This window comes from Panthera leo, chromosome B2, assembly GCF_018350215.1.
Source record: "Panthera leo isolate Ple1 chromosome B2, P.leo_Ple1_pat1.1, whole genome shotgun sequence".
Taxonomy (NCBI): Eukaryota; Metazoa; Chordata; class Mammalia; order Carnivora; family Felidae; genus Panthera; species Panthera leo.
The window spans coordinates 72,504,992-72,793,349 of NC_056683.1; the positions used below are offsets into that span (position 1 = coordinate 72,504,992).

Consider the following 288,358-nt stretch of genomic DNA (forward strand, 5'->3'; position numbering starts at 1 on the left):
TATAGCTTAGCTAACAGTACACTTCGATTTACAGAAGGGTTTGGTTGAGACCTAGGTTCTACCATGCTGATATTTTTCTAGCTCACATCCCTTACTTGAACAGAACACTTAAAAGTAAATGCACAAATGTTAATGGTATAGAGAGAGTATGAACACTTTATAAAAGGACTTTATTGTACATGCATATTTTAAAAGCACTGTCCTCACCTTTATGTAGTTTCTACTGTTGTGAACCTCAAACTTCCATCATGCTATCAATCAGTTTATTAAAATTTGTTGGCTATTTTCTTTAGTTCATCCTCCTTGTTTAAATTGTTACATTTGTAGTTATTATAGCTTTTCCTGCGATCTTCTCTTTACTATTTAAGATGCAAAATTTATACTAAGTCAGGAGTCATTGGGTTAATAGGTCCTTGAGGGCAGCAATTCTGTCTTCTTTGATCATTGTTCTCTCCAGTGCCAAGAAAAATAAAAGGGATTATCATGTATAAATATTCAATAAAGATTTTTGAATGTATGGATGAATGCATCAAAAATCTCTGAAAAAGTATAATACAACCTCTATAAACTTGGAGACTCTCACATTTTGCAGTAGAAACTTAAAAAAAAAGTCATTCAAGTCAAATTGTTTGCTGCTTTTATTAATAACACGAATTGCTTATTAGGCATTTATCTTGCCCAGCATTGGGCTAATTACTTTAATTGTATTATTTAACATACTATCCTACTGATTTTATTTCCATTTTATAACCAAAAAATATCTCTTACAGAGGACAATTAGTATGCCAAATATTTCATTTCTTCTTTTTTGTATAGCTTGGTGAACAAAACTAGTAGAGATTTAGATTCTGCCCCTTCCTGAATAGTGGAACAAAAATAACAGTAAAATTGGAGCATTTCTTGTAATCCCAGGTTTTAGTTGAGTCTGGGGAATAACTAGAACATACCAGCTGACCCAGAGTCTAAGTCCTGGTCAAAATTGACTTGATGAAGTAATGAATTTTCATCCACAGTCCTTCCCTGTATGATTCAGTTCTATATATTATTTCATTCACGTGTTATTAACACATATTTATTAGGTGACTGTTCCATGCCGGATACCATGGTAATCAATGGTGACCAGTTGTGATCCCTCTCTGCGGGACCTTCAGCCTAGTGGAGAGGAGGGGAGAAACAGACAAGAATCAGGTTAAAAAGAGTAAATATCTTATTCTAAATGAAAGTTTATATTATATGAACAAAAAGTTATTTTACAAAAAAAAAAAAAAAAAAACCCACACATACACAATAAGTTGTCATAAAGAGTGGATGTATTATATGCTACCTGATAAGAAAACTTGATCAGAGACTAAACTCTTTCCCAGAACATCCTGCCTCAGAGGATTATACTCAGCTGAGATTCTTCAAAGGGAAGCTATGTTATGAAGAACAGTGATACTTTCAAACCCCCACCCTAAGGTGGTCACAGGAGCATCCATGCACCATGCACCTGAAAGTACAGCTCAGCTCAGTTGAATGCTAGTTGTGGTATTCAATGTCCCATATCCCAAGAACTCCTTTAGTTCCAGGCAAAACCCTGGTTGGATCATTTTAGTTGGATTATTAGTGTCTTTCATTGTTAGTAAGTTTACTAAATTGCAGATACAAGTAGTGCTCTCTTTTATCTTTAATGAAGCTAATATAATGGCTCCTCATCTGTTTGCTTGTTTGTGTTAGCCTTCAGTTGGCTTTGAAGTCAGGAAGAGAAGGGTGATATTTATTGGGTTCCCCTAGATTTCCAATTATCACATTTACCATCAAAGTTTTGAACCCAGCTGTCTGCTTTTTATCCCAAGCATTCCTTTTTTTTTTTTTATTCTCCCTCTCATTCTTTTAAACCTGTGCTTGTTTTTCTTTCATAACATGTAACCCATAGACAAAAGAATCTTTCAATGATCTAGAGATTTTGGGTCCTACAATCTGAGACAAATTATGGCAGGGAACCTAGCTATTTTATTTACTATTGTATTCCTAGGAATTAGAACTTTACATAGATATCACTAAACAATAAAAATATTTCTTGAATGTTAAATTCTCTTCTCTTGAGCTAATACTCTTTTAAGATGCTTCATAGTTATCTTCTTTCAAATTATTTTTATAATTATGTGTATGATTTCTTAGATTTGTACACGAACTGGATTATATCACAGGCAGGTGTGACTTCAACTCAAATCCTAGGAGCTGAGATGACAGAGGTCTGCTTGTACACATTCCTGTTTACTTTCTGCTCAAATTGTTCCCATCATAAGGATGTTCATGTATTTTTCTTCATGATATTTATTTATTTTTTTAATTTTAGAGAGATAGAGCATAAGCAGTGGAGAGTGGCAGAGGGAGAGAGAAAATCTTAACACTAGGTGCGGAGCCCGACGTGGGGCTCAATATATGGTTATGGGATCTCATAACCCTGAGATCATCACTTGATCTGAAATCAAGAATCAGACACTCAACCAACTGAGTCACCCAGGAATCCCTTCGTTGTATTTTAAAATCTATATAAACAATATATATGTAACTGAGAATTATTTATTTGTCTAAATATGTGAATCATTCTTACTCTCACAGTGATATCTTCTTACTTGGGCCAGTTGCAAGGCACAGAGATGTCTAAAATAATGCTGCTTATGCTATTGTCATTTGCCTTTTTATATGTATATCATTGAGTAAGATTAACAGTATAAAAACTACTAGGAGATCCAAAAGGTTGTTATCTTTATGTGCCCACCACTGAAAACACCCCTCTTGAACAAATTCTTAGAAATACCATGAAAAAAAAATATAGAGTTCAACTATAGTTTTATATTAACTAACTTAAAAAAAAAGATTTAATTTCATAAAATTGGCATATATGCAGTTGAATAGGTATTTTGCTTTACTACTTTTAACAAATGTGAAATATGACTCTTTTGTATTGTCTTTCGTGAAATTTTACATATTGCCTTTTGTGAAATTTTAACTTCTGTGCTATATGAATCACTAACTTAACAAACTAGTATTTATTAAGTTCTTCTTATGTGCCAGAAATTACACAGTCTCTTCAGATGTTTATACAATGCAACACTTCTGATCTCCAGGCACGCGTGTTGTCTAGCAGAGAAGACCAACATATAAACAAGTATTGATACAATGGAGGTATGCGGAGAGGGAAGAGAAATATCTGGTATTTCTTAGCTATTGTAGGACATTTTATTAAATATCAGTTCATTAAATCAGAGCCATTTTCTCTTTTAACAGATAAGAAGCCTAAGTATCAAAGAAGTCATTCCACTTGACCAAGGTCAAAGTCATTCAAGAACACATACTCACATTGGTTCAGCTCTTGCCAGTGTATTTTCATTTTTATTCAGTTTCTTAAGAGGGAGTATCTATAAGAAAAATAAGCCAACAATTGATTCTTTTCCTCTTATTTTTTATACTTATAAGTGATTTTTTGGTAATTTAACTTTATTTTTTATTTTTTAAAATTTACATCCAAATTAGTTACTATATAGTGAAGCAGTGATTTCAGGAGTAGATTCCTTAAATGCCCCTTACCCATTTAGCCCTTCCCCCCTCCCACAACCCCTCCACCAACCTTCAGTTTGTTCTCCATATTTATGAGTCTCTTTTGTTTTGTCCTCCTCCCTGTTTTTATATTATTTTTGTTTCCCTTCCCTTATGTTCATCTGTTTTGTCTCTAAAGTCTTCATATGAGTGAAGTCATATGATTTTTGTTTTTCTCTGACTGACTAATTTCACTTAGCATAATACCCTCCAGTTCCATCCACGTAGTTGCAAATGGCAAGATTTCATTCTTTTTGATTGCCGAGTAATACTCCATTGTGTGTGTGTGTATATATATATATATATATATATATATATATATATATACCACATCTTCTTTATCCATTCATCCATCGATGGACATTTGGGCTCTTTGCATACTTTGGCTATCGTTGATAGTGCTGCTATAAACATGGGGTTGCATGTGTCCCTTTGAAACAGCACACCTGTATCCCTTGGATAAATGCCTAGTAGTGCAATTGCTGGGTCATAGGGTAGTTCTATTTTTAGTTTTTTAAGGAACTTCCATACTGTTTTCCAGAGTGGCTGCACCAGCTTGCATTCCTACCAACAATGCAAAAGAGATCCTCTTTCTCCACATCCTCACCAACATCTGTTGCTGCCTGAGTTGTTAATGTTACCCATTCTGACAGGTGTCAGGTGGTATCTCATTGTGGTTTTGATTTGTATTTCCCTGATGATGACTAATGTGGAGCATTTTTTCATGTGTCAGTTGGCCATCTGGATGTCTTCTTTGAAGAAGTGTCTATTCATGTCTTTTGCCCATTTCTTCACTGGATTATTTGTTTTTTGGGTGTTGAGTTTGATAAGTTCTTTGTAGATTTTGGATACTAATCCTTTATCTGATATGTCATTTGCCAATCTCTTCTTCCATTCTGTAGGCTGCCTTTTAGATTTGCTCATTATTTCCTTTGCTGTGCAGAAGCTTTTTATTTTGATGAGGTCCCAGTAGCTCAATTTTGCTTTTGTTTCCCTTGCCTCGGGAGACATGTTGAGTAAGAAATTGCTGCGGGCAAGATCAAAGAGGTTTTTGCCTGCTTTCTTCTAGAGAATTTTGATGGCTTCCTGTCTTACATTGAGGTCTTTCATCCATTTTGAGTTTATTTTTGTGTATGGTGTAAGAAAGTGGTCGAGAAACCAGAAGCTGGTTCTTTGAAAGAATTAACAAAATTGATAAACCACTAGCCAGTTTGATCAAGAAGAAAAAGGAAAGGACCCAAATAAGTAAAATCAAGAATGAAAGAGGAGAAATCACAACCAACACAACAGATATAAAGACAATAATAAGAGAATATTATGAGCAATTATATGCCAATTAAATGGGAAATCTGGAAGAAATGAACAAATCCTAGAAACATATATACTACCAAAACTGAAACAGGAAGAAATAGAAAATTTGAACAGACCCATAACCAGTGAGGAAATCGAATTAGTTATAAAAAATCTGCAAAAAACAAGAGTCCAGGGCCAGATGGCTTTCCAGGGAAAATCTACCAAACATTCAAGGAAGAGTTAACACCTATTCTCTTGAAGCTGTTCCAAAAAATAGAAATGGAAGGAAAACTTCCAAACTCTTTCTATGAAGCCAGCATTACCTTGATTCCAAAACCAGACAGAGACCCCACTAAAAAGGAGAACTATAGACCAATTTCCCTGATGAACATGGATGTAAAGATCCTCAACAAGATATTAGCCAACCGGATCCAACAATACATTAAAAAAATTATTCACCACGACAAGTGGGATTTATACCTGGGATGCAGGGCTGGTTCAATATCCGCAAAACAATTAACGTGATTCACCACATCAGTAAAAGAAAGGACAAGAACGATATGATCCTCTCAATAGATGCAGAGAAAGCATTTGACAAAATACAGCATCCTTTCTTGATAAAAACCGTCAAGAAAGTAGGGATAGAAGGAGCATACCTCGAGATCATAAAAGTCATATATGAATGACCCAATGCTAATATCATCCTCAATGGGAAAAAACTGACATCTTTCCCCCTAAGGTCAGGAGCAAGACAGGGATGTCCACTCTCACCACTGTTATTCAACATAGTATTGGAAGTCTTAGCTTCTGCAATCAGACCACACAAAGAAATAAAAGGTATCCAAATTGGCCAGGAGGAGGTCAAACTTTCACTCTTCGCAGATGACATGATACTCTATATGGAAAACCCAAAAGATTCCACCAAAAACTGCTATAACTGATTCATGAATTCAGCAAAGTTGCAGGATATAAAATCAACACACAGAAATTGGTTGCATTACTATACCCCAACAATGAAGTGACAGAAAGAGAAATCAAGGAATCGATCCCATTTACAGTTGCACCAAAAACCATAAAATACCTAGGAATAAATCTAACCAAACAGGTGAAAAATCTATACACTGAAAACTATAGAAAGCTGATGCAAGAAATTTAAGAAGACACGAAGAAATGGATAAAGATTCCATGTTCCTGGATAGGAAGAAGAAATATTGTTAAAATGTCGATACTACCCAAAGCAATCTACATATTCAATTCAATCCCTATCAAAGTAACACCAGCATTCTTCACAGAGCTAGAACAAATAATCCAAAAATTGGATGGAACCAGAAAAGACCCTGAAGAGACAAAGCAATCTTGAAAAAGAAAACCAAAGCAGGAGGCATCACAATCCCAGACTTCAAGCTATACTAACTACAAAGCTGTAATCATCAAGACAGTATGGTACTGGCACAAGAACAGACACTCAGATCAATGGAACAGAATAGAGAACCCAGAAATGGACCCACAAACGTATGGGCAACTCATCTTTGACAAAGCAGGAAAGAACATCCAATGGAATAAAGAGAGTCTCTTTAGCAAGTGGTGCTGGGAAAACTGGACAGAGACATGCAGAAGAATGAACCTGGACCACTTTCTTACATAAGTGATTTTTTTTAACTTATGTCTTTCTTTGGAGATGGAGTCACTTTGCAAGTGAAAATATATGTCTTTCAAACTAAATCCAAAGCCCTAACTGTGGGCTTGCAATACCAGAGAATCTCCCATTATAACTTAGCTCAAAGTTGTTGCAGCATTTGGTTAAGTTACTTACTTGTAAAAGTGACTAGTTACCCTGTTTCTTGATTTTATATACACCATTCCACTTCCCTCACTTGAGAGTAACCTACTTTAGAACAGTGATTGGATATTTCTTTGGTGTAGTCTGTCCATTTGGGATATGAGTCAAATGTTAATATGTTAATATATTATGTACATTAGAAAGAAAATGTTATTTCAATTATATATATTTACCAAAAATTCTATCATACTCCCAACCTTTGGGAAGAGAGTAGTAGCTAGTTTATCCTTTCTTTCCACACCCATGCCTACCATGACTCTTTCTAGTGTTTGTATAAAGAAAACTAAATTGGAAAATTAGCAATATTTCTCCTATTTAAGAATGCTAAACTTACCATCAAGATAACATTATAAGTTTTGGGGCATCTGGGTGGCTCAGTCGGTTAAGCGGCTGACTTTGGCTCAGGCATGATCTTGTGGTTTGTGAGTTCAAGCCCTGTGTGGGGTTCTGTGCTGACAGCTCAGAACCTGGAGCCTGCTTCAGATGCTGTGTCTCCCTTTCTCTCTGCCCCTCCCCTACTCACGCTCTTCCTCTCTTTCTCTCTCTCAAAAATAAATAAACATTAAAAAAATTTTTTTAAAGAATGACATTATAAGTTTCATAAAAGGATAACTCTAATGTTTAATATTTTAATATTTTTATAATTTATATATAATTTGATATACATATAATTTTAATATTTTAATAATTTAACATTTTTTAAGTACAAATTTGTCAGCTTGTCATGTGTTAAGGCAGGCTGTTATGACTATCATTTAGGGCTGATGCACTAATGCATAATTATCCCTTATTATAGCATAACAAACTATCCAAAGAATTATTTATCTATAATTATGGCAAGTTAATTTGTTTCCCCTTGAATTTATAGGACATGAAATATTTCCAAATGTTTGTGTGTGTTTTCAACACAGTGCCAGAAACATCAACATGTGTCTCTTGATAAAATTTGCATTAGAAAACAATATACAAATATGTATATTGAACCCCAATAATGAGTATCCTCAAGTAAATCCTAAGCAGTCATTTTCCAACAGGTTAAAGTATGGGAGGGTAGGAGGTGGAGGTAGGATTAATTTGCCCTGGCCAGGGCACTGTCAAATGGTTAATATCCTTGTTTAAGTTTCCTGTGATCAGAAGTACAATGAAAGTTCCTATTTGAAACATCATGGGGCAGCAAAGGGCATGGCATGAGGCAATTCAAATCAGGGTCTTTGGGAAAATCCAGAAGTTCAATAGTTTGATGTTATGGCTGAGAACTGGGGATGAGAACAGAACTGATCAGGAACAAACATGAAAGATTTTGAGCAACCCTTCTTAATAACAACTTTGCAATTTCGGTTGGTGGCTGCAAGGCTGTTTATTGGTTTGGAATGGCTTGAAGTGTAAATACATACAAGTTGTACTATAATAGTGTAGCTTTGGGATAGGGCTACTGAAATCCAGATGTGTCTCTGCTACAAAGGGCATTTGGGCCCTTTTTATGTTGCCAAGAGACCACCTGAGTGTCCCCTTCCCCTCCCATCACTTATCTATTGAAATGCAAGGCTCCAAAGACTAAGACAGCATCTTGTGAATGGTGTTCTACTATTGCTAAACCTTAGGATGACACACACTGCTTTCATCCTTTAAGTATGTATAATATCTAATCTATTCATAATGTCTGTATTATTTGATTACTGACCTATTTTCTTTCACATAACTCTCATTACAGAATTCATATACAAAGCTGACAATAGTAGGAAATGCTGTTCATATGGCCGAATTTCGTCCCTTCTTGTGCATTTCAGTATTTAAATCCATTTCTGTTTTTTGTTTTCTCTTTCTTGCTAGACACCTCACATTCACCTCCAGAATATTCTAAAAATTTAGTGACATCAGCTTCACATTTAAATCATAATATGGTTATGAAATTGGTCCATAATACTTCAGTGTAGAAATGGACTAAGATTAGAAAAATTTGTTTTGTTTAAATTTGCATAAGTTATCTAATAAACACAACACATAAAATTTTAAGTAGTTTTTCTTAATCAAGTAAAATAAAATGAGAATAGTTGAATATATTCTTATTAAAATCTGTCAAAGTCAAATTTTCGTGATTGAAAAATGACTAACTACTTCTGATGTTTTTGTTACTCTGAAGTTTTTCCTAAGATACATGAAATGTTATTACTAAATAATTTATAGCAGTTTATATAGAAGAAAAAACATAAATCGTATGACGCAAATATAAAGTTGGAGAAACTACCTTTGGGTATCATAGAAGTCCTGAAAATATGGAAGGACTAGTCTGGATATATTTGTTATAAAATGCCAGAGCCCTTATATGGCAGGCCTGATGGGAACTTCAGAATGCTACTCAGAAGAAATCCAGGAAACAGACCAAACAGTGCCTCCCATAATGATATCTCTACCTAGATCACATTTCTTCACAAACTTCTGGGATGTTTCATCACTAAGTTCCTAAAATATGATGAGAACAGCAAAACCAGTCTTGGTACATTTATTAAGCAAGAAAAAGTTGCTTGTATTCTCCCACTTGATCTTGGAAATCCAAGTGAAATTTCATGATCTCAGTTTCTCACTACATGGAGTTTGAAGGCCATTCTGTAGATCATTCTGTTAATGTTATTTCTCAGTGACAGTCATCTGATATCAGAAACATTGTGGAAAGTGGTCTAAATCTGACATCAAAAGGTCTTGATTTTGGTCCTATTTTTCTTAGAATATTCAGAGACTATCTACATAACCTCAGGGTATAAGCTGAGACCCTGGAGATGAGAACAACAGGCAACAGGTATCCAAACCTGAACAGAGGTGATTGATTACTCATGCATCACTTGCTAAGAGAAAAGAACACCAGTTCTGCTACCCTTAGTCTCCTACCCAGCTTCTGACCAAATAAGCCTAGAAATTGATGAATTTCTAGAAATTGATGAAGATGAAAGTGTGAGCTTTCTTTGTTGGGTATTCAGTCAAAAAAAGAGTGCTATATATAACTAGTTGCTTCCTCATCAGAGAGGAAATAGCAGGAGTCTCCCCACTCCTTCAAGCCATCATATGGGCATCCATGGGTTCATCATGGACCTGCAGACAGTGTCTCCTGGAATTTGAGCCTCACAAAGATTGATGCTTGACTCTACTGGAAGATTCTATGAGGTAGAATGAATGTAACTGTGACTGATAAAAAGTGTTGGGAGTGTTTTTGTTTTCTTTATATGGAAGTTTCTATTTTTTTTCTCTTTATTAAATCCTTTTTAAATTTTATTTAAATCCAAGTTAGTTAACATATAGTGTAATAATGGTTTCAGGAGTAGAATTTAGTAATTCATCACTTACATATAATACCCAGTTCTCATCCCAACAAATGCCCTCCTTAATGCCCATCCCCCATTTAGCCCATTTCCCCACCCAAAACCCCACCAGCAACCCTCAGATTGTTCTCTGTATTTAAGAATCTCTTATGGTTTGTCTCCCTCTCTGGTTTTATTTTTTTCTTTCCTTCTCCCTATGCCCATCTGTTTTGTTTCTTAAATTCCACATGTGAGTGAAATCATATAGTATTTATCGTTCTCTGACTATTTCACTTAGCATAATACATTCTAGTATCATCCACATCATTGCAAATGGTAAGATTTCATTACTTTTTATTGCTGAATAATAGTCCATTGTGTATATATATATATATATATATATATATATATATATATACCACATCTTCTTTATCCATTTATCAATTGATGGACATTTGGGCTCTTTCCATAATTTGGGTATTATTGATAGTACTGTTATTAACATTGGGGCGCATGTATCCCTTCAAGTCAGCATTTTTGTGTCTCTTGGATAATTACCTAGTAGTGTAATTGCTGGATTATAGACTGTTCTATTTTTAATTTTTTGAGGAAAATCCATCCTGTTTTCTAGAGTGGCTGTGCCAGTTTGCATTCCCACCAGCAGTGCAAAAGTGTTCTACTTTCTCCATATCCTTGCCAACATCTACTATTTCCTGTGTTGTTAATTTTACCATCAAACAGGTCTGAGGTGATATGTCATTATGGTTTTGATTTTTATTTACCTGATGATGGGTGATGTTGAGAATTTTTTCATGTGTCTGTTAACCATCTGGATGTCTTCTCTGGAAAAGTGTCTATTCATGTCTTCTGCCCATTTTTTCATTGGATTATTTGTTTTATTGGGTGTTGAGTTTGATGAGTTCCTTACAGATTTTGTATACTAACCATTTATCTGATATGTCATTTGCAAATATCTTCTCCCCTCCCATCAGTTGCCTTTTAGTTTCGCTGATTGTTTCCTTTACTGTGCAGAAGGTTTTGATCTTGATGAGGTCCCAATAGTTCATTTTGGCTTTTGTTTCCCTTGCCTCCAGAGACATGTCAAGTAAGAAGTTGTTGCGGCCAAGATCAAAGAGGTTGTTGCCTGTTTTCTCCTCTAGGATTTTTATGGTTTCCTGTCTTACATGTAGGTCTTTCAACCATTTTGAGTTTGTGGTGTAAGAAAGTGTTTATTTTTCTGCATGTGGCTGTCAAGTTTTCCCAATACCATTTACTGAAGAGGCTATCTTTTTCCCATTGGATATTCTTTCTTGCTGTTGAAGATTAATTGGCCATACATTTGTGGGTCCATTTCTGCATTCTATGTTTCATTGGAAGAGCCTGAATTTTAGAATTGACAAGATAATGGTGTCAAGTTTGCCTTGGAATTAAATGGGTACCACAGAAGGCAGAGAACTCTACAAATAGAACTTCCTGCTAGAGTATCTCTTAAGGTTAATGTCACCTTTGACTAAGAGAAAACTCAAGATAACAGTAGCTTAAACAATGTAGCCTGACTGTATTTATTTGGCAAATAAGTTGCCCAGGGCAGAAATAGCACTCTATAGTGTCAACAAGCCAGGCTCCATCTTTTTGTTCCACTAGGCATGGTCTCAAGGCAACTTGTCCAAGACAGCTGCTTTTAATCCTTATAGGTCTATGTAGAGATAGTAGGGGTCATACAGCAGAAGAAAAACAGAAAAAAGATTTTTTAAGGATACTTATTAGAAATTAAATATACCAAATATGTACACCATTAGCCAGAGTCAAATCATAGTCACACAAAATTACAAGGTAGCTAGATGATCATTTGGAATATTTCAATTATAAATGAAGGAATCAGCCTGAATCTGATATCTCATACATGAAACCTCAGCTTAATTATTAGATGACTAAAACTATATTATGCCTCATATACAAGTTAGATTTAATTTCACATAGTTTCAACCGAGTATTTGCTACTGTCTTGTTATTTGACCATGGCCTGTCCTCCCTCTGTAGGTCACCACACCTAGTTTCCATGCTCCTGTATTCTGAACAATTGGATGCAGAACAGCTTTTATTCTGTCTTAGGGGAGAAAAAAACCATATTGTGGGGTAAATACTGTAGTCAGGAACAGACTATTTAACTTACTAGACCACATGCTCCTTCTACAGAGTTGAACCTCAGATTAAGGCGTCTGGCCTTGTTTTTGTTTTTGTTTTCTCTAAGAATGTAAGATTCTGCCCTAAATTAAAGTTTTCAGGTTGCCAAACACAAAGCCTTTGGAAACTGATCTCAAAGGAACTGTTTTGTTCTAAGATAAAACCCAGCTGTGTTGTTGTGTGATAAATGGATTCTATCCACTCCACAGTTAGACTCTGGCTGAAGTGCCTATCCCCTCCCCACTTAAGGTTTATTAACAAAAGTTCCAACCTGGACCTGGTTGATATAGGATCTGGATCTGATAACATAATGCATCTTAATTTCTTTTTGAGACAGACCTTTTTCTAAAACTAGGGAATGAAAATAAGAGCAATGAAATTACAAGCTATCCACTATTTGGTCAATTAATTTATTTATAGGGTTCATACTCAGACTACTTCCAAAAGATTTTGAGCAAGCTCAGTATTCAGAGCTCTATTCTTCCTCTGCTGAGGGTGGTTTCTGGGTTTTGTCTGTGATCTTCTCATCCTCAATAACTTTCATTCCCGTGCCATCTTAGCCACCCACTCCTGATGGTCCCGAAATGCTCCATCTATTATATTATTAATTCCGAAACACCATTGAAATAACTCCAATCTTTATTAACTAATTATTTCCACTCTATATTTTGAGTAGACTTCCAGGACATGTATGGTAACCTCTCCATTATCACCTGACTGCATTCCTCTTTTAATTCCTTTTCACTCAGCTTATATTTCCCATCTAGCATCTCACTGATTCTCATTCTGCAATTCTGGGTCATGCTTTAATCCTTATTTTTTGTCACCTTCCGTATCCATACACACAGCAGGTCTGCTGGCTCAACAACAAACTATATCTTGAATCTATGTAGCACTCTTCATTTCTTCTGTTATGACCCATAGTCATGTTGCCATCATCTCCTTCCTGAATTACTATACTTACCTTCTGATAGAACTGCCTTCTTGTTGTCTCCCCCTCCCATCCTGCAGTCATTTCTCCATGCAGCAGTCTGAATTCTTTTTAAATTAATTTTTAAATTAAATCTTTTATCTTGAGATAATTGTATATTCACATACAGTTGTAAGAAGTACTACAGAAAAATTCTGGGTATCTTTACGCAGTTTTCTCCACTGATCACATTTCAAAAATCTATAGCACAATATCACAATCAGGATATTGACATTGATATGGGGAAGATACATAACATTTCAATAACCACTAGGATTCCTCTTGTTCTCCTTTATAATCACACATACCTTCCCCTGGTGACCACAGACCTGGTATCCATTTCTATAATTTTGTCACTGAAAAAATGATTTGTAAATGGAAAAGTACCTTTGGGTTTGGCTTTTTCACTCTGCATAATTATCTAGAGATTAATCCAGGTTGTACATATGTCAATAATTCATTCTTTTTTTTTATTGCTGATTAGTACTCAATGGTATGTATGAACTACATTTTGTGTAATCATTCACTATTTGAAAACATGTGTTTACAGGTTTGGGCTATTACAAATGTTAATAAAGCTGCTATAAACATTTGTGTACAGGTTTTTATGTGAACATAACTCAGCAATGTAATTTATGGGTTTAAGGTCATGCATGTTTAGTTTTCTGAGTAACTGTGAAGTGGTTTTCCAGAGTGTCTGTACCATTTTACCTTCCCATTAGCAGTATATGAATGATCCAATTTTTCTGCATCCTTGCCAGCATTTGGTGTTGTCTTTATTTTTATTTTAGATATTCTGATAGACATCTAGTGATATATCATTGTGGTTTACCTTACATTTTCCCAAAGACTAATGATATTAAACATATTTTAATGTGTTCATTTTCCATCTGTATATCTTCTTTGGTGAAGTCTGGTCATGTATTTTCCCATTTTCTATTTGGAATGTTTGTTTGTTTTACTTACTATTGAGTCTTGAAAGTTCTTTTGCTTTTGTTCTAGATAGTTCTCTTGACATTTTTTACTATAGTGAGTCTTCTAATTCATGTACATGGTAGATCTCTCCATTAATTTAAATCTTTGATTTTTTTTCATCAGTATTGTATTGTTGTCAGCATACAAGTCTTGTATATGGTTTACTACATTCACAGTCGGGTGTTTTTATTTTTGAGCAATTGTAAATGGTATTGCACATTTGATTTTAGTATCTGTGTGCTCTATTGTTAGTCTATTGAAATACAACTCTTTTTTAAAAATGTTTATTTATTTTTGAGAGAGAGAGAGAACAGAGCAAATGGAGGAGGGGCAGAGAGAGAGGAAGACATAGAATCTGTAGCAGGATTGAGGCTCTGAGCTGTTAGCACAGATCCCCATGTGAGGCTCAAACTCGTGAACTGAGAGATCATGACCTGAACCAAAATTGGACACTTAACTGACTGAACCACCCAGGTACTCCATAGAAATACAACTTTTTTATGTCTGTCATGTATCCTGTGGCTTTGATGTACTCATTTATTAGTTTTAAGAATTTTTCTTAATAGATTCTTTGGGTTTATCTACGTAGACAATCGTGAAATCTGCATATAGGGACAGTTTTATTTCTTCCCTTCAGATATGTATGCTTTCAATTTTCTTTTATTATGTTATTACACTGACTGTTGCTTCTATAATTATGTTGTATAAGGGTGGTGAGGGAAGATATTTCTTATTGTATTTCTATCTCAGGTAATACGCAGTCTTTCACTATTAAGTGTAATGTAAATTGTAGATTTTTTTGTAGTGCTGATTATCAAATTAAGGAAATCGTTCTGTCTTTATTTTTCCAAAAGTTTTGTCATAAATAAGTTTTGAGGATTCCTAGTTTCAGTTCTGGCATGTAGAGAGCTTGGAAGTCATTACTTCCATGTTACAACAAGAAAAAACGCTGAACAAACTGAAAGTCAATTCCTTTTTTTGGACCCATTAGAAGATTGACGTTCTTAGATCAAACTACCACTCCAAATCTGAAGATGAATATAGAAAATCATAGTCGAGATCAGTCTATCAGAAACAGAAGCCGCTGGAACCATTGCTGTTAGATAAACTTAAGTGATTATTTTGTCAAATTGCTAGAAGCAGAATGTACACTAGTATAAGAGTGGGAAACTCTTGGGGCTTCAGTCTTAAAGGGTCCTAAGACTTTCATGAGTTGTGCCTGTGGAAACCTCACCCACTTTTCATAGTGAAGAAATAAGAAAAAAATTCCTTGTGTTTCTGTCAGAGGGAGGAGAAAACTAACCTTTCTGAGATATTCCCAAAGAATTCACCATAAGGAAAACCAATATTCTAAGAGAAGTAGCTTTACAATAGCCTTATTTATTATGGGGGAAAGGAAGTTACCCATCTCTAACTCCCTCCAGACTTCTTGTCTCACCTGGGGGCAGGCAAGGATAACAGAAGCTAAGAAACAATTCTGATGATTGCAGCCCAGGGACATAGGTCCACTAAAGACTGAGACTTAATCACAGAAATACAGAATACTTCCCACTCACTCACACAGCTTCCCCCCACATGAACAGGGCTTAATGTGATAACAGTGGATTATAGCTGAAAGAATTGCAAGGATCAATGTTTACTTAAGGAGGGATTAATAGGAAAACCCAAAGGCAACAAATGAGACAAAATCAAGAACACTAGCATTTGAGCCTCTGGCAACTATAGCCACAACAAACATTAAACACAGCTGGACTCCTAGTCAGAATCACATAAAACCTTACACTAAAAGCCTATTTAACTCTAGACCTATTTTTCAATATATTGTGTATGGCTTTCAATATAAGCCATAATAAAAGACAAGAAAAACACAGGCTGAAAAGACAAAACAAATATTATAATCAGATTCAAATATGACAGAGATGTTGCAATTATCAAACTAGGAATTTAAAATAGCTGCGATTAATATGTTAAGGGCTCCAATGGAAAAATATAGAAAACTAAGAAAGAATCAAAGGAAATGCTAGTAATCAAAAAGACTGTAACATAAATTAAAACATGCCTTTGATGGATTCATCAATAGACTGGACACTGGTGAAGAAAGAATCAATGAGCTTGAAGATACGTCAGTATAAACTTCCAAAACTGAAATGCAAAGAGAAAAAAAAGAATGAAAACACACAAAAAAACTGCATGGACAATTTCAAAACATGTAACATATGCTTTATTAGAATAACAGGGAAAATGCAGATATAAGGCAGCAAAAGTAATATTTTGCTTAAGACCATTAATTGTTAGGAAAATGCAAATCAAATGCCACAGTGAGGTATCACTCCATACCTCCTATTACGGGTATAATAATAAGAAAATAACTGTTGGAGAGAAATTGAACCCATGTATATTGCTGGTGGGAATATAACATGGTTCAGACACTGTGGAAAATAATTTTTCAGTTCCTCAAAAAAGTTAAACACAGAGTTACCATATGGCCTAAAATTCCACTTCTAGATGTATATCCCCAAAATTAAACCAGATACTCAACAAATACATGCACAAGTATGTTCATAGCAGCACTATTCACAGTAGCCAAATGTGGAAACAGTTTAAATGTCCATCATTAGATGAACGGATACATAAACTGGTATATACAGCTATAAAGAGGAATGAAGAGCTGATACTTGCTACAATATACATGCACATTTTGCTAAGTGAAAGATGCTAGGTCACTTAAGGTATAATTTCATTTACATGAAATGTCCAACATAGGTAAATCCATAGAGATAAAATGCAGATTGGTGATTGGTAGGCACTGAGGGAGGGAGGAAAGGGAGAATAACTGTTTAATTGGTATGGAGTTTCCTTCTGGGGTGATGACAGTTTTAGAACTAGATGAAGGTGATGGGTGCACAGACTGTACTAAATGCCACTGAACTGTTCACTTCAAAATGTCTAATTTTTTATTATGAGAATTTTACCTGAAGAAAAGAAAAAGTATTATAAAAGTCAGTGGCTAAAAACCAAACATAAAAACAAAGTTTAAAAAGCAGCTAGGGATAGGGGCGCCTGGGTGGCACAGTCAGCTAAGCGACTCTTGATCTCAGGTCACAATCGCAGGGTTCGTGAGTTCAAGCACCGCATTAGGCCCTGCACTGATGGCGCTGAGTCTGCTTGGTATTCTGTCTCTCCTTCTTCTCTGCCCTTCCCCCAGTTGTGTTCTCTCTCTCTCTCTCGCTCTCTCAAGGTAAATAAAAAAAACTTAATTTAAAAAATTAAAAAGCAGCTAAGGATACAAAGCTATGTAGGGAACAAAAACACTAATTATGGTAAATTTTTCAATAAAAATAGTGGAGTCCAAATGAAAATAGAAACATATTTTTAAGTGCCAAACACAAATAAATAACCAAACTAACCTGTCAACTAGAATTCTATATCCAGCAAACAAGATCTTCCAAAACTAAGAGTGAAATAAAGGTATATTTAGAAAAATAAAAGATGAGAGAATGACACCAGCACACAACTTCACAATAAGTAATGCTAAAGGAATTCTTTGGGCTGAAGGGAATGGTCAGTAGATGACAATTGAAATCAATGGAAAGACATAAATAGCCCAGCAAGTGGCAAATATATTAATAAATATAAAAGGTTATAACTTTTCTTATATTAATTTTTATTAAATAAGTAGAATTGTCTCTTTAAGCAAAAAAATTAAAAACAAAATTGTATTATCGAGATCATAATATATGTTCATATATAATATATGCAAATATAACCCAACTGATGGGGACAGGACAATTGAATTATATGGTTATAGGTTTATTTATATTACCCGAAGTAATATAATAATAAACATAGGCAGGCATATCAAAGGAATCAATAGAGAAATTAAAATGGAAAACTAAGAAGTAGTCCATTAAATAATTAAAAATATGAAAGGAAAAATAACAACAAACATTTTAACTATCAAGATCGAGCAAGCGCTGATCCGCTGGGGAAGGGGCAGAGAAAAAGGGAGACAGAAGATTTGAAGAGGGCTCTGGCCTGACAGCAGAGAGCCCCCCATACAGGGCTGGAACTCATGAACCATGAGATCACAATCTAGGCCAAAGTCAGATGCTTAACCGACTGTGCCACCCAGGTGCTCCAAGAATGGAAAAATTTTAAGATATGCTTAGAGAATAGTGAATAAAATAGACTCAATGAATCTCCCCAAGATAAGCCGTTATATCTAAACATGAAAATGATTACAATTTCTTTTTCCTCCATATCCATAGACATCACTTTCTAGTTCGCTGCCTCAGAGGAGCATAAAACTTAAAATTAAAACTGAAGTTTTAAAGAAATGACACCTAGTGTTGACATTCTAAATTTTTAGTTAATCTTGGAAGAAGAGAAACAGCAGTTAATTTGTGAAAAAAGTACTTTTTCTTTAAATGGTTTTCTTTAAATGAATTATAAGGTGGTGAGGAGAAATCTTGCATAAATGAGTGATGGTGAATGAATGAAAGGTGGATAAACATTGTCACTTGACAGATTCAAAGAAATATATGACATTACCTATCATGGAGAATTAAAGCATGAAAGCAGGAATTGGAAAAAGATGAATAAGAAGTTACAGTAATGCAGAAAAATATGATGTTATCAAAGGATGGATGAGAGAGTTGGCAATAGAGCAAACAACATGGATTCAGAGGATGTAAATTGACTTACAAATGTGATCTCAACAAGCCATTTCCTTCATTCTTCTCTGCTGTCTTCATCTCTTAGACCTCCATAGCTTTTTCACAGTCTGTATGGTGAACTAACTTAGTAATGAAAGCAAAATTCCATAACAGTTTTTTGTTGGATTTAGGTAGGACTCAGATCACAGAGATTGAGATTAAATAATTCATGAATGGTATAAAGATGATTGTGGAATTTTGCTGAAGAATTTAAATTTGGAAGGAAAGCAAAGCACAGGATTTGGTTAAGAAAATAGGATCAAGTGAAGTATTTTAGGGTTTGTTTATCTGGGGTTGGTTTTTAAAATTTGTCTCCTATAAACTGGAGTGCAATAGCACATCTGAAGATTTGTGACTGATAGTTTTGTGAGAGAAAAAAAGGCTTAGAGAGTGATTTGGGGATAACATTTCCTGAACTGATGATCATAATCATTGCCAATTAGCAGTAAAGTTCATTTCATTGTGGATTTTAAAAGTATGTAAGTATAAATAATGCACAGTTTTGTGTGTATGTGTGTGTTAGACTGTTTTGAGAATTGGATAAAAATATCAGAGGTCTTTACTAGATATTATATACATATAACACATATGTACACACACATATATGAAATTACACAAATTTAGTTGTTGACAAACCCCTCAAAGTGCATTTAATGAGGAGTACAGTTACCCCTGGTTAAGAGTCCCTGCTCTATAGTTACTGGTGACTGTGTATCTTTCTATGAACACAAAAGTAATTGTAACATTATTTAGTGCAACAAAAATATTAAAAATTTACATCAGTATTTTTGAAGTGAAGATGTATCATACCATATTTCTCTACAATACAATGAAAAAAAGTTATGTCAAATATGCTTAAAAAGCTGTTCTATTTTAGCCTTCAGTGGATTAGAAAGGCAGTTCAGTAGTTTTGAAAGTGAATAATTACAGAGTAGAGCATGACAGACCTAGAGAGCTCAACTTAGAACTTGAGAACAATGATGTATGTGGTTTACAGAAGTAGGCACATGTGAAGAATGAGGGAATGCATGAGTGAATGAATGAGTGAATTAATGAAATGAAAAGGCTTTCAGAGCCAGGTAAGAAAAATGGCAACGCCACACTGATACTGAGGTGCCAAGGGGGTTACTGAGTTTTTTATGTCCAGGCAGCTTTAAGTCCAAAGACCAGCTGTGACTACAGAGTAATCCATCTTTTTAGCCTCTGATATAAACTCAAAATATCTGTGCCTTTATGCCTTTCTGCAGCTGAAGAATTTCTTCTTTTTTTTTTTAATAAAGCATACCTTCTCCTCAACAAATGAACTCCCACACCCCATTCCACCTTCCCCCATGTTACCTTCCTAATCAGACTCAACCACTGAAGGATTTAAAACTTGGCCAGTTGTAAGCGGAAAAAGTCTCTCTTCTATGAAACTGTGTCTGCAAAGACTGGCTTTTGCCCAAGCCACAGGAACTTTAAACAGTCTGCTAGCTCAGTCAGCATAGACAGGTTCAAGCAGAGTGGGATAAAAAGCTGCTGCTACCAGGCTTTTAATCTTGCAGGTTGCAGGAGCCCTTGATGTTTTAGGTCTTATTCTCTTGAAGATGGTTTACAAATGTACAACAGCAGAGTCAAAAACTGCTAAAATCTATTGGTATGTATATCAAATAGGGGAAAGTGGAAAGAAAACCAGATAATGAAGATGAGTGTTTATTCAGATCCAGATGACTATTCAGATGACCAGACTGCTTAATAGTTAAAATTCTGACTTGGCATTTAATTCAACTCCAAAATTTTTCAAAAACCACTCTAATTTTCACTTCATGAAATAGAAGAATGAGACTAGCTCTGACCCTGTCTTTGACAGTCAGTGCCTATGTGACTTCTGATATCTTAGCATCTCTGAGCATCCATATCTTTATCTGTAAAACAGGATAACTGTTCTATCTGTTGAATGTGTGAATGAAGCATCAGAGACACACAGAGAAGCTGTTCCGTAATCAATCCTCTTTCTTACTGTTAAAGTTATGTCACTTAGTTGGCTTTTTACACATGCTGACATTTGGGACACCTTACCTTTTAAAATATTTAATTGGATATGTAAAATATAATATGACTTCCATTAGAACTCATACTTGACACACAATTTTAGGAAGCATTGATCTACATTTGTCATGCTGGTGAGATTTGTAGCTTAAACATTAAAGTCACTAACTACATCTAAAATATTCTGATCATTTCTAAGGTTAGTCTTTATAGTACGGGTGTTGAGTGTGTAAGTGTTGCATTTTAAGAGGGAGTAAAGATTTTCCTTTCTCTAGAAGCTAAAAATAAGATGCAGAAAAGAAACACAATGTGGCGTTTGGGAACCTGATTCATTCTGATCAACAAAGTATATCCTCCATCAAGAAGCCCTTCTTCATACATTGTTTCAAAACACTTCTTTTTCACGATTAGATTATTTCATTTCTTTTAGACATATACTGTCTACAAACCATTTTTCTCTCATCCCATTATTGACACAAAGAATAGGAAACAAACCACTTCTAAAATGTAATGATGTACATTGTACTCTTGTTATTCATTTAGCCCCAGCAGGTTGACCAATCAGGTATTGTGAAGGACTCACCCCACATTATCCATCATGTATCATCTATTGATCATCTGTCTATCATCTATTTAGTAGGCTTCATGCCCAGCACAGAGCCCAATGCAGGACTTGAATGCACGATCCTGATATCAAGACCTGAGTTGAGATCAAGAGTCACATGCTTCATCTATTGAACCACCCAGGTGCCCCCCCACCCCACTTAATTTTTCGAGTCTAAAAAATGAAACAAATCTCAGAAGTTATATTTGAGTATAGGTGAAACTTTATAGAAGTAAAGTCTTTTTTTGGAATGATATAATAAATCATCTAGAGTTTTTTTAAAAATGAGGTTACCTTATCTAGATGTAATATTCGAACATAAATAGACCAAGTTGCTTCAAATATATGTCTGGGAAAAACTTATCAGGAGAAGTATACAAAAATAGAAGTAGGTAAGAAAATTTAGAAGGTGATTTGTGAATTGTCCTCTGAGAAGATGAAGATCTTTACAATAATCTGGAGAGAGTTATAACAATATAATTACTTTATAGTCTATGCATCTATTCTTTATTGTGCTCAGTTTCTGCCCTTTCCACTTTCAGATCCCTTTCTAGCTCAATATCTTTATTTTTTAAAATATTTTATTTAGGGTGCTTGAGTGGCTGTCAGTCAGTTAAGCGTCCAACATCAGCTCAGGTCATGATCTCATGGTTCATGAGTTTGAGCTCCGTGTCAGGCTCTCTGGCCTCAACACAGAGCCTTCTTCAAATCCTCTGTCTCCCACTCTCTGGCCTTCACCCACTCATGCTCTCTCTCTCTCTCTAAAAAATAAGTAAACAGTAAAAAAATATTTTATTCATTTAAGTAATATCCACACCCAACATAGGACTTGAGCTTACAACCCTGAAATCAAGTGCTCTTCTGACTGAGCCAGCCTGACTCCCCTCTAGCTAACTATCTTTAAAGACTGTATTCACATTTCTTTTTTGTGTAGTAACTCTGAATATACTGATCACAAAGTAAAATGACATTTATTGCCTTAGGTTGCTCCAGCTATGGTGGGTGTAGTTAAAAATGTACTGAAATATTGTTTCAGCAGGGTCTGTGAATATTGTACGCAAATATTCTTTGCAGATACAGAGATCTGAGAATTTTTATTATCCACTTAGAGTACCTCAAATTGAATCACACTAAGTTCATGTGTCAGAAGTTGGAAAAGATGATCTGTTTAAAACAATTATGCAACCAGCAGGTGTCTACATTAATGGCAAAGAGCTTTGCCGTTTTCTCATTGAGTTACATTTAATTCAGCTGGCTCATGGGACAGCTGACAGGATGTGATGGGAACTAGCCATAGTCTGTCCCTAAAAAAGCCCAACTGTGTTTCATTTTATAATGGTTTGTCTCATTTTTCCCTACAACATCCTAGTAATAGTAACGAATCATATGAACTTCTTTGAAACAAGCATCATCTTATCACCTTCTCACATATGTCATTGTCACACAGTTGTCCTTTTTCTTCTTTGCAGGCTGCCCTTTTTCTGATTGTGTTTTTGCCCTGGCAGGCTGCAGCAGTTTGTAGCAAGAGTGACTAAAACCTTTAGAAGTGAAGATGAAGACTTGGGAACCACAGTGTTTACCAAAAGAAAAAGAAAGAGAAAGTTGGCCACTGCACACACTTATCCAATTGTTTTTATGATTTCTTTAGAACAAGGAAAATGATGCTCACAGCTGCATTCCAGCGTGTGTGTGTGTGGTGGGTGGGAAAGCTGTGGAGAGGAAAGAAGGCAGGCAGGGTGCTCCAGTGACCTGGATAAAGTTACTCGATTACAACAATTCATTTTTCTCTAAATCACTCTCAAGCGAAAAAATAATCCAAAATCAGGACAAGGGAATGGAAAAGCTTCATAGTTTGGGACTCTATGACATAGTGTGAAACACATTCATAATGAATCAGAGGCATCATTAGTTCTAAAAGGATCCTTAACATCATTATTTATTTTATTTTGTTTGAAATGTTGAGAGGAAAGTGTAAGTGGGATTTGAAACACGTCTTATTTGACTACTCTTTGAGAGAGGGAGAGGGGCAGAGGGAGAGAGAGAATCTTAAACAGGCTCTATGCCCAGCACAGAGCCTGATGTGGGGTTCAGTCTCATGACCATGAGATCATGACCTGAGCCGAAATCAACAGTCAGTCACTCAACCTACTGAGCCACCCAGGCGCCCCTTATTTGAATATTGTTTAACAATTCTTATGGCACAGACCCTATTGAGCTGTGCAAAATGACTGTGATGAAATTTGAAGCTATGTAGAGATTGAGATGATTCACTTTCTGCACACAGAGCAAACACCAACATTCAGCACAAAGGTAGTAAGTCACAGTAATAATCCAAGATTACCCAGAGGGGAGAAAAAAACTAAAATAATATTTTTGTTTTTCAAAATGTGGATTTTCTTTCCTTCTCTGAGTCTGCCCTCTCATCACTGAACAGGGTGGAGGGGGGGAACATCAGCGTCTACAAGAACACCACAAGAGTAATTAATGAATTTTATAAAGGGTTTGTATAAACACTTGCAGGTTTTTATAAGGGAAATAATATTGACTTGTGTTGTATCCTATGCCCAATAATGTGGAATGACTTCTCCTGGGTTACAGTGTTAAAGGAATTGGAAAACCCAAAACCTTTCATTGAAAATAAGGCTGCTTTCTGAAGCAAAGGTTGGCTTTGTCTTAAAACATGTTTCCTTTAAATGGACTTTGGTGGATGAGCTAATGCAATGATAATAAGGCAAAGAAGTTTTAAAAAGTAGGAACGGGTTTGAATTTAGAAACTGTGACACAGGCTTTAGGTATTCATCAATTTGCAGTATGCTTGCTAGCCTGTCTTTTTGTAGGCAGAAGTAGTTACATACATCATAAAACCTGGATTAGAGGTTGGATGTCAATGTATTTAATTAGCTGAATAACAATTCCTATAAATTACTCAATATTTCAAATGTGTCCATAACGATTTAACAAAAATTACCTTAGCTCCTTGTCTCTTAAGATCTCAAAGTTTTGATATTAGCTTGACTTTTAAAAGCTAAAGGATCACAAATTAATGCAAAATTTCCCTGAAATCAAAGCAGGTATTTGAAAGAAGTTAACTGGGTATGATCTTCCTCTGGGGTTGAGGCGCACAAACAAGAGAGTCTACTTTTTTTTTTTCCCCAAAATGAACTTTTTCCTAATTTATCTTTTGCCTTCCTTTCTAATTCTTTGTCTCATATCTGTGGGTTAGAGTTAAAAGAACAGTAATTAATTTGTCCCTCTCACTTACTAGTGTAATAAAATAACCTAAAAAGTATTCTGTGCTCATACTGCTGTTTGACTCAGTTAAAATAGCACCAGTTCTTAGATGTTTTTATAGCCAGTCCCTAAGACCTTCCAAACCAAGTGAATAAATCCTCAATAAATTGTCTGACATTTTCAAGTGCTAAAATTGTTCAAATAGTTTCCTATATCCTGTGCCCCTCCTCATTTTATTTCACATCTGTGTTTGCCACTAATTAATACCATCTCGTTTTTTATTATTCTTTAAATAGAGAGGCTTTAGAAAATATTTCCCTCTAAGAAATATCTGTTATACATTTTTTTTTATTGCTATGCAGGTTAATTTGACAGCCTTGGTTCTGCCCCCACCCCTTGAGCAAGAAAATTTTGAGTTCCTCCCTTCAGAAACTAGTGTGGAGTAAAGTTGTGTTTATATTTAGAGCAAAGTAACAGATATTTGTCTAATTTACTTATATATAAATATGATTTTTAAATAAAGTTTGATTATGCTTCCTTTTGAATTTTGTGTACATTGGACCCAAAATGCTAAATGAAAAATCAAGCAATAAAGTTTAATTTAAAAATTGTCTTTTATTTTTGACTTTTTATGAGTCTTATAATACTACACCAAGCCTTTCACCCCCCCTTTTTTTTTCCAGTAAAGTCCTTCAGTAGGTACTGCAAAGAAACAGTTACTCAGGTTACTGACCTCTTTTTTATTGGGACGTGTGTGTGTGTTGAAGGATTTCACACTTATTTTCAGTAATGTCAAAAAAGAATTATATTGTGAATATGTATGATGCCATTTATTCTGTTTTTCCTCATATTCAACTTATTTTCATATGCATAATAAAGCTTGCTTATAACAGGAGCTCCTATAAAGATTTCCTCATCACTCTTCTGTAATCTATTCCACATATATATCACACACACAGGCAGTCTACATCTTAAAAATTAAAACCAGATTCACTAATAACTGTACAATCCTAAACTGTAAATCCTGTGGATGCCTTACACAAAGGTATTGAGGATAGAGACACATCCTAAAAGATTCAAGATTACGAATCAAGACACCAGAACTATACAAGATGAAGACAAAAAAAATGTAAGAACGAGAAAATATGAATATTTTTCTTTTATTTTTACATGGTGTCTGCTTTTCAAATGGGTATGGGACAGAACAGGGAGCAAACGCAATAACTCTTCCTTTTGTTTTCTTTCTACTCTCAAACATTTTGCAAGTCCTAGTGAGCCAACAATTGGACATAAAAGTCATACAAGAATTGTAATAGTAATAGGAAAAAGAGTATGTATTTTTGCAAAACATCACTTTTCATTCCAGCAGGAGAAAGTATGTGCGGCTGTTTATCTTGGTTTTGCTGCTGCTTTGCACTGTCCAATATGGGCTGGCTGTCTGGAGAGCTTTCCACAGTCGCTTACAAGAGCTTCACTATTCGTCAGGGCAATAAGGAGATGCTTTTGAGTGTGTTGAGTTAAAAGCTCCATTTAGTCTTTCTTTCACTCAATCTGCTTATGTAACTTAAATATTTTTAGTGCCCAGGAGTTCAAAGCAACTAATGTGTTGTGTTTCAGGATGACAAATAGAACACACTAAAAACAGCATTAGAATGTTTTCCTAAGCAAGTTTCAGGGAAATGTGCGGTGCTCTGAATGGGACTCCACATAGCATTTTGGCCCTAGAGCGTTTCCTTCCTTGTGCTCAGGCCTGAATGACTCATTGTGCCTGGCCTTCCCTGCTCTCCAATAGGCCTGAGCCTGACCACGAACAAGCAAGAAGCATAAGCTGAATTCATATGTGGCTCCCAAGTGACAGAAAGGAAATATTCCTTCTGGTAATTTATTGATGAGCTAAGTCCAGATGTAGATGCTTGTTTCACTGAACAGGGCGTCTTCGCAGCTTGGCTCTCCTTTTGAATGGCAGCCAAGGAATTCCTACCAGGAGTTACCAAGAAAACACACTCTTTCTTACTGAGGTTTGAGATATGAATAGCCCTGGAGAATTAATCCAATCTAGGGAACATAGTAAGAGGCTTTTCTGCTGTAGACTGACTGTTAGCAGAAAGCTATTTGAGATATTGTAATAACTCTAGCATTGTAGCCTTATTTCATCTCCAGAGGCATTTGATTTACGAAAATCTTATTAGTGGAAATATCACAGTCTTCACTCACTGGCTGATGTGATCAGTTGTGACACAAGAGGTCCTCTTTGGAGAAATAGAGAAATTTTTGTTAGTTCACTGCATTCAGTAGATGCTGCCTTAAAAGTAAGGATTTTTTCATGTTTATTTATTTGTTTTTAGAGAAAGAGAGAGAGAGAGAGAGAGAGAACAAGTGGGGGAGGGACAGAGAGAGAGGGAAAGAGAGAATCCCAAGCAGATAGTGCTCTGTACTATCAGCTCATCAGCTATCAGCACATTGACATGGGGCTCAATCTCACGAACCTCAAGATCATGACCTGAGTTGAAATCAAGAGTCAGATGCTTAACCAACAGAGCCACCCAGGTGCCCCAGTAGGGAATTAAAGAAAAAAAATATTGAATTTCATTCAGAATATTTTAATGTCTTCATGAGAACAAAAGAATTGCAAAATGCAATTGCAAAGGTGTTTTTATCACTGGAAATGCAAATGCCTGTCATTCAGTAGATCTTCACATCATTCGGACCACGTGGAAGGTCCACTGAATAAGGCTGTCAGTGAAAGAGTACTGAAAGACCTCGGTGGTCATGCTTGATGCTATTTTTCTTACAATAGTACCCTAAAATATAGTTGTATGTAAAGATCCTTTTCCAATACTTGAATAATTCTCCATGGATTTTAATTATAAAGTCCCAGACTGTAACCGTGAGTTTAGTTTGATTTAGTAAAATGATACATATTGAGAAAATGTCAATTTATCCCACAAGAACATATGTAACTGTAAAAAATACAGCTAACCAATTTTTTAGGACCTGTTTTGAAAACATATTCTCCTTCTCAAGAAATATGCGTCCTCTGCGTTTTAATTATTCAATACATCCACCTTTATTTTTTTTACTCCACTTTTCATTGTCTTCCTCCATCTGTGGCTCCTATGACTTCCTGCATCAGACCTCTCTGCACTCCAACACAAGGGTGTGACTCATGTTTACAATTCATTTTTCTCTTTCTGTATTTTCCTCCACATTCGGATACAAATTAGCAAAGATAGGGGAGATTTGATTACTAATTACACAATGAGATTGTTTAATATACTTTTCATCATCTACTTTTCTTCATTTTATCTTCTCCTAGTAATGCATTGTGAAAATACTTTTGAGTTAGCTTGTACAGCACTGATTTACTTTTTTTTTTTAATAAATGCAAAATGTTCCATGGAATAGCTGTGCCTTAATTTACTATTCCTTTCTATACTGAATTGCATTCACTTTTTCCTAACATATCTTCACCCATTACAAGGTAAGTATGTTTGTACAAAGGTTTGTTGTTGTTGTTGTTTACTAACTGATGTTTTTGCTTCCATGTGACTGAATTCCTAGGAATGGATGCTGTGTTTCAAGACCTTATTTTTAATATTAAGAGATATTGTCACATTGCTTTCCAAAAAGACCATAACACTTTATATTTCCATCAGCCATATGTGAAACTTCCCTTTCCCCCAAACTTCTCACCCCCAATTATGACATAGATATTATAATTCTTCCTAAAGGCTACTAATTTGATGACTATGAAATAATAGAGTTTCATAATTTTATTATCAATTGGCAAAATGCAAATTAAAAATATCATGGTTTTTTTCATGCTTGCATCAACTTTTTTAACTTTCTTTTCTTTAGTTTTTGAGCTTACTCTTCCATAAATTATAATTATATAATTGCTGCCAGTTTTATCTGGGTTGATTTTGTTTTTCAATTCCTAAGAACTTTTTGCATATTCTAGATATAAAATCTTTCTTTCATTTGGGTTTACAAGTGTTTTTTCAAACCTATTTTATTATGTTGAAATTATTTATAATATTTTACCATACAAAGCTTTAATTTATAATAAATAATTAAATTCTAGTTGCTGTTCTTTAAGTTTATTTATTTTGAGAGAGAGAGAGAGACAGAGAGAGAGAGAGAAAGAGAGCACTAGTTGGGGAGTGGCAGAGAGAGGGGAGAGAGAGAATCCCAAGTAGGCTGCACACCTTCATGGCAGAGCCCGATGCGGGGCTCCAACCCATGAACCGTGAGATCATGACCTGAACCAAAACCGAGTCCAGTGCTCAACTGTCTGAGCCACCCACGTGCCCCTCTGGTTGTTTTTGTTTTTTTTTAAGCTTTTAGATTTCCAGTCTTGTTTAAGAATTCTTCTGCATCCTCAAATTTTACACATGATCTCCTTGATTTACTTGTAGAACTTTCCTGTTTAATGTTTACCGGTAAATTCTTTATCCATTTGAAATAGATTTTCGAAATAGGTGTTAATGTGGTAGGCTCACTTCATAAGATTTCACAGGGTTTGTATTGTACAACACTAGGGGGTACTATTCACAAAATAGATATATGAATTTTATATATTTAGCTTGACAATTTGCAGTAGCTGGTAACAAGGTTGTGAGAGGCAATTAGTAGCTAATAATAGTTTACTGTTGTAATAAATTACTTTAAACATTTTGATTCAATGATCATAAATGAAATTTCTCCATAATTTTCTTTATTTATATTACTTTAATTGGGTTTTAGTATGAAAGTTATTGTGACATTATACACTAAACTGGAGACTTTTTCATTATTTCCCATGGCATGAAATTCTTCAAATAGTATTGAATTTTTTATAATGTTAAAGTTTAGCTGTGACCTTCATCTAATCTGTGCCCTTCTAGATTACAGAATTTTAATCAGTTTTCTAATGTCTTCTATAATTATTAAACTGTTCAAATTTAAATTTAATTGGAAATACTTAGTAATTATATTTCCTAGAACAATCTTATGTTTCTCAAAGGTTTTATAATGTGTTCCTATGGACTAGTATCTAATAATCATCTCAAAAATCCTATGAGGTTTCTTATGGCTATAGCTGTATATCCCTCCTTAATACTAATTTTATATAGTTTACTTAGTTTTGTATTATCCATTTTCTATCATCAGGCTTATAGGGTGTTAATTTTATTGGTCTTCTCAAAGAACTAGCTTTTGGACTTACTCAACTTGGTAAGTGTGTGTGTGTGTGTGTGTGTGTGTGTGTGTGTAGTTACCAGTTCATTAATTTTGGATTATAACACTAATTAATCTTCTGGTATATATTTTTTTTATTTTAAATATTTTAGTTACTACTTTGTGCCTTTACAATTGTTTCCTTCTATAATAATTAAGGATTTTAAGCTATACATTTTTTTCCTCCTGAATATAGAGTTGTCTAGTCCCTTAGGTTTTAATGTAAATTGTTCCTATGTTGTGCACGATTTTCTCTCTTGATTTCCTAATTGATTTAAGGTTTGTTTAGTGGTGTGTTTCTTAATTTCTACACGTGATATATTTTGGTCAACACTATTTATTTCCAATTGTATTAGATCATAACCAGAAAATGCTGGCTGTAAGACTATATTGTTAATGTTTTCTTTGTGGCCATGCAGCTAATTAAATTTGCGCAAATGTTCCAGAGTCTGAGAAGACTGTATATACTTTCTTTTTGAAAGAGGCAATGTTTTACACACCTATATGTGTTTGTTGAATGAGTATTCACTTTCTTATATCCTCACTTGTATCTTGGCTGCTAGATGTATCTAATTGGAACAATTGAAGTCCTTCTATATATCTATATATATTGCTTGTTCTCTATGCATTTGTAACAGTTTCTCCTTTATATATTTAGCTGTAATTTCTATGTTACAGATTTTTACCGTGATGCCTTTCACATAGAATCATATCATTACATAATGATATGCTGTTTCAATTCTACCTTGTTTGGTATTAATCAGACTGCTGCCACTTCCACTTTATAAGCACTTCCTCATTTCTCTTTGTTCATTCTTTTATTTTCATCCATTTAATTACATTATCCCTAGTGTTTCTGTAAATAGCACAAATAAGTGTTTTTTCAATCCAATTTTGCATACTATCTTCTAATGATAAAATCTATTTACTTTCAGTATGAGGAATATTTACTTGATTTTAGTTTTTTTTTTTTTTCCTTTATCATATTTATATGTCTTTACATTATTACTTATTTGATCATTCTACTTTTGCAATTGTGAATTTAGGAGTTTGTTTCCCCTTCCTCAGAATTTATAACAAAACATATCTTACTCGATTTTATTTTATTTATTCTATTTTTTCTAATGTTTTTTATGTTTATATTTGAGAGAGAGAGATAGAGAACAGAGGAAGGGCAGAGAGACAGAGGCAGAATCTGAAGCAGGCTCCAGGCTCCAAGCTGTCAGCACGGAGCCCCATGCAGGGCTTGAACTCATAGAGCTTGAACTCATGAGCCATGAGATCATGACCTGAGCCAAAGTAAGAGGCTTAACTGACTGAGCCACCCGGGCACCCCTATTTTACTCTATTTTATATCAAAGCAAGATACCACCTTTTGTTTTCACCTGATACTAAGCCTTCTTACTGCTTTCCCTTACATCTCAATAAGAAGAAACTTTTTGAATAATCTTCATTTCACACCTTCTTCCCTCTTTTCACGTTAGAATGTTTTCAAGTTTATTTTTATTTCATTTTGAGAGAGAGATAGAGAGCGAGTGGGGGAAGGACAGACAGAGAGGCAAAGAGGGACAGAATCCTAAACAGCCTGATGTGGGGCTGAAACTCAGGAACCATGATATCATGACCTGAGCCAAAATCAAGAGTCGAATGCTTAACCAACTGAGCCATCCAGCTCCCACCCCCCCCCCCCTTTAGCTAGAATTTAAGAATACATTTATTACTACTTTATCCAACTCTAAGGCATAAGGTTTTCTTATATTTTGTCTGTTCTATAGTAGTGATTTTTCACATTACACATCACATTAGCAGAAAATCTAGCATTCTCCATTTATATTCAATTAAATGTTACATAGACTAAATGACATACCCCATACATAATTAGGTATCTATTTATCTATCAAATAATTATGGAATGCTCATTGTAAATGACTGTTCTAGGTGCTGGACTGCAGCCATGAACACAACAAATATGTGTGTCCTCATGGAGTCTGCATTCTAATGAGCTTTCTCTCATTTCTTTCTACACCTTGCCTTTCCCCATATTGAATTCTCTGTTTTGGCTGATTACTATTACACTATAAAATTTTCTCAAATATTTTTTTCAATGGGATAAATGAAAAATAATTTTCTTGAATTCCTTTAATCAGTTTGTTAAATGATATCTCAGGGAACAGGTTTTTTGTCAGAATTCTATTGATGTTATTTGACTATATTCAAATAAATACTTGAAGAAACTCAAGTCAATATGGGAGTATAGCAAATGGAAAACTTCTATTCAAGACATAGAGATACTTGAACAAGATAGACAGTAATTTAAAATAAGTATGACTATTTGTAGAGAGATAAAACACTTTTTCAATTGATCAAGAATATTTGGTTACAGAAAATATCATTACTGAAAATACAGAATATTATTGAAACAAATATTATTATGGAAACCTTAATATATAAGATAGTGTCAAAATGGCACACTACCAATGAAAATATTATTAAGCTGATCATTTAAGCCAAGTGTTCTATTTCCCTCAGATTGCTGACCGAAAGGATAAGGAGATGATGAATGTAAAAGAAACGTGAAGAGATGTGGAGAATAGAACTAGAAATTCCTAAACTCATCAATAGTAGTGGCAAGAAGTAAGAAATGGATAACCTGGAAAAAAGGAACTATATACACATAATCATCTAAAATATTTCAGGTCTGAGGAAAGACATGATTCTTCAGATTGAAATGATGCACAAATATTTCTGAATTAAAGAAAGCCCAAACTTGACTACCTTGTTAAAAATTTTCAACACAGAGATATAGAAATCTGAAAGCTACCAGAGAGATTATACACAAAGGAATGACCTTCAGATTGCTGGTATAGTTTTATTAAGAATTTTGAACATAAGAAAGCAATCGAACAATGTATTTGAAATACTGAGAAAAAAATTAACACAATGATTCTGACTCATTCCGATTATCACTTCAAGATCAAGAGTAAAGATATTTTCAACCTATAAGTATTTAAAAAGTTTACCTCATGCAGTATTTGTTCAAAATATCACTAGAAAATACACTGTAGCAGGAAGAAAAAATAAAGCTAAGATAAAAAATAAACAAAGAATAAAATAATTAAAAATAAAATAATTAAAAAATAAAAATAATAAAAGAGTTCAGAAGGATTATATGACATGTGTTATCATTTTTAACTGAAATGTAGGTTTTCATACAGTATCATTCATATAGATATAGACAGAGATACAACCTAAGAGTGAAAGTTCACTCTTAAAATGTCAAAACACATCTTTAATTTTATCAAGAAAATGGAATGTTTGCAGTGGAGAAAACTCTTAATGGCCATTGTCAATTAATATTCATTGTTAATGAAACACATATCCAGTTGATAGAATAAAGAATTCTATGTCTTAATTGAGGTATCCTATGAAAATTCATGTTAAGACAAATGCAAACTTTTTCACATATGTGAAAGTAAATCAAGTATTAAATGTCCAGTGTTATGGGAGTCATACAGAATTCCTTTAAAGTTAGTATATTATCGTAGAGACACTAAATAAATGAAATAAAAAATCAAGTTGAATAAAAAATAACAATGCCAATGATGTCTCAAAGCAATATCAAGGTTAAACGCCAAACACATGAGAGCTAGGACTACTTGTCTCTTTGAAAGATAACTATATGTAAAATTTTGGTACACCTCTTATGCAATAAAAAATAATAAACTATTTACAATGTACTATTAAACATAACATCTAAAAGGAAAGTAAATATTGTCTGGGCAGAGCCACAAACTAGTCATTTGTTGTTAAATTTCCATGTTATGCATAGCTATCCCATTAGTTTCCTTGGTGGGTAGATGAAATTTCTTTTTTTTTTTTTAAGTTTATTTATTTATTTTGAGAGAGAGAGAGAGAGTGCGCACATGCACCTTGGCAGGGGAGGGGCAGAGAGAGAGGGGGAGAGAATCCTCAAGCAGGCTCTGCATTACTAATGCAGGGCCAACGCGAGGCTGAAACTCAGGATCTGTGAGATCATGACCTGAGCTAAAATCAAGAGTGAGATGCTTAAGCTACTGAACCACCCAGTTGCCCCAGTATGTGAGATTTCTGATGTTTCCTCACTGTATATCTAGCAGCCACCGCTTCTCCATTTCCACCAAAGCTTTCCAAATCCATCCTTCTCAGTTACTTTAAATACACCCTAAATACACTATTGTTGGATTTTTCTTCATGAATCACACCACTGAGCATCCTATACAAAACCCCTCAAAAGCTATTTGTTCTTTATAACTTTAGGTCTAAATTCCTTAGTGAGGATTTCAATACCCTAAACACTGCCCTCTAATTATTGTCTCTACTGCTAATTATGTTCTTTACAAATTGAAATGTAGGTGTACTCCTTATATACCTTTTACTTCCAAGACATTAACTCCCTTTGTTCATGGCACTTCCTTTTCTGGGAGCTTCATTCCCTACCTATTCACAAGTCCAACTTGTACTTAATGCTCCAAGCTTCAGAGCAAGTGACACCTTCTCCATCAACCATGCATTGATTCCTGAGATGGAAGTTCTTTCTGTCTTCTCTGGAATACCATTTTTTTTCATGGAGAGCAAAAAAAAAAGTCTTTCATATTTGTTCAGTCCCTAATATGTGTTATAACTATATTAGGGACTTCACCCATAGTGTCTCATTAACAAAAAAAAATACATATTTTATAGCTGAAGAAAATGAGTCTGATATAGGTTAAGTACCCCATCCAAATCTATCTATCTCATAAATTGAGGAAGTGACCAAAGTTGTCAAAGGGAGGGATCTTACATTCTTGTATATTAAGCTCCAGAGACGTGTATCTGTGCATGATTTGTTAAGCCTAGATGAAGTTTAGGAATGAAGGTGGTAGGTGTAGAGAAAACATTAATGTAGTTAAATTCATAAAAAGAATTGTATACAAGATCAAGAGAAATTCTGTGCTGAGTAATAAGGAGGATCAACAAAAAGTGATTACAGGAAGAGGATGGGCAGACCTATTCCATTCTTGTCTCTAGAAGAGTGAGTTTCCCCCCAAGTACTGATGATTTTAACAATCAAACTTCAGGCTTGGTTGATTTGCATTCCACTGAAATCCTGAATCTGGCATTCAAGCTAATGTTTGCCCAAATGATTTTCATTATATTACTTCTAACTTTCTGAAAATGTGCAACTACCTATCTATAAGGTACCTTTAAAGCGGTATCCTTACCTGACATTAATCCTTCATCTTCTAGTAGGAGCTTCAAAAATGTTTGAGTACCTTAAACATTTTTGGATCTTTATCTAGGCTTGGAAACAGTGATAATAACCTCCAAGTGACTGTGACCCAAACCTGATGGTAACATAATGTTCTGGAGAACAGGCAGATGCTGACCATTTTATCATTCCATCAACGTTAGTCAAGAAGGAAGAAAGGCAGAAAGCCAATTTTTCATTTGTGCTCAGAATAACACTTAGCTTAGTGGTGGACAATCTAACTAAATCCCTTAAAACAATTTTGAATGGATTTCAGATAAAGTCTTCAAAAGCCACATTATCTTACTTCCCTATAATACCTTTCTAGTTACAAAAGTAAAAAGGTGTTCTTTCATTTAATATACCTAGTTATCTTAGAGTATTTAAGTATTTTATATATTAAAATATTTTGCAGTTAATTTATAATCAGCAGATAAAAACATATTACACAGATATTTCTATAAAACAAGTCAGCGATATATGGAATTATGGTGGATCACACTGTGTTTTCAACTTTATCCTGCGAAATTATAGTCATGAACCAAAATCAGAGCTCTCTGCATTTGATTTGCATGGCCCTAAGCCTAGCAAGGTTAGCAGGATATAGAAAGGGAGAAATGATTGCCTCATTTTCAGGTTAGGCTTCATGACAACAGATACCACAAGTGAAAGGCCATCATGCAAGACTTAGAAAAAGAGATGGAGGACAGCTAGTTATGTGACATTTTGCTGGCCACTCCCAGCCTATACAATAGGATTGAAGAAAATAAGGACAGAATTGGAGGTTAGGAGAAGGTTCTGGAGAGAGTTGGTGGGTTTTTAAGTCCCACCACTCACCACCTTCACTCTAAGAGGTAATATAGGAAATGGTTTCCTCTCATCAGCCTGTGAAAAGGGTTTCAGTGGGGCTTAGTGCAACCAATTGGAGAGCTTAATATATGGCCTCACAATTTTACAGACACAGTGAACAGTCTGACTCACCTGGCAAGTTGAAATGGCCAAAGACTGACTGGATCTTTTGATGATGAACACAGAAGAGATGCTACATTGGAGACTTCTGGAATTTGTTGGAGCAAATTTGAGTATTTCCCAATGTCTATACATGGGCTACATACAACAGCGTACTGGTATGTTGTTCTTAGAAACTATAGGGAAATACACTAATGTCGAGGGAAAAGCTCTGGATTATCAGAACCTAAGAACCAAGCTATAAATACCCAGCTAAAGAAGATCCACTTGTCTACATCAAAAGAAGGATCTACAGGTAAAAGATGCTGAGTTAAGAGAAAATTTTTTCAAGAGACCTTGAAGATACTCGTGAAAAGAAGTAGTTTAAACAGCTCCAAGTGCTAGGTGAGTAAGCCAGTGCCACCTTGGATGTTGCTGGTCAAACAAGAACTTTCCTGATATCATTCCTTCCCCTGCAGTTGATAAGATGAAGAACAAAGAGAAACCTATGCAAGGAAAATGAGAAGATGCCAAATACGCCCTTTTGCCATTTCAGTTATCTATAAAATTGAGAGGAAAAAGAGTATTTTTAAGTGAATTTTCAAGAGTTGATTATTAATAAAACTGATATCTGAATTTTTTGAACCAATACTATCTTTTACTTAAGGGACAGCAAAGACTTTATGGACTTTGCCTGGATTTTCATTCAGAGTATAAACTAGTGCCTTGGATTAAATTAAATTTAAATTTAAATTAGAGCTGATTTCTATTATACCATTGGATACCTCTGGTACATTATTAGTTTCAAAGGCACATTAGAAGAAAATAATTTTTAAATGCTTTCCATAAACAGTTTGTCTGTACTTAACAATGGATTCTCAACCAATATGTGAGGACTCTTTTACAATGGCGATGCCCCTTTTCCATTGTAATTATTGGGAGACTCATTACTTGCATTCATTTTGGAAAATTTCTAGAAATATAATAACATGCTTTCTGAAGTCCATTGTTATTTTCAGAGTTGATATAAACTTCCTTTCTAATGAACACTGACAAGGTAAACCCTAATATGCCAGAAACAATAGAGCATATCTTCAATGCTGAAACTCATCTGAAATTCTTTTTGCTCCAAATTAACACTAAATGTCACTTTGGTCATATTGAAGTGATACTATCTAATAAATAGGACTATTTTTAGTTAATTTTAAAGTAGTCATCATTGTCCCAGTATAAATGAACTTAAAAAAAGTGAGCTTAATTTCTATTGTTATTTCCTTTTGTTAATAAAATCCAACCTCTGTCAAGAGTTTTCCTTATTGTTTTTGCAGTGTAGCAAAGTGCACATTGCATATCTCTGCAGTATTTAACATGCTTTGGTAATACCCTGGAACCTTATTGTAGCACACTGAACAATGGATCAGGATTTGGCATAAGGAGGCTATTTCCTTGGTATCACCTAAGGAAATCTATTTACTGGAGGACCAAAGGATCCTGTTAATAAGACCTATAAGGCAGACAACCTGGCCTCAAAGGATAGAGGTATTGGAAGTCTTTACTATAAGTATACGATGGTTTCTCAGTTTCTCCTTTACTTCTAAATTATTTGCCTTCAGCAACCCTGTTTAAATTTTTTTATAAGGTGCACCTGGGAGGTTCAATTGGTTAAATGTCCTACTTCAGCTCAGGTCATGATATCATGGTTCATGAGTCTGAGCCCTGTATTGGGGCTCTGTGCTGACACCTCAGAGCCTGGAGCCTGCTTCAGGTTCTATGTCTCCCTCTCTCTCTGCCCCTCCTCCACTTACACTCTCTCTCTCTCTCAAAAATAAATAAACCCTAAGAAATATAAAAATAAAAATAAATAAAATTTTTTATAAGTTTATTTATTTTTTTTGAGAGAGAGGGAAAGAACGTGAGTGGGGGAAGGGCAGAGAGAGGGGGAGAGAGAGAATCCCAAGCAGACTCTGTGCTGTCAAAGCAGAGCCCAGTGCTGGGCTTGATCTCATGAACCATGAAATCATGGCCTGAGCTGAAATCAAGAGTAGGATGCTTAAGACTGAGCCACCCAGGCACCCCCAGGGACCCAATTTAAAGTTAACAATTGACATTCCTCTACTCAGTTTATCTTTTTTCCAAAATACATGTTCTTAAATTATTTTTTTCTACTGAATTTGGAAAATTCTATTGAAGATAGTAATATTCTATATTTACTCACTTGAAAATAGCACATAGTTGAATGTAAAATAGCAAAAATAAGACTAGAGGAGAGAGACAATTTTTCTGTTAACTTTGGTTTATCTGTTATGTAAGTATATCACTGCCATTACACTGAATCAACAATATGACACAGATTCATCATTAAGCCTCATTAAGAGGTTAGAACTAGTGGGATTTTTTTCAAATGAATGACATGTTTTACAAGAAAGGAGAGATAATTTTGAGAAGGTTGTACCCTTGATATGCTTTAATAAGGGTATCTAAAATAGAATTTAGTGGGGAAAAAAGGGAGCTGGAACAGATAAGAGGACAAAACAGCAAGGTTTACTTGCTTGATGACTTTAGCAGATAAAAAAAGAATTTTGAGGAGTCAAAAATTCTGAAGTTCAGAGGCAAGGATAATTTTATGTACTGCTAAGAATAATCAACTTGGGAGTAATATATACATGGAAGGTGTGATGAGACATTCATATATAGAGTTCGCAAAAGAAGTAGGGATTATTCTAAAGAAGAGAGCATGATAGTCTAAGGTCATCTAAGATTATGTATGAGAAGATACTAACTAGAACCTGGAGTTGTAATCACGGTCCATGGAAAGTGATGAAAGTACTCATGCTTTATGGAGAATGATTAACTTCCTCATGTTCATTTTATTCTCACTAGAAACGGAAGGTGGGCATTCTGCACTCTTACCAGAGTCCATGCACTGGTAGCCAGTTAAATAATCTTTGTCACTTCAGGAAAAAACATGTTCCATTCCTCTACTTCCCCTTCCATGGCCCTGACATTTAAGTGACTAGAACAGGAAAAAGGTTGTTTATATCCAATTTCTCTCATTCTTCACTTTCTATCACTGCAAATTATTTTTTGAAAAATTTTGACCTCTTTTTGCCAGTATGATCGGTTGTGATACAATAGTTTTCACAGCATTTTATATTTTAAGGTGATTTAATTTTGAATAGCAATATGAGACCATAGTTAACAACCCCAAAATATAGGTGAAAATCTCTCTTCCATCCCAGTTCCCCATCAACCAGCCCTGTTCTTCAATACTGCCAATGGTAAACATTGTTACTAGTTCCTACCCTCCCTTTTATTTACTTCCAGAGTGTCTTTATGAATATACATACAAATATAAATACAGATTATGTCCCACCATTTTACCAAAAACTCATGTCTATTATACACATCATTTTGTATCTTGCTTTTTATTACTTAACAATATTCCTATATGTAGAAAATGTCATACTCCTTTTGTATATCTTTCCTTTTGGTGTAATTTGTTTAACTAATCCTCAAATGACAGACATTCAGTTTATTTCCCAGTGTTGCCACTACAAATAATGATACAATGAATAAACTTATACATTACCATTTCCTATTTCTGCAAATAAATATGTAGATTAAACTCCAAAAATAGAGATGGTTTTTCTTGTTTTTCATTTCTACATACCAAAAACAGAGTCAATCTAAAATGTTTTATGTTTATATATGCCCTTATATGAATTATATTAATATACCACTCCAATAATATAAGTTTTAAAAATATCCCAGACTGCGTCCAACAAATAATAACTGTGACCTTGGGAAATTTTTAAAAAAATCTTTGTAATTCAGTTTCATCACATTTTAAAATTCTCATATAACTAAGTTCTAGTTTTTTTGTTAGATTCCTCACAACTAAATCATATAATGTTATTTGACACAGAAAGTCATGATAGCTTGAACTTTCAAAGATACGTTCTTCTATTGTAAAATTCTATTGAAATATTCAACAAATAAAGGATATGATTGTTTCTATTATGTTTCTATGTAATGCCTCAACAAATATGCTATAAAAGTAAAAAATTCAATTAACAAATTATTTGGCCTTCAAAATGTGATATAATTATTCTGATTAAGTTTCTTCAAAAAATTAAATACATTGAATATTTTTGTGTTGATATCCGTAGAAAACTACGTATAAATGTTGGACATGTTTACTTTCAGAGAAAGAGTAATAATTTCATACCATTCATTTTGTAAAAGTGAGACTCGTGTTCCCTCAAAAGTTAAATGGTAAACATAGATTGTTATGATTCATAGCAATAAAGAAAGGTTTACATCAACATCATTGTATGTTCCTGGAGACTAATTTGGACACCCATACTCAGGAAAGATGGGATGGAAGGAGTAAAATAGAGAATCTTTACATTTCTTATAAAAAATAAAAACAAAATCTATGTGTCAGACAAAAGAACAAGAGCAGAATCTTACTAAAATTACTAAATAGTTTTCTTCTCAGAGGTACAAGATAAACTTCTTGAATTGGTGGCTAACCACAGAATCCCTCAATGTTATTCAAAAAACAAAGTGACAGCTTTCAGAAGATGTGATTTTTTAAGCCAGATATAATTATAACAAACATTTATTGCTGTATTATTCACAAAGTGTGTGTACAAATCAGATTTTTATATGCATAATTTTTTTTTAAGTTAATTTATTTTGACAGAGAGAGAGAGAGGGTGCAAGTGGGTGAGGGGCAGAGAGAGAGAGAGACAGAGAGACAGAGACAGAGAGAGAATCGAAAGCAGGCTCCTCACTGTAAGCACAGAGCCAAATGTGGGGCTCGAACTGTGAGATTAGGACCTGAGCTGAAGCCAGATACTCAACTGACTGAGCCACCCAGGCGTTCCAAATTATGTATAATTCTTAAATGACAAATCGTGATTAATATAAGTGGCATTAATTAAAAATTTGCTTTTAGGGGCACCTGGGTGGCTCAGTTAAGCATTGTACTCTTGATTTTGGCTTAAGTTATTATCACACATTCATGGGTTTGAGCTCTGCTTAGGGCTCTGCACTGGCAGTGCGGAGCCTGCTTGAGATTCTCTCTCTCTCTGCCCCTCCCCTGCTCATGCTCACTCTCTCTCTCTCTCTCTCTCAAGAAAGAGAAATTTTTTAAAAAATGAAAAAAAATAAAATTTTGCATTTAGTTATGGAGATAAATATTAATGCCATTATACTTACATGCATTATGCACTTACTTGTGAAATATACAGTATTATTCATTGTATGGCCACCTTTTTTCTAAAATCATCATGACAATCCCGTGAAGAAAGTGCTATTAAAATTATGCTAAGTGAAATGAATCAAACAGCGAAAGACAAACACAATATGATTTCACATATATGATACATAATCTAAAAAATGAAACAAATGAAGAACCAAAAGTAGGAACAGACCCATAAATATAGATGATAACTGATAGTTACCAGAGGGGATGGAGGCAAGTGGGAGCGGCAAAATAGATGTAGAGGAGTGGGAGGTACAGGACTCCAGTTATGGAATAAGTCTTGAGATGAAAGGCACAGCATAGGAAATACAGCCAATGATACTGTGATAGCCTTGTATGCTGATGGATGGTGGCTACACTTGTGGTGAACATAGTATGTTGTACAGAAACTAATGCAACTAACCAGTATGTTGTACAGAAACGAATGCAACGTTCTGTGTCAAACATACTTTAAAAAAAATCTTCTCAAAAAAATAAAATAAAAATAATCATTTCACATCGAAGGAAACAGGCTTTGAAAAGTTAAATAACTTGCCAAAATGTACAGCTAGCCAGTAGCAGAACCAAAATGCAAATCTGAATCTGTATGTATGCAAACCACCTATCACCATCCTCTTTCCTTGGATTAATCACGTTTTATACTAATTAGAGACTCTAATTTATCACTTTCTACTTTGAAACAGAGAATGAAGAAATAATACTATTAAGGCGTTGACTATAACTGTTTTGCTTATCACCAGCAACTACTTAGATTCTTGGTACAAAACTTTAGTATAGTAACAGCTAATGGTTATGGAGATGTTTTCACATGTGAGGGAAGGTGCCATACCGTACGTGATTTGATCTTAATCAAACCCTGCATGGAAGAAATTATTATTATCTTTGTTTTAAAAATGAGGAAACCAATGTTTACAATGTTTAAATGTTTTTCCCTAGCCAGTATAAGTGCAGCCAAGATAGGAGTACAACTCAATCTGTGCTTTTGGCTAAATTTTGTAGTGAGTACTAAGTAAACTACTTAACTAATTTTAAGTGTTTTATTTGATCACTAAGAGAAATACTGCTTATAATACTTAAATAAGGAAATATGATAAATACATTTTATTTAATAAACGCAATATAATAATTCAGTGATGATATGTTGACAACTACAATATCCAGACAAGAAACAGAGATGAAGGTAAATCCTACCGATAAGTAACCCAAACTCATCTAAGGAACTCAGAAGAAATAAGCAACAAAAATCTCTGAGGAAAACAACTGTTATATAGCCTACTGTTTTATTTAACTACATTAGAGACACGAGCCCTTAGTGCCAGAGAAACAAACTTCAACTGTTAGTAAAATAAATGTCTTGACTACACATTTGTTATTTGATTTTTTTAGCTGATAAACTCTGGTAGACAGAAGGTATTTAAAAAGGAGCAAAATGGGTGAAAATAAGAGTTATAGCTATAACAGTAGACAGCAAGGTAAGAGAAAAAATATCAACGTAATGGTGATCTGTGAGTATATTCATAACAAACTTCACTACATATCTCAACTGCACCTGAAATGTTACTCTTCCTATTGATTAAATCAACTAGTTTTCATTAAATAAAGATTAGCAACAATAGCCAAAAGAATATTTAGTATACAGAGTCTGTTTAAGATAGAAAGCAAATGAGCACTGCATTTAGGAAGATTTCTACCAAAAATTAATGAAGCAATTTTTGATAATTTGAAAAGTAACTTTGGTTTTCTAAAATTGTTAATTTTTCAAAATAGCTTATTGCTTGGTCTTACCAGATTAATGATTGCTGTCACACATGTTAATAAGCATACTGTTTATATTTCAAAGGCTCAAGTTTGGAGCTAATTTATTGCTTAAAATAAAGATAATAGGAGGGGCACCTGGGTGGCTCAGTTGGTTGAGCATCCGTCTCTTGATGTTGGCTCAGGTCAGGATCCCAGCGGCATAGAATCAAGCCCCACATTGGGCTCCATGCTGAATGTGGAGCCTGCTTAAGATCCTTTTTCTCTCCCTCTTCCCCTCTCCTCTGATTTCTCTCTCTCTCTATTCCTCTAAAATAAAATTTAAAAAAATAAAGGTAGAGGGGAAAGCAGAAAAATAACTACCAAATTAACAGGAGATATAAAAATAATGACATAACTGAATATCCTATAATAGTTGTGTTAATGAAGTAAATTTAAAAATAGTTGAATAAACTTGCAATTAAATGTGGCAGGTTAAAGGCATACATGTATGTCTTCTCCCTTATTAAGATTGTTTAGATGAGAAAAGTTATAATTATACAAGGACAAAGAGAAAAAGGGGACAAATAAAGGAAAAGATACATCATTAATATGGAGGCAATAAGAAGCTGGTGAGGTTTTTAACCCAACTGAGCAAACAGAATTCCAAATGACCATGGAAAGGGATATTAACAAGCAGCAAAGCCTATTTATGCTGTAGAACCAAATAGATTTAAAAATTGGAGATGCTTATTTCTTCAGAAAAGGGTGATGTATGAGATGAAAAGATGAAAAGATGACATTCGATAGGAGAGAGAATTAGCAAATCACGCCATACAAAATATCCAAAGAGTCAGAAAAATGGGTGAACAAAACAAATCCTATACAGGAGATCAGACACCAAAATGGTATTACCCATTACAATTGAAGATGCCCTCAGAATTTAGAGTAAACTTAGTCTCTAACCTAGATTCTATTACCAGCCAAACAATCAAGAATAAAAAGACTATTTCACATGTGCACAGTGTACAAAATTTTTCCTCTTATGCACCTTTTCCTGATAGCATGTTCCACCAAAGTAATGGAACAAACTGAGGAAAAGGAAAATACATAACTCAACATACAGGCACTGGAAACAAAAAAGATGAGTACTTTTTAGGGTAATAGTGAAAATCCCATGATCTCATAGCTATGAAGCGAATCAAATCTGAGCAAGAGGATAGAAAACTATCTGAAATGAAACTGATTACCTGAGAAATTCCACTATTGAGCAATTATATGGGAAGTCATCAAAGTAAATAGTATGGTTCTAATTAAAAATATATCCAAGCAAATTAAAATAAGTAGGTATCAAACCCTCGAAGAACACACAAAATGAAAAATAATGAAAACGTCCATAAGACAGTAGATGTTCAACACAGGACACAATATTTACATAATACAAAATCAATAATGTTTAAATTAATGGACCAAAAATACTATTATATACATTTTATGGATAGAAATTCTAGAATGAGCAGCTAGAATATTTGAAACTGTTTACTTCTAAGGAACTGGTCTTTAGGAATAAAGAAAGTGACACTGAACAGCTGTTTTTCATTATGAATCTGAAGTAAACTTTCACTTTTAAATTACTTACATGTGCTACTTTGATAATCTCTCAAGCATTTGAAAAGATAATTAAATCAGAGAAAAACTTTTATAGATATGAAGAGTTGAATTTTTAACTTATATAAACTTGATTTTTAGGGCACCTGGGTGGCTTAGTCAGTTGAGTGTCTGACTTCGGTTCCGGTCATGATCTCACAGTTCATGAGTTCGAGACCCACATCAGGCTCACTGCCATCAGCACAGAGCCTGCTTCTGATCCTCTGCCCCTCTCTCTCTGCCCCCGCCTCACAATTCTCTCTCTCTCAAAAATAAACATTGAAAAAAAAAAAAAACACTTGATTTTCATATATTGCAGCTTACAATTTTTCACTACTTGATCAAGTCCACACTTAAGTGCAGGTAAGAAAGTGTACATAAATTGTACCAATTTTCTAAAAGTGGTAGAATATTATATGACTGAAGTAACTATCATTTATTAAATCACTATTATCTTTTTGCACATAATTTAAATCCAAGAACAAGTAACTTAACTATTGTTTTTTTTTCTTAACTGAAAATATGAGTATATGCAAAGTATCTGAATTGTCTTTGTAATTTATAGCTAAGATATATAATGTGTAAAATTAAAATATTGTGAAATTTAGTTCTGATATTTCTCATTAAATGTTCTTAATAAATGTTTCACAATCAAATCAATACTTTTAAGTAAAGGAAACTGTGATTAGTTTAAAATACAATCAACATTAATTTTAGGGCTTTTTTTTTACTATCTTGACAATTTTGAGAAGTGATCATTATAAATTCTTTAGAATTTCCCTCAGTAGTCTCATCATTATATTGAAGTTATAGGATTTTAGGAGGAAGACCACAGAGTTAAAGTTCCTCTCTTACCACATTACCTCAAGAACACACACTATTGAGTGACTTATCACTGTTGATATTGACCTTGCTCACCTGGCTGAGGTAGTTACTGTTTGTTAGGTTTCCTTATGATACAGTTACTCTTTACTCCCCTTTCCATATTGTACTTTTTGAAAATGAGTCACTATGTCTAGGCACTTTTCAGGTGTGTGGTTGCTTGGATTTCCTTGCTGCTACTGAGGTATCATTTCTTCTAGGCCCTCTTCAGCTAACAGAACAAGGAAGTATATGCATTTATACTGACCTCTCTATATACATATATGTATAAACATTTCTCTATGTTACCATCCATATCCGTTTTAAGCCAAAACATGATTTTATACTGATGTGTCCAACTTTACTCCATTACCAAATGGATCATTCTAGCCTTCTCTCTTTGCTTGTCTAAAATCTCCCAATGTCAGTGGGAAAACCTAGCTCCCATCATCCCTTATTCATTTACTTAAAAATTTAATTCATATATATATATATATGTTTAAATATATATATATGTTTAAATATATATATATATATATATATATATGTTTAAATAAATATTCACAGTGATTTCAGAAATTGCAAACATGTTCCTCCAAGGGGAGAAACTTTATCAACTAGAGTAAAATGTTTATATAGAGATATTTCATCTTTAGTCTCCATTCATTGTCATAGTTTTTTAGGTCAATGCTTTTTTCCCCCACATCCACTTCAATAGGTTATTTCATTCATCAACCTAGTTGCCTTTTTTTTTTAATTTTGCATATGTTCGGGTCCACTTCATGCTGTAAAGTTCTATGGGTTTTGACAAATGCCTAATGTTATGAAGTACTACAGTACCATGCAGAATAATCTCATAGTTTTTTTTTTTTTAAAGAGCCCTTCTGATTTACTTATTCAACACTACTCCTTCCACAGAACCCCTTAGCAACCACTGATTTATTTACCGTCTATAGTTTTACCTTTCCCAAAATGTCATGTAAAGTGATTCATATTAGTACCTAGCCTTTTGTGACTGGCTTTTTTCATTTGGCAATATGCATAAGATTTATCCACATTGTTGCTTGGTTTGATAAGCTCACTCTTTTTATCACTGAATAGTATTTTATCATATGACTGTATCACAGGTTATCTATATATTCACCAAATGAAGGGCAACTTCATTGTTTCCAGTTTTGGGCAATTCTGAATAAAGCTGCTATAAACTTTTATGTGCAAATTTTGTGTGGAGATAAATTTTTCTATCAGTCGAGTAAATACTTAGAGGCATGAATGCTGGATCATAACATAAGATTACGCTGAGCTTTGTACGGAACTTCCAACTGTCTTCCAAAGTGGCTATATCATTTTGCATTCTCACTAGCATTAAATGAGAGGTGTTGCTCCTCAACATTATCAGCAATCAGTACTATCAGGTTTTGGATTTGAGACATTCTAATAGGTGGTAGTCATATCTTGTTTTAACTTCCATTCTCTACTGGTAAATTATGATGAAAATTGTGCTATATGATTATTTGTCATGTGTATATTTTTCTAGATGAAGTGTCTGTCCAGATCCCTTGCCTATGGTCTGATTTGTTCACTTTGTTTTCTTATTGTTTTAAGAAATTTTTTTGTATATTTTGAGTGCCAAGTCCTTTCAGATATGTATTTTGAAAATATTTTTCCCTGTCTGTGGCTTGACTATTCATTCTCTAATAGTATCTTTCACAGAGCAGAAGTTTTGAATTTAAGTCTAACATCACCAAAAACTAGGCAATACAGAGTTTTGTCCATGTTTTCTTCTAAAGGTCTTATAGTATTGCATTTTAGATCTACAATCAATTTCAGTTAATTTTGTGTAAGGTGGATGACCTATGTTTAGATTAAATGTTCACATATGAATTTTCAACATTCTAGCACCATTTGTTGAAAAGATGATCCTCTCTCCATTGAATTGTGTCTGTGCTTTTGTTAAAAACAAACAAAAACCCAACAGTTGACTACATCTGTGTGGGTCTATTACTGGGCTCCCAATTCTGCCCATAGATCTGTGCATCTATGTTTTATCAATACCACACCATCTCGCTTACTGTAGATATTCCAGTTGTCTATTTATCCTTGTGAGGGCTTTAATAGTTTATGTCTTTCAAAGAATTGGTTCATTTTCATGTCATTTATCAAATTTGTAGGCATAAAGTTGTTGATAGTATCCTTTATTATTATTTTAATGTTCATGCACTCAGCAGTAATGACCCCGCTATCATTTCTGATATGGGTAATTTGTGTCCTTTCTCTTTTTTTCTGACTTAGCTTGGTTAGGGATTTATCAATGTTACTGATGTTTTCAAGAACTAACTTTTAGTTTTGTTTATTTTTATCCTTTGAATTGTGTTTTTGGTTTATTGGTTTTTGGCTCTAATTTTTATCATTTCTTTCTCTCTTGGTTTAGTCTTAATTTTCTTTTCATCCTCTGTCTTCCTAAGATGGAAATTTCAGTTATTGATTTTAGAACTTCCTTATTTTCTATATATATGCACTCAATACTATAAATTTCCTTCTAAGAACTGATGTCACGCATTCCAACATTTCATTTTCATTTAATTGAAAATATTTGTCAAATTTGTCTTATAATTTCTTCTTTGACCTCTGCATTATTCGGTAATATATTTTTTAATGTCCAAATATTTGGAGATTTTCCAGTTATCTTCCCATTATAGATTTCTAATTCAATTCTCTTGAGTACTGACAAGATATTTTGATTTCTATTTTAAAAGCTTAAGGTTTATTTTAAGTCCATGAATGTGGTCTTTCTTAGTGACTATTCCATGACAACCTGATAAGGATGTGTATTCTACTGTTGTTGGACAGAGCATTATAGGAATGTCAACTAGATCAGGTTGATTGATGGTTCAGGTCACTGGTTTTCACTGTACTGTAGCTACCCATTACTAATGGACATGTTTTGGAGGCTTCAACTATAATAATGGATTTGTCTATTTCTCCTTGCAATTCTATCAGATTTTGCCTCTCATGGGTTAATTATGTAAAATACTTAAAAATCATCAAAATATTAAAACATAGCAAAATATTTTTAAAAACACCTTAATCTATGAGCACCTCATAAACAGTGTATAAGTGCTCTGCTACTATGGCTGGAAATAGCATATTTAATTCATATTTTTGTTACTTTAAAAACCGTAATAGGAGGATATAATTTCTTGAAGTTACCTTGTAGATAAAAATATCTGAAATGTAGTTTATATATTTTCTCTATTATAAAATCTTTGCATCCTTAAATATATTCGAAATTCAGAATTTTCTGTTAGAAATGGTGTATTCCAAATCAAAAGGAAACATGATAATAGGTCTTTCAAGCAAGAGTTCTGAGATGCCACACAGCTATTTACAAATGAATTGCTTTCAGAAGGAAAATGAACCCATACAGATATCGTGGAGAACAGATTCATATCTTTTGTGTTGAGGTTAATGATGGGAAATGTAAAATGACATGCTGGAGAGAAGTAAAGGATAATTAAAGTATTCAAAATTAAGATGTAAATGCCAATCTGACATTTTCTTTTCCATTCCTTTATCTTTCTTAGGTTTGTGAAGATGTTTTTATCAAGCTTCTGTCTTTTTATCATCTGCATAGGCAATAGTTCACCAGTCCAAATGCAAATTTATCCCATGATCTGCTCCGTGGCCTGAAAAGGTGACCTTCAAATATCACTAATCTTCTAAAGAATGAGATAATAGAAAAATAGAATATCACCAGAAAGGATATTTTGAGAAAAATATCATTTGCAAGTTAGTATTTTAAAATGAAATGTCATCAGTAGTAAAATGAGCCCCAACTTTCAAGGATGACTGATTTATAGTTGAAAAAAGAACAAACCTTTAATAAAACTCCTAGTAAATTGGTTGCTTGCACATTTGCAAAATAAAATATAAGTCTGAGCTATCTGATAAAATTATCAAAAATATGCTTTTTCTCTCCTAATTGAACTGAATAGATCTGCAACTAGAATGCAATTCTTTATATTAGACTTTCTCCAATGTTGGTCCTGTTTTGCATCTTAATTCCTTACACCTAAGGAAGTAGGATTGGATTTTTTATGAGACAGAATTAGTAACAAAAAAGCTTTAAAGATATCTCACATTGAAAATTATTTTAATAATATTCACATTATAGATATATAGTTATAATAATATTAAATCAACTGTACCCTGAGAGTTACAACTCTTCTGAAAAGCTCTCATTGAACAAAAGCATAATCACTTAAGAGTATTTTCCTAAACTAAAATAAGAGTTGATTCTAAATTGGTTTTTTTCCCTTATAGTTTAAAGCTTTTATTTACATTTCAGTTAGTTAACATAAGTGTTATATTAGTTTTAGGAGTAAAATTTAGTGATTCATCACTTACTTATAACACCCAGTGCTCCTTACAAGTGCCCTCCATAATATACATCACCCATTTATCCCATTTCCCTGCCCACCTCCCCTCAGCAACCCTCAGTTTGTTCTCTATAGCATAGTTTTGCAAGTTTTAGTTAGTTTGTTTTGATGGTCTAAATGTCCTATAGTACATTTGTTTGCCTGTGAAATAAGCCAGACAAATATTGTAGGATCTCACTTATATTTAGAATCTAAAAGGAAGCCAAAGTCAGAAACAGTAGGATGGCAGTTGCTAAGGCCCGTGGTGATGGAGGAAAGAGGAAATGGGGAGATTCTGTTCAAAGGTTATAAACTTTCAGTTATAAGATGATATCTTCAAGGTATCTAATATTCAACATGATGACTATAGTTAACAATACTGTATTATATACCTGAAAGTTGCTAAGGCAGTATATCTTAAATGTTCTTACCATTCACACACAAAAAGGTATTTGTGTGGAGTGATGGATGTGTTAACTAACTTTATTGTGGTGGTCATTATACTGTGTGTGTGTGTGTGTGTGTGTGTGTGAGTGTGTGTGCGTGAGTGTGTGTGCATGTGTGTTTTGAATCCTTACATTGTATTCCTTAAACTTTTACAATATTATATGTCAGTAATATCTCAATAAAGCAAGAAAAAAATCTATTTTACTTTGAGGTACAAAGTTGGAACTGTTTTATATTTAACTGCTTGTCCCTGGACTTGCTTATGCTGATGAATATAAGGCTGGCAACTTCTAAGAATAACTCTCTAGGTCATTACACTCTCTTCTAACATTTGCTGCATTTTATTTCAATTAGTTTAGTAAATTCTACAGGAAACTGTTTTTTCATTTCTTCTCTGTAGTTTGTTGGTAGCTAAGTAAAAATATCTGCTCAAAACCAAAAAATTCATTAAAACGCCAAATGATTGTTGCTCATAATATCATCTCTCTTTGAAAACTGTAGCAACCATGAATGAGACTCATGATTTTTCAACATTCACAGGTGGAAACTTGTACAGTCTGTCTAGGAGAAATCAAAGCAAAACTCCAGGTAGTCTGCAGCCCCTTTGCGACACAGAAGTAAAACCCTGACTTGCAAGACATCATGGCAAATTCCTTCAGTATTCCACCTAAAGCTCAGATTGCACCTGCTAACCAAAGCACCTCCCCAGAGGAACAGGTCAAAGGTGGAGAACACATATGTTAAAATTTGTGTAGGGTTGTGTTAGTGCCCAATGGCCTGCCATCTTTTGTAGTTTTTATTTTTTAATAAGCATATTTAGATATAAAATATCCATTAGTGTTTATGAGTTTTCAAGGTTTGAAAAAGGCATAAAAATGTATTATTAGTCCCCCAAAATCTCCCACTTCTCATAGTAATCAAACCCTCCCCTAACCCCCAGCCAAGAACAAACACTAATATGTTTTCTGTACCTACACAATTTGCTTTTCTAGAATGTCATATAAAAAGAATCAAATAGTATATAGGATACAAAAATGTACCCGATATGTAGTTTGAAGACATTTCTCCCACTTTATAGCATGTCTTTTCATCCTCTTAACAATATCCTTTGAAGAGAAAAATTCTTCATTTTGATGAGCTCTGTTGGATCAATTTTTCTTTATGAATCATTCTTTGATGTTGTATCTAAGAAATACTTGTTTAACCCGTGATCATAATATTTTCCTCTTGAAGTTTTATAGTTTGAGATTTTATATTAGCTCCATGATCAATTTTGAGTTTTTATACATGATACAAATTATAGTCAAGGTTTTTTTTTTTTTGCAAATGGATGACCAGTTGTTCCAACACCATTTGTTGAAAAGACTATCCTTTCTCCATTGACTTGCCTTTAGAAACTTTGTCAAAAATCAAAGGACCATACATATGTGGGTCTATTACTGGATTCTTAATTCTGTTTCTTTGATTTTTGTGTTTCTTCTTTCACCAATACTGTACAATCTTGATTACTGTAGATTTATAGTAAGTCTTAAAATCAGGGAGTGTGAGGCCTCCAAATTTGTTCTATTTTTCCAAAATGTATTAGTAATTCATGTTCCTTTGTTTTCGCATATAAATATCAGAGTAATTTTTTCAATTTACATTAAAATTTTTTTCAGATTATGGTTGAGATTACACTGTATCAATAGTTCAGTTTGGGGATAATTGGCATCCTAACAATATTGAGTCTTTCAATCCTTGAACATGATATATCTAATTCTGATTAGCTCCTTTCATCTTTTATCAGTGTTTTGCAATTTTCAGCATATAGATCTCACACATATTTTGTTACATTTGTATCTAAGTATTTTATGTTCATTGCTGATTTATAAATTGTACTGTTTTTATTTTAATGTCCAATTATTTATTATTATATGAAAAAATACAGCTGATATTTGCATATTAGTCTTATGTCCTGTGACCCTAACAAAAAAGTGGAATTCTTAGACCTGAGAAAAAAATGCTTCATTAGAGAATCCTGAGAATGTTCCACCCACAGGATTCCCTTAACCAAGAAAGGCAGCTCTGACTCCTTTCTAGAGAAGTTCTGGCTTGCCTGAACACCCTGCAAAGAACTTACCTAAGGAATAATGCTTTCTCTCCTCTACATCAGGTCAGGTCATATCTCAGCCCAGCCCAAGTACTAGAAATACAGTTCTGTTTCCATGAAGAAATAGATTACATAATTAAAGGTTTTCATAACTAATATGTCCAATCTCATAGTGAGTTCAGTGATTCAGCAGATCTACTCTATATTCATTTTCATCATCCCAAGTGCATATATTTTGTAACTAAGAGAAAACTCATGTTTGTTCTTTTACCTGTATTCAAATCCAGCCTTCAGTTAAAATAAAATAAAATTGCAAGAGGAATCATTAAAATCTTAAAGAATGCACAGGGTTCCTGCGTGGCTCAGTCAGTTAAGCATCTGACTTCAGCTCAGGCCATGATCTCATGGTTTAGTGAGCTGGACCCCTGCATTGGGCTTTGTGCTGGCAGCTCAGAGCCTGGAGCCTGCTTTAGATTCTGTGTCTCCCTCCCTCTCTCCCTGTCCATTTCCTGCTTCTTCCTTATCTCTCTCAAAAATAAATGAACTTTAAAAAATATTTTTAAAAATCTTAAAGAATTCAGAGAGGATGATCCCTACCATTTCTCAGTTAAATTCACCAACATGTCTTCTGCAAAAACCACACTGATCAAAGTGAATGATGCTAGACTATCATGAACCTATAATGTTAGCCCTAATTTCAGTTGCCATACTAGATAAGGTGTCTTTACTGGGATGACCCATACAGTTTGTGATACTTTGCAGTTTTTAATCTGGGAAATGAGGTCCCAGAATACATCAATAAAAAAAATCAAAAACAATTCACTTTTACATGGGAATGACAGAAACATACATTTATCACTTTAACACAGGACCATATAAAATCTTTTTGTCAAAATATAGCGTACAGAAATTTTAAAAGATTTTGACATTCTTCAGAATGTTGTAATGGTTTACTGTATGGATGGGACTGTGCGTGATGAAGGTATAGTGAATAAACAGAGAAATAGATACACTATTAAGTATAATATCTTTCTCCCATGACAACACATTTCAGAATAAATTCAGATATTTAAATGCAAAGTAAGAATGATACAAGTTCAGCTTAGTTGGAATCTAGACATTTTTTAAATCTTTAGAAATTCTTTATTTTACCTTAAGGTAGAAATCAAATACATTAGAAGTTTCAAAAAGAAATCATTAATATGTAATGTCTTCACGAGTAAAGAGTACATTTGACTTTTACACATACAAACCAAATTTCCTTTTTTTTTCTTTTTTACTGGAAAGTAAAAATACACTAACAAATAATATAAAATATTTGTTTTTGCCAAAAGCGCAAGGATTTGCATTTTAAAGTCCAGTATACTTAAAAATTTGAAAAAGAATGAGAAAGACTACTTCACATATTAATCTATACTTTTGCATGGATAAATATTTATCATTGATTACAATGACCCTTCCATTTACAAACTTTGAATTTCATATAATTGTAAGGTTTATGTCCCAAATATGACCTTTCTGTCATCTGGCAGAAGAAACCAGATTATTTTTAGCAGTTTCAAATATCAAGAGCTTCATGGTTTTCTTTTCAAATCCAAATAATAACATACCTTTAAAAGGAAAAAAAAAAAAACCTAACTCATGTATACGTTTGACCAATGGCAAAAAGAGATGCCCCACTGTATCTTTCAGTGTGTTAAAGCTTTTTAAAAAGTCTATCTTAAACAAAGGCAAACAGGTTATTGGAACATGTATTTGACACTCTGCCAGGCAGAACAAGTGGTCTGTTTTAAGTTCCCTCCTTTCAATTTCATGCCATCTCAGTGAAAATTCTTTGTCTTACATCATTGAAAGATCTGAAAGCAAAGGACTTTTAAGCACAAACTTAAAGTAATGAGCTTTATTGGTGGCTCCTTGTCCTTTGTCTACTTTCTCCAGTAGAGTACTCATAATTGGGACATGTCCTAAGGTGCACGCATGTCTTCTTCATTGATTACAGGTTTGTTTCCAGTAAGTTCTCCTTCAGATAGATTTCTTCACGTAGTAAACCCATCGTGTCAGTTGGATCTGGCCTTAATCACATTTTTAGTTATGTTTATTTTTTAAATCAAAAAGGATTATTGATTGAATAACTTGTGTTAAAAATGTCCTCATAGAAAAAATAGTCTAATAGTTCATTATTTTCTATTGGTTCTATTATTTTATTGCTTGTGCTTCTTTGTTTTCTCCTGTATGTGTTTTGGGGGAAGTTCACAGTGTTGAGGGGCAGAGCCTGGTTTAAAATCCTGTTCCACCCACTATTTACTCTGGGACTTTAGAAAAACTGTGCTTAAACAATTTATACCTTAATCCACTCATTTATAAAGTAGAGACTTCAATAATACTTCTTTTATGCAGTTATTGTGCAATATAAAACAAAAAATCTCAGTGGTTGTGCCATGATAATGACCAGTATACTAGATCCTCAAAGAGTACTAATTTCTATGGTAATAGTAATTATAATTATTGTAAATATTAGCAACATCTTTTCAGTTATGAAGGTTCTCAGACCTCATTTGGTGGAACATTAAGCATTCTGAGAAGGACCTAGTGATCCAAGGTGAATCATGGAGGCACCGGTCCCTTTCTGGAGTCACTGTAAATCACTGGGATCACTGACATTTGCCATTGTATGGTAATAGGGGTGGCGGCGGGGGGGTGGAGCATAAGATCAAGATTTTACAGATTGGAACCTACCAGCCAGATTTCTCAGAATTAATATCTGAATGAGAATATACCATGTATTATATAGATTGTTTTTAATTTAAAAAAATGAATTCCAAAGAAGATGCATATGCTGTACTTCATCTACTTTAATTAAAATGCATCATTATTTTATGTAACACCAGGAAGGAAAGAAGAAATATCACCAAATAAATTATGACACAATATTAAGGCACCATGTATTGTTTGGCTCGTTTTGACTTCAAAGATCTTAAAATGAGTAAAACAATGTACCTCTCAAATGACGATTTGTCATTGCCTATAAAAATGAGAAAGATCAGGCAATATATGTATTGAAGAATAATTGTATTAAAATGTTTCTCTTTAGATTTTTGAGATATTTGAGTATATGAATTAAGCCTTGTGTTAAAAACCTCTAAAAACAAGAAGTACCTGTAATTTGTGGACTTAATTAATTAACTGATAAACAGCAAATAATAAAGAGTATATTGGACCAACACCAGCTTGAAACCATTAATCTCTGAACCAGTCATCTTTCTTAGACAACTTTATACTATTGCTGTTTTAAGAGTCAAGCCAGTTCACATCAGAAGCCTACTTTTCTAAAATAAATTGTCAATAACTTTTCATCACATCCATGAGGGGTCTTTTTACTCTTTCACCCAGTTGAGTGAAGCGTTAGTTGACCTTTTGATCACTCCTCTCTTTGTTTCACCTTTGACTCAAAGGCTGTCAATACTCAAAACCTAAGGTGAAGAAAGTTCCTGGGACAATTTATTTTTGCCTAAACTTTTCTTCTCTTTTTTCATATACAATTTTTAAAATTAATTTATTTAAATTCAAGTTAGTTAACACAGAGTGTAGTATTTGTTTCAGGAGTAGAACCCAGTGATTCATCATGTACATATAACACCCAGTGCCCATCCCAACAAATGCCCTCCTTAATGCCCATGACTCATTTAGCTCATCCTCCTACCCATCTCCCCTCCAGAAAGCCTCAGTTTGTCCTCTGTATTTAAGAGTCACTTATGATTTGCCTCCCTCTCTGTTTTTATCTTATTTTTAATTCCCTTCCCCTATGTTCATCTGTTTTCTTTCTTTAAAATCTACATATGAGTGAAATCATGATATTTGTCTTTCTCTGACTGACTTATTTTGCTTAGCATAATGCACTCTAGTTCCGTCCACATTGTTTCAAATGACAAGATCTCATTATTTTTGATCACCAAGTAATTAATATTCCACTGTTGATAGTGCTGCTATAAACATTGGGGTGCATGTGCCCCTTCGAATCAGCATGTCTGTATCCTTTGGATAAATACCTAATAGTGCAATTGTTGGGTTGTAGGGTAGTTCTATTTTTAATTTTTTGAGGAACCTCCATTCTGTTTTCTGGAGTGGCTGAATCAGTTTGCATTCCCCCCAACAGTGCAAGAGGGTTCCCGTGTCTCCACATCCCTGCCAACATCTGTTGTTTCCTGCGTTGCTAAATTTTAGCCATGGGCTGGTATCTCATTGTGGTTTTGATTTATATTTCCCCAATGATGAGTGCTGTTGAGCATCTTTTCATGCGTCTGTTAGCCATCTGGATGTCTTCTTTGGAAAAGTTTTTATTCATGTCTTCCCATTTCTTCACTGGATTATATGATTCTTGGGTGTTGAGTTTGATAAGTTCACTATAGATTCTGTATACTAACCCTTTATCCAATATGTCATTTGCAATATCTTCTCCCATTCCATCAGTTATCTTTTAGTTTTTCTGATTGTTTTCTTTGCTGTGCAGAAGCTTTTTATCTCGATGAGGTGCCAATAGTTCATTTTTACTTTTGTTTCTCTTGCCCCCAGAGACATGGTTAGTAAGAAGTTGCTGCTGAGGTCAAAGAGGCTGCTGCTTGTATGCCTAATCTCTTCTGTTTCTTGCACTTATAAAATTATAGAGCTAAGTAGGTTTTAGTTGTCTTGTATTCTAATTTCTTCCTCTTACTAAAACAAAACATAACAAAAAAAGCTCAAATCCTGAGGTCCCTGGGTGGCTCAGTAGGTTAAGCATCCAACTTTGGCTCAAGTCACAATCTTGTGGTTTGTGAGTTCGAGCCCTGCGTTGGGCTCTGTGCTGACACCTCAAAGACTAGAGCCTGCTTCAGATTCTGTGTCTTCCTCTCTCTCTGCCCCTCCCCTGTTCACACTCTGTCTCTCTCTCTCTGTCTCAAATATTAATTAAAAGCTCAGATTTAATCAAAAAAGCTCAAATCCTGAAAGATGTTAAAATTTGCCATGTGAATAATTTACCAGTTAATAACAGAACTAGAAATGGAACACAAATCCCCCCAGATCTGACCATAATAATCATTCTTCTGGGCTATACATATTTTCAGTGAGAGTTCAGTTCTCTATCTTCTCATAAGATATTGATCTTGTGTCTATAGATTATGATCTTCTTATCAACATTGATAGCATCAAAAGAGCACTTACACATGGTTTAGCCACCACCTTCGTCTTCATCCATCTGTTTATATGAACAGCTGAAGTTTCATCAATCTTATGTAAACTATGACAAATGCTATCTTTAGATAATGGCTACTTTGTATTTACCAACTCTACCTCACACTTGGACCTCTGCACTCATGCATGAATATCCATTGTGGCATATCTTAGGGACCCTTCTTTCTGGTGATTTAGAGCTCTGACAACAGTTGCCAATCCCCTCATAAAGAGAAAATTAAATTGCAGGGCTAAGGTTCCAGACAGAATATGAAAGTCTCACAACAAATTTTTCACCTGGGAGTTAATCTCACTTCAACAGATGATAAAATAGGAGTCTTCTTTGAGTGCAATGGTGAAGATTCTTATTTAGATATTTGCTTTTGACTGCAAGAAGCATGATAACTAATTAGTGAAGGAACTCCTTACATTTCCTATCAATTATTTATGGTCTTACCCCTAAACTCATGTTTATATGCATTATGTGATTCTTAATGGAGACAGATCTTACATGGAAACTTGCCTATAGAACTTTGTGAACATTGAAAAATTATGCTTCTTGAAAAACATTTTTATTGGCAACAGGCTTGCCAAAATATGAGTCAAATATGAGAGAAACATTTTATTTGTGAAGGGTGAGAAAATCCCTAATGTGACAATAAACCAAAACAACTACTTAGAGTCAGCGTTTCAGTAAATTAATCCAAACCAATTGATATCACTAGCCTGTTAGCCAACAACTTCATGTGTGTTAACCCTTTTCATTCCTTCTTACATTTGGAAAACTGGCCTATTTGCTGATTGGAAACTCTTTCAGTACTCTATTTTCAATTAGATGGGTCTGTTATTGTCACTGATGTAAGTTTATTTAAAAAAAAATAATATAGATAGTAGCTCTAGTAAAGGCAAGGTATCTAGTTTCAGATGATACTAATAACAGTTGTAAAAATGAAAAATATATATAATCATCAATGGCTTACATCTAGTTATCACTAAAAATAGAATCTATGGATAAGGCAAACACGGTGAGTGAAGTCCACATGAAAACTGCTTTGACCTGAAGAAAGTTATTTTGTTTACTCCATAGAGAATAAAGCTCTAGCAGATATCAGAAGACTTGTTTGGTTGAGGAGTTAGAAGTCAAATTTCCAGGCTGCCACCAAAGTAGCTGGAGATTAGGCAGGAAATGCAGGGAAAGTAGAGAGCTAAGAGAGAGAGCCCCAAATTTTGCATACAAACATCCTATCAAATCCTATACTGATTCCTGAATTCATATGGATGTAGCAAGTCTCCAAGGCACCCAACCAAAAGTAACAGCTAGATGCTAAAATAACTAATCAGGTATTATGACAACTGACTAGTGCTGAGGAGAGAGTTTGGAATTCACTTCCAAATTATAGGGTCTTGGTAAATACCTGAAGCTTTCTATTGAAACGCAAGGACCATATTTGGACCCTCGCAGGAAATGAAAGAATGTGGCAGATACAACATCTGAAGAAATATTGGATAATAAATTTTTGAACATTCTTATATTAACACTATACTGTCTCCATTACTGTAATTTTATTTTTTAATTTTTTTTAATGTTTATTTATTTTTGAGACAGAGACAGAGCATGAGCAGGGGAAGGTCAGAGAGAGAGGGAGGGTCAGAGAGAGAGGGAGACACAGAATCTGAAACAGGCTCCAGGCTCTGAGCTGTCAGCACAGAGCCCGACGTGGGTCTCAAACTCATGGACGGCGAGATCATGCCCTGAGCTGAAGTCGGACACTTAACCGACTGAGCCACCCAGGCACCCCTCCATTACTGTAATTTTAAAATAAATGTTAAAATAAGGAGTATAAATTACTGCAACATTGTTCTTTCTTCAGGTTTTAATTTTTTTGGTTATTTAGGTTCTTTATGTTTCTGTATAAATTTTAGAATCAGTTTGTCAGTTTCTACAAAAAAAGAGCCTACCAGTTTTTAAAAATTTTTATTAAATTCCAGTTAGTTAAAACATACAATGCAATATTATTTTCAGGTGTACGACATAGTGATTCAACACTTCCATACAAACACCTGGTGCTCATTACAACAAGAGTACTCTCCTTAGTCTCTATCACCTATTTCACCCATCCCCTACCCACCTCCTTTCTAGTAACCATCTGTTTGTACTCTATACTTAAGTCTCTTTCTTGGTTTGCCCCTCTCTGTTTTTTTCCCTTTGCTCTTTTTTTTTTTTTCCTTACATTCCACATATGAGTGAAATCCTATGGTATTTGTCTTCATCTGATTAAGTTATTTCACTTGTTATACTCTCTAGCCCCATCCATGTCATTGTAAATGACAAACTTTTGTTCTTTTTTATGGTTAATATTCCAGTGTGTGTGTGTGTGTGTGTGTGTGTGTGTGTGTACCACATCTTCTTTCCCCATTCATCAGTTGATGGACGTTTGGGCTCTTTCCATACTTTGGCTATTGTAGATAATGCTGCTTTAAACATCGAGGTGCATATAAACCACAATTTCTTTATCCATTCATCAGTTGATGGATGTTTAGGCTCTTTCCATAATTTGGCTATTGTTGAGAGTGCTGCTATAAACATTGGGGTACAAGTGCTCCTATGCATCAGTACTCCTGTATCCCTTGGGTAAATTCCTAGCAGTGCTACTGCTGGGTCATAGGATAGGTCTATTTTTAATTTTTTGAGGAACCTCCACACTGTTTTCCAGAGTGGCTGCGTGAAATAAGCCATACAGAGAAAGACAGATACCATGTTTTCACTCTTATGTGGATCCTGAGAAACTTAACAGGAACCCATGGGGGAGGGGAAGGAAAAAAAAAAAGAGAGAGGTTAGAGTGGGAGAGAGCCACAGCATAAGAGACTCTTAAAAAATGAGAACAAACTGAGGGCTGATGGGGGTTGGGAGGGAGGGGAGGGTGGGTGATGGGTATTGAAGAGCGCATCTTTTGGGATGAGCACTGGGTGTTGTATGGAAACCAATTTGACAATAAATTTCATATATTAAAAAAAAACCTCGAGGTGCATGTACTTCTTTGAATTAGTATTTTTTGTATTCTTTGGGTAAATACCTAGTAGTGCTATGCTGGATTGTAGGGTAGTTTTATTTGTTTATTTTTAATTTATTTTTAATGTTTTTAATTTTACTTTTGAGAGAGAGAGAGAGAACAAGCGGGAGAAAGCAGAGAGAGAGGGAGACACAGGATCTGAAGCAGGCTCCGGCACAGAGCCTGATGTGGGACTCAAGCTCACAGACCAAGAGATCATGACCTGAGCCGAAGTTGGACACTTAACCAACTGAGTCACCCAGGTGCCTCTGTTTTTAACTTTTTCAGGAACCTCTATACCATTTTCCAGAGTGGCTGCACCAGTTTGCGTTCTCACCATCAGTGCAAAAGGGTTCCCCTTTCTTCACATTCTCACCAACATCTATTGTTTCTTGTGTTGTTGATTTTAGCCATTCTGACAGGTATGAGGTGATTATCTCATTGTAGTTTTGATTTTATGTCCCTGATGCTCAGTGATACTGAGCATCTTTTCATGTATCTGGTGGCCATCTGTATGTCTTCTTTGGACAAATGTCTGTTCATGCCTTCTGCCCATTTTAATTGGATTATTTGGGTTTTAGGATTCAGTTTCATTAGTTCTTTATAAATTTTGGATACTAACCATGTATTAGATACATCATTTGCAAATATCTTCTCCCATTCCATAGACTGCCTTTTAGTTTTCTTGATTGTTTCCTTCACTCTGCAGAAGTTTTTTATCTTGATGAAGTCTCAATAATTTATTTTTCTTTTTATTTACCTTCCCTCAGGAGATATATCTAGAAAGAAGTTGCTATGACCTATGTCGAAGAGGTTACTGTCTGTGCTCTCCTCTAGGATTCTTATAGTTTTACTTAAAAGTTTTTATTTCCAAATGCTTGTTTTTAACATAAAGACTATGATTAATTTTTGTATATTGACTCCATACTTTGTAACTTTGCTAAATTAATTGCTGCCAGTGATTTTTTGAAAATACCTTAAAATTTTCTATATACCTGATTATATAGTCTGTGAATACATACATACTGTTGAACAACATATTGTTGAAGAGAAGTGGTTGAAGGTTAAGATATCCTTGCCTTGTTCCCAATGTTAGAGGGAAAGCAGTTTGTCTTTCATTATTACTTATGATGTTAGCTGTAGGTTTTTCATAGATATTGCTTAATAGTTTGAGAAAATAAATTTGTCTTTCTAGCTTGCTGAGAGTTTTTTTTTTTCTTGCATTGCTCTGATAATTCCCACTTGGTCAGTTATGATGTGAGATACATACTTGTGTGTGTGTGTGTGTGTGTGTGTGTGTATCCTATCAAGATTTTTTTTCATGATGTAGTTTTATTTTCTTATAACATCTTTTTTGGTTTTGGTAAAAGGGTAACCCTATTCTTATATATATTTATAGAAATAATTTATTCCAAGAATGTTTCTGTATTTTTTGTCCTTGTAATCAAACATTTAATGTATTAGTTCTAAACTGTTTTGATAATAACTAAAGCTTTATGCTATATTTTCACATATTGTGAAACAAGTTAAGTATGCATACAATGCAGATCTAAGAGCTGGAAATTATTTTCTCTGGCTATATATTCTATACCTTACAATTATTAAATGCTATTTCATCTCCAGTATAGACAATTCACTTTTGTAAAATATGTGAAGGTCTCTTAATGTTTCAGTCTTAAAGTGCAGCTTGTCTAAATTCTACAAAATGCACATAGAATTTGATGCACTTTGGTGATTGACATAGCTTCTCTTTGTAAATGTCATTGTTATAATCAGTTTGCAAAAGGAAAATGGACAATAATGAGTTGCCATCAGTCAATTGAACTGCTGAATAGGTATCACCAAGAGTAAATGCTATAAATGCCAAGATCTTCTTCCCCATAATTTTGGGGAAAATAAAGATAGATAAGATATCTGGCACTACTAAAATATGATCAGATTGAAAACATTCTACATACTTCCTTTTCCATTGATGGTAATAACAAGATCCTAAAAAGCAATAATATGCCTACAGAGCTTCTCTGAGAATGACATTTTAAAAATCAAGTGTTTTCACTTTCAGAGGAAATTCCATTATGAAAATCTATGGCAACAGTCAAGTACTAAAGTCAAGTGAATGAAGTTTTAGGCAAATTCAAATATTCTATATCAAGCAACTACTTCCAAGAATTTGTTCCTGATTTCTCTACATTTTAGCAATGGAAAAGCTGGATTAAAAAGTAAATGAAGTCATGGTGATTTAAACATGTAATAAATACATCCCTTTACATTGTCAGCAAATATCCCAAATCTAGCTCTATCCTTTTTGCTTTTTTAAGGTTATTTATTTATTTAGAGAGAGAGAGTGAGAGAGAAAGCAGGGGAGGGACAGAGAGAGAAGGAACAGAAAATCCCAAGCAGGCTCTGTGTTGTCAGTACAGAGTGTGACACGGGGATCAAACTCACAAACCCCAAGATCATGACCTGAGCCAAAACCTAGAGTCAGATGCTTAACCGGCTGTGCCACCAAGAGGCCCCTCTATCCTTTTTAGAGACAACTTTGCATTTTTTCCTGTAAAAACAAGAAAATAAGGCAAGATTTGGGCCAACCTTGCGCTGAGTGACAAAAGCATGAACAGTATGAGGCAGCAAATCTTAAAAATGTGGTCTGGAGACCCCTGGGGGTGCACAAAATCCCCTCAGGGTTCAAGAGTTCTTCATTATAATAATGACATGGTGTTTATCATTTTCACTTTCATTCCTTTCACACAAGGATAGAGTTTTTCAAGACTTCATGGTAAGCAATATCTCAGTGAATTGAATGCTGAAACAGGTTTGAGAATCTAGCTTTCTTCAATTAAATCAGACATTACATAGATATGCAAAAATGTAAAGCAAGGAGGCCAGAATGATGCATGTAATAGTGGATTAGTTGGAGACATCAATACGAAGAAATTTTGAGGTTAGTATATCAATGTGGATGGTTACATATAGAAACATTTATGGATATGTGTATATACATGGATTAGTATACACACATATAATTCTTTGCTATGATAACAGATAAGGCCTAGAAGCAATGAAGGCAACAAGTTCTGTTAACACCCAGATCTTAATTTCTAATACCAACTCTTGGTTTTCATTAGGAATGAAAGAGCCTTCAATAGTCAAAGTTGAAACATTTGTGCAATATCAAAAAATTAAGTAGTATTGGATTATAATCAATGCATAAATATCTATGAATCCATATTGATATAAATAAATTATGAAATAATCAATCAATAGAAGACACAAATCTCCAATGTAAAAAATTCAAATAATATATATAATATATATACTATATATACTATAATATACTATAATATATATACACTATATACTATATGTATATATAATGTATATATATATATAGTATATAGGGTATATATATATATATATACATATAGTATATATAGTATATAGTGTATATATATACACTGTATATAAATATATAAATATATAGTGTATATATATAGTGTATACTATATATAGTATATAGTGTGTGTGTATATATATATATATATATATATACTATATATATATATATACACTATATATATACTATATATAGTATATAGTGTGTATATATATATATATAAAACAACCCACTCCTGTAGACTGTTTGTGTCCACTTCAAATCAATGTATTTGGAGGGATGATTATCTTTGGGATGTGATTATGAAGGTGGAGCCCTCATTAATGGGATTAGAGTCCTTATAAAAGAGACTCCAGAGATAGATCCACTCAACCTTCTGCCATGTGAAGTTACAATGAGAAGACAGCCATCTATGAATCAGGAAACAGGTCTTCATTAGATACTGGATCTGCCAGTGTCTTGATTTTGTACTTCCTAACCTCTGGAACTGTGAGAAATAAACATTTGTTGTTTGAGCCACACAGACTATGGTATTTTTTTTTTAATTATTATTTATTTATTTTAGGAGAGATACAGAGAGAGAGCATGAGTGAGCTGTGAAGGGTCAGAGAGGGGAGGGGAGATAGAATCCCATGCAGACTCTGCATTGTCAACACAGAGTGCAACATGGGGCTCAACCTCATGACCATGAGATCATGACCTGAATGAAAACCAAGAGTTAGGTGCTTAACCGACTGGCCACCCAGGCTCTGCCATGAGATAGATAGATAGATAGATAGATATATATATATATATATATATAGCTGTCAGAATGAACTGAGATGAAAATCAGTACTGACAAGAGGTATTTGTCACTGAGAAGTGACACTGAGTATTAGTACTGAGAAGTATTTGTCACTGCTGTAACAAATATTTAAAAATGTGGAAGCAGCTATGGAATTGGGTAATGGAACTGGGAGCTGGAAGAGCTTTGAGGTGCATGTTGGAAAAGCTTAGATTGCCAAGAACAGAATCTTAAAAGTGATTCTGGTTAGGGCTCAGATTAAAAAAGAACTGTAGAGATGAACAAGAAGAGGAGAGAGCCTCAGACTCCTTAGAGAATACCTAATGGTCATTAACAGAATGTCAGAAATATGGACAGTAAATGCCATAGTGATGAGGTCTCAGACTGAAATGAGGGACATGCTATTGGAAACTGGAAGAAATTAGCAAAGAGCTTGGTTGATTTGTGTTCATGTTCCAGTGTTTTATAGAAGGTAGAACTTACAAGTGATGAAATGGAATCTTTAGATAGAGTTACTTCTAAGCAAAATATTGAAGATATGGAGTGGCTTCTCCTGATTGCTTATAATAAAATGCAAGAAAAGGAAAATGATTTAGAGATAGAGTTGTTAAGCAAAAGGGAATTGGAACTTAAAGATTTAGAAAATCCTCAGTCTATCCATATTACTAAAAATGAGAATACTAACAATGTAGCCAAGTGACTATTTGATAAGGAGATTAGTATGGCAAAGCCACCTAAACAGAAGCTGGGAGATATTCTCTGTGCAGGGCCATCTCCGCAGGTGTACAGAGTACAAGGACCCAGGGCACAGAACAATCTCAAAGGGTGGTGTTACCTCTCCAGTTAAGGTGGGACCCATGCCTCCTCGTAGTTCCTCAGGGATGAGGCTGTCTCAAAGAACTTCAGTGTGGGCTGTGACCAATAAAGCCACCTTTGGGACAGGACCCAGGCCAAGAGCCAATACAAGGAAGCCCCCTGAACCTTTGAGGTGATGTTGCTACCCCAGTGGCCTGGACGACAGAGCACGGAGCCAAAGAGGATTATTTTCAAGCTTTAAGTTTTAAAGGAATTTTCCCTGTTAAGTTTTAGACTTAGCTGGGACCTGTGACTCTTTTCTTCTTTTCTATTTTTAGAATGGAGATGTCTATGCCGGCTTTGTCCTATCACTGTATTTTGGAAGCATGTAACTTGTTTGGTTTTATAGGCTCACAGCAGATGAAGAATTTGCCTCATGATGAATCATCCCGCAAGCCTCACCTGTATCTAATTTAGATGAAAGATGAGATTTTGGACTTAGACTTTCAAATTGATGCTGGAATAAGTTAAGACTTTGGAGGCAGCTGGGATGGAATGAATGCCTTTGCACACGAGAAGTACATGAATTTGGGGGCCAGGACCATAATTCTATAGAATAACTTTTTGTGTCTCCCCCAAAATTCATATGCTGAAACCAAATCCCCGGTGTGATAGTATTAGGAGGTGGGCCTTTGGGAGGTAATTAGGTCATGAGGACACAGCCCTCATAAATGGAATTAGAACCCTTATAAAAGAGACCCCAGAGAGCTTTCTTCCTTTCACATCATGTGTGGGCACAGTAAGAAGATTACATTCTATGAACTAGGAAAAAGATCCCTATCAGACACCAAATCTGCCAGCACCTTGACCTTGGACTTCCATCATCCAGAACTTTGAGAAATAAAATTTTGTTGTTCATAAGATACCCAATCTATGGTATTCTGTTATATTTTTTTTGTTTGGCAAAACAGTTATTTTTCATAAACTACATTACTTATATTAACATGTAATGAGCTTTTATTGAATTTATAAATAAATTTTAATAAAAATTTTTAAAAGTATAATGTATGCTTTCCCTTCCTACGTCAGCAGATTATGATTCATACCTAATACACTTTGTTTTATTTGCCTATTTATCTCTAGGACTTAAAACAAAATGCTTAACATATAGTAAAACCTCAAGATACATTTTCTGATAGAGTTATTGAAAGCACAGTAACCCTGATAAGACCAACCTAGTTTTGTGTTATACAGAAAAACTTACTTCTGAGAAGCAATAAAGTTTTAGGCAGTGATTATAAGGTAGAGGAAGAAATCAGTCCAATCTAAACCACAGGTGTTCAGCCAAGAGAGTTGATGCTTTGATCTAGAGAAGAATAGCCCAATTTGAAAATCTTGAACTTGAATATGATTTTAGTCTACATGAAGATTGATAAATCATGGAAATAGACCTGAAAAAAATAAAACAAATTTGAGTCACATAAAAGTGTCATGATAAAAAAGAAAAAAAGAAACCTTGTAGTGTTGGTTTTAAGATCAAGAGATTTGTGGAAGCTGGGAGGACTTTGAAGAGATGCTAAGAGAAGCCTACAAGTCTTTTAGGAGGGTGTCACTGGAGGCCTAAGAAGACTTGAGGAGGCTGGGGGTGAGCTAGGAAAGGAAAGCAAGGGAAATGTTATTAGTACCAGCAGGAAAGGGCACCTAACTCTATGTAGGTAGAAAGTTTGGCAACACCGTTTCTGCAGTAAAGTGGAAAGAAGAAAACTAACTCCATGATCTAGCTAGGAGAATTCCCAGCAGAAGATTGAAAATGACATGTGGCTTCATTTTGCTACCTACCATTACAGTACAAGAGAAATGAAATAAATAATAAGCTGTTAATATAAAGAGACTGTAGGGGTGACTGGGTGGCTCAGTTGGTTAAGCATTCAACTCTTGATTTCATCTCAGGCCATGATTTCACAGTTTCATGAGTTTGAGCCCCACATTGGACTCTGCACTGACCTGGCAGAGCCTGTTTGGGATTCTCTCTATCTCTCTCTCTCTGTCCTTCCCTTGCTCATGCTCTCTCTGTCTCCCTCAAAATACATAAATAAACTTAAAAAACAAAAGAGACTGGAAGCTTCTGAGTTCAAAAATGAAACTGTTTCTCGTTCGCAGCCACTCTATATGAGAATCATCCTCAAATTAAGAAGTATTTTCAGAGCACATATCAAATACAGGGGCTATAAAATTCTCTATTAGAATATCAGAAATTTCAAAGGAAATACCTCATAGAAACTTCCATACATTTAAAAGCCCCACTAAGAAGTCTCGGTGTCTTATAGATTCTATTTAATAATGAGATTTTTAAAGAATTCTAAGCATATTGTTATACAGCAATTTCCCAGGGAGACTAAGATATAGAAGAGATCTGTGGGTGTGACTTTCTTCTAGTGTAATGAATTATAAGTTGATACAAAAGAAACAGATTTTAAAATAAATATTCCAATTTGGACTGAATGGTACAGAGAGGATACAAAATTACACAAAGATTCTGAACCTCAAATTTCCATTGGAATGAAGCATTGTGAAAAACTTAGCTACAGAGAAGACCTACTTTGCATGGAGAAGGAAGGATTGCTCAGGATGGCAACAAGAACCAAGTGTAGAGCTGAAGACCATGGAGATCTCTCCTCAGGAAAGTAGGACTGAGCCATATTTAAGAAGATGGTGGGGCGCCTGGGTGGGTCAGTGGATGAAGGGTCTGACTTCAGCTCAGGTCATGAACCCACAGTAGTTCATGGGTTCAATCCCAGCATCAGGCTCTGCACTGACAGCTCAGAGCCTGGAGCCTGTTTTAGATTCTGTGTATCCCCTTGTCTCTCTGCCCCTCCCCCTGCCTATTCTTTCTCTGTCTCTCTCTCTTTCTCTCTCTTTCTCTCTCTGTCTCTCTCTGTCTCTCTCTCTCTCTCTCTCTCACACACACACACACAAATAAACATTAAAAAAAGGAAGGTGGCAACATGTTACCAGCTGGATTTCAGAATTGTTATGACCAATGTCTTCTGTTTGCATATCATTTTTTCTCTTTTTAGAATGGACTTGACTACAGCAATTATTCACTCCTTTTGCACCATTGTATAAAGGGTGTTTATGGGCAAATAACTTGTTTCATTGGATTGTAGATTTTAGATTACTATCCAAGGAGCTGTACCTGAGAATTATCATCTGTAACTAATCCTGATTCATATGATGAGATGTTGGACTTTTAGTTGATGCAATAATGGGATGAGACTTTGAGATTCTTGAGAGAGAGACATAACTGTATTTTGCATATGAGGGGATATAAAATGTGTGGACAACATTTTCCATCCCATATGTTCTTACAATTTAACGTTGACACTGCTTTCATCAAATGATGGGATCCATGCTACCACTTAGGTTGGACTAGCCAGGAGATACTTTTTTGTATGTTTGTGTATTTTAGGATATCTCTTTTAAAAATCTATAGCAATTATTGTGGCCAGAGAATTACCAAAATCTCCATTTTGTGGTGCTAATGAGTTCTTAAAAGGTGTAACTGAAGAAACAATTATCATTGACTTTACATTGATTTTACATTGTCCAAATTACAGTAGATTAGTTGATCTACATGACTTAAGGAGAAATGGAATTTATATGAACTTGGATCCTTGTAAGAAGGGCCAAGTCCATGAGGTCATACATAGAATGAGTATAAGTATAATGACAGAGCACCTGGGAAGGAGCAGCAGCTAGGGAACATGAATTTTGGAGTTGGAATTAGATAGAATCATTGGAATCAATTCTACTTGTCTTAATCATATAAATATTTAGCACTTCTGAATTATTTCCAGCTTCTGTTTAAAGATAAGTGACACATCTTTGAAAATAAATCATGCATAGTTTGTTTCTACAAGCAACAAGAAAAAATGGTATGATTATTTGAGTCTAGTCATTCATAAATTCTTATTTGGATTCATTCTAGCAAGTAGAAAATCATGTATTTTAAGTAACATACAACTTGTTGTAGTGGTTTGACATCTTATTAAATATTTTTCAAAGTAAATGAAAAGACACTGGAGAAAATAAAATATCTTCTTCACTAGAGAACCACAGTACTGAAAGGTTATCATTTTCCCATTTAATATAAATCTAGATCTCAATCATATGTATTCAGTATCACAATTTTTTAGAAAAGTTATAATTTTTTGCATTCTATATCATTACAATACAGGAAATGGCAAGGTGGAATAGAGCTTTAAAGAAAATGACATTTGTTTTCCTTTTACTTATTCTTTTTGTTTCAAATTTTTATTTGAATTCTAGAAGTTAACATATGGTGTAATATTGGTTTCAGGAGTAGAATTTAGTGATTCATCACTTACATACCCAGTGATCATCCCAACAGGTGCCTTCTTTAATACCATCACCCATTTAGCCCATCCCCTACCCACCTCCCTCCATCAACCCTCAGTTTGTTCTCTATAGTTAAGAGACTCTTATGATTTGCTTCCCTCTCTTTTTTTCCTTACCATATGTTTATCTGTTTTGTTTCTTAACTTCCACATATGAGTTAAATCATATGGTATTTGTCTCTGACTGACTTATTTCACTTAGTATAACATACTAGCTCCATCCACGTAATTGCAAATGGCAAGATTTCATTCCTTTTTCATCACTGAGTAATATTCCATTACACACACACACACACACACACACACACACGCACACACGCACGCACGCACTACATCTTCTTTATCAGTAGATGGACATTTGGGTTCTTACCAGAGTTTGACTATTATTGATAATGCTGATATAAACATTGGGGTGCATGTGCCCCTTCCAATCTATATTTTTGTATCCTTTTGGTAAATACCTAGTAGTGCAATTTCTGAGTCATAGGGTAGTTCTATTTTTAACTTTTTGAGGAACTTCCATACTGTTTTCCAGGGTGGATACACCAGTTTTCATTCCCACTAACATTGTAAGAGGGCTCCCCTCTCTCCACATCCTTGCCAACATTTGTTTTTTTAGCCATTCTTACAGGTGTGAGGTAATATTTCATTATAATTTTGATTTGTACTTCCCTGATGATAAGCGATGTTGAACATCTTTTCATGTCTGTTAGCCATCTGGATGTCTTCTTTGGAAAAATGACTACTCATGTTTTCTACCCATTTTTTAAATGTTTATTTTTTGAGAGAGAGAGAAAGAGAGAACACAAGTGGGGAAGGGGCAGAGAGAGAGGGGGAGAGAGAAAGAATCCCAAGCATGTTCCACGCTCAGTGCAGAGCCCACGCAGGGCTTAAAACCAAAAACCATGAGATCATGACCTAGCTGAAACCAAGAGTTGGACACTTAACTGAGTGAGTCACCCAGGTGCCCATCTTCTGCCCATTTCTTAATTGGATTATTTGTTTTGGGGTGTTGAGTTTGATATGTTCTTTATAGATTTTGGATACTAACCTTTTATCAGATATGACATTTGCAAATATCTTCTCCCATTCTGAATGTTGCCTTTTAGTTTTGTTGATTATTTCCTTCCCTGTGCAGAAGCTTTTTATCATGATGAAGTCCCAATAGTTCATTTTTGCTTTTGTTTCCCTTGCCTCTGGAGGTGTGTCTAGTATGAGGTTGCTATGGCCGATGTCAAAGAGGTTGTTGCCCGTGTTCTCCTTGAGGATTATGTTGGTTTCTTGTCTCGTGTTTAGGTCTTTCAACCATTTTGACTTTTTTTGTGTGTATGGTGTTAAAAAAGTGGTCCAGTTTCATTCTCTGCATGTTGCTGTCCAGTTTTCTCAACTTGTTTTTTTTCCATTGGATATTCTTTCCTGCTTTGTCGAATAATTCAACAAACAGTATAAGAAGCACTATGCTTGCTAAGTTAACAAGAAAAGTAGTCCCTATCTTTATTAGATCTTACATTCTAACAGTTAGATATTGATAAAATAATCACAAGAAACAAATTTAAATTATAATAAGAGCTTAGAAGAAAGGTACATAGCAACTCTTGGTGGGAAGTAGTCAAGGAAGACTTTCCTGAGGAAAAGAAATAACCTGAGATACACACATTCAAGCTAATGTGAAGACAGCAAGAGGAGAATGTTGTAAGCCGGAGGGGGTCAGGCGAAGGGAATTTTTAACTGTGATAAAGAATTTGGTCTCAATACAAAGGGCAAAGGGAAGTCGCAGAAGGGTGTAGGTATGATTTCAGCTTTTTAAGCTCATGTTGGTTGCCTAGTAAAGAAATGATGAAATATGGCTGGAAAGGATACAAGAACAGTAAGAAAGATATTGCGCTAGTCTTTATAACAGGTCATAAGAGAAGTTGATAAGAAAGGTTGCGAAAATGGAGAAAATGATACTTGGGGAAAATTTAGCAAGTATAAGGCCTTAGAGATACAAGAGGTATGTGCAGAGTAGGTGTTAAGAGTGAGCTCTGCTGTCTAGCTGGGACATTTGAGTGATTTCTGAGATAGAGAATCATGGAGGAAAGAACTAAGTTGCATCAGTTAAGCTTCAACAACAGGCAAGAGATACTGATGATGAGTTTAACTGGAAGGAATATTTTCTTGGGTACCAGTTTAATATTCATCTACTCGTAATCAAATATGTTTTTAAAATAATGAATTGTGTTTCACAGTCCTGTAATTGCATAATTGCATGCACTCAGCTAATTCATTTCCACATCCAAACCTGTGTATACTATTCTATAATTATTTATTGTGCATATGCCCTGTTTTTCCAATTAAATTGAAAACTTCTGGTTGCTAAAGTAAAGACCATGCTTTACTTTATTTTCATATATTTGTCTTGTTTACTAACATATTCTCAAATCCTCATTAAATATTTGTTGAATGAATAAATGAATGAATGAATATGGTACTTTCTCAATAACTACTTCACAAATGAATAATGCATATTTATATCCTTGTATGTGCTTGTGTGAATTGAACCTGAAAATGTGTTTTTAAATCAACCTAGTGAACATATTTCAAGTATGTCAAAAAAATATTTCCACCCTCCTCTCTCAATCACCAATGACAATTCTTCAAAAACAGAAGTTAGGGAAAGAGAAATATGAACAGCAGAAATGTCAAGGATGGATCCTTGCCAAGTCAAGGATGACTTGGGTGCACAGATTATACTCACATGTCTGCCCTCTATTTTGGAATCTGATAATTCCTTCATATTAGATATAAAAAGAAGACTTATGACAATAAAAATTACCATGGACAATATATTGTGATATTCTTCATTCATCAAAGTCTTCCTGAATCTTTCTAGCTGGAAGTATGTTTCATTCTCTTTTGAATTGCAATTGCCCATATTTCTCCAAATGCCCTCTTGGCAAAATTTCTACTTTTTAAAATTATGTCTCTTTATGATTATGCAACAAACACTCACTCAATTATAAATGAGTGGATGGTGAATTGGTTTTTCCCAGCAAATAAAGCGTTGACTTACTTATTTGTAAGACGTATTTTTTTAGAAAGGAATTTGGCAAAGAATGACTCATTACAGTGAGTTTTGTTTTAAAATAGGTCTTTTCTCCAATGATTTTATTCTTTCCTGTATATTTTCAAGTTCGTTTGCTTTCATAGATAATAACTACCAGAAGACTAAAAATGTGAAAACAATTTATGGTTTTCAAAAATTTCTTGGTGTTCACACTAACATGCACTATTATACTTTGCAGAGGAGTTAATATCCCTCAATAAATAGCAAATCAACAAATTTTGTCCTTAATGTTACAGCTGTCCTCAAGCAACTCTGTAACCTCACTGCTTTTTTTGTGTATGAAAATGAAAAAAGATAATCCTACAGAATTATTTTTACAGTTTGAACAAATATAATTGTAATGTGTAATAAGTCTCACTCCTACAGACTGTTGACAGTTTTGTCAGCTCAGTACTCTTGCTTCCCATGGCAACAGCATCTCCTTCTGTTTGGAAATGATTTCTCCCTGTCAGTTCCAGCCCTAGTTTTCTGACCCAATGTGTGGATAGTTATGAGCTAACTTCGGCTTATCAATGCCCTTCTTGGGATATTTCTAAATGAAACTAAGGGATAGTTTTTTTCCTACCCGTGGACCATATCCCAGTCACATGGAGGTGCCAGACTGAATGACAAAGCTGAAACTCAAAGGAAAATATAAATGAAAGACCCAGGAAGAGTCCTGATGGCATTCAAATTCCTGGTTTCTACTTCCCCAAGACCAGCTATTCTTTGTTCTTATAACGGTTTGGTGAATAAATTTCCTCATTATTTGTGTTACTTTGAATTGTATTTCTGTCATTACAATCAAAGTAGAGTTAAATAAAATGCTAGAGGATATTCATCTGGGTCATTTTGGCTCTAGCAATAGCAAATATAACCAAAGCTATGAATAGACCATTGGGTGAATATGCTTACTGAGAATGCGTTTCTCCAGCCAAGTATGAATAGCCACTATACATGACTGCAAAGTGAGAATTTGGGCATTTTCTCTTTTATGTCTACCTGTCATTAAAAAAAAAAAAAAACATAAAAACCAAAACGAGGTAAATTTTCATGGGACCAAAGTGGATTAAAGAACAAAAATTAGTACTTTTCTGGAAATATTAAATAGGCATATTTTAATCATAGTATCTAAAAAATAGTAATGCAAGTTAGGAGAAGTGTTAGCTTTTCCTCATAAATCATATACATGTATTTCTCACTTGGTTTAAATGTCAGAGTGTTTCAGATGATTTCCTCCTGTGGTATTTTGAGTGCGGAAGATAGCAAAGGTCATGACCATTTGTGGTCAATAAACAGTTTTGTTCTACCCTCTCCCAGAGCAAGAAGATTTAGGCTGGTTATTAATTCAGGTGGCCTGGCTAAAATCCATCTTCAATAATTACGTTTCTGTCTATGTAATTGATAATGTAGTTTCAGCGAGAGAACTTATTCATGGTTGTCATCAGTTTAAAAAAAAAAAAGAACAAAAACTCAATATCAACAAACACTCTATTATGCTCTAAAAAGAACAAAGGTTTCATTTTGCTTCAATGTGAATGCTCTTGAAGACTAAAATAACTAAGCAGATAACATTTACTATATGTCACCAGCTAGCGCACTTTAAGCAACAAGAAATCTCTCAGACTTGTAAACATTCTGTTAAGTAATTTATATGAAAGTATCTTAGAAAGTCTACTCTAATCTCTCTCTTTTATCCATTTACCTTTCTGCTCCCAATCCCTGCTCAACTTTCACTTGTTCTCTGAAGACTTTGGTGCCCCCACCTCTCATCTGCTAGGTTAAATTAAGCACCCTTTTCCACTGACCTGGAACACTTCGATTATAGCACATACTGTGCTATCCCTTCTCCTTCTTGGACTGCTAGGTCATTCTGTTCTATTCCATTCCATTCCATTCTATTCCATTCCACTTCACTCTACTCTATTCTATTCTTCTTTCTTTGCATCCCCCAACTTAGTATCATGCCTTATATATGCTATATTTAAGTATGCAATAAAGGTTTATTGAACACATGAATGTAAAATCAACATTTTTTGCACATTTAAATGGAAACTGAAATAATCCTCTTGAAGAACAAATCTAGTACTACTCAATATATGTAAAGGGATTAAGACTTTGCATCCAGAAAGAAAAAAAAAAAAAAGGAGTATTTGGAGATTAATGGTGCCCAGTGTCCTAAAAAGACACCATAGTCCTATTTGTCAAGTGATTAGCCTGGGGTGTGTTGCAGCTGGAAAACCATTTTGAGTTGGTGTGCATGCTTTTGTCACATCCATGGAGATGGCTTTACCTTAGGAGAGCATGTATCTTCTGAGGAAAAGAAATGGGCAGAATATCAAGGCCTGGTCAAGTGAACTAGAGTTACAGATGGGACTCTTAGCCCATGAGAGGCAGGAAATCAGGTGATTAATGAGGAGAAAACAGAATGAGGTCAAGTAAATACCCAGCCTTAGTGTCCCAAGCAACACCAGGAATAGGGATACTAACGGTTACAAAGTATTAGATATACCATCCCATTGTATGCCTTTAGAGCAATTTACCCAAACCAGTTCCACATTGATAGACATTTATGCTGTGCACAGTATTTTCTATTGCTGCAATGAGAAATGGAAGTACAAATATATATATGTTCACTATAAATTCCTAGAGGAGAATATCTGGGTCAAAGTGTTCATGAATTTGTAATTTTGATAGTTATTGCCAGATTATTTACCATATGGTTTTACCTATTCATATTCTTCCCAACAATATATGAATGCCTTTTTCATACACCTTTGTCAATCCACTTTATTATTCCTTTTTGATCTTTGCCAGTCTGTTAGGTGAGAAAAAATTTTTACATAGTTTTAATTTGCATTTCTTGTACTAAGAGTGATATTTGCATTATTTCATATATTTAAGAACTAATTGTGTTTCTTTTTTATGTGCTGTCCATTTATATCTATTCTTATTTTCCATTAGATGTGTGATATTTCTCTTATTGACTTACAAATATTCTATATATTATCAAAATAAACACGTCATTGTGAGCTGCAAATATTTGTTACAATATATTGGTTTTTTTTTAACTTTACTTTGTTTTTCATTATGCCAACTGTTTTTTAGTCTTAGGTGAACAAAGGTACAATCTTCTCTTTTCTAGCATTAAGTTTTTATGTACCACTTGGAAAAGTTTTCTCAATCATAAATTCTAAAAGCTTGCTTGTGTTCAAATCCTAGTTTTCCTCTAACTAGCTGTGTGACCTGGACAAATCATTTAATTGCTCTGGGCCTATCTTTTCTCTATGAAATGGAGTAACAATACCACATAATTCATAGAGTTGTTGTGAGGAATAAATAAGCTATAATGTAATTAACATAAAGTTTGTCTTATATTAACAAGATAATAACAAGAGTAATAATAATAAATAGTTGTTTTGTTGTTGAATGAAATGAGTGCTGGACCAATTACCTTTTTTTCCCCAAAGGATCCATTTCTCACCCCTCCTCCCCCATTTCTTAGATTGGTAAATGGAGACAATATTGAGCCAGCCAGTCCTTCTACTTGGAGATTAACTTCATCAGTCCTCTCTTTAAAATCCTTATTGAACATGAACAAAGTCAAATCTAAAATGATGCTTTAGGAGTTGACATAGGAAGTGAATGTTACTAAATAACTTACTCTCTTATTGTAAACAAGCCTGCCTAGAACCAAACTACTGATGTATTCTGAAACTCTCCAGATTTTGTTGAACATATGTGTTTGTATGGGCAGCTGCTCTGTTGATTTCAGAGTAGTTAGATTTATTTATGATTGCCATAGAAACGACATGAAGATGCATTTTCCACCAAATACACCTAGCAACTCTGTGGATGTCTGTATATTCAATTTATCCATGGTTACCCTGGGGATTGCTCAGAATATGAATGTCCCTACCATTTCTTCAAGCTCACAATTATAAACTAGCATCTTGGTGATTTTGTTGCCCTGCCAACAAGAGAAGGTGCTTCCCATGGTTACATAGCTCTACTACCAGCATAGACTAAAAAGCAAATGTCTATCTAAAATAAATGCAATAATTTAGACCCCCTTGTATTGTTACATTGTATGTGGAAAAATAGTGTGTTCCAAATTAAGTTCTAATATTTACTAAGGATTTTGGTATTTCACATACATTACATATAAAAACTTTAGTATTCAATTTTTTTGCTTCTAAATGTGTTAATTAAATTTTACTCCAAATACCACAAAATCACAAGCTCATTGCAATCAGTAAGCCAGTTCAAATCATCATCACCAGCATCATCTTCTAATATACTAACCCCATCCCACAAAGATTGAATTACAGTGGGAAAAGAGTTTGTGAAATTAATATCTGGTTAAATTATAATAGATTCATTTTACTCCAACATTTGTTTGATGAACAATTCCTTTTCCTCCATCAGAGCTCTACAAAGAGAAAATGTTAAATTGTAAAGCAGGGCAGGTCATATTGTAGAGAATTGAAATAATAGCATTTTAGACTTGGAACTTAGAAAGACTTTAAAATGAATTGATCTTCCTTTCATTTGAAATATAACTTGACGAGGGTCACCCAACAGAAACTAGTCTAAATTCAAGGACATTAAACCGATAGTCATTCAACAGACATTTGTTTAACAACTAATATAAGCTTGACAATCGTTGGGTCTTAAGAATATGAAATATATAAGACATAGCTTTTTCCTCAAGAAATTCACAATATTGTAAAGAAAACCTCAATTTTTAGATTTTCTGGTCCCTTTCCTCTTCTTTAGATTGATCCAGGTCCTTTATTTTCTAATCATCTAAATCAGGGGTATAACATGGATGTGGGTAAATTGGCAAGTACAACTTGGATGTAGGTAAAATTAACAAAAACATAAAATGTAACCGGAAGAAAGAGTCTGAATGAACAAATGAATATAGTTTAAAAAGGAAGATCCCAGAAAGGAGGAGAGTGGATATATTTGATTACGCAGATTTTGACATGACAAGGTATATATCTTTTCTTTTTAACATAAGGAAGGAAAAGCCTATGAGCCACGTGACAGAGTTTGAATTAGCTAAGGAAAAATATTATGTCTGTAACCTGAAATGAGATTATTTCAGTCACAGTTGGTCTAGAAAAAGAACTTTCAATAAGCACCCATTTAATAATCATTTATTTAATACCTAATATGTATATTTAAACTCAGAAATATGGTGTTATAGAAAGAACCAGGCAGGTTAGATTCCATTTTACAAGTGTAGGTTGAGTGGCCAGCTATATGACAGAGATTCTGGTAGGTGCTAGGGATATGGAGTTAAACAAGCTTTGCCTGGCTTTTGTCCCAGGACCTTTATCAGAAGGCACAGGCAAGAAAAGAGGTAATCCTACAATGCAATATGTGCTTTCAGAGGAGAAGGCTAGTTTTCTGTGGGTCACTGAGGAAAACTTATTCCACACTGAAGAATAGCTTATAAAGCTTCAGAGGTAAAGGGATACATTACACACCTTAGAAATGAAAAATTAAAAGTTTATTATAGACTATAAAGAGAAGGTAATGTGAGAGGAAGCTGCCTGAATCACATCATTCAGGACTTTGTAAACTCTGAAAATGAGTTAGGATTATATTAGAGGTCAGTGTGGAGACAGAGGTTTCAGATGGGGGAGTGATGGGAGTAGATGCACTCTTTGGAAGGATCACTCTGGCTTCAGTATGCATATCTGAAGAATGGCAATACTAGATGCATAAAAGCCAGTCAGGGGTTTTATCTATAATTCTGGAAGGAAATTACAATAACTTGTACTAGTGAATGGCTGTAGAGATGAAGAGCAATTTCTTGCCTGGATAATTGGTTAGAGGGTGATACCATTCTGTGAGGATAAAGAATGAAAACTCAGCTTTGCTTGTGCAGATATTAAATTAAGTTATGGACAGACTGAACTGAAGTGTTCTTGGTCTTCCAGATAGAGAAGATGTACAGATTTTATTTAGGTTGAGGATTTGGGCATAATCTCTACTTAAATGCTTGTTAAAGCCCTGAAAGAAGAGATCACATAAGCAAAGAGTATGGAGTGGAGAGAAAGAAAGGAACCAAAATAGCATTCCAAGAATGTGTATGGTTAGGATATGGAGAGAGGAAGAAAAGGATGAATAGAATACCAAAGAATGGTGATAAAGGTGAGAGCTGGGGAATCAAAGAATGTAGTAATATGACTCTCAGTGAACGACCAAGTTGGCATTAGCTGGAGGAGGAATGTGAGAATGAAAATTAAGAGCTACTTTTAAAAGATGATTATCCTTAAATATTCAGTCCAGAGTGCTCCCCATTACACAATGGAACCTATCCTTAAATATTCAAGAGAAGGATCCATTACAACAAAAAATCTGGATATACAAGAAGGAGGAGTGGCAGTCATAGAGTTGGTGATTGATTGGATTAACTTGCCCAAATAGATGAAGAAGCTGGGTGCCAGAGCACAGCGAAGTTCAATTTGTACAAGAGAAATCATGCTACTTTCCTTGCAAAATGCTCAAAGAGAAGTAAAGAAGGTAGATAGGTAGAGGTAATTTATAGCTTTAATGGCAAGAAGTTGAGAGACTTCTAATCTGATGCCTTCTACAGTCTCTGTCTATTAAGGGATGAGGTCATCTGCTCTGAGTGAAATGGACATGATGGGCTCAGAGGTGGGAGGAGAATGGGAGATCTGAAATTGTCACTGTGGAAAACTGAAAAAGACCTCACTAGGAAAATATAAATTATTACTGAGCAGCACTGAGGGCCCAGAGTTGGAGACCAGCTATTTTCAATGGTTCAAATGGTTTAACGAATTTCTCAGCAGAGTTCAGAATCACAGGAGAATCAGATGGATATAGATTTGTAATTTTGCCAGGCAAATATCATAGATATTCTATAGGGTAAGTTAATGAAGCAAATATCTTGACTTGAGTGTGTTTCATGTGATGGGCTATAAATTCTAAGTTCTTTACAGAAGGAAGTGAGCCCAAGAAGATATTGATAACTTTATGGTGAAAAGTAGGAGCTAGAAACCCTGTGAGGAGAAAGAACAGGTATAGAGAAAGATATGTAGTGAACAGGCAGGAAAACTATGGAGCCTGGTGATAAACACACACACACACACACACACACACATGCACATGCACACACACACACACAACACCCAGTCATATCTGTGTAAATGGTGGCATATTACACTGCTAAGAATACATGTGTTTATATCCTATGATGTTATAGAAATTGTCATTTATAGGAGAGATATGAATAGATCAGAAGTATAAATGTTGTTACATAGAAAAATTTACTTAATAATGGTTTTCTTTGTAATTTACTTTATGTTTGGGGTTTCCTGCTGAAAAATTGCATTAAAAACTGTCCATAATGCTTTAAAATTTTTTCCAAGTTTTTAAATTGTCTTTATTTTTTACTTAAAAGTCATCCTTACAAGGAGCTGTTATGGCAAGGGGTAGGAGGAGAATTGGTGATTGTGATGAGAAAGAAGATGTCATTGATTCTCATTTCTCAACATGTGAATCCCTTCATGAATGTGAAAAGAGAATCAGAACACTAACAAGCATTTTGGCACCTTATCAGCACTTGAAAAGTGCTAGGTGGTAACACCTAAACAATTGCTTGTACTTTTTAAATATATATTTCACAAAAACAATTTGTAATGATTTTCTGTATGGTGGAAGACTGCTATTGTTACTGACATCTATCAATCAATATCTGCTTATTTGACACTAATAAAAAAAAGGAGCAGCACATTAAATAGAGGACAATTTATTTACCCATTTTACCACTGGTGGATATTTGGTGTGTTTCAAGTGGGGGGCTGTTAAACTACAATGTGGCTATGGACATTATTTTATATGTCTCCATTATGCATATAAGTAAGATTTTCCTTGAGGTGAATATTTAAGAGGGATCATACTCCATTGTGGGATATAAACATGACCAGCTTTTTAGTTAATGTTAGTTTTCTTAAATGTATGCATGAATTTATACTCTTCTCAACCGGGCATAAAAGCTCCTATTGCTCCACACTTTTGGGAACCCTGGGTCTTAATTCAAGACATGAATCTGAACTTCCATCCTCCTAGAGCTTTGTATCCTGTCACTTCTTTGTAGTTGACAATTTACAACATAGATTCTAGCCTCTAGGGTTGGCTGGTGCCTCAAGCAATAGCAGATTATAACACTGGTTTACACCTAAGGGATCATGCTTTCTTATAATTTCTGGCCACCTTTGTTTCCATTACCTTACTGACAGCCAAGACAGGCTTTATATAAGTTTTTAGTGTTGCTTGTTTGTTTTTAATACAGAGTTTTAGGTGTTCTGGGTGAGAAAAATAAATGAATAACATCATGATCAACAGGCAAAGGATCATGAGATACTACTATGAACAACTCTATACCTATAGACTGGACAACCTAGAAGAAATGAAAATATTCCTAGAAAAATACAACTTCCCCAAACTGAATCATCAAGAAATAGAAAATTTAAACAGAACTGAGTAAGAAGATTGAATCAGTAATCAAAATTCTCCTAACAAAGAAAAGCCCAGGACCAGATGGTTTCACGGATGAATCTTATTAAGCATTTGCAGAAGAATTCATGCCAATCCTTCTCAGACTTTTCCAAAAAACTGGAGAGGAAGGAACACTCCCAAACTCATTTTATGAAGCCAATATTTTTCTGGTGCCAAAGCCAGATAAGGACACTACAAGAAAAGAAAAGAAAACTATAGGCCGATATCCATGATTAATATAGATGCAAAAATTCTCAACCAAATACTAGCAAGCCAAATTCAACAGCATATTAAAAGTATCATGGACCATGATCAAGTAGTATTCATAATGGAAATGCAAGGATGGTTCAACATATGGAAATCAATAAATGTGATTCATAATATTAATAGAATAAAAAATAAAAATTATATGATCATCTCAATAGATGCAGAAAAGGGATTTGACAAAATTCAACATTCATTCCTAATAAAACTTCTCAACAAATTAAGTATAGAAGGAACATACCTCAACATAATAAAGGCTATAAATGACAAGCCCACATGACTAATATCATACTCAATGGTGAAAGGCTGAAAACTTTGCCTCTAAGATCAAGAACAAAACAAGGGTGCCCACTCTCATGCTAAATGTGTCTAGATTACAATAAATGAACCAGGGAAATCTAATTTATTTAACACATCTTAAGAAAAAAAATACATTTAATAGAGAAGCTTTACATTATTATATAATATGATATTATTAGATGAACAACATCGATGATACTTTTCTAGGAGCTGTGTTGCTTCATTTCAGAGCAAATGTAGGACCTATAGAACCTTGGGTGATAGAGCCATGCGGTAATAGCAGCATGTGACTTGTAAAAACCTAATGACTGTGAGAAAATCACTCAATCTTAATCTATTCCAGTCTCCTGAGTAGTTTGTCTCATGGGATTTTTGAAGAATAACATAAATTAATGCATTTGTGATATGCTTGCAACTGCTAAAGTGCTGTGTTTAAAGTATTAATGAAACTAAAATAAAATAAAGATGTCTTTTATATCCTCAAATATATGTTGATGATTTTTTCTGATGGGGCCTTATTTCAAGAATATTTATAGTTTATTATAATGTTAATATATAAAATAAATTCATGCTATACATGGTACCAAACAAGAATCAGGTCATGTACAATTTTATTATTTCAATCCTGTGATACAGTTAATATTATAGTTATTATAATTATGGATCACGTTTTATAGAAGATGAAACTGAAGTTTAGAAAACTGTAATGGCTTAACTAAAGTCATTCTGTTGGGATTGGATTCTGGATCTTCCTAGTAAATCTGGAGTGGCACAGGCAAAACCCAAAGGAGGGCTTGCTTAGGAGTGAAATTTTAAAACAGAGCTCACTAGTGTTTGTTGGTTTCCATAAGAACATTTTCTTTTTTTTAATTTAATTTTTTTAATGTATGTTTATTTTTGAGAGAGAGAAAGAGCATGAGTGAGGAGGGGCAGAGAGAGAGGGAGACACAGCATCTGAAGCAGACTCCAGGCTCTGAGCTGTCAGCACAGAGCTTGATGCAGGGGCTCAAACCCACAACCTGTAAGATCATGATCTAAGCTGAAGTTGGATGCTCAATTGACTGAGCCACCCAGGTGCCCCAGAACACTTTCAATTAATATATGCTTTGCAAAAATACTTCAAGTAACAATAATAAACTAGAATTCATCATAAATATTGATATTATAAGTCTCTAAAAATACAGCTTAAATTCAGTAATCAAGAATAATTTGTTTATGCATTGTGAGTCATCGTAGGTATTCTATTCTATTAGATATATTTATACAAATTATGTTCTGTACTGTCCTGTACAGGATTATCATGGCAAAAACCAAACTCAGACAATTCTGATTCATTAAGGGTCCCCTGATTTGCTCTCACTCCTGTGTACAGGCTGTGCCCTTGAAGAGGGCCTAGTGAGTTTAGGAGTCTCCTTCTGGGGGCGTCTTCCAGACATGGTGACCTATGATGACGATTCCTTTATTTTATTTATTTATTTTTTTAAAGAATTTTTTTTAACGTTTATTTATTTTTGAGACAGAGAGAGACAGAGCATTAATGGGGGAGGGGCAGAGAGAGAGGGAGACACAGAATCGGAAGTAGGCTCCAGGCTCTGAGCCATCAGCCCAGAGCCCAACGCGGGCTCGAACTCACAGACCGTGAGATCGTGACCTGAGTTGAAGTCGGACGCCTAACCGACTGAGCCACCCAGGCTCCCCGATGACGATTCCTTTAAAAGCAGCTCGATTATTTATCCACTGAAGACTTTGTCAGGTCAAGTAATGTCTAATGCTACTTCACATTCATGTCTGTAGAAGTGGTCTTCATAAACCTCAGTATTCCATTTATTTGTTAATTACTTTTAATTTGGGTGAGTAACCACAAGGAAAATATTGATGGGTTAATTACAGCCTTGTGTTCCATAAAATCAGACAACATGGGGCATGTTTTCTATTTTATCATAATAAAATATTTTTCTATAATATTAAAATACTCAAATATTTCTATTTTTCTATAATAAAAATGTTCTCACTTAAGGAACCAATGTTATATGAAATAAACAAAAACTTAAAGCACAAATAAATTTATAATAATATTATAATACATGTAACCTAATCTTGGAAATACACTAGAGTTAGTGTTGAGTTAGTAGAGTGTAAATCTTTTGAGTGAGAAACCTCCCGTAAGCCACTGCTGTTCTAGGACCCCAATCAATTTTGTTATCTAGAAACTCAAGGACAGCTTTAATCTGTCCTTATTAGCCACATGGCTTTGCGTAAACTGGTATCAAATGATGAGAAATAACATATTCTCCATTCAGTACAAACATCACAGTGGTGTACCTAACATCTCTTCAATATGGACATCACCTTTCTTTCCTTTTCTAGTCCCATTAAGAGCTGCCAGTGACCATCTGGAGGTTATGTGGAGAGACCCTGTTTGAAAATGCAGCCCTTCAATGGAAAGCAGAATCCAAATATATAGAAGGAGATCAGATAAATTATTTTTTTTTTTAATTTTGCAAATGTGAACTCTGTTTCTACCACTGTTTAAGGGAAGAAGTCTAATAAGTACACATTCCTAACACTCTTCATCAACTCTAAATCTCTCTTTGGATCCTTTTAATAGCATTCTCTCTCTCTTAAGGCAAAACAGAAAGAGAAGCAACTGTAGAGTTGAATGATGGTGCTGCTGTGCAAGTAAGCCTCCTCTAGTCTGTTTTCTACTGCTAAAGTTTCCTGTTACCTAATCTGGTTTGTCAGAAAGGTAGATGTGTGTTATACAAAGGTGTGTTATAGATGGGCCGAGATATTGCTCCTTCCAGCCTGGGTGCAACTGGTTGGAGCCTGGATCTCCGGAGGTGCCCCAGCCCTTCTTCCAAATGTGCCGTATTAATATAACTTTCTGTGTGAGCTATGACGTGAAAAAAAGGTTATGCACATTGAGCTAGACCTTATGTCATCCCTAACTTACTTAGAAGGCTTAACAAATTTTACAAATTAAACACAGGTTCCTGGGGATATTGATTCAGTGGGTCTGAGGTTGGATAATATGTATTTTAAAAGAGTTCCCCAGATGATTCTGATTATCTCTCAGGTCTAAGAAGCATTAGACTAAATAACCCTTCCAAATTATGAAATTAAATTATTCTAAGACTGTTTCAATTCGTTTATGGGGTTACATCACACGGGAACATTATGTTTTAGAAATACTTTATTAGAAGCTGACAAGGTTGTTAAGAAGCTGTGGTTGTGGTGATTCTTCCTTAATTAACACCCACAGAAGAACATCCCTGGTAGCCATGCAGAAATGTGACTATTGGGGATGGCATTGTATTTGCCAATGATACATGTATGCATTACAAGAAGCATGAAACAGTGAGTGGGTTCCCCATATGGCCTTACTTAATGCCCTTCCTTCAATGAGGTATATTAGCAAATAGGATGATGGAAGAAAACAGTAATAATGATAATCATAATAACAATTACAATAAATAAAAATTACTGGCAACCTTTACTTAGAAACAACAGGCAAAAACACTTCCATTATGGTATTTTCATTTTTCTGGTCACAGTATAAAGACAGAATTTATCATATTTTACTAATAAATGAGTCCTTTTTAGAGTTCCAGACTTTACTGGACAAAGAGAAAAAAATTACTCTGAAAAAAGTATTAATTTCTTATCCTATTTGAAAATGTTGATCAATCTCTGAGATCAAGAAAAATGTGTCAGTTTTGAAGAGTGGATTCAATCTGACACATGAAATGTACAATGGCAAGCAGCCTGAATGAAAGATAGCCATCTTGGCAAAGGAATTAGTGTGATGCAAGATTAAACACCCAAGCTGTTAGGGATGCCTTTCTTTCTTTATTTTTTTGGAATAACTTCCTTTGGTCCAAATGGTGCCGGGTACTCCTAATGAAACACTGCCAAACAAGGTTATCTAAGGCAACATGGTATTGAAAGGAGATTGCAAGTAATCTTAAAGAGCTGTCTTTTATCAAAACTTCAAGTTATCAGATTCAAGTAAACATAATTCAGTTAGACTAAGTACAAGTCAAAATATAACACCAACAAGAGATAATTAATTCCCCATGGCAATACTTCAGAAGATGTCAAAGTGCTTGTATTTGTACTCTGAAAAGAAGGCAATACTTCTTGGTGTTTTCAATGCCTATGCTTATTGTTAATCAGAAACTTACACTTTAACATAATGTTATTAATGAATTTCTCAATGTTTAATGCAACATTAACAGAACACAACTTACTTCATTATGCATATTCTGCATATTATACTTATGAAAACATATTAGTGGGTTGAGAATCCTAATATGTCATGACTGCAACAATGGTCAAGATATTAGCCCTTTAGTGATACTTAATTTTATTGGGTTAGCAGAAATGGTAATGCAAAGAAATGATCTTGAAGGACATGCTTTCCACCATAATAGCAAGTGAAAGCATGTAAGAAATACTGAAAAATCTCTTGTTAGGAAGCGGAAGCATACAAATAATGAATTGCAAACTTCAGAATATATTAATCTGTGGTATGAAGGAAGTGAAGATTCAAAAAATTTAGTCTTGAGGATACAATATAAGATACTAAAAATGGGATATTTCACTATGTAACCAGTGTTTTAAATTTTTAATATATACAGAGTATAAAACTGAAACATGTAGACAATCTGATAGGTGCTGTACAACAACCTTAGAATCTAGATAATATTTAACTGCTTAACAGACTTTTGTCAATTACGCATCACCTTACCTAGGTGAACCAGTGATGAACTTCTTGAACTAATGCACTGAGAATGATGCAATACCATTTCGGTGATGTTCCTGCCAAAAAAGCTTTAACCTGATGCTAATCATGAGGAAAAAATCAGACAAATCCAAACAGCAAAACAAATGGCTTAGAGTCTTCAAAAATGTCAATGTCATGAAGGACTTTCAGAAAAAAAAAATGTAGAATTCTACTAGATGCAAGAGGACTAAAGAGAAATGATAACTAAAGCAATGTTGATCCTTGATTGGATACTGAATTGGAAGGAAAAAGAAATAGATATAAGATACATTACTAGAATAAAAACAATATTTGAATATAGATGGTAAATAATAATATTGTATCAGTTTATATTTTATAAGTGTAATAACTGTATTATTGTAAAGTAAGAGAATTTGGGAAGAGGGGGGAGGAGGAAAAACATAATAAAGTACCTAGAGGTGAATTTTCATGATGTCTGAAACATTTGTCAGTGTCAGAGAAAATATATTTATATAAACTTTTGAATATATATGTGCATATATACATGTGTATATGTATAAATATATGTATATGTCTCATATATGGGTATATATGTATGTAGAGATGGAGAGAGAAAGGGAGAAAGGGAGAGAAAAGAAAGAAAGAAAGAAAGAAAGAAAGAAAGAAAGAAAGAAAGAAAGAAATAGAAAGAAAGAAAGAGTAAATATTGAGAATTGATGACCCTAGGTAAAAGGTATGTGTATGTTTATTGTTACATTTTTACCAGAAGTTAAAATTTTTCAAAAAAATTTCTTGGGCAGAATGAGCTATTTTCTGGTTTACTTAATTCATACCTTCAACAACAATGCCTTTTTTTTTAAAGTGTCTTTATTTTTAGAAAGAGAGAGAGAGAGAAAGAAGGTGTGAGCAGGGAGGGGGCAAAGAGAGGGAGAGAGAGAATCCCAAGCAGGTTGTGCGCTGTCAGCAAAGAGCCAGACGCAGGGCTTGATCTTGCCAACCATAAGATCATGATCTGAGCCAAAATCAAGAGTTGGTCGCTTAGTCAAATGAGCCACCCAGGTGTCCCCAAACCTTTTTTAAATTTTAAAAGAATGTTTAATTAAAAAATAAGTGACATACAACAGTGTGTTGTTTCAGTGTCAGGTATACAACATAATGATTTGATATTTATATGCATTATGAAGTGGTCACCATAATAAGTCTAGTTGCCATCTGTCACCATACAAATTTGTTACAATATTATTGATTGTAGTCCCTATGTTGTATACATCCCTGTGTTTTATTTATTTTATAATTGGAAGACTGTACTTATTAATTCCTTTCACCTATTTTGTCCATCCTCCTCACCCCTTCCCCTCTGGCAACCATCAGTTCTCTGTTTCTATGAGTCTGTTTCTATTTGTTTGGTTTGTTTATTTTTTTTTAGATTCCACCTTATAAGTGAAGTCAGATGGTATTTGTCTTTCTCTGTCTGACTTATTTCACTTAGCATAATACCCTCTAGGTCCACCCATGTTGTCTCAAACAACTAGATTTCATTATTTTATATGGCTGGGTAATATTCATTGTGTATATATGTATATATGTATCTGTGTGTATATGTGGTGTGTGTGTGTGTGTGTGTGTGTACCACATACAATCCAGCACTTCTAGGTCTTTAACTGAAGGAAATGAAAACACTAACTTGAAAACACATATGCACTCCTATGTTCATTGTAGCATTTACACTAAAATATGGAAGCAACATCAAACCTTTATGGCCGGAGTGCCTCAGTGGCTCAGCTGGTTAAGTGTTAGACTTGATATCGGCTCAGGTCATGATCTCATGGTTCCTGAGATCCAGCCCTGTGTCAGGCTCTGCACTGACAGCGCAGAGCCTGCTTGGGATTATCTCACTCTCTCTCATTCTGCCCCTCCCCCCACTCTCTCTCAAAATAATAAACATTAAAAAAAAAAAGAGTACATCTCATTAAAAAAAAAAAAAAAAACTTTTATGGCATAAAAGATTTGATAGTGAGAACATGACCCAAACTGCAAGAAGAGCAGGTGGTTGGAAGAGAATTGTAACATAGTGTAACTTGAGAACCCAGGTTCAAGTTCCAGGTGAGCACTGACCAACTAGGAGGTTATGGTTATTTGTTTCATCTTTCTTACCATCAGACTGCTTATGTCTAACATGATGGAGTTGAACCAGGATGAGTTCAGAAGTCACATATAATTCAGATTTAATGATTCTAAGGCAGACTGACAGGAAAAAGACAATTCCATAAAGGACTTGAAAGCAATCAGCAAGCTATGTTAGATACCAGAAATGTGCAGGAGTGTTTGGCACTTAATCATCTGGAAAACTATGACATTTCTATTCTCCATTATTATTTTTTAAAGAAAAGCAAAAATGGAGTTGGAGCGTCACCAATCGCATTAAACTATTGCTACTAGCATGTGATAGAGTACCTGAGGCTGATGGGATTTCTACAGAAATCTGAAAACAGAAAAACTAAAAAGTTGTTCAACCATCCATATATGGCTTGGAAAAGCAAGCAATGTATCAGTTGTACATTTGCACAAATAAAAGATGAACTGTGCTACTGCGAAAGGCATTGAGGCAGATTTTTATTTCTTTAGTTCATTGTGAGAAAGATTTTTAACATAGAATGAACTATGTTCAACAGATCACATATATGAACCAATGGCTGAGGATTCTTAATTGAATAGTATGACAATTTCTTTGTCCATTTCTTTCTGTTTATCAAAGTGATTTTTGGAAAATTTGAAAAGACTAATTGTTTCAAGACATTCTGAAATGCTGTGATTACCATAAAGAAATGTGGATATGAGATCTAGAAAAGGGGAGATACTGACTTACTTAAAGTCCATCAAAAAGGTAATTCTAATACTGCTCTGTCCATATGAAAGGAGTCTCAATGTACCTAGTAAAGTCCAAGCTTCTTTCCTGGTACTTTAGGTTCTGCCAGTCTAGTCTTATTCTTTATTCTGTATGCAAAGCATGTATGTTATACTTGTTGCCCAAAGTCTTGCACATGACACTCTGAGCTTATTATACTGTTAGCATTTTCTGGACAAACACTGTTCTGTCTCATACTCTTGACTTTGGAGAACGCCCTTATCCTCATCTTTACCTCATGTGAGGTTATATTTACACTATCTCCATGAAACGTTCCCCTAGGAGGCAGTATAGTGCAGTGTTTAAGAGGACCTTCTAAAGTCAGAAAAATCTGAGTGTGTGAGAGTTCCAGTTGGAGAAGTGTTTTAAGAAGTTACTTAACCCCACTGAGCCTCATTTTAAAAGGTTTTTCATTAACAAAAAGACATAATAATGCTTATAGCATAAAATTATTAATAAGATTCAATGAAATAATGTGTATAAAATGTTTAGCACAGAACCTGACCCAAAGCAAAAGAATTCCTCTCTGCTCTCTTTCCACAATTCCTCTCCTACCACTACTTTTACTACTGTTTGTGATCCCGTAACATTTTATTTGCCCTCTTACGACACTTAATCACATTCTGCCTATCACTCAATAAAACGAGCATTCTGTCTTCATCATTAGATTGAGAAAACAAAGACTACACAAAGAGAATAAACACAAAGTTTCCCATCTTTGTTTATCTACAAAATAAAAAAAAAACCCAGTGGTTTATATAACATAGGTGTTTAATAAATATTAATTTGAATGGATTGAAGTGTTGAATTTTTAAACATGAACACTTTATCTTTTCTTTTGATGTTAATGTTGAATCTATTAAATCTATTATACTAACACTGACTATTCAAAAGAGAATATTCAAATTACAATAAATTGACATAAATGATAGCAAATCATTTTTTGAGATTATTTAAAAATATGTCCTCAATATTGTATGCCTATTTCAAGTAACAAAAATTTACAACTTTGTTAATTCTATGTCCCAATAACTGGAGCCATCTTATGTCTGTAGAGCTATCTTTAAAATTCCTTTGAGACCTCCATTCTTTCATCCATTTACCACACATTCTATCAAATGGTTGACAAAAAAAATTGCCTATTAGGAAAGCCCCACCTACTCATCATTTACTGATTTAATGGTTCATCCTAGAGATTCTGATGAGTTGGATTAATTTTGTAAAGCATCTGGTGTGATCACTGAAAATAAAATTCCAATGTTCCAGTACTGACCTAGCCCACACAGTCAGAGTTCAGCTTAGCTATCAAAAGTTGTTTGCTCAGAGAAGATACAATTTTAATTTATTTTCCAACAAGATCACTCCTAAATATTAGTTTTCATAAATAGAAACTTTTAAAATAGTAAGCATGATAAAGATATGAATTGCTTTTTTGTGCGTGAAAAAGTTTGTGAAATACACAATGCAGACCTTGTACATATTTTCAGTCATAGAATGTAGTATCTCTCTTTCTTTCCCTCGATGGGCCCTCTACAATTAGCCAAGATTACTCATTTTATTTTCCCCACATTCTTTTTCTCTCTCTCTACTTTTGCCCAAGCTAAACTCCCTCATCTAAAAATTATTTCCTTTATTCCGGGCTTCTCTTCCCACCAATATATGTCCGTTAAGACCTAGCTGAGGTCCAAGTGGTCTCTCAGTATTCTCAAGTTCTATTACACTTCTCTCTACATTTTACATATAAATATCATCAAAGTTATGACTTTGTAGCCTTATGTGGAGGGAAATAAAGAATACCTGCATTTACAAACCAAGGGAAATAAGTTTGAGACCAAAGGTAATGTTAGGTGGCAAACAAGTTCTGCATTTATTGGATGAAGATTCCTCAAGAGTTTGGATATTTTTTAGCAAAAATAATTTTTCACCATGGCTAAATATTTAACAATCAGACTAAACGGGAAACACATTCAAAGCTTATTTTGTACAACTGTTTGATTCTTCCTAATAATTTATATTACATCTTTTGAATTTGTTGGAATTCTGTTTTAGTTGCCAGAATTAATTTAATAATTTGCTTTCTACAAGAAAAAGTTATATTTTTAAAAATTTCCACTCCAAAATGCTCATTTTGCTAATGAATGGGGTAAATGGATATAATAATACAATGTATTTATTTTATTTGAATTTATTATATTTATATTATATTTATTTGAATACTTTACATTCGTGTCACAATAAAATACTTCCAGTAGTAGGCAGAAACTTAAGATGATTATACTTTTCAAAGAAGAGAACTGTCCTGGGTAAATTCCACATTTACAGAGCTTTTCTCCTGAGTACAGTCCACAGTCCATGTGCTACAGTTTGGCTAGAACTCAAAAAGAGAGCCATGGCTTTCTGGTTCAAGCTTTCAAGAATGGATTTTAGAGCTTCCAATAAAACCTGAAATAGAGGAGGAATAACCAGGAGAGAAGACAGCCATAGAGTGGAAGACCTCAACATTGCATGTTAACTCCCATGAAAGTCTTGACTGAAATGAAACGAGTTTGTGGGGATGGAAGGAACTCTGAGGAACCTATTAAAAAGCAAAATTAAAGGCTAACAAGGAAGAATAAAGACTAGAGTTTGGAGATTTAGTCCTACATTGTTAGCCTTGGTAAATAATTGTGAATTCGTATTAAAGTCCAGAATGACTACCTTGTAGGAAAAAAACATATTAGAACTAAAGGATTCATCCTAAGGAAAAAAAAAAACTGTCCTTCATAGTTTAAGGTAATCAGGCTGTAATTTCGCGGTTTGCTAGAACAAGAATCAATACTCTTCATAAGAAGAAAAGCTGGAGGCATCACAATTCCAGACTTCAGGCTATATTACAAAGCTGTAGTCATTAAGACAGTATGATACTGGCACAAAACAGACACACAGATCAATGGAACAGAATAAAAAACCCAGAAACGGACCATAAATATATAGTCAACTAATCTTAGGCAAAGCAGGAAAGAATATCCAATGGAGAAAAAATAGTCTCTTCAACAAATGGTATTGGGAAAACTGGACAGCAAAATGCAAAACAATGAAACTGGACCACTTTTTTACACCATACACAAAAATAAATTCAAAATGGATAAAAAACCTAAATGTGACATAGGGTACCATCAAAATCCTAAAGGAGAATACAGGCAGCAATCTCTTTGACATTTGCCATAGCAACTTCCTACTAGACACCTCCAGAGGCAAGGGAAACAAAAGCAAAAATGAACTACTGACACTTCATCAAGATAAAAAGCTTTTGCACAGGGAAGGAAACAATCAACAAAACTAAAAGGTACCATTCAGAATGGGAAAAGATATTTGCAAATGACATATCTGATAAAGGGTTAGTATCCAAAATCTATAAAGAACCTATCAAACTCAACACACACACACACACACACACACACACACACCAAAAACCAAAAACAAAACAAAACAAAAAAACAAATAATCCAGTTAAGAAATGGGCAGATTACACAAATAGCCATTTTTCTAAAGAAGACATATAGATGGTTAACAGACATATGAAAAGATGCTCAACATTACTCATCATCAGGGAAATACAAATCAAAATTACAATGAAATAACACCTCATACCTGTCAGAATGTCTAAAATTAACAACACAGGAAACAATAGATGTTGGCAAGGATATGGAGAAAGAACAACACTTGTGTACTGTTGGTGGGAATGCAAACTGGTGCAGCCACTCTGGAAAACAGTATGGAGGTTCCTCAAAAAGCATTATCAACAATATGGAAAATTATGGAAAGAGACCAAATGTCCATCGACTGATGAATGGATAAAGAAATTGTAGTATGTATATAAAATGGAATATTACTCGGCCATAAAAAAGAATGAAATCTTGCCATTTGCAATGTTGTGGATGGAGCTAGGTTATATGATGCTAAGAAAAATACTTCAGAATAGACAAATACCATATGATTTCACTCATATGTGGAATTTAAGAAACAGAACGGATGAACATAGGGGAAAGAACATAAAACATAAAGGGTGGCAAACAATAACTTAACAATAGAGAACCAACCTAGGGTACTAGAGGGGAGGTAGGTGGGGTATGGGCTAAATGGGTGGTGGGGATTAAGAAAAGCACTTGTGGTCAGCACTAGGTGTTGCACAGAAGTGACGAATCACTAAATTCTACACCTGATACTAATATTATACTATACGTTAACTAACGAGTGTAAATAAAAGCTGGAAACATTAAAAAAAGAAGATAACAAATTCTAACTACTCTAAAACATATTCAAAATATCAAGTATACAATAAAAAATAATTAAATGGTGAATATAAAGGGAGAGGCTTAAATTATTATATCAAAATCTCACTGCTGATATTAAAGATATTAAAAGTATAGTAAAAGAATATTATAAACAACTACATAAAAATAAATTTACCAACTTGGAAAAATAGATAAAATCCTTTAAAAAACAGAACCTTACTAAAATTAACACAAAAAGATATAGAAAATCTGTGCATAAACTCCTTAAAAATTTTTTACCAAAATGGATTCAAGAAGATACAGAAAATCTGAAGTGCCCAATATCTATCCAGTAAAGAAACTGAATTGATTTTCAAAACTGTGCCACAAGGGAAAAAAACATAAAGATTACTTCTACCAAGGACTTCTTTATTAGGAAATAAATAATAGTTACACAACCATTTCATAAAATGGAAGAAGAGAGAACATATCACAAATCCTTCATGAATACAGAATTACCCTAATACAAAATCTGACAAAGATATTATACGAAATGAAAAGTACCATCAAAAATCCCTCATGAACAGGGGCGCCTGGGTGGCTCAGTCAACTAAGCATCTTCCTTTGGCTCAGGTCACAATCTCACGGCTTGTGGGTGTGAGTACAGCATAGGGCCCTGTGCTGGCAACTCAGAGCCAGGAGCTGATTTGGATTCTGTGTCTCCTATCTCTCTGGCCCTACCCCCCTCATGCTCTTTCTCTCTCTCACTCTCTCAAAAATAAATGTGTTGAAAAATTTTTAAAAATCCCTCATGAACAAAAATTCTTATTAAAATATTAGCCAAATAAAGTCAGCAATGGATAAAAATTATAATGTATCATGATCTAGTGAGATTTATCTACTCCTCATTGGAAGGTTTTTAAAATATCAGTAATTTATAAAAGATAAAGGGGAAAACTATATGATCAAATAGATACATAAAAAGCATTCAATAAAATTAAACTTTCATTTACAATTAAAAATAAAGTTCTTTGCAAACTAGGGGTAGAAAGAAATTTTCTCAATATGAAATTACCCATGAAAAGCTGCAGCCAACATTTAATTTAAAAAAGAACTATAAGAAAAAACCAAAAATTTCTTTTCTGTCTACTTCCAGTCAACATTTACTACTAAATCAAATAAACTAAGAAAAAGAGAATGGCATAAATATTGGAAGGAAATAAATAAAATTGTATTTATTTATAGATGATGTAATTGTTCATTAAAAATCTGAATATATGAAAAATAACCTCTAGAATCAACCAATTTGGCAGTTACTAGATAAAGGTAAATGTAAAAAAATAATTATATTTGTAGGTGTTAGTAGCAAAGAGTTGGAAAATCAAAATTAAAATTCATTTAAAATTTTCATTCACAATAGCATCAGAAACCTAAAATATTTAAGAATAAATTTAACAAAGATGTGCAAATTCTCTATTCTACAAACTTAAGAAAAACAGAGAAAAATTAAGGAAGACTTAAATTGAGAAATATGTCATGTTAGTGATGCAGAAGAGGCCTTTTGATTATGGTATCAATTCTCTCCAAATTGATCTTAAGACCAATACAATCCAATCTAAATCCCAAACATTTTTTTTAAATAAATTGACAAGGTGATTTCAAAATGTATGTGGAAATACAAAAGATCTGTAATAGTTAAAGCAATATTGAAGAAGGAGTAGAGAGAACACACATTACCTCATTTAAAGATTTATTATGCTATAGTAATTATGGTATTTTTATAAATATAGACAAACATTCCTGTGACTGATTCATTCCATAAGTGGAAGTCTATTATCTCCCTACCCCTTCACCCACTTTGCCCAACCTCTTCCTCTGGCAACTATTAGTTTCTTCTTTGTGTTTATAGGTTTGATTCTGCTTTTGTTTGTTTATTCATTTGTCTTATTTTTTAGATTTCATGTATTAGTGAAATTATATGGTATTTATCTTTCTCAGTATGACTCATTTCACTTAGTTTCACACCCTCTAGGTCAATTCATGATGTTGCAAATGGTAAGATCTCAGCCTAGGAAATCTAGTCAGTGATATTGTAATAGTATTGAATGGTAACAGGTGGTAGGTACAATTGTTGTGAGCATAGCATAACATATAGAGAAGTTGAATCCCATGTTGTGCACCTGAAACTAAGGTAACATTGTGTGTCAACTATACTCAAAAATTTTAAAAAACACCTATAGACAGGGGCATCTGGGTGGCTCAGTGGGTTAAGTATTCTACTTCGGCTCAGGTCATGATCTCACAGTTTGTGAGTTTGAGTCCCACGTAGGGTTCTGTGCTATGTCAGCATGGAGCCTGCCTGGAATTCTCTCTCCCTCTCTTTCTGCCCCTACCCCACTCATGTTCTCCCTCTCTCTCAAAATAAATAAATGTTACAAATTTATTTTAAAAATCTTTAAAAAATATTTTTGATAAAAAAAGAAATATGTAGACAGATGAATAGAACCACTTAAACTGCTCAAATAATTCAAAACATATATGAACAGTTAATGTTTGACAGAGGCTCCAAGGCTATTCAATGAGGAAAAGAAGTTTTTTGAACAAATAGTGCTGAAACAACTGAAGGAACATGAAAAAATATGAACTTTTAACCCTACTTCTCTCTATAATCAAAAAACTAATTTGGGGTGGGTGATAGGCCTAAATGTAAAAGCCAGAAACAAAGTTTCTAGAATAAATGCAGGGTAGCATCTTCACAGCTTCAATGTAAACAAGGAATTCTTGAACAAGATACAACAGAATAAAACATAAAAGACAAAATGTTGATTAATAATCATAATAATTAAAAATTTTTGTTCACCATAGGACACTAATAAGAAAATAAAAATTAATCCATAGACTTAAAAATATATTCACCCTGTGGATAGCAAACAAGAAATTATATACAGAATAGATAATGAATGTCTACTAATAAAAAATATATTTAATTACTGATCAAAATAATTGATTTTTTGATCAATTTTTAAAAGTGTATCTCATCATTTTTACTTCTTATCTAAAATGTCCATCATTATTAATCATAGGAATATAAATATTAAAACTTCCCTTAACATTCCATTAAAATGACTAAAATTAAATTGCCTGAAAACATCAAACATTGGCAAGGATTTAGAGAATCCAAAATATTCATTCATCGCTGATATGAATGTAAGACAGTTACCAGACAGTTACTAGCACTTTAGAAAGCTGGGAATTTCTTATGAAATTAAATGTGCACCCATCACATGACTCAAGAATTCTGCTTCTAGTTTGTTCCCAAGAGAAATAAAAAGATGTGTCTGTGAATGCTATAGCAGCTTTTTTAATAATAGGTCAAAGACTAAAAACAGGTATGTAAGTGTTGAATCATAAATTGTATATCTGAAATGAATATTACATTGTATGCTAATTAACTGAAATTTAAATAAAAAATTTTTTAAAAAGCGTAAAGACAGTCTTATTTCACTCAAAAAATATAAATAAAATAAAAATAAGTCATATGTTTATTACTCAGGAAATGGCTAAACAAGTTGTGATATAATCATACAACAAAATTCTACTCAACAGTGAAAAAAAAATAAATTTTAATTGTAGGCAAATGTATGACAGAATATCAGAACTTTATGTTGAGCAGAGGAAGGCAGCCTCCAAGTATCCACTACATAATCCATTTAATGAGGTTCAAGAACAGGTGACACTAATGTATAGGGAATTTCATCTTAATCATGGTTGTCCATTGAGACAAAGTTGGTATTTACTGGAAAGGGTTATAAGAGAACTTTCTGAGGTGATGTAAATGTTCTGTGTTTTTACTGCACTAGTGCTTACACGGACATATTCACTTTTAAAAACTGACATACTCAAAACACTTATGATCTACATTATTTGAAAAGTTTATCAACCTCATAAAGTTGTTATCATAAAAGGACACGTGGTTGGTTAATATACTAATTCAACAAGTTTTTATGTGCTAGACATTTAAATTGGCTTTGGGGAAATACCTTCTTAAACTCCATCCCTCACATTTATAAGGTTTATGGTTTAATAAACACACAAAAAGTGTCAAATCTAGTAGAAGAAAAAATATGAAAATCATTTAAATTTACAACATACTTGCTATAATAGCCAAGTTTTGGCACAGAGGAAGGGATAATCAACTTTCATGGCTGCGTCAGTAAGGCTTTCCTAGAGAGAAGGATTCTCAAATTGGGGTCTGAAGTTTATGTAGTAAGATTTTGTTTGTTTTTTTGTTTTCATTTTTTTATGAGTAAAAAATAAAGTGGAATGTACGCACACATACATCTTTGCTTTGTCAGCTGAAAGAGCCTAGAAGCAAGGACATCCCAGTAGCAATAAGCACACTTAGTTTCAAGATCTTGGTTCCTAATACAATTCTCAAAAAAAAAGGAATCAGGCCTCCTTGGGAAATGTCTGATTCTAGGATTGGAGCAGGAAATAGACAAGATGAACCTGGAGTTTCCTGTGAGAAGTGCTAAAACAAACAAATAAACAGAACACCAACAATAACATAAAACACAATGATGGGGAAATGTCAAAAAGACAGAGGGACCAACTGAGAGCTCAGGTAATGAAAATGGCACTTTACTTCTCTGGACTTCTTCCCTAAACCATATAATACCAGCCTTATAAATTAAAAAAAAAAAAAAAATCAGAAAAATCCTAATGCAGGGACACTTTACAAAATACCTCACCAGTACTCCTCAAAACTATCAAGGCCATCAGAGACCAGGGAAGTCTGAGAAACTGTAACTATCAAAAAGACTGTAAGGGAACATGACAACTAAATGTAGTGTGGTATCTTGGATGAGGTCCTAGAGTAAAAAGAGAACACTAAGTAAAAAATAAGAAAATCTGAATGAAAGACGGATTTTAGTTAATAATGTATCTACAGCAGTTCATTAATTGTAACAAAGGTATCATACTTATGTTATTTATTAATAATAGGTGAAATCAGGCATGGAGTATATAGAAACTGTACTATTTACTCAATTTTTCTGTAAATCTAAATCTGTTCTAAAAATAAATTCTTAAAAAAATGAATGCATAAAGACATAGATACAGGAAATTTTAAGTAATTCCATATGTCTGGAAGGTGTAGTATGTCAGAGAGTGACAGGAAATGACATTAGAAGAATAACCACGGGGGCGCCTGGGTGGCTTGGTCGGTTAAGTCTCCGACTTCAGCTCAGGTCACGATCTCACGGTCCGTGAGTTCGAGCCCCGCGTCAGGCTCTGGGCTGATGGCTCGGAGCCTGGAGCCTGTTTCCGATTCTGTGTCTCCCTCTCTCTCTGTCCCTCCCCCGTTCATGCTCTGTCTCTCTCTGTCTCAAAAACAAATAAACGTTAAAAAATTAAAAAAAAAAAAAAAAAAAAAGAAGAGTAACCACGGTGTTTTTTCATCCCTTGTTGATTACCTATGCCATGCTAAGGAATCTGGATTTGATTCCCTATAAGAATTTAATTGGACAATCACATAACAGAAACAGAAGTAAGTTCGTTTGTAATATTTAACCTCAAGCTGACCTTCATAAGAAATTTGTGCCCTGGTGCTTCCTGTCTACTAAATGATAATTTTGTAAAATTAGTTAGCACAACTAGAAGCATATGAAAGCCAGTGAATTAGGTCCCAGCTGTAATGATAAAAGAATCAGGATCCATTCAGTACTCAATGCACAGTGATTATTATTGTTTTATTTTGTTTTGTTATGTTTTATATTTGTTGCTAACTACATTCCAGCAAACTGCTAAACTTTTAAGATATGGCAACAAACTTAGAGTTCCTGTTCTAGGTGTTACTTCTTTTCAGTAAAAGATAAAAGAGTTGGACTCATAACCCTTGTCTAATAATCATCATTAAATATTTGGCATTTAGTTAGATATCTGTTATGTGCTAGGCCTTCATACATATTTTTTCTACTTATTTTAACAATCTCTTGAAGATTATTTCTATTTTTTAGGCAGTGAGACTCAGGCTTGAAGAAGCTGACTTGTTCAAATTCAAAATGTTAGTCAGAAGGACTCTGAAAAGAGAATCAAGAAATCAGTAAAGAAAATTTCTCTGCAAACACACCCTCATGTGTTCCCAGCTTTAATTGGGTAGATAAAAGTGTCCTTGTACTTCAGCCAACTCTGTGTACATTCCGCATTAAGACTGAACCAAAGACTGGCTGTGAATTTTGTCTAGGCTTTAACACTATACAATAAAACTGTGAAGCAATTTTTAGTTTTGAAATTCTCACTTGGGAGAGCCCTTTAGTTTAATATCTTCTTTTAAAATAATGTCTCCTTGACCTTAGAATGAGAACCCAATCTGGCTTCTAGTGATCAAAATGATGTCTGGACCAACATTACAAGCAGGGTAGGTCATTTTAAATGGAAGACACTTGGTTGTGTTTATAATCATGCTGTTGGCCTTATCGATGCAGGTTTAGAAGCAGAGGCTCTGTATCATGCAACTGAGAAAAACCAGCCCCATAAGCTCAGTGTGGGAGAACTATTTATAGTTAAGGTAAAAAAAAAAAAAACAAAAAAACTTTCACTGACATTGGCCACACTACCAGGAGAGCATTTCCTAGAACTGACAGAACCTTGGGGTTGTTTACATACTTTGCTAAGGGATATACAGTATTAAGGTCATCCTTTGTCTCCTATGTGAAATCTTTAGTAAAGCATACAATGCGTGGAATTGATAGCATGTGACCAGATTCTTAGAGGAGTTTGACAGGTGCTGAGCTCTGATGCATTTACCCAGAAATTGCACAGTAGGGCAGCTGTAATTCCTGATGAAAATCTAAAGTAATTTTATGCTGAGATTTATCTTGGGCAGAAATAGAAATATCATGGACTAGTTCACAGAACTGGTACTTCTAATATAAAATATTCTGTAACACAAGTCAGTTGGCTTTCATGGTTTCCCAGAATAATATTTTCTCCATGCACACCGAAAAACAGACATTTACAGTAATATTTCCAGATTTCACATTTTATTTTCAAATATGGATCTTGTGGAGCACTCACATCTTAATTTCCTGTGATGTTTTTTTCTTGACACTTGAAAATGGAAGTAGTTTAGACTTATTTTATGTATTTTTTTCTGAATATGAAACCAACTTTGAGAATAAATTAAATATGCACATGATTTGGGCCACACTAAATTTTTATCATGCTTCAGTAGTTTTCTTCTACAGATGCTCTAGAATATTATAGTTCTAGGTGAATTTATTAAATGCCTTTATAGCATCTTTTGTTAGTATTTATGGAATTTTTTCTTTAGTTCTTTGATTTAATAAGTTATGCTCATTGATTTCTAATAATGAGTTATCCTTGAACTATTGAAATGAGCACTTTTTAAAACACTATTTTGCTACAATATGTAGTAATATTTTATTTGAAAAATTGCCTTTTTTTTTTACAATGGGGCTGATATGCAATTTTATTTTTTTACATTTGCTAGATATAACATTTTTATATTAAACTTTTTCTGACTTTATAAGGCAAATGGAGAGTCTATAAGTCAGTATAGATGAGTTTATTTTGCAAAAAAAACCACAAAATTTTGGTGGATCAAAGCAACAAATCTGTGAATCTAAAAACATTCGCCCCATATTTTACTATATTTTAGTATTATCTATGTTCTTGAGGTGTGTGTGTGTGTGTGTGTGTGTGCGCGTGTGACTCAAATTAAATTCTTAATTTGGTCTTTGGGCTTTCTGTTGCATGGCCTCTGGAATAGTTTGCCTCATTTTATAAAGGAATATTTGTTATTTTTCTAAAATACAACCAAGGTCTTCCATGCATAGGAAGCTTGGATTATCCATCTAAGCAAAAATTAGGTTACCACATGAAATTTTCTGTCAAAAATGTCATGTTTACTACTTATATACCTGATATCTTCAGCACATGGATCTCCTTTCAGTTGGCAAAGATAATGTGGCTACTTGATCTAGGAAGCTCTTGACAACATCTACCAGATAATTTCTGATGCGAGAGTAGCTGGGTGCAAGTCAGACATCACCTCTTTACTATATGTCTTTGAGCAAGTTTCAATGAGAGGGGACTTGATTAAATCAATAAATTAGGAGAATAGTAAAAATGTCCCACTTTATGCTTTAGGTCTCACAAGCCAGGAGCATATCTTTTTCATAAAATCTTTACGTCTATAACACATAGAAGATAATAAACATTGACCAAAAAATCATGCTTCTGTTTTTTAAGCTCTATCAGAGAAATATCTTCAATATATTAAAGAAATTACACTTTAGGTTTACATCAAAGATATCAAGGGAAAAAATCAATTTAGCTGTAGTCTGCTGATAAATTTACTGAATCAAAGAACCTATATTTGGAGCCTATATACTGGGTTTTAATCTAGTGCCCCTAAAGGTTTACAACATTAAAAACATTTAATTTAATATCCATTTCATAATGACCCATAAAATGCATCACTCCTTGAATTCAGTTGCAAGAAAAATAAATGTCTCTTCAGATAAAAAGCACAATATAATTAATTGAGTTCCATTTTTATTTTGCTTCTAGAAAATTTGAAACCAAATCGGCACTTACCAGAATTAATCTGTTCAGGTTACAAAGTGACCACCATAACTTTGTTTCTAATAATCAGCCTTATTTTAATTATATTTTTAATTTTCTTATCTTATATTGTCTTAAATTTTATATTCTAGCATAAAGGATGTTAGTAAAATAAGTCAATCACAGAATTCAGCTAAAAGGTGGAGTGGTATCAAAATGAATATACAAAAATAACATTATACAACTGATAAAATTGCTGATAAATATTCAATGCCTTCCCTTTTCCTTACTTATCTGTGTTTAGTGTTTTTTTTTTAATAAAGTTATTTTACAGTCTTATAAATAGTGGTGTGAGGGCAAATGCACAACAACCAGCTTTTGGGGGGCCAAAGAGCCCTGCTTTGTAGCATTTATTGGTTTCAAGCTAAAAACATGAAATCATTAAACACAGTCTTGGAAAGAAATGCTCAGTAGCTCACTAGTTTATAGTATCTCCACCATAACGAGGCAATAGATGTAAATAATCTCAAGAGCATTGATAACATTAAAATGTAGCAAAATAGGAGCATCTGGGTGGCTCAGTCGGTTGAGTGTCTGACTTCGGTTCAGGTCATGATCTCATAGTTCATGGGTTCAAGCCCTGCATCAGGCTCTGCACTGACAGCTCAGAGTCTGGAGCCTGCTTCAGAGTCTGGGTCTGCCCCTCCCCCACTCATGCTCTATCTCTCTCAAAAGTAAATAAACATTAAAAAAATAATATATCTTAAAAATGTAGCAAAATAATTAAGATATGATGAATTTTTAGAATATATTATCTTTGTTTCAATACAATTTGTTAGTTTATAGAATTTAATATTTAATCACTGGTATCTATAACTGGCTCACAAAATTTCTGACAATTTAACACTCTGCAGTGTAAGCCAGTCCTAGCACATAATAACCCATATATATCAAGATAAGTATTTTTAAAACCTTCCAAATAACCATTTACAGTTAGGCAAATGTTGACACAGATTTCCAAAATTGCCTTTTAGTTCACTTGCAGAGTGACTATCTCAGTTGTTAATTAGAATTAAATGTAATGACTTATCACTCTCTAGGTATGAACCCTAAAGTTTTTCTCTGCTCTCTCAAGTAGTTTAGAGAAGGTAAATCAGCTATGGATAATTATCAGCTTGTCATCTTCTATCCATTCTGAATGAAATGCAATAATGAGTCTCTGCTTTCCACACAGACCAGTGAAAACACATTGCTAACAATAAAAGAAAATCCACCTCGAAAGGATGATAAATATAATTTTAGAGTTTCCTAGCTTTCTTTCATGGAACACTACAGATGGAAAAAAAGGAAGAAGGCAAGGTAATTTTCAGTGCGAAGGCACACTTCATTTTTAGTGTCTAAACACGGAGAAGGAGTGGGAAGAAGGGGTTCATATTGGCAAAGTTCTGCCACTTTTCCACTTTTCCCTCAGATTGGCTTCCTACAATTCAAATACACAGAAAGGCGGGAGGTCTGCTGGAGATGGGTGCCAGGTAAGGAAGCTGGTGGAATCATGTTAAGAAAAGAAAGCTTCTAGTTCACCATTATTTGAGACCTCCTTTGAAGCTTGACTAGATTAATAGCTTTTTAAAGATGTGGTGAAAAGTGTTATCATGTGAAACTTTGCAAAACCAGACTTACAGTGTTAGGAAATATGCTGTAGGGAACTGTTCAAATTTAGCAAGGGAAATACTAGATGACCTAATAAGCCATTTCCTCCTTCAGATTCAATGGTGCTGTAATTTATGTATTTGGCTCAATTAGAGCAGAAGGTCACATAAGGTTTTTAAATCCTGTATTTTTTTTCTAGATTCACATCATGTCTGCTTCTAAACGCTAAATATTTTTAAGGCTAAAGCTTTCAGCACTACAAAATGTCTACTATTTACTATAGGGGTTGAAGCATTCTTATAGCTTACCATTAATTTCAAATGAAGAGTCCAGCTATAAGATTTACAGTTTCTAATGACAGTGCTTTAAAATTGTTGCTAAGAAATTATATAGGAAAGGTATCCAGTTTTTGTTTGTTTTATTTTTAAAGCAAGTTGCTTTTTATAAGAATGGTTACATATGAATGTCAAGTCCACAAAAGCAAAGTAAAACGTAAAAGTATGACAATAATAAGATCATTACAAAATGTAATAGTTACATGGTCTAAACATATGACTATATAAAACTTTGTGCTTTTATATTTCTACCTTAATTTATCTGGATAATAGCTGTAATCATACACTTTATTTAGAATGGATAGCATTAGAAGGAATTTTCAAATTTGAGAGGAGGGAAAGAAGGAAGAAAGGTAGGGAAGGAAGGAAGGAAGGAAGGAAGGAAGGAAGGAAGGAAGGAAAGAAGGAGGAAGTCCTAAGCAATCATTGTATTTTGTTTTTATTCTCTCAATATTGGACAGATGATGTCTACTGGTATAACCTTTAAAATGAATAACTAGAAAATCACAACTTTCAAGTCCTTAGTTTCTTCATCTATAAAATGTAAAAAGTAGATTAAAAAGTGGGTTGAGTGATCTCTGAGGTGTTTTTCATGTCTAAATTATCTTTTCTAATATGAATAAACCAAATAATGTATTTAAAAATGCAATCAATTTTAATTACAATTTCCCTTTGAAACAACAATATGACAATGATAACATCCAACCCATCTGGGCCCTAAAGCCCCTCTATCAGTGTTGTGTTTTCCTCCTTTCCTTTCTACTAGGAACATGGGAAAGTCACATACACTTCTTCATTTTTATAAACCTAAAACTAAATTATTTTTCAGTTTACTACAATATTTCCATCTCTGCCATTCACTAAAACTGCTCATGCTAAAATCACCCATCACTTTCTAATTCCCAAATCCAAAGAACACTATTAAGTTTGATTTTGATTTCTTTGTGGTCTTTAATAATGGTGGTCCCATCTCTCCTAATGGAAACCTGTTCTTCCCGACTTTCTTTTCATCTTTGTATTCCTGAAACATATCTTGTATTAGCAAAGAATAGGCTCTATGTGGATGTTCTTTGAGTAAGTGAACTGCTCAGAGTAACTTTCCTCCCTCCAACTTAGTTTCGGTCACATCATCAAAGATATGCTTTTCCTAAGCATTACTTTAATATTCCACAATTATATCCATAAGCGAAAGAGTAAAAGGTACCTAAGTGACCTTTCTGGTTTTGCTTTTTATAACTCGGGATTTGGATATTTTTTTCCTACCGGCTCGGGCTCCACCTCGGCTTCCTCTCTCTCCAGACTGTCCCAGACCTGGCATTGAGTGTGGCTGCTCAGCTTTCATCATCTGTCCTGGCCAGCGGAATGTTCCCTCTGATGCTCCTCCCTTGGCTGGCTGTAGCTCCCTACTTTCATTTTCACTAGGGGCACAGCCATTCACCAGCTTCCACTGGAAACACTTTTCCAGACATTCCTTCAGGGTAAGTGCCATTTCCATAACTGGCCACTGGATTCCGTCATTATTTTTTTTACACTTTACTATCCTCAAATTTGTCTTTTTCAACTTCACAATCACAGTAAAAGAGGTTTCATTTTCATTGCTTTGTTTTTCTCCTTATATGAAGCAACGATTTGTATTTTATTTACTTTATGAAAGAAACCATGCATATTTTTTCTCAATTACCTCCTCTTTCTCCTATCTTTATACTTCTTTTCCCTGTGATTCTTCATAGAGATGTGTCTTAATCTGACAAAGTCTTAATCTGGATTTTAAATTTAAAAAATAAATTTATTTAGTTCACAACCCCAATGATAGAATCTTCTCTTTTCCAGTTGAGGTATTTAATTTAAAAAAGTTTAGCTCTAAGATTGTTGTGAAATATCTTCAGGTATTAAAGCCTGATGATCTCCTTTGAGAGAAATCTGAGCTCAGCGTTTTCCCTTGATAAACTTTCTTACCTTTTACCACAATTTTATTACCATCCAGAATAAAATCATATGGAGTGTGAGGTTGGCGTCACCCATTGGCCCCATCTCATTTGAAGTATCTGTAACTCTATCTCTGATTTGGAAACAAATCCATATTTCTTCGAATAAATTGCCTACTGAAGAATCATTCAGCAAACCAAAAGAGTTAATCTGTATAAACCAAGGAGAATTATAGAAATGGTTAGAAGATACTTAAGATGTGCTTTTATCTGTGTGTCGAGTGTTCTTGATGCAATGAACTGTCTGGCTCCAGCTAACTTTTTCCCTCGCTCTTTCTCCTACAAGAAACAAGAAAGAGCTTGAGGCTCTCTCATAATGTATTCATAGGAACATAGAGTTTCTGTTAAATATTTAATTTCCCTGGTGATATTCTGAAAGAAGTTTTCAATAGCATGACATTTTAAAGTCAGCCATTTTAGATGTATAAAAACTCATGCTCAGTTGTGAAGATGTAACATATCTTAAACTTCAGAGAAAGTAATCACGTGCTCAAATCAAAGTGTTGTAGAATCACACTTTTGAACTTCACTGTCATCTATTCCTATGAAAAATACTGCTGCAGAAAGTCTGAATATTTTCTGAATGTAAAAATTCCTTCTTGTTCTGTTTCCATAATGTTGGTTGGAGTAGTGCTTTATTTATGGATATTGGATTATGTTCTGACTGAGATCTGTTCCTTTCATTTATTCTGCCCTTCAAAAGCGAATTTCAGCCTTAAAACTCAGTCCATTTCAATAATGCAGTTGTTTTGGTATGACTTTCTTCAAAATGGTTATGTCTCAAACAACTTCGATGAAGAATTTAAATAGTCCTGTGGAAATGAGGTCAGATCATTTGCTGAAAATTCCACTTTGCTGCTTTTTTTTTTTTTTTTTTTTCTAAAAAGGTGTTACTTTATGGAGTTCTTTCTTGGCATCAGTAGAAGACCGTGACTCATAATGAGTAGACGTCTGTGTGTCATAGGGATGTGAAGAGGTCACGCTCTGTCAAAGTATGTAGGCGGAAAGGAGAGCTGTCCTCTTGTGGAGAAAGTAAAATAAGGCTCATATATTTTTTTAAGAGCCACTCTCTCTATGTAAAACTTGGCTATACTTGTGGTCTTTCTGTGAGAAGAAACTTCTTTATACAGATCTTCCTTGACTTAGGGTGGGGTTGCCTCCTGATAAATCCATCGTAAGTTGAAAATATTATAAGTTGAAAATGCATTTAATATACCTATTCTACTAATCATAGCTCAGCCTACTCTTTAAATGTGCCCAGAGCACTCACATCTGTCTACAGTTGGGCAAAATCATCTAACACAAAACTTATTTTGTAATAAATAAATTAGTTGAATACTCCTATGACTGATAGGATACTGTACTGAAACTGAATGGCTGGAAGTATGTCAGTTGTTTACCCTCATGGTTGAGGGGCTGACCGGTATTGAGAAAAGATGAAAATTTAAAATTCAAAGTTCAGTTTACTGAATGTGAATCACTTTTGCATTATCATAAAGTTGAAAAATCATAAGTTGAACCATTGTAAGCTGGCGACCATCTGTATTCAAAATGTTTACATAGAAGTTTGGTTAACCCACCACATTTTTGTCTTTGTGCATGTGGGAATTGCTGCAGCCATAGCTAAATGGTAGATGGCGGTGGCAAAACTGGTAGTGAAAGCAAAACTGAAAATGAATAGTGAGCATCAGTCTCTGGAAGGTTTTCTGTCTCAGCGCTCAGGCAAATTGGGGTTCCCAGACACTGCAGTGAGTCCAGAACCTACATGTAGGCTGAAGTTTTTGCAAAAAACTACAACCAGAAGTAAAGGGTAAATGATGCATCAGAGATTGGCAGACCTAAACTTGAGGCAATGCTGCCCCACCTGTGGCAAATTTATGAGTAAGGTAGTTTAACTAATTTGAAATACGGGTAGATTCTGAAGATAAAGCTAACAGTTTTGTATAATTCATAGCATAAAACGCTGGGAACTTACCAGCACTTGGAAAATAATGGCTATGGGACCATACCAAAAACTGTGAAATTTTGTGGAGGTGAACAAGGAGACTGAAATTAGTATTGTATGTGTTCTTATGAAGTCAGCACAATCCTCGTGTTCATATGTGAGAACTTTACAAAATAACAACGAAGGTTGATATTCCCTTCGTAAAAATATCAGACTAATGTTTTACTACCACTTTCACAAGGCTATTATTATTTTCCACATTTACTAATGAGGAAAACAAGGCCATACACGGTAAAAGGATTTGTCCAAGATCTTATGGGCAAAAAGTGGCAAACATTTTTACTGAAATCAAGATATTTTGGTTCCAGGCTCCTGTTCTTTCCACCATGCACACTGCCTCCAGGCGAGGCACACTGGATGACTTTCAAAATGCTGAGGGTACCTGGAATATCTCTTCTTAATTTAATTAAAATAAAAGACACGCATAGTATATGTTTTCCTTACTTGGAAATAGCTGAAGTAATTTTGGTTTTCCTCCCTCACTTTCCCTGAAGACCGTTTACACTTGGTCAGACCACACAAGAAACATTTCAAGAAAAACAAGCATTTTTAAAGAAGTTGAAGTAACTGAAAGCAGGGATAAGAATGGAAACTCCTTTTAAATATAAGTATATCATTTACCCTTTGGTAAGCTAGATTATATATACCCATATCAATTGCATTTTACAGCTTTCAGTCTTAACAGAATTGTAAGCAATGCTGAGATTCAAAAGCAAGTTGGCACATACACGTATATGATAATGTGTAAGTCCTATTTTCATCTTTTCATTTTATTACTGCCCTGTAAAATGTTGGCCCTGGAATCCAACTTATAAAATAATGAAAAGTGCCATTCATTTTGTCTTGTGGTTTTCTTAGAGAACTGTGCAGCTCTTTACAAATCACTGTTGATTGAAAGCGCATGTTCTAAACAAGTATATACCACAGGCAGATATGGGCTAAAAAATGAAGGGAAATATAAAGCATATTACATAGAGAGTATATATTTTCAACCACGTTCACATCCTTTTTATCCCCTCTTGTTAAACGAGTAAAACTCTTTTGTTGAGTCATTTCTTGGTCATGGATATTTATTAAGAACTGATTATGTGCAAGCACTATTTATAGGCACCACGGGCCCATTTATGAATGATGTAGGTAAGATCTTTGCATTCTTAAGGTTCACATAGTAGATGAGAAAAAGGTCTTGTGAATCAAAGCTCACTATACATATATTAACCACAACTGAAGCTCTTTCAACTGACCCCTGAATTATGCACACTCTTGATCCTCTCTGTAAAAATATAATGGCGGCTGCCTCTGGTGCCCAGAACATGCTAGTAGCATATTCCTCAATGTACTCACTCCCTCTGTTTCTGAAAGCGGGGCTCCTTATTAATAATTAGTGTTAATAACTAACTTAAAAATAATTAGTTATGTTTTGGGGTACTAGGTGGCTCAGTCGGGTAAGCTTCTGACTCTTGATTTCAGCTCAGGTCATAATCTCACCGTGTGGGGAATTAAGCCTCCATGCCTGGTGCGGAGTTTGCTTCGGATTCTCTCTCTCTCTCTCTCTACCCCTCCTCCTCACATGCATGCTCTCTTTCTCTCTCTCTCAAAATAAATTAAAAAAAAAACTTAAAAAGAATTAGTTGTGTTTCTTCTCCAAGCTACTATTGGTCTCATCTCTATAAATAAGTGTGTTAACATATATATTAATATATAATTACATATTCTAATTAAATTCTATAAAAATTAATAAGATAAAAGTGCAAAAAGAGGATTTTGCTTGTATTAAAAACTAACTGCAATGGTTTTATATGCTTGCTCCAATTTTTGAGTCAAATTATGTGTGAACAAAGCAATTGTGAAAGATTGGTGGAAGGAAAATATTGAAAATGATTTACCAAATTGCCTCCCAAGTTTCTCTATTTTTTCCCATTGTTTTACAAAACACAAACTACCAGTTGATAGTGATACATCATGGTTTTTTTTTTCATGTCTCTTTATTTTGGTAGAATACACATCATATAAAATCTACCAATTTAACCATTCTAAAATATGCAACTCAGTGGCATTAAGTGTGTTCACAATGTTGTGCAATCTTTACTAGTTTTAGAATTTTTCATCACCCAACAATGGAAATTTTATACCCATTAAGTTGTCACTCCCCATTACCTTCTCTCAGACCCTAACAACCACTAATCTGTTTTTTGTCACTGTGCATTTGCCTATTCTAGATTTTTCATATATATAGAATCATACAATATGTGGTCTATTATATGTTGACTTCTTTCATTTAGCATAATGTTTTCAAGATTCTTCCACGTGTAACATGTATCAGTACTTCATTCTTTTTTTATAGCTGAATAATATTTTACAGTATGGATATATCACATTTGTTTATGCATTCATTTGCTGATGTACATTTGGATTATTTCCACCTTTTAACTATTGTGAATAATGCTACTATGAACACTTGTGTACAAATTCTTTGTTTTAGTACCTGTTTCCAATTCTTTTGAGTTTTTTTCTAGGACAGGAATTACTGGGTCATATAGTAATTCTATGTTTAACATGTTGAGAAACCATTGCTCATGTTTTGGTGTCATATTTAAGGAAAAATTTTCAATGCAAGGTCATGAACATTTGCTTCTTGGTATCATAATACTACTGGCCTCATGGAATATGTTCAATATTCCTTCTTTCTCTATTTTTTGGAAGAGCTTGAGAATGATTTGTGTTAATTCTTGTCTAAATGCTTGGTAGAATTCACCAGCAAAGCCCTCTTGTTCCGGACTTTTCTTTTTTGGGAGTTTTCTTTTTATTTAAATTATTATTATTATTATTACTATTATGGCTTCAATCTCTTCACTTGTTATAAGTATTTTCATGTTCTTTTAAAAGAAATATTCTTTTATTTCTTCTTGAGTCAGTTATGGTAGTTTATGTGTTTCTAGGAATTTGTCCATTTCATCTAAGTTACAAATTTTTGATGTACAATTGTTCATGGTATTTTTTATAATTCCTTTTATTTCTGTAAGGTTTGTAGTAATGTTCCAACCTTCATTTTTTATTAGTTAACAGTGCCTTCATTCTTTTTGTCTTAGTTGATCCAGCTAAAGATTTGTCAATTTTCTTGATCTTTCAGAGAACCAAATTTTGGTTTTTTTAATATTCTCTATAATTTTTCTACTCTCTATTATATATATCTCCTCACCAATCTTCCTTTTTTAAAAATTTCATTTTTTTAAAATTTACATCCAAATTAGTTAGCATATAGTGCAACAATGATTTCAGGAGCAGATTCCCTAATGCCCCCTACCCATTTAGCCCACCTCTACTCCCACAACCCCTCCAGTAACCCTCTGTTCATTCTCCATATTTAAGAGTCTCTTATGTTTTGTCCTTCTCCCTGTTTTTATATTATTTTTGCTTCCCTTCCCTTATGTTCATCTGTTCTGTGTCTTAAAGTCCTCATATGAGTGAAGTAATTTGATATTTGTCTTTCTCTGACTATTTTCGCTTAGCATAGTACCCTCTAGTTCCATCCATGTTGTTGCAAATGGCAAGATTTCATTTTGATTGCCGAGTAATACACCAATCTTTCTTATTTCCTTCCTGCTGCTAGTTTTAGGTATAATTTGCTCCTCTTTTTCTAGTTCCTAACAGTATAAAATTATTTTATTGATTTGAGATCTTTTATTCTTCTTTCTGCAGGCATTTACAGCTATAAATTTTACTCTGAGCAATGCTTTCCCTGCATTCCATTAAGTTTTGGTATGTTGTATTGTTTTTTTTTGTTCCTCTCAAGGTACCTTCCTTGTGATTTCCTCTTGACCCCAATGGTTTTGTTAGATTGTATTTTATTTCCACATATTTGTGAATTTTCCAGTTTTTCTTCTGTTATTGATTTAATTCTATGTAGTAGGAGAAGATGCTGTGTATAACAATCTTTTTAAAATTTATTGAATTTTGTTTGCTGGCTTAAGATATTGTCTATCCTTGAGAATGGTCCATGTACACATGAGGAGAATGTATATTCTACTGTTGTTGGGTGGAGGGTTCTGTATATGCATTGTTCAAATCCTCTTATTTTGTCATTCGTCTTCTGTCTAGTTGTTCTATCCATTATTTAGATTAGGGTTTTGAGGTATGCAACTGTTATTATAGAATTGCCTGTTTATCCTTCCAATTCTGTCAATTGTTGGTTCACATATTTTGGGTTTTTTTAATTGGATGCATATATATTTATAATTATTACATTTTCTTCATAAAGTTACTTTTTATCAATACATAATGTCCCTCTTAATCTCTTGCAACAATTTTCTCTTAAAGTCTATTTTGTCTGAAATTTATATAGATGGGTGGCTCTCTATTGGTTACTATTTGCATGGAATTTTGCAAATTTCTATTTGCATGGAATTTATTTTGTGATCCTTTTTACTTTCAGCCTTTTCTTGTCTTTGGATCTAAAGTGAGTCACATGTAGACAGCATAGAGATGGATCATGGTTTTTTTTTTTGGTTTGTTTTGTTAATTGGAGATTTTAATCCATACACAATTAAAGTAATTAATACCAGGGAAGAACTTGCCATTTTGTTATTTGTTTTCTGTATGCTGTATATTTTTTTATTGTTTCTTATTTCCCTCATACTTCCTTCTCTTGTGCTTAATTGTGACTTTTTTGTACTGTCTCATTCTGATTTCCTTATTTCTTTTTTTGTTTATTATTAATTTTCTTAGTGGTTACTTTGGGAATTACAATTAGCATCTTAAACTTGTTTTTTTTCTTTTATTTTTATTAAAAATTTTTTTTTTAACATTTATTCATTTTTGAGAGACAGAGAGAGACAGAGCATGAGCAGAGAAGGGGCAGAGAGAGAGAGACACAGAATCTGAAACAGGCTCCAGGCTCTGAGCTGTCAGCACAGAGCTTGACACGGGGCTTGAACTCACAAACTGCGAGATCCTGACCTGAGCTGAAATCGGATACTCAACCAACTGAGCCACCCAGGCACCCCAACATCTTAAATTTTTTAACAATCCAGTTTGAGATTAATTTGGCTTTAATGATATACAAAAACTCTGTTATGACACATACATTCACATCCTTCCCACTTATATTGTTATTGCCCCAGATTATATCTTTATACATTATGTATCCACTAATACAGATTTATAATTATTGTTTTATGCATAGACATTTTATAGAACACAGGAAAAGAAAGAGCTACAAATCAAAATACCATAATACTTAGTTTCATATTTACCTACATATTTAGCTTTAGCAGTGTTCTTGATTTCTTTGCATTGCTTTGAATTAATGCCTAGCATCCTTTTCACTTCAGCCTGAAGGACTCTCTTTTGCATTTCTATTAAGGTTTGCCTGATAGTAATTAACTCTTTCAGTTTTTGTTTATATGGGAATATTTTAATTTCTTCTTCATTCTTGAAGGATAGTTCTGCTGGGTATAGAATTCTTGGCTGACAGTTCCTCCCCCCCGTCAGTACTTTAAGTAGGTCATCCCATTATTTTCTGTTCTCTATGGGTTATTGAAAGAATTTATCTGTTGATCTTATTGAAGATACCTTGTACATTATAAGTTATTTCTCACTTGCTGCTTTGAAGATTCTCTTCCTCTCTGGCTTTCAACAGTTTGAGTATAATGTATCTCTATGCAGATAACTTTGAGCTTATCCTACTTGGTATCCATGGAGCTCCATAGATGCATTTTCCATCAAATGTGAGAAGTTTTTGACCATAATTTCTCTAAGTATTCTTTATGATCCTATATCTCTCATATCTCTTTGTGTATGTTCTAATGGTTGGTAGTGTCATACAAGCCTCTGAGACTCTATTTGCTTTTTATCCTATTTTCTTTCTGCTCCTCAAACTGAATAATTTCTTTTGACCTACCATAAACTTTTCCAATTCTTTCATTTGCCTGCTCAAATCTGCTGTTGAACCCCTTTAGTGATTTTTCATTTCAGCCATTGTAGTTTTCTTCTCCATAATCTATTACATTCCATTTCATAATTTCCCTTTGTTGATTATTCTTTGTTTACTGAGCCATTGTTTTCCCACCCCTTTAGTTATATGTGCATTTAGCATATTTAAGAGAGTTGATATAAACTCTTTGTCAACTACATCCAATATATGGGTTTACTTAAGACCATTTTTGTTCAATTATTTTTTCCTGTGTATGGCCCATATTTGCTTCTTTGCATGCTTCACAATCTTTTATTGAAAAGTGAACATTTATTATGTGCAAACAAAAAAGAAAAAAAAGAAATTTAAAAATCACACTCTAAGTCTTTTCATATTGACTCTGTGTTGTGGCATTCCCTAAATACTTCTCCAGGCCATTTACAACTTTGTCTTAGTCTACACTCCCAGCTTGCACTGATACTAAAGGTCAGATACAGTTGAAAGCTTTTGGGCTCCTCAGATCTTTTCTGAGTATGTGTCCTATGCTGAGCATGTATGTAGGACTGTAGGTTCCTTTGTATATGTGGCAATTTTTCAAACCTCCTATTCTCCCTCAAAACCTCACTACTCAGCTTTTCCTTCCAGGCTTTTGGCACATCTATTGTTTATTTCTACTATTATTTTTCACACTAGACAGCAGTGGCTTGTTCATTTGGCTTTTATTGTTTTTGAGCACTTTATTACTGTTCAGTGTTGTAGAGTTTTGAGTTAAGCAAAACAAAGGGAGACTCCTGGTTAGGCAAAACCAGATAAGCACAATTCCTTGGGAACAAAACTCACTCTGTTACCTCTGGAACCAAGTGCTTACAGTAGGGATAGGCTGTCATTTTCAAGATTGCTGGTGCACCAAGGTAAGGGGTAGATCTAGGTTAGTTAAAACATCTTATCTTGTTTCAGTGACCTTTCTCCTGGTGAAGTATCCTCTCAGTTGCTCCAAACTTTTGACTATCTTCCTGCATTCCAGTAAGGATAGTTTTACAGTTTTTGACAAGTGCTTAGGTGTTTCTGGGGAGGGATAGTCCCTAGATGTCCCTACTCCAACATTATCACTGACCTCACCCTATAGGTATTTTCTACACAACAAAGTCTGGATTCCAAAGTAGACCCTTAGACAAAGGAAAAGTCCTGACCTGAAATTAAACACTGAAAAATAAATAAAGATTTAAATTTACACTAAATAAAATATGCACAGTTGATATATAATTTTTAATTCCTCCCTGGATGTAGCTGTTTCTATATCCCAAATGTGAATCTTTATTGCATGAAGTAAGAGAATTGTTTTTTTTTTACTATATTATCAGTTAATATTCATATGAGTTATATGGAATTGGCAGAAGAGATAGAATTATGGCTTATTTAAAAAAAATAAAGAATTAAAGTCTCTAAATCTTTAAGTAATATGCCTAAGGATATATTTCAGGAAGCAAAAGAATGTAGAAGCAGTAAGAACAAAAAAATCTGAGACCATGTTATACTTCAGGCTTTTTGCGTACATTAACTCATTTAATTCTCACAAGAACTTGAAAGTTAAGTTGTATCAGGTACAGGGGAGATGATCAAGACTGGGGATGGAGGGTTGCAGAAAAGGGATTTGAATCCAGACTTGCCAGACTCGAAAGTTCAAATTCTATCTTTGTGTCATGCTTCAGCTCAAGGGGAGGAGTGTAGGAATGGTGGCTGGGGGAGAGGAGTGAACAAGAAGTGAGGGGCACCTGGATGGCTCCACCAGTTAAGTGTCTGACTCTTGATTTTGGCTCAGGTCATAGTCCCACCATTTGTGAGTCTGAGCCCCACATCAGCCTCTGCATTGATGTGTGGAGCTTGCTTAGGATTCTCTCTCTCCCCCTCTCCATCCACCCTCCCCCCACCTCCCATGCTCTCTCTCTCTCAAAATAAATAAATAAACTTAAAAAAAAAAACAAGACATGAAAGTATCAGATAAAGATATGGCATTTGTGAGCTACATGAATTTTAACATGTCACTTTTTCCCTGGGTCCTCTCCAATTAATTAATATAAGAGGTTCAATCTATATGAGTTCTTAAGAACATTTAAATGGGATAACACTGATTCACATGGTCTTTTTTCCTAATAAACATGCCGCATCCACTAAAACCACTGTTTGCCATTGTTTACTAAGACTACACACCCATGTCTACCTATGACGTAAGTGTATGTGTTCTACAAAAGACATGTCCAGGAATGTCTGCATCATTACATTTTTTTTTATTCCGTTTAAAAAATTTTTTATAATATCTCCACCCAAAAACGTGAATGAACCTCACAAACAGTATGACAAAGTGAGACACAAATCAAGTGTATATGGCATACTACATGATTTCATTTATATGAAGTTCAAGAAAAAGCAAAATTAATCCATGGTGAAAGAAATCAGAATAATGGTTATCTTTATCTTAGTGGTGCTGCAGATGGGTATCCACTAGGAATGGGCCCTAAGAAAGCTTGTAGGGTGCTGGAAATGTTCTATGTATTGATCTCATTGGTGGTTCTCAGGTGCATCCATATTTAAGAACTCACTAAGGTGTATTCTTAAGCTTTGTGTATGTTACATCTCAATTTAAAAATTTTTGCATCACCTGGGAGGCTCAGTTGACTGAGTGTCTGACTTCAGCTCAGGTTATAATCTTATGGTTCATGAGTTTGAGCCCTGCATTGGGCTTGCTGCTATCAGCACGGAGCCTGCTTGGGATCCTCTGTCCCCTCTCTCTCTGCCTCTCCCCAGCTCACACTCTCTCTCCATCTCTCAAAAATGAATAAACGTTAATTTTTTTTTTGAAAAAACAATAATTTCTTCCATAAGTTATGATAGGAAAAATCTAATATCTTTTACTATCTCTTCCTATAATCTGAACAGTTTATCTAAAATTTTTAATATTTTTAAATATTATTCTTGTTTGGATATTTACTACTAGACAAAATGGTGGAACTTCAAAGAGATAACATTTGTGATTTCTTGAACTGGCAATTGATTCATTTCTACCTCTTTTGCTACAGTAGAATAATTCAATTCACAATCACAGTAATTTATGTTAGTTTACATAAAATAATGCTGTTGTGGGGCACCTGGGTGGCTCAGTTGGTTAAGCATCCGACTTTGGCTCAGGTCATGATCTCATAGTCCATGAGTTCGAGCCCCGCGTCAGGCTCTGTGCTGACAGCTCGGAACCTGGAGCCTGCTTCAGATTCTGTGTCTCTCTCTCTCTGACCTTCACCTGTTCATGCTCTGACTCTGTCTGTCTCAAAAATAAATAAACATTAAAAAAAATTCTTTTAAATAATGCTGTTGCTCACTACAGATGCAAGAAAAATCTTGATTAAAATAACACACGATTAGACTAATAGCTAAATGCATTTAATATTTTTAAGTTCAGAAGACCAATCAGTAGTTTGTGAAACCACTAATTAGTGGAATTTTCTTATCTGAAGACTTTGATTTTTCTTTATTAAGGAACGCATATCATTCTTATGGCAACTAAGTATTTTTCCTGTCTGTAAATGGATTCCATTTCTATTATTAAAAAGACATGACATGAAAAGAAACTCACAATTATTTCTTCAATCTATAGTCCTGTATAGTGGATTCTGCATTAAGTCATCTTTAACCAATACTGGAAGCTTCTGTGTCAGTATGTCAGGCAGTATTTGGCATAGATGCTGTAGCAAGAACCCAAGACGTCTATGTCAGAAAATAAGTGAATGTAAAGCTCACTAATGTTCTGGATGATTTCACCAAGTATTGGCTACAGAGACAGTGGAAAATAAAGTATCTTCTTTCTGCCTCACTTCTATTTCCCTATGGCAGCATGTTTCCATAAATGAGTAACAGATACGCTAAAATGAAGTTCTGTCATCTAATAAGACCGGGGAACTCTGGGTTGAACAAAATATAAAAGACTTACCAGTGTCTTTAATCAGTTAATGTACACTGCAAATCTCAAGGAGATTTACAGCATTTTCTAAATTTATTTGATCATGAAAACATTTTATGGAATAAAATTCTTAGAAAAACTATATTTTAAAGGACTCATTCTTCATTTATATTGAAATGGTTTTTTACTGCCTGCCTTCACTTGTTCTACCTTCACAAAGTTTATGTCTATCACACATCAACACTGTATGCTAATTAATAAAGACAGATGTAAACTAAATTTAAAGTTTAAAGAGAATTGTGGTTTGTAAGCAGTTTTAATGGGGAATTTTTTTTTCCAAAAAAAAAATCATAACTGAAGTCCAAAAATAAAAAGATAAAGTGGAGCTACCTTTTTGACATGGGGATTGAATCCACTATTCAACCTGCCACTCCTCCCATACCCCACTATTCACCATTCTGGGACTCTTATGTGGAAACCTAAATTTCCAAATACTAACCCAAGAAAACAATGCCTTAATCCAACCTGTTCAGTTTCAGTGTAAGGAGCTGATGTGTTGAGAGTGACCTGCAACCTGAAGGATGTAGAGGAGAGTGATGGTAGCAAGGGGAGGAGAATCTAAGAGCCCTACTTTTAGCTTCATTGCTCATTTCATCATATCTTCCTAGTACATCACTTTATATAAAGCGCCATGGTGTGTTAAACAAAATACAAAGTATATTCTTCTTTGGAAAAGAGTGAATTATTTCAGTATGTGATTTCACATTCTTAAAGCAATTCCATAGAAGTCGTTTTCTTAAGATGACTTTGTGGTGAGCAATTCAGAACTGCTTCAGTCCTTGTGATTACTAGAAGTTATTTTCTATTTTTTTTTAATGTTTTATTTATTTTTGAGACAGAGAGAGAGAGACAGAGCATGAGCAGGGGAGGGGCAGAGAAAGAGGGAGACACAGAATCGGAAGCAGGCTCCAGGCTCCGAGCTGTCAGCACAGAGACCGACCCGGGGCCACAACTTGAGAATTGTGAGATCATGACCTGAGCCGAAGTCGGATGCTCAACCGTCTGAGCCACCCAGGCGCCCCAATTTTCTATTTCTTAACGTCTATGTATTTCAGGGAAAGGCTACATTTAAACACAAAGTGAAGATAACCTTCTAGTCAATTTGATGGTTTCAATATTACCAATTAGAATATTTTAAAGCCATATTAAAATATATAAAGTAATGGCTGTAAGTTCTCATAGCTATTTTTTCTCTACCCAAAAGGGACTGCAAATTATTTTTTGCGTAATCACTATGGCATTTAATAAGACATGTAGTTGAATACATTTTTCTTCTCATCCTGGTGTGGGGTCCTTTTCTATATCCCTTCTAAAGTCCCAACCTGTGCAATGCTAAAATAATAGAACTGAATCTGTTTACTACAATGGAGAAAAGCAAGGATGACTTAATTAGCATAATTATACATTGTAATTATGCCATGATAGCTAGTCAATATTAACAAGGAAGACATATGCTTGTTTTGTAAATATTTCACTCTCATGCAGAAGGATCTGAAATATTACTAGTTCCATCCAATCCCCATTCTCCTCATGGACCTCCAGTTCCAAATGGAAATTATTGACCCTGAGACTCAAGACCCCAGGGAGAGGAGAAGGGTTAAAACCCTGAAGGCTCTGGGGGACAAGGACAAGGGAAAAAGGCAAGAGAGAATATGTAGATAATGGGAAGCTATATGGCGAAAATAAATAATTGCTGTATACCATTACTCAGAACTGTCTTAATAGACTAGTAATAGACTAAACAATGGTTGATTACCTATTCTATACTTCATATTCAGTTATGCTTCTTTCTCTCAGCCTTCACAATAACCACATCCAAGTGAAAGTGGTGTTTCTACTTCTAAGTGTGTTAATGTTGAGTGAAATGTTAGAGAATATCTCTCAGTTGAAATGTTAGGCAGCTAATGCATCCAAAATAGTTTAAACCATCTATTCATAAAAATACTAAAATTCTAACAGTATCTTGCTGTATTTGGCTGAAAGTTTTCAGTTTGGTGGAAGTAGATATTGCTGCCTGTAAGAACTATCTCATTATTTTGATACTATATTTGCTCTTTCCCTCTGACAATTTGAGTTTTTATAACCTTGTTCTTTTGTGGTATTTTTCTCGTTAGTTGAATTGTGCACTTTATTCCTCACCAGAAACAAACTTTCTATCACTTTGGGTGTCATTTAGCTACCATCTCTCAGTATGTTAAATAACTAATGGTCTTGTGTTTTCCAAGCACTCAACTTCTATTGAAATAACTGCATAATACTTGTTTCTCAGCAATGGTATTATACAAGTTTATGGTGTCTAAGGCAAATTACCTTTAAAGGAATAAACACAATAACATGATTCATATACTCTTTGGAACAATGAAACACATTCCCACATAGTTAGTTAACAAAATCTCAATGCATATGGACTGGACTAAGAGGTAGCCTAGAAAGAATGAACATTTATACATTTATTTTTTAAGTAGTAGGGAATTATTAAAGGTTGGAGAAGAGGGGAGATGATCAGAGCTGTGCTTTAGGAAGATGACTCTGCCTGCTGATGTCATACATAAATAAAATCCTATCAACCTTCTGATTTGAACCCTCCAGTGGCCTCCCCTCTCCTACCACTCTCTTTCACATAAACTTCAGCCATACTGGAATCCATGCCAAACCATCAACACAGCTGTCACACTTCCAGCTTCACAGCTTTTGCTCTGGCCATTCCCTCAGCCTCCAATTCTCTTCCTTCATATAGCCACATGGCACACTCCATCTATTCATAACTTTTGGCCCCATCACTTCCTCAATGAGCTAATTTGACCACTTTATTAACACTATAACACTGTTCTCCACAGGATCCTCATCTTGGAATCACTACTGTAGAAAGCCCCACACATCACAAACACACAGAAAATAAATTTATTGAGATGCCCATGGGTTCTCTGTCACTCAGGACCCAGCACCGGTACTAATATACTATGACCCACAACCCTAAATATCTCGTCTTATGACTAGCACCATTCAGACAAGTACCTGTGTCTGAATGAGCTGGAAGTTTGTGGATTGAGTCACTGAAAACCTCAGATGCCGACGCTGCTTCAGGGCAGAAGATGAGCAGAGCGCACAAGTAAGAGAAAAGACAAATTCATTAACTGGTCAAATCCTTTCTTTTCAACTGCATGAATGTGGTTTCTTGCATGAAGAAGTGTATCTTTCTAGTAGTGGCAAACATCCATTTCTTGCTTTATTTTCTAATCTGTTGCTCCAGAGATACTCACAAATTGGCATAATTTTACAAATGGCAATTAAGAAAAATCTGTGATATCAAATAATTCATGTTACTCTAAAATTTTATGTATGCATTTGTACATGTATTTTTATATATTTATGTATACATTAAACCTTGAAAACATATGTGAAGTGTAATACTGATTATGTATGGATGGAGATAGTGCTTTAAGTACTTATGGAAGTCAAATATAGAAAGTTATGTGATGAAATCAAAATATCTCATAACACTTCTGCTTACCAACCATTTATCACATATGACCCTGATTATTGTGTTTTGAAGTGATATCTTAAAGTGATATCTAGAATTTTTTGTTCATTTCAAATTTGAGTACGGCTTTAAGTATGGCTTTTGACAAATCTAGTTGCTTCTGTCTCAACAAGGCAGATTCTCCAAACTAAAGCTCTTTAAACAAAATTATCTAAAATTTAGTAATGGATGCCTAATTAGGCATTACTATTAGTAGAACATAAATTATATAGAAATCTTGATTTTGACCAGCACAATTAGTGATTTTGCTAAAATGAAGGCAATAAAAATAACTGTTATAAACAAATGTATGATAAATTATGATTATGTTTGTCTTTTTGAAGTTACTCATTAGAATATTAGTATATCAACAAGACATTCAGACATGTGCAATAAAAATTAAATTCAGTAGTCTGAAGTATTTTGATTAGTTTTAATCAGGTAAAAATCATTGCTTAATGCATTTTGTTATTATGAGGATATTTTCTCAAGGGGAGAAAGTAGAATATAATTTATAAAATATTTTTTTGGCTGTTTATGAATTTAAGTGTTTAGGTATAAGATATACGAGCTTCCATTTGTCCCCTTGCACTGGTCTTGCAGAAGAGAGAGACTGGTACAGGTACTTCTTAAAGAATTTCATTTCTTTACTAAGAATCTTGAGGGATATGGCTGTATATGAGGTCTTGAGAAAGAGTCATATAAGAGCAAATCCACAGAGACAGTCCATCCAGTTACTGTGCTTCCTTTGAAAGAAAGACAAAGTCACAAGACTCCACTAGGACCTGAGCTTTAAAATAAGTAAATATCACCACAGATAAGCAAATAAAGAAATAAACACTTACTGTAGAGAAGGGGACTAATATTTGCTAACTGTACCAAACCCAATTCTGCTCTGAATTATTATGTGACAGGAAAAATTCTAGGTGCAACATATGTTATCCAATAAACATCAAGGAAACACTGTGACAGAGCAGTGACTATTCCCATTTTAAAAAAGGGAGAAGTGAGGCTTAAAGATGGCAAGTTATCCTCCAGGAGAAATGCCTGGTTGTCTCACATGAGCCTCGTTATTTCTTAGTTCCTTTTCTTTCTTTTCTTTCTGTTCCATGGGTCTTAGGGAATTCATCCCCTTCTCTTCTCCTCTCTGTAGATGTCTCAATTGCAAAAGATATGTTTCTTCCAAGTCTGACTGTGTTGAAATGGTAAGATGTAACATTTCTGATTCCCCTCTTTCTTTTTGTGTTCTCCACTTCCTTTTCAGATTTTAAAGGCTTACATGTGAATAATAATGGAGAAGGTAAAAAAGTAATAACTAAATGAACAAATTGGGACAGTCTACAAAATTTATGAAGACTTTTGCTGTCTTATTGTCATAGTGCCTGGTTTATAGTCTTTGATTTCCTATAAAGCACAAAATGTTAAGCTTCTATTCTTTTTTTTTTTTTTTTCCTAATGAGTTTCAACATTCTTGCCCTTCTTGACACTGTTCATTTAACCTTCAATCATTGCCTTTAGGAAAGACCACTAAGTAATCTTTTCCTTGTTGGTAGACCTTCTACCTACTATGAAAATTCCATCAGAGAAAAATATGTGTGAATCAATACTGCGATACAATCAGTGTTTCTGTTGTCTCCAGTGCACTGAGCCTCCATCTTGTCTAGGAATGAGCCTTCTGGGCATTTCCTCACAGTCACATAATGAATGGGTGGCAGTGCAGAGGTAAAAGCTGAATCTGTCAAACCCCAAAGCCAGTATCTTTCTTTTACAGCCCAGGCTCTTTTGTGTTGATCCTCTCGAACCCCTTGCGCAGCATGACCCAAGTGACTGACTTTACTGCTGACAGAGTTGTCTGTGGCTACTTGGTTCTCAGGCCTACAGCAAGACACACTGGAGCACTGAGGAGGTCTCACAGAGGTCCCCCATTCAGGGTATATTGAATGACAGTCACCTATGAATGCTTTCAGGTTCGCATGTAGGAAGCCACCTCCTAAGCATACAGAAATCACGAAGGACAGATGGAAAGAGAGCAATGGGGGAGCTAACGTATCTTTTTGAGTATTTTAGATTTCTGACATGTAACCAAGTGCTACTCCATGGTGAAAATGAAGGCTAGGGAGCTTTACCTGTGCTGATACCACAGGGACAATTACTGCTGAGTATGTAGGCAGGAGCCAGCCCATTAAGTGATGATCCTGTCCTCCTGCCTTCTGCTTGGGGCTCAGCCATGGAATTTATAAATATTCAAGTAGTATTTCCTGAGAGGCTGTTTTAATTCTTGAGGTTTCTTTGAATGTATGATTTGAGCATTAACTTGAAAATCTGATGTTTCAAATTTATTTTAAAAAACTTGAAAAATACTTTGAACTGTTAATTTTTTTCTTCCTTTTAGAGATTAGGTCATAAGGTATTTGTGTGAGTAGTCTTTTTCAGTAATAAAGTCAGACTCTAATATGGTAAAAATAACAAAACACAGACCCAGAGAGGCCTGAGTTCCAATTCTGGCTCTTTTTTTATTATGTGATTTTGTATAATTTATACTCTAAAGATTCTGTTTCTTTTGCTATAAAATAAAAATAAGAATAGAATTTCTAAAAATTCTGTAAAAATAACATGCCAAAGTGCCTAATACAGTGTGTCTAGTAAGCAGAATCCAGTAAATATTAGTCAAATCTGATTTTTACTCTATTCTGGAGATAAATCAAAATAAAATATTTATAAATAACCTATAATCAGTTAGGCACTAGAGTTCCAAAGATGAAAAAAAGATCCTGTTTAATATCTTGAAGCTCATCACAGTTTACAATTGAGGGAAAGCCTGCAAATCATGAATTACAAAACAGTTTATTGTGTGTTTAGGTGACATTAAGAATGACTTCATCCCAGGTCTATAACAGTCACAGTATCAGCTCCCTTCTGCTTGAAGTCTTTGATAGAAATATGCATCACAAAGTTAGTTAGAGAAATATATTGTACTAAATGTAAGACACTAAGGAGTTTAATTGAACCTCATGGAACATTACTTGTCTGAAAAGAGAAGTCTAGACTGCCTCTTTTCATTGTGCAAAGGCCATCCCTAATCTCATACTTAAATCTTGGATCCCCCCCCCCCCCCCCCCCCCCGTGTTTAAGAAAGCACAATCCTATATACACTAACTAATGGGAAATAAGAAAGGTTTTTCCACATGCTTGAAGCAGTTCTGGCTGAGATTACAGACTTGAAGGTCAGGAAGGCAAGAGTTTTGAGTGGATGGGCAGACAAGCCAGAGGGGGCAGCATATATTGAGGTTTGGAGATGGAAGACAGAAAACCCTGGTCTCATCTAGGGAAATGCAAATAGTTCAACATTTCTAGAACACAAAGTTCAGGTAAGGAACATCAAGACATAAAATTGAAGGTGTAGGTAGGGGCCAGTTCATGGAAGTTTTGTGTGCCTTGTCAAAGAATTTAGGATTTGTCTAGTAGGCAATAAGTACTTATTGAAGGATGTTAAGCAAGTAAGTGATATAAACAGATATGTTATTTACAAAGACAAACTTGGCAAGAGTGAGAGGGACTAGAGGGAGCTGAAATGAAGACAAGGAAAATGGTTATTGCAGTAGTCCACATTGAAAATCTTGAGGATCTGGGGGCGCCTGGGTGGCGCAGTCGGTTGGGCGTCCGACTTCAGCCAGGTCACGATCTCGCGGTCCGTGAGTTCGAGCCCCGCGTCAGGCTCTGGGCTGATGGCTCAGAGCCTGGAGCCTGTTTCCGATTCTGTGTCTCCCTCTCTCTCTACCCCTCCCCCGTTCATGCTCTGTCTCTCTCTGTCCCAAAAATAAATAAACGTTGAAAAAAATTAAAAAAAAAAAAAAAAGAAAATCTTGAGGGTCTGAATGATAGTTAACATTCTTAAGATGACAAAGCTAGCAATTTGCAGATCTAGGTTTATCTAGTTCTTACATACTTTATGGTCAAAGATCTGTTAACACGAAGTTTTCAAGGATGAATCAACATCATTGAAAATCCAACTGTGGTGGACTTGACCAAGAAGGAGCAGGGTGGAGAAGGCAAATTAGTAATTGAACATCTCATGCAAACATGGACGGCACCTTTGACTTCTTCCTCTACTTCCCTGTACCACAACCAAGTCAGTTGCTCTTTCCTATTACGTTTACCTGAGTAATGAATGAATGAAGAATGAAGCCATATCTTCAGAGAGAGGATGATTGTGTCTCTGAAGAATGATCCTTTATCAGACCCAGAAGAGACCTAGGCAGCAAGTGACCTTCCCAGGGATCTAAGATTGTGTTGACTCCTCTCTCAGCCAACTTAAGCTAAGTTATGCTTGATGATAAACAATCTCAAAGTCCTTACAAAATCAAAGTTTCTTTCCTCCCTCATGTCTTTTTTCAGTCAATTTCAGCTCTGGTCCACATCTTTTTCATGCTGGGATCCAGGCTGTAAATTCTACCTGTACATTCTGGTCTTGAAATAGAGAGAAAATAGAGATGACTCTTCAAACTTCTGCTGTGAAATAGCTCAAACAAATTCTATTAAATTTCATTGGCCAAAGCTGGTCACGTGAACAAAGACAGACATCAAAGGGCAGGAAGTATGATCCTCTTGCAGGAATGCACAATAGACAGAGGCCCAAAATGGAGTGGCAATAAATATTTTCCAATATTCGTATACTGGAATTATTGAAATCAAGCCCTCGTTGGGTATTTCTGGATATTTTAAAGTGGGTCTGGTTTAATAGGAATCTATTTTAATGAGGGACTGAAATAAATCATTGTAAGAGAAGAAACTTCCATGGAGTAGCTCAGTTCAGTTACAGATTACCTGGAACTAAGTAGCATAATTGTTCAAGCATAGACACTCTTAATTCAGATGGCTGGTTGTAAATCATATCTCTATCACTTCTATATTATATGGCCATTGGCAAATTCCTCAAATTATACACTTTTCATCTGTAAAATTGGATTTTTTTTAAAGGAAGGAACCTCTTTGCATAAAACTTGAAAGACATACAGAGTTAGGGTCTGCAAAACAGTCTCTTAGTGGTATCAGAACAAGCATATGTAACAGAGTAGTGTCCCAAGCTCAGTGGTGGCAGAGGGTGGTGGTATGGCATTATGGCACAGTGCAGATCCAAAAAAAAGCCATGCATGCTGCCTCCTCCTGACTCATGGCAGTGTCTCCCCTCTTCTCCATCAGCACTTTCTAGGTTTTAGCAGAGCTGCCCACCCTGGCAGAGCAGCATTGTGGTCACTCTGGACATCACATTAGTGGAGCAATTTGGTAGCAATGGCATAGCTGACATAGATGGGACTTGTTGTTGAGCCTAGAAAATATATCGTAGGTACAGCAGAAATAAATAGTGGTGAGCAGGCACATAACTGGTAGAGAGATCACTAACGGAAACTTCAGTGAGAAAATCTTTCATGGGAATGAAAATTAAAAATCCTTGATGTTACTGGGGCACCTGGGTGGCTCAGTCAGTTGAGCGTCCAACTCTTGGTCTCAGCTCAGGTCATGATCAGCCCTTTTCGAGCTCTGAGCTGACAATGCAAAGCCTGCTTGGGATTCTCTCTCCTCTCTTTCTGTTCCTCCTCCCCACCTCCTTCCCGTCGCGCACATGCACTCTCTCTCAAAATAAATAAATGTTAAAAAAAAATCCTTGCTGTCACTGAAACATTATACTCTACCAAAGGGAAACGTGGTTTAAACTCACTTATCTTCTGTTTGAGAAAAATGGTGAATGCCATCTTTATAAGAAAGGCACAATTGAGCTGATAATTAGTTGAAAGTAGAGGGAGCCCTGAAACTAGGAATGACCTGATCCCCACAATCAGTAAAGCAACCATCAATCATCTCCCATGAAGGCATTCAAAGAACAGATTGTTTTAAAATTGCATTCTTCACTCATAAACTGTCAGCTTCCCAGGTGTCTGACCTGGCTCTCCAGACCAGGTACCTTGGGTCAGGCCACTTTGAAAACAGGTAAGACAGGTTTTGAGAGCCTTGCCTTCAGAGTCCTAATCGTCCATCTGGCCTATTAGCCCTTGTAAGAACCTGAATTCTGAATTTGGAGGTCATACCCCTTGATGATATTCCCTCTAAACCCACCCTGACATTGAAATCATCCTGGTTTAATTCTCCTCCCTTCCTAACTGTTCCTGGACATTTTCTGATAGATATCTACTCTGATTTCCTTCCCACTACTAACTGGCCAGCAGTTTCTTGGACACCATAACAGAAATACTACTTGGAAAACACTCAGCTCCCATCTCCTGAATTTTGTCTGCTAAAGCATCTAGGCCAGCTTATTCTAGGATTATCCTTTTTTTAAAGGTTATTTATCTATTTTGACAGTGAAAGCAAGCAGGGTAGGGGCAGAGAGAAGAAAGACAGAATCCCAAGCTGGCTCCATGCTGGCAGTGCAGAGCCTGATGCAGGACTCGAATCCACAAATGGTGAGATCATGACCGAAGCCAAGATCAAGAGTCAGACACTTACGTCGGGCTCTGTGCTGACAGCTCAGACAGAAGTCCACTTCAGATTCTGTGTCTCCCTCTCTCTCTGCCCCTCTCCTGCTCACACTCTGTCTCTCTCTCTCTCTCAAAAATAAATAAACATTAATTTTTTTTTTAAAGAGTCGACACTTAACCAACAGAGCCACCCAGGTGCCCCTAGGGTTAACCTTTTTATATCGTGGCAGCCCCTGGAATGTGCCTGTAGGGACTGTAGAAGATCCTGTTGGTTACCTGTTAGAATTTCCAACACTATCCTGTACCACTTTTAGGATTCTAAATACACACACACACACACACACACACACAGTAGCACTTCTAAAGAGATGGATTTTCAGCAGAAACACAAGGATATTTAGGGTGATACAGTCAACATGAAAGGCAATTTTACTGTTAACACTTTTCAGGTGCCAATCTGTGATGGTCCTCTGTCCACATGAATACATAGAATGTATAGAGGTTAACAATTACAATGATTCTATTTACTGGAATGGTCTCAACTAATTGTGTATTTAAAGTCTATGTCATAGAAAGGCCTCAGGCTCTAGTAAATGCATAAACACTAAGAGACTATTAGGTGTAAGATAGTCATTAGTATTTTATGAGCTAGTAAACAGACCACATGAAGCTTCATTTCATGACCAGCTTTCAAATTTCAATATATATATATTGGTAGAGAGATCACTAATGGAAACTTCAGTGAAATATATATAAAATATATAAAAATATAAATATATATTTTTAAAAATATATTTAAATATTTTATTATATAATATATATTTTTATATAATATATATTATAAAATATATTATATAACATTTAATATATTGCATATTAATATTTGCAATATATATTACAATATATTATGTATAATTTATAATAATAATAATTTATATATAATATAAGTGTGTGTGTGTGTATGTGTATTTAGAATCCTAAAAGTGGTACAGGATAGTGTTGGAAATTTTAATAGATAAACAACATAATCTTCTACAGTCCCTACAGGCACATTCCAGGGACTGTCACTACACAAAAGGGTTAAACCTAGGGACACCTGGGTGGTTCTGTCAGTTAAGTGTCTTTACAATATGGATTGTATAATTAGATTTGCACTAATTTAAAATTGTTTAAATTCAAAGTGAAGCTTGCTTTGATTAAAATATGTAAACTATTTTTAAAAACTTCAGTGGACATTAATTCCTTTTGCAATGCCACTGAAGCTTAATTTATTTGGTCACCATCCTAAGACAATAAATCCCTAAACCTAAGTGACCATTTTTGTTCCATTAAGTTCTTTATAAACAGGAAGTTGCTCTGGGCTTAAGTTAGTGAAATAAGTCACTTAGAGAAAATATCCAAAGAAGTAAAAAAACCAATGAAAAGGCAACATAATCATAATTGAGATTTGTTATAGGTCTAATGCTTACAGTTAGAAAGATATGAACTTTCATTTGGAATTAAACATTAAATATAGCATAGGACTGGTGACATGTGCCATTTATCTAAGCCTTGGAAATGATCTTTCTCTTGAAAAAGTACAGCCAAATTACTATTTCCATGTTTGTCTTTGTTCATTTTGCCACAGGAAAGTAAAAGTTAACAGGAAAGGACTCCTGTATTGAGGAACTCTATCATCTAGCAACTTAATCTCCATCAATGCAACAGTGCTTTTAGCATCAAGTGAAATCAAGTGGGGCCATGATTGTTAATGTGGAAAACATCCTATTTGATAATCTCAAGAAAATACATTTAGACCACTCTAATTTATAGCTATTTTATAACTGAATTAGATCTGATGAAGCAAATGAGAAAAGTATCCTATAGACAAAACTTAAAAACATATTATGGTTAATGACAGTTAAAACATAGTCATTTATTTCGAAAATATAAGTGCCTACCACATGTGCTGTGGTATATTAAGGGATAAAAGCAATCATAAGCTAGTTAAAGAGATAGGAAATTCCTCTCCAAAATACTTGTCTATGATTAAAAGCATTTTCCTTTGGCCACGATCAATAGATTAAGTCTTTCATATGTGTTAATGACACCATGGTTTTCTTATTAATCAGAAATAGTTCCAATAGTATAAATGTATAACTACTAACAGAAGAAATGAATAAGAGTCAGAAATGAAAAAGGAAGGAAGGAATGAAAAAGCTAACATCTTACCTATGGACCCTCTACAGCATATTTTCTCAGGCTCGTTTTTGCTTCCTTCATACAAATATTTTCAAATTACATCTCCATACATGTATTCATTTCCCAGAACTGATCTTGTTTACAAATATCTAGAAGTTGTTTATTTCTAAATATCACGGAAAAATGAACTTTCAATAACTAATCCTGTGAAATTTGCTTCTGTATTTTTTAAAATGTTGATGAGATTGCTCTTTAAACCACTCCACGTGCCTTGCATAAAGTCACACATTTGAGATTTTAGTGCTTAGAAAATGTTCCTTCAACACTATGAAGCTCAACTGTGGTGATAATCTCTTTCACTGTTTCTCTTTCTGCCTTAAATTCAAGCAAGTTGCGTCAATGTGAAGCAGCATCACAGAAACTACCTTTCCCTCGGGCTTAGCATGTTTTCTTCTTGTCCCCATTCTAACCTGTCCCCTCCGTTTCTTTTTTTACTAACCTGAGATATGACTTGCTTTGGATATTTCCCTCCAAAATCTTTTTATGAAGTAAAATAACACATAAATTAAAGAAGAACAGATGTTTTAAATGGATAATAAACTAAAGCTCAGCAACAGTGCACAGTGGTCATATTCAAATTTAATTTAATGGTAGAAAAAAGGGAAGAGGAGAAGAAAGAAAAAATGATATAGCAAAGTGATTTTCCAAGAGACCAAAGACCCATGAAAACTATAATTTATAGCAGTTGATGAAATGCCCTTTTAGGTCATACTTTGGGTGGGGGGCATCTGCTAATACTCAAACCAGCCAAATTCTTTGAAATGTCACTTGCTATGAGGACTTTTTTAAAATATCTCATGAGACATGGGATATGAAAATGATTTTATGTCATTCTTTCTCATGTATTATTCAAAATCAAAATCATATTGGAAGAAGATGAAATCTCCAAGTTATCTTGTTAGAAATTCAGACTAAAGCATTTCACAAAGCAAATCCTAACAGCAGAAATTAGCATCAAAAAGAACCAGGTGTCAAATAAATTTCTCTTTTTCAATAAGGCTTACATGTGCCAAGCCAAATCTCCCCCCTCCCCCGCTCAAAGCCTCCATGACTCCCCATTACAGATTTTTAAAAAAACACTAAATTCCTTTGCTTGATAATTAACAAGGTCTATAATCTGACCTAGTTTCCATTCTAGTCTTTTCTGCTTTCCCATCACTTCTTCCAACCCTTTCCATGGACTCTTACACTGCAGAAATACCACATGATGCTCATTTCTCCGGCGACACTGCAGGCAGCTTTATATTGATGCTTTCTCTGATGCCTTTTGTGCTTCAGGGAATACTCTTCTATTCTCCCTCCACCTTTGACTAACTGTGGCCACTCTTTAGATCATAGGGCATCTGAACCCCCTGGGAATCTTGGCAAGGTGCTCAGCCATCCTCTCACTGGAAAGATGCCAGATAGTTGCTCTTCTTTTCCTTTGTAGCATGAATATGGACACTCGTGATAGTCCCTGCTTTTTTAATCTGTGAATATCGATGCAAAAAAGAAGAACCAGGAGGAATTTTCTCTGGTGGCAGAGGTTGTTATAGCAAGAAAGTGTTCCCAAGGTTGCTGTGACAGTAGTATACTGTGGCATGAACAGGAGCTCATTCTCAAAGCATGATTGGGAGGTCTTACATCTGGCTGTATTGCACTGTAGCATGATTCTCTAGCATTCCTAGAGATCACTGCTTCTCAATATCCTTCTAGCAAGTTACTCTTTTGCTCAAATTCATGGAGTAAGTTTCTGAAAGTAGAGGTCCTGGTTATATACAAAGTCCATCAAAATCCTTTCCAAAATTACTTAGGGCCCACGTCAAATTTCATCATCTCTGTGAAATCTTTGCTTTGTATTTTTATGTGGAAAGAATGTCTCTATTCTATAAAAGTCTTATAATAGTTAATGTGTATATTTCTTACAAAACTCATTACCTTCTGCCCAATATGTATTTGTTTAGAAGTTTTATCTTGAGAAATACAGTGTAGACTTCTTGAAGGCAGAAACTAGGCCACATTCATCGTATTACATGGATTCACAAAATCTGACATGGTAACTTTCAGATGGCAAAGCTTGTGACTAATTGAAGTGATTGAAAGAATAACACAAGGTAAAAGTATTTATAAAACAGTTTTGAGTCAATTTATTAAGAGAAGGTTATCCACTTAAGTCATATGTTTCACACATAGTAAACACCAAATAATACTATTTTTATTAAGGTGTTTCATATATATGCATTATATACATATACATATATGTACACGCATGTATATGTATGTACATATATGCATGTATGTATGCATATGTGTGTATATGTGTATATATTAATATGAGATTACTTCCATACTTGACCTACACAGAAATTGGCACAAAGAGAATTGCCCTCATCCCACATAAAAAAAAAACATACCTTAAGTTCTCCAGTTAAGAACAAGTGAGGAATGACTGCTGTCTTGAGAAACTGCAGAGGTGTGGGTCAGCATACTTCTGGTGACTCTAGAGAGATGAAAGAGAGAAGACACTGTGATCATGGTACTTGCTATAATGCCAAGAGGCATTAGGGTGGAGTGGTTAAGAGCAGGAATTTTGGCACCAGGCTATCGCGATCTGAATTCTAGTCCTACTACTTTATAGACATGTAAACTTGAGTAAGTTTTTTAACTACTATATGCCTCAGTTTCCTCCCCTGGACCATAGGCACAGTAATGTCATCTTCTTCATAGGAATTTTATAATGATTAAATATTTTAGAATATGTAAAGTACATAGAGTCATAAGAAGTAGTACCTATGAGAGTAAATATTTGTTAACTGTTAGGCAGCATTACTGTCTCTAATGCTTTACTGAATCTGGTTTCTGTTTCATCATCTTTGCCACTTGTGACCCCACCCTCCCAGTGCATCCCTTCATCCTGTATTTCTGCTCTTGAGGAAGCTTCTACAGCCTTGGGTGTTTATAGTCTCACTATATAGCACTGGTTCCAGAGAGGTTGTTGACCTAAACTGGGAATTTAATGGCTATTATTTTCATGAAAAAGGAACTCATGTTCCAAAATATTGATATAAAGCTTTACTTAATGAAATGTAACTATTTCATTAAGATTAAACTGTTGTATAGCAGGGTGAAGGACAGGGGTTTGTAACTACAGACTCCAAGTATGGTGTGGTTGAGAGATCAATGTGTTTCTCTCCAAAAACGAACTGGAATTTAAGCAAAAGGATAACAACTTCTTTAAAAATAATGTTCAAAATGCTCTAAATGTTTTCAAAACCCCATTTCTTCCATTAAATAACTTTTTCAGTAATTTGAATTTCATAAGAAATTATCGGGGAAGTTGTTTGTAAGAAGTAAGTTAGGCTCATTTTATTCTAGGTACCAACCACTTAAGATCATTATTTAAAAAAATAAAAGAATGCTGTTTTCTTTTCCTTTTTTTCTCCAAAAGACAAAAGTGAAAAAAGCTGTTAATTCTATCACACCATGTACAAAAGAATCTGTTAAACCAAATTAAAGTCATTACTGACTTTTCGACAAATTTATGGATATGAAATTCTTTTCATTTTATGCAAAATAATTCTGTAATACTTTGGATCCCAGTTACTTTAATGGTAGGACATCCAGTGAGGAGTAATTATAAAGGAACAAATAGTAATTTTATCATTTGGGACTTCATGTGCTCCTCCTTATTTTCCATCAACCCTTGGTTAAAGATATTCAATGACTTCTAAACTAGTTTTTCCCATTTCTAATTTTAAATCTTGGTGTTCTGACAATGTTTCAATCTGGTTGCACTTATTGGATTATCTGAGATGTGATGGATATATTTTTCAGTAGAAACAAAAAAATCATGTTTTCTTGGTACCATACACATTGTTATAATGCAACTATAATAAGGGATTTGTATTTATTTCAGCTAACAAATTTTAAGTTAAACCTCAAATAATTGTAGTTTAAGTTGTTATTTTCTGAGCCATTTTAAAGTAAGTCAATGTATTGACATGAAAAATCAAATGTCTTTTGGTGAAAGAAAAAAATACACAACCGTATTCTACTGTTAATTCTACTGTTAGTTTTTATTAACACTTTCATTATAGCATTTTCTTATTGATATGAATTTTAAGTAGTTTTCCCTCATTATCAGTAGGAAATGTAAAAAAAAAAAAACAAAAAAAAGAAAAGAAAAGGTTTCTTTCTGTGTAAATACACATAACCGAGATAATATAGTTTTGGAATTTTTATCTTAGAGTTCATTATTATTAAAATTGTTACTCTCAGCTTGAAAGTGCCCAGCATTAACTCTGAACCAGCAACATTTGTTTCATGTAGATTTTCATATTGTAAGATGAAATATATACTTCCTAAACCAAAGGTTAAATGTTTAGCATACACTGTAATAAAATGAAAATGTAATTTTAATTAATAAGTATTCAGTATAACTTTACCAAAAATATCAGGGCATCAGAGGAAGGCAAGACACATTTATGAAGTATCTAGTGATTTTAGAAATTTTACATATGCCAGTTAATTAAATCTTCATCAAGATCCTGAGAAGTAGGACTTATACTTGTTTTAGAGAGAAAAGAGAGAAGGAAAAAAGCTGAGACTATTAATAAGGATAAGAACTATTCAATCTCACCAGGAAGCTGGCTGAGTTAGGCATGCACATGAGGCTGCCTAGATGTGGGTCCAAAACTTATACTCTTTACTTTCATTTTTAAGTTTTGTTTACAGTGCTCTGATGTGTTCCCACCTGTGAATTGCCCTTGACCTACCTCAGCACAGTATAAGAAAGACGTATCAAGATAAGACTAGTAATACCAACTACACTAAAGATATCTAGGTGAAGAATTCCATAAATTCTAACATAAAAGCAGATACTTTATTGAAGAGAACACTTTTGTTTTTTGGCTTCTATTGTTAGTCTTTAAATCAATTACATGGCTAAAAGTCAATAGTCATATCTACCCACAGATTCTTTTCCTATTCACCCTATTCCTTATCTCATTATACCTGCAGTGCCCTTCATTCTACCTATTTGAATTGCAAATATGAGGGGAAATGAGTTCAAGATGATAGAGAACTAAGATAAGGAAAATTCACTATTGAAAATACAGTAGTCATGGAAATTTAATTTTAACATTCCTGTGCAGTTTAGAATTGAGAGCTAGGCATCAGTGTTGGCAGTTTTAACGTAAACTAGCTGGTAAGCTACCTCTATGCCTCTGTAGCTTTCCACCCAAGGTTGAGAGTCTGCAGATCTGACAGATGAATGTTCTCTATAGCTCTTCTTGGTTAATAATGATTAAGAAGATGGTATTTGGGGGTGCCTGGGTGGCTCAGTGGGTTGTGCATCCAACTCTTGATTTCAGCTCAGGTCATAATCCCAGGGTCATGGAATTGAGCCCCACGTCAGGCTCTGTGCTGAGCATGGAGCCTGCTTAAGATTCTCTCTCTCTCTCTCTCTCTCCCTCCCTCCCTCTGCCCTCATGCTCTCTCTCTCTCTCTCTCTCTCTCTCTAAAACATAAAAAATAAAAAGAAGATGGTATTTGGCTTTAACTCTGTCATCACAGCATAAACATTTGAGATGAAGCTATCACAAGATAACCATTTTAAGATAAGTCATTTGACAACCAAAGAGGTAAGTAAAGAGCATATCAAAGTACCCTATTCATTCCACACAAGAAATAAATGATAGCAAAATTATGACAATACTTATACATGGTATCATTTTAGGTTTGGAGATTTGGGGATTGCCATTTTAGGTATCTGGATTACTTGGATTGGGGAAGAAGAGGAAAAAGGAAGGCAAAAAACTATTCTGGTACCTTCTGCTGGCTTTCAAAAGCAAGCAACAAAGCAACAGATAGAGTGTGAGATCGGTACCTCCTTGCTACACTCCAAGAAAGGAGCAACTGTCTGCTCAGCTGAGTCTGACATCTGCTGACCTCTGTCATTGTAGGCTGAATTCATACCACATAAGAAAGTTTTGGTTTTGACTCCAAGTAATCTGTTACTTGCATTTAATCCAAGCACTTTCCAACAAGAACAGTGCACTCTTCTTGTTCACAAAATTACCCAGAAGTGCTGGGGGTTTTCATAAATCTTTCAAAAGAAGCTTTCTAATGCCAGCTTTCTTCCTAAAGTTCATTCAGGCAGTATTTTTAAGCAAAGGTTACTTTGGAATTGATAATATTATGGTGAAATAATGTGAATTAAGGAGATAATAATCTTAAACTGAAAAATCTAAAACTATTGGGTATGCATGTCTCAGTTTTAATACCAGATAGTTGTGTTCAAGAAGCAGTAAAGTTGGGGTGCCTGGGTGGCTCAGTCTGTTGGGCGTCCGACTTCAGCTCGGGTCATGATCTCATAGTTCATGAGTTCGAGCCCAGTGGCGGGTTCTGTGCTGATAGCTCAGAGCCTGGAGGCTGTTTTCGATTCGGTGTCTCCCTCTCTCTCTGCCCCTCCCCCACTCATTCTCTCTCTCTCTCTCTCTCTCTCTCTCTCTCTCTCTCTCAGAAACAAACATTAAAAAATTTTAAAAAAGAGTGAAGTTTTCTTTCTAATATACTATAATCAAGATTAAGCATACTTTCTTTTTTTACATTTAAAATCATATATTTTACTAATATAGTCTCAAATATATACAAAAGAATAATATCACTTAAAATTTTCATCTTCTTATAAGCCTTTAAAAGAATATATAAAACACTTTTACATCATGTTATGTACTCTAAAAAAATGGAAAAGTTGCATTTTAAAATTAACAGGGCTCCTGGGGCACCTGGGTGGCTCAGTCAACTGAGTGTCCGACTTCGGGTCAGGTCATGATCTCACGGTCCGGACTGTGACTTCGAGTCCCGAGTCGGGTTCTGTGCTAACAGCTTGGAGCCTGGAGCCTGCTTCAGATTCTGTGTCTCCCTCTTTCTGCCCCTCCCCCACTCATGCTCTACCTCTCTCTCCCTGTCAAAAATAAATAAACTTTAAAAAAAAAGTCTTTAAAATTAACAGGGCTCCTGAGTGGGCACAGTCGATTAAATGTCCAACTTTGGCTCAGGTCATGATCTCACAGTTCATGAGTTTGAACCCCACATTGGGGCTCTGTGCTGACAACTCAGAGCCTGGAACCTGCTTGGGATTCTGTGTCTTCCTCTCTCTCTGCCCCTCCCCCACTCGTGCTCTGTCTTTCTTTCTCAAAAATAAACATTAAAAAAAATTTTAAATGATCAATAGTAGGCTTAATTTTTATTTTAGATAAATTTTTGGAATAAATTATTAATCCTAAGGTTTACTACTTTTGAAAAAATTAAATCAATGATTGGTAAGAGTATGTTTCACAAAAGCTGATAGGTCTAAACAATGCTATGAAATGTAAGGTTAATTTTAGTCACAATTTTGTGTTTATTATATGTCAGGTATTTTCCTTAGTATGTTAGATATATTTACTAATTTAATCCTTATAACAACCCTATGTATGGTTTGTTTCTTATTCCTCTCAACCTCCTCTTATTCCTCCTCCACCACCTACTCCTCCTCTTTCTTCTTCTTCATTATCATCATCACTCTTCTTTAGAGATGAGGAAATTGAATCCAGAGAAGGTAAGTAATAAAGGCAAGCTCAAATAACTGGCAAGAGCCAGAGCCCAAGTTCAAACCCTGGCACTTTGGGGCCTGAGCTTGGTACCCTTAACCTCCATGCTGTCTATATCACCTTTCACTCTGCTGCTTGATTTTAAAGCTATTTGATGAAGTTCCTCACAGGTGATAGCTTAGCTTTGAATGACCATACTCAGGTGTGCTAATCAGTGACTAGAAAAGGATCTTTCATAATATGCCACAAGACTTCTAAGGACATGTAGAATTCTATGGTTTTTCCTGATTCTGTCATGTCTAACTTTCTATATCCACAGATTTTGTGAAAAGAAAGACGGTTTATTTATCAAACTGGCAGAGCTCCAAGCATATGCATGATAGTTACACAGAAGAGAACAAAATTAAGATTCAAACTGGCCTTGACAGAATCAAAATTTTGCCACTTTAACAAGATCAACACTCAATTCCTGCTTGGAGATTAAAAACAACAATAGCAACAAAAATAAGGAGCACACAAAACAGAATGAAAAAGACTGTCTGACAGCAATTGACTTGAAAAAGATCAGAGTGCTTTAGCTGACCACAGACTGCAGCAACCAAACCAAAGATGATGTCACTGAACAACAGCCACCACCACCAACCCTTTTCTCCAATATGCCAACTATATGTTTATATGTTGCATTGAGAGAGAAAATATTGCTCAAATAGATTGAGATTTTCTCCATCAATGTATTTGGTCCTAGTCAGACAACATCCAGAATACCGAATGAAGTCTTAGATGTCATGGTACAGGACAGAGTAGAGAGAATTTAGAATAATTTAAGTGGGATAGTTTAGAATCTGGTCTGAATATCGTGCCATAAAAGAGTGGTTGGAAAACTAGAGAAGGGAAGATCTAATTAAGAACAGAATAGAATTTTTTTTAAGGTTTATTTATTTCTGAGACAGAGAGAGACAGAGCATGAGTGGGGGAGGGGCAGAGAGAGAGGAAGACACAGAATCGGAAGCAGGCTCCAGGCTCTGAGCCATCAGCTCAGAGCCCGACGCGGGGCTCGAACTCACAGACTGTGAGATCATGACCTGAGCTGAAGTCGGTCACTCAACCAACTGAGCCACCCAGGCGCCCCAAACAGAATAGAATTTTTAAATATTGGGAGGTATCATGTGTAGAGAGGAATAGACTTATTTTCCCCAATGTTTCAAAAGGAAAATATGACCAATAGGTAGGAGATGCAAGAAGATAGATAACAGTTTCAATAATGTAAATGCTTGTCTCATGAAGAAATGAGTTCTCCATCCCTGAAAGTAAGCAACCAGGGGATGAATAAACTTAGGCCTACTGTTGTGAAGCTCCCTGATTTGAGAAAGAACTTAAATGACCTCTGAGGTCCCTTCCAATGTTAAAATACTATTAATTAACCTCTTTCTACATCACATATTTTATTCTCTTATCTGAATTACTAAATGTTACCTCAGTTTAAATTAAGGAAACTAAATATTTTTGTTAATTTAGTACCTTTTAATCAATAATAATATCAAGTGCAAATATATTATTAGGGAAAAATTAAGTGAAATAATGTGTTTAAAAAAACTTTTGTCTGCAAGTAAGATATGATAAGTCTCCAGATTTATTTTCGAAATCACAACACAGTGGAAACATTTAAGATACAAATTTAATGAATTGGTATAAAGAAAAGATAATTGGTTTAAAAAAAAACATAAAAAAGATTTTAGTGCATCTTTGCACCTCTGAGGGTTTGTCACTAACCAGAAAATCTACATAATTAAGAAAGAAGTCTATTTTATGCTCATCTAAATTTCGTATTTGACCAGGACTAAGCAGTCCTTACAATGCATCTTTCAGAATAGATAGTACAAGAATCTTCATTTCTCAATGACTAGGATAATTATAGCTTCAAACAGAAGAATCAGGCTGTAGCCCAACACCACTGCTTTCAAAGTGTACTTTTGATGGTCACTGGCACCTCATATTTTTGAAATTCTTGTTTAATTTTATAAATGAAAGATTTTTGCTGAATTGAAACTGTCCACCTGATCTTTGCTAATGGGACTAAAGGCCCATTAGTATGGAAACGAATGCCATCTAAGCTAATTATTTTAAATGCAAGTATTCAGCTGAATCTACATCTGAGACCTGACAGGCAACACATGACTTTTTTAACAATTGTTCAGGGCTGCAAAAAATAGAGTTTTTCTCGAATGCAAAAGGTGACTGCTATACAATGCATTTCTGGTTTAGCTTAGTTTCTGCAGTTTGACTCTACTATATTTTAAATGAGATGGGAAAAAGTAGTGATTATTTTTTTCCTGAAACCAACAGATAGCAAGCATTATATAGCTTAAAAATTCCAGATCTGATTTTAATAATGTCCTAACAACCTAAAAAATATAACACCATAAATAATGCTACATGGCTACATTTCCACATATATTCAAACCCAAGGTAGAGTATGTTTCCTGTGGCTGAGAAGCATTTAGAGTATTCAGATTTTATCTTATTTATTAAATCCATAAATTGCTGAATTATTTGGGGATGTCCAAGGCACACAGAATTATTTCCATAATGAAGAAAATATAGCCCCGGAATTTTAATACTTACCAAATCACTAAAATATTTTTGTTGTGTTTTGTTTTGTATTTAATTGTATATCTCTAAACTGTGATGCCAAGTTTAACTCAGGATGACATACTATGAATGACAAATTATGAAAGGTCATCACGGCACAGGATTGGAAAAATCCTTCATTAGCTCCTCCTCCTCCCCTTCTCTTCCCCAAACCCCTTCTTTTCCTCCTTCTCCGCTTCCTCCTCTTTTTCCTCTTCTTCCACTTCTTAGTTCTTTCTCTTTCCCCTTCTTTCTCAAGTCCTTCTTCCATCCCTTTATTTTTCCCTTTTCTCTTCCTTTTTTAGTTAAACAAATGACTGCTGTAAAATTTGAATACCAAAATATTTTCTTTTTATAGATGTTTCTTCTTGCTCCATTTGTAAAAAAATATTCTTATGAAGATGTAATGTTAAATACAGATCAAAACTTGTATCTTACTTGTTTATGATCCTAGATCATCACAGATGAGGTATTTCTGTGCTTATAATTTAAATCTTTTAAATATGAAAAACTATGTATACTATATAAATTTGAAAGCAATGTGAAAGTATTAATTTTATATGATTTCCAATTTCAACTTCCTTAATTTTAAAGCTTAATCTGGTGTTGAACATTGCAGCCACGTTTTTTCTATCATTAAAAAAATTCCTACAAATTATTTTTCTACAGCTCACTCTATATTTGCTATTTTCACGTGTGTGTGTGTGTGTGTGTGTGTTCACATGTGGATGCCGGTGTGAATATACTGAACAATTAGTGATTAACGTTTCAATCTGATAGTTGGAGTTCTAAGCTTATTTGACTATATTTTGATAGCTTTTTAAGTCCCCAATGTATTGACTAAAGAAGTGAGTTGGCAAAAATGGATGAATCTTAATTAATTATCATATGGCATTATTCACTATACTGTGACAAAATAAAATTAAAAAATTGAGGAACAGCAAGGAAGGAGAAGTGAGCCCTATCCAGTTGAAATACTTAACTCAGGACTTATCCAAGTGGAATCTTTCTCAGTTTTCCTTTGGGGTTGTTCCATGGCAGGAAAAGGGGGAAAACGCAAAATTCTGTTATTGCAGAGTTAATGTGTGAGGACAGCATATCCTGCCAAAAAGGTCAGACAAATGCCACCTTGATTCTCATTTTGATGGCCTAGCCAGTTATTCTTCTTAAACAACATTCTAGTGACTGGTGAGAAGAATGGGGAGAAAAAACCTAGACCACATGCAGGAAGATTTTTTTTAACTAATGATTTGATGCTAAAATTTTCTCATCCAGGAAAATTTTCAGACTTTCTTATAACACCCCAGGTTTTCTTTCCATTTTTTGGTAAAGTATACAAAAAACTGCAAAATCAGCCTGAAACAACTCCTAATGCTAGAGGAAATAATGGGACGCCGGCCAACAATGTGTCTGATTTCATCAGTCAGGACAAGGTACTCTCTTTCTGAGGCCAACCATCCTGATAGACCTAATCCTTTCATCAGCAGACTGACGGACAAGTGTAAATCTGTAGAGTTAAACAGTCTCAACGGTCTGTGTAGAGGGTAAGGGGAGTTAAAAAAAAAAAAAAAAGTTTAAAACCTGACACATATGGGCTTCCAAATAAAGGTTTGACATTTCCAAATACAAATATCACACTGGTGCCTGGGTGGCGCAGTTGGTCAAGCACCTGACTCTTGATTTCCGTTCAGGTCACGATCTCACAGTCATGAGATGGAGCTTTGCATCAAGCTCTGCACTGAGCTTGAAGCCTGCTTGGGATTCTCTCTCTCCCTTTCTCTCTGCTCTTCCCCAAAACTCCCCCTCAAAATAAATAAATAAACATTTATATATATCTATATATCTATAGATCTATATCTATAGATATATAGATATAATATATATATATCCCTGTTTTTCTCTCCAGCCTGTTAATGCTTAGACAAGAAAGCATGAAATAGGTCTTTAACATTCACATATCATTTTTTAAAAAATGTTTGTTTATTTATTTGAGACAGAAAGAGAGAGTGGGGCAGGGCAGAGAGAAGGAGAAAGAGAATCTTAAGCAGGCTCCTCACTGCCAGTGCAGAGCTGGAGGAGGGGTTTTATCTCATAGACCATGAGATGTCCTGAACTGAAACCAAGAGCCAGACACTTAACTGACCGAGCCACCCAGGCACCTCTCACATATCATTTTTAATGATAGCTTTATATCTAGAAACAGACCCTGCATAAGGATATATGAAATAATTGAGAAGAAATTATTATAGGCTTAAAATCATGCAAGAAAAAAAAATTATATCCCTCATCTGACCTGTGTGTCAATTATCTTCCACCTTGATTTTGCAACACCAAGCACTGCAATGTTCTCAAAAGGCATTGTGAAATTCTTCTAAATATTCAAAACAAAATTATGCTTCATTTTCTTAATTAAAAAAAATTATTTTAATGTTTATTTATTTCAGAGAGAGAGAGAGACAGAGCACCAGCAGGGGAGAGGCAGAAAGAGCCAGAGACAGAATCTGAAACAGGCTTCAGGCTCTGAGCTGTTAGCACAGAGCCCGACATGGGGCTTGAACCCACGAACCGTGAGATCATGAGCTGAGCTGAAGTTGGACACATAACCGACTGAGACCCCCAGGTGCCTCCATTTTCTTAATTTTAAAAACTAAACAAAATATGATATCTAAAACTTTTAGGAGATGGTGGCCATGGGGAAGGAGTGGTAGAGCATCAAAGCAATTGTGTGTGACATCTGGACCTAAGTCTGGTCGCCCATGCTCTAGGAGGAGCATGTGACAAGTGGGCCCCATGGCTCTTTAAGTCACTTCCATCTGAAAAATGGGGGGAGAAAATCAAGTCCTAACCACCCAAAGGAATCGCTTTAATGATACAATCGTTCTTTTTAAAGTGTAGAAGAAACATTTAGCATAAACACGAAATAAAAAATAGTGATGTTTGCTTGTAATTACAGGTCACTTTTGGTTTTCCTAAGACATCAAATCCCCAGGGCTAGACTGTGGGTGCATAAGGGAAATTGTGTGGAGCTCTTTGTGGGTGGTATCACAACTAGGTTTCAGTTAAATAACAGAGTCTTCTACAGCTGGTCTTCTTAGTTTTTTAAAAGGTAAATATACTTAGAGGAACAGCCCTGCATGATGGCAGAAAAAGTGGTTTCTAATGTGGTAAGAGTTGAAAGACCTCTACCGACTTACCCCAAACTATTTCTGCCACCAGCCTGCGGTGTTCCCAGAAAATTTCTCACCATTCCTTTGGGACATTATCTCCAAAATGCCCATTAAAATGCAAATGTATTACCTCACAGCTCTCACATATTGACTCACTATCCTCCATTTTTATATCAGCGAGGATTTGCTTGGTCTGCAAGACAATTTTGGTGAGAGTAAGCAAACTCGGGTTCAGCCACAAAGAAAACTAAAAGGAGCAAGACGCATTTTGCAGAAGAGACCTGGGGCAGTGAGTACCGTGGTCAGAGAATGCTGAGAGGGACAAGTGCACATGGTTGGGGCAGGGAAAGACGAGGTACACGTCCTTGTGTCCCTGCAGACTCCTATACCCAGCTCTACATTCCTAAATTACACAATGATTTCTTCCTCTTTACAACTTCCAAAGCACCTTGTATTTTACCACCCACCAGATAGGCATCCTATATATTTCCTTGTCTTGGTGGTGATTATGTGTCCGTTTGTCCTCTGCCTACTTTTAATTCTGTGTCCCTACATTTGGGGGTCTTTCTTCCAAATCTCAGTGATTTCCAAAGCTCTTAGTGAAAGACTTGTATGTAAGTGCTGTACTAATACTTATTAAATAAACAAATAAAACCAGTATACTGGAGATGGTTACATTGGGTGGGATTCTAGCAAATGTGGAATCAGATTTTCTTATTTTGCACAATCCAGGCAAGGATTTACAAAACTTCGTGATCCAGTTGCTTACCTGCCTAGTTATCATGGCACATTCTATGCACTATTACTTTGTCCACTTTGGGGGTTTTTTTGTTTGTTTTGTTTTACATCTGTCTCTCTGATTCAACTTTGATGAAGAAGACCAAAACTTATTTATTGTTTTAATGGTTTTTATTCATTTTTACTATCTTTTCTCCCTTTTTTCTACATTTCACCAGATGCCCCCAACCACCACCTCAACATCTCTGACAATACCTGACACATAATACTAAAGAAGCCTGAGAAGGAATAAAAACAGAGAAAAAGGAAGGAAGGGAGCAAAGGAATGAGGGAAGCAATAAGAAATATACTTACAATCATTTTAAGTTTTTCTTTCAAGGGAACCTGTGACTAAATGATATGCACATGCTAGCAGGTTGCTTGGCCATTTCTGAGGAATGGTTTGTACACATGAGTTGTGCTGAGCTTGACATGTTTGGAGTGGGGAGCAGCAGTGGCCAAGGGAAAGTTTCGGTGTCATGCCAGCTGTTTTATGTCTCTTTCATCTCATTACTACTTTTCCAGAATGGAATTCTTTATAGGATTGTATCATGCCAACTAGTTCTCTTATTTTGTAGGTTGAACAGCCTGAGATGTGAATGTGCCCTTCTCCTTGGGTGTTCTACAAAAGATAACTGAGAAATTGGAACTACAGTTTTCGAAGGTCTTAATTCATACTACTCAGATAATGTTATACCACCTCAAATTCCACTTTTAGTTACAGAAGTTGAACAATTCTGTCTAGTCTTTTGGAGATATTGTTGAGAAATTGTTTACTTTGTCAAGGTCCACGATTGCATGGGTCATTAACCATGCATGCAGCTACTGAACAAAAACTGCCCAGACAGCAACTTTTCTAAACAGGTCTCTGGAACAGCCCCATTGTCCTTTGGTCTTTCATGGCAGTGCTATTTCACTTGCTTTTTAATACATGGCCTGAAAGCCCATGTTTTGACTATGGAGGACAACAAGCTTCTGCACACTGGGCCATTTTGTCAAAATTATTTTTGCTCAGCCTACAAAAGCACACAATGATCTATGTATTAGGTCAAGTCTTTGTGTTATTCATTTTTCTCTTCTCTTGTACATAGATCTAAACATCATAGGCATTCAATAAATGTTGAATGAATATACTTCTAAGTTAACCAAAGCCTATAGACTTTTTCCCAGCAATGACATAGTAGATTTAACAAGCATGACTTTCTAGCTACATCTGAAAGACACTCACAAAGAGGGAACTGATAGCTCACATATTAGTACCAGTAGTTTCTCAGGGCAAGATGTGTAAGAGGGGATTCACAGTTCAGAACCATTTAGTATCGTGAGGTGAACTGAAAGTTTTTAATTTTGGTTAAAAGTGTGCTATAGTTTTGGGGGGCACCTGTGAGCCCTTCAGAGCCATTGAATAATTGAGAGCTATTACATGGCGGTGGGAATAAATACAGGACACATTTTTCACCATCGTCGTTGACTCTAGATGGTTTTGGATAAGTACAATGTTATCATTTACAAAACCTGGGCTGTGTAGTCCCTATGTCCCAAGAAAATTGAGAAAGATGAAATTATAATTGTAAAACAAACAAACAAAAATTAAGTTCCTCAAGAAAAAAAAAAATTGGTACACTTTTTCAAATATGCCTCTGAAGCTCTGTAGGATTTATTCAAGTGCAGAATGAATGCTCTCAGTTTGGCAACTAGGATTCATGTGATGACTCAGCAGCTTTCAGTTCCAGTAAAGCCAACAACTTTATAGACTTCAGTAATGCTTGTGTTTATGATGCATAAGAAAGAAGAAAAAATAAATACAGTATAATACAACTATAAAAGATTGAGAAGACTTTCTATGATTCCCAGGAGGATGAAAACCCTGGAGTTGGGTACAATAGAATTCTGTAGAAATTAGGAATCTCAGAAACTCCAGTGACATTTCAGTTCTTTGTAAATTAAGTGAAGTTGTTTTCTTTTTTTCAACCTCTAAAACTATGGTCACTCCCTACTTCTCATTAGTTGTCCAACAAATGAAGTAAAGGTCTATAAAAAACATGATTAAAGAAGGCAATCTGATTTTTTGTTTAGCAACAAAGGACAATGGCTGTCACAAGAGCAAAGTGCCCTGAAGTTTCATATGGCCTCTTTCGGACATTAAAGGAGTGTGACCTGCACAGAGGAGCCCCCAATCAGCAATCATCCAGCCCTATACAAGAAGATTCCATGTAGTCTCCTTAGTAGCAAGTTTGATAAGAGAGCCCACTAAAGATTTCTGATATATTATTAAGAGTAAGTCATGATTCATGGAGGGTTCTCACAATATACATGGAAAAAAATAGATCATTTGTTTTGTACGACTTTGAAATATGCACCATTGCTTCTGAAGATATTTACAAGAAAGCATAGTCTTATTTTCTCTCATGGAAGTCATTCATTCTCAATCTACAGAAACCAATTTTCAGGCATGTGATTCAAAAGTTCAAAATAATTTCATAACATGAACACACAGTAGACACACAACTCCAGAGATGTACAAAAGGAAGAAAGGGAAGAAACATTACACAAGCAAGATACTATCTAAATAGACCCTTTGCGAACAAAATTATTAGTACACAATAGTGTAAAAGTATGATAAGAAAACCTGAGAGAAACAAGTCAAAATATTCAATCAAATACAAGAGTTCAGTCAAATGAGAAGATTAGAAAAAAAATCTCTTCTCTATCAGCAATATCTAGGTAAATATGTAATAGGGGATTATCATTTATGCAGAAACAACAAAAATATAAATCACTTGACATTACTCTTTTTTAAAATGTTTATTTACTTATTTTGAGAGAGAGAGAGAGAGAGAGCGAGCACATGCACAAGCAGAGAGAGGGAGAAAGAGAATCCCAAGCAGGCTCTGCACTGTCAGTGCAGAGCCCAATGTGAGGCTCAAACTCAAGAGTTGGACACTTAACTGACTGTGCCATCCAGGTGCCCCATAAAATACTTAACATTACTCTTGACCCAAACTGAAATGTATAAAAAAAAGTATCACCTTTTGCTGATAAGCTCATAAAGATATTTTTATATTTTTTGACAGGAAAACTTAGTCAATGTAAAGATGTCAATTCTTTCCAAAGTAATTTATGGGCTTCAAGAAATTTCAATTCAAATTCAGGAAAGGAGGGCAGGTTTTGAACAATGAAGAATTTTTTGAAAAATAAAAATAACTAATGTGCCCTGTTCTTACCAGATATCAAAGTACAATACAATCCATGATAATCAAAACAATACAATTTTGGCAGGCGAACTGATGGCTAGGTAAGATTATCAGAATAAATAGATCAGAAAATCACCTATCATAGATACTACTTTCATGTATAATAAGGGTGAGATCATAGATTGGTGGGGAAAAATTATTTATTAAAGGGTACTGGGAAAGTGATTATTATATGGGAGGAAAACAGAGCCTTACTTTATAATTTATATTTTAAAATTTGTGTGGACTGAAATGTATAATACAAAGCTATTAAGATTATCAGGCTGTGGGGCGCCTGGGTGGCGCAGTCGGTTAAGCGTCCGACTTCAGCCAGGTCACGATCTCGCGGTCCGTGAGTTCGAGCCCCGCGTCAGGCTCTGGGCTGATGGCTCGGAGCCTGGAGCCTGTTTCTGATTCTGTGTCTCCCTCTCTCTCTGCCCCTCCCCCGTTCATGCTCTGTCTCTCTCTGTCCCAAAAATAAATAAAAAACGTTGAAAAAAAATTTAAAAAAAAAAAAAAAGATTATCAGGCTGTGATTTAGGCTCACACATTTAAAAATTTTTTTTTAATATTTATTTTTTTGAGAGAGAGAGAGAGAGAGAGAGAGAGACAGAGCATGGGTCAGGGAGGGGCGGAGAGGGAGGGAGACAGAATCTGAAACAGCTCCAGGCTCTGAGCTGTCAGCATAGAACCAACGCAGGGCTCGAACCTACAAATCATGAGATCATGACCTGAGCTGAAGTCTGACGCTCAGCTGAGTCACCCAGGTGCCCTTAGGCATTTATTTTTAAATAAAATAAATGAAAAGAATAATTTATCAAAAACCTTCTAGATACCAAGAAACATGATAAAATAAAAGGGAAAAAATTCAGAAAAATTTCCAGTAAATGTAACGAAAACATAACCAATAGGAAAAATATATGTAAGTTCAAATCCAGGATGAGAAATAAATAGTCTCAGAAATTGATTCAAAATGACCTTAGGTTTGTCTAAGACATATCACAGACTAGCTGTGAAATTTCATAACCCATCCAAGAAGTGGACATAAAAGAAGCCCTGACTGTTCAGCCAAAGGAATTCATAGAGAAGGCTGATTCTATGCCTTGGTCAATGACGAGTGAAGGTCTAAAGTCAGAAGTACACAAACTTCCCCCCAAACCTCTATGGCAGTGGAAGTTATTGGTATATTTTGCTGTGTAGTTGCTACTATAGGAGACTCCAGAGAATGACAGTGTAATTGTCATCTTTGCATATCCTCTAGGAAAAACCAACATTTATTTTCTAGAACTCTCCCTTCCTTTTTTAGTCAAAAGCTTAGATTCAGAGTGGTGAGAGAAATGGTTTGCCAAAAGATGAGGGCTCCCAAATGAGGAGGAAAGGGGGATAATCTGAAGTTCACAAGAGGTGGAAAATGTGTCCTCTTCATATCAGCTCTTAAGAATAGCAAGATTCCTTTTCTCCCCGCTGGTGTGCATACAGCAGCCAGAAGAACATCGGCATGATGTTCTGCCACCTATTGAAACATCTTTTATCCTAGTTGCTGACTTCATAAGACTCCTATCCACCAAAGTTAATTTTCCCAGAATCAGAGACCAGGATGCTATTAAATTTGCATTGAAGGGGGGCACCTGGGTGGCTCAGTCGGTTAAGCATCGACTCTTGATTTTGGCTTAAGTCATGATCTCATAGTTTGTGGGTGAGTCCCACGTCAAGCTCTGTGCCAACAGTGCAAAGCCTGCTTGGGATTCTCTCTCTCTCCCTTTCTGTCTGCCCTTCCCCAGCTCACATGTTCTCTCTCTCTCTCTCTCTCTCTCAAGAATAAATAAATAAATTAAAATTTTAAATTTGCATTAAAGAAAATGTCTGAGAAAAAGGAAATAAGGAAGGGGGTCGGGCAAAGCTGGGAGCCTCATCAGACTCCAGCACAAGTCTGGGGAAAGGAAGGAAATTTGGGTGGAAGCACCCTGGATGCCTGGCAGCCTATGAAAGTCTTGGTAAGGTCTTCTGGGGCTCCTTGGCCAAAGTCACCCTCAGTTTCCCTTCTGTACAGAGTTTCCCTTCTGTACAAGCACTGTGGGTGCTTGGCCTCTGGAAACATGATGAGTGGTGAATTTTGAGGTCAACAGCTGGGGCACAGGGCAACTGCCTCCTTGTACAGGCAGCGCTGCAGGCCCATTCTGATACTGCCACTCCCTTCAGAGCCAGCACATAATTCACCTCTTCCTCAAGCTTCCACAGCACCCCTGGATAGAACTGGTTCTTCCTTTGGAGCATACAGATACTTCTAGTAGTACATTTCTTCTCCCAGGTAGAAATATTTGTTTGGGAGTCTCTCTCTCTCCTACCGAGCTATAAGATAATAAAGGAAGAGGTTTATGTGTTTTCATTCTCACAGTCTGAGGCCATGCACAGTGACTGGCATGTAGTAGAGACTTAATGTCAGTCACTGATTTGGTGAAATTATCTCTTGTATTGTCTTGTAACCAATTGAATTTGAACAGTCTTCATGTTTATAGTAGGTCTTGTAACCCCAACTGGACTGTAAACTCCCTGAAGACAGCAAAAAAACAGTTTATGTATTAACTTTTTGATTTTGAAATAATTTCAAATTTATGGAGGTTGAATTAGGACAAGGAACTCCAGTGTGTCCTTTACCCTCATGGATTGTTAGCATTTTGTCACATTTGCCATGTCATTCATTTTTTTTTTCTGTTTCTTCTACCTACACATTATATCTATATCTGTGTTTCTATATACAAATATAGAGACAGAGATAATTATTATATATAGACAGAGATAATTACATACAGAGAGATAGAAGTATCATCAGCATTGTTGTTATTTGAACCACTTAAAAGAAAACTGCAAATTTTCTGCCCCTTTACCCCTGACTGCATTCACTTTTATAACCATAATAGAATTCCCAAAATCATGAAATTTAACATTGTCCCAATAGTGATACTTATAGCAAATACTTTTTTTCTGATTCTGGATCCAGTCCAAGATCACATGGTATATTTAATTTTCATGTTTTGATCTCCTTTAACATGGAGGGATTCTTCATTCTTTTTTTTTTTTTTTTTTAATTTTTTTTTCCAACATTTTTTATTTATTTTTGGGACAGAGAGAGACAGAGCATGAACGGGGGAGGGGCAGAGAGAGAGGGAGACACAGAATCGGAAACAGGCTCCAGGCTCCGAGCCATCAGCCCAGAGCCTGACGCGGGGCTCGAACTCACGGACCGCGAGATCGTGACCTGGCTGAAGTCGGACGCTTAACCGACTGCGCCACCCAGGCGCCCCTTCATTCTTTAAAATCAGAGTATTTTAACCTTTTTGAATGTTTCACTTCACTGCATACGGTGTTATAGCAGGTACACAATAAACATTAAATATGTATGTTCATGTATGGAGCTATGTATCACAGAGACATATATGGACCATGGCAAAATTATTTTTTCTCTTTCTTTGTAATACAATAAAGAATTCAGTGGTTTCATCAATTTTATAACCAATAATAGTATATGACCTTTTCAAAATATGATTGTGGAAATTCAAGTGCACTGCATTCTTATTTTACAGAGGACATTTTTAGGGAAACTCAAATGATTTTAAAAGGTGATGTTATTAGCCTGTTCTAATCTCTTCAATTGGGTAAAAATTAATATTCATGCACATGGAGACTTTTGCCGAGGCAAATTTAATAGAAAATGCACAAACTGAACAATTTAAGAATGTTTGTGAAACATTCATTCAGAACTAAAACAGTGATATTACATAGCTTTCGTTTAGTAAATTGCATTTTCTATTATCCATGAAAGTTAGCATATCTCAAGGTATAAAATTAACTAAGCATTTAAACAAGATGCACAGGAAATAAGACACCATGTGAAACACCATGGGGTGTATTTCTGATGATAAATGGACTTGGGTAAGGAAATTAGAATTGCATTGGAGGTTCTAGCCAGTAATCAAGAAAAGAAAGAAAAGCTATCCAGGTTGGAAAGAAAGAAGTAAGCTATACCTCTGTTTGCCGATGACATGGTTTTATATGTAGAAAATCTTCATAAGGGACTTGTATCCAGAATATTCAAAGAATCCTCAATAATAAAAATACAATTAAAAAATAGGCAAAGGATTGGGGCACCTGGGTGGCTCAGTCGGTTAAGTATCCGACTTCAGCTCAGGTCCTGGAGACTGCTTTGGATTCTGTGTCTTCCTCTCTATCTTCTCCTCCCCTGCTCTCTCTATTTTTCTCTCAAAAAATAAACATTAAAAAAAAAATGTTTTAAATGGGCAAAGGATCTGAATAGACATTTCTCCAAGAAAAATATGCAAATGGTCAATAAGCACATGAAAAGATGCCTAACATCACCAATCATTAGGGAAATGCAAATCAAAACCACAATGAGATACCACTTCACATGCAGTAGGATGGCTGTAATCAAAAAGGAAAAAAAAAACAAAAAACAAAGGATGTGGAGAGATTGTAACTCTCACTACAGTAGTAGTGAGTATGTAAATTGGTGCAGCTTTTTAGAAAATTAATATGGCATTTCCACAAATGACTAAATATAAGTTACCATATAAACCAGCAATCTACTTCCAGGCATATATCCAAAGAAATGAAAAAAATGTATGTTCACACAAAAGCTTGTACACAAATATCATAGATGCATTATTCATAATAGTGAAAAGTAGAAACTTCAGTGTCCATCAAATGATGAATGGATAAATAAAATATGATCTATGAATACAATGGGATATTATCTGAAAATAAAAAAAAAATTAGTACTGCTACAGTATGAATGAACCTTGAAAACATGCTAAGTGAAAGGAGTCAGTCACCAAGGATCACATATTGTATTATTCTGTTTATCTGAAGTTTCCAGCATAGGCATAGGAAGTACAGAAGTAGACTAGTGGTTGATGGAAGCTGGCAGGTCAAGGGAAGGGATTGGTGGGGAATGGCTAATGAGCTTGGAGTTTCTGTTTGGAGTAATGAAAATGTTCTAAAATTGTAATCGATGCAACAACTCTGTGAATATACTAAAAGATACTGAATTATATATTTTAAGTGGATTGACTGCATGATATGTGAATGATACCTAAATAAAACTGAGAGAGATAGAGGCAACCAAAGGAATACTCTGCAAGGTGGGAAAGAGGTGTTCTATAAATGAGGCAAAGGTTAGGTTGTCTGTTTCTTCATTGCAGGCTAAGACTTGTTAGCTCAAAAGTTGGCCAGTGCCAAACTCAAGTTTTTATACATCCAATTATTTTAAAAATAGGTCAAGCAAACAATTTTTAGCCATTTAGAGCTTGCCTACTTTGCATGCCCTACCAAACCTCACCCAAAGCAGTTACTGACAAGATAGGGCCTTATGGTTGTAAGGCTCTAAGTTGCTGCTGCTCTTTGGTGCTGTTTGACCCAGAGACTTCCACAGTGCTTCTGAGTGACATCACCCAGACATATAAGCACCCTCTTTAATACCCCTACTTCCCTGGGAGTTCCCTTGCCTTCCTCCCCTTCTAGTTAGTGGCATCTTCACCATAAGCTGTGAGGGAATTCCCTTCTCATTGCAACGCTATCCAAGCACCAATAAAGTTTGTTGTGTGTTATGGCCCATCCTGTCATATCTTTTTTCTTGATCAGTCTCCGGATTGCTTGAATCTCTTACAGAAGGTAAGCTGGCTTGGGATCCCAGGACCAGAAGAATAGGATGGTGACACCCTTCTCTACCCTTCTGCTGCCCAGACCTTGCATTTCCCAATGCTCAACCTGCCAAAAGAAGACAGCCCAGCTAGACTCCTTTTTCTACCAGGTCAAGCACAAATCTGTCTGACAACATCAGGTGAGGCTGACATGACCAGCAAGGAGATGGATTGGAAGTCCTGTTAGTAATAAGAAGAAAGGAGCAGCACTTGTCTTCCGTGCTATTCCTGAGACTTCCCCATTCTGTCAAGAGATACTGTGAGATGAGCAAGCAAAATTGTTAAGGTGCTCACACTTTACTTGAAGTGGTAAAATATTGATACATGCATATGTATGCATATGTTGATACATGCATAAGTCACATGCATACATTGTCATTTCCAGAACAATCACTGCAGAAACTGTACAAAGAGACACACTCAAAAACACTATATATAAATCAAGATGTATTCTTTAGTTTGAAGTAATCTATCAGAACATAAGAAAAGAGAAACAGAAAAATGAAAACTTAAAGAAACAAATGCACAATAAATAACAGAAGTTTTAAGCCCTAAAATAAGAATAATTACATTAAAGGTAAATATTTCAAATACACCAATCAAAGGACTGAGGTCAATAGAATGGGTACATACTATGACCTGTCTGTAATGTATGCTGTACAAATCCAATGACATAACTATATTGAAATTAAAAAGATGAAAAAACATTGATGGAAATATTAAGCAAGTAAAAGCATGTATGGTTATATTACTATCTGATAAAGTACATCTCATAGCAAAGAAAATTTTAAGAGACAGTGAGGGACATAACAATAAACGGATTAACCCATCAGAAAGATATAATGACACTAAATGTGTATGCACCAAACAATGGACTTTCAAAATACATGAAGGAAAACTGATAGAGCTGGAAGGAGAAATAGATGAATCCACAATTATAGCTGGGGATTTCAATGTCCCCTCTCAGCAACTGATAGAACTAATAGAAAACAAGCATATAGAAGTTCTGTACAAAATACTTATCTAATAGGATCTAATGGATATGTAGAGAATATCCCACCTAGCAATAGCAGAAAACACTCCGTGCCCATGGATCATTCATCAAGGCAGACCATATCCAAAAGCTCAACATATTTAAAATAATTGAAATAATACAGAGTATGTTCTCTGGCCATAATAGAATGAAACTAGAAATCAATAACAGACAACAGGAAAATCTCTAAACACATGGAACACCCCTAAAAATCCATGGGTCAGAGGAAGCTTAAAAATACGCAGAATGAAACTGAAAACACAGCATATCGACATATGTGGTTTACCACTAAACCTGTGCTGAAAGGGAAATTTATAGCAATAAATATTTAGATTAGAAATGAGGAGAGATTTCAAATAAATAATCTGAATTGCTGTATCAAGAAATTAGAAAAAGAAAAGCAAAATAAACTCAAAACAATCAGAGGATTTCCTCCCTCTGATAATTTCCTTCCTCTGGTAATAAGGAAAAGAGAATAATACATCAATGAAGTTGAAACAGGGAATAATAGAGAAGTGCAACTAAAAAAACGCATTCTTTGAAAAAAATCAATAAAATTGAAAAACTGCTAGCAAGACATGTAAAAGTAAAGAAGGAAGACACAAATTATTAACGTAAGAAATTAAATATGGTATACCATTACAGATTCAGCATCTATTAAAAAGATAATAAGTAAATACTCTGAACAACTTTACACTAAAAAATTCAACAATTTAGAAGGAATTGACTAATTCCTTGTAGATTACAAACTACTAAAACTCAACCAAGATAAAATCTAAATCTAAATATGCAATTTAAATAGCATTATAATCAATTAAGAAATTGGATTTATAATTTTAAACCTCAAAAGAAAAAAAAAAAAAAAACCTCCCAGAACTAATATTGAACCTTGCTGACTTCATATATTAGTTCTTGTTTTGTTTTGTTTTGGTTTTTTTCTTGTAAATTCCTTGGGATTTTCCACATAGACAATCTGTATGGACTTTTATTTCTTTTACTTGCAGTGGGTAGAATTTCCAGTGCAATGTTGATTGAAAGTGGTGAAAACAGACAACCTCCAATGATTTTTGGAGGAAAGCATTCATTCTTTTACTGATTGATTGGTTGATTGATTTAAACATCATTAGCTGTTTTGTAGATCCTCTTAATCCCATGGACATAACTCTCCTCTATTAATTTTTCTCTAAATGTTTGGTAAAATTCTCCAGTGAAACTATCTGAGCTTGGATAAATCTCTGTATTCATTTTTATAACTATATGTGAAGATCCAATTATCTCAATACAAAATTTGAATTAAAAAATAAAATTAAACTTGGAAGTTTAAATTTAAAGGAGCATTTAAAGCATTTTCTTTTTCTTTAAAATGAGTAAAAGGAAATTTTTTTGATAAATTAAATAGGAAAAAATAAGAAAATATTCTAAGAAAACAATTAAAGGCAAAGAACTGTCCTAAAATGAAAGCGGTAGGTTATAGATCAAAATAGAAATAAGAAAATAACAGCAAGGAGCATACCTCAGGGAAAAAAAAGGCGGGAAAAAAGTCCAAAACATGCCAAGATATTTATTGACAACATAACATGCCTCTGTAATAAAATAAAGAGGAAGATGGAAAGAAGGAAAAAAGCAAGATAGTAGAGATACCGAATGATTACATTTGAAAATGATGTCTTACGTTTGCCATCAACACTGGAGAGAGTTTGAAACAGATTTTAAGACTCCCCCCACTTTTTTCACCGTCATGTGAAATGGGGGTAATTCCCTTTATAAACAAGTTCCTGTTTGACAAGATGAGGACCCATAGCCACAAATAAACCCGGGGACAAATAGGCCTCATGCATTTGCCAAATCCATACCTCCAGTCTTGACTTTTAGTCTGAATTTCAGACCAGTATACTCATTTGTTTAATCATCACTTGTACTTTTATCCTTCAAACCTGGCATAAGAACATCATTTTGTATTGATCTTTCGAATTGGAAACTTGGATGTGATCCTTGATTCTTCTCTTTTCATTACTGCTCACTTCCAAAAACTTACCAAATCTGATATCTTCTACTTCTTTCTTTCCCCTCAGCCCTTGCTTTGGTTTAGGTCACCATTATTTGTGGCTTACAGAAGCTCCCTAACTGCTCTAATGAGGTTTTTCCCCCATACTCAATTTGCTCTTCACACTGAAATCTATAAAGTATACTTGAAAAACATATATACTCAAAACACATCACTGCTTAAAAATATTCCCAGGTTCCTTCATGCAGCACAGCATGGCCATACAATGTATGCTCAAATCAGAACACTATAAAGTGACAGGAAAAATTAGGATGAGACAAGTATAAACTGGGCCTGTTCTGGGGAGCCTGTGATGTGTGATCACTTTACTTTGTCCAATGCTATATTCAAAGCCCTTTACTATCTTCTCCTGATGGCCCCCTCCTCTCAGGACTGGCTACATAACTTGCAGGTCTCAATGCAAAATAAAATGTGATGTTCTATTTTCAAAGACTAAGAATTTCTTAATTCTTAATTAAGACTGAGCCTGGCTGGTTCAGTTGGTGGAGTATGAGACTCTTAAACTCGGGGTTGCGAGTTCAAGCTCTATGTTGAGTGGAGAGATTATTTAAAAAAAATGTTTGGGGTACATGGGTGGCTCAATCAGTTGAGCATACTGACTCTTGATTTTGGGTTAGGTCATGATACCAGGGTAATGGGATAGAGCCACATCTGGCTCCACACTGAGTGTGGAGCGTTCTAAGATTCTCTCTCTCTTTTCCTCTCTGTCTCTCTACCATGCTCATTCTCTCTCTCTCTAAAATAATAAAATAAAATAAAATAAAGTAAAATATTTAAGAATTTCGATTTGGTCACCACAAAGCATTAACCCAAGCAAGCGTTCTTTGGTGTATAGGACTCTATGTGAATATACAGTTTACACATCCATGAAGCTGTCCAGCCCCCACCCCTAGAATTGTCTTTTCCTTTGAGTTGGAAATTCTCACTGCTTTACACAATACCACTTCATAACTGCCTGTCTCTGTACTCTCTATTCCATCTTCTTGAAGTGCTGTTCTCTGTTTCTTTGGTTTCTAAACACAGTATGAGATATGACTAAAATGGTGCTTCTTTAATCAAATATTGCCTTTGTTTCTTTATCAGTTCAATTATTCATATATGTTGTGATATTGCTTATGTCTATTATAACACTTACCATATTCAAGTACAATAGATTGCCTTTTATAATATCTTTTTCAACATATTTTGCAGCAATTTTGTCCTAGCTATTTTAAAGTGTCTGTCTGATCTGGGCCATTTCTGTGTGTATTTCTATTGACTTTTTTTCTTTATTGACCATGGACTCCTTATCTTGCTTTTTTAATATCTCACTATTTTTTATTGTATGCAAGATATTTTGTGTAAAAGAATAGAAGAGCCTGAAGTAATATTAACTTCCAAAAAAGGTTATCCCCCTTCTTTCATTTGGATTCTAGAGTGAAAGACTATACCAGTATGATACACAGTTGGGCTGAGGCAACTTTTGTCAATGGCTTCACATGTTTTAAGGAAGGATCTAGATTTTCCTCTGAGCGTGGCTTAGGATCTGAGCACTGGTTAAATTCAGGAGTTTTCTTTGTCTTTGGAACTGAGCCACCATCTCTTTGTACTAAGAACAGTATACCTCTGCTTTATAGCTTAGCTGCCAACTTTTTGATTAACTGGGCAGAAGATTTTGACATCCAGGGTCACCCCTGGTTCCAACTCTATTCTTCCTATTCCCCAGACTTGCAAGGGCAGCTATTTTACATGCTATGAAAAAATGGAATGTCACAAAGGTTTTCCTTCCTTCCCGCCTCAGTGTGTTTTCTGAGAGACCTGCACATCTCAGCTCTCCTGCACATTGTCCCCTTTCCCTCCAGTGGGTGCTGTGTTATACTTACAGGAGGCTCTGTGCCTCAGAGAGTCTCTCTCTCAGCTCTGCTGACTCGTCCCAGATTTTTGGCATAGTAGTTTCAAGCACAAGGTGAAGACTAGTGGGAAATAGTTGGTGGGTGGTTGCAGGTTTGCTCTGTGGTTTTTAGGCTCTTTGGAAGTCTAATCTCTCATGCCAGCCTACGCACAGCCATTAAAAGTTCATTAAAAGTTTAGCTGGTTTCTCCTTACCTGCTTTTATGGTAGGTACCTCCTCTTCTGCTCCTTGGCCTGAAATGCAAACAGCTGTGGAACTCTTCTCTCTTGTGAAGGGCTTGTCATCTTTCTGGAAATTAGTTTATTTAGGTTTCACTGCATCTTCAGCTCTCTGAAGGATCATAAAAAAAAAAAAAAAAAAGACTTCTGTGGTTTTGAAGGTTATCCAGCTTCTTCTGGTTGTTAGGATGAAAGCAATGATTTCCTGTGACTTTCTATATCCTAACCAGAAGTCCCACGTAATCTTTTTGTAATTCCTTGGTAATATATTTAAGGTTCTGAGATGAGAAAGAATTACAACACAATGAAGAGCTCTTCCATATTAAACACTTCCTTGCACTATCACTTTCTTAAAGAGCAAATTGATTTTTTTTTAGTTTAAATATTTTATGATAAAATATTAGATTAGGTGAAGTGATTTTTAAGATTTTCTATTTATTTGACCTATGGTTGACCCTTAAACAGATATTTGCATCATAGTTCTCAGAATAAAATGACCCGTCCAATTTAAGATTTATTAAAAAATGAAAGTCGTGAATCTAATCAGGCTAGGTGCTTCCACATACATTGTCCCATTGGTACTTCACAACCACCTTCTGAGGTCCACTATATATCTATATCGATATCGATATCGATATCGATATCGATATAGATATACAGAGAGAGAGAGCACGAGTTGGGAAGGGATAGAGTGAGAGGGGGACAGAAGATCCTAAGTGGACTCTGTACTGAGAGCAGCATGCCCGTTGTGGGGCTTGAACTCATGAACCATGAGATCATGACCTGAGCCGAAGTCGGATGCTCAAACGATAAGCCACCCAAGCGCACCCACAATACTAATATAGGCAATTAATATTCTTCTCTTTCTATATATGAATAAATTCAAGCTAAAAGACCTGCCAGAGGTTACGAATGGTTGCAGCTCTGCTAGCTCCCACACTGTTTCAGAAATTGTGGCTTTTGACCACATTTTTCAAGGAGTACTGGGTTTTAGGAGGAGGAACCTCAGTCTTCATAAGAGAACTAAGTGGAGAAAGAAACAGGCTTGCATAATGCTGTGTCCTTTTCTTCTCCAGTTACATCATACTATTTACTTCTAGAGAGTGTGATTTCCCTGTATATACCTCTTGCGGTCTTCTCATAGCCATGGTACCCGGGCACTATGAAGAAGATGAATTTACTCATATAGTGTGTGAGATGGGTGGCAAATTGTTATCTGAGCTTTATGGGCAGAGCATAAACATGCAGATGTAAGGTTGTCCTATGGGCTTCCTGATAGTCCTCTGATATAGCTGCCATACTATTTCCAGAGAATCCCTCTTACACAATGAATAAAGTCCCAACTATTCAGCCTATTACTTTACTGAAGGATAGACAACTTTATACCACCTGCCTTTCTAGCCTTACTATCTCCCGCATGCCCCTTGTATTTTGGTCATGTAAATCCTTTTACTGCTCACCGAACATGAAGATGAGATTTGATGTGATGGAAGAAGCACGAGAAGACAAAAATTTGAGGAGTTCATGGTTTCTAATCCTGCTTGGACCTCATATGTTATATTTCTTGTCTGTATTATGAATAGGTTTTAATAGAGAATATCAAAGTTCTCTTCAAATTCTAACATTGTTTAGTTAAATGAATTTTTTGTTTCAACTTTTAGTTTATTTGGGTTTTTTTTATTTTTTATTTTTTAAAATTTACATCCAAATTAGTTAGCATATAGTGCAACAATGATTTCACGAGTAGATTCCATAATGCCCCTTACCCATTTAGCCCATCCCGCCTCCCACAATCCCTCCAGTAACCCTCAGTTTGTTCTCCATATTTGAGTCTCTTCTGTTTTGTCCCCCTCCCTGTTTTTATCTTATTGTTATTTCCCTTCCCTTATGTTCATCTGTTTTGTCTCTTAAAGTCCTCATAATAGTGAAGTCATATGATTTTTGTCTTTCTCTGACTGACTGACTAATTTCATTTAGCATAATACCCTCCAGTTCCATCCACGTAGTTGCAAATAGCAAGATTTCATTCTTTTTGATTGCCGAGTAAGACTCCATTGTATATATATATCACATCTTTATCCATTCATCCATCGATGGACATGTTGGCTTTTTCCATACTTTGGCTATTGTTGATAGTGCTGCTATAAACATGGGGGTGCATGTATCCCTTCGAAACAACACACCTGTATCCTGTGGATAAATGCCTACTAGTGCAATTGCTGGATAGTAGGGTAGTTCTATTTTTAGTTTTTTGAGGAAGCTCCATACTGTTTTCCAGAGTGGCTGCACCAGCTTGCATTCCCAAAGTGTATTTGTTTTTGATATTGACATAGTCCAAATAAAAGGAAAGGTCATTGTTAATTCTCTCTTACTGTTACCTTGGCAAAGAACTGCCTCGGCCTTAGATAGTATTATTTGATAAATACGTCTTGAAATACTCAATAGTTCAACTCAGAAATCTCATTGTTTAAATTTATTCTAATAAGAATGCCATGCAAAATTTTTTTCTTATTGGTTTTGATATTAATAAACTGCAGCAAAAGCATTTTTAGAATTTGGGTTCTGAAGCTCAGTTATGCTTTTAAAGAAAAGAATGAAGAGAAGCATTGTCGTTGTTTATAATAATATTTGGTTCATGATTCCACCTGGACTAGTGGACTTTTCACCATATTTCCATATTTAGGGACTGAATACAAACTATGTTTCCAGAAGTTTCTCATCCTCCAGTCTCACTGAGAAAGCAGCTAGACCATTTGTCAACAAAGGAGAGTGTTTTCTGCTGAGGTAATTTACTAACCAGATGCTGAGATGGCCATCTCATGCCAGGGTGCATTCTGCAGCCAGAGACTACACCTTCTATTTCAGGTTTTATGACAAATCTTCTATGTTTTTAGAGCAACTCCAGACACTGACAGTGCTGAGACACTGTTTTTAAACAGATAATATATCTGGATTGGTTCCCTTCAAAATAGGTCCAGGAGACACTCTATCTACTTCCTTCTGACACTAAATCTGACACAGGTTTCTTCTTTGGGGTCTTTCTTTGCTTTCAGAATCACCCATCCCCACCAGTGACAATTGAATGTCTTCAGTTAAGTGGTATAAGACAATTCAAAATAACTGCTACTGGCAACTTAACTGAATATAGAGCTGTTTGTTCTGAAGATATTCTCGCCTAGGGCCAAGAATCAATGGGTTTTGCTTTGATAAGAAATTAAGCCCTTGATCTGAAATTTTGCTTGTATGGGATTCTTTGGTGCTTTGGCTGTCCTAACAGCTTTAGGTCACTGAATATTTATTCCATTGAAGCAGTCATCGACTGATGACACTAAATAGTCAAGCTGTATTTCTTAAACCTGTGTTATTTATTAACATAACAGCAGTCACTTAGAAGTATAGGAATCAACAAGATCTTAGATAAAAATAATGTTGGCATTTTCATTGGAAGGGGCAACATGAAATGGAATTCCTATTTTTTGAATAAAGACCTACAATATAATACATACTCTGTATGTTCTCTAATTACACTTAATATTCTGAAAGCATGAGATAGGACTATTCACCTTTTATAAAAAATAGAAATAAGGTGCAGAAATACCCAGGTCCTTACCCAGGTTACTCAGCCAGGTCTGTCTGACTCTAAGGCCCTGTGCTTTTTTTTTTTTTCAGGACACCTTATTGATTTCTGTCTAAATTGTCTTATCCCTTAAAAAAGCATCCTTTTATTACAGAAAAAACACCCTCAATTCTATTTGAGGGATGGGAGAAGAGGTTAAGATGACTCAAATGGAGAAAAAAAAATTGTTTTCTTCCAAGACCTTAAATGTCTTTCCTTGAAACTGATTAACTTTAAACATAATTTAAATCAAACAAATACTTGGGGTTTCAAAAAAAGAGAAGGGAAGGAAGAAAAATTTTTGTTAATTTAAATAAAACAACAAAGATGCAAGAAAGTCACAGAAGTGAGGAGGTTTTTTTCCACATTTATCTTCAGAAAGCCTTATTTTTAACAAGCTTAAAAAAAAAAAAGAAGAAGGTAAGACAAAGATTAAATATGAACATCTAAGAAAAATGGCAGGGTAAGTAAATGGAATTTCAACTATTTGAACTCTCTAATTCATGACGTTAAGGCAAAAACAAATGGAGTTTATTCTGTATTGAGCTATGTACAAATAAACTTTCATGAATATACATTTATGTTTCTCGTTAAATTCAATGTTATTTATCTGTCTTGGTATATAGAGATGGGTCCTAATGAAATTAAGAGCATGACAGAAGAGATAAAGAGTTTCGTTTGTTAAGAATCAAGTAAATTCATGACATAGGGACTTATTTATCTTATGAGAGTTATGGACAGAGGTGGAAGTTAGGAAAACAAGAAGCATCTAGGTTTGTCTACCTAAAGGCACCAAAAATTCATCTTCTAAAAGTGAGGACCAAAATGGCCTAAATACAATGGCCTGAGAGGAGTGAATTAAACACAGATTACAGAACTTAAACATGCCAGACTTATTTGTCCTAGTAATAGAATGTAGCAGTGTAGTATTTCAGTTTTTTTTACAACTTGGATGTACCTTAGTTTCAGATTGTGCTGTAAAACTGGAAGTTCCCCAGCAGCTGTGGGTACATAGTTTCACTGGGCAGTGAGGGAGGCATGATGATGGATCATGATTCCTTCAAGTGCCACTAATATTAACATCACTGGTGTCATTATTCACTGGGTGATGAGCATGAGGGTCACTTTTTCTCCAACACATCCCACACAGTCTGGCTTTGGGAAAGGTTCATTTTCAACAAGGAAGCAAAGGCCCACGTGTTACTAAAAACACAGACCGTGTAACTGTGGAAATAAACCCAATTGTCTCTATAAGTCTCTTCAATGACTTAGTACCAAAAAGAAAAAAAAAATGCCATTCTTTGAGCCACAGCTACTATAAACTGTAGGTAAAACTTACCCTCTAAGTTAGGCACTGCTGATTATGTGCTCTTTATAGATATGTTACATATATATAATATATAAATATAAACATATATATATATATATAATACATACATATACAATAATGTGTGTGTGGTATACAACTCATTCTGTGTAAAAATACAGAAATTGAAGTATTTGTATAAAATTAATTCTATATTCTATATTTGCTCTACATGCATAGTAAATTGTAATCACTATTTGATTTCCTAGAAAGACAAATTTAAGTCACTATACATACCAATGGGATTATTTTATGTTAGTTAGGATGTCATCACCATCAATTCCTCACTGTTCTGTTAGGAAGGAATCAGTAGCAGACAAAAAATTCTGTCTAAAATCATTTCATGTCCAGTTTGAAAATTTCATTTCTTTCTCTTAAGCTGACTCTCAAGTTTCTCTCTTAAGCTGATGCTAGTTTTGATGATAAATTAATCCATAGGACTTTGATTCACAGAGAGAAGGGAACCTTTCATAAGATTTAGTTTTACAGAAGAAAATAATGAATTTGTCCATTTGTATGCCAGTTTTCTCCTCTATTCATACTTACAATTTAATAGCTAAAGGAAAAATGTATTTTACACAGGATATAGCCATAAACTCACTAAAATAACTTTTAAAAGTATGAAGTAATCTATCATTTACATCAGAAAAAAAAGTTAGCTGCTTTCCTTTGTTAAAAATGACTACATATGTGCTTTTATTGATTCCTGTTGAGTTTATGTAAAATACGATTTCAACTTCACCAGTCGTGGTGAGAGTAAGGTATGTGGCAACCATTGACACCTGGCCAGTTAGCCTAAGATACAGCCCTTTTAAACTGTGGCCCCTGATTCTGTCTCTTCATTCTCATTTCTCTGGGACTATTTAAAAACTACCATGCGCAGGTTGCACCCCAACTAATTGAATAAGAATTCCTGACTCTGGATATGCGGCATCAGAATTTTCTGTAATGTCCCAATGTTCTACCTTAAAGCCAGTGTTGAAAAGCAACATTGTCTTTCAACAATGTAAAAGAATAAAGTTGTTAAAAGGAACAACAACAAATCTCATTGACATGTACAGTGGATTGACTTCCAATAATCTTTCAGATAAATGAGGAACTCTCTAATCACTAGCCAATAATAGCTGACCATTTTTCCACCTAGGTTAAGTTGTTTATCTAACTATATTTAGATGGAAGTAATCTAGCAAATATACTGCTGCAAGTTTAAGTAGCTTCTCCTACATTGTATCCAAGGGCTGGCAAATACATTTGTTTATTAATCAAAAACTTTTGTGGATTAATGATTATGTGCCAAGGATCATTCCCAGATGGAATCATGGAATTGAGTCAAACATGACCTCTCCATTCAAGTACTTTATAGCATGAATGTGTGTATTTATTTAACATATATAATTGAGACTTATTGTAAACCAGAAATAGTTCTAAGCTCTAGGGATATCTCAGAAAACACAATAGGGGAAAAAATTTCTGCTCTGTGAAGCTTGTTTTCCAGGAAAAGCAACAAGAAATAAAATAGAAAATATTTGATCTGAAGAAAGTAAGAGCAATGAAGGGGGATAGGAAATGAGGGTAGGAAAAGACTTAAGTACAGTGTCAAATAGGAAAGCTGAGAAGTTTCAATGACAGTTTGATATTTATGAAGGGGTGGAGATATAAGCCATGTGATTATTTGGAGAAGAACGTTTCAGGTAGAGAAAAAGGCAAGTGCATATGCCCAGAGCCAGGAGTTTGTCTGAGGAGTTCAATGAAGAGCAAGGCAGCCAGGTGGTAAGGCAGCCAGCTGACAGTATGAGGAGAGGTCAGGGAAGTGACACAGGCCATAAGATGTAGGGCCTTGTCAGGACTGAATGAGATGGGGACCCAGTGAAGGGTTTTGAGTTGAGGACTAACAAGATCTGATATTCCATTTAAATGACTCACTATTGTCACTGTGCTGAGGATTGACAAGTATGGAAGGAGGAGACCAGTTAGGCTATTACAAGATTCTAAGGACAACATGGCCCTGTTCAGATCTTCTGGAAGTAGAAAGACAAAAGTAGATGAACTCACTAGAGTGCAAGGAAGGCTTTGTAGATATTTTGTGTGTCTTGTGAGCCTTCATATAATAATAAGAGAGAGACCATCTGGAGAGGAAGGAAAAAAAACATTTCTTAGAAAAGGAAAAATAAACAAGGTATAAGCTACCATGGTACATTTAGAAGTGACTTACTGTCTATGAGAATGTAGGGTGAATGGCATGGGTGATGGAATTGGGGCTGGAAATGGAGAGTGAAAAGCTCAGTATACTATGCTCACCAGCTGGACTTTATAGTATAAGCAATGAAGGAATATCCAAGGTTTTTAGGGAATCTAGAAACCATGAGGAAGGAAGGCGAGAAAGAGGAGCATTAGAGGCTTCTTGTTGGAGGCGCTGGGGTGGTTCAGTCAGTCAAGAGTCCAACTCTTGATTTAGGCTCAGGTCATGATCTCACAGTTTGTGGGACTGAGCCCTGCGTCGGGCTCTGTGCTGACAGTGTGGAGCCTGCTTGGGATTTTCTCTCTCCCTCTCTCCCTACCCCTCCCCTGCTCTCAATCTCTCTCTCTCTCTCTCTCTAAAAATAAATAAGTAAACATTAAAAAAAATTCTTGCCACTGTCACTAATAGAAAACATAAGAAAGTATTTGCAATTATGGCAAGAGCTATCACAATAATGTGTGTAGAATGCAGTGAGGTGGGGGAAGAGAAAAAAATTAGCTAAACAGAAACATCAAGAAAGGTTTTATTCAGGAAGTAATCTTTAAACTGGCTTTTGAGGATTTAGTAGATTGTTTCATTCATACGCGATGAAAAGGACTTCCAAGCAGGGGGAGTGTCAAGGGCACAGAGACCTGAAAGCCCCATGGCAAATTAGCAGACAAAGAAGGTGACTGGAGCATAGGGCATAAACAGAAAGGGAGATGGTAGCAGGAGACAAGGCAATGGCTCTGTGAAATTTGGACATAGTTCAAGTTTTATAGGCAATAGGGATCCAAAGAAAGGTATGAAGTGCTGTGATACTGTGCTCAGATCTGTACTTTAGAAAGCTGCTTTGTGTCAGTGCTCAGGGAAAAATGGGATTTGGTGAGACTAGAGGAAGAAAGACTGGACTGTACATAGACTATTGAAATGGTCCAGGACAGAAATAAAGCGTCACATTAGTCAAGGAGTCCTGTGAAGTAGGGGATGAATTCAAGAAGCTTTTCAGAGACTAAATCAATTGGATTTGGTGATAAATTATGTTAGGGAAGTAAATTAGAGGAAGGAATTTCAATGACACATAGATCCTATCTTGGGTCTCTAGGTTTATGGCTGTACATTTAGGAAGTAGAGGAAAAGAAGCAGGTCGGATGATGGGGTGGGAAAGAATCAGCTTAGTTTTGGACCTACTAAATTCTAGATGGGCCTCTTAGATTTAGATTTGAATGTCTCATAAGCAACTTGGTATGTATAAGAGTTCAGTACCTATCATAAAAGAGGCATTCAATAAATGTTTTCTCAATTTTCAGATGCAACATTTTAAGTGAAATGAAACTAGGCCGATCTAACTTGTCCCACTTGCAATATGCTTCAACTCTTCAAAAAAAAAAAATCCCCTCACAATTATATCACACATTATTCATGCATTGGATAATACATTTGGTCTCCCATCCCAGCTGCCAGTGTTAAATTCTATGCTACACAATGTATCTATGGGCCAGACTAAAATCAAGAGTGTGATGAGAGGGAAAATGGCTCTGAATTGTCTTCCTGAGAGAATCCCTATTGGACTGTCACTCTCCTTTGGCACAATTTAAAAAGGCTTACTTTCATGTCATTTGATAAATGTTTAACTATAATCCTCAAATTAGAAAATCTTTAATTTCCATGTCATCATGAAGAAACGTCACACATTAAAAAAGAGATGTGCTGATGAAAAATTCATTCAGCCATGGACCACGGAAACAGAGAGGCATGATTTATGCATTCTTTGAACTAATACTTTGCTATGATTCTAATGGTGTTGCATAGCTATTTTGCAAGATAAATGGAAAAAGTACTTATACATAGTTTTTCATTAAGATAAAATGTAATTGTTTAGTTCATTTAATAATCATTGTATGATTAAGTAATCCATACAAATTAAATAACTTACTGTGCTTTATAAATTCATATTAAAAGAAACTCCATGAAAATTTGTGGCATGAATAAAAGCATGAGCTAAGGAAAAGATAGTGGTATTTCTTGTTCAGTATAAAAAGTCTCAAAGCACTCATGAATTTTGAAATTCTTCTTTGAGTGATGAGAATAAGTGAAAGCATTTCATACATTAAAAGAATATAAAGTATGCTTTTCTTCCATTTACATTTTGATTTATTGCTTTGATATCAAATACATCATTAAATAATGTAAACATAGTTATAAAACAAATTGTTAAATGTCTGAGTCCGAGTTCCCCGACAAAAGAAGGAAATTATGTGTATTTGAGGGTAGTTAATTCTTATGTATACAATTATGTATTTTTCTTAGTGTGTTTACCTAGAAAGAAATGTTACATATTAAACTAAATTATGTCCAAGATTCTTAGTCTGTTTCCTATTCTTTTTTTTTTTTAATTTTTTTTTTTTTAACGTTTATTTATTTTTGAGACAGAGAGAGACAGAGCACGAACGGGGGAGGGGCAGAGAGAGAGGGAGACACAGAATCGGAAGCAGGCTCCAGGCTCTGAGCCATCAGCCCAGAGCCCGACGCGGGGCTCGAACTCATGGACTCACAGACCGTGAGATCGTGACCTGAGCTGAAGTCGGCCGCTTAACCGACTGAGCCACCCAGGCGCCCCTGTTTCCTATTCTTAATACTAAAATCCATGAAGAACTTCCTAGAGAAAAGCTTCATTATTAATAGCAGGAGAATTCACTAATAAAACACTTAAGGTAGGCCATTTATTTCATTAATCCTGAAAATCCCACATAGTAGTAATATTATTGACCCAGTTTTATAGTCAAGAAAAATGAGAATTAGAAAAAATAAATACTTTTCCCTAATACCACATATCTATAGTTGGCAGAATGATTATCTTGGCCTCAAGTGTATATATTAATTCAGAGTTTAAACCTTAATATCTTCTCTGTACCCCAAAATGTGCTGAGAACAAGTAAGATACTGATGCAGGATGGTTATGCTTCTGACCTTCCATCAGGAGAATGTGTTCTTTGTGTTATACCACATGAATGAGAATGACCTTTAGTGACCCATGTACAGTCTCAACCTAACTCCTGTTAGCCACTACCCATCTAAAGGTCAGATCTGGAGGTGATGTCTGCAAAACCAGAGAGGAATTTTGTGACTTAGCAGAAATAACAATAAGAAGTAAGAGTCTCCAAGTTCTACTCCTGATTCTGTCACATGACTTTGGTTTGTGTTTAAACCCCTGGATCTCTCTTTCCTTGGCTGAATGAAGGTTGGATAGATGGTTTCCTCCCAGCCTTTGATATCTTTGTTTGTACAGATCTAATTGGCCAAGCCAAGATTTAAGGCATGTCCTTGGTCTTGGAATGACTAGAGAACTTCTACAAATTAAGTGGTTTGCACGGTCAGAGAAGACAATGGTATGTTCCAAAGTTTATAATAGATGTTAAATGACTAAAAGAAAGGTGGTTTTGTTTTAAAAGTTGGACCCTGGGTCAGGATTTAGATGGTGAATAATTCCAAACAAATTTATTTTATTCATAACAGTATTCATAACACTATTTTAGTCAGTCTCCATGGACAGCCTCATATCGACTGTGAGACCAATGGGCCTAGGGTCATGCCCATCATCATATTCACTGCTCAAAATGTCCTAACACAGTAAGACAAGACTTAAAGTAATAGGTGTTTGTGCTGTTGGTGAAACTTGGGCACAAATATTTGATTAATATTAGACTGTGCCCTGCTAGAGAATCTAAGTGGAATATTGAGGAAGAGGCCCATTTCTGAGAAGTATGGGTCACTTAGCTCAGAATCAAAACCCTAGAGTTCTTAATTCCATGTCTATGATTTTTGACTTTAACTAAGTGTCTTGATAATGATCTTACAGTCATTTTATTAGAATATAGGCATGTTGGTTGTGTGCTATCATAGAGAAAAATTTTCTTATACTGTGGTCATAATATTAATGTAGTATCATAGGAAGATGTCAATAATTGCAAAATACTTAATATAAACTATTCAGTTCTATGTAGGAGTGTTTATGTAAAACCTTAAAAAATAAGAAAGTCTTCTTTCTTTAAAAGTCTTTCAAGTTTCATTCAGGTGAGTGTACCAAGGCAACTGTAAGCACACAGAATTTGTTGAATATAGGAAAACAGATTAATCTTTTCAGGATGAATGTAAGGAATGATATTCAAGAACCTCTCCAGATGCCATTTTAAAAGGACTTGCTCTATATCCTACGAATTATTCTTAATAAATATGTAGGTAACACTTTCCTTTTGCTCTCTCAGCTCTGTTTCTAATGCAATATACACTCTCACCATGTAGACGGCTGCAAGTGTTCTGATCCTAACATTATGATTTTCCAGGTCACTAGAAAACCTACCAGTTAATTGTTTTGTTCAAAGATCCTGGAAATAGGGTTTATAGTCAAAAGAAAAACAATAGTTTCATGCACAGCTGAGCAAAGAAAGCATATTTCAGAAATGCTATTGATTTGGAGGCAAAAAATCTTTGAAAATTGATGAAGTTTTGAGGACATTCTCAAGAGGACTCTATCCTATTCATGAAATAGTAGATGCTAAAGCAATAAAGCGATTAGTTAATGCATTGTTCTATGCTTCTTCCAAATAAAAACTGATGCGATATTAGCATTTTCACAGTTGCTAGTATCCGTTCTACATCTCCAACTTGAGACAGTGATAGGTATTCAATTATCAGAGTAGTCAAAATTTGTCATCTAAAACCTTCATACAAATTAATTACTTTTTCTGTTACTGTTCTTGTCATAAAGGGTATCACAATGGTGATCGAAGCCAGCATTCTTATCTCACATTTCCTAGCACTTTTGATTTTCAAGACCTTAACTTCTCTTCTGTCAGTCAATGCAGGATTTTTCACAGGAGTGCTATGGACGCCTTATGCACGAACACCCCATGGTGTTTAAATGCCAGTCACAGCCACAGAACCACAACTGCAATTGCCCCCACACGCTACTCAATACTGGTTGAGAACCCTTTGCTGTATTTCTTGTAACCCCTCAAGGCAGATCCAAAGTTCCCTTTTCTTTCCTCCTTGTTCCTCTGTTAATTTCAATGGAATTTGTTTTTATTTTTATTTTTTGCCACACTGCAGGTAGGTTAATTCATTCCTGCTCGCTCCCATTTTTTCTCCTTTTCCCTCCCCGCTTTATGTCTTCTTCTCGCCTTCTCACTCTCTTTCTCTCTGTTTGTCTCTCTCCTTCCCTATCTGTAGTCTCTGAGCCAATCGAGGACAAGAACTATGTGATGTTCACTTTTGTTCTGCAGCATACACCAAAGTGTCTGACACGGAGTAGACACTGAATAAATGTTTTCGAATTGAATCAAATTGCTCTGCTTTGTAAAGGACTGTGGGCTTTTCCAATCCAGAAGTATTTTAATCATGCCAGTTGGCATCCATCTAATTTTAACTCTGAAGCCAGATCTGGCAGGCATCAGAAGCACTTACAAAACTTTTAAAAATACAGTTTCAAGGGCTCCACTCCATATCTACTAAATCAGAATCTGCTGCAGAAAAGCCTGAGAAATGGTATTTTGAAAAGTGCCAATTTTCACCTATACCAGGGCTTTTAGTAGAATTTTTTAAATTTCATTATATTATTGAGAAAATAGAGAGATACCCCTTAGGAATATTTCAGACTCTCTTCTATTTCATAGGGCACAGTGCAGGAAGTAGGGTGACTTGAAGAGCATTCATCAAAAAAAAAAAAAAAAGCATTGAACTATCATACATTTTTGACTGCATCAAATAACAAAAGTATACTAAAAAGTTTATTGAGATAGCAACTTAAATTATTCAAGTACATGGTGAAAACTCTTAGTAAAGATAAAAATTCTAAAATATATTTTCTCCTTTTTGGTGAAAGTGTTTAAAGGTAAACACACTCTAACAATTCAGATGCTTGGCAGCCATTTCCAGTTACATTTGTGTTTGAAATATTCCTTTTGCATAGCACTTATATACTGTTCTTTTTACTGTGCCAAATAGAATTTTCAATGCCAATGTGGGCCATGGAATTTTTATTTGAGCATGGACTATTAGAAATCTTAGTCACCCTTTCCCTTCTCTTCCTTGTTGGAAGATATCTATATTCCTTCAGTCAAGATACCTCTTGGGTAATCATGTTTTCATCTAGTTATATTTTAAATGATCAGTATAAGAAAATATATGAGATTATAATGCTTTTGGGGAGACAATGGCCAAGAAAGCTTAAATCTACCTTTGTACCAGCCATTTCCTCATGTGAGGTCCCCAAAGGAGATATAAATACAAGGAAAATGGTAACGCAAAGCAAAATGCCATCCAAGTTTTGCTAAGAAATGACCTAAACTCAAATATAGCTGCTATTAAAAGCCTGGGACAGAGTACACGATTTAAGCTTAAGAAAGCTTCTCTCATTCTTTTTCAGCCAAAACCTAAATATGACCATTTTACCACCTTTGAGCCCAGACATATCAGATAGGACAACGAAGAGTGAAGTGATGGGCTCACTAATGAGAAATGATGTGGCCTTCCCTTGGGTGGGTGAGAGATACCCTCGGCCCATTACCATAGTTGTTAGACAGAGGGTGAAATATGTTTATTAGGGATTTTTTGTACTTCTGTGCAACCTAGATGAAGGGAGAAGATAAAGCACTGCCCCAACACCCCCAAAAGCAAATAGTCAAGGTCTTTCCCATTCAGAAGATAGTACCATGGAAAGAATGAGGCAGGGTGTCTATGAACTTCAATGATATCACTAAACCAGCCTTTCGGGGGCGGGGCAGGGAAGGAGGGAGTAGGAGATAAAAAGCTGAATGAAAAGCTCTCCTGAGGTGAGGAGAGAAGCCTCTAGATCCACTCTCCTCTAGAGACCTAAGGCTACCACTTACTGGGCCCTCACTAAATGACCAGCACCTTTCATAAGCTGTGTATGTAGAAATAAAGACCTAACAAATGAGAATAAACAAAGGCTATTTATTCAGAGCTTATAATAGCAAAGGAGTCAACCACCATCAATTGCATTCTGGCAGACTTGAAGGCAGGGAGAGGGATAGGAAAGCTTTATAGTGGAAAATAGGGAAGGCATCAGGTATGCTGTGAATGGAGGCTTTTAGCATAGGGATGCTTTAGGCAGGCTAACTAGAAGTGAAGTATCCTATGTAATTGGTTAGGGATGCATATTTGGCTTTCTTAGGTAGGTCTTAACCTGGAAGTGGGGACAATAATTAGAAAAGCTGTCTGTTATTAATCAAGTCCTGACCATTCTAGTCTGATTGCTACAGAAGTTATAGTTTGGCTTCCTGAATTATTACTAAAGAAAGCAGTCTGACTTCTTGCAGATTTTACTTAAAATAGGCCAGCTTCCTGGATGGGTTATTAAAGATAAGGAGCTGGTTTTTTGGGGCAGATTGTTGAAGATTTGGGTCACACTTCTAGTTTGATATATGGTTGGCCATTATCTGTTTGTATATTCAGGCTTCACTTATAATCTTATTACCACTCAAAGAGTGATCCATGAACCAGCAGTGTTGGGGGTCAACTGTGAGCTTGTGATAAATGCAGAATACCAAGCTTCTCCCCAGATTTTCAGAATCAGAATCTACCAAGTGATTCTCATGAAAAGCAATGCTTGAGAAACACTGAGCCCTAATTCATCTTCATTGTACCACAGGCAGGCACTATGTCCATTTTAAAGATGAGGATATGAAAGTTTAGAGGGTTTTAATGACTAACCCAAGTATGTGTCTAGTAGATGGCAGAGCTAGGATAATCAGCCCTGTTGACTGCCAAGCGCTGCCATTTGTACTCAACTGAAAATAATTACTAACTATTCTCAACAGGTGAAGAACTAATCAGTGCCATGAGGTGGCACAGTACCGTGTTCCAAGATAAATTATTCCTAACAGGAAGCACTGGGCAATGAAAAGAAGTGTCCATACTTCTTTGTCCATATACTTTGATGAAGCCTCATTCGGGGACATCAGGGTTAGTGAACATTAGGTTCCCCAAGGCAAGGAGATTCTTGCTGTTACAGAAAATCCTCAGAGGGCCCTCATTGGAGCAGACTACTGAGCTTTGACATGGGACATTTCTTCCTTTTCATAGGAAATAAATAGAATTATAATCTATGATCATTATTCTTAAACAAGAAATATCCTTCCACAGAAGATATAAATGCAACAAAGGTAGAATTGTGCATTGTACACAAAATTCCTGAATTCCTTATTTGTCCAGAAATAATGTTTTCTTTCTTGCTCTATATTTCAGGGCATAAAGAAGATGCTCCAAAGAGTTAGAAAGTTGTGATTCTGTCCCACCATTGAAACTGCCTCAAATACAATTAGAAAATTATAAAAAAAAGTCATCAAAAACCCACTATTTGTGCATCTAGTGAGGCCATAATAGGGATGGAAACATTTTCTTGCCTCTGAAACAGTGACTTGGTCATGTCCAAGAAGCTTGACTATGGGTTGTGGGTCAATCCCTCCAGGTTCCCAATGGCCAGGTGAGTTACAGCAGCTCCTAGAATCACCACTGTGAGTATTAAAGGTTAATTAACAAAGACTGATATCATTTGAAGTTTAAAATGAAAGTAGGTTTTTTCTCGCTTCTCTGTTTGCTGTTCTACCTGTAGTAAGGCAAGAAATGCAGTTAGTTGGTACTTTTTTTTACATAAAGTATTACGTATTTTATAGGAAAAAATGTGTGATTAAAAAAAAACCTTCTTCTCTAATTTTTTGTATAACCACATTTGGGAATACATTTATAACCAAAGCACCAACCTTCACCTGATGTCAACCCTCAACCAGTAGGTATAAACACTACAGAAATAAGTAATGTGAAAGGGAATGATCACAAAATGCATCAGATTATGGCAGATGCCAATTTTTTTATTCTTTACTACAAAATATATTCAAAGAAATGTTCATTTTTATTTTTATTTAATCCCAGTATACAAAACCCAAAATCTGATTTTGGATAAATAAAGATCCAGATGAACTTAGGTAAATGGTGTATTTACTAAAGAAAAACAACACAGACTATTAAGTAAATGTTTATAACAAAATTGGGATACAGTTTAACTGATATACCAGTTTTAAGTAACAATCCACCAGTAGAGTTGAAAAAGCAGTATTCTGATATATACATATAAATATAATTTTTTCCTGAATACAGTTTTAGGTTTTCATTCTTTTTCCAAAGCATGTACAATCTCACTCTTAACTTAGAGGAGAAAACATTAGGAAAAAGAAGGCCATTTCACTTCCTTTTGAGGTTCAAGACCTTATGTAGGATATTGTGTTGTGGCTCATGTTTTATTTGTACAGAAGGCTCAATACTGTGAAGTTGCAAAAACTTTGGGGGTATTTTTCATGCATCAGAATACTAACCCCTAGGGGTAACAAACCTGGAAGTGGACAAAGTAGAAAAATTTCAGTCATTTCTTTCAAAAATCTAGGGGCACCTGAATGGCTTACATGGTTAAGTGTCTGACTCTTGATTTCAGCTCAGGTCATGATCTGCCGCATAGGGCTCTGTGCTGACAAGACACAGCCTCCTTGGGATTCTTGCTCTCTGCCACCCCCTCCCTTCTCTCAAAATAAATAAATAAACATTAAAAAAAATTACTAGAGAGGTTCATGTCCCAGACTTCCATGGAACTTAGTTTGAAAGTGACAAATCAACGTGGCAGCTGAAAATACATAATTGAGTCTCTTTACTTTATAACTCTTTCTGTCACATGCAAAAAAAAAAAAAAAGTGTAATCTTTAAAAATTTTAAATGCCTCCAAACCATGATAATCCAACTATTTGCTATACTTTGTACATTTTAGTGTCTTTCTAAAAATTAAATTATATATATTATATATATATATGAACAAAAACAAGACTATTGATAAAATATTTTCTCAAAGCAGACAGAAAAGTAATGAAATTATAATACAAGACACACAGCGAGCCAGAGAGAAAAGCCTTAGATCCTGGAATCCCAAATGAGACAAAGCAGAAGTTATGGCCACACTCATTCCCAATTGTAAATGCTTTATTATTAATGGGGAGTAAAGTGAATATAAATATAGCACAGACATCATTCAACATTTAAGTTCCCTAAAATGACAGAAAGTATTTTAATTACAAACTCAGTATGCATCGCTTGCTTTCATTAAAGAAGCCAAACTGGAATGTTATTTTTTCTTTATGAAATTTTCCTTTTGGTATTCAAACCCAGAGAAGGCATCATATTTCCACTTTGACTGCAAATTCAGTAGTGCTGAGGGATACTTAATAGGTGCTTGTGGTGGTTGCAGGGTAAATTCAAAGAAAGTTGAAGCCTTGGATGAGTCACAAAGCCAACATCTTTAAGTACAATGGAAAATGCTTTACATATGTGTGCATTTTTCCTATTGAGAGGATAGATACCCTAAAGTTCAGGAGCACAGAAAATGGACGTGCTGTTTGTTCATCTGTGTCTATAGAGCAATAATTCATTTGTCTAGCATTTAAAATAATGTCTGGTCTTCTAAGCAACAGGTGTACAGGAAATTGGGCTAAAAGTTGTAAGAATCTAGGTCCAATTTGGAGAACATGTTTGACAATGGTTATATTCCTTTTTACTTCTCAGAATAAACTGATAAGGATTTTTCAAACGTTTTAAAATGGAACTTCTCATTGTTGCATTTAAAATTTAACCAGATCCACAAATGGCATTGTTTCTTGATAGAATGAACTAAATACTATTAAAAAATCAAGTGCAATTGCTTCAGATGATATAAATCCTCTTCATTAAACTTATTTCTCAAGAACACTCCTATTAAACTAAGAAGCAATAAGAAAGAGAGGGAAAACCACTGAGAAGAAAGTTAGAAATCTCAGGTCCCTGCTGCTAAAAATTTATGTGATTTTAGGCAGGTAACTCACTTCACCTTACAACCTTAGGAAATTATGATATTAGCGTTTATCTCCAAAGTCCCTTCCAGTGCTAATGTTTTATGATCATATTATTTCTTGGATGCTTCAGCTTTACCATAATAACAATATTAACACCAACAATACCAATAATAACAACAATAATAAGAGGAAAGAGGCATTGGGAAATAATTGGAAGAACACAACGGGAGGCAGGCAATGTACATTCTAATTACTTCACTGTCAGTAGATTGTGAAATGACCTAGAATGAGATGCTTCTCTGGGTCTTACTTTCTTTTTCTTTTTTCTCTGATAGGACAAGTAAAATGCTTTCCAACCAAATTCTACATAACTGTAGGGTTTCACATATGTGCTTCATGCAAAACCACACACACACACACACACACACACACACACACACCCCTCTACATATAAAATAGTGAAAACAAAAAGCAATATACCTGTTTAAATATGTGTTTTTTTCTAATTATAATATCGAGTCCACCAACTCATTGATTATCTTGTTTTATATTGACTTCATAAAAAAGCATGCCATGCCATTTGTATTTAATCGAGAAATAAATCTTGAGATTTTCAGCAATTTGACTTTAAATATATGTCCCTACAAATACTTTTATAATGAGCCATGTGGAAAAGAATTGTGCAATATCAAATATTCACTTTGTCAAAAATGTCTCCTGTTTTTACTGACTTTGCAAAATATTAGAAATTGATTTATAAATGAAAGTGATACTAGTAACATTGATTTTTATTTTAAATATTAAAATTCCTTGGAAATTTTTATTAAACTAAAAGATTCATATTTTAAGCTTGAATATCTTGAATAAACTATTCTATAAGTTTTCTTCCAATCTTGAACAATTTTAAACAATTGGCCAGAGAAGAGGTCTAAAAGTTATCTTAAATTAGACACAGAAAAAGCAATGTTTATATACTCTGTCAAAGGTAGTTGCCTGCTGAGTTTCTTGTAAGGCAGCTCTCAATGAAGAGAAATGTCATTCTAATCCTGGGATAGTCTTGACAAGAATCCAAAATCTTTATTGATAAAGGATACTTTTCAATCCATAATGAAAATTCTGATCATTCCAAAGTGAGCTAGTAGCCTCTTCTAAAGAACAGAATTGCTGACTGGAAGTCAGCCTTCCTGTGGGAAAGAAACATGCCCGTCATGCCAAGGATATTAGTGGGACCAAACCCTTTAGAGTAGCAAAAGGTGGCAAATGTTTTCCTATGCTATTGTTCCAGTGGGGAGAAATGGAATGATCTTTGCTTCCTTAAGCTTAATGAAATAGTCATGCATCATTTGTCTAAGGTTTTGTGCACACTGTACTTTGTCATATTATATTACTGACTTTGGACTTACTTGTCTATTGAGTGGGCAGATTCCCATGAAATGGGAGACAAGAGTTACAGTAGAATGGAAATGGAATTGAGGGTATGGATAATAAAATTGTTTTCTCATTTTTAGAGAAATTTGGGAATAAAGTAAGAGAAGTGTAAATGACAAGCTTCTGGGGTAATAATTAATTCCCTGTTGAACTGGTTCAATCCTGGAAATTTGTTAATGAAAATACTCGTTTGCCTTATCCTTCTTAAGCAATTCATTTTCTTCTTTTCGTATTTCATTATTTCTAAGAATATCTATTGCTAAGCCATTATGGGTCTGCTCATCTATGATACTGGGAATACTACCTCCCTTCTCAAAGCCCAACTCAAATGCCACTCACCTATTAATAAGTTCTTTTGATTCCCCGAGTGGTCTAATTTCTATCTCTTTTATAAAATCAATCAAGCTCTAAGAGTGATATTAATATGTCTTTAATGTTTTCTAACATTTTCATTTCAGGAAAAAATAGAGGTGCTTTTTAAAAGCTAACAATTTATTTTCTTGTAAAAGGTAAGAAACTCTAACATTGGTATTGAAAACAATACCAGAGCTAAAAATGCATGTATATATTCCAAAGTGTGGGACATTACAGACAGAATGAAAGAATGAATGAAGCCAAAGAATAATCTGATAAATTAAATAAAAAAGTTCAGATCCCCCAAATTTGTAAAATGGCCACCATCTCTGAAAGAGTACATACTTAGGAGTGTCTCAAAAGGTCTTCCACAAGGAACAGTGAGTTGTGTGCGTTTGTAGAAGAGTAGTGATTGCAGCTGACAAGGAACAGCCCTGGGACTACAGGTTCCTACATACCCACTGCAGGGCACTGTGCATGTTTCCTCCCCTCCCTAGGTAGACAGAGAACTTCCCAGCACAATTAACATCAGAGGAATCCTATACAGTGAAGGAAGAAGAAATGAATGAATGAGGCAATGCCCAAAATGCTCACTATTCTTAGTATTTTATTTTAGAAAGAGTTCATAGGGGAACCTGGGTGGCTCAGTCTGTTAAGCAACCGACTTCGGCTCAGGTCATGATTTCACTGTCAGTAAGTTTGAGCCCCACGTTGGGATCTGTGCTGACAGCTCAGAGCCTGGAGCCTACTTTTGATTCTATCTCTCTCTCTCTCTGCCCCTCCTCAGCTCACACTCTGCTCTATCTCTCAAAAATGAAGAAACATTAAAAAAATTTTTTTTTAGAAAGAGTTCATAAAATTTCTAGTGCTCATTTTGAGCTGTTTAGTGAAATATTTCATTTTTAAAAGTTATTTGTTAGGCCGTGTCTGATCCAAAACATACCTCCACATCTGCTACCCTAAGTAGCTTTATAAGAAGTTGTTTTTCTGGTTTCCCTGGGATTAAGGGCTGAGGATGATTTCTGTCTCCAATCCATTCCTGTAAATATGAAACTGCAGTCAAGCATTGCACATTTATGTCTCTCTGAGAGCAGGTGGAGGCAAAGTAAACCTGATGAACTTCAGGCTGCTTTTATTCAGTCTGTTTTGTTTGCTTCTTGGTATCCAGATTACCCCAAGTGACATGATTCAAGCTGAAGTTTTCACTGAAGTGCTCATATGATTTTCTCCTCAGACTTGAAAGCAGAAGCATAGCAACAAGAAGAAGATAGTGGTTACTGACCATGATTCTATCAACACCCTTCTCGTTTATACTCAAATGGGGGTGGGGGGAGAACAGGAGGCAAATCACCTTTGTGATCTTGCATTATTGAATGTGGCTATTCCAAGAATGGTTGGGAGGAGGTGAATAAACACTTCATCAAAATCTACAGAGGCAATCGGCACAGAGAAGCTGCATCAAACATTATGTGATCATTTTCCTCTTAATATCTTTTGCCTCCTAAGCTCACTGGTGGCATTAGAGTGGTATATGGCTTGAATAGCAATGTGTCCCCTTGTCCAGGTAAGGCTGGCAGTGTAATAGCAAGGGTAATGGTCTCCCATTCCAGCTCATAGGTGTTGTTAACCCCAAAGCAAATTGCACAGTCCATCCTGCTGTGAGTTATTACATAGAAGTTTGACACTCAACCCCAAAGCAAACTGTAGCTCTAGCCTACTGTTGAGTTGTTTTCTGTTGTTATCGAAGTTTGGAATTCAATACTATTCTTTTTTTCCTACTTTTCTCTGACTATTTCCCAGTATCTAAAAATTTATGTTACCTATAGTAGTCTACAAAGCATATTTCAAATGCTTAATGCACATGCCCTCTCCCAAGCCCCACACTGATTTTTGCAATAGCGCTTTTCTCTAACTGGTTCTGAGTTCCAAGAGATACACTTGAGAAATATAAGGACCAAATTTGTCATTTTTGCCTAAACCAGTAGTTGTTTTCAGTGTGAAGTCTGTGACCTAAGTGTCTGGGCTTTGCCTGGAGTTATTAAAAGGGCAGATTTCTCAAGCTCAGTCCTTGACTTACTCAATTGAAATCCTGAAGGTGGTGCTGTGAAATCTACAGCTTTTAGTAAGTCTTATTTCTTCCTTACTTCTTATGAGAGACATTGGGGGATATAAACATAAAATCTTCATTCTTTATATTTGCTCTCATGCTTCCGTATGAAACTAACCACGGTTGCATGGACAGCATCAAATCTCACACTCTCCTGCTGCCTGAAGTCCAGTCAACAGATGCCTCCACCAGCGTTCACTACCCCACTCGCACCCCCATCTTGTTGCTAGCTGCTGAAAGTGTACTTTTACTGACTCTGTGACCAGGAGCTATTGTGAGTGAAAGCTGTTTAATTGTGTAGTAAAGATAAGTGATCTCTACCACCATCACCCTAGTCCCTGGAAAAATGGATCATAGGTGACTCACAAGCTGTTGGATTGCCCATTTTTCTTTCTGTTGGCCCAGTTCTGACATTAGGTTGCAGTTTGCCGGACTTGTATAAAGTGAGGCAGAGGTTGGAGGTTGGGAAGTCCTGGTAAACAATGGAGAGTGTCAACAGCCTCCCTCAGGTCAACATGTTACCCTTTTTGTTAAAAGTCATAATTCCCCTCTTGTTTAAATTATAGGTCATTGAGATTATTGCTCATGCTTTCAGTAAACCCAGTAAAAGGAAAGATAAACTCACACGCTCCAGTGGATGGGAGAAAATTACTAAAGTAATAAGATGAAATGAGCAGAGGTTAAGCGAGGAAGCCCATGACTTTTAATAGAAACCACTTACAGCTTAAAAGGTCCATTATGTTAGCTGTTTTTTCAATTTTAGAACATTATAGTTGAAAGAGTATCTTAGGTAATTAAATGAATTTCTTCCCTGACTTCCCTCTCTTTAAAGATCTCAGAACTCATGAAGTTTATATTAAAGAGCACTCCACTTCAGGGTGCCTGGGTGGCTCAGTTGGTTGAGCTTCCAACTTCGGCTCAGGTTATGATCTCACAGTTCATGGGCTCTAGCCCCACATCTGACTCTGTGCTGACAGCTCAGAGCCTGGAACCTGCTTCAGATTCTGTGTCTCCCTCTCTCTCTGCCCCTCCCCTGCTCATTCTCTGTCTCTCTCTCAAAAGTAAATAAACATTAAAAAAAAAATTTTTTTAAAGCACGCCATTTCAATACTTTATGTTGCTAAAAAGTTCTTCCTTGGGTTGTGCCAAATTCTGTCACTTTCTAGGTTCCATAGCTGGTTCTGGATACACTTTATGGTGCACTATTGTCGATACTAATCCTAGACCTACAGGGTAAGTCCTTCAGATAATTGAAGACAATGCTCATGCCCATGTCCCTGGACCCAGCAAACATTCCTTCCCAGTGACATTTTCAAGCTCCCTGCAATCCTCACTGTGTTTGCCTCTGGAAAAGTGCATATTTACTCATGTCTCTTAGAATGTGATCCTCTGAACTGAACAGAATACACTAGGCATGGCTGGACATGTCCTGGACATTGTGCTTTTGTAACACAACCTAAAATTCTATTCATTCACTCATTCGTTCATTAGTGTACTGCAATCATCACAATAATATTCACAATAATATTCACATTCACATTGACTTAAAAGTCAATTAAAACTTTTAGGTCTCTCCTTACCACATACCACCTCCATGCTGGTATTTAGGCAAGCCTCCTGCACTCTATATTGGTTCTTTTAATTTTTAAAAATGTAAATATACTACTAAATGCATTTACTGATAGATTTTAATCTATTTTGTCTTGAATAATTCAGTTCACAGAATGATTCTTTTTTTTCCAGTGTTTAAATTTTCCTTCCAAGAATCACACCTCAAATGTAATGGACCTCTCATTTTGGGAGGAAATATTATATAAAGTATTATTGGCACATTTTCAGATTTTAAAAATATTCTCAAGATCTATTTACTACCAAAAGTAAATAAACCAAGGGATTATTTACCAAATCATTTCTACTTGTTCATATATATATATATATAGGGAAATACATGTGTAGAAATAATGTTTTCTATATGTGTGTGTAGAGATGATTTATATATCATAGATATTCTATGATCCTATTCATTTGTATGCAGTATATATATGACAGATGTATATATCATACATGAATCTATTTCAATTTAGTTATCTCTGTTTTATATTATGTCAGAGAGTATTTATATAATCTCATTTAAGTCCATCACAATTCAAGAGTTATTGAATGCTTGTACTAATGTATTTAACAAATATTTATTCAACACCTAACATAGCAACAGGCATAGGGGCTGAACATATACTGGTGAATAAAATAGTCATCATATCTAGTCTCATGGAGCACATAAGTTATGACCTAGTGGTGAAGACAGAAAACTAACATACATGCAAAGAAATACATATACAATTACAATGTGTGATAAACCTGATAATGGGGAAAAAAAACCCAGAAAAACAGGTTGGATGACCTATTTTAGTAGGGTGGTCTATACAGCATTTTTAAACCAACCTTATACAAAGTATTCATTACCAATAAAAAAAAAATCAATTCCATTTCTGTCATAGTTTATAATGCCTATTTGGAACTATGCATCTGTTCAAAGGTTTTTGTGGCTATTTGAGTAAGCCTTAAGACACCATTATTATATAGTTTTAAGACAGACAATGTATTTGGTCTGAGATATGGAAAAAATGATGGTTGAAATTATTCTATTTCCTTCAAAAGGGTTCTGAGTTCTCAGTTTTTCTGTGGGATCCTTAGGAACAAACCCCATAATTCATAATTGTAACCTTTTTGGTTTGTCATAAATTTATAGCTATTGCCAAATGATATCAATTTAGGAAACACATTACAAAGTCTTGAAAAGAGAGCTGTGCAATTATGTGATCATAGTTATATCCCTTGATGGTATTAGGTTTGCTAGGAATTTCTAGGCTGTGAGTAGTAGCAGTTTTCTGGAATTTCTTAAAGCCATCATTTGGCTGCCTCTTGCAGAGTTTGTTCCCCATAAAATAAGATTAAAGGAATAGTATTAGCTAACCTCATCTATTTTTGTTAATGAAAATAAATCTACTATGTCTAATCAGTTTGCTACTGTGAAGGAAGAAGTGCTTCTAAGTTTATTTCACCTAATCAATAGTGGGGTTTAGGAAAAGCAATGAGTTAGACTATATCCAGGAATTGGTGATTGGTGGAAGAGATACTAACCAAAATTCAGGGAAGTAAACAAACTGTCAAAGCTCAGGACTCAAACAAAGATGTCATGTCAGAAAGCTTGTCTGAACAATGACATAGAAGATTCAGACCAGAATGGGTATGAGGAATTTATCAAATTCTGGGATAATGGAAGGGGTAAGGGCACTTTTTTGGTATGAGCACTGGGTGTTATATGTAAGTGATGAATCACCAAGTTCTACTCCTGAAGCCAATACTACACTGTATGTTAGCTAACTTGAATTTAAATAAATAATTTTTTAACAAAAGAAATGAATAGAAAGATATAGGGGTTATCAGATAACTCCTATAATGGCAAGCTGTAAGCCATTCCAAGAGTCCCTCAAAAACAGTAATGTTGAGAAATGAATCAGGCCCAACCCACAGAAAATGGGCTTAGCAGTAAAATAGGCCCCTAGCTAGTAGCTAGAGTTTAGGATTAGTCTTCCTACTTTCTCAATAATTTCCTGTGCCTTGGCACAGACAGAGAAATTTCTGGTAAGGAAGAGACCCACCCAGAAGTTAGTCAGGGAAATTGATCTGTGTAGAGGTCTGGGCAGGGTGGCAGTAAGTAGCTCTTTTCCTATTTAAGTGTCCAGTAAAATGTTGGTATTGCCTACACAGCTGCAGACCACATTCAAGCCCATGGGAAAGTTACATTCATGGTAAAAACAGTTGGGAGAATCCTGAGATTTAGAGAAATGGTTGAACCATGAAGCTTGGGGTAAAGACCAAAAATCTGATCAAGTTTCAACAAAGGCATAGCAGAATCAGTCTATGAACTCGGCTTAGGGACAAGTAGAGGGAAGAGAGATGGTGAGGTAGGGGCCAAAGTGGCAGTAGAGATCTGATCTGGGCTAGTGAAAGAATAGACAGTTCCAGAAATGCAGGAGAAAATTAATTAAGGGCTGAATTTCAAGCCCCCTCTCTTTAGGACTCCTTTCCAGGCAGAAACACAAATATCAAGACTGACTAGACCCCAGTTCCCGGTGATTAGATGCAGGGGAAGAATTAAATGGGATGCAGCTAGGTCTATTGATGGAGGCAGGGCATTGTTTAAGTCAGGAAGGAGAAGCTCTGGTATTCAGCTGGGGCCCATCGAATGGTCCGGCCATCCACAGTAGTATTTAAAATAGAGTTCCCCACTGGGAAAGTTGGTGGAGACAAACTGTCTGCATAGTGCAGGCAAAACTAAATCTAAAAGCCTTCTGATGTGGAGTTGAGAGAGATCAGGAACTCGTGGCTCAGAAGTTTGTTGGGGTAATAGCAAGCAGACTACATCTCAACGTATGCATTGGCGCTGGGAGGGCTTTTGATTTGCTGATCTATGACCTCATCCTTGACTCATGGAGAGGGTCAAATAGCCCGAATTAGCTCATTTATTAATGGTACACTCTGGAACAGGCCGGCTGGGAGCAAAGGCTGATAGTGATGATAAGCCATGAGGTGTGATGTGGCTGAATTTTCAGGAAACTGACATTTGTGCAGAACTAATGTCTGCATCATTTACCACATTTCCTAATATGTCGGGCATGTGGACTTTGATAACTTGGTGGCAGTGTGAAATGGCATCTCCAAACATAAGTGAAGCAGAAGTTTTAATTGTCATCTTGATGGAACCAGGCAGATCAACAAATCGGATGGAGTATGACAGGAAACACAGTTAGTCCCATACTTGAGGCTGAAGAACCATGTTCCAATCCATGGGGATATCCTTTTCCAATGTACATGGGGAGGTGAATAAGGAATCGACAGCAGCCAGATCAGCTGGTTAAATGCAAACACTCAATGAAGGCATTCACAGAAAATTGAAACTGGATCACGCTCACATTCAAGAATATAAAAATGAGCTTATAATATCAAAATTATGGCTTTTTCACAAATTCTTCCATATCCATACAACCAAGTGAAGATTTTAGAAAATTCTTTGTGCACATGTGCAAATTCTTTTAGACATAAAGCAACTTTGTAAATAATCAAGACCATACATTTCAGATTTAAATCCTATGGCATTGATTTGGGAGAACTGTTCAGTATGAAGTGTATCTCCACAAAGACTGATACCATGCATCTGACTGGACCGTAAAATGGAAGCCAATTACTTTTATCCAAAGGACAGAAAAATAAACCAGTTTGTTTTTTTCCCTCCAATGACATTAGTTTTCATTCTATTAAAAGAATTTCAAAAACACACAGACACTTGGTGAAGGAAAGAGACGGCCTTCTAATCTTATTGTCCTTATATCTAGTCTTATTGTTATTCATTTTCTTCACAAGTTAAATGAGGGGACAGCCATATTTGCCAGAGTAAATCAGGTGTCCCGTCATGATTAGGGAGAGAAGAGTAACGTGATCTGACTGAAATCCACAAGGCATTCTTTATTAGCCAAAAATAAAATCTATTTGGCTTTTTCTTTAGGTTAAGGAGTTGTAGTTCCTTAGTAAAAACATGTCCCCCCCCGCCCAGAGAGTTCAAAAATTCAGCCAACATAAGTCATAAATCATACGATTTATGTGTAGTCGGATTCCTGTGTAGTCGGATAGTTATCAAGCTGTGACTTAAAGGTGCCCTTCAGAGTCTGCTCATTTTTTTGCCAAGTTAACCCATATATCCACCATGAACCAGGGGTCACGCCATAAAGATGAGCCATAAAATAATGTGCATAAGTCACTCCTTTTTTATTCCTCTTCAACATATTCTCTAAACCAGACTCTGGTTTCAATCTGTTATTCATCCTCTAGAAATTATTAGTGTAATTTCCAATGGAATCTGTTATTTCAATGAATCTATAATTTTTCTTATTCAAAATTTGCATAGAATAATATATTTTCCTTTAACTTTAATTTGATACAAAAACAACCCAAACTAGGAAATGTCATGTTAAGTGGTAAATGGACCATAACTACTTGAAAATTAATCCATCTCTAATTAAGAAACTATGAAGCAAATGGGCTATTATGCTTCATTGGTCTTATATATGGTTTCAATAGTAACATTATGTTCTCCAGACTTTCTAAAATGTGTTCAAGATAATGGCATAAGTCCACTTTTTCCTTCTTTTAAACTTCCCTTTTATTTAAAAAAACAGAACAACCAAAAAGTCTTTAGATTTCTTCAATTGAATTGCATAAAGAACAAAGCTGTTAATAGGAGAGTTTAATATAACTTATGTGATATCTACATCAATACATTTTCTAAATAAAATGTTGGGATATGTATATTTGTACATTTTTAAGTACAGGTTTTCCCCACTATCCCAAAGTAGAGCATTCCTGTGAAACTTTTCATAAGCTGAAATGGCATAAAGCAAAGAAGTAATTACCATTAATTTATATTGAAAAATTTTTGAACATTCCCAGACTCAAAAAATAACCTCTCTTGGGCTTTTCTGATACCTTAGGACACATGTTGCTAATGGATGTACAAAATAAATAGAGGTTAAGCACAGATGGTAACAGACACAGTTCAAAGCTATGGCAGCCTGATGCTGAGCTGCTAGGTGTAGTTCCTGGGAAGGAGCTTGGGGTGCTGCTCTCGCTGCTGGGGTGCTTCTGTAAAGGCTCGCTGCAAAACAAAGGCTGAATGCTATTTTAGCTTTTAAGCTTTGTACCTTTTTTGTAAAAGTGAATTTTTTCTTCAGATTTCTTTCAGTTAGCAAAAACAGGTATTAATGTAGGTCTTTTGTAAAAAAGAAGTGGCATACTGAAAACTTTCCAAAAAAGTGGGGAATTCTTATACTTGAAGAATGTGGAAAAGAATTCCTGGCAGTTTGGGACTGCCCCTTAGGAAAACGGAATCTATTCTCAATGGCTGGTTATCGGGATATCTCTCATACCTCACTCATTTTTGGCAAGAAGAGATTTCCTCACACTTTGATTACAGTTCATAGGATTTATTTATGCTCTGCCCCCAAAGAAGGCAAGTAATGCCAGAATATTGTCCTTGCATACTCAGGAGAAAAAATTTCAAAGTATATAATAAAAAATTTATTTTCTTCTTCATTTTTTCTTTTCAACATTAATTTTCTTCTTTAGAATTATGATTTCATAATGGCCATATGTCATGCTGCTAGCTATTAGAAATACCAAAGAAAAACATATATCTGAATCCAAGCTTAACACTGTATCTATCTTTGTCTTATCTACCTCCATTCTCTGTCTTTTCACCTACCGCCAGCTGGCCTTTTTTTCCCCTCTCCTAATATATAATATTTATGGGGCAAGGTTCATAAGTTAAACTTCAATGTTAAAATTTCAACAAAAGGATAGAATCACTCAATAACAGTTACTGACAGTGGGTGGGGGACAATTTTTCCAGGCTTCTAATATTTCCTTTCATGTGAAGGGAGTTGCAGTAAAGGAGGAAGAACTGAACCTGAAGGCATAACTTTAGAGAAAGAAACTGAGCTTGCGGAGATTTTCCGTACTTTTTCCCAGAAGCCAAGCTGCCAGCCAAGCTGCCAATAGAGAGCTCTGCTCCTTTGAGTTGTATGGCATTCATGCTGTACGCATATGGAAGCGTATATTGGTCAGCACTGCCTGACCCAGCAGGCAAGTTATTGGATGCACGTTTGAGGGTAAGAACCTAATGCCATCAGGAGCTAAGTCACATTCTTCATTATCACCTTTGTTTGTATAAAGTTAACTTTTGGCCTCATTTATCAATTGGTAGAAAATTTTAATGAATAAAAATAGTGGAACTTATTGAGCCTCCTCAAATTCAATACTTTTCTCCCTCATGCATTTCTCACTGACTTTCAACCCCACCCTACCTGACCATTCTTCAGGAGTTTAGAACTAGAAGTCCAGAAACTAACTTTATTTGTGTTTTTGGAATACCCAATCAAAGTGAGATTATGTTACCCTTCAGTAGCAAATTCTGACCCACTGTCTGTTCCCCCTGCCAAAAATCATAGATAACCCAATTACTCTTTTTTTAGGTATAAAATCAATGGAACTCTAAGTCAGCCATGGTGTCTCATGAAAGAAAAATGAGGTACAAAGGAAATACTATTGATAGAAACACTTAATAAACATTTATTCTGCAGCATTGACCCAGCGAGCACACATTTAGCCGGCCTTCTGACCTCTATAGTTCTACCAGCTGTAGTTTGATACTGAAATAGCAAGAAACACATGCAGGCAAGTTAATCTTTGTTCTTTATTTTGATGTCTCTTTTATTTTTCTTATTATAGTGAAGCATGCCCTACTCCAGAGACAGTACCCAGAATCTATCAACACAAATGTTAGATCAAACAGATCACACCAAAATTGGGAGAGTGGTACAGGATCACCATTGCTTCTCTGATGGGACTTATAAACATAAACCCATGGAAATTGGAAGAAACTAGAGAGGCCTATTATAGGTGTAGTAGGTCTGCTTGTTGGTAAGCCGAGATCTGTCTCTCTTCACTGCCATTAAGGCTTAATGATGACTCTTTAGTCAAGAGGGCCTCAATTTAGGTGACAAGAGAAGTAAGAGAAAATTCCATTCCTCTGGCTTAGGGGGAATATAGAAGAAGAAGCTAAAAGGAAAAAGACAGTCAAGAATGAGGCCCTACTTTTTGGATTGGTTGTTCACCCTTCAGACTTAGGTCAGACTAAGTGACAATCATGAGTTATGTTGAGACAAACAGTAGGGTAGGGTGATGGTGATAGGGGACTTTTGGTTTGCTTTAAATGTGTGACACTGGGAGAAGATGGCCTCATGAGCTGCCTCTGCACCAATCTGAAGCCAGGTAGGAGGAATAACATTAAAGCAAAGTCAGAGACATTGCTAGTTAGATAGTTGTAGTTTAATTAACTTTTCTAGGCTCTCTTCAATTCCCTGGTGGCATGCATGGAGCACTGAATTTCTTTTTGTTTCCTGCATAGATGTACAGTGCCACAAGTTGTATTTTGTATTTATTTATTACTTATCTATCATCTCTATGTTTTATTTTTACTAACATGCTATCTCAGTATCTACATTTTGAGTAATTATCACAAAATTTCTCCCAGAACAGGCAAATCTGAACTTGGTAGTAGTTCAACATCTCTCTTCCCATTTCCTCTTCATATTTTATCCACAGGCACTTCTTATTTTTTATGACAATACTGAAAAGAAAGGAGTGTCTAATCCAGAGTCCTGGCTCACTCTCTGGTGACTTAGGCACTCAAGGCCAACTCTTTCTGAGCATGGGTCTTTCTATCATCTCTACAGAACATAAGCCCTTGTATACCTTGAGACTGATAGTCAGCAGCATAACCAGAAATTTTGGCATTCAAAGCCAACATCCCCTTGAAATCACTAGGATATATACAAGTACTTATAATTTATAAGCTACTCCATAAAACCTAATGACTTGTGAAGGTACCTGAGATACCAGAAATCACATTGCTTTACATCTGGATATTGGTAACCTAGTTGAGAATCATTTGCCAGAAACATCCCTGAGAGGAGCATACGAACTAAAGACTGCTAAGAAGAAAAAAAGGGATACTTCAACTTCCTATAGGCAAAGGCTATGCTCCCGGTGGCTCAAAAAATGTCACATTTTCTCTTTGTCATATTTCTTCACAAGGATTTTTAACATGCATATAAAATGTCACAGTCTTTAGAGTACTTGGTTAGCAAATGCCTTGAAAATTCATTGGGAAATCTCACTATCAGCTGGTATTCGATAATCTCCCTATTCTGAGTAAAATCTATGGAAATTTAAAAACAAAAATGCAAGTAATTTCAAAATTGTAAGAACTTATTAAGAAAGGATTTGGAGAATTTAATTACTCATTTCCACATGATTAGGGTTTCACTGGGGGCAGGTGGAAATTATTACCATATATTAACTATTACAATAGCTTCCTTGGATAGTTTCTGTGCTTCCACACTTGTCCTCCTCTTGATTGCTTCCAGTATGGTAGCCAAAATGTAATTTTTAAAGATAATAAGTCATATTATCTTTAATATCCTACTCAATTATATCCTACTCAAAGCACCTTCGTGGTTTCCCAACATACTTAAAATCTCAAATTCTTACCACAGCCATACATACTACAAACATGTTCCTTGCAAATGTATCTCCTACAATATTCCTTCTTGCTCACTCTTTTCCAGCCACATTATCTCTTTGCCTTACCTTTAACACACAAGACACATGCCACTCTTAGGGCACTTGCACCTGCTATTCTCTCTGCCTGGTATTACCTTCCTCCAGATGTGGAAATACTCATCCCCTCACTTTTTTAGGATCTTTGTCCAAAATCAATTTCTCAGAGGAAACTCTGACCAATGGCCTGAAAAGTGACTTCCAGTCACTCTGTCCTCTTACACCGGCTTATTTTTCTCAAAGCACTACTACTATCTGACATAATGTTATATATTTATTTGTTGTCTCTCTAAAAGATATTATATGTTCCGTAAGATAAAGAAATGAATTTGGTTTCCAGCATATAGAACAATGCATTAGTAGCCACTCAATAAATACTTATTGAGTGAATTTTATTTTAGACATTGCTGTAAATAAATACAGTGTATTTATGTAATGTGATCTTGTTACTTGATTTTTAAATTGGTGTACACAAGAATACAACATCTGCACCTCATTGAATTAATTTTGTTGTGTCACAAGCAGCAAACCATTTTTTTACTGTTTTCCAGAATTCTAACTATGCTAGTCTTTGTGATGAACTCAATAAAGATTGAAGAAGTTGATTTACACATAGATTTTCCATGGAGAGAGAATCTAATTATGTCATTTGTTATAAAAATCATGACCTAGAGGCTGCATTTAATACTTACTGATAGAAGCCAAACCAGAGAGTACTGGGAAAAGATTGTTCCTCTTTGACTTTAACATTAATTACTTGGCATCTTTTTGTGGAAGATATCCTTCTTATTTACATTTTTCCTCATCTAATATTTTTTTTTCTCAATAGTATGATAGTGTACACAGAGCAAAGTCTTTGGAGAGAGACAGTTACTGTATTAAGGCACTGATTCCAGCTTGTATGGGCTGTAGCCTTCCATTTTCAACTTCAGTCTTTATTTGCTCATTTGTCAAGGAGTCAAAATATCTACATTGCAATGTGCGTGAGGAGTTACTGAGGTAATGATCTGTAAAGGACATGGTCTAGAACCTGGCACATGGCCTGTGCTAAACAATTTCCTTGCCCTTCCCTTTCATTCTCCTCCCCTTTATCTGTACCTAAAATAAAACCTTATTGGGAAAAGAAAGCCAGACTCATCCAGATTTTTTCAGAGAATCTAGAAAAGTTACTGCATTTTTTTCAATGATAGGAAAGTCATGTCTTATTCAGTTGAATCCTTTGTTTATATTTATGTTTTTGTAAAGTAAGAAAATTGACAAGTTGACATCAGTCTTTCTTCTCCCATCTCTAGCCTTGCAAACACAGCATTTTCTGTGGCTAAGGCGTTGTCAGTCGATATTACAGTAAGAGCTGATATACTGGACACATTTGGTGGTCTCAGCCAGCCAAATATAACTGACGAGCATATCCTGGCCAGTCCTCCATTTCCGTTCACTGTTAGAACTCTAAATCCAAGCACATACCATCCCACTGTATGCTTCCAAGACATTCACAGGATTATATTTAATTACAGAGAACATAAATTATCAGTGTTATTGTTTTTGCTCGTAATCTGTTAGAGCTGTGTCAGATATTCTGGATCAATTGCTTTGCCTATGGGTTTGAATGTATCCAAACTTAATCTAAGTTAATACAAATGAAGTCTGTTAAGTATTAATCAGTTATCCCCCTTGTTCTACAAAGACAATCTCTGCTTATAGAGCATTAAAATTGAATTAGGATAGTTTCATGTGCATCAGCAAAATGTTATAACATTTCTTGGGACACCTGGGTGGCTCAGTCAGTTGAGCGTCCAACTTCCACTCAGGTCTTGATCTCACAGTCTGTGAGTTTGTGCCCCACGTCGGGCTCTGTGCTGACAGCTCAGAGCCTGGAGCTGGCTTCGGATTCTGTGTCTCCCTCTCTCTCTGCTCCTCCCCTGCCCATGCTCTGCCTCTCTCTGTCTCAAAAATAAATAAAAACATTAAAAAACTTTAAAAAAATATAACATTTCTCCTAGACTATCTCAATTGGATTACATTTAAGTTAATCAGAAATATAGAAAATTGAGTTTGATAGATACTGTTGATTTAAAAAAAGGCAAATTCCTATTGGAATTTAAAGCATGGTTTTAAATTGCTTTAAGGGGGTGCCTAAGTGGCTCAGTTGGTTAACCATCAGACCCTTGATTTTGGCTTAGGTCACAATCTCACAGCTCCTGAATTCTAACCTTGCATCAGGTTCTGTACTGATAGTGCAGAGCCACCTTGAGATTCTCTTTCTTTCCCTCTCTCTCTGCCCTTCCCCAGCTTGTGTGCGCTCTCTCTCTCTCCCTCAAAATAAATAAATATACTTTAGAAAAAATTAAAATAAATAAAATTGCTTTAAGAGCCATTCTAATAATTAACTAATTTTTCTTACAGGTTCTTGCAAGGCCACAAGATTGCTCAAACAAATGACCATCACAATAATACTGGATTCATGACACTAGATATAGGATTTGATTTTTCTAAATTATTTTTCAGTAGAAGTTCAAATACATTGCTATTTTCAAACTGGATATAATTTTAAACATGGATTTAAAAAGTATATTTTTACTGCCTGGTCGGCACTCTCTACTGACACAACTAAAAAGGGACAATTCTTCCAATTATAAAGCCATAAAATCACAAGAGAGGATTATACTATTAAATTGGTCTCTGGGGGAAAATTACATTGATGTTATTACTAAAAATAATTAATTACTTTCTCATCCTCTCATGAATAAAGTGCTATACATGAACTTTTACACTATACTAGCTCTGGCTTTTTTTTTCCTTTTTCATTTGTATTTATTTATTGCTGTAATAACGATAAAAGCAAGAAACCTAAGGATGAAATGGAGGGATTCCCCCATGACTTGAGAATTGATAATAGCTAGATGTGGCTAAAACTTACTCAAATTGTGTACAATGACAGTATGCAGCTTTAAAGATATTTTTTTTTTAAATAAAAAGTATTTATTTAAACACGTAAATAAAAAATATATATAAAAATAAATATATTTGTGTGTACATAGCTTATAGCATACACACACACACACACACACACATATCTTTCTTAGTTCTGTCCACTTATAGGGCCTAGAACCAATAAGCACATCCATACCCAGATCTTGGTTTCTAAATACTGTTCTCAAAAAAAAAAAAGAAAGAAAAAGAAAAAGAAAAGCAAAGAAAAGAAAAGAAAAGAAAAGAAAAGAAAAGAAAAGAAAACAGAGCTCCTTAGAGAATGGCTGATTCTAGGATTAAGGTAAGGAAAATATAAGATGTTCCTGGGGCATCTTACAGAACCAGAAATTAGGGAAGTAGTAAAAAAACAAGGGGCAATGGTAGATGGGGTCATGTCAGAAAGATATAGGAGTCAACCTGGAAAGAGCTTCTAATGGCCAAAGCTGGAACAATATGAGCAGCAGAATCAATAATGATGGTATTGAATTACTATAACCCAAAGAATAAAATAAAAATCCCTGACTCCATATTAACATATATAAGTAGGAGAGAAGTATAAAAATAGGGTTCCAGAGGAACTCCCAATAGCATACTTCCCTTCCAGAAGGTGGAGCTTAATTCTCATCCTACTGAGTGTGGGCTGGACCTTAGAGTGAAGACAACCTGGCAGACACTCCTTTAGGTAAGTGATCAAGGGTAAAATCACTAGTGCTGAGTCATGTTGATATCCTACATTCCCTGAAAGGAAGCAAATGAGAAGGGCACTTTACCTCTGCATTATTCTTCTCCCAAAGTCCTACTTCCAGTCTAATTATGAAATGGATCAAGCAAACTCATATTGACGGAAATTCTACAAAATACTTGATCATTGTTCATCAAAACTGTCAAGATCTTGGGGCGCCTGGGAGGCTCAGTCGGTTAAGCGGCCGACTTCGGCTCAGGTCATGATCTCGCGGTCCGTGAGTTCAAGCCCCGCGTCAGGCTCTGTGCTGACAGCTCAGAGCCTGGAGCCTGTTTCAGATTCTGTGTCTCCCTCTCTCTGACCCTCCCCCGTTCATGCTTTGTTTCTCTCTGTCTCAAAAATAAATAAACGTTAAAAAAAAAAAATTAAAAAAAAAAAAGCTGTCAAGATCTTAAACAAAAACAAAACAAAAACAAAACGCAGCAAGGAAAGACTGAAACACAGTCACATATCATAGGAACCCAAGAAGATATAGAGACTACATAAAATGTACTACCCTGGATTTAGATTAAATCCCAGATAAATAAAGGACTTCAGTGAAAAAAAAATGGTAAAATCTGAATAAGTCTGTAGTTTAATCAACAGCATTGTACTAATGCTAAATTCTTAGTTTTGACAAAAAATACTGTGGTCATGTAAAATGTTAACATTGGGGAAAGCTGGCTAAAGGGTATATGGGAGTTTTCTGTATTATCTTTACAATTTTGCTATAAATATAACATTATTCCAAAATAAAAAGTTAAATAAAATTATCCAGTTTTTTTTTCTTGCTTATTTCTGCCTAAGTGATGCATGGTACTAATGAATAGATTATCCACAATCTCATTCAACAATGGAACCAGACTGCACCCTTACATTGGAGAGTTTTAGCACAAGTTTTACTAAAAGTAAAATCTCAATATTGTGCATGCTTAACCTAATGTTGATTTATGGGGAAAAAAGTAAGACAGAGGTCAGCCCCTGAATACTATGTGGACTTAGCCCATGCAAATTCAAACATAGGTATTTGAAGCTCCTCTAACACATCCAGCAAACTGCACATCTTGTTGAATGGGACCTCATAATAGTGCATAAAATAAAAGGAAGACATGTTGTAAATACTTGGCTTTCTCATACAACTAATTTTTGTCAAATATTTATTATGCTCCAGCTACTCTGCTGGGCAGTAGGGATACAAGATGAGTGGAAAAGATATTATCTCACTTTAGCAAATTTACCATTTGATGGGCTGCCTTTGAAGATATTCATCCCTTTAGATTCCAAGGCCAAGAAATATTTTTCTGTGTGACTTTCACACTCCCACTTTCTTTCATCAAGAGAAAAAAAAATCTATTTGAAATTAATCACTTTCAAACCAGAACTAGAAACATGAAAGACTTGTTTTTTCATTAAGTCTATTCATAGGGCTCAGAGTTAATCTTTACTTCATTCCCTTGCCCAAAATACTCCTGAAAAATAGAATGTTTATTCATGCCTATTTAGCTCATTGCAATAGAAAGACTACTTTTGGTGCTGCTTCCAAAAGCATAGGGAGCCAAGTGAATGAGATAGTAGAAAAAATCTGAATGTTAAAGTCAGCTTTTTAATTTCAAGATCAATAAAAGTATTTCATGCCAAGTACAGTATCTTTTTACATGAACACTATTTCATTTCAGTATACGAAGCTTCATTTCAACTACACAGGTTTTTTTCTAAGGGAAGAATTCAGTAGTTACTAAACATATATAGTTCTAAAGGGTTTAGATTGTGAAGCCATGCTATTATTTATATACCATTGTATGTTCCTTTTTACAATTTTTTAGAAGGAAATCAATAAAAGCAGGGCTAACTGATATTTCCCAACCTCCTCTTCTCAAAGACCAAGATTTGAGTTACAGTATTTTCATATAACAAATCAAACAATAATTATTCTGATTTTTTATGTAGTGTAAATAAATATCAAAGAGTTTATATCTGGAATTGATTATTAGAAGCAAAAAATTATACTCATAAAAGCATTTTGCCCTTTTCCCATGAATTATGCATTAGCTTGAGCTCTTAGCTGTCAGTACAAAAGCATAGGTTAGATTTCTTACATTTAAGTCCAGGTTTTAAAAAAGGAGTAGAAGGAGGGAGAGAGAAATTTATCATAATATTTGAGTGTCTCATACAATCAAAGGACACTATCTGGCTGGTCCTCAGGATCTTTGTTCCTGTCTCCATGTTTCCATCTCTTTTTTTTCTAATCATGGCCACCAATGGCATTAAGCTTGGGTTTGAACCTAGTGCTATCAATTACTAGCCTTTTTTCCCTTAGAAAAATTATTTAATCCCTATCTCAACTTAATATATGAAATGGGGATGAAAATAATAGCACCTACTTCACTGAGTTGCTGCAAACAGTGAATGACTTGCTATGTGTAGAACATTAGGACAGGGCCTGGCATAGCAGAAATTATAGAAGTGTTATTGTCTGTAGTCTAAGGTTACCACCAAAGATTTTTCCATAGTCATTAATTTAACAAATAAGGTAGATGGAGAAGTTTTGCCCAACATAGTTCATTAAAAAATGAAGAAAATAGAGGCACCTGGGTGGCTCAGTCGGGTAAGCATCTGACTTTGGCTCAGGTCATGATCTCATGGTTTGTGAGTTGAGCCCCACATCAGGCTCTGTGCTGACAGCAAAGAGCCCGGAGCCTGCTTTGGATTCTGTCTCCCCCTCTCTCTCTCTTCCCTTCCCCTACTTGTGTGCTCTCTCTCTCTCTCTCTCTCTCAAAAATAAATAACCAGTAAAAAAAAAAAATTTTAATGAAGACAATAAAACCACAATAACATTGACTAATTAAATCAGAAAAATTAAAGCATCATTTTGCAAAAAGAGTCTGTGCAAGCCCTGAGCTCTAGAATTTTTACAGTCATTTACTTTGTTTGGCCAATGTCTGGCAGATAAACAGTGCCTTTTATACAGCCCTCTGGATCACAACAACCTTAAGACACCCTTGAGAGACTGTGGGAGGCTGGGTGCTAAGATGTCCACTGGAAATTAACTGAGAACACAAGAAGAGAGAAGAATCAGAAAATAGGATGTAAAATGGATGCTTTGTTTTCTCTTACCTCTGGCCAAAAATGATGAAATGGGGAGTAAAAAGATATTGAGAAATAAAAGCTGACATCTGTTCTGTTTTGTTTTTCTCTTGTATCCCTCCCAGTGTTCTCTTTGGTTCTAATCTTTAATTTTTCCCATTTAAATAACCCTGGAGAAGAGGCAAATAGGGCTTCTTGGGCTATCTCATTTCCAATCTTCTGTATATTGTCAAACCTTGAGTTGTCCTGTATTTCTTTAGCCTTAGTTTTAAAATGAAGGGTATTTCAAGTATAGCAGAAAGAATGAACAAGTGAAAGAAAGGGGCTAAACAAACAAGTGAAATGAAAGAATTTCAGTACTAGGTACTCTTAGGGAATGGCAGAGTTAAGAAAATAATTCTAGATGAAAAAAAAAAAGGACAAAAAGAGAGGAGCATAGTTGCTGTTGGCTAATTATTTCAAATGTTTTATAAGACTTTTATAAGATTTGAAACCTTGAATTGCAAATAACTTGTTCTGCAAGTATTCCTCAAGACGAGCAAACATTTCTAATAAATTTTAACTTGAAAAATGAACGATGTCTTGCAGTATGAGTAGAATGTGAGGCTGAATGTCACATGATCACAACTGAGCCCATGGTTCTTGAAATTCGCTTTGATATACAAGTGCTCGCAAACCAAGATTCTACTGTATTTCAATTCAAGGTTCAACTTTGAAGACAAAGAGTAAATACTTAAGGAGAATATATCACTTGACCACTACTAAGTATGATTTATGTCAAGTGTAGAAGTATGGAAGTACAATTTATCTCAAGTATGATACTCATAATAGATACTACAAGTCATTTGTTAAGATCTAATATACATAATTAACAGCATAAACTCTTTAAAAATTAGGAATCAAAATATACTTTAACATTAAGAATCTATATTTAAAACCAATGATCTACTTTTCCTAACAATGAAAATATTAGAATTGTGATGAAATGCTTGAGACCATATTAAAATTAAAATTAGATAAAGATGTCCATTATGATATGAAACAGACTAGTCACATAACTTTTGAAAACTATAGACATGTACTAAAACCCCATCATCACCCACCAAATCTATTAAAATCTTTTATAATTAATAAAAATTAGTAAATTAGTTGGCTATAAAACATACAATGTCAATAGCTATATTCTATTTTAGCAACAACCAATAAGACCCATTTCATAATAGCAACCATAATCCTAAAACATCTAAGATTAGCTTTCTTCAGAGGCCTACAGGGGAAAACAAAACAAAACAAAACTTTAAAACTCTACTTTAAGAGACAGAACACTTTAATAATTGGAAGAATGTGCCAAATTCCTAGAAACTAAGGTTGAATATTTTAAAAATATCATCTAATAAAATTAATTTTTTAGTTTTAATGAGTCTAATAAAAATGCCAATGAGATTGTTTTTGGAACTTGATGAAATGATTCTAAAGTTCATATGCCATGGTAATGGACAAGACGCTCTAAAACATTTAAAAAAGATGAATAACTAGGGGAAACTTGCCTATAGATATATCTCCCACCTCCAAGAATGTGTTTTCTGCTAAACAAAAACTGTAAAGTCTTGGAAATTGGGAGGAACTTAGAAGTATAATTTTGTGAAAACTCTCCATTATATATCTATAAACAACAGTCAAGTTAGGAGTTGCACATATGTCCTTCAGAGCAATTTTCCCTACCTCTCCCTGTACAGGGACTTGTGTGATTTTGCTTCCTATATGTATAGTTACTTGAAAGCAACATGACTAGATATTTTTCAAAGAACTCTGTAATTAAAATTTTTCTTGAATTCAGACTATTCAAATCAGTCCAAATTACTCACATTTACTACATTTATAGGACTCATGGAGCTAATCACTCTCTGATACAGATTGCTTTTTCATGTAACAAACTGCTCTTTAAATGAGCAGCTTCATGAATTCAGGTTTTTCCTCTTTTAAAAAATTAGAGAGAGACAAAACCATAATATTGAGTCTGAACTTGGGATGAGGTTTGTTAGGACTTAAATAAAAGAAAGCAAATAAACTTAGTAAGTTTCACATGGGCAGACAAGAGTGTCTGCTTTCCTTTATCTTAGATAATATGAATTCTCACCTGACACCTTCCTAGTGATAAAACTAATCAGTAAAATGTCCCCAAATCATTACGTTAATGTGTACTACTTTCTCATCTACAGCCTAAGATGCTGGTGTCTAGTAAAAAGAGTAAAAAGACCTTCTAAGAAATAGCTAGAAAAGATAGAGTGAAATGTAGCACACTATCCAGCAAAACCCTTTGAGAACACAAATACTTGGTGTTAATTTTATTGTTTTGTCTACCTATTTCTTTATTTTTCCTTTAGTTTTATTTTAATCTTTTATTTAATATTTTTGCAACTATTTCTTTCTTATGCATGTGCCTTAAACAGCTAGAGAATTTGGACTTACTTATGTCCATTCCAGTAAGACAAACCCATTTTTGTCCTTTTTTTCTAGTCATATAATTGGATTTAGCATGAACACACACACACATACACACACACGCACACGCACACACACACACTTAGAAGACACACCAGTAGCTACAGAAAATGCATATATGAAGCAGAATTGTACTCAAGCCATCTATTTGCTTTTTAAAAGTCTATAATGTCATAAAAATTATCAACTCTTTTTTTTTTTTAAAGAGAACTTCTAGGCCTCTTATCTTCTGAAATTATGAAATACCATTCCAACCCTTCCCTGGTATCTGTGTTTTGCCTCTATTTTTGCAGGCATGAGATGTGGTTGCCCCTCAAGCAATGGGGTGGTTGAGCAAAGAATTTATTTGAACTGAGTTTATTTGCATTGGTTTTTGTCACTTTAACATAAGGGAAAAGCAAAACCTACCAGGAGCTACCCAAACCAGAAGCCTCGGTGACAAGTCAGGGAAAAACAAATGTATTTGTTTATGATGAAAGAGCAACCTCTACCAATATACTAAAAAAGCCTTAAGATATGGTAAGGGTTTCTTTTTGCTCTATGTCCCTACTTATTTGTACATAGCAGCCAAATTGCCTAATTGGGTTATCTGCCCAAAATGAGTTAAAGCCCGAGGTGTTCATATTTGCCTTGGTTCTGCTTCTCTTGTTGCTTGCACAGCTTTATACCAATTAAGAGTCAAACTGGTGAGCATAAGGATAATGTAATGCAATACTTGTTGCATTGATGAATTGTACTGATTTCCAAGGGGCCAGAAACAAGAGAGCAGGTAAAAGCACTCAGATCAAGCTGATACGGTGGATGAACATGCATCTGGGATGGGGTTACAGATTCAGGACTGGTCTGTGCTGGGACTGAGTGTTCTACCCACTTCTGTTATAAAAGAGACAAAATGAAGAGCTTGGGATTATGTTCAGACGGAGCCTCCACACCTCAGTGTAGTGGCCACACACTCCTATCAGCGGGTTTCAAAACTGGGCTAAGGATCAAGTCATTACCATTGGCTGATTCAACAGATTTACGTCTGAACTAAAACCGATGTAAAAAAATCAGATTTAACTTCTTCTGAAGGAGCTTTTAGGATTTAATAATGGCATCTTCTTCTAAGGGCTAGGGAAAAAAGTGCTGGGACACAGCTTTTGAAGTAGGCAATGAGCATCAACATTCCTAACAGTCAAATCCCAGCAACTTGAACTTGGCAGATAACTTTGTAAGGAAAGTGAGCACTGCTGACAAGGGGTTTTGGCTGCTGAATATTTTTTTTTTCCCTTTGCACTTGATAAAGTTTAAAAGAACACATAGAAAACACTTGGTTGAACCAAATAAATGCTGTATATACCAGATTATTAGTCTCGTGTGTGACTTCTGGGTACATTTTTGAGGGTAGCATCCATCTAAAGGCATTTTAAAATTAGAGCTTTCTCATGAATGTGGTAAAAATGGAATTTATAACAAGGTCACTAATGGAATGTATTTGCATGACTCATTTATCCTTTTATAGGATATGCATGGCCAGACACAGGGTGTTATCTACAGTGTTTCTACAATTACTTCTCTGGGACTTTCATCCAGCTTTAAGGAGCTTCAGAGAAAGAGTAAATGAAACATATCCCTCCTGGGTGACTTTAAAAACAGGTAAATGATTTTTAAATGAAAGAAAAATAATCTCTTGAAGATTGTGTGTAGGAATCTGCACTTTAACAAGTAGTTGAGATGGCAATGACAGAAAAATTGAGGGAAAATCAAATTTACATGAATCTTTAAATTTAGACTTCAAAAAAATGGTCTATGTATTAAGAAATTATAAGAAAATGCTTGCTTATATATTTTATGTTCTAATAGTAACTATAACAAGGAAAACAGAGCAAAAATGAAACAAAAACATTGTTTCAATCTTAAGGAGCAATTTGAGTTGGCAATGCCTTCTTCCTTATACCAAGTACCAACTCCCCACCACCCCCCACCCCCAGTCAGTGAGTAACAAGGAAAATCTTGAGCCAAATATGTCAACTTTCTATAGCTACTTGAACATTTTATAAATCTTAAAGAAATTATCATTTAAAATTTATAATGAGCAAAAGATAGCCTGTTGGTGCTTTAACTCTTCAGGTGTAATGCCATTTTCTCCCTTTGTATTTTGATGTTTCATTTGCCACTGGACGTTCTGTCATTACCAACACTGGCCTGGCCTATTATCATTAACATGGAGAGAATTAATCCACTGGAAAAAACTACCAGAGAACCCAGGCAAACTATTGATTTCCTTTATCAAATTCTTTACCTACTCCTTAGTATGAAAATTCTGTTACTTTCTGGTTATATACAGCTTGAGATCAGAGGCCATACAGAAAATAGAAAGAAATGAAGTCAATGGTCAAGCTCCAGTTCAGCTGTACTTTGAAATGAGTTGGGTGTATGCCTCAGGCTCTCAGGCACCTGAGAAGCCTGCAACAAGGAACACTAGTCCTTCAGGTCCTTGGTCCTCCTGGGGCAACTCTCAGTTTTGAACAACCTTGACAGATGAAAGTGACTGGGAGGGCAGGAGGTGCATTTAACCTTATACCTACAGTCTGGCAGAACATCAGAAACCCTGAGACACATTTCTTGACAAAAATGAGCACAGAAAAAGAGGGTAAGGGCAGGTAGAGGGACAAAATGGAGAGCTGCAAAAGGCAAGCTGGGCCTTCCTTCTATATAGACCTGAAGTCAATTGTTAAATGTCCATGATGTCAACTTGGCCATCTGTATTCCCGGGATCTGAAATCTACAGTGCTTTCTTTTATCCAAAACAAAGAATTTTGGTGCCCTTGGCCCTGGGAAGAGGGTTCAAATATAGTCTGCTATTCAGTCTTTGCATAAAACTTGGTTAAAATGTTTGATACTTGAAAGAGTTGGTTTAAAGCATAGTTAAATATCCATTCTCCAGCTTTACCTCTGTCTTAAGTTATAAGAGAGAATTGTTCCTAGATTATCTTAGCCTCTTACAAAAACATCTTCTAAAGGTTAAGATTTAATATTATGCTCTCTGCTTTTAGAGAGATAAAATTAAAACCTTGGACATATAACTGCCTACTCCATGTCCCTTTTGTAAGGATCCCCATGATAAATTCCTTCTAGGATTCAGTCAGGAAAAGAATTTCCTTCAGATAGATTTTAATACTACATATACTGGGCAGAGGGAAATTAAATAAGTTAATCTGCTTTTCTTTTGAAATTGTCTTCCAGGGGTACCTGGGTGGCTCAGTCAGTTAAGTGTCTGACTCTTGATCTCGGCTGAGGTCTTGATCTCAGGGTCTTGAGTTCAAGCCCTGTGTTGGGCTTCATGCTGGGTATGGAAGCTACTTAAAAAAAAAAAAAAAAAAAAAAAAGTTGCCTTCCAAATTCACCGTGCAGCTACAAATAACAAAGCCATTTAACTTTCTGTTATAATGGACTAGGTCTCTCTTCCTTTCTAATCGACATTACTCATACTCGAGATCTATAGATTACCTGTTTCAGAGTCACCAAGAAGGCTTCTGAAAATTACAGGTCCTGAACCACTCCCCAGAGATTCTGATATAGTAGCTTTTGAAAGTGTCATAGGAATATTCACTTTATTCAAGCAAGCCTCATGGGTATATGCATCGTGAGTTTAAAACTATTCCAAGTGGTTTTGATTGGTCTTCTAGTAATACTAGGGGATTCATATCTCTCTTTTTTTTTTTCCTAATTGAACAATATGACTGACTTGAGATATTCACATACACATGCACAGTCTTTCCCTGCCCCTCCCCAAAGAGGTAAGATAATGGAGGTAACAGATGACCAGATGGAAGGAATAAACACACAAGGTGAACTTCTCTGGAAATGTATAAAACTCATACAGAAGTGTGCTGCTTATCACTAAGGACACATTAAGAAAAATATATACATAAAGAAACCAAGGGATTCTGCAAAGAAACCTAGCAAGCCTTCTGCAGAAAAGAATGAAACTTCAGGCTTCTAGTTTACAGAGACTTAAGGACAGGATCCCAAACTCTTTGTAAGTTTGTTTTTATTTTTTTTTTCTTTAAGGATTTTTCATGCAAAAGGTTTTGTTTGGGTTGAAAACTAATTGCAGGGATTTGATTACTAGATAGTTTCCAGCTTGCCTCTGCAAATGGTTTTTTACAAACATGAAAACCAGGGTATAGGTGATTTAGAGTGAACTCCATTGGAGTTCTGAGACACCCATATGACAGCATATTTTCTAACACAATTATTGATTCTTCCTAATGTGAACAAAAACTAAAAGTATAGAAGATTAGCATATAACTAGGCAAAACAAATTTTAAAAAATTGTTATGGGGTGCCTGGGTGGCTTAGTCAGTTGTGTCCAACTCTTGATTTCAGCTCAGGTCATGATCTTACCAGTTGGTGAGTTTGAGCCCTGTGTCAGGCTCCACATTGACAGTGCAGAACTTGCTTGGTATTCTCTCTCTTTCTCTGTTTCTCTCTCTCTCTCTCTGCCCCTCCCCCTCTCACCCTGTGCATGCTTGCACGTGCTCTCTCTCTCTCTCAAAAAATAAAAAAAGTAAAACCTTTGTTAGCTTTCCAATAAATTTTTAAAATAATACAAAACATTTTTAAAAGAAATTATAGATTATTTATAGCATACTCAAAAGTATAAAATAGGTAATACAGACTAAATTTATTTTTAAATGTATGTAAATGTAATCTGATGTATTCTTTATCAATCTAATCTTTCATTTTCATAGAAGTCACATAGCAAAATATCTCACATTTGCATAAAGAATTACATAAAAACAGGCAGCACTAATTTGTGGTCACAATTTTTTGCAAGATGAGTTTGAAGATTCACACAAAATAAAAAGATGGTAGTTAATTGGTTTTTAAATCCTTATTTAGACTTCTAAAAAATATGGTAGACAAGCATAAATATTCAATCCTTTGGCTATAACTAACAGAAATAACCAAAATGGTAAAAACATACTAATAATTATAATGAAAGAAAGTCCAACGCACTGAAAACTAGGGAAGGTGCCACTCATAGGCTACAAAATTCAAAAATTTCTGTTTCATATACTGCAAATGGAATCAGGTGGATTGTGAAACTCACAACTCACTTTCCTAAGAAAGCAATGTAGTCTCACAAGCAACCTGCAGACGGGCTAGGAGAAGCTGGATTAGTTATTCTATTTTCGAGAAGCAAAGGTCAAAGAGCTCTGAGAGAGGGGGAATGCCTATCACTGCTGTAAATCAGAATCAGCTGAGTGAGGAAATGCCCAAGCAAGCCCAGCTATGCCTAAAGGAAAGCAAGCTCTTTGCTGGCTTGGTCAATGGATTTTATGGTTGGATGAAGCCATTTCCTAAAACAGAAAGAGCTAAAACATGTAATCAGAGAATATTTAGAAAACAACAATAATGAAAAATGTTCCACATAAAAATGTTGAGATGCAGCCAAAATTATGCTCCGGGAAAAAAAAAAAGCAAAAAAAAAACAAAAAAAACACAAAAACTAACTCTCACTACTTTCATGATTAAACAGGAAGGAATAAAAATAAATTAACTAAATATCCAACTCTCTAAATTAAGACTAGAACAAGAAAATAAACCCAGATTAAGGAGGCAAAATAAACAGCAGCTAACTGCTGTTAGGTAGAAGAGTTAACTCTTCTAGTTTCTCTGTATATAGGATTTCATTTTAATCTTCTCTACAACCCATTGAAATAGATACTACTAATAACATTATTTTAAAGATGAGGAAACTGAGATGCAGAGAATTGAATTTTAAAAAGGCAAAAATGGAATAATTAACAAATAAAAATACTTAATTATTAGCAAAAGTAAATTAAACACAAAAGAGGATTTATACATACCCATTAATAAGAATGCAAAAGATGACATGCTTACAGATGTAAAATATTCATAAAGTTTAAAAGGAAATTATGTTTAGCTCTCTTAACCTTGAAAATATCAACGAAATTGATGAACTTCCCAGTAAAATGTACATCATCAGCTTTGGCTCAAGAAAAAGTACAAAATCTGAAGGTCAAAGAATTGAAAATGTTGTCAATAAATTCTTCAAAATAATGGCAAAGTCCTGGATGGGTTTTAAGGATGGGGGGGCAAAGAATAAATTCTTACATAATCCGAATTCCTATTAGTCCCCCTACAAATAGCCTGACTTCTTAGTGCTACCTTCTCTAGCCCCTTCCAAATTTCAAATTAAAAACAAACAAACAAACAAACAAAACAAGTATGTTCCAGGCTATAATTGTTTCATTCCCAAGCCAAAACATGGAACTGAATATATATACATGTTCATTTACTCTTTATCCAGTTACTACATTAAATGGTGATAAAGGAATGCAGAACGTATATACATACCTAAAACTACACACCAAACAGTAGAAAAGCTAAAAGCAGATGATGCAGGGGTCAACACATTTCTAGAAGAATTGAGATGAACTGTGTGTTTACCATGGGTCAAAGCTCTGTACAATTGGCCTTCGGCAGCTGGCACAGGGGAAGGAAGCCAACCTGCCTGGGAGAGCAGAGACAGATTGCAGGGACAACAGAAAACAGCAGGCCCAAGTGGGGTGCTGTGTGCATATATTATTGTATATTATGTATACTATTGTATATTACATATGTCATTGTATATTGTATATCACACATATACATACATTATATATTATATAATATACCCTTTATGTTACACATGGAAGAGGAGGGAAAGCACTGTAGCACAACTCTCTGGAGAAGAAACAGGGAAGGTAGAAGAGATATTCTTGCCTTAAAGCTCTCTTTATTCTATCACTTGGGACCATCCAGTTTAGCTGAGCAAGCCCTGCCCGCACATGCTGAGGCAATTGCTGTCAGCCTATCCAGATAGGCTAGGCCTCAGTCAGCCTCTCTGTTGCTTTATTCCTAAAATAGCCAATATATGTCTAACAGAGAAAGAGTCAATAATAAAGCAATGGAAGTAATGGTAACAATGGGTGAACCCGGTTAGAGGTAATATGAATCTCCTTTATACTATTGTTCTTATAACTTTTCTGTAACTTTGGATTTTTAATCTGTTACGAATTAAAAGTTAAAATTTTAAAATATTGCTTTCCGCACAAGTTTCTCAGGAAGACAATACATTATGTGCTCCTCCAAAATACGAAAGTAGACTAAACAAATAAGAGCACAGGATACAGGAAGCTGGAACTATGTACCAGGCAAGAGGCAGAGGAAATGTCCAGACGCAGAGGGAGAAGAGTAAAGATTGAAGGTCAGAAGTTTCTGGACAAGATTTCCTTCAGGAAGTTGAAACTTATGGAATGCTTTATACAACTTAATCTATTGAAAGGGGACTTAGAAAATGTGGGTAACTTGATCTTTAACTAGTAATTATATAGAAAACTAAGTAAACAAAAAACTAGGTATCATTGCTTAACAGAGAAATAAACTGTTTTGGAATGAATAAGTAGTCTTAATTTTCAACATGGCTCTGGTGGAAGAATGTTTATACATAGCAAAATAGAGTAAATGAATATTATTCTCACCATATTGGGAAGAAAAAGGGGCATATTACATGAGTGAAAACACGGGATAAAGAGTAGTTCAACCCCGTTTATCCTTTGTAGAAAGTCAAGATGAAAAATCACGAAGCAGCAAGACAAGAAAATTAGAGGTTTTTAATGGAAATAACAAAAGAATTAGCCACGAGGAGCAAATGCAGTGAATTCCAAAAAGGGAAATTGGGAAGGAGGGAATAGTGAACGGTTAGTTTACATAAAAAACACTGTAAAATTAATTGACTCTAACTTTTGTGCACATACAACTTGAACAAAAATAGATAAAGAAAAAGCAGAGACTGGGAGGTGGAGAATATGGGGAAAGGAAATGCAGCAGGAGTGCTGATATCCTTGGTGTAGGAGTGGAGGCCTTGACATGCTGGCTGATGGAACAAGCAGCAGAGGTCCATGGTTCAGAATGCATATGTCCTCTGGAGCACAGCAAATTCCCCAACAACACTGGGAAGACAGGGTGCTGGCAGATGGAAAGTCGATAAGTGCAAAGTAATCACAAGTCAAGAGATAATGTCTAAGCTAATAAATGAAGGAATATTTTTCAGAAATACAGAAAAAACTTTGAGAAACTCTGAAACAAATGGATGAAAAGGGATGACTCTAGGAAACAAGATTCAAGGAGGGGAGGAGAGGAAAAGGAGCTGGGTGAATTTTATTAAAAGCCGTCCCTTACCATTTAAATTTGAGTCTGTGCACTTGCTCTACTTTGATAAAAATGCAATTTTTAAAAACCTATTTAAAAAGCATTAAATAAGGTAGGAAGTTTTGGAATGCATTTTTGAAGCTAGAATAACCCTGATATTGATAAAAACAGAATATTTAAATTACCAACCAATACACTTATGAATATAGATGAAAAATCCTAAATAAAGCAGAGTATTGCTATATGGGACTCAAAATAGTATTTTTAAAATTAATATTATATGACAAGCATGGTTTCTTCTTGAAATTCATGCTGATTTAATATTTGAGAATATATTAACACAATTTATCATATGAAGAAGTCAAAGAGAAAAAAGAGTAGATCATTTTGCGAGATAACAAAATGGTATTTGACAACACTAAATAGCCTTCTTATTAAATAAAAAGACCTTTAGATAATTAGCAACCCTAATATCCCCTAACTCAGGTTAATGTGCCCCTACATTTGTTTATTTTAAATACAATTGAGTGTAGAACCATCCTTTAGTGGTGATTTAGCAGTGGAAGGGAAAAAAAAAAGACTAAATCCATGAACTTGTGAAACTTACCTCTAGGGAAGCATGTAGCAAATAAATAAAAAGTAATATGATTCCTGGCTGTGCTAAATTTAAAGTAAATAAAGCAGAGTGAGAGATAGAAAATGAGATTTCTGTTTTAGATGAATTGGTGAGGGTCTAATTTGCTGAAGCAGTGACTTTTTTATTGAAGTATAGTTGACACACAATGTTACATTACTTTCAGGTACAACATAGTGATTGGACAACTCTACAGATTATGCTATGTTCACAAGCTGAAATAGTGATTTTTGAGGAGGAAGTGTGCCATGTAATTATCCAAGATACAAATATTTCAAGCAAAGGGGCAGCATGGGTTCTCTTAGAATGAATGAAAGAATGAAGAGAGTTTGGAAGAAAGCCAGGTGCCAGATCATGAGTGGTCTTACACATCATACTGAGGGCTGCTGGGTCAATTGTTCCACTTTCCAAATAACAACATGTCAGCCATGCTCCTCTCTTAGGTTTCTGGATCTCCAAAAAGAGTTTTCTTGAGGCATCTAGGTGGCTCAGTCTGTTAAGCCTCTGACTTCAGCTCAGGTCATGATCTCGTGGTTTGTGAGTTTGAGCCCCACATTGGGCTCCGTGCTGACAGCTCAGAGCCTGGAGCCTGCTTCAGATTCTGTGACTCCCTCTCTCTCTGCCCCTCCCCAGCTCGCGCTCTCTCTCTTTCTCTCTCAAAAATAAATAAACATTAAAAAAATGTTTTTTAAAGTTTCTTTAAAAAAACAAATTGAACATTTTTGTCCACGCTTCTGCCTTCTTTCTGCTGTAGATTTCTCTCTCACTTGTCTCTCGCAAATTGTGCCTAAAGTCACCTTTCCACTGCTTTAAAGCCACCTGCTCTGTCAGACTCTGCCCAGTCTGAACACAGCTGCACTGTCCCACATTGCCTAGAGTCCCATCACTGCTCACCTCCATGTGGTCTTTGCCTTGCTGTCACCCACAGTGGTCCTGCTCCTGAGATGTTGTGTAAAGGCTGATGCTATCCCCTCACTAACTATTATATATATATATATATATATATATATATATATGCACATATATATGCACATATATATGTATATATATAATTTTATATATAAACTTATTTTAGATATTATATATTATGGTTATTATATATTATAATAAATATTATATTTTTAAAATATACTTAGCTTATTATATATATTTTTATATATGATATATTATATATAACAATATATAATATGTGTTATATATTATAATATATAATTCATTTATTATTTATTATAATAAATTATTTATTTTAATAAATGAACAATGAATGAATATATATATAATATTTTTAGATAATACTTTTGGTACATGGAAAACCTAAGAAAATTGAGCAAAAACTCAGAATTCTTTAGAAAGTTCAGCAATGCGGATGATTTAAAAACTCACTATAATCAAGAGGTTTTCTTATGCTAGTAACAAACCACTAAAAAATAATTCTACAGCCATAAACATTACAAAAAACTTAGGAATAAATTCAGTAATAAAGATGCAGGAATATGCCTGTATAGTCTACACCACTTTACTGGGATGAACTAGAAGACTGGCATGAGTAAAGAAGACACAATTTCTTGGATAGAGAAAGCAAATCTTAAGGGTCTTTCTGAATTTTACTAAGTCTAAACTTTATGTGGAAGAAAAATGGAATCACATAGGAAAATATTCATTATATATACACACATACATATACATTTATATTGTAAATATATATACTCATATATTACATTAATTTAGTAACTAGACAATTAGTTATTTAAACTTTGAAACTGTCAAAAGAACACATCTACATCAGTAGATCAGTGCCATGGAATAAAACACCAAGGAGGAGACCCGGGCCCTGACTTGTTGGGAGTTATTTCTAACTAGGGATATGGAAGTAGTTAATTGGTAAATCAGAATACTGGTTGGATTCTCTGGGAAGTACACATTGAGATGAATTTAGAAGAGCAAAAGTTTCTTGGGGATTAACATTCAGGAAGGAAAAAAGGAGGACACAGGATTGGGCCAGGAAGTTGTCCCACCATGAAGCAGTCCTGACCGAAGTGAAGTCTCTGACAGTCCAAAGGGGAGCGATGGAGTGATAGAGGGTACACTGCTCACTGGAGGCATCCCTCACTGAGTGGAAAAAGCCGGCCCTTCTACAACTGCTTTGCCTGGTCACTGGCCAGAGGCCAGCCCAAGAAGAGTGTGACTGACCTTTGCTTGAAAGCTGAGGTAGGGGGCGCCTGGGTGGCTTGCTTGGTCGGTTAAGCGTCTGACTTCGGCTCAGGTCATGATCTCACGGTCCGTGGGTTTGAGCCCCACGTCGGGCTCTGTGCTGACAGCTCAGAGCCTGGAGCCTGCTTCAGATTCTGTGTCTCCCTCTCTCTCTGACCCTCCCCTGTTCATGGTCTGTCTCTCTCTGTCTCAAAAATAAATAAACGTTTAAAAAAAAAAAATTGAAAGCTGAGGTGGACTCTTGGAGGAGCTCACAGCTGGAGGCTGGCAGTTAGCCATGCCCCTCAAGGCTGAGCAGAGTCCTTTTCATGAGGGACAGGAACAGTGTGTCTCTGTATGTGTCACAACCAGTGAAAAGAATAAGTTGTGACTCTACCTCACTCTATAGGCTAAGATCAGTTCCAAATGGGTTAAAGAATTAAATGTAAAGAAAAGAAACAACTGTTTTCAAAGTTGTATAATCTTCAGCTGGTAAAAGGTATAACATAAAAGATGGAAGTAAAAAGGGAAAAAATAATAAATGAGCTACATAAGACCCACAGCCCCATATATCTTAAGACAACATAAAATTTAAAGGCAAATGTAAGTTTGAACAAAATAATTGAAACAAAGATTAAAGATAATGGTCATTTATATTGTATAAGGATTGTAACAACTCAGTGGGAAAAAATACAAACACTTCAATAAAAATGGCCAGGAACATGAATGTTTTTGTGAAAGCAGAAAGGCAAAAGTGATAAGCATGGAAATACTATAAGCAGTATCATAACAAAAGACAGCGTTTTAGATTAAGGAGATGCCTTTTCCCTACCAGATTGGCATAAGACCCTGAGTTGGCAAAGGTGGCAAAAATGAAAACTTGCATGTATCTTTTAAAAATTGATTTTTTGGGGCTGCACCTGGGTGGCTCAGTCGGTTAAGTGTCTGACTCTTGATTTCAGCTCAGGTTGTGGTCTCACAGTTCGTGGGATCAAGCTCCACGTTGGGCTCTGGCTAACGGCATTGAACCTGCTTGGGATTCTCTCTCTCCCTTTTTCTTCTGCCTCTTTGCTCCCCTTCCCTATCTCTCTCTAAGAAATAAATTAATTAATTAAATTGTCTTTTAAAAAATTGATTTTTGGTGATAATGTGCCCAAACCAAAACTCCACTTTTTGTTCATAGCAAAATGATTTGTGACGACAGAGTCATGCTAATGGTTTTCTGAGTGAGAGCTAATGACATATCACTGACCAAAGTAATAAATAGATTTAGTTTAAAAATAAATATACCTGAAGTGTAGATTATGCTTTTGTACACTGAAGGAAACACTAGTGACCTGAAAGAATTGATCCTAACAGTCTTTGAAAAGGCAACAGACAGAAAACACTGATTTTTCTTGCAACCTCAGAGGGGCTAAAGAGAAAGTAGCTGCAGGAACAAATATATATTTATAAATATTATTAAATATATATTTTTAAAGATTTAATTTGATTTCATTTTTATTTTTAATATATAAATATTACATATGTAAATGTTATATATACAAACATACTACATATAATTCTTCATTGAGGAAGAAGTAAGTGGTGTGACATAAAGGAAAAAGCAATGAAAGAGGCAGTGAATGGAGAAGACACTAAGGTGAGAGTCTGGCTCCTATTCTAGGATTAGGAAGTTTCCTGGGGTAAATCTTTGGAGCCTGGTTAATACCCTCAGCTATTGATGCTTAATATCCCCTTGGTCAGTTGTCCCTTTTGTTCTTGTCAGCTTTTGTTCTTGTCTCCCCACCAACCATCCTGCATCTTAAAAGGACCTTTCTGATTTCTCCAAAGAAGAAACTTCCTCAAGATCTGGCTTCTTTGTATTTCTTGCTTCACCTTCTTGCCATAGAGAGTTAATTCTACTTTCATTAATGTGCCAGAAACTCCCACTCTTTCATGATTTTGCTCATGCTATTTGCTCCCTGGAATTTCCACATTAGCAATCTATTAAATTCCTACTCATCTGTCAAAACTCAAGTCAAGCATTATCTATACTTTGGAATCTTCTTCGACACTCCAAGTATGAGTTTTCACTGGACACTGCAACATACACTTATTTATTGCCCACATTCAGCTATATGCATGCAATCAAAAGAAAGAGAGAGAGAGAGAGAGTGTACAGGTCAATGAACCACTAGCCATTCCAGTCTGCAAGTGTAGGCACCCCAATGACAAAGAAATGGGAGACTTGAATCTACTCCCCTTTGGGCGGTCTTTGTTCCTATGTGTCCCTCATAGGGTTGGCATCCTCCAAAGCTTACAAGATTTTTTAAACAAGAATATTTCAACTATGTCGTCTGATAGCCAACTGAAAACAACAACAATCTTTTCTAGATGCTTGAAGAAAAGCAGGCTGGTGTAGACTCATTGAGAAATAGTATGTAAACTTCCAACCTGATGACTTCTTACGGATTTTTAAGGATAATTTCAATACATAATTTTTTTTTTGGTTCAAGTGTTTACTTCATATTCTAACCCTACATAAAATGTGACTTTTCTTTAATAATCTTACAGTTTTGTTCCCTTATTCTGCATGTTTTTATTTATGTGGTTATGAGCTCATTGAGGACTATGTTCCGAATATATCAGCTATTCAATAAATGTTTGTAAAATGAACAAATTGTGTGGCTGATCATCTCAAGGATCAGCCCTCTGCTTGAAAACAGCTCCCAGATCTAACAACTGTGTATGTCAAGATGTGAAATACTGCCAAGCAATGCTCTTGAAGAAGCTCATAGATAACAGAAGGTTTCAAAAGACATACCCCTGAAATTGACATAAAGTCAAATTTTTAAGTCTGCTAAAAATATTTGGAATATGGGATGGTTTGGGCCCCCCTTAACGCAATCAGACCAAATATTCACCTATTTTTCCTGGTCCTAAACCAAGATTTACAGAAAATATACTTACTTAGTTCAGTTAAGCTGCTTATGGATGCTAGCAATAATCTTTCAAAGCATTTAACCTATAATTTAATGAAAAGTTTATTTGTAACTGTATGACAGCAATGTATATATGGCAATATGGGTGGTTTGGAGTTTTTCAAGGAAAGGACTGGAAATTTCACTTATTCAGTATCTGTTTTATATATGTAACAGTAAATCCAGGTGGGATTTATGGCTATGTAAATGTATCATGAAGTATCTTTAAAATATACACATGTACTGCGTACAAGAGGTTTTTTTTAATGTTAGAAAAAGAAAATGATGATGAAATTCAGTTGAAAAAGAATAATCCAATTCAGAAAGAAATGTGAGATGAACCTTGCTTTTGGCCAATAGTTACCTTATAGGGTTATGCTGAGGGTTTAGTTAATATTTGTGTATATTTATTACATTAAGTAGCATATATAAGTGATCAAATATATTGAATATTTTCTTATTGGCATTAAAAAAAAACAATGCCCTATAAATATGGAAAGGAGCTAAGGTTTGAGCCTCTTTTTTTTTTTTTTTACTCAAGTCAAGAAAACAGTCATTTGTTTTCTGCCTGACAAGATGTAAAGGTGCTCACACAACATTTGAGACCTAATTACATGTTAGCCTTTATGATGTTTCTTTTAATATAGCAGGAAGAGGTATGTCTTCCAAAAGTCCTATTTATCTATTCTATTTAAATTTCATTAAAACACTCATGTGTCATTATGTCATAGTGTTTATTCAAAATTGTTGCAGGAAATATGAACAGTAGGTTGAAGTTAAAGCTGCTTTTTCTCAAACATCAAATGTGTATTGTAAGCAGCAAGGAGAAAAGTGGAGACAAAAGACTTGAACTGTGGAAAAGTCGCATTTCACAACAAAGAAAACTGAACTGAAAGTGAGGCCTGAGGTTCATTCCTATTGAGGGACACTGTGGTCCATATTGAGGGGTTCACCTGCTTAGTTAGACCCACAAGAGTGACTCCTGTACCCAGAACACAAATGCTGGTGCTCCTGTCCCTCTACACACTTTCCCTGGTCATCAAATCTCTGGGTGATTTCAGTTGTTCAAATAATTACTTATAAAATTCTTTTAAAGACATTCCTTATTCTTGGGACACTTTAAGTGTGTCTAGTTGCTTGTTCTTGTATAAGAAAGAGATATCACTTCTGTGAACCTTCTCAGCACCAGACAAATCTTTTTCTGTCCCTGAAGCAGGTGCTACTTTCTCTTACTAAAAGTAAGAATTGAATTTCTGGGAGGGCACCCTGTACTGCATTTGTATGGTGTTAGTTCTACTCAGAGCTTATCTAGAGCCCTGTGGTACTTACGACCGTGAGAACCTGAAGTATGGTGTTACAGAAGGGTGGTGGAAATAGGAGGATGGTCCATTTAGAGTGGATGGTGGGGGCTGGTGCCCACAGCTGTGATGGCACTCACAGCCTTTCTATTTTTAAAAGTTTCTCCCTTGGGGAGAAAAATAATATTTTCACTCAATCACCAAAGTGAGCCAAAAATCATACTGATGATACAGACACTATTGTGTGTTATCCTATTTCTTGGGTTGTGTGAATTACCTCCTGAAATGTGATGTGATGTTACAACAGAACCAGGACAGAGTGTGATGTTTGTGTAGGGGGGAGGGCATTATAGTGAAGGAGGAAGGGAATAAACCAACTTCCCAGTACCCCTAAAACTATGACTGTAGTGACAACTCTATTCCTTTCCTTTGGATATTGGTTCAATAAACAAGTTATTAAACGAAGAAACTTTCTAGTTTATTATCTAAAGTATTTGGTCCTAAATTCTATTGACTGTAAAAAAAATGAGTCGTTTCTTCTTTTGCTCGCACAAATTAATAAAAATAATTCTCCGGTGATTAGTGTGTTTATCTTTGTACCAATCCACTCTTAGTTTCACACTGTTATTTTTACAAAAGGTGGATAATTTTAAAACAACTATTTAAAGGCAATAAAAAGCATCCAAAGTAACAGAATTAGGAGAAAAGTTTACTCTTAAGAAACTGGTACTGTGACAGGTAAGAATTGTGAGTTTGTGGCCCTTTTCCCCAAAGGTGTTCCCCATGGAAAATTGCAACCTTACTAGCTCAAGGTGACAGGAGACAAAGTTCAAGCTAAAATTTTATAGATAGGATAAGGCAAGAATGAACTATAAAAGAAATATTTGATAAACTGGACTTCATTAGCAGAGGAAAAGATGCCCATTATTATTTATCAGAAAAATATAAGAAAAATACAATGAGATACCACTACATACCCATCAGAATGACTAAGATAAAAAAGACTTGCAATACCAAGTGTTGCTGGAGATTTAGAGCAACTCTCACAAGCTTTTGTTGGGAATGCAAAATGGTATAGCTACTTTGGAAAACAATTTGACGGTTTCTGATAAAGTTAAATATAAATTTACCATATGACCCAGCAACTCCACTCCTAGGTATTTACCCAAGAGAAATGTATATGTATAATGTATACTGAATACTCATAGTAGCTTTCTTCATAATATCCAAAAACTAGGTCCATGAATGAACAAATTATAGTCATCTAGATAACTGGATGCTCTTCAGTAATATAAAGGAACTAATTACTGGTAAATGCAGCATGAATGAATTTCAAAACCATGCTGAGTAAAAGATGCCACACACAAAAGTGTACATATTGTGTGATTCTATTTACACAAAATTCTAAATAATGCAGACTAAACTATGGAGACAAAGTAGACCACAGGAAACAGAGTTTGAAGGTGGGACAGAAGGACATCGACTACCAAAGTTCTCAAGAGAATTTTTGGAGAGACAGAAATCTCTATCTTGTCTGTGGTGGTAGTTACATGATTACCTTTGTCAAAAATCATTGCCTGCATTGTATTGTATATAAGTTATACTTGATGGACTTTTTTGGTTTTAGAGAGAGGAGGTAGGAAACATAAAATGCAGGATGATTCCAAAGGTACAGAACCTATCTTCCTAAAAATGGGATTAGCAGAGGTTCCTCAAACCTCCCTGTGAATACTTCATACAGTCCCATGAGCTGGGATGCAGGGCACAGGGCATAACCTTCAGGGCCATGTCCCAGCCTACTGTCCTGCTTAGGGCTTGGTTGGCAGAAGCAAGGGACAATTCTGGCTGCTGCTGGCCAGGTGAGTGTGCAAGTTAGTCTTTCTCCTCTGGTGTGGAAGAATTACACTGAGGGTTAAGTGTAAGAGTCCTGATTTGGGCCTCAGACCTAAGCTCATTTCCCCAGCCCAGGTTTAGCAGTTTAAAAAACAAATATATAACTGTTTAAACTGCTTAAAAGTCATGGGTGTGGTGGTTAATTTTTTATATCAACTTGACTGGACCACAAGGTGCCAGATATTTGGTTAAACATCACTCTGGGGTGTCTGTGAGTGTGTTTCTGGATGACATTAACATTTGAATCCATAGACTGAGTAAAGCAGATTGCCCTCTCCAGTGTGGGTGGGTACTACCCAATCTGTCAATGTCTTGAATAGAACAGAAAGCTGAATAAGGGAGAATTCCCTCTCTCTCTGCTTGTCTGTCTTTGGGGGGGGGGGGGGAGGTCCAGCAGTCGTCCTACCTTTGGATTTGGACTTGAACTAGAACTATATACCATTGGCTCTTCTGGATCTCCAAATTGCTGGCTGCAAAACTTGGATTTTTCAGTCTCCATAACTGCATGAGCTGATTCTTAATAATAAATGTCTTTATATACTATATATGTATATACTATATATGTATATATGTATATAATGCAATAATGTGTGTGTGTGTGTATATATATATACACACATATATATACACTATATATGTATGTATAATAATAATGAGTATAACCAGCTCCCTAGAGAGGCCTGGAAAGCCTTTTAGCATATCACACATTATACATATTGAAAATTGGTGGCTAAAGCACGCTGAGGCCTCCATCCACAAGAATTTTTCACATTCTGTATTTGATATTCTTTGGTACAAACTGAGAAAATAGATGCTGAATAATATGAACAGAGAGAAATTTGGAGGCCTAAAAACAAAAGAAAGAGTGACCTCTATCATTTGCATGTTAGATCAGTTCTATTACTTGAGAATACACCATAAAATTGGGATACTTTTTAATTCAGGAATGTAAGCATTTTGGACAGGGCAGATTTGCCCTTATCAGAGTGCCATCAAAAGGGATTCAGGTTCTATAATATTCTGTTGATAAACTGGCTGATTCCTGTACCCCTATCCTTATCCACCTATTTCATACCGACTCTGGGAGGTAAAATTCCCAGAATCAAATAATTTTGCATATCGCTCTCTTCCCCCCCCCCCCCCACATGGATGACCCTATCCTGTAATAGGCTCCAGAATGGAACTGAGAGTCTCACAAAATGCATCATAACAGAATCCATTAGCACTCCTAAAGAACAGATATAAGTTGTGAAGCATATTTAGCTCAAACTGTGTAATTTAAATGAGGAAGCCTTCACTTAAATACCTAGAGTTTGAAGCTCTCTTATGTGGTAACTCTTGGCTGTTTTACCTTTGGCTTGGAATACTCAGATCCTTTGCAATACCAATGTGAGAGATTTTCAGGGGCTTTATGTTGATTTTCCCAAGATAGGAGAAAATCATGGAACTGAATCCCTTTTCATAATTCTTCAGCATTGATTGGAGAGGAAATGTGTGTGGTCCCTTCTGCCTTTCACATTGAGAAAGCCTTAATGACGTCACTTATCCTAAATTGAAGTAGGCTTATCTATGGCAGCAGCTGCCTACTGTCTTCTTCCATTTCTAAAGCATTGTATCACTCAGTGGTTGGGGCTTGGTTGGCAGAAGCAGGGGACAATTCTGGCTGCTGTCTTTAGTGGTTCTGCTTCAACCCAATCTTTTAAATCTGTTTTTCTATTTTCTTCCATTCTTTAGCTCATACAAATAAAATTTTAATGTATTTTTATTTCTGTAGTTCAAACAATATGGAGTAAGAAACAATAATTGAGCAGGGAAAAAAAAAATAAATGAGGAAGTCTTTATAAATTGGTCTAATCTGTTCTAAAAAAGCATTACCGGGGCACCTGGGTGGTTCAGTCGGTTAAGTGTCTGATTTCGGCTCAGGTCATGATTTCCCAGTCCATGAATTTGAGCCATGCATTGGGCTCTGGGCTGACAGCTCAGAGCCTGGAGCCTGCTTCGGATTCTGTGGCTCCCTCTCTCTGCCTTTTCCCTGCTTGCTCTTCGTTTCTCTCTCTCTCTCTCTCTCTCTCAAAAATAAGTAAAAAATAAAAAAAATTTTTTTAAGTGCATTACCATACATAACAAGTTACATAACGTCAGACATATATTTGACATTTTCCAAAATTCTTGGGTAATACCTTCTTTTACAGTTTTTAAATCAAGTGTGAAGTTACTAAGAATTATGAGCAATTTCTCTATTGTTCAATATGCTGATTCTATATGACATTAGGAGTAACAGTCTTTCTGACAACTGACAGTCAATTGCAAAGGGACCATGTGTGTTAGGGTGTGGGGCCTCTGAAGGACCCTCTTAGGCTTTAAGCCTCTTCTGTTAATATTCATGGAACTGCATAATAGCTCATTCTGAAGGCCCTTCTTGGTGGCCAAGGTGACTGTTTTTATTGGTAAATTCAGAAATAGTAATAAAATAAAAGATTTGAAAATCCTCAAAGAAAACTAGAGTGAACAGTCTGCCTGATTCAACCACTGTTTGCAAATATTTATTTTTTCATCTCTAAACCTCAGAGTGTGTTTGATTTGAAGCACTGAAACAGCAATTGCTCTGACCGACAGAAAATTTTTATGCTGAATAAACCACCTCATAAGCTGAAGCTTAAACATTTAGGGTGAATGTCTTGACACAGCATTCCCTTGTGAAGCATCTGGAATTCTGGTTTTCAATTGACTTAATTTTCATGTCACTCCAGGAAAACTTCCTAGGACCTTAAGGAATGAAGCCCTTACATTTCAACATGCAGTTCCTTATGAAACAAAAAGTGTCACTTGTATCTCCCTAGGATGAAACATGAAGTGTTTACTCTTTCCTGATCTAATTTTTAAAAAGGATGTAGAATGCTGTTACCTGCTGGATATGCTAGTCTCCTCAGATAAAAAGACAAAGTGAAAAGCTGGACTAGTCTCTCTACCTCAACTCATTTCCTAAAATTATAGTTTTTATTTTTTGAGAAAGCCTATTTTACTCTAGTCATCCTATCCTTCTCTACAAATTAAAGAATAAGAAGGTAGTTCCACCTACATTAGAATCAACTGAATCTACACTAGCTTTAATTTATTGAAAAATGCAGCTTTTATATTGTCATGGTTCACACAGTGCTTAGTTGACCATAAGAGCTGTGGTGACTTCACAACATTTCTCCTCTCAGCTTTAAACTTTATGACTTGATCTACCACATTCTCTGCAGTATTTTCTGAATCCTCTTGATGTTCACCTTTGAAACAACAGGCATATAGGCATATCTCACATGAGTGGACTGAAACTGGATCCAGTGGCCAAAAAAACATCATCCACACTGTCAGCCATTCACCAGCCAGCTAGCAAGTTGTCAGCGACATGTATGGAGGAGCAGGTCTATGGAGTCAAATAGCTATTACTAGGCATAGTGGGACCAGTGGAATCAAAGGCAAACGCTCACACTTCTTTATATAACAAGACCAGAGGTTGTTTCCATTGCCCAGAATGCTTTTTTCCTGCTGATCTCATGGATCTTGCCTTCTCATCCTCCAGTCCTCACCTTAACCATTACCTCCCTTATAATACCTCCTTTAACTGCCCTAGCTAAGTAGGTCTTGTCCCAAGTCTATTATTCTCAATCATGGCACCTTTTTGGTTTGTTTGTTTCAGATAAGTATCACAATTTATAATACTACATGAATCTTTGTTTACTTTTTGATCACCTGTGCTCCCAGCTAGACTGCAAACTCTATTAAGAGAGAAACATTCCGTTCAATAGAGCAGATACCCAGCATGGTAGAATTTGGTTCCTAATATGCATGCAGTGAACATTTGATAAGTGGTTAAACAAATAATGAAGGTGTATATATTCTTAAAAAAAAAAAAAAAAAAAAAAAACTAAACTAAAAGGATATGCAACAATGTCTAGTTGTTTTGGAGGTTTAACTGATTTTAATTTTTATCTTTATTGATTTCTGTATTTATTTTCTATATGAAGATCTATTTCTCACAGAAAGATTTTTCAGATTTTAGAAAGAAATAGGAAAAGAAACAAATGGATAAAAATACTTTCATAAAATACAATTTATCTACTAAAACACAATTTTTTTTTAAATTTTGAAGGTAATTTTTACATAGCAGTGAATGTAAAAGCATATATTTGCTGAGTCATTCCAGGTGAACCTTTCTAGTACATTTTATGTGTTGCCCTTTTTGACTCCTAAAAATAATTGTTCCATGCTTATAGAAAAGGACAGATATCTTAAGATAAAATGGCAGATATTTTAGCAGGGACAATGTAAAGATGAAAACTGGCATCACATTTTCAACTTCCTATTCTTGGTAGAAGGACAGTTTTGGGATACATTGGAAAAGAAGTGATTACATTACATTACATTAACATTTTGTACTTAGTAAAAATTATAGGTAATTGTATCCCAAGCAGTAAAAACCAACTGACACTAAAAACTGGATGTAAACGGATTTAATTTTGTTTGCAATGTTTAAGAATATAGATAGTGATTAGAAAGGGTTTAGAAAAATGAATAAATAAAGTTTATTAAAGGAACAAAAACAGGTACATGGACTAAAAAACAAAAAAAAAATAAGTTCTGATTCCTTGAAAAAGAGAAATCTATTGGTTATCATTGATAGTTTCATGGCTATTGTTTGGAAGAGGAAGGATTGTTTTAAGGAAAACTGATCTTTTACTTCATCAAAACCTAGATAAGAACAAGAGAGTATGAGTTGAAGAGAATTCAGTCAACTATAAGGAAACGATCTTTTTCCTTTTATTTACCATTCTGGACATTTATTTTTCAATAAATTTTTTTAGGAAGAATTTTCTGATGTAGGGTGAGTCAACATTGAAAGGAGATTTGTGCAGTCATAGTACTATAGTCCTTGAAAATCACTGAAAATTCAAAAGTTTATTACTAGAGTAAAAAAGCAAATATTCTGCTGACCTTGTGTCAAGAAAATCAACACAGTGAATACTTCCAGCTCTGATGTTCTGTTATATCCTGCCAATATGGGGTAAGGCTAAGGACTTAGAAGAATCTAAGACAAATTGCAACTAAATCCCCACCCACCCAGTTTCCTCCACCCATCTCCCATACACTCTGCCCCAGGACAACTTGTCATTTTTCTTCAAATCATTTATCTGAGTATCACAGTGAAGTTCTGATTAGTTGAATGCTCATACACATGAAAGATCAAGTAAATGTGGTTTCAATATTGATTTGGCAAACCACATACCAAGAAAAGTAGATAGGGTCATTCCAAAAATTAATCACAGATTTTTGGGTGATAAGCAGTACAATGCCACACTTGCACAGAGCACAAATGTTTCATTTTTTAGATTTACGGTGATACAGAGCCGAGAGACATTTGCAAGAAATATTACCCAGTCGGTGGTCCTTGCTTTACTTACTATTGCTGTCAGAGCAAGCACTGATTCTGTGCTAAATTTCACTCACTCAAGCAAAAGGCCATAAATTTAATGTTAAGAAAATAACACTGCACCAAGCAAATTATTTTCAAGTCAGTGAGATCAATAAGTGTGTTGTAATTCTGATATGTTTGAATTATCCATATTGCTTTTCAGATCTCTTTCTGTTATTGATTGATCACACACCATATATTGTACTTCAAACCAATTCACATCTTAAGCTAGAAATGCTTAAACATTTTAAGATAGGTGTTTGCCCACAAGACTCACACCAAGACTTGCATCAAGAAATTATAAGCACTGAAACCAAAAGAACCAAATTGATCTGTGAAATGTCTATGTATTCGATATGCTTTAAGGCAAAGATTGAGTCATTGACGTTTTGATTGTCAAGTTTCTTACATTATAGGCCAATTCTTACAAGATCCTGCATATTTCCGAAATAACTATAGGCCTGCTATTCCATGGAGGTCTTGCTTTCTTACAAAATGAACCAATGGTAATTCTTCAGTCTTTCATGATGAAAGCAGCACTGAGAACCTTTATTACAATTTGCTATCAACTAGAGAGAAGAGAAAAGATAAGACATAGAAAGCCATCAAAGTTCTATAAACCAATTATTCTTATATGATGTGGTCTATTCAACATCAGTTGAGAGAAACTTATACTAAAGACTACCAAACCAAACCAAACAAAACAAAACAAAATGAGGCTTCTTCTAGGCTTGGAAATTCTCTACCAAGAGAAAAACAAACTAAGGACTCCCCAGGTCATTACAATAACTTAACTCTACACTGGATTTCAATCCTCCCTTGAAATATGTGTTCTTAATAACTTCATAGAGTCAGTCAGATTTATTCCCACTTGGTCTGCAGTGGCCAAATCTTAAAAATATGGGTCTTGTACGAACTCTTAAAAATAGGGTCTTGTAAATATTTTTCAACTTCCCCAACTGCAGAATTCCATTTTCTAATGCTAGAGTGTTCCCATTTTAGGATTTCCAATCCCTCTGTCCTTACTGGTACTAGTTCAAACTAAAAGTTTATTATTGCTCTGACTAGGGTGTCTGGGTGGCTCAGTCAGTTGAGCATCCAACTTTGACTCTGGTCATGATCTCAAGGTTTGTGAGTTTGAGCCCCATGTCGGGCTCTGTGCTGACAGCTCAGAGCCTGGAGCCTGCTTCAGATTCTGTGTGTGTGTGTGTCTCTCTCTCCCCTCTCCTGATCAAGCTCTATCTTTCTCTATCCCTCAAAAACTAATAAACATTAAAAAAAATTAAAGTCTCTGACTAAAGAAGAAATGTCAATAAACGAGTATTCACATTTGATGTCACCAAATGATCAAAGACCAACCTTAGTAGCTTTAGATAAAATGCACTTATCTTTCACTTAAATATCACTACAAGCAAAATATATCAAGACATAGTTGACGAGAAGATTGATAAATATTTACCAGGAAAAAAAACGAATAAATACTGAGTAGAATATTGGCTAAAAAACATCTATCTTGGAATAGGTCCAGGTTTTGGAGGAAATTAATTTATCAAAGAGATTCTGTATTTACTTAGGTACAGACTTTCATGAGGAGAAATTTGAGAAATTCTAAGAGCTTTTGTCTCCTATCAAGACTTACATATTTTGGCATCGGTTCCCATGGACCCTCCTCAACATACACAGAAAAACCATTCTGGGATCCTTATATCATTTAGTAGTTACCCAATGAGGTTAGAGCCTATTGTTCTCTATTCAAAGACTCTATGAAAACAAAAGAGGAGATTAAACTCTTTCATAGATAAAGAACTGGAATGACAGAAAATCTTTATGTATGACCAATGTCATACACTCCTGGAGCATTTTAAAATAGCAAGTTTCAATGACACCCCTTCCAAAAAAAAAAAAAGTATTAAGTTTCTTACTTGCTAAGTTTGCTTTGTTTAATGTTAAATTCCCACCATTCAATGCAAAACACTGTAGTTACAATTCTTTTTCTCCAGTTCCAAACTGCATTTGCTTCCTATTAGGGATTTATATGTGTGCATGTACTGACCCTACACTGTGATTATCCTTTACTCCTCTGCAAACTATTTCTCTACTTCTGCCGTAATTCCTTCTTCTTTCTTCCATCTATGAGTGAGAAGGCTCTGGCAGCTGACTCCTAGACCAACATCCCATGTTTCTGGATGGACTCTCAGAATCTGAGCATTACGGGAGGTGTAGTTCTGACATGGTTCCAAATCTCTTTTAAAAAGTGGTTAACCAGCTATGATACAGACAGGCCACAGGAACTACTTATAGTCACACATAACATTCAGTTATAATTGAAGCCCTCTGGTACAAAAAGAACTTGAAAAGTTGAACTTAGACCCCAGTTTTACCATTTATTATTTCATGAGTATGAACAAGTCATCTTTCTCCATATTTCCATTTTTTCCATTTTACAACTATAAAGACATGTGTTCTGCCTAAGGCCCTACAAACATCCAGCATACCTGGGCTCCTGTATCGACCCTGGGCTGTCGATACAGGAGCTTAAGAGGGCATCGTGTTCTAGAAAGTATTTGGAAAATAATTAGGTGCTATACTTGGGATTGCTTTGCACAAATTGCTGTGCCTGATGCTACAATGGATACACAGAAGTCACAACCTAGTAAGGGAGATAGTGCATGCACTCAGGAGTGATACATAGCAATTAGCACTACATGAGTACCAACTGGTGCCACAGTATACCACCAAAATATTGATCTTGTCAAAACAATGCATTATAAGTAGAGGAAAGTCTTTATTTTCTGTGTGGCCTGATCTTTTATACATTAAACATTGTCACTCCTATATTATAGTGTCTGAATTTAAACATTTAGATGAAGGGTAAAAAATTAGTATTTGCAGCTATCACATGCTAGCTATTTGTCCAATCTAGCCGTGTCACATTTTTGTATAGCAATGCTTATTTGGGCAATTATCATGATACTTAATTACGTTTTGCTTTATGGTTTCATAACAAGTGGCAAAGTTTTTTTTAAATATGTAGAGAATCTAAAATTAAGAATTATGGTCTTGCATTTAATAAAGTTAAAAAAAAATCATCAGATGAGCCAAAAATTCCAAATCATGGCTTAGATACACTTCTGAAATTAAATGTCCTATAAAATTAAAACAATAGACCATATATTCAACTGTTATGTAAAACAGTATAATGCTCTTTATAAATGTTATATATAAGATGTTATATAAATGTTAAGTATAAATGTTATGTAAAAGAGTATAATAGTACAAAGACCACTTTGTACTAAAAAATACAGTAAATATTTAGATTTTACCTTTTTTTTTTTTTTTTTTTTTTAGTATTTTAGCACAAAGGTAATAAAGCATTTGAGCCTGCTATTCAGCTTCTTGTACCTTTGATTTTTCAGGAAGTTTTTAGGAATGCATTAATTGTGAAAGTAGTAGAAAACTGATAGAAGAGTGCTGTGGGAATTGGCAGGAGAAAGAAATTTCTAGATGGGAGAATAATCGCTGAGTATCAAAAGAGAACTAGAATTTGAATTTAGGAAGTGAAAGGACATTCTAGATATAGTGAACTCCTTGATCAAAAGCCTTGGGAAAACACAGAGCATATGTGACTAAAGAAAGTGATGCATTCTGGAAAGCAATGGAAAATCATAGTTGGGAAGTTAGAAATAGTTGCAAAATAGGAAACAAGATTTCAAACACTCAACCTATCTCTTTGTAACCATTCTTCTCAATTTTGCCTACATATGTTTTCTTTTTCCACAGCTAAAGACACTTGGCCATCAAATTTATGCTCTGAACTCCACTCCCAGGCTTGAGATACAATTCTTCATCTGAGGAGGAGAAATTTAAGGGACTCAATCCAAAACACTGGAACAAACATCAAGTTATAGTTGCTGTTAATGCTTAAACCCTTGCCATTTGTAAAATAGGAAAAATGTGTATCTTAATTTGGGGATTCTTATTTGGTCCCTGCTGAGTGGGTCTCAGTTATGGTAACATGGACAGGTCTTGTTCCTTAGCCAGCTATTTTTTGGATTATCTGCCTATTATAATCTGACCAGTGTTTCAGACCATGTAGGAATGGAGTCATGTTTCCTCCTTTCTCCAGCCCACTGGTTTAGATCCTTCCATGTGATCCAAGTTATTCCAGTACTAACTATCTTTTTGTACTTAAAGATCTCTGAATATCACCAGCTTCTTAGTTTCCCATAGCTTTCCTTTGTCTACTTGTTGAACCCCAACTGCCCTCTCTTGGTTGGTCATTGTGACTATTGCCTACCCATAAGGGTACCATGTTCTTTCCATTGATCTGGTCTTTTTTGGTGGTGATCATAGTTAAATGAGTCTAGATCCTACCACCCAAATCTGCTACAATTAATAGGGTCATTCCAGTCATGAACTGACAGATGATATATTTTTTCCTCCATTCTAATTTTCTGAATTTTATAAAATATAGCCAACACATTGGACCTTTATCCAAGGTGCCATCATGAACTACTATACTAACTTCTTGCCATTTGTGGTATAGGCACTAAAATAACTCTTACCTTAAAAGAAAAAAAAAAGTGGTTGAGACATGAAAGTAGATGTATGTAATTTTTTTAGTAAAGAATCAGAAGCTTAGGTATTCAGATAATTGCCATTGGATGGCACATTGCTTCTATCAATGACAGAACAGTTACTGCATTTGTGTTTCTTGGAGCCAGTCCTCACTTAGAGTGCACAAGTGGATGATAATTGATGGTATGTATTTTATAAGTATGTGATCACACAGCAGGGAGTGAGGGTGGATCAGTTGCTCAACCAAATTCCTGAACCTACACTATCTGGAGAACTGATATTGGGCATTAAGGGAGCAGCAAAGCAAGTAAAATATACTAGCCTACTTCCACAAACATCCAAGAGCAATGGTGGACAACCCTGGCTAAGATCAGGATCAGCTGAACAGCTTTTAAAAGCAACAGATGCCCAGGCGATAAATCCTAGAGTCTTGGGGTGGAGTGGGATTCTGAGGAGAGACCAGGGTTAGAATTCACTACTCCATGGTCAAATTGGGGAGTAGGCAAAGATTTATGAAATCAGCATCCAAAGACAGGTTAATATGCACAGCAGCCAGACATGTTTGCTTTTGACAAAGATAAACCATATGGGGATTTAAGAAATTCTATTATGTTACAGTTTGCCATTTGTCTATTTCCTGCTCTTTATATCATTTCAGAAATTATCCAAACATTGTAAAAATCGATGAATCCTAAACAACCCTGATGATAAAAAGCACCTGCGACTCTCTTTAAAAATACAAAGTCCAGGGCCATAACGTAGTGTCACTGAATCAGACTTTCCGAGGAAAACGCCTAGGAAGCTGGATTGTAGCAAGTGTCCCAGGTGATTCTTATCATTGAGGAAGTTTGGAAAACACTGATCTGGATACTGAAGACTGGTGGACTTTGAACTTGCTTGTGATCTGGGGCCTGTGAGCACATGACAAACACATTTTAAGAGGCACACACAAGTTTGAAGCTCTCCCACTGCCTGTACTGTGGTCACCCAGATGTCTTTATAGTTCCTTGACTATTCCATGCCTATTCCCACACCAGAGACTCTGCTTCTGCTGTTTACCAGTCTGGAAACTTCTTCCCCCAACTATTTATCCTTTGCCACTTTTTCAGAAAAGCCCTCTCAGCTCTGACTAACTAGATCAGGTGACCTGTTAAAAATGTTTTGCACTCCATGCTTAACTTCATAATAATCATTACTGTTTCTGTTTATCTATCTCTAGTGATAATATTTTAGTATCTGTCTCCTCTACTAGATGGTAAACCCCCATGGGATGGGACATGGCTTATGTGTTCACAGCTTTATCTCCAGTATTTCACAACAGCAATGAATGCATACATGAATGAATACATGAATGAATAAAAGTGCTCAGTGTCAGCATATAAAGATGGAGCAAGGTCATAAGGAGAGAACTGTGAGAATGACTGAGATCAACAATGCAAAGCTGGAAGGCTTCAGAGGCAGCAAGGATTATGCTGGGCTCTAAAGCAAGCTGCAAGGGGACTGGCATAACACAGAGGAGCGGAAACATGCCAGGTGGGCGGAAGGCTCCACGAATGCCCTGGAGAAGAGAGACAGTGTTTGCGTTCTGAACAAGGAGCCAGGCTGCTTGAATTAAGCAGAGAGAACAATCAGGCTATGATGAAAGTGGAGGACAGTTAGATAAAGAGTGACTCATGATCAGTTCTGATTTGACGTAAGCAGAAACTCAGAGATCCTGCAGGGTTCAGAGAAGGAGAGAGATGATCAAAACAGAGCTTGCAGGGGATGACTCACACTCTTTGTGTAGGACTGAATGAAGGGATAGGACTAAAGATACGTGAAACCAGCCAGGAGGCTGTGGCAATCAAATTGCAGTGCAATTAGGAATCAAAATGGGTGCTCTGTTTTATTTGGGTATGTCCTACCTAGTGTCACAAAAGTTTGACGCACCTGGGTGGAAATATGATATAACAGCCATAGAATACAGGAAGGGAAGGGTCCTAAGAGCTAATCAGTAAGGTTTGGACTAACTTCCATAGAAGAAGAGGGAAGAGAATCAATGAAGATACTAGTTTGTAGACCCAAAAGGCTGCATGCTGCAAAATGGGATGGAGAAATACAAAGGCAGGGAAGTGTGAGAACAAGAGAAAATAACGAACTCCGTTCTTAGCATGAATTCATAGTATGACATTTCAGGAAGCCTATCCTTTATTCAAGAGGGATTATAGGACATGAAAAAGGGCCCAAGAATAAGAAAATCTGTTACTTCAGGACCATGATCTCTGAAATCTGAAAAGATAACCCATGGTTATGAGGGTGCTGGAGGGGATAGTAACCTGCCCCCAACTCCACCCCTGGATGCTGGTCTCCCTGCCTCTAATCTCCTGTTTTAGCATTTCATATGCATCTGCCAAAGTGCTCGTCTATAATTCAGATATAATCATATCTCTGCCTTGCTTAACATCTTTAAATGACTGTTTAAAACTAAAACCTTCAGGATGAAGGGCAGATAGATTTGCTAGCACAAAAGTTCCTTTAGAATGCGTCCCCTGCCCCTCCCTTCTTTTTTCTCTCTCTTCATGGACAGTGTATACTTTTTATATCAGTAATCTGTTCATTTCCCTGAATGATATGTGCTCTCTCTTCCCTCCCTACCTTGGTAAGTGGCATTACCTATAGCTAAGTTATCCTTACCACCCTCTTGTTGCCTGATAACTTTCATTCGTTTTTCAAAACTTCAATCATCAGCCCCTCTGGGAAGTCTTCCCTTGATTCCCTCTGCACCTCTCCCATGTGCTTACATAGATGATTGGAAAACTCAAATTTTTGTGCTTTTTATTTTAATTCTAACTAAAATGTGATCTTCCTTAAGGCAAAGATGGTGTCTTTCATGCCTCTATTTTTTATGCCTAGCACAGTGCCTGATACATTGTTTGAAGAAAAAAAAGTAAGGACAGAAGAAAGAGGAGAGGACAGAAGGAGCAAAGGAAGTAAGGGATAGCTTTTCCTCCCACCAAAAGCTCTACTAAAAGGTTGAGAAGACAGGGAGAGAGGTTAGCTGGGACACCCCAAATTGAAGGATACTGAGTAAATTAAATGTCAGATTCATGGTACCTATTACACAGCATGAACTATTTATAATTCCTCATCATTTTAATAATTCCATGTGGAGCACTGTGTTAATCATTGATGTTAGACACTGTGCTGGTAAAGTTAGGTGGTATAAAAATGAGTAAGTTTCGGTCTCTGCCCCAAGGCTATCACAGTTCATTTGGGGAGACATATGTTGAATTGATGCCTGACCAAGGCACATGCAGTACAGAAGAGGAAGGAGCCAAACATTCTGGACAGTAGTGTGGTTCGTGGAGGTTTCAAAAGGCCAGTGACTCAAAGGGATGAGTAGACATGTGCCAGGGTTAAAAAGGGAGAGAAATCCTGGATGGCCCAGTCAGTTAAGCAACTGACTCCTAATTTCAGCTTAAGTCATGATTTCATGGTTCCTGGGTTTGAGCCCCACCATGGGCTCTGAGCTGACAGTGCAGAGCCTGCTTGGGATTCTCTCCCTCCCTTTCTCTTTGCCTTTCTCAAAATAAAAAAAGAAACTTAAAAAAAGTGGGGAGGGGAGGGAAAGCATTCCAGAGAAATGACCGAGATATCTTGGGGAATGGCAGAGTTTGGAATGACTGCATTTGGCCAAATACTCTTCATTTGTTATTTTTAGGAGCTTGGAGGATACAGAGATAATGAAATATAGTTTCATATTCCTTCTCAATACCCTAAACTTGTTAGTTTTTCCACTTTCTCCTTCTTTTGCAATACCCCTTGCTATCTTCCTTCTGTCTTTTCCCCACATCATGTTTGTTCAATGTACTGATCGGTTCTGCTCTTCTCATTCTTCTTTGTTTCTCCTCACTGCAGTGTCTAAAGCAGTTAATCAACCCCCTACCTCCAGAAAACAGTTCATGACCATCTACTCCCATTAGAGCATGTCAAGGGGATAGGGTGGTGGTCTCTATTCGCTGAACACTCATAGTATACTCCCTCTGACAGGCATATGGTTAAATAAGTTTTCTGATTACCATGTTGCATGATTCATCATAATTCATCATGTCATTAAAGGACTCTTCTGATCATTCTGAAAAGAAACAATGCATGCCAATTTAACGGACACCCTGGCTAGATGATATTAATAGATAATCTTGCCATCTAAGTTGAATGTTTGGGAAAGGAGACAATACTGCCATAGCACATCCCTAGCACTGTTACTACACATGTCTCTCTTGGACACAGAAGTGAGTCTTGGGTTGACCAGTCTTAGATCCAGCCTATGGTTGCTCATGTTTAAAGGCTTTTTGTGAACCTGGAGGCTCCTGTGGGAGGTCATGGACCTAACATGGGCTAAGCAACTAACATGTACCAAGTTCTTTGCTTGGTGCCCTTAATATTTCACTCATTCTCACCAAGAAGAAATGCATGGTAATTCTTCTAGTTTTCTAGATTAGTTATCATAATGGTAGATATCTTAGGTATTTCACTCAAAGTAACAAGTACCTCATAAATAAGTAGAGAAGCTGCCATCTGAATTTGAGTATATAATACCAAGGATGCTGTTTTCCTGGTATGTTTGTAGGCATTTGTTCTTTTCTTCCCAGCAAGCATCACTAGCAAATCATGACAGTATCACCCCCATGATTGAATATAGTCTCCGAAGCATTGAAAAGAAGTTCTCCAGATGCCCCCCACCAATTAATGGGAGCATCCAAGCTCAACAAGATTGCTTTCTATAATTATTGCTTTGACCTTACCAGCGTTTCTATATTATAGAAATAAGCAGCTGAAGAGATCAAGAAAGTAGACCTAAACTATAGAGACTTTTCAGCTTTACAGCTGAACCATACCTACATAGTCTCATTCCTTGAGAAAGGGCCCCTCCTACCCAGTCACATGTTCTTATTCTGCCCACATTTGCCATCTTATCTCTCTCAGATTAGTCATAAAATTATGAGCTGCTTATGTGTCAATGCCAAACTGCCAATTGTTAGTCCTACCTCACAGTAGCATTTTAAACAGTCTCTTCTCCTCAAAAGCCATTTATTCAGACATACTTTATGTTTGAGAATAATTGGACCCATTAGCAATCTAACTATCCCTATTTACCTCTTTGCATTTCCCCTTATTAGAGTGGATACATTACTATATAGGGAGAAAAGAAGTGGTAGATTATAGAATGGCTTTAAAAAAATTTTTTTAAGTTTATTTATTTGCTTTGAGAGAGAGAGAGAGAGAGAGAGAGAGAGAGCAAGCTGGGGAGGGGCAGAAAGAGGGAAAGAGAGTGAATCCCAAGCAGGCTCCTCACTGTCAGCGCAGAGCCCAATGCGGAGGTTGAACTGACCAAACCATGAGATTATGACCTGAGCCGAAATCTAGAGTCGGATGCTTAACCTTAAGACTGAGCCACCAAGGTACCCCAAGATTATAGTATGACTTCTAATCTATTTACCGGCAGTGTTTTCTTTCACCTGAGAGAAATCCAGAAGCCTTTCTCTAGTAACACTGAGAGTTTAACATACATAGAGCTGCCTGGAAGTGAGTTAAATGCTCACACATGGGTATGCTTATTCAATTCTCAAATAGCCTTGTAAAGCTGTTGCTGTTAGTACCCCATTACACAGATGAGAACATTGAAGCTTTTAACAGACAAAAGTAATTTTCCTGAAATCACAAAACTAACTAAGAAAAGATGTCTGTATTTGTACCTGAGAAATTTGTCTGCACACTTTTTAAGCAGCGTGTTATACTGTTTCCCTCCATTCACCACACACAGCCCCCTCTGTTTCTTACTTACTCTGTTTCTTACCTACTGCCTAGCATACAATGTAGCCATAGACAATAAAGGAGGCTGTTACCAGAACATAATTAATTGTGAAAGTGATTCAGAACCATTTGAAGTCTCCACCCCAGCCATAGGGCCTCCCTCTCACCCATTCTGTGGAGATCAAGCTCTATAGCCAAACGGAGGAAACTGCCTCTTGAGGCCCTTTTTATTCTTGGGCAACTAAATATCTTCTAGTCCAAAAAAATGCAGAATATACTCGGATCTCCTCTATTCTTGGATTTGATACCTTCTCACAGATGTAGCTCACTGTGCACTCTGGAACAGCCTTGCTTATGGCTGGATTTTAAGGTGTCTTTCCCAGCTTAGGTCAGATCTGCTGAGGGTTTTATTCTAGAGCTAAACTCTGGGATTCTGCTTTGTCTTTGTGTCTTATACTAGGTCTAAAAATTTCCTTAAAACAGGCAATCTAACAGTGATAGCTCTGAGTAACACCTACATGTCCTATCTGTAAAACTATAGTTTTATAGTTTTATAGTTTTATAGTATTTTTGGACCTTTATGTCCATCTTGCTTTCGTCACTAAAACTTTCCCATTCCATTACCTAGGAAACAAAAAAGATTAATAGTTATTTAAGGGGTGCCTGGGTGGCTCAGTAGGTTAAGCATCCAACTTCAGCTCAGGTCATGATTTCTCAGTGAGTTCGAGCCCCATGTCAGGCTCTGTGCTGACAGTCCAGAGCCTGGAACCTGCTCCAGATTCTGTGTCTCCCTCTCTCTCTGCCTCTCCCCTGCTCGTGCTCTCTCTCTCTCTCTCAAAAGTAAATAAACATTAAAAAAAATTTTTTTAAAAGATTAATAGTTATTTAAATCGCTATGGAAAAATCCATCAAGCTTAGGCAGCTCAAAATTCCTAGCACTTTTCACTTGTGGTGGGAAGTTTTCATTCATAGATTGCTTTATTGTGGCATGGGCTCCATGAAGGAAGTGATATCATGTTTCATAATGGGGGATGGCAGGTTGACTTTCCCATATAGGTCACCTCTCTGGGATTCACAATATGGGTGTGCTCAGGCCATTCCTTACTGATTCAGTCTTCAATCCAAGAATCCATAAACAACTCTTGATAATCCCTAGCATATTAACTATCAGCACCTTCAGTGAATACTTTAGATCTGAAAATGAAAAAATGTTTACAGGATTGGACCTAGAAGTGGCTAAGGAAAAAAATATATATATGTATATAAAAAGTAGGAGCAGATCAAAGATCAGTTCAACATACTTCATGAATTTGCCTGGGGCTACTCCCTTTAGAGAACTCAAATTCATCTTTGGCATGGGTGACTTATATTGCCAATCACCTGACTTGACATGAAAAGGTAGAGAATGGCATCAGACTAGTGCCATCTGGTATCATTGTTCTTTTTTGAGAACCAAAAGTAAAATTAAAATGTAAGGAGGAAAACAATGAAGATTGTAGTTGGGAGAAATGAAAAACACATTTTGATGTTTATTTCACTGGTCTCACAAGGCTAACTTTGTAACAAACAGAGGGATGCGGTAGATTAAAAACTAGCATTAAAATAAAGAAATACAGAAATGAATCAAGTATTTAGACATGGAAATATACAGATCTTCCACTTTAGTTTGTACAGCTGTTTGTTTTTAAAGCATAGAACTGTTCATCTAAAATAGAGTTATAAACCAAAATCATCTTGGAGACCCATGAAATTCTTCTTCTAAAATGGTTCCATTTTCTTGGTTGAGGCCCAAATTATTCTGATCACATTAGTTTGTCTTGGATAATATTGGTTCAGTTGAATTATCTAATCATTATTGCCATCTCACTCAGAGAATTTGTTTTGTCATTTTCCCACAATCTAAAAGACTTTAAAAAAAAAAAAAAAAAGAAAGACTTTAATGCCCACAGTATTGTTTATAAAAATAAAGGTCAAAATCATTTTTACAATTGCTTAATACAAAGATTTTTCTAGTCTTGGAAAGAGCTGTGTGTTCTAATTCTGGCAAATCTACAGAGAATTCAGAGAATTCTGTTAGCCTTTTCCTATTTTCTTAGAATATTGTGATAAAAAAGAAACATGGGTTGGCACTTATTTTAACCTATAGAAGGGCAAATAACACATTCAAAATAATAAAATATGAACAACTCAATATTCAAATAAGTTCCTTGGGGTGATTTGGAGAATCTGCTAAAATTTTGAAGAGGATGACTGGAAGATGCTAGACGTGACATTTCTCTGCATGCTTCTAGAGAAAAAAATCATTAATGATAAAGAAGGAGAATACCTTCTCAACATTTTGGAGGAAACAAACATATATATATAGGGTAGGTATATATTAGGTAGATATATATATATATATTAGGGTAGACCAGGGAAAGTTCAATATAGTGTCAAGGTAGCTAATTTCACTCCCTGCTGATTCTCTCTGCTGAGAATCAAGATGGTTCATGAAGATCCTTCAGAAAGTGAATGTAAAACTCTTCATTTGATTTAACCCTGGTTAATTTCAACGGTAACCTGTACAACTATTGGCCTAAATCACTAAATTATTTGCAAACATGGTCATTTTTTTAATGAATAGAAAATGTTTTATTTTGTTTTGTTTTTGAATCATTGACCATATACTTGAAGATTTTTTTTGGGTTGAAAAGGAGTATATTCCATATTAAAATCTTATTTAGTAATTTCTGAGGTTAATCCCCCGTAAAGGGAATGTGCACATCACATCCAGTCTTCATCAGGGGCCATTACATTAAAAATAATTTCTGAATTTCCCTGCAAGGTTTTAAAAGGTTTAATTTTGTCACTTGTATACAGACTAAATGCAACATTTCATGGATCCAGAACTTAAAATAAGAGGATGCCACAGACTGAATGTTTATGTCTCTCAAAATCATATGTTGGAACCTAATCCTCAATTCTATGGTATGAGGAGGTGGGGGCTTTGGGAAGCAATAAAGTTTTGAAAACAGTGGTTAGGTCATTAGTGCCCTTATAAAAAAAAAAAAAAAAACCCAGACAGATTTTTTGCCCCTTTTACCACGTAAAGACACAGAGAAAAGAAAATATCTACCAGGAAACTATTTTTGACCATACATTGAATCTTCCATCACCTTGATCTGAGACTTCCCAGCCTCCAGAATTGTGAAAAATAAATTTCTGTTTGTAAGCTATGATCTATGGCATTTTGTTATAGCAGCGTGAGCTGACTAAGGGGAGGGGAGTAAGGAGGTAAAGAACTCATTTCCATGGTAATCCAAGGAAAGAACATGCATAATTTAGACATGGTTTGTTAATAAGAATATACTAAATTCCTGCAATTTTGAAAAAGAGAAATTTACAAGTAGAACATATATTTTGTTCTTGTTTTTGTTCTTTAAAAAAGGCCAAACAAAAGAATAGGGAAAAGATGAAATAAGTTTGTGAGTTGCAGACTGTAGTTGGGTAACGAAAATAATAAAATATCATTACTTGAGTGTGTATTTGTGTATGTGTATGTATATATTTGGTTTTATTAAAAACCATCTCTTATCTTTTTTAGAAGTATGAGATATACACTAAAAAATAAAAACAAATAACTGGGTTGAACAGAATTAAAGGTTATCATTGATATTACTATCAAGATTAACATTTTAAATTCTTCCTTAATCTTGCTATAGCTAAAGTCAAACAGATTTTTCCATTAGAAACAACACAACAACACTGCAGACATTTCACCAAGCTTAAGTGTGAAAAGAGTCCAAAGCAAACATAAATTGAGGCAATAGCCAACCCCAAAGTTTCAAATCCTATTAAAAAGAATGCAGTGGTGTTGAAAATTCCATGGCTTGAAATACAGTGATGCATCCAGTTGTTTTATTTTATAATTTGTAATTAAATTGGAATTATCAAGATATATTTTGGCCTTCCAAATAATCTGATAAATATTAAAAGACCTTGAAATGTTAATCATTGCAAATAAAATTAGTTATGTGGAGATTATTTCCAGAAAAAAAATCATTTGATTGTTTTACTTACAGTCAACTCTTGTTGGAAGGCAACAGTCCCCTCATTTTCACTTACAAAACAAAGTACGCATGCAGTCATTTGATTGTTTGGGCTTTTAAATTTGGCTCTGAATCCTTTGGAGTATAATCCCTTTACTGGAAATTCAGTTAAAGTAACTCCTTCTATCTCTAAATGCTAACCAGATAAACCACATTTCCTGCTTTCACTCCCTTCTCCACCTCTCTGCAGATTTAGTGCTGATTGGCAGTGAAGATTATAGCCTTTGACAACAAGGCAGGTTGATGACAACAGTCATCTTCTATCATTTGGCATCTATTTTCCTCTCTTTTTTGTTCATCTACAACTATTGTCAACTCCGGCTGCTCATTAGACACCTGGAGGGCTTTTTAAAACCGTTTCCTCCCCTTTCCTAAGACATTTTTATTTAATAGGTCTGGGGTGGAATCCAAATAATAATATTTTAAAAGAAACTTCTCAGGTAATTCTAATGTGTAAACAGAATTGAAAACGCTCTGTTTACTGGGAGTTAGGATGCAGGGCAGGAACCAAGGCGCAGAGTGGCCTCCTGATAACCAATCAGGAAGCTCTGAGCCTCTCCTCAGTGAACCAATCGGGATAATCTGAACTTTAGTGAGCCAGTTGCCTGTTACTGCGTGGAATAGACTCTAAGACCTCACTCTCTCAACTGGAAAGTGCGCAGAAATCACCCACCATCTTGTTAAAAGGTGGTTTCTGATTTGGTACATCCATATGGCACCTGAGAGTCTGCATTTCTAACATGGTTCCAGTGATGTGGCAGCTACCCTTACACAGTTCACACTCTGAGTGGCAAGTATTTAGGATAAATCTGGTCCCATAATAAAAATGTCGCCAAGTTTCTTTCAAAAGAATGTGATACTGATACAAAAGGGCGTAGCACACAGTTATAATAATGAAACTTTAGAAACAAATGTCTAATAACAGGGCCAATGTGAAGGGATGATAGTCAATATGCGTTTTCAAAAAGTTGTGAGTAGCATCGAAAAATCAGTAAAATATACGATGAAAAAAGTAAAATATAAAATTATATGTAACCTACATAGGAAAATCCCAATTACATTCAAGTGGATGGAAACAGACTGAAAGAAAGTAATCCAGTATGTAAACTGTGAATGCAACAGGTTTTGTGATTATGAGCAACTTTATTTTCTGTCTGTATTTTTCATTTTATTCAATTAATACTTTTTATCATTATAATAAGATTAAAACATATTAAGCAAGAGATCGACCTGAGATGGCGACTGTAGAACCGGAAACCACCCCTACTCCTAATCCCCCGCCTTCAGAAGAAAAGAAAACAGAATCTAATCAGGAAGTTGCTAACCCAGAACACTGTATTAAGCATCCTTTACGGAGCAGATGGGCACTCTGGTTTTTTAAAAATGATAAAAGCAAAACTTGGCAAGCAAACCTTCGGCTGATCTCTAAGTGTGGTACTGTTGAAGACTTTTGGGCTCTGTACAACCACATCCAGTTGTCTAGTAATTTAATGCCTGGCTGTGACTACTCACTTTTTAAGGATGGTATTTGAGCCTATGTGGGAAGATGAGAAAAACAAATGAGGAGGACGATGGTTAATTACATTGAACAAACAGCAGAGATAAAGTGATCTGGATGGTTTTTGGCTAGAGACACTGCTGTGCCTTATTAGAGAATCTTTTGATGACTACAGTGATGTTGTATGTGGGGCTGTTGTTAATGTTAGAGCTAAAGGTGATAAGATAGCAATATGGACTGCTGAATGTGAAAACAGAGAGGCTGTTATACATATAGGGAAGATATACAAGGAAAGGTTAGGACTTCCTCCAAAGATAGTGATTGGTTGTCAGTCCCATGTAGACACAGCTACTAAGAGGGGCTCCACCACTAAAAATAAGTTTGTTGTTTAAGAGGACACCTTCTGAGTATTCTCATAGGAGACTGCATCAAGAAATCGAGATTTGGGAGCTGAACCAAAGCCTCTTCGAAAGCAGAGTGGACTGCATTTAAGTTTGGTTTCCATCTAAATGTTGCTAAGATGTAAGAGAAGTCTCATTTGCTTTTGCCTTGTACTTCTGTGTTCACGGTTTTTTGTTTTTGTTTGTTTGTTTGTTTTTTGCTTAAGAGTGTCCACTACCCCAATCAAAGAATTACAATACACATCATCCCCAGAATCCATGAATGTGTTCCTGGCCCACTCTGTAATAGCTTACTAGGATTACCATTATAAACACATTTTACCCATCTACAATATTCAAAAAAGAACTTGCATTTCTGTACCTTAAAGGAAAAAAAAATTCTGTTTATGTTCCATTGTGTGCAGGAGCATATTTTGCTGATTTGAAAGAGTATGATGCATACAGCAATCTAGCAAAATCTAGCAATTTTATTTATTTCTTTTTACAGCATTGTCTTTGCTGTACTCTTGCTGATGGCTGCTAGATTTAAATTTATTTGCTTCCCTACTTTATAACATTAGTGATTCTGATTTCAGTTTTTCATTTGTTTTGCTTTTGTTTTTTTCCTCATGTAACAGTGGTGAAGGATCCAGAAATGTGACATAAAGGTGGAATAAACATTAATTTTGTGCATTCTTTGGTTTTTTTTGTTTGTTTGTTTTGTTTTTGTAACTACAAAGCTTTGCTACAAATTTAGGCATTTCATTCAAATCAGTGATCTATGTTTGTGTGATTTCTTAAACCTAATTGTGGCTTATATAAAAAAAATGTAACATCATAATTACATTCCTAATTAGAATTAGTATCTCTGTTTTTGTATCTTTATGCTGTATTTTAACACTTTGTATTACTTAGGTTGTTTTGTTTTGGTTAAAAAATGGCTCAAGTAAAAGCAGTCCCATTCATATTAAGACAGTGTACAAAACTGTAAATAAAATGTGTACAGCGAATTGTCTTTTAAACAACTAGATTTGTCCTTTTATTGCTCCATCTCTATAGAAGGAATTTGTATTTCTTATTGCCAGGCAGTCTCTATTGTGTCTTCTTGTAGTGTCTTCCACATTCACAGCAAAAGTTTGGAGCACTATTTTTATGTTTATTATAATTTTTAATAAATTGAACAGGTAGCATCATATACATGGAATTAAAAAAACATATTAAGCAAAATACTGTATTACATCAGATAATACATTTCTTTTTTTTTTTTTTTAATGTTTATTTATTTTTGAGAGAGACAGAGACAGAATGTGAGTGTGTTAGGGCAGACAGAGAGGGAGACACAGAATCCGAAGCAGTCTCCAGGCTCTGAGCTGTCAGCACAGAACCTGACGCCGGGCTTGAACTCATGAGCCGTGAGATCATGACCTGAGCCGAAGTCAGACGCTCAACTGACTGAGCCACCCAGGCACCCCAAGTAAACTTTTTTTTTTTTTAAAAAAAGAGAAGTAATTTGGGACACACTTATACTGAAAAATTATTCATTATTTATATGATATCAAATTTAACTGGGCATCCTATTTTTTCTTTTTCTTTTTGTTTGTTTGTTTTTGCTAAATCTGGCAAATATATCCTGAAATGCAACAAAACATTTGGGCAATTGGTTTGGCCTTGGAATTATGGCAGAAAAAGAAAAAATAAAAAAAAAAAACAAATAGTGTTATTTCTCACCTTAAACTTACAATCAAACCAAGAAAAGGATAATCCCAAATTCTAATTTTTTCATTAAATACTTGAGGCAGAAAACGGACAGTAAAGCAATCTTACTGGAAATCAGTCTGAGTCAGCATTAAAAAGATTAAAAAGAAAAATTCAATTTTGAAAACATCATTATCAACATGACATTTCTTTGTAAAGGTTCTTATTAATTGCTTTTCCATTCAGTAAAAATTTTCTGAATTAAATACAAAAGTCATCTGTTAATCAACAAGATTTACTTTTAAACTTAAACCAAAATGAAAATAAGACTATGAAAATAATATTTCATTCTAGTTCAGCTTGTTTTGTACATGGACCCAGCACCAGGATTTTGATACTTAATCACTTCAAGCTTATAGGTTTCAATTATTTTATTAAGCAATTTTTCTAACAATTAGATGTTTAGGCCTTAGGCCCTTTTCAGTTTTACGTTTCTTTCTATAGTTTCAATGTGTCTTTTAGGGAGAGAGAAGAATTTCCAATAAGATCACAAATTACATGATGGCAGAGAGTAACACTATCTTCACCTTTCCTTCCAACTTTAGTCCCATGATGCCGTGAGCCCCCTGTCCCCTCACTAAGTTCCAAGGGTGGATTGCATTGCAGATGTGCATCTTTCACAAAGAGTTTTAAAGAGAAGCTTCAACATTTATATAAGAAGGGAGAGACATCATGCTAAGATATTACAGTCCGCCTTGGGCATGCCGAGGGCAAGCTTGTCATTTAAAAAACAAAAGCCCCAGAAGACTTGTAGATACACAACAAGAGATTTGTACAAGGTTATTTATAGCAGTGCTGTTTGCAATCAGAATAGAAACTAAACTAAACTAAACTAAACTTGCTAATAGTCATTATTAGTAGAATACATAAACCATCACCTTGCATTCATATATTGAAATATTACAAAATATTTGAATTTCATATACACAAAATAACATGGTCATAATGTCTACCAAAGATAAGCAAGACATGTAGCATAATTCCACATATATAAATCTCAAAATATGTAAAACAAAACAATATACTATTTAAGGTTACAAATAATGTAGTAAAACTATAAGAAGACAAGGGAATGAAAAATACAAAATCCAGATAATAGTTACCTTTGAGGGAAAGGGACAAACTGAGACCAGCAAAAGAGATACAGTGGGCTTCAAGGTAGTGATAATGGTCACTTTGTTACTGTAGGTCATGGTGATCACTCTGTTATGATTCTGTATACCATCTATACTTTTTACTTTTATTATCACAATAATATTCATTATACAAACTAATAATAATAAGCAACTTTATCATCCCAGGCACATTTATTTATTTGTTTGCTTGTTTATTGAGTATCTATACAGATATATATATATATATATATATATATATATATATATATATATAGAGAGAGAGAGAGAGAGAGAGAGAGAGAGAGAGAGAATGTAATATAATATACTTAGTAAGTTGATTTTGGGGGGCTTATTTTAGTAAACATACCCAAATTAACATTAGATGGTAGCTAATGGAGTCATCATAGGAGTTGAGGGAGGTATTTTAAAAGAGAAACTTGACTATATTCCTACTCTGAGCATGAGCAATAAAAAGAAAGGGGTTGGGTTGAAGAAAAAATAACTGATGAAGTCTCAGAAAGTGGATGAATTAATCTTAAACAGAATGACAAAAGAAGGGGATGATAGGGACAGGTTTATAGCAAGTAAGACAGAGAGCTCAGAGTGAGACTCACAACCAGGGTGGACCACTGGGAATAAAGGCTGAGAACTGTGAAGCTTTAGTAGAATTGATGAAATACATGAGATCTGCCAAGTAAAAATAGGATTGAGAAATTGTTATTATAATCAATTATAATGATACCAATCTGCAAAACTGTGAGATTTTTGCCCAGCAGTTTAGAAATAGAGAGGAAGACTTTCAGTAACAGCCCATGGTTACTTGTGATGATGGTATCTGTGAGGGAGGAGGGTATCTGTAGGTCAGATAATCAATCATAATATATATGTAGCATTCATGAAAAAAAATTATCATTAAGAAAAGATTGAAGGGTCCAATTGAATGAAAATATTCCACAAAGACCAGGTATAGTGGAATAAGTTAACAGCTCTAGAAGGATATGGCATCAAGCATTATGCTCAGTGAACAAGACACTTACGTTTTCAGTGGTGGAGCAGTTTGTACTTATGACAAGGTTCATGGTGTGATGTGGAAAGTGGGCGGTTGAAGTCAATTGGTAGGTAAGTTCATTGTCATTAAAGAGGGTAAGGGATCATGAAGCTAAAATCACCAGCATTGAGAGTAATGTCATTCAGATTATGGTGTGAACAGGAATGGGGAGGAAGATTTTGAGCCTGACAAGACCTTCAATCAAGGTAGGCGCTTTGCCAGAAATTAAGTCGAGCACAGGAACAATGGGTGGTGTACTCAGCTTACAGAAGCCGCAAAGAATTCTGACATTTTACAGGAAAATGAGGAACTATAATCTGCAAGTGCTGAGATTTTTAGTTAAATCATAAGGACCCTTGTAAATAATTTTAGAGAATTCTCAAATCTAGAGAATTATCTGCAATTTCTTCAAGTTCGTACTAGTTGAATACTAATTCTTCACCAACCTGGTTAAAAAATTCTAAGCTTCCTATAGAATGTATTAAACAAATCAAAATGCACTGTGGTGTCATTGGGGATTGAGGGAAAGGAACTATAAGTAGATGTATAATACTTGTACATAACATCAAAGAAGTCCACCACCTAATGGAAGTGAGGATGGTGGCAGGGGCCACAGTGTAAAAAATTACTAGGAGAACAGTAGAAGTCAAGGCCAAGAATGAGGGGAATATTAAATGTTGGCTATAAATGGAAATAGCCAGTCAAGAGTCCAAATTAGAGCACTCTTCAAATGGTGAGGAATAACACACAATCTACAGAACTGACTTAGGACAGTTTCCCCAAAACACAGATTCTGACGCAGAGAATGCTCTTTGGGAACAATACTTGTAAGAAAATGAGGGAAGCCGAATTGGACGTAGGGAGAAGTTGAACTGTCATGCAGTTGCAGCAAAGGTCCCCATCAATCCTACAGACAGCTCCAGAACTGGAGTATCCCTTCAGTGTTTTCCCAAATCTCCAGTAGGGCAGAACATTGTCCCCCACATTGACAAGTTATTAGAGGTGGGCCAGCCCCCAAGAAGGAGCATGATCTTTTGAAAGTCAGTTACTTTGGCCAAAGGGTATTCTAGAGAAGGACTCATCTGAGAGCAATAAACAACTAGCACTCCCACAGCTGAGCAAGTGAGTGAGTGTAAACTGTGGCATATCAATGCATCTGTATAGCCCACCCCTTGTGTTGCTCAGATTCATTTGCTACATATACTAAGTTGATCACACCTCTCCAAGTTTCTGGTTGGTTTCCTCTTCTGAGGAAATTTACAAGAGGATGGTTATTAGAACAAACTATAAACTCTGCCACTGCAGCTGGACTCAAGACCATAGCTGATACTCATTTTCTTCTTCCTCCACTACCCATTCCAGATGTCCCTCACCCTTGGCTAGCATCTCTGCAATTTAGGTGGCTGCCAGGTAAAGAGACCCAGATCCTCATCCCTAATGGAGCTAAATTCCCTGCTCATCAAGCTCTTCTCAGGCTGCTATCCTGTCCATTTACCATTAAAATTATGCGGGGAAATAAGCACTAGTAAATCACGTGGGTACCAAGCGTACTACTGCTGATCAGAACCAGTCACTCCTGACAAAGTGGTGACTTCTCTTCTTGCCTAATTGTGTCTCCAACTCTGAAATGCTGAGGCAGCAACTGCAGTTTCAAATGTAATGGAGCTCTTACTGTGTTCTCAGGTGGAAGCATCCCTCTATGGGAATCAGACTCACAGAAGTGCAAATTCACCAAAGGAATCACTGGAAATGATTGGAAGTGGGACTTGGTTCTTAGTTCTTGGTTCTTGGTTCTTAGACCCATATATTTTACCAACTGGGGTCACAGATCCTTATATGGCCATGATTTAGGGTATAGACTGCTTTCTGGAGAATGGTGTTTCATCTTCCTAGGGTATTATCTCTAAGCTGTCACTTCAGCTCCACCTTTACAAATAAACATTCTATTTATTTATTTTGAGGGGGTGAAATGGAAGAGAGAGGGGGAGAGAGAGAATCCCAAGCAGACTTCGCATTGTTAGCGCAGAGTCTGATGAGGGGCTCAATTTCATGAACTGTGAAATCATCAACCTGAGCTGAAATCAAGAGTTGGACGCTTAACCAACCGAGCTACCCAGGTGCCCCTAAAATACTCCATATTAATATCATGTCACTAGCTTCTTGGAAGCTTGGTATGTGAGAAGACCAGAAGATCCTATAGTCGTGCACCTGCTCTCACACTTCCTTTGATGTAAAGCAGGTCTCTTGGTCTGAGGTGACATTATACAATATACCTTGTTGGTAGCTCAAACACTATGTAAGTTCTTGGATAACAGTGATGACTGAGGCAACATGGCAGGAAAGGAAATTTATACTTGCAACATGTGTTCATTCCAGATAAACCAAAGTTCCTCCTTCCAAGATGGTTTAATCAAGGGATAGTAGCATACCAGGGGCTCAACATTAGTCTCCATTGCTAGTGGTTTGGATGTTCAGCAGTGTGGTAACTAGATCAGTGTTGATGAGTGCAAGTCCATGCTGTTGGACACATGCACAGCCTCCCTACCTGCCACCATTGTTAATGTGTCCATGAGCTCATTAAATCAGCAGTGAGTTGGCTAAAGATAGTGCTAAGTATCCTCTCACAGCTGACTCACTCTATCTACTTGGTGGTTTCTTGCCTCTTTTTTGGTGGATGCTCTCTTGCGGGCATGTGATACCAAAATCTGTACACTTCAAGCCAATTACCATAGGTCCATCCTGTTTTTAAGTATAGGTTTTATTATTACTCGTATATAGAAACAGATCAGGAGACAACTGCCATTGAAAGGATAGTTTGTTACACTCACAGATCCCAAGGACAGGGGGTAGGTCACAACATAGGGAGACAAACAGAGAAGTACCATAGTCAGGAGGCAGAGGGAGAGGAGGAAACTGTAGCAAGAGCCTTTACTGGGGTTTATGTGGGAAGAAGCTTAGAGAGGATAAGCAGGTGAAATCATGAGTAAGTTGTTTTCTATCTCTAGGAATTAACTAACCCTGAGAGGGACAGTCTTTCCAGGGTCAGGACCAGGATATCAAATAATCAAAAATACAGAATAATAAAACATGATTAATACATACCCATTGCCTCTTCTCCATACCTATTTGACCCTTATTTTTCAACTTTTATCCTTCTAGGACCCTAAAAAAAAAAAAAACCTAAAAAACAACAACAAAAAAAACCAAAAAGCCAAAAAAAAAAAAAAAAAACTAAGCTATTCACCACTGCCAATGAGTCCATATATATTTTTACCTCAAGCTACTTCTCTCCACAGAAAGTGGATGATGAGGTACACTGGTAGAAATAGAGAGACTGGTGTATCTTCTGCCCTCTGGATCAGATATGTTTTACCAAAATCTTATACTTGCCACTATTTCCTTATCTTGATGTCATCGATATAATGGACCATCTACAGAATGTTCAGATGATCCAGGCCCTCTCAGACTAGAGTATGACAGAGAATAGAGAAGTTAACATAGCCCTGAAGCAGAAGACAAATGCATACTGCTGGCTGTCCCACATGAATTCAAATTGCCTTTGTTGTTTCTTCTTGCTATGGGGAAAACAAAACAAAACAAAAACAGACTCACCAGACTAATTTACCTAAGACTATGTTGATCTGCTTTAGAACAGATACTACATCTAATATACCAGTTGCAGTTGGGGTTACTATTTGCCTAAATTTGTGATAAGCTATTAGCATGTGCCAAGCTATACCTATTTTTTTTTAATTTTTTTTAAATTTTTTGTTTATTTATTTTTTGAGAGAGAGCTTGACACAGTGTGAGCAAGGGAGGTGCAGAGAGAGAGAGGAAGACACAGAATCTGAAGCAGGCTCCAGGCTCTGAGCTGTCAGTACAGAGCCTGAGGTGGGGCTCGAACCCACAAACCGTGAGATCATGACCTGAGCTGAAGTCAGACACTCAACTGACTGAGCCACCCAGGTGCCCCTATACTTATTTTTTTAAAGATCAGACTGGTGAATTAAATAGACCACCATTCCTGAATCCTTTAGGTTTTTAAGGATGATGTTCTCTGATGTTTCTCCTAGGATATAAATATTTTTAAATTTATGATCTTGGCTGGGGGTGGGGCAGGGGTGGGAGGGAAGTGCATTTCAAAGTTCCCATTTGGCCTACTCTACTCTTTTAGCTCTTGCCCCTCAGGACAAGGGACCAATGTAGGCATTCTGCCAACTACCAAATATATCCATTCTGATTGTATATTTGGGGACTGGAAAAATAACTATTAAATGGATGTGTGTGTGTGGACCCATTTAATTTTAATGGATGTGTGTGTGTGGATGTGTGAGCTGGACCTAGGCCAGGATTCCACTTTTTAATCTAATCCACAAATGCCTCTCTCATTAAGAGGGGAAGTCTTGGTGATATTTGGATTCAAGATTGTCAATCTCAACCTAAGCCCTATGTGCAACAGTTCTCAAAATATCTGAGTATTTCCTTTACTTACATGAATGGCCATAGGTTGCTTTAGGGGCATTATTACATACACGTATGGTATTACAAGTTGCTTCCTTATGAGCATTCAGCCTTTCCTTCAGTCAGTAATTCAGTATCTAAAATTAGGATGAGGTTCAAGTGTTGGACAAGAGATCATGATGTTTTATTATAGTGCCTATCCAATAAATCTTGATTTCTTTTGGTCATATAAATTTTATAAATTGAGCAATTCTCTTATTGGCTGCCTATTTATCTTACACCTAGGAATATCATGTTCTATAATATCTTCATAGTTTTATGTAGGTCATATCCTGCTGGCTGTCCTTTAGACCTTGCTACAAATTATGATGATTGTACCTACACTGCCTCAAAAATTTTAGTTTTGCCTCCTGCTCTCCATTATTCTGACTCCATCATCCCCAGTGCTATCAAGGAGCCTAGTTCTATAACAGCATCTCTGATGTCACCCTTGGCCTATAGTTCATCACTGAACTACTCAGAAGTGCTATAGCCTGGTTACCCTTTATTAGAGCATCTCTTATCAGTTTGGTAAGGTGGAGTTTCACCCAGGTTCTCCCACAGCAAGCTGGGATTTTCCAGCTTTACATGGTGTACCTCCTCCAGCATGCTTATTTCTCCAAACCTCCTGGTGTCTTGCTCCACTGTCTACCACAGTAGTTCTAACATCCCTAATTTTTTATTGCGACCATCCCTTTTTCAAACTTCCAAGAATGTTACAATGCTAACACTGTTTCTTAAAGTCTTCAGCAGGGTAATAAATCTTAGATTATAAGACAGTGCTCTTACTCAAACTCATGTTCTCACCTCCCTACCTTGATTCTACCCTCAGAATCATATATGCTCTCCAGGCTCCTACTGGTACACGTTGGCTGGCCCATGTTGGCTGGTCCTGCAGCATTTCCTATTTGATGTCACCATGTCTCTGGCAGGGCAAGGTTATGTCTTGACCCTAGTTATTTTTCTGATGCCTACTGGGAGAGGGGAGATAGATCCTGAAAGGGTGTGTATTATGTTATGAGGCAAAGACCCCTGAATTTTCTTAAAGCAGAGGAGGAATTCTAGACTTCAACAGGAAAAAGTGGGCTATCTCTATAGGTTCATTGTCCTAGGGAAGCTGGAGATTCAATATTTCTGAGTACATTGACTCCTATCTCTGTTCCACATCTTAATGCCAAACACCTTTGCAGTCAAGGTCCTGAGTATAGTGGTCTTGCCAGAGTTAAAGATTCAAAGTTTTCTGGAACTATTCTGCCCTTATAATTAGGTCCTGGGTTTTAGCCTCACCTTTTTTTTTTTTTTTTTTTTTTGCCTTCTAGCTGTTCGAGATGAGACTCTCTTTATATGCTGCTTAAGAGACCTTCTGGCTTTCACATATCACCTTAAATTATTGATTAATTACCTCCTGCCTTTCATTGTCTTTTTCCAATATCACCCAGCAAGAACCAGGAGATTTCAAAGTCCCTATACTTATTACTTTCTTCAAACTTCTTCAAATTTTCTAATTAAAAAAATATTTTATATATATATTTTATATATAATATATATAAATATATACAATTTATATCTATAAAATATTTATAAATACTTATTATATAAAATTATATAAAAATATATAAATTATATAAAATTATGTAAAAATATTTATATATACACACCTCTATAAATATTTGTTTAAATAGGTACTTAAGTTCTGTAATAATGTTATAATTAAGGATATATCAACATTTCCTCATAAATAAATCAGATAAGCAAACTTTACATCCTTCTTCTTTCTCATCAATTCCATTGAGTTAAATTACTAGAAGAGGAATTTTTGTGGTCAAAATGATACATTTATCTTAAAAGCTTTTGGCATATATTGTGAAATATTTTCCAGAAATGTTAGACTAGTTTACACTTCCACTAGCAGTGAATGACAACCCTGTATCGCCCAACTTTTGTAATATCATTTGTGGTGATTTTTGTTAATATGCCAAGATAAAAAGGCATCTCCTTTTTTATTTTAAATATTTTGAATTTGAAATGTTATTGCCTAGGTATGCTTTTCTTTTGTTAGTTGGGTACCTGAATTATTCAGAAAGGTCAACAATGATGTTCAAAACAATGAAGGTCAACTGGTGCAGTGTTTACAAACTGTTCTCTGAATATTTGTGTTCTCTGATACCGAGAAACTCAAGCCATCGAAGGGAGGGAGCCATCTTGGGAAAGAGAAGCCATGCTGTGGAGGAAGGGAAGGGAGGCAGAGAACACTCAGGCAACCCCACTCCTCCACATACACGCCCACTTTGTTTCAAAAAGTGTCTACATTTATTTTTGTTTTATTTATTTGGCATCTCCTTAAGATTTTCTTTTAGGTGAAAGGTCAAGTAAAGCCACTTTGAAAACTACTACTTCTTGCCTAACCTTCCAGTGTTTTAGATGAGGAAGAAACTGAAACTCGGAAAGCTGGTGGCCTCTAGCAGCCAAGACCAGCACTTTGAGTTGGTGCCATCGAGGTAGGTGATCGATCACCTCCACTCCACTGCTTCAAATGTTTTCTTTTTCTGATTACACAGGCAGAAAACAGTACAAGGTGATTCAAGCATGAAAAGTGTCAAAACTTTCTACTTAAACTTTCTCCAGTTACTGCCCTTCAGGATTCTTTTAAGTGTGAATCTTTCAGTAAGACCTTTACCACGTCACCTCGTCCAGCTGGCCTTTACTTCACATTCTGTGGCTCTCAAATTAAAGCAACCTCATGATGTGGATTTCTGTAAATGCATTATTTTAAATGAAAGATCAGAGATTAAATAAACTGCCTTAGTTTTCTATCAGTTATACACTGGGATTCACATTTTCCCTTATCTCTTCTAAATATTTGAACGATAATGTTTTCCCAATAGTGGTTAGTGTATAATTTACCAAATCATAATTTACTGATTCAGTTTGGATTTGAGGAACATTATCTTGGTTATTCAGTCCTTGGACATTATCAGAGCTGAAGATACATTTCTGTTTCAGATTTTACATATTTTGGCAATTGTTTTTAGCTCATGTACTTTTTTGCCCTAAAGCAGTTTCAAGAGAGTACAATTTTAAACATCAAAAAGGGAATAATGATACTTTAATTGAACTTTGAACTTTAAGGACTACCAACAAGTTATGCACTCTAAAAATAACCTTAATTATTTCCAGTTTTTCTACTTTTTTCTATTATTAACTCTTTATCTTCTTATTTAATATTTCATATCCTATGATCTATACCTACCACTTACAGTAGTACCTTCTATGTACTTACATGTGTATCTGCAGGGGCGCCTGGGTGTCTCAGTTAGTTAAGTGTCCAACTTTGGCTCAGGTCATTATCTCGCAGTTCATGGGTTCAAGCCCTGCATCGTTTCTGTGCTGACAACTTGGAACCTGGAGCCTGCTTCAGATTCTGTGTCTCCTTCTCTCTCTGTCCCTCCACCCCCCCCCACTCTCTCTCTCTCTCTCTCTCTCAAATAAATAAACATTAAAAAAAAATGTATCTGAATTAGCCCATTTAGTCCTCATAGTAACAAATATTTAGGTGGATTAGGGACTGTTATTATGTCCATTTCACAGATGCAGAAACAGAGTCTTACAGAGGTTTAGTGTCAAAAAGGCTTTCAATCATGGTTCATCTCTTTCTGGAATTCAAGTTTTCATACAGCACCTTTTTTGCCTCCCATGGTACAGAAAGAAATTCCACAATTGTGCCTTTGATTGAACCTTAATTTCTGTGGCCTCTCCAAGCACTCCAAGTCATATTTCAAATTATAAAAATTTTACTAGACATATAGTAAAATATACTTTATACTCATAGCCAAATTTCTCAAGATCCAACAACCTGAAGGCATTCTACTACAAATACAAACACTAAGTTGTCTCAGACCCTTTAACATTCAGTAATTCATGTGTGCATTGAAATGAAAGTACAAAATCATAATGGTTTGATTTATAAAATCACAAGTCTCTTGAAGGTAAGGCTTTATCTTGCCAAAAGCACGCACACACTTATATATTTGTAAAATATGAACCTAGAACTTTAAATTTCTGAAAAATTAGGGACAAAACTTCAGAAAAATTGGGGACAAGTTTGCCACATTGTCCCCTTTCAGAAACCACATCCTTTGACTTTCTGATTCTGCTCATGGATAGATCTTCAGTTCTTGGGTGTTAAATGTTAAAAATTACAATAACTACGCTCTTGAATTAATATAAAGATAACCCAATAAATCTTTATTAGCATATGTGTTATATCAATTCTACAGGTGATTTTGAAAAAAAATCATTAAATGATGAGGATTTATTGGGGCCCAATAACTGTGTTTTGATAATATTTATGATCTAAAAAGGGAGGGTAGAGTGAGAGATGTTGACAAGGTTGTTGTTAACACTTATGGAAAATGAAAATGATCTAGAATTCAGTTTCACATTTTATATTTTCCAACACTGGGACATGAAACTATGAGGTATTCCAATGATCTTACATTTTTATATGATTGGCAAAGAATTTGAACTCCTCCTCAAATGTATCTCACTGACAAAATTTTTGCGAGATGACAAATAGGTTTCTTTGTTTATCAGTTTGGAAAATAAACCCTACAGCCTTAAACAAATTTGCTTAAGGTCAACACAGAACAGAGATCAGGTTACAAAGAACGTGAGATTATACTTCAGTGTGCCATCACAATCCATTAGCCTCATTGTTACTTCAGTTGCCATTTTCATTACTGGCTCTGCGTCTGCAAATTTTTATCCAGCTACTGGTTAGCAAGGTTTCTTCTGTACATCAATGTCTTAGTTTAAATTTTTAAGAGATGGGTCTGATTGATTAAGCTCACCTTTTGATGCCAGGCCATAGGTCTCCTATGACAAATGTGATTTGTGCTGATATTACAGCATGTGACAAGCAGGATTACTGACAGAAGAGTAGAGGCTCTTGAACTGCTCTTATTGGTCACCACAACAGCCCTGGGTCCAGCTATCTTAAGGTCTCTGCCTGCTTATTTCTAGATTTTTTTTTTTGAGATTTCAAAAGTTTTATTGAAACTTACAATAAAGCTCAAATTTTACTTGAGCTAGTTTGAGTAGGTTTCTGTTCCTTAGAAACAAAGAGCCTATTCCAGAACAGTTTTCTAACAGCCTTGTCAAATGTATCACTTCCACTTTTCATGTCTTAAAATATATAGGGTAACTAATATACATTATTCTATCTTTGAAAAAATTTCCTTTTTAGGAGAAAGTTTAAAATGAAAATAAAATATACTCCAATTTCATGAAAATAGGCAGTGTCTCCAATATATAAGAAATGAATAAATGAGGGCACTTATGAGAATTAGGAAGTAGAAAAAAGTGAGGGAGAGAAGGAAGGATAACTGTTTTTCCCTTTGCTTTGCTTTGCTTTCCCAAAGATTTAGGTATTAGATGGGTAAGTTGCTGTAAATTGAAATACGATATGGCAGTTAAGTGGATATCCCCAAAGCTAGACGGCTTAGGTTCGAATTTAGCTTTGCTAAAGTTAGTGGACGGCCTGTGAAACCAGTCTCCCTGTATCTCAGTCTCTCACCGTTAAATTTGGTGGAATAACTTTCAGTTTTTAATGACTTATTTAGGTACTATAAGAATAGACTAAAGCCTATGTATTCATAGTAACTTAACAGATATATAACTCCAGTGGGCATTTATTATATCCTTCTGATTGGACAAAGATATGACAAATAACCCTAGATGACTCTGTGAATTGGCTAGGGAGTCTGAATATAATAAGACTGAAACTTTTTTCTCAGTGGTCCAAGACAGTATAGACCCTGTCTCTACAGCCCAGTTTGGGGAACTGCAATAGGCCTAGACCGTAACACAGGTTCTTCCTTAATTATTTCTTCCATCAGAAAATCTTATAATCTCAAATCTTTTACTCCCTTTCCCCTGAGGGATATCCACTTAAGAGTCCAATATGCTCTTGGATTGAATAGTACCTGGGCAAAAAGTGTGTGCAATGATTCATTACAGGTATAATTTTTACTTTTGTTCCAAGGTCTCCTTTTGGTAGGTGCTACAAATCTATAATCTAGAATTGCACAGATTCTTTTTTTTTTTTTTTTAATTTTTTTTTTCAACGTTTTTTATTTATTTTTGGGACAGAGAGAGACAGAGCATGAACAGGGGAGGGGCAGAGAGAGGGAGACACAGAATCGGAAACAGGCTCCAGGCTCCGAGCCATCGGCCCAGAGCCTGACGCGGGGCTCGAACTCACAGACCGCGAGATCGTGACCTGGCTGAAGTCGGACGCTTAACCGACTGCGCCACCCAGGTGCCCCGTAGAATTGCACAGATTCTTAATGTTGGCTTGCAAACCTTGTCCGCATTTAGAGATCTGGACTCTAAATCTTTGGCTGGGACCTTACCACCTTGATTGGTAAACATAAGGCTTTTGGTTATTTCTTGGCTGCCTAGGTTCAATCCCAGTACTATCATGGCCCAAGGGAGGTACTTGGTGTACCAAGTAAGACTGGTTTCAAACATCTGGAGTTTACTGTCTGGATTTCTATTCCCTTGTCAGCTGTGTTTCTTTGCGTAACCTTTTGGTTGGGTTTACTTGCTCCTGGGCTCTATGATTCCTGCTACCCACAGTCCTGGTATTACCATACCTGACACTTGCTTCTTCAGGAACAGCAGACTAGATGGGTGTCAGGACAGGAGCTAGAACTAATGTTTACGAGTGACTACTAAGTTTGGGAGCTACACTAGACACTAAAAAGGTGTGTGTATGAATGTGTGTGTGTTCAGTCCCTATGAAAAACTATAAAATAAAGCTTACAAATCCCATTATACAAATGAAAAAACTGAGGCTCAGAAATCATATATAACTTGCCAGAAAAATCATACAATCAGTGAACAGTGGAATTTTTGGCTCCTCATCACCACTGAGCATAATGCACCATTAGTAACTGGATGTTTGCCTTCATCCTTGGCTGGCTTTCCTTCACTTCTTTGTGGAGAGAGCTGCTCATGTGATTACTTATTTATTTTTTTTCTAAAAATCTTGGCTATTAAAATTATTCAGAGTTTCTTAGAACCAACCACTCTTTGGGACTCATATTATACAGATTCTTCCTCAACTTCTTGACTTTCAGTTGAATCAGAAGGTGAAACAGCATAATGGCTAATACACAAAACTTTGGGGCTAGAAACAAATATGGAGTCAAGTCCTGACATCAGCACTAACTAGTGTGTAACTTGGGTCTAATTACTTAGTATCTCTATGTGAGACTGTGCGCGTCAAGCTTTTAACAGGACCTGAGAAGTGATGAAGAGAAAAGTTTCAGTAAACACTAAGTACACTTGTGCTACTATTTCATAATTATCCACTGTTATTATGTTCTTCCAATTCACTCTCTCAATCCTGTGTTCTGAACTGAGAGGTCAAGCAAAGTATAGGGCAAGTAAATGTTAAGTAAGTGGCATAAAAAAACCCAAGACTTGGAACAATAGTTCTCTCTTTTCTTCAAAACCTTGTTCTCAACTGCCTGGCCAGAAAGGAAAACATACAGGAATGGAAGGTTTAAAGCTCTTAAAAGGGAGGAAAAGATGGTCACACTCCAGTTCTTTTCTGAGAATTCAATTGATCTGTTATAGTAAGTACTGCCTTTGAAACCAGGAAAAGAGTTAGTGGAGTTTTGATACAGTGGTTGTATGGAACCAGATTAATGAATGAAAGGTGAGCCAAGATTTGCTAATGAAATGCAAGACCTTTCCCTTTAGATCATTGATCCCCTGGCCAGGTTGTCAAGATATTTCATACCATAATAGCTTAACCACAGTGTTGGGGGTACTTTGCAGTGCATGGCTTTCAAGCAGACACTAGTCCAAAAATACTTTAAAAAAATTGAGTGCATATTCTCTTAATGGCTAAATGAGTAACTCTGAATAAGCCTCTTGAAATGCTCTGGCCCTATATTTGCTCTGTAGAACTAGTCCCTTTCTTATATTGACTGTCAATAGCTTCACCAGTGAGTGGTGAGTACAAGAAACTGACAATTTTATGTCCAAGTCAGTTGACCAGCACTGCGGTCATGCCAATGTTATGTGACCGAGTGTTATGTGAAGCAGATCGTTTAGTGTCTCTGCCCTCTGTTTTCTTTTCCATAAAACAAGCATCTTAATGGTATCATTTGTGTGGTTTTACCATTAACAAACCACTCTCCCATGCATTAACACAGTCATATCACAGCCTCCCTCCTCGCCTACCTCCTTAGGTTGCCGTGGAGATAAAACAAGTTAATAGGTATGAAAAGCTTTTGAAACATTAAAGAGGCTAGTCAAATGCATGTAGTCATACTGGTTTCATAGTATAATTAGAAAACACTACCTAGAGAAACCATGTTTCCATTGTTTAAACAGTGTTTTTAAACCATTAACATAGACCTCCACTGGATTATTTAGTGAGTGAGCATTTAATTGCCATTGCTGAGTTCATAAACCAGCCAGCTCTCTGTAACACACAGGCAGGGTCACAATGGGGGAGAGCCTTGTCAGCTCCATGCCAAATGTAGCCTCTGATTGGCTCATTCCAAACAAGGACAGTTTGTAGCTGTTATTCCAAGAAACCCACACAATGCAGAAGTGCTTTTCCTTTTACACTTCCTACTGGTGTAGTAAATAGTAACCTTTTGCCAACCATTCATAAACCACTATGCCACACACATCTGAGTGCCTATTTTGAGATATTCTAAGAAATATGCAATCTTTAAAACATCTCGTTTTTCAATTCTCACTTTTCTCTGTAAGCACATGATTTAAAAGCATTTACATAATGAAAAAAGCATTTGAAAAGCACATAATTGTGAGTTTTTGAAAAAAAATGGCATAAAATGCTATTTGAAAAGTCATAGACTCAGGAAAGCAGCAAGCTATTTTTGCTTTAATTTAAAAACTTGCAGATCTAAAAAATGTTTTAACCACACAGTAGAGCAGTGTTAAGTAATCAGTGTCAATTTTGGCAGCCGTTAAATGAATTACCGCCATACTTTCTTATTTATTGTCATTTTAAACAACTTTTTAAGTTAATAAAAGGAAATTGTTACAGGGAAGAAATCTATAGATAAGACTATTTAAATTAGCCAATTGCTATGTTCCATTTAAAAAATGAATGGCTTTGTATTTTAAAATTTAATGATAATACATATTACAGGTAATATAATAATTATAGAGAGAATTCAGCACTTCTAGACACCAGAATATCACTAGTGAAAATTCATAGAACTATATTTTCAACTCCTGAGAGCTTTCAGTGAAACCACTCAACTGGTGAACAGGAACTTGTTGAAGACATTTTTAAATGAAATATAGAGCCATAACACTAAGAATATGTGGAAAAAATGATCTGAAGCTTAAAGCAAGTAAATGACTGACCCCTCCACTCTGTCTCTTCTTCACCCCATAGGGCCAAACCACATAGAATGGCTTCTCTGAAAGCTTACAGATAATGAATGTTAGTAGTCACCTTCATGTTTAGACTCACAAGATCTAGTCTACACCTCTAAGTGAAATAGATAGATTTATTTATTTATTTATTTATTTATTTATTTATTGAAATAGATACATTTAAATCTGAGGATTATGCTAAACTTTATAAAATGGGTGAGTTCTTACAATTATATAACAGATTTAAGGATTGCAAAACTCTTATTTATTTGTAATCTGGGACAGTTCCTTCATAATTTTCAACAGATTAAAAAAAATCACGTTAAAAATTAAACAACACAGATGAACGTAAAAGATCTATTTCTTTTTTGAGAAAGAGAATAGAATATATGTGGGGATAATGCTAAGATTAAGTCTTAGAAATTAATACAAGCTGATTTTAACCGCTGAGTTGCTATATTCTAAAATGACTAAGAGGCAAAGAGTATGGATCTTTGAGTATAAATTCATGATTCCTTAAGAAAATGCAAACATTCTCTTCTTATTTTATGTACTTTATCTTAGTAACTTAACCATTTCATAACTTCTGTTAACATCTTATATTTAATTCCAACTATTTTACTCAAGACTTACTTATCAGGTAGCTCGTATTAGAGGACCTATTGTATCTAAAAATCATCATCTATTCATCAAAATCCTTACTTTTCTTAATGTAACCTCCTTCTGCCCAAACCAGAAATCTTGGAGTTAACCTATACACCTCTCCTTCCACTTTTTTTGCAGTATCCAATAAAGCCATTTTGATCTGTATCTCTCAAATCTAACCTATGTTAAAGCTCTCAGTTTCCCTTGCCTGAAATACTGCAGTAGGCTTGCAAACTGTAATAGGAAGAGCCCAAGAATGACCAGCAGCCATTCAATGGAAGGAAGTTGAGGAAACAGTCTCCCATTGAAAAAACACCTGCAAAGTTCTCTCTAAGCTAGGAAAAGCCGCGTATTTCATTAAAGAACACCTAATAGAATAGTTCTGCATAGATGAAGCAAGGAAATCGAGGATGAATTGAGAAGTACATAAGTCCCAAAAGATCAGAAGTATTTTTTCACTACTGAATCTCCAATGTCCAGAATAGTACTCAACCCTTCATAGGCACTCAGTACACCCATTTGTGATATCAATGAAGAAATGAATGAAGCTCAAGAGCTAAAAGACTCTACATGGCCTTGCAGGCTTCCTTAATAGTTGGATATTTTTCAAAGGACAATGGAAAGCCGCTAAAAGTTCTGAAGCTGCAGAGTGACATAATCAGACCTAAGTTTAGAAATAGCATTCTATCTACTATGTGGAGGAAAGATGGATGGAGGAAGCAAGATTGTATGGAAGGAGACTAAGAGGAAGCTTCACCTGACCAAGGAAGAGAGAGGTGCTAGAGGCTTGAAGTAGGAAGCTAAAATAAGGATGCCTGTAAGTAGATATTTGCGGGATGTAGAGGATATCGATCCCTTGGATTTAGAGATTAATGAAGTAATAGAAGACAGGTGATTGAAGAGAGGGAGGAAGCAAGGATGATGATTGATGTCTTTGGCAACTAGCTGAAAGGTTAACGGGAACATGGAACATGGAACAAGAAAGTCTTGTTTGTTCTTAAATTTGTTTCTTTTCCCCAAAGATGTGCATTACTGTGTTAGAGAAATGTTAAATGTGCTACATTAAAAAGACATGTCTGGAGGGCAGATGGATACAGGGGCGTGAAACGCAGGAAAGCAACATCAGGTATAAATATAGATTCAGGAGTTAGTCTTAAAGATGAGATCAAGAGAATCACAGATATTCCAGACAGCGAGTGAGAGGGTGAAAAGAGAGTAAAATGCTACCTTGGATTTGAACACCAGGATAAAAGAGATGGAATAAAGAAGAGGAATCCATAAAGTAAAAAAAAGAAGGAACAGGGGAAAAAAAGGAGAGCTGTGTGCTAATAAAGTAATAAGGGAAAGTATTACAATAAGAAGCAGGGTCAGTAAAGGATACAAAGAATAATGCCTATCTGCTGATTTTGCAACAAGTAGGTCATCTATAATCTTGGTGAAGGTAGTTTCAATAAAGTTCTTTATGTGAAGCCAGGTAGCAGTAAGCTGAAAAGTTAGTGGGAGGTGAGAAAGTGAGAAAATGGATGTGAACAACTCTTTCAAAAAGTTTGCCTACGAAAGGGAAGAGAGAGAGAGAGCAGGTAGAGCTAGAAGAGTGTGAGATTCAGGAAAGGCTTTCTTTAGATTTTGTCTCAAAGATAATAAAGACTTATATATGTTTAAATAATGGTGACAAGGAACTAGTAGATAGTCAGTGGTTACAGATTTAAGAGCAAAAAGAGGAAATGGATAAAAACCTCTGATTAGCCAAGATGGGTCAAGATTCAAACCCCAGGAGAAAGCTTAGCTGTGGACAGAAAGTGGGGTATCTCTTTGTAATAATAGGAGAGAAAGAAGAAAAGCAGAGAGTGAATGCAGGACAGATAGGAGATGGCTTCTCTATTCCTTGTAAAGTCATATTCAAGTTGGAGTTTGAGATAAGGGAGGAGAAAATTTGAAGAAAGTGAGAAGAGTTTGAAATTGCTCTTGTGGGGATGGGAGAAGAAGGTGAGAAGGATTATTAAAGTACCTTTTGGTACTGAAACCCCATTGAGGTTGAGACCATGCATCTTATGGGGCAAATTCAAGGTACTGTGTAATTTTTATTCCAGTAGTACTTAGCAGCCTGGATGTGGACAAAGGGAAGATACACAGCTAGGTTTATCTAAGGTTTTGATTTTTCCAGTTAGGTGTGACAGAAGGGAAGGAGGGCAAGAAGGCTGAAGATAATAATAGGGATAGAGCTTCAGCCTCCAAACAAGGTACCAGGATATTTATTTATTTAGTTTGTTTGTTTGTTTGTTTGTTTATCTATCTATCTATTCATTCATTCATTCATTCATTCATTCATTCATTTAGAGGGACAAAGGAGAAATGGTGCAAGGGGGGCCTTGGGAGCTTAGATACTGGTCTTCAACATACTTTATTCCACTCGTGAGTTACAACAAACTTATGTGGTGGACCCAAATATGACCTCTATTTTACAAAGTAAAAAAGTTGAAAATCTCAAAGTGGAGGAGTACACATCCATGGCCATACACCAAGGACCTAGTAGAACTAGGACTCAACAAAAATAAAAACAAAGGTCTAGCAGACCCCAAGGCCCGGGTATTAAACATATGCCACACTGAAAAGTAGTGAGTGGAGAATTCTTTCCTTATAAAATTCTGTCTTTAGAAAATGTACAAACAAGAGAATGTACAAAAATAGGAATCAGAATGATAAAATGTGTAGGTCAGGATTGAGGACATTATTAATTCCAGATGGGATACAGTAGCTCCCCCTTATCTGCAGTTTCACTTTTTATGGTTTCAGTCACCTGTGGTCAACTGCGGTCTGGAAGCAGATAATCTTCCTTCTGACTTAATGTCAGAAGATCAATATTAGCCTTCCACTACATCACAGCAGCATTCACCTCACTTCAACTCATCAGGCAGGCATTCTGTCACCTCATATCATCATAAGAAGGGTGAGCACAGTGCAATAAGATATTTTGAGAGAAAGACCACATTCACATAACTTTTATTACAGTATATTGTTATAATTGTTCCATTTTACTATTAGTTATTGTTGTTAATCTCTTACTGTGCCTAATTTATCAATTAAACTTTATCAAAGATATGTACGTATAGGAAAAAACATAGTAAATATAGGGTTCAGTACAGTTGGCAGTTTTAGACATCCACTGGGGGGCCTTAGAATGTATCCCTGTGGATAAGGAGAGACTACTACATTTTTAAGCAATCATATTTTGCTGCTGTGTAAAACCTTAGAGGATCCATGGAACTTTCATAAATTTTATCTCAATAATCAAAACAAATGTATAAAGTAGGGTTTTTTTTTTATCATTTTGATTTTATGAGTTCCAAAAAGCTAAAGAATTTACACAGCTTACTTACCAGTGGATTATACCTTTTCATTTATGCTTGTTAAAGCCCTTGAGAAACTCAAAATTATTACAGACATGTTATTAGCAATTTTATACTCATAAATGAGCTTGATACAGTGAAAAGGTAGAGTGAATCTCAATACTTTTTTATTAGTTCAATTTGAGACTATCAGGAAAACATATTCAGGATTGGAATCAATTTTTCTGAGGTTTTGAGAAAATTTGCTTACTTCATATAAATCAGATGGGTTTGACACTGGAAAATAGTCCAACATCTCTCTCATTGGAGATTTGGCTACTTTTCACTCTCTTTCTGTGTAGAGATCACAATTTAAGATTCTTGAAGATTGTTTTCATTCTGAAAGCATCTGACATAAGCTTGCCCACTCCCCTCTGTCTCAGGACACTTCCATTGTCTTTTTACTGAGCAAACAGAGAAACACAGAAGTAAATGAACAGAGAAAAATAAATATAGAAGTATAGGTCTCTGGAAAAGTAAAGAGTATAAAATATAAACCAGGAAAGGAGATAGAAGGAAAATCAAGAGAGCTTCCTGAGTGAGCAACATGTTACTCCTTCTGCCAAATACTTTGGCTTTATTCCTGATTTGTTTTCTTCCTTCCCTGTAGGTGGTTCTGTCACCCTATTCCCTCCTCTTAGGGGAACATTTCTGGCTTCACTAAACCAATAGGTCTAGGCAGATTACTGTAATTCTGTGTATCATTCCTTAGACCTGGAACACTTTTGACATATGCTATTCCATCAAAGTCACTGACATAATTTAATCAGGCATTAAAATAAAGCCTGATTTTTATTAATTGAATGTAAAGAACCAATATGATCTAAGAAAATCCCAATATTAGTATGTTGCCTCAAAAAAAATTGTTGTTGAGCTTTGGAAAGTAGTAATAGAACATTTAAAGAAAATATTATGAATAAATAATTCATTTCTTGGGTTTAGTACCCCCAATGAGAAACAGAAATTATGGCAAATGAGAAAATGAGAAGGTTAAGAACTTGAGAAATAATGAAGACAAAAATTCATCATGTTAAAAATCTAGTATCATGCCAATTCCTGGATTACATCTACATAATTTGGGGGTAAGATCGTAGTCTTGATTTAAATAAGGTTGTTGGCAGTCGTGTTCTAAGGCCTTATCTATTAGTAGTTGATTAAAAAGGAGAAGGAGAAGAAGAAAGAGCGAAATAGTGAGAAGAAGAATGAGAAGGATGTAGGGGAGGAGGAGGAAATGAGGAGGAAGAGATTAAGAGAGAAGGGAAGGGAAAAAAAAAAAACAAACAAAAACAGCACTAAATGATTTCTATTTTTGTCAGTAGTCAGTCAGTCAGTCAGTCAGTCAGTCAGTCATGGTTCCCAAACGAAGGAAAAGGCAGTCTGACTTAGACATGGTTGGAAAAAAAAAGTTAAATGAAATCACTATAATGTATTATCTGTTAGCCAAAAATTGGGGTCATCTCCATAATTTAAAGTACTTTCTCAGTGTTCATATAAGCACATGTAGCCTATCTCTGGCATGGAGGCTCTCGGGTGGTTTTGATAATACAAACAGGCGGGGTTTTTTGTTAAAGCCAATTATGTTTTCTTTTATAGACTGATGCTAAAATCTGGATCAGTGAAGTTTATTTCTAGTTCCATAAAGATGTCTCCATAACAAAACTATTCCTACCTCACTGTAGAAATCTGCTCTCATCATTTCCTTATGGAAACTTCTCTATAAAGGATAAATCAATACAATCAATACAGGTATTCCTTGTTTTACTGTGTTTCAGTTTATTGTGCTTCACGGATACTAAGTTTTTTGGCAGAAGGTTTGTGGTAGCCTCTGTTGCACAAGTCTATCAGCACCATTTTTCCAACAGTATTTTCTCACTTCATGTCTCTGTGTCAGATTTTGATATTCTCAAAATATTTCAAACTTTTTCATTATATTTGCTATGGTGATCTGTGATCGGTGATCATTATGTTACAATTGGAGACTAAAGATGAGACTAAACTGCTGCACTTTCATAGTACACCTTTAACAGATGAGAGATCTCTTCTCATGATGAACAAAGAAAGTAGTTTCTTGAGATGGAATCTACTCCTGATGAAGATGCCATGAAAGCTGTTGAAATGACAATGAAGTATTTAGAATATTACATAAATATAGTTGATAAAGCAGAAGTAGGGTTTGAGAGGATTGACTCCAATTCTGAAAGTTCTATGTGGATAAAATGCTGTTAATCAGCATCATGTGTTATAGAGAAATCTTTTGTGAAAGGAAGAATCAATTGAAACAGCAAACTTCACTGTTGTCTTGTTTTAAGAAATTGCCTCAGCCGCCCCCACCTTCAGCAACCACCACCCTGATAAGTAAGCAGCCATCTACATTGAGGCAAGACCCTACACCAGCAAAAAGATTATGTAGAGGGCTCAGATGATTAGCATTTTTTTTACTAATAAAGTATTTTAATTAAAATATGTATATTTTTTTACATAATGCTATTTTACACTTAATAGATGACCATATAATGTAATCATAACTTCTATATGCACTGGGAAACCAAAAAATTCATCGACTCACTTTATAGCAGTATTTGCTTAATTGTGGTGGTCTGGAACCTGCAATATCTCCAAGGTGTTTATTGTCCACGTTCAGGCATTTGATTCCCAAGTTACTGAGTTACTGACTTTGTACTGATAACAGTTTAAGGAATAAGAGAGGAATCAATGTCTACTATTTCATGATTAGAAGTGAATTTGAAATTTATTTTCAAAATGCCTTTCCATTTAAACCATCCTAATCAACTCTGACAAAAATCTTACTGATATTTGCCACTCATTCATCAAACTGCATAATGTTTATCTAACAAGCCAAGATGCAGGAAATCTCAAGAAGAAAAGGGTTAGGTAAAGGATATTGATATGAAATATCTCTTTTTCTTTTACTTTATTCAAATGAAAATTTGAAGCTTACTGCCCTCCAGCCCACCTGAAGATCATCTAATCAATAATTACATGTTGCACCACGCAGTACTAGATAAATAAAATTTTGTACTCAAGGAAATGTTTTGGTGGAACATGAGCAAATTTATTGGTATAACAGTGAGGTAAGTACTAACCAAGGAAAGGAACAAGCAAAGAAAATAATAGGAAACCCTATCTCCCACAGGAAGGAGATAGCTTTTGAACTGAATCTTAAATGGTAGACATTCATTCAGGAATGAGAGAAGAAAGAAAAACTTTCACATCAGAGAGAAAGATCATAAAAAATATTTTAGGAAAGGTTTTCAGAAACGTAGCAATTTCATCGGACTACAGCACAAGCTATTAAACGGGTACTGTGGAAATGATCCCTGAAATGCAAGGTAAGGATCCAACAAGAAAGGCCTTCTATGAGATGTCAAGGAGTTTAGACTCCAACTGTGGCAAAGAAGGTGCCTTTAGATGGGCCTTTAAGATCTTTTAGCAACCAGGTAGAAGATAGAACAAAAAGTAAACAAGGATGGAAGAGAAAAAAAACAGGAAATTTCAGAAGGTAACTAAAGATGGTGACCTAAAAGAAGGCAGTGACAGTGTGTTTGGAAAGCAAAGAACAAATATAAGATATATTAAGGGGGGGCAGAAATATTTGGACTTTGTTACTGATCAGACTGGGGTGGGGAGGGCAAGATTAAGGAATCTAGAATGACTTCAAGTTTTCTGATTTAGGCCACATGTTAAAGGATGATGTTAATCACTGAGAAGGGGAAATACAAATAATGAATGGATTTGGAAAGAAGTTGGAAGTTATGTAGGTAGTTATGTAGGTAGCTCAGGATATTTTGGGTTTGAGGTGACAATGGGATCAACACATAAATGTCCAATAAACACCCAGATATGAGTTGAAATTAAGAGAGCCTCTCTCTTAAGAGAGCCGTCACGTATGCCAGCCCAGTCAAGATTTCAGGTGATTGCAGCCCTAGGTGACATCTGACTGCAACTGCATGATAAACTTGAAACAAGCACTACTCATCTGGGTCATCAACCCATATAACCATATCCTAGAAAACACATTGTTGTTTTAAGCTATTTATTTAAATTGTGTGGTGGTTCATTATGCAGTGATAGACAACTGGAACAAACAAACTACTTCCTGTTCAGTTCCTCTTACTGAATAAAGTGTTAGTAATTACTTAATATAAAGATTCTACTATAATGACTGTTTTTGTATCTCCTATGTAATTCTTTATGGGAAGACTTAAACTTCAAACAATAGTTTTCTAAAGTAGACATCACAACTCTTATTTCTTAAAATGAGTATAAAGCAAGTCAGCAGAAGAATGTGATGAAAATTGCTAGTTATTTAGAAGCACTGCTAAAGAAAACAAATCTTTAAAATTTAGCATATAATTGGATTAGAATAAACCAGAAAGGATCTTTTAATATTTGCTTGGCATGACATATTGTTCCTTTGGGAAGAGAGCTTTTAATTAGTGTGGATCTCATTGTATTATTGTTCTAGACTTAGGAGGTAACCACACTGAAAAGGAATGTTCATATTTAAATTCACTTGTCAGCACCAGAATCATGAGAGTTTCAAAAAGTTACGTTTCTAAGACAATACTTAAGCCTCCTTTCTATTCATTTTTTTTTCTCATTCCTATTCAGGATATCTTAAGTGCTCACACACATGCACACAAATTGATTACAATGAGTATGTTCTCATTGTCAGAAGATAACTATTAATAAAAGTATATTTTTCATTTAAAGGAAAAAAGCAGATAGTGTAGAATGTAATGTAGTAATGTCGAGTTGTCCTGTAAAGATTATCTTTCTGCACAAATTAAGAAAAAATATTTGTTTTTAGTTATTATTGATATTGAAATCATTGCTACTCATGGCAAGTGACACTTGAAACTCATTGTTGGAAGGTATCGATAGCTTATTAGTGACTAGAGACTTGGAAGAAAGCTCAAAATTCATTCAAACAAGACCAAATGTTCCAGAAGATTCCTCTAAGGAATACTTCTGAGAAACAGAATTTATAGGCCTCCTAACCTTGCTCATCAAAAGCGTCCTCAGTTTAGTGCCATAGTCTCTTGACATTATCAAGGTGATATAGAGAAAATGAGGTTAATAAACATTTTCCCCACTTTCTCAATCAAAGAGAAATATATTTGTTTTAATATTAATGAACTAAATACTTAAGAGAATTTTTTTTACTTTAATGGCAGTTTTCTTTTTATTTCCTATAATGACTATTGCACATTTGTAAAGAAATAGCTAAAGTGGAAGCACATGCAATTACTCACAAAATGTGAATTGCAGAAATGCTGTTATTATTAACCCAAATGAAGTGCATTCAAAATAACACTTCAACAGCATACAAATTACTCAAAGTAATAAAAAGTGTTGATGTGGTAGTTCTTTTTCATTCTTCATTTCATTGAAATTTTTTAAATGTTTACCTTTTTTCATTTCTTCCTCAAACTTTTCACCCTGCGTCCCTGATAAATTCTTCCTGCAAGAAAGGGAAAATCATTGACATAATCCAAAATTATATGAAAGCTCCAGGATGTTATTAACCCATATGTGTAGTAGATAAATAGACTAACACCTCGTGCATGCACGCGCGCACACACACACACACACACACACACACACACACAAGCACTAGAGGTTAGATTTCATTTCGCATCTTTGAAAGTTGCTTTCTGTAATGCATAAATTTCTGAGCAATTTTTCTAGTTATTTCTAAAAGAAAGGATTGGTTTAAGATATTCTCTTGCTTAATCTTTATGCAAATATCATAAAATATTGGGTATATAGCCTAAACAAACCATTTCTAATTCTCCAGTTACTTGTATTTTGACATTAGGAAACAATAATTTATATGCTTACTCTAATGATAGATTATTATAGCCATTCCATGTATGCTTGTATTACAGATAACTCTAGTCTTACTTAAAGACTTCAGACTCACAGTGAAGCTGGGAGACCCAGCTATAAATCTGGAAAAGCTCCACAGGCACATGGTACCCCTTACATAGAAAACTGTTCTTAAAGGTACAGAAAAACCAAGGTCTTTTAAGACATAAATAGCTGGAAAAAAATAAATAAATTCTATACAAAGATATCGTGGAGGAAAAGAGATTTAAATATAAAAAATAGTACCTCAACAGATAATGAAAACACACCAGAGATATATGTCCACAGTCAGAAAGAAATATAATTCCAGAGCACAAAAGAAGTAAATAATTAAAAAGTACACACAAAGAAGTATCAACATAAATTAGAAATAGAAAGCCAGGAATATGAGTTAATAATAAAAAGAAAGACAGAAAGAAAGAAAGAAAGAAAGAAAGAAAGAAAGAAAGAAAGAAAAGAAACAAGACTTTTGTAAGTTCTTTTTCAAGTTTGACTTGGAACTATGTAAATCTTTTGCATAATTTAAAATCCGACTTAAAAAAGAAGGTTAAATACCTAAAATTGAAAAACATCCTAAAACAACTACTGTTATTTCCAGTAAATTTCAGTTTGTGTATCAGCTAACAGACAGTGAGCTGTTTATGTGTAAATTTTCTGTGTACCTACAAAACTTTTCTATTATGTATTAGAAACTAAATACTTAAAAAAAAATGTATTCATGGAAATAGTTTCCCTGCCCCACAGTCTCTCTTCCTTCATGTGAGATTCATTTTGCTCAAACAACTAATTTGATCATACTACTTCGTTACTCAAGAACCACCAGATGCTTTCTGTTGTTTTACAGAATAAAAAACTCCACAAATTGTTCTTCTCTTCCAACTTCTCTGTATCTTTCTCCCTGTCATTTTCCTCACTGGCTTCCATTCCTTGTTCATCACCACCACCACCACACTGCACTTTATATACAGACCAACAGCTTTCCAATTGCCTTCCCACCTCTATCTCATTACAGGTCCCTGGTTTATCTAGTCCTCCTGACCTCCTCCCTACTAATATCTTTTCCTTCAATAAAAAACTCTTAATCAAATGCAATATCTTCATCAAATGCTGTGATTTCCTCCTATTACCGTGGGAACAAATTCGTTACTCAACATCTCTTAGCCCCCACCATTTTGCATTCAATTATTACTAATTCTAATCTCTATTTATATTAATACATGCTACTTCTTTCACAGGAGAACTTTCATCAGTGCAAAGAACTAAGTCTGGTGTGATCATCAATAGCATCAAGTCTACTGCATGATGAAGACTTATCTCAAGGGCCCAGATGTTCTGCTCTGATGAGATAAGAGTGACCTCTAGGCATTAATTACCCAAAGGAATTTGGCTAACTCTGTTATCTGGCTGTTCTGGGAAAGACTGCAAAATACTCATGAATTTGTCTGTACATGAAAATGCCATTAAAGCAAATTATACAATTAATAAGAAATTTATTTGCATGTGACTAGGAACACAATGACCCAGAAGAGGAGAATGGCATGAATATTTTAAAGGAGAAGGTCACTTAGCCCATTCCAAACCAATGTGATTTGAATCCAATGGTGATGTAACCTAGAGGAGGCATGTCAGCCTGAACACACAATTTCCTGGCTAGGGTAACTTTGCATCACACTTTCAGCAGACGCTTCTAATAACATGCATTCAGAAATAGGCATGCCACTGTCTAAATGTCTCCCCAGACACAAATGCTTTGACACCCTGGATCAAACACATTATTTGACAGCTTTTTCTAAGAAAAATGTCATCTGTATAGTGACACTCAAAATCTGACATACTATTATTAATAATTTCTATAGCTTCTTGCATAATACACTCTGTACAATAGGTAGAATCTATCAGGGAGAAACAAGATTTTTCCCAAAAGACTTATTTCAACTAAAGACAGAACTGAGGAGAGCACTAAAATTAAATAGTTCATAGAACAAGATGATTCTTCTTATGGCATAAAGACAGTGCTCAGTCATTGATGGGAAGAATATTAAGTGAAGAATTTGAAAAGAAAAAAATATCAAAGAACATAAGAGGTATATTTTGAAGTTTTATTTCTTTATCTTTAAAAGTTCAGGTAAACCATATCTATATCTAGAATTTCATTTTAGAGCAATTAGTAGGTTAAAAGTAATTTTAGCAATCCTGACTCTGACTTTAATCATACCCACTATTCCCCCTCCCCCAACATTTTAATCCATTAGAAACAGAACCAGCAGAGACAGGGAGGAGGTGATTAGAGAGAATGGATGGGACGTATGGAGGAGGAAAGGAGGAATAAGGTGGAGGAGGGAGATGATGAGAAAGTTTTTAAATCAAGTTGACTTTGGAATTTTTAACTGAACAGAATTCAAATAAGAATGTTTTAATTTTTAAAAATTATAAAATTATAAAATCCAATCAAGATATCATTATCTATGACCAATGGTAGATATCATCATGGTGTAGATATCATTGTCTACACCAATCATTGTCTTCCTTTAAAAAGGAAGGTTAAGCATACAGATACTGTTGGAGACCAAATATTAAAAAAAAATAATAATAAAGCTTATTCATGTGTATATCATAGTGTGTTATGCATAATGTTGTATTTATACATTTCAGATCAAATTTAGATTTGGAAAGTCAGCATTTAACTTTCTCTGAAAACATTTTAACTTAGCAGATAAGATAATTTATCTTAAAAGCAACAGAAATTAATTATTTCTCTAAAAGTTTCACCTTCAAAATTTTATACTTAAAAGTTTCATGCTAAAGTTTTAAGGGATTCCCTTTTCTTCCACTTGTTAAGAATATTGAGGACTCTGCTCTTTTTTAATGTAAAAATTAAATATGTTCCTCTGATACTTTTAACTTGTTAATCAAAATTTAGACATAATTAATCATTATTAATGGTCTACAATGTATTCAACTGCCATCAATTAGTGGCTTTTGGAACATCAAAAGGTCTTTGAACAATAACAACAAAAATGAATCTTAGGAGAAAAGAATAAACACAAGTACAGTATCATTTTTGTAAGGTTCAATAAACATTTGCTAAGAGCCTTGACTGAAAACAGAACCCATCAGTTTAGTAAACATAACATGAAGCTGAAGAGTTTTCAGCACAGACATCTGTCTGCTAGCTGTTGATGGACCTTAAACTTACGTGCATATGTATGTAAGCAAATATACACACAGTCCACTTATATTTCCTTTGTGAATCATTCCAAAAGGAAACTTGAAGTTTTATATCTTACTCATATGTGCTACCATTTCTCTCAACAAATGTTTAATAGTTTGTCCTTGAAAAACGCCTTGTGCCAGTTTCATTCTAAGTGAACAAATAGTTGTTCTTAAAGAACATGTAAATTGAAGGGTATTTGAAGTAACACTTTAAATTCTACAAATATATGAAATCTATTACATAAACCATATTAAGTGAAAATACAAAAAACATCATCTCCTTAAAGAAAAATATAAAAATTCACTGTGCACACCTATGTTATAGCTCATTGGATCCTTTCAGGATATAAAATCACCATCTTAGATGGCAGTCTCCATTCTATTAGGATAGGGTTCTCTTAACCCTCTATTAAGGAGAGGCGGGGTGAGGGGGTCTGTATCAAATTATCTTTGATGTTTTGTCAAAATACACGCCTTCTGTATATTTACTTTTAGAAAGCTCTCCAATTTATTCTGATATTTCTACTTCAGCCCAGGTCACCCACATTTAAAATCCACAGTGCCAAATTTCTCAATTCTCAAGTGCTAAAAGATAATATGCATTTATTCAATTTGATATATATGTGTGTGTGGGCATTTATGAGGTCTGTGATTGTCCTAAAATTCTCAGCTCAAGGAAGCCTTCAGTGACTCTCATCCTTCTCCACACACCTTTCCCTTTCACTGTCTGATCAGGTGCACTTCTCTGCTCAAAAAGCCCCTGATGCACCCCACTAAGAGAGAAGTTATCACATCTCTCAGCCTGTAATTATTTTTTTTTTGGGGGGGGGGGGTAGTATTCTTTACATATTTAGGACCTAGAACAATGTCAGGTATAAAGAAGATAGACACATAGTGTTTGATAAATGAAGGATTTACAAATTCAGTAAATGCTTGTAATGTGTCTCAGGCACTGCTCTAGGTGCTGGAAGTACTGTTTTACATACACACACATACACACACACACACACACACACACACACACACACACACACACAAGAAGTAAATGAATGAATGAGAAGAGAGGGAAGGATGGAGAAGGGGAAGGTTAAATAAGAATGAACAGGAAATAATCTCTCTTCTCAAGGTACATCCAGTCTAACAGAGAAAACAAACTGTCTGTTATTCCTTCAGTTAACAATTAGTCAACAAATTTTTACTGACGTCCACTTTTTCAGGCACAGCTGGACACACTCACAGCAATTAACACTCACAGAAGCTCCAGGTGCCTACCTCAGTGATCTTAGTACCTAGGGCAGGAAACAGACAATGAACAAATGGGCATATCAATGTGTAAAATTCACTAGGTTTCTAAGTGCTAGGGAACAAAATATAGAAACTAATGGAATAGGTGAGATAGGGACTGCTTTCTAAAGGATGCACAGGAAAGGTCTAAAAAGAACCTGAGAGAAGAACACAATTTAAATGTTTTGGCATCCTGTATTAAATCTGTTGTGTGTGCAAAATTTGGTAAGAGAAGTTCTCCTTTTTTAAAATTTATTTATTTGATGGGGTGCCTGAGTGGCTCAGTTGGTTAAGCATCCGACTTCAGCTCAGGTCATGATCTCACACTTCATGAGTTCTAGCCCTGCGTCAAGCTCTGTGCTGACAGCTCAGAGCCTGGAGCCTGCTTCAGATTCTGTGTCTCCCTCTCTCTCTGCCCCTCCCCTGCTCATGCTCTGCCTCTCTCTGTCTCAAAAATAAATTAACAAAACATTTTAAAAGTTTATTTATTTGAGAGAGAGCAAGTGTCTGAGCCACCCAGGTGCCCCATAACAGAAGTTCTTATAAAGAGAATTTATTTTTATTTTTTTAAGTGTAGTTTATTTATTTCTTTTTAAAGAGAGAGAGAGAGAGAGAGCGCACAGGGGAGAAGCAGAGAGAAAGGGAGAGAGAAAGAGTCCCAAGTAGGCTCCCTACTATCAGCTCAGAGCCTGATTTGGGGCTCAAATCCAAGATCCAAACCTGAGATCACAACTTAAGCAGAAATCAAGAGTCTGACACTCAACTGACTGAGCCACCCAGGCGCCCAGAGAACTTATGATAACAGACATATTCTGTCATTCTCTACAAAGCCACATTGTAGTACCTATAAATTTTACTACAGAACCCAAGTTCAGTCCATTTGACCGCCAAAATGATGCCTCAAATCCCCCTATAAAGCCACCAAATCAAACAGAAGACATGTAAGATTAAACATTTCTCTTTAGTAATGACTTTTATACTCACTCCACCCTACCCCCATCTGCTCTCCAGCTGTTCATCCACTCCCAATTCCCATTTTTAGAACCCATTAGTTAGTGTTTTTTTGAGAAACCTAAATTCCTCTATTATTTAACATATAAATAATTTTATACCTAAAAACATCCTGTAGCTTCAACTACAATTGACTATATTCAATAAGTCACACATATTACAATGATTTCTAATATATTTCCTTTAAAATAACTGCTGTCTTCTACCCTAAGTTTGTTTCCAGGTCCACATTTGCAACCAGTACTCCTAGTACTAATATATACTTGCCAAACTCTCTGGTCCTTGTCAGAGGCTCCACCCATTCATATTATCAATTCTCCCTGTCAGATAATCAATCTCTCATATGATGTCAATTATTAGGATTGTAAAGGAAAGGGAAGAAATACTATGAAACACTGACTTTTTTTGTTACTCATTTTATTCTTACTCTCTCCAGCTGTGCAATTTCCTCATAATGCTAAGCTTTCCATGGCTTCATCTATTACCTTTATACTAAGGTCCCCAAATTCATGAACTCTAGCCCCACCCTTCTTGTCATATTGTCAGCTTCCTGCCAGACTCTGACACCAGAAACTCCACAGGTTCATAATGAAACTTCTCACTCTGAGTCACTGCAATGAGTTCTTCTGACTTTCCTATCTCTATTTCACCAACTTCCAGTCACTCAAGCTCAAGACTTTGGAGTAACTTTTTATTTTCCCCTCTCACCCATTTGCCAGGTTCTGAAAAATTTTCATTCTGCAGTATGTCGCTCGATCTTCTCTACCTTTTCATTCCAACAGTTAGGTCTATGGCTCAGATCTGAGTTTTTGCTATAAGAAGCCTAACTGCTTTTCTGATTCTACCCTCCTTGCTCCCCCTAGTTTTTGTTACCAATCATCACCATATTAGGCATTCTAAAACAATAAAACCAAATGCAGTTTATCCTTTCCCTGATCCTACAGAAATATATTAAAAGCCAAATAAATGTTATTTGGGCCTTTCAGTTGGGTTCAAAGTCTTCCGTGTTAAATATCACATCTTCATTGCCAGTCCTGAGCAGTGACACTGTTATTTGTCAAATTGCCCACTAGTCCCAATACATGTTGATCTCTCCCTCCTTGACTTTGCCACAATTTTCTCTCAGCCTGAAAACGTCTTTCCCTACCCAGCTCTTCCCCCACTTGGTAAGCTTTTAATAATTTATAAAATTTGATATAAAATAATGTGAATTATTTTCTTCTATATCTTTTTTCTCCATGTTACAATTTTCCAACATGGGATTGCACTACCGTTTCCATAGGTCCAAAAGCATTTTTTAAAAAATTCTGTAAGTTAGTTTGGGCTTATCTCAACTCTTAAAATGCCACTTCTTCTATTAGAAACATTGTCTTCTCCCTCCTTAGACATTTTTAAAAATTACATACTTCTTAAAGACAGTGCTTTGCTCTGTGTCATAGTTATTACTGTTATCTACTCCCTCACCACCCCAAATTAAAACCCCTACACCAAAATTAAACTTATCCATTATACATGTCTCAATTTATTTATGCATGCACTTTTTAAAAAAAAGTTTATTTATTTATTTAGAGAGAGAAAGAGACCATAAGTGGGGGAGAGGCAGAGACAGAAGGAGGGAGAGAATCCTGAGCAGATTCCACACTGTCAGCACAGAGTCTGATGCAGGCAGGGCCGGATCACACAAACTGTGAGATGATGATCTGATCTGAAATCAAGAGTCAGATGCTTAGCCAACTGAGCCACCCAGGCGCCCTGTGCATGCACTTTTTAGTTTGTATACTCATTCCCTTACTCCTTCATTTAGTTTTACATACAGCACCAACCCATAAAAGTCTAACATTGCTTACAGAGTTACTTAAAGTGTAGTGATTAAAATAATATTAAAATGTATAGTAAAATGGGATAAAAGAGTAAGAGCAATAGAAGTCAGGAATGGAAGAAGTAGAGAAAATACATGATATTAAATACCACACTATTTCCTAGTTGCTGCCATAAGTAAATGATTGATCACATTTGCCATATTGCATGATTGATCAAAATGCCATATACCTAGAAAGAGACTGATGAATCTAGATTCTAGAAAAGAAATAGATTAAAGACATTAATGAATGAGAAAGAGATTAATGAATGTTTACTAATTGCTAACTGAATTATTCATGGCATTTTTTTGAGAAACAAGTCAAAATTCTTCAAGATTATTTTTATTTTTAGCAAATCAACTATATTATTCCTGAGTATTAGTATTAATGGCATCATAAAAAGTAATATTCTAGTACAAAATTTAAGAAAATGAGAAAACAAAACAAAACAAAACAATAGAATGTACAGGCTCAAAAGTAACCCTACACATAGGAATGTATATATTTATGTAGCTTAAGTGTACATTTTACATGCTCATTCAAAAAACATTCATTTGGTGTCCACTCTGTGGAAGGTACATTCTATGTGGTTCCTCAGAAACACAGGGAGGAGAGTCTTTCCAAAAGAAATAAGGAAAGATAGAAGGGATGGAGGGAGAGAGGGAGGGAAGGAGGGAGGGAGGGAGGGAAGGGAAAGTTTCATTCAAGAAAAAATTGAGTAAAGTGTTATTTCCTTAGTCAAAGATTCCAGAAGCCCTCATCTACATCTCTCAGTTCATCAAGCACTTAATTCTTTCAATATCTCTTCTGTCTGTGGCATCATCAGTCTCTCCTTTTTTAATGCATCCTTCCATCAGTACAAAGCAATTTCTCATACCTCCAGTATTTAAAATAGAACAAAACATTTTTACCCATATATGGAATTTAAGAAACAAAACAAATGAGCAAAGGAAAAGAGAGAGAGGGAGATAAACCAAGAAACAGATTCTTAACTACAGAGAACAAACTGATAATTATCAGAGGTGAGGTAGGTGCGGGGGGGGGGGGGGTGAAATAGATGACAGGGATTAAGGGGCACTGGTTATGATGAGTACCTGGTGTTGTATTGAAGTGTTGGATCACTATATTGTATACCTGACACTAATATTACACTGTATGTTAAATATCCTGGAATTAAAATAAAAACAATAAAAAATAATCAGTGGGCAAAAATAAAAATAAAAATCAATCAATCAATCAATAAAACAAAATGAAAGAAGTTTGCCCATCCCCCAAAACCTCTCTATTGTTCTCATCCATAGGAACAATTCTTCATACTATTTTCTGTCTCCACTTTTTACTTCCCACTCTCCCAATACAATCTTGCTTCTGTCCAGTCAGGCCACCAAAACTGCTCTTATCAGGATCACTAAAGCCCTTGTTCCCAAGTCCAACAGGTTATTGTTGTGTGTGTGTGTGTGTGTGTGTGTGTGTGTGTGTGTGTGTGGTTAGTAGAGTGATGAACAGCATTCCACATTATGAGTCATATTTTCCTTCTTCAAACACCACTATCTCTTTGGCCACTCCTAAGTCTCTTTCTTCTAGTTTCTACACCTGGATGGCCTTAAAATACAGGAGCTTTCAGAGTTTAACTCTTGGTCTTCTTTTCACGCTCTACATTCTTCCTCTGTCTCTAGGTAATATCATTCAATTCTGTGGCTTGAGCATGCAATGTTAACTATCCAAACATATTTCCAACCTTGACTTCTTCACTGAGCTCAAGATTCATATATAAAAGTGCCCACCAATTTCTCTTGGATGTCTGAAATGCATCTTAAACTTAACACATCCAAAAGTGGATTTGGATCTTCATCCTAAAATGTGTTTCTCCCAGATCTTTAGTAAACTGCACTACCATATCCCCAGTGGTTCAACCCATATTCCTGGTAGATATATTTTATGCCTTCCTCCCCTCTTCTCTCTCAAGCCTCACATTCAATCAGTCAGCAAATTCTACCAATTCTATTTCCAAGATATGTCTCCTGTCTGCTTTTACGTACTTCTCTACTCGGTTGTCCTAGTATATTATCATCTTTTACGTGGTTTCTCTTCTCAGCCTCCTAAATGTGCTCCCTGTTTTTCTTTCTTCCTGCTTCCTTCAGTTCATTTCTCTCATAGCATTTGGATAAATTAAATTAAAGCAACTCTGATCTCTCTGGTTTAAAATTATTGACCAGCTTCCAAACTCCATGTCCTATCCTGCAATGCCTGACATCATCTCATCTTGTGGCCCACCTACTCTCTCTATTCCAGTCACATCAGCTTCCTTTCAGTTCCTGAAATACTTCAAGCTCTTCTGTGCTTGAATTATTTTCCTTATGCTATCTTTCTGCCCCAAATGCTCTTTACCTACTTGTTTGCATGGCTGAATCTCTCTTCCTTTAGGTGTCAGTTTGAGTGTTACCTCTGAGAGGTAACTAATACAGAGAGAGATTAATACTGTCCACAATTTTTTTTTCAGAGAATATAACATATTTGTTATCAACTGAATGATTTAGTTATTCTGTCTGTCTCACTAATCTATAAGCTCCATGAAGGAAGGCACTATTTCTCTTACTTCTGTCTGAATCCCCTAGCACAATGTCTGGAATGTAGTTAGCAAAATAAATATTTTCCAAATAAATATATTTTCAAATGAATGAAGAAATTATATGTTACAACACAGTAAAGAATTTATGTACTAGAGAATTTAAATTGATTTTCTAATTTGGGGGGAAGTTATCTACTGAACTCTGATGAAAGTCATTACTTTCAAAAATAAATGATAGAAACAAGAACTGGGTAGATTTAGCATTTAAAGTCAATGAAAACAAAACAGAGAGAAGCCAACTAGTAAATATTTGTTTTAAGTGATGCATCAGCCTATGAGATTGCTTGCTTTTATTTATGTAGCTTCCTTATCTATTAAAATTCAGAAGCAAATACAAAATTTTAGGCAGATTTTTTTTCCAGTATCCCCAGGATCTCAGGATATCACTTGGCATATTTCCTTTTGTTGTTGTTGTTGTTTTATTTGTGACTGAGAAGATTTATGTTTTCACAGGATTATGGTCTAAAAACCTCTGCATTTATGGTATCTTTAAAGATCATAATAGCATGACTAAATGGGCCAAATGATAAAGATGTCTAATTACAGAATTCATACTTTTTGCCTTTATATATATGGTAGTCTACCTGAAAGTCCCCTAGCCAAAATTATGAATCATTTATTAAAATATAGCAAAAGGCCAAATGCAATTCACCATGGGCTTGCTTTAGTCTAACTGGTAATGTTATCATTGTTTAGCATGAGGTAGGAAACTTGAAAGACAACAAGATAGAAATCAATAAGGACACAAGGAATCTTTTCCTCTTCCTTAGAAAACAATGGAAGGTTTAGATTTACTTTTCAGTTTTTATATATTCCTAATCAAACATTAGTGTAAATATTTATACAAATACTAACCAACGAAGCCAAAATTAAATAATTTTTGAACTATTTGTAACAGTAGCCTCTATGGTTAGCATGAAGAATCAAATACTGATTATACCATGGTATTTCAAGAAACATTAATAAACAAACAGTGATGTGAAACAAGTTCAAAATTATAGACAAAAAGTATCTGCTAGAGGTAACTTTAAATGATAAATATAAACACTTGCCAAACATCTAATGTTAAAACATCAGTCCATTTGCCTCTTTTTTTCCTCAGGAAGAATATGGAAAATTTCTCCAGAATGTATAAAATTAGATACTAATGTTTCCGGGTACCTGTAACTGCCTGCAGTGTAACTTTGCCAGGAAGCAGCATTTCATATAGTAGAAAGAGACTTCTGAGAGAGCTACATTTAAGTCTGAACATGGTCCTGAAATTTTCCTGGTTATATAAACTTATATCCTCCTTAGGAGTCAATTGATTTTTCTTATCTTTAAAATTAGATAACATCTTCCTCACCGACATCTTGGGATGATTATTATAAATGAGATAATATATATGTAAAGCAGTGGGCATTTGGCGGTGCTCAACAAATATTGCTTCATATGATCCTAGAGAAAAGCAAAAGATGAAATCTTATCAAGTGTTTGCTAACGTTCCACAAATATTCTCATATATACCTTATATATGCTCTCTAGAGTTGATAATACCATCATTATTTCTATAAATGCAGTACTCAGAGAGGTAATAACTTGCTTACTGCACAGCTTGCACATTGATGACTCCAAGGGTTTGAACTCCGGTCTTCAAAATTTTCAAAGCCATTTTTCTCTCTCCCTTTGCTTGCCCATAAAGGAAAGTTTTCTGTAATGTTTGGAGCTGTCTGAACTACTCTTTCAGGGAAGAACTCACATTGGTTTGCCCCATTCTTTGGTTAAAAACCCAAGAAATGGGACAGAAGACTGCTTAAAAGATAGTACAAGTAAACCAACAGGACTTTTACTAAGTAAAGTGATTCACTAAGAGTCCCATGGTTTAAATGTGTCTTTACAGCCCTCCTGTCCACCTCCAGGACTAGGTTCAAGCTCCCCAATAAGCAGAAAACTTTGTAGAGAAGCCCAACCCAATAGGATATATCATTTCCAAAAGGCAAGGGGGAAGGGGGATCTTTTGAATTTATTACTATTGTTTCTAATAGGTTGTTTACTCTTCCTGTTTTTTATTCCAACAGATTAGAGTAATACTAGTGAAAGATGGTAAAAGCTGTGGATAGACTGTGAAATAAACTATTTCAGTAATTCCCTCTAAACCAATCTCTAAACCCAATCTTACCTTAATTGAGTATCAGGGGATAAAACCAAGGTTGTAAAATTGCTGCCTGTTAAAAATAGAGCTCACTGAAACACCCAGCTACAGTACCTGGAACCAAGGTTGCATAATCAACTATAGAATGTTTTGCCTTGTTTCCTATCCACAACTTAAGAATTATAGTCGCAGAAGAGCCTGACTGACCCTTTCCTCCCCAAAAGTATTCATAAAGTAGTTGTGGTGGCCAAAACTAACTGATTTGACTAAGAGAACAAAATTTGAAAATACTAAAATCTCTTTCTAAAGCTGGTATTATTTCTCAAAAACATTATCCCACATTCCAGAAGATATCTGTTCTAAATATTAAATGCAACTATCTGTTCTTAGCATTAAAATTTAGGTCATGAATATCTTAAAACATTTTGAAAGTAGTTTATTTAATATCGCCCTTCAAAAACCTTTTTCTCCAATCAATATTTGGCTAGCTTTGATAAATCTGGCAATCATGTATTATTTGGTAATGATGATGACTGTCCTATTCAGTTTCCCACTGGCTTTGAAACCAAATCTGGATAATATGTCTATTCAAGAACTTTTTTCCTTCTTAAGACATCTGGCTACTTAATTTTTACCTCCCTTCTCTATTAGGTTCAAAGTTGGTATAACCTATAATTATATGGTAACCATATTCATGTACTACATTAATGCATTTTTTTAAAGTATGAGATACCTAATGGGACAGTAGAATAAAATAGTTGGAAAATACACTGAATATGAGAATCTACGACATGTGGTCAATATGCACAGTGATTGCTGACAATTCTTTGTTTTTCTATGACTTCATTATTGTTTGCTATTTTAATAAAGTACTCAAAAGGGTAATAACAGGTTTCTTGTACAAATGTGCCCTGGTAGCCGAGATGCTCATAAAGTATGTCTTATTAGATGCCAAAAGTCCTGCCTTATGGTGACAGAGAAGAGAATATATGATATGGGACTTTAGAGCAAGCAAGCTGGGACACTTTCATGAGAGAAGGTGTTCATAACGAGTATAGAAATTATAGGACAGGTTAGGAAATAATTTCAAAGCTTCTCCCATAGACATATGGGTATCCCCCAATGTCCTACATGTATAGGAAAGAACCCAAGGGGGAAACTAGCTGTCCAGCATAGAAGGCATCACAGTACAGAAACACATGAGAGAACACAGGGTGACAGAGGGAAAAGGAACATTGTGATAATGTAACACCAAGCTTGGGCCTCAGATAATATTCAGGTTGAGAAAATTATTCAGTGACAGAGGAAATAAGTTGTGCTAGCAAAGACCTTTTAGAAGTCAACATTGAAAGACAGACAGACACACACACACACACACACACACACACACACACACACACACGCTGGGGAACTGTCAAAGATGTTGGGAAGCACAATTATGTCACAATTATGGCCTTCATGAGATGGTGGTGTGGTGGAATATGTCTGTATCTTAAATAGAGTGTTTGTTGCTATTTTTTGAGGCTTTATATTTTAGAGCAGTTTTAGGTTCACAGCAAAACTGAGAGGAAGATACAGAGATTTCCTGCCCCCATACATTCATAGACTTTCCCATTATCAACATCTCTCATGAGTGAGGTATTTGTTAGAATTAATGAACCTACATTGACACATCATAATCACTCATAGTCCATAGTTTACCTTAGGGTTCACTCTTGGTGTTGCACATTCTATGGGTTTGGAAATTGGTACTATTTTTTTTTAGTTGTAACCAAATTTTATTCTAATAATAGAGTCCTTATAAATGGGAATAGTCAGTTTTTTTCTGTGAGTAAATATCCCAGTTATTTTCATAGGGATTTGAGTCAACAAAAGAGTGTGAGAAGAAAAACAAAACATAAAACATCCCAGAGTAGAATTTCTAAGGGTATCCCAGGAGAAAGATTACATCAACTTAGATCATTATAGAGGTAGCACATAGAATTTATCCACTCATCTAGACTGCCATTTATGCACTATGTATTGAGTATCTTCTACACAAATGTCTTGGAACCAAGGACAGATGATATGTCCTAAATAAACACACCATGCTGAGCTCTTAAGAATCTTATAGACAGACACATAAAGAGAAAGTTCTGTTCAGGTGAATGGAAATAGAAGATGGCACAATGACACACAGTTGCCAAGTGACTGGCAGTTATTCCAGATCAGAGAGGGGGCCATAGAAAGAAGGATGATGGAACACTCTTCATGGATGTCATGTCCCCTGAGGCAAGACTTGAAGTAACTGATGATAACACTGAAAGACAGTCATCTGAGTTAGCTTTCAAATGAGATGATAATTACCTTACTTACCAAATGCATCATTAATACAATTGTAATTGTATCTGCCCAACATGATGGTGATAGATACTAAAGCAACACTGGAGGGGAGAAGGAAGCAAACAACTGAGAAATTAACTAAACCTGGCCCCCTAACATTCCTTACATAATTTTTAGCTCAACAGACATGGTATCCACCTCTAAGCACGGTGCTAACTCATGGATTTTTTTAATCTAATTCAAGTACTGCAATGATAACTCCTCAAAATAATTTGTACACTGAGACTGGAATCTGACATTCTTTGCTTTCATGGACTTCTTAATGAACATGTTCCTAATTTAAGGCATTCTCTGTACCCTGATATAATTGTTTTTCTAGGAGAGGGTAAAAAGAACTCAGAGGAAACCCGCGTGGCAGGGTTTTTCTTTCATTTGTCCATCTGTCTGTTCAGTCACTGATTAATGGCTCTACCCTTAGAGATTTTCAGACTTTTTAGAAAAATAGGAAATGACATAAGTCCAGAATATATTAGTAGGTAGAAGATTTATGTTTTGCTTCCTTTACTTTGGCTTATTTGAATGAAACACAAAGACACTGTAAAATCAAGAAAATGGAAATCTTGATTTAAAATAAGTGTCCCCCCTTTCCCCATTCTCCATTTCTGTTTGTTCCAGCCACTCTCCCATAACCACATTCATATACATTCTATGTGTCTCTGAACTTGAAAACTACCATCAATCTATCTACACACACACACACACACACACACACAGACACACACCCCACTTTGTAATCTTTTTTTCATCAACACATGTTTCAATGGATTGGGCTGGTGTCAAGCAAATAAGACATGGTCCTTGCTTCCCCAGACATTCTAGTATAAACTAGACAATAGGAACACAAATAAACATACAGGCATTTAGACAGCTGGGCAAACACCGAGTAATGAATAACGTATATTCATTTAAAAAATGTTAGTAAATATGGGTTACATGGGGGAAAATGAAAAGCGAACTGAAAACCCTTCTGACCATTAGAGGTGAAAGAAACCTTTGAGACCATCAAGGTCAGCAGCTTCATTGTATAAAGGAAAAAAACTGAAAGCAGAGTTTCAGAGGTGGGTGTAGAAGAAGAAAATCATAACATCCCCTCCCACTGATGGAGTAAATCTCTTTGCAGGTCAAATTTCTGAATGTTCTGAGAAGGGATTGAATTCTATGTCCAAATGATTAGATAAATTATCAACCTGAAAACAACAAAGATTTTTCAAATGATAACAATTTTCCCTTGCAAAGTGAGGTTCCAAATCCACCCTTGTATCCTTAGGCAATTTCTTTTCTCAGAATCAGTTGCTTTACACAAGTTTTATATTGCCATCTGAAACAAGCCTCTATGTTTTTTTGCCAAAGACAAGGAAGACAGCCTCAAGGGTGGATTTCAAGGTTTCTTTATGGTCAGACCGATGCTGTTAGGTTTCCAAAAAGATATTCTTGACCTCTGGGCTAGGGGATGAAGCTACACAGCACCACTGCCCTCTCACACTAGCTTTTCCTTCTTTTTTTGAATGGTTAAGACCATGAAAGTCCATTTTAATAAGGCCAACTCAAGCTCACTTGGTACAGAGGATCCCTAAATATCCTATTTTATTTTAAATGTTACGTGTAGCCAAACAAGTGGTAACATAAAATTGCTACTGTAGTTATTTTTTTCTGATGCAAAGAAAAACTGCATTATTAAAATATAAACTCTAATTTCAAATATTATAATAAGAAAAAATTGAAAATCACATGTAACATGAAAAAGCTTTGGCTTTATTTTGGGAACTCTAAGTGTCACCGATTTATTCCCACAGGTAGTCATCAGAATTGACATTGACAATGCCTTCCCTAAAATAGCCAGTGTGGAGTCTTATGTACACAATGTACTCAATAAACCTTGCTCATCAATTTACTGACTCACTAATTGTCATTGTTTCACGTCATCAAGTTAAAACATCTTTATCTGAAAATAATGTATGGAAACCCACAGTCCTTGAAAAGGACCATATTGTTTTCATGTTTCATCATCCTGTTTTTCCTCTTCTCATAGGGAAATCTGTCATTGTTTTGTGTCATCAATTTAAAATATCTTTATCTGAAAAATAATGCATGGAAACCCATGGTCCTTAAAAAGGACCATATTGGGGCCCCTGGGTGGCTCAGTCAGTTAAGCGGCCGACTTCGGCTCAGGTCATGATCTCACAGTCCGTGAGTTCGAGCCCCGCGTCGGGCTCTGTGCTGACAGCTCAGAGCCTGGAGCCTGCTTCAGATTCTGTGTCTCCGTCTCTCTCTGACCCTCCCTCGTTCATACTCTCTCTCTGTCTCAAAAATAAATAAACATTAAAAAATAATAAAAATAAAAAAATAAAAAATAAATAAAAAGGACCATATTGTTTTCAGGTTTCATCATCCTGTTTTCCCCTTTGCTTACAAACATTCAAATGACAAGGAAGGCTACCAGAATACTGTCACAGCTAGCATGCAGCAGTCTCTTTTAATCCTTGTCACACAAGATGTTCCTTCTTCATCTGTATGCCCCATTCTTGTTTTAACATACATAGAAAGCCCTAAAACATGAATTTTTAATCTAGAGAAAGTTTCATTCCTTGTTGAAAAGTCGTGGTTGACCAATTCTTCCAGTAATAATATCATCTAATTTCAGTAATTACATCATTAACATTATGTACTAAAGGCTCTGGCATGAGAGTGAGATAAAATTTAAGAACAATGTATAATTGTTTTTATTTATTTCCTTGAAAAATATAAAACTTTCAACCTACTCATTTCTTATATTTAAGACACTAAATGTTTTTACTTATTTAAGCTATAATGGATTGTTTACTACAAGAAGTTTGAAGTAACTTACAGTAACATGGCATAAATATGGCAAATGAAAAGAAAATGGAAAAGAAAACTGGGATATAGAAGCAAAAGAAATGAAGATTCCTAGTCACCTAAAGTAAGCAGATTGATGATTTCCTGACATTTAAGGCAAACTCCTACTTATGCGTCAAGACCCAGGTGAGATGGCACCCTCTCCGTGAAGCCTCTTCTGAGCCTCTAAGGGCCAACAGTTCTCTTTTCCTCCCAGAGCTCTAGTAGTCTTTTAAACATATGCTAATATGAGTACCTGATTTTATTGCAAAACATTTACATAAATCCTCCTTTGCTCATATGGTCAACTCATAACGCCTCAGCATTAGGAACCACTGCCTTTCTTTGGTTCCTGTTCTTAATCAGTATTTAGCATCCTTCAGCCACTGTTTTTCCTCTTTTCTGGAAACTTTTGCAACTTGCTCATTATCCTGAGTTCTGAAATATCACGTATAGGTTGACTCAATCTAAAGACTCGCACTACCTTTCTTTGATTAGGACAAATTTCTTTTTTAATATTAAGTAATTTCTGCATCTCAATTTTCTCCACTCTTTTATTTTTAACTCCTAGAAAGACAGCAGTGGTTTTGAATTGATTTGCAATGACTCATCGCTGTTTTGCTCATTTTTCATTTTTTTGCTGTTTTATGAGTTTACCAACTTTATATTTCAGAATAGATTGTTAATTGATATGCTTGATTTCTTTTATAAATTTTCAGAAAATATGTTTTCAGTTCCAAAAATTTTTGCTTTTATTTTTAATAGTAGTCCGGGTTCCTGTCTTTCTTTTCTTGTTCTTTATTTCTTTCTCTTTCTTTTCCTTCTTTCCTTTCTTTTTTTCTTTCTTTCTCTTTCCTTTTTTCTTTCCTTTCCTTTCTTTTCTTTCTTTCTTTCTCTTTCTTTCTTTCTCTCTTTTTCCTTCTTTCTTTCTTTTTCTTTCTTTCTTTCTTTCTTTCTTTCTTTCTTTCTTTCTTTCTTTCTTTCTTTCTTCTTTTGTTCTTTCTATTTAATATCCAAACAAATCTTCCTGAGAATATGCTCAGAATATTTTTCTAGTTCTCCTATGTTCATTGAACTTCCTCCCCCCATCCCCACTTTAGTCATTTATTCTGTCTCTTTAGCTTGTTTCTCTCCATTTAGGTTGCTGGTTTTCTTAAACTCTAATGATCTTTAGTTGGTGATTCATGTTTATGAATAAAGGGCATGGTTGATGAATTAGGGTAGCTCTCACACCCACTCTGTGTAGGTCTGGATCTATTTCCCCAGAAGGCCTTTCCCTGGAATAAGCAGGCTGTTTGTGTAAATAGTGAGGACATGTCAACTGGTGTGCATCATTTTAGAATGTGGGTAAGTAGGCAGGCTGCCCAAATGCCAAAATAACAAGAATATTACTCTGGGAAAGGAATACGTGAGCATGTTTTTCTCCTAGTCTGAGGGATGTTTCCTTTTACATTCCCTCTGTGTAGTTGTAAAGCTTTGATGTACCTGCAAGTCAGCTCTGCTCCTGTCTCAAGTGACCAGTGCCACACTGGAATTGCCGGCCCATCTTATGTGGTCTATGTAGTTTCTTAGAAAGAATCTCTCTGACTTAATCTCGAGAAGAAATGCTGCTGCTGTCAGTCACTGTGTAGGGAAGTAGTAAAGGACCACATTGGCCCAGTTAGCCTAAAGACAGATTTTTAAGTAATTATCCTAATGCTTGTTTCACAGCTCTCCCCGGCCCCCATACCTACTAACTGAACTCGGAGCTTCCCCCAAATCCAAGACATCTCCTTTGACTGTGCTGGACTCCCTATAATTTCTCCTACTCTGGATTATTTGTCTATAAGATCCTATTATCCAGAAATCATTCACAATTTCAATTGTGCAGGTAGCATCACTTCCTATTTGCAATGCAGCTATGGATCTCATTTTCAACTTTGTTACAGTGGAACTGAGAACAGAAAAATGATAAACCCTCTACCTATGTTCACCATCTTTCAACTAGAGGTTCTATGAGTTTGGATTACAGTTGCTGTTTAGACCTAGCTCTTCATTTGGACTGTTGACTTCCAAAGGTAAGCCTTTGTGATCTACTGTACTTTGAAGTGTTTACTTAACTGATTTGCCATTTTTTTGAATGCTTCATATGTGCAATTATTAATCTTTAGAAAGGGTCTAGTCTTATTTAGAAAATTACAAAAGCCAAACACATGGAAATTATCTTTTGGTCTGCAATAACCTTTAAAATCGTGAAGGTCAGTTAAATTTAAGCTCAGGGCTGAATCTGATACCTGAGTCACAAGTTTCCACATGGCTATCAATAGAAAAGTGATAAAAATGCCCTTGGTACATATTTTTAACAACACCAAAAAAAGTAGGTTTCTTAAATTTTGTTTAAAACTTTTCATCAGTTTTTAAAAGTATATTTAAAGTCAAAGAAAATTAAATATTTAAATCATATATATAATACATGATAGATCATATATAATTATTATATATCACATATAATTATACTGTTTGTATATATGTGTTATGTTTATATACCAATTTTCCCAAATAAAAAGCAAAACTAGTTCTCAATTCCTTCATTACTGTTGATAAGAATTATCTTTTAAGAATTCTGTCTTTCTTCCTTTAAGATCACTGGCCATATGTTCATTCAATCCCATAATTACAGGGAGGCTTCTATTACTTTGTAGTCAGTGAAAACGAGAGGCACTGACCTTCTCAGATTGCTATGAAATCACAAGCAGTGCACCTTGAAAAGGCAGTAGCTCTAGCTTCTCTCTCTTATCAGTTATTCAGTTTCAATATTTTTCAATAATTCCAAAGATAAACTACAATTACTACTTCCTTTGTGCTTCTCCATTTTGAGACAGAATAGAATGTGGGTGTTTTCCTTGTTTCCTAGTGAGATTTACTACATTAAGGTTTTTTTTAATAGGACAAAACAATATTCAAATTTCCCGAGATTTTTCTTTCTCCCCGTTTCTTTTTTTAATGTTTATTTCTTTTTGACAGAAAGAGAGAGAGCACTTGCGCGCGTATGAGCGGGGGAGGGGCAGAGAGAGAGGGAGACAGAATCCGAAGGAGCCTCCAGGCTCTGAGCTGTTATTGCAGAGCGTGACGTGGGGCTCGAACTCAAGGGACTCCAACTCATGGGGCTGGGGCTGGAGTTCATGGGGCTCCAGCTCACAGACGAGAGATCATGACCTGAGCCATAACCTGAGCCAAAGTCTGACGCTCAACCAAATGAGCCATCCAGGCGCCCCTCTTTCTCCCTGTTTCTTTTCTTTTTTTTTTTTTTTTTTTTTTGTGGGAACACCTGACTTTATTTTTTTTTTTAATATATGAAATTTATTGTCAAATTCGTTTCCATACAACACCCAGTGCTCATCCCAAAAGGT

At 35.4% G+C, this 288,358-nt stretch overlaps 1 long non-coding RNA gene and 1 pseudogene across 1 annotated transcript; one reads left to right on the plus strand and one right to left on the minus strand.

Moving 5' to 3' along the window:
- Positions 1-16,213: 16,213 nt before the first annotated feature.
- On the minus strand, positions 16,214-238,033 carry LOC122220128. The gene is made up of 4 exons (XR_006202689.1): positions 237,928-238,033; positions 159,345-159,480; positions 133,462-133,547; positions 16,214-16,276 (listed from the first exon to the last, which is right to left on the minus strand). It is a non-coding gene; the product is annotated as an uncharacterized LOC122220128 (long non-coding RNA).
- Positions 238,034-239,191: 1,158 nt separating this feature from the next.
- Positions 239,192-239,861, plus strand: LOC122220126 (annotated as a pseudogene).
- Positions 239,862-288,358: the final 48,497 nt, after the last annotated feature.